General features: G+C 37.6%; 9 protein-coding genes across 13 annotated transcripts; 1 reads left to right on the top strand and 8 right to left on the bottom strand.

Annotated features, from left to right (window-relative positions):
- Window positions 1-21614: 21614 nt before the first annotated feature.
- Window positions 21615-31742, bottom strand: LOC306855299 (protein Wnt-7a). The gene is made up of 4 exons (XM_079393877.1): window positions 31044-31742; window positions 30081-30307; window positions 26417-26688; window positions 21615-23933 (listed from the first exon to the last, which is right to left on the bottom strand). Exons 1-4 carry the CDS (start codon window positions 31112-31114, stop codon window positions 23454-23456), a joined length of 1050 nt encoding a protein of 349 aa, XP_079250003.1. The 5' UTR covers window positions 31115-31742; the 3' UTR covers window positions 21615-23453.
- Window positions 31743-43547: 11805 nt separating this feature from the next.
- On the bottom strand, window positions 43548-56233 carry LOC306854917 (protein tyrosine phosphatase domain-containing protein 1-like). The gene is made up of 10 exons (XM_079393231.1): window positions 56091-56233; window positions 52771-52869; window positions 50246-50417; window positions 49021-49101; window positions 48811-48929; window positions 47712-47849; window positions 46443-47590; window positions 46138-46323; window positions 44956-45066; window positions 43548-44812 (listed from the first exon to the last, which is right to left on the bottom strand). Exons 2-10 carry the CDS (start codon window positions 52859-52861, stop codon window positions 44678-44680), a joined length of 2181 nt encoding a protein of 726 aa, XP_079249357.1. The 5' UTR covers window positions 52862-52869; window positions 56091-56233; the 3' UTR covers window positions 43548-44677.
- A 3067-nt stretch (window positions 56234-59300) lies between these two features.
- Window positions 59301-63984, top strand: LOC306854692 (homeobox protein BarH-like 1). The gene is made up of 4 exons (XM_079392899.1): window positions 59301-59929; window positions 60873-61158; window positions 61337-61421; window positions 61507-63984. Exons 1-4 carry the CDS (start codon window positions 59728-59730, stop codon window positions 61672-61674), a joined length of 741 nt encoding a protein of 246 aa, XP_079249025.1. The 5' UTR covers window positions 59301-59727; the 3' UTR covers window positions 61675-63984.
- A 58452-nt stretch (window positions 63985-122436) lies between these two features.
- On the bottom strand, window positions 122437-147869 carry LOC306855058 (lysine-specific demethylase phf2-like). 3 transcript variants are annotated; one of them, XM_079393481.1, is made up of 22 exons: window positions 147368-147869; window positions 140775-140860; window positions 138784-138898; window positions 138362-138522; window positions 138095-138236; window positions 137554-137740; window positions 137083-137245; window positions 136908-136995; window positions 136337-136443; window positions 135054-135145; window positions 134860-134949; window positions 134374-134703; window positions 133697-133816; window positions 132840-132955; window positions 132459-132637; window positions 131771-131838; window positions 131040-131209; window positions 128358-128656; window positions 127029-127124; window positions 126836-126945; window positions 124857-125186; window positions 122437-124700 (listed from the first exon to the last, which is right to left on the bottom strand). In XM_079393481.1, exons 1-22 carry the CDS (start codon window positions 147463-147465, stop codon window positions 124689-124691), a joined length of 3159 nt encoding a protein of 1052 aa, XP_079249607.1. In that variant the 5' UTR covers window positions 147466-147869; the 3' UTR covers window positions 122437-124688. The 3 variants fall into 3 exon arrangements, with proteins under 3 accessions (XP_079249607.1, XP_079249605.1, XP_079249606.1); XM_079393479.1 differs by having other exon boundaries at window positions 124892-125186; XM_079393480.1 differs by having other exon boundaries at window positions 124892-125186; window positions 128358-128635; window positions 147368-147733.
- Window positions 147870-151852: 3983 nt separating this feature from the next.
- On the bottom strand, window positions 151853-172746 carry LOC306855390 (constitutive coactivator of PPAR-gamma-like protein 1 homolog). 2 transcript variants are annotated; one of them, XM_079394085.1, is made up of 17 exons: window positions 171938-172746; window positions 169712-169958; window positions 168747-168829; window positions 165251-165379; window positions 164366-164456; window positions 163513-163577; window positions 163184-163422; window positions 161581-161665; window positions 161233-161454; window positions 160966-161137; window positions 159532-159781; window positions 159274-159388; window positions 157965-158174; window positions 154940-155123; window positions 154464-154605; window positions 154150-154246; window positions 151853-153725 (listed from the first exon to the last, which is right to left on the bottom strand). In XM_079394085.1, exons 1-17 carry the CDS (start codon window positions 172409-172411, stop codon window positions 153414-153416), a joined length of 3117 nt encoding a protein of 1038 aa, XP_079250211.1. In that variant the 5' UTR covers window positions 172412-172746; the 3' UTR covers window positions 151853-153413. The 2 variants fall into 2 exon arrangements, with proteins under 2 accessions (XP_079250211.1, XP_079250212.1); XM_079394086.1 differs by having other exon boundaries at window positions 154464-154602.
- A 688-nt stretch (window positions 172747-173434) lies between these two features.
- On the bottom strand, window positions 173435-189797 carry LOC306855455 (cas scaffolding protein family member 4-like). Its single transcript, XM_079394192.1, has 7 exons — window positions 189510-189797; window positions 179657-180061; window positions 178393-178464; window positions 177628-177735; window positions 176200-177486; window positions 175002-175085; window positions 173435-174902 (listed from the first exon to the last, which is right to left on the bottom strand). The coding sequence occupies exons 1-7, from the start codon at window positions 189513-189515 to the stop codon at window positions 174489-174491; spliced, it is 2376 nt and encodes a 791-aa protein (XP_079250318.1). The 5' UTR covers window positions 189516-189797; the 3' UTR covers window positions 173435-174488.
- A 5470-nt stretch (window positions 189798-195267) lies between these two features.
- LOC306854841 (cleavage stimulation factor subunit 1) lies at window positions 195268-200231 on the bottom strand. The gene is made up of 7 exons (XM_079393089.1): window positions 200177-200231; window positions 200032-200086; window positions 199671-199858; window positions 198538-198815; window positions 198170-198367; window positions 197649-198039; window positions 195268-196332 (listed from the first exon to the last, which is right to left on the bottom strand). The coding sequence occupies exons 3-7, from the start codon at window positions 199837-199839 to the stop codon at window positions 196073-196075; spliced, it is 1296 nt and encodes a 431-aa protein (XP_079249215.1). The 5' UTR covers window positions 199840-199858; window positions 200032-200086; window positions 200177-200231; the 3' UTR covers window positions 195268-196072.
- A 1234-nt stretch (window positions 200232-201465) lies between these two features.
- Window positions 201466-260645, bottom strand: LOC306855053 (eukaryotic translation initiation factor 4 gamma 3-like). Its single transcript, XM_079393470.1, has 34 exons — window positions 260359-260645; window positions 252028-252100; window positions 245864-246133; window positions 245227-245319; window positions 238921-238953; window positions 228009-228182; window positions 225997-226108; window positions 225657-225763; window positions 224105-224287; window positions 221616-221712; window positions 220803-221516; window positions 220627-220712; window positions 219745-219979; window positions 217678-217802; window positions 216385-216510; window positions 215591-215740; window positions 215129-215326; window positions 214840-214986; window positions 214139-214375; window positions 211605-211709; window positions 210487-210625; window positions 208183-208295; window positions 207826-207916; window positions 207599-207719; window positions 207276-207493; window positions 207038-207156; window positions 205896-206068; window positions 205673-205798; window positions 204356-204437; window positions 204056-204154; window positions 202877-203023; window positions 202709-202790; window positions 202472-202618; window positions 201466-202390 (listed from the first exon to the last, which is right to left on the bottom strand). The coding sequence occupies exons 1-34, from the start codon at window positions 260508-260510 to the stop codon at window positions 202209-202211; spliced, it is 5256 nt and encodes a 1751-aa protein (XP_079249596.1). The 5' UTR covers window positions 260511-260645; the 3' UTR covers window positions 201466-202208.
- A 5320-nt stretch (window positions 260646-265965) lies between these two features.
- On the bottom strand, window positions 265966-282917 carry LOC306854717 (endothelin-converting enzyme 1-like). 2 transcript variants are annotated; one of them, XM_079392951.1, is made up of 18 exons: window positions 282279-282917; window positions 279490-279628; window positions 277166-277378; window positions 276578-276702; window positions 276290-276436; window positions 276006-276071; window positions 275743-275931; window positions 273893-274035; window positions 273675-273789; window positions 271586-271696; window positions 271407-271505; window positions 271081-271158; window positions 270867-270970; window positions 270147-270257; window positions 269995-270062; window positions 268542-268732; window positions 267937-268032; window positions 265966-266880 (listed from the first exon to the last, which is right to left on the bottom strand). In XM_079392951.1, the coding sequence occupies exons 1-18, from the start codon at window positions 282405-282407 to the stop codon at window positions 266704-266706; spliced, it is 2301 nt and encodes a 766-aa protein (XP_079249077.1). In that variant the 5' UTR covers window positions 282408-282917; the 3' UTR covers window positions 265966-266703. The 2 variants fall into 2 exon arrangements, 1 of the variants encoding a protein (XP_079249077.1); XR_013782867.1 differs by lacking the exon at window positions 268542-268732 and having other exon boundaries at window positions 282279-282872.
- Between the last annotated feature and the right edge of the window lie 5441 nt (window positions 282918-288358).

Raw genomic sequence — 288358 nt, 5'->3', positions numbered from 1 at the left:
CAAAGCTCTCGATTGCATCGCAAAAAGGCCAGCCTGGGAGATAGGGGAGTCGAGAAATATTGACTATCTGAATATCTCGGTCCCCCGCATATCCACCAGGTTCAGCCAGAGATGGCATTCCTGACCATCGTCTGACCCAGGGAGCGCGCAGTGACTTTTGTCGCAGGGCGAGGTCCGTCACTGTGCGCATCTCCTGCATAAGCCCTGTGTCAGAACTAACCTCATGCAACTCCTTTAATGCCTTGCCCTGGTATACCTGCAGGAGTGCCATGGCTTGCAGGGCGGAGGCAGCCTGACCGTAAGCATGGACGAGAACTTGCAGGCCCTGGATGGGAGACGAGGGTTACCCCTCCAGGTGGAAGCGCTCCTCGGACACAATTGCATTGCAAACGCGTGCTCCACCGGGGGATTGCCTCATAACCCCTGGCTGCCCCACCATCGAGGGTAGTGAGGGAGGAGTAGGCACCAGACTGATTTCGGGCAGAAAAAGGTCCCTTCCATGACCTGGTCACCTCTTCATGCACCGCTGGGAAGAAAGGCACCGGGGCGCCCCAAGATACCAATCATCTAACCTCGACGGCTCGGGACATGGTGGCTCTCTCCACTCGAGCTCGACCGCCTTGGCAGCCCGGGAAAGCATAACCTTTAATTCCGGGTCAGGCTCGGACAACGCTAATCTCCCCGATGGGGGCAGTGCAGCAGAGTCCTCATCCCCAGACTCCAACTCACCCTCCGATGCCGCAATCAACATCTGGTCATCCGGAGGAGCACCGAATGAAACGGCCAGACCCCCGTACGAGGAACCGACACGTTCACCCGGAAGCTCCACAGCTTGCGGCGTGCTAGAGGAGTGGGGGGCCCACAGAGATTCACTCGGCGGGTTTGCCCCCACTGTATCCCTCAGGCTACACTGTCTATTCACCGAAGTAGCCCTCTTCTGCAGAAGAAAAGAGAGACTAGATCTGGGCATTGATAAGGGGACTCCACCTTTTTTGATGTACCGGAGTCTCAGCCGCAACGCCGCGATGGCTATGCCCCTACAGTGACTGCATTACTCATCCACGAAGGCTGCCTCAGCGTGCTCAACGCCCAAACACGTGATGCAGCGATCATGACTGTCATTCAGCGCCAGGTAACGACTGCATCCAGAAACACATGGGTGGAATGACATCTTTAAAAAGACGCAACGTCACACTCGTGTCTTGCTCTTTTAGGGAAATTAGCTCTTTCAGAAGTGCTGAAGCACACAGGGGAACCACCGCTGCATCACTGTCACACCAACACAAGTGCTGAAGAAGCCTCTTCCCCATCGCGCTTGTTGACTCGTCAGAATACACTCTAAGACGAAAGGCTAACCAGAACGATAGAACCGCTTGGCTCCGAAGCGAAAAGCTGAATATGCGTTGCACCTGCTGCCTACTTATGCTCGTGATGTGACGAGCAGCTGCTGGATGCAATTATCGCATGCCAATGTGCACTGGTTCGTTTAGTTTACACTTGAATGACAAATTAGAAGCACAAAACGAGGATTTGTAAAGAAAAATATCAGAGGATTTCTATATAAGCCAAGAGGAGACTGGTTTTCTTTTGGTAAAGTAACACCATGTCTACACCAGACGCGAGCGGCGCGACGCAACAAAATACTAAAGAATTCGTTATAATCAGTGATGCTGTCTACACTGGATGCGGTGCGGCATGACAAATCCCCGACAGTAAACTGCTGCCACGTTCTATTTATGACGTATTGACACAAAATTTCAAATGATTTTCAATGGTCGCTTTGTCGTGTCCAGTGTAGACAGACTTTAGCTGTTGCGGCACAGCCCAACGCGACACCAGTCGCGTCTGGTGTAGACACGGTGTAAGGAAACTTTGCTTCCTTTGCTCCTATAAATAAACATTGGTTTTTGCGAGACTCACACGCGCATGCACTGCGCCTACGTCCTTCATCATACGCCGGAAAGGCAGTCTCTTGTGAATGCGCGTACGACAGATAGCGGAAGTTACACAAAAATCATTATAAATATGGATTTTTTTTTTTTTTTTTTTTACAAAAATGCATCGATTCGCTACAGGAGTACTTTATTCAGAGCCGTGTGATGCACATTTTAATATGAATGCGTGCGCTTTTTTTGACTACATTTGCACTGTTGAACACTACCACCCACCCATGTCATATATTTTGAAAATAACTCCGATTGGATTCATCTGAAAGAGGAAAGTCATATACACCTAGGATGCCTTGAGGGTGAGTAAAACCTGGACTAATTTTCATTTTTGGGGGAACTAACCCTTTAAAGCTGGCAGTAACATTTACTTTTTGTTGTGTTTGTACAGCTCTGTTGTGAATATTAAGGTGTCTAGATTGGAATCCAAAAAGGTTCAAACGACAGTCATCAATGACAACTGAAGATGCACTCACTGTCAAAAGTTAATAACAATAAATACACAGTCACACAATGCTGATGTTGTTAACATTAACAATTTGAGAATAAAGTATAGCAATAATAATCATTTGCATGCCTTGATGTGATATGAGCTAAGCGATCGTTAGATTTAATCACCATTGGTAGCGCAGTTTATTGTAATGCTTTTTTTCTCAGTTGGTCAGAACAGAAGTGGCAGACCTGTTACTTACATGTTCAGATGACATTTTCTTGTGAAAATACTTAATTGGGTCATACTTCAAAGACTTAGAATCTGTGATTCCGAAGTATAGTGAATATCCACACCGATCCAGTGACTGACAGCCCTCAAACCATTCATCTGCGCTTAGGAGCCATGCCGATGTATAACCCACATTAAGATGATAAATCCACAAATAACTGCAATTTCATGATTTAAACAGAGATAGCGACAAAGAGGCAAACCTTAAAGACTGCAGCTTGAAAGCACAAAATAAACATCAGAAGGTATTTTATTTAAACCGTGGAAAGACGTCAAAACATGCCATTTTTCAAGTTTAAGTCCACCGAAGTTAATCTACGCTCCTGTCTGATTTGTTTGTTGACAAAATTGCGGATTTGGCATCATAATTGGTCAGAAATTTAGAAAATTTCTTTGTACAGAGCATGTTTGTAAGGTTTTAATTGAAATATAGGTAATGCATTTGGTAAACCAGTATTTACTTTTTATATTGACTTGCCAAGATGTTTGTGGTAAGAACAAACGTATACTATAACCGGTTGTCACAGCAAACCACACAGCAAAACATAATCACAGACAATAATCACAACAAAAGTCAGTGCTGGTGGCTTGCGGAATAAAAATGATGTTCAAAACCACATCATATTTTCGGGCAATCCTAAAGCCATCAGCACCCTTACGATGATATATGGCTTTAATAAGTCTGTAGCTTCAGGATACACTACAGGGAAGTGAAAGTAAAACAGCTTATGTGTGTCCATGTTTTGGAGATTTACAAATAGTGTTTTTTTAATCATGTGTAGACTAGACCAGTAGAACAGGTTGATGTGATCCAAGATGGCGCCTGTGTACATGGCAAGCCACTTGCTGCTCTCACCTACGGTTTTTATTTTGTCCTGCCGTTGGTTGCTTATATGTTTTCTCACGTCATTAAATCAAGTTGAGACTCTCACTTACTGTATGATCGTCAATCACTCCTGGACATTCGCAGTAGTTGTATGGTTGTCTCTGAACCGAATCTAGGAAAGTTCGTGGAGATCCCATACCGGTCTATTTTACATCACATTCCGGATTTTCTTCGTCGCTGGCCGCTTGACATCATCCCTAGAAAGCGTCGGAGAAGACGCGGGAAACACGGAGGATTGATCATCCGATTAAAATCCTGTCTGCGAGCTGGCATTCCACCCAGTTTATGTCCTCTGGCTCGGACCTCGGATTATTGGCGTTTTGTGGTTCGGTATCTACCGGTCCAGTCGTCACGCTGGCTTTGATACACCCTGCCGGCCCCTCAAACCCTTCCTGATTCTCCTGGTCGTCCTCCCCTAGATCTACAGCCTCGGATCTACCTTCGACCTCACTCGATGGGAGCAAACCCTGCTAATCTTCAATCCGTGAGTAAAACCCCGATCTCACGAAATACTCTGCATTCTCCAAAAATTCACCATTGACTCTTTTAATATGCTGCAATGGGTAAACCGTCCCACACATCTTTTAGGACACACATTGGACTTAATATTGACTTTTGGTTTGGTTATTACTGCTGTTGAAGTGATTGAATCCCTCATATCCGACCACTTTCCTATTGTGTTTATGTTGTGTCTTCCTGACATTCCCCATGTGAGGTCTTTTAAAGTGAAGTGACATACTGCCTTCTTGTAACCCCACGGTGGTAGTTCTGCTTAAAGGCAGGCTAAGAATCTATAGTAGGAGTTATCTAAATCTAGATTCGATGAGGAGGTTGGTTATGTACTAATCATACGGTCAAAAGACTCATAGATTCCACTCCAAAGGAAGCACAGGACAATAGATTAGGGTTTGAATGTAGTTCTTATTCAGATTATTTCCTTATTTTCTTATTCAAAATTCAATATTTAGTTCAGTTCCCACAGCATTAGTACCATTGATGTTAACAAATCGGCCACAACTTTTGAGATCTCATGAAACAAAAACAAAAGGAAAAAAAAATCTTTCAAAGAAAACAATTGTTACCCTTGAGTGCACTCAAACATTTTAACTGTCCAACCACCCCTTCAATACTTAGCGTCCATATCAAACCACCCAATGGAAACGTTGCAACGATGTTAGTTGAGGCAGTGGACCAGGGAACCAGGCACCAGGGTGAACAGAGAGGAATCCAGCTTTGGTGGAAAGAACACCAGGGATCCGGGACCAGAAGAATCCTCAAAAAACCAGTCTACACAAAAATGTGCAGAAAATTAACTAATGTTCAACTAAATGTCCTTTTTCCATCTTTTCATCATTTAAAAGTCCATATGTTCAATAATACAACTTCAAATTAAAATCAATAAAATGGAATTGGACAAACAAAAGTACAGCGTAGCATAGTAACTAAAAATTGACATACTTGATTCAAAACAAAATTATTTCCTTTCAAAATGCATTTTTTCATTGTACAAAAATTAGAATATACAACAAAATATACCTGTGGGGTAACATCCACTGCTATTGTAGATAGCCAGACTGTTTTTTTTTTGTTTGTTTTTTATCCACGGTAATGTTGAAATGTAAACTTTTTAGTCATTTCACCACTTTAGCTCCAAGCTAATCAACACAAAATGATAGTTTTCACTCACCGAGATAACTTTGTTTTACAACAATTGTTGTCTAATTTCCAATGTAGTTCAATCTCGAGGATATATTTCGTTTTCTAAATCAATTTCAATCTTAATATTTACTTCTGCTCTGGCTCCCGTTTTTTCCAGGCTTTTTTTTTAAGGCAAGGCGAATGCCAGAAAACAGCAGAAGAAGAACGTTTCATTGTGCACTGCCACCTAGTGGCGAACTAGATATTGCACTTTACCCTAGTTTTAGTGTTTGCATTAAAGGTCATTTCAGGACTTTATTGGGGCAAAATTGACAGGGTTACATTCTGATACAAGACAAACTCGCGTATACTCGTCGCATTTTTGCGAGGAATTTACGGAGCTTTATAGTAAAGTTGGCTCGTCCCTGTCAGTTGAGTTGTCTCTCGCTAATCTTGATACTGAACAACATTTCAATTTTTTAAATAGTTTGGACAGACATTTTAAACTCCATTGCACCTGTCAAGTGTTTTAAACTAAAACCCAAATCCGAACCTTGGACTGATAATAACATTCGTTCCCTGAGACAATCCTGCAGAAAGACAGAAAGAAAATGGAAAAAAGACAAACTACAAATCTCTTTTGATATCCTGAAGAATTGTTTGTCTTCATATCAGAGAGCTGTCAAGAAAGCCAAGAACACCTATTTTTCTAACCTTATTGAAAAGCATCATTGTTCTCCTAAAATACTTTTCTTTGTTATTAACTCTGCTTTAAATCCTCCTACTAATTCTTTTCAAAACTCTTCCTTTGCACTTTCTGAGGACTTCTTGAGACACTTCGGTGACAAAGTTACAAAATTGAGGGCTCAGATACAGGTAACTGATTACGTTGAGTTGCCACCTACAAACCCAGCACCTCCCTGGACTACATTCAATCCGGTGTCCTTACAAAGAGTCAAGGAGGTGATTACAAGGGGGAAGTCGGGGCCTAATGGTTAGAGAGTCGGACTTGTAATCCAAAGGTTGCGGGTTCGAGTCTCGGGCCGGCAGTGATTGTAGGTGGGGGGAGTGAATGTCCAGCGCTCTCTCCACCCTCAATACCACGACTGAGGTGCCCTTGAGCAAGGCACCGAACCCCCAACTGCTCCCCGGGCGCTGCAGCATAAAATGGCTGCCCACTGCTCCGGGTGTGTGTTCACGGTGTGTGTGTTCACTGCTGTGTGTGTGCATGTTGGATGGGTTAAATGCAGAGCACAAATTCCGAGTATGGGTCACCATACTTGGCTGAATGTCACTTCACAAAATTAAAACCCTCTTTCTGTCCCCTTGATTTAATACACCCTCTCTTTTTGAGGCAAATTATCGATACCGTTGGTCCGGGGCTGGTATTACTGTTAAATAAATGTTTGAATTCCGGATCTAGTCCAGACGACTTGAAAATGGCTATGGTTACCCCAGTTCTCAAGAAGCCCTCTCTTGATGCCTCTGTTTTAGCTAATTACCGGCCTATATCCACCTTACCGTTTATATCAAAAGTAATGGAAAAAATTGTGCTCCTACAACTTCAGTCTCTTTTAAATGATAATCACATCTTTGAAAAATTTAAATCAGGGTTCAAACCACTCCACAGCACTGAAACTGCCCTTGTAAGAGTTTTAAATCACATTTTATTGACTACTGATTCTGGTGTCTCTGCTGTGTTAGTGATGCTAGACTTGTCATCTGCCTTCGACACTGTAGATCACGAGGTACTCATTTCTCGTTTGGCATCCCATGTGGGACTGGGGGGGGGGGGGGGGGGGGGGGGGGTTTTAAATTGGTTTAGATCATTCTTAACAAATAGGAGATTTGTGGTAAAAACTGGACATTTTTTCTCGACCCCAGGCAACCTAACCTGTGGAGTTCCTCAGGGTTCTATTTAATCTCCGGCACCCTTTTCTCTTTATCTTCTACCTCTGGGGTCTATTTTCAGGAAACACAACATCTCCTTTCATTGTTATGCCGATGACCTACAAATTTACTTGCCTATGGCTAAGAAAACAAATTCTGCCTTTGATGCCCTTACTGCTGGTCTTGCTGATGTCAAATCATGGCTTTCTAAAAACTTTCTGTTCTTGAACCCAGGTAAAACCGAAGTTATTGTTTTTAGTCCATCTGAACGTGGGGCGAGTATATCCAACCCAACCTCGGAAACTTAAATTCCTTTATCTCTCCCCATGTTCGGAATCTGGGTGTGGTGTTTGATAATTATTTAAAATTTGATAAACAAATTAGTGCTGTAGTAGGTTCTAGTTTTTTCCATCTTCGTTCGCTTTCTAAAATCAAGCCATTTCTCTCAAAAAGCTCTCTAGAGGTTGCTATCCATGCCTTTATTACATCTCGGCTGGATTATTGCAACTCCCTCTACTTTGGTATATGAAAGTCTCAAATCTTGCGGTTACAAGTAGTTCAAAATTTAGCAGCTAGATTCTTGAAGGGGTGTAAAAAGTTTGATCATGTATCTCCCCTCTTGCGATCTTTGCATTGGTTGCCAGTACACTATCGCATTGAGTTTAAAATCCTGCTACTTGTCTACAAATCTCTTCACAATCAAGCAGATTTGTCTGATCTACTTCACCCCTACACTCTGACGAGGGCCCTAAGATCAGAGGGTAAACTTCTCCTCCAGACCCCTAGACCTCGCCTAAAAACCAGAGGATCTAGAGCATTTGAAATGGCTGGCCCTACCCTCTGGAACAACTTACCAGTTCACATTAGAATGGCTTCCACTTTATCTGAGTTCAAGTCATATCTTAAAACGCATCTTTTCTCTCTGGCTTTTAACACGTAGTATGTGTGCTTAAATGGTTTTAACTTGGTTTGGTTGTTGTATCGGGTCCCTAAATGGCCCAAAATGGTTTTAATTTGTTTACTATTTTCTCTTCATCATATATTATTATTTGTTGTGCAGCACTTTGGTCGGCCTTGTCTCGTGCTTAAATGTGCTCTAGAAATAAAACTGAACTTGAACTTGAACTAGCCCAAAATCGTAGTGACAGACATACAGAGGAAATTATTTCCTCTCGTAAATATTTGTATCACTGAAGTCATGCTCATAAAATAACAGAAAGTGCAATGGGATTTATAAATTCCATTCATGTCCTCTCTGATATTTATTCTTTAAAATTGCTTCAATCTGAATGTCTTCAGGACATATTCTGCTCTTTTCATTTTCAAAAAATCAGGTGAAATGAAATGCAGGTTGATTATTTGCTAAAAGTTGCAAAATGACTTTTATTTAATTGTGCAATGAAGTCATTACATATGCACAATGCAGAATTGCATCATTGTGTAGAATACACTGTCGAAACTACTCAAAATGACTGGCCATCTCTTGTTTTCTAAGCGTTTAATTAAAAAAAATTCTCTTAAAAAATCTCACAAAAATGTGATTTGAAATGTGTTCATTTAGATTTGTTTGGAAAAGTAATAGAAACACAACACATGTTCAGATATTTTATGATCAGATTATATTTTTCTTTTTAAATAAAACATTGAGTTCTTAAACATTTACACATTTTTTAACTATTATATTTTCTTATTAACTAAACTACACATTCTTAACAGTTGTAGTTTTAAGCATTGTATTGTGGTTAGTTTATATCAACAGTTACAGGTACAAGCTTATAACACAATTGTCAGCAGATAGACACAGGACACAGAGGTACGTGCAATACAATCAACAGGTTTATTGAGTAGTAGCAGAGGAGCAGAACGAGATGAGCAGAATATCCAGGTAAGCAGCCGGGGAATGGGAATGTCTCTTGGGGCTTATCTGAATATGAATGTCCTTTTTCCTTTTCCAGGGGATCCGGAGGTAACAATGGAGAGAACAGGGATTGAAACACTGGAGCAACTGGTAAGTAGACAAAAGGTAAGTGGGTCAGGTTAGTCAACATGGAAAGTTTGAGACCAGACAGTGAGTGAACAGGAGGAGTGCAGGGATATAGTGCTGCTGATTAGTGCTGACAGGTAGCGGTGATCAGAAATCAGGGGATTGGGATCTGGTGAGTGTCGTTGGTGGAGACTGCGGTGACTCTCTGACAACAATGGGTAGCATTAATAATTATTAATGAACAATTGCAACTATAACAACTTAATTCACGTATGATGAGTTGGCGCTTCTCTCCAAGCTGATGTGCAGCTTGGCTGGCTAGCTGTTCAATAGTTTCCTCTTTTTGTGTAATTTACAAGGAAAATGTGCGCATTTCTATTGTTTGAGTCACTTTTCAAAAGTTGCCAAATACATTTTAAAAATAGCTCAATTTGTTGCTAGGTGCTTTTTTGAAAAAAGTTGCTAAATCTAGCAGCAAAATTGCTAAGTTGGCAACACAGTACAAACAGGGTGACTGTGAATAGCTAACAGTTATGTAGCCGTTCCTCCAGTAACAGGAGATCAGTGTTCCTGAGGAGCTGCAAATTATTGTGGGTTTTGATCGCACAAGTATCGGCTGACAGTGCCATGCCACATTTTATTTCAAAGAGCTCGCTGTGACAATGGCTTCTGGTAATAATAGTATATGTTTCCCCTCCTGGAGAGGCCGTGAATGCTATCTCACCACACCATCTCATTCCATCTAAGCCTCACACAAACCACTGACATATCACACAAATACCTCCTTTATTAGCTGGCAGTGATTGTTTGCTGAATGGGAGAGTGGCCCCCAGCACCCCAGCAGACATTCCAGCACAGCGTTACACTTACATTACATAAGATGAAGGTATATTTCTGTGGAACAGTTCTGTACTGGCTGCTCCTGATTTCTCTTGCCAGGATGAGATCTGAACAGAGATGCTCACTAAGGGGCAAACTGGTGAATACCATTTTCCTCACTCAGTATGTTTATTGGCAGTGCTGGGTAGATTACTTATAAATTGTAGTCCATTACTGATTACAAACTGATGACGGAAATTATAGTTTGTAGGGTTATCTGTTGGATAACACATATTTGGTAATGTATTCTGACTCCTTTTTGATTACTTTTAGATTAAATTCTTTGTTATCAAGATCATGAAGTATTAAACATGGGGAAACAGGGTTTCCCAAACTGGGATGATGCAAAGCTTTCCAAAGGTATAGGCCTTATGCATCAAAGAAACAAGTGCACAGCCATCTTTAAAAAAAATATCTTTGAGCTTCTGTTTTTGTGGTAGCTCAGTAGCATTGATGTTAATAAGTATAGCCTAATTTGCTGGGGAAGTGGATTTACTTATTGTAGAGTTAACAAAAGTTATCATGTGCATTTTAATGTTAAACGCAGATGTCATAACAAATATCAGTAGACCAGGAAGACTTTAAAACAAGTGGTTAATTCATAAATTCATGCAACCTTACCTTCATGCTGTGGAAATACAGAACGAAAGACAAAAGACATCGAGCACAGTGCTAAAAGGGGGTGTTGCTACATATGGTCTATAAAAGCAGTAGAAATGTAGAAATTAAAATTTAAGAGAGGAAAAAAGAATTAGTGTGAATCAAATTATGAATAATTCACTGCCATTGTGTGAATATGTAATCTATTAAAAGTAACTGTAATCTGATTATGATCTTTTTAAAATGTAATCTAATTACAAAAACTTAATTTTTTGGAATCTGATTACGTAATCCATATTACATGTAATCAGTTTCTGTCTAGCACTGTTTATCGGATTCTGCTGTTCTTTATAGCACAACAGTCAATGTAACAAGACAAACTAACATATTTTAAACTTAAGATACATTTTTTAAACAACTGCATTAGGTTCCACTTGATGCTCTTCACTAGAAATGGTGAGTAGAATGTCATCTTCTCCACCATTCAATTCTGCATTAGTCAGCCAGTGCATGAAGAGTTAATTAATTAACATCTCTCTCCTTGTGTCTCCATCTGACATCAGTACAGACTGCCCAGCTGTGTTTTTCTGAAGAGAGAAGGACATTTACAGAGTCTCCTCTGACCCAGCGCTGAACTGTGGAGGCAGCCAGTGGAGCTTCATGAAGCTCTCTTACTCAACAAACCTGAGCATGCAGAACTGACAAGGAAAATCGTAGCATTATGGGCCAATCACACGGAACACATTCCTGTGTTAATAAACAGTGGAATGGAGCAGAATACAGGAATCTCAAGATACATTTTTAAATGTTTCAAATTTGATGTAGCATCAAAAATGCAGCCCTTATGGTGCGAGAGGCTGAAAAACAGTAAGAGGTGACGCTGCAACCAAAGGCATCCATCACTTGCATTTCATTCATTAAAAGTAGGACAGCGCAATGCACAAACAATCCTGTAAGTGGTAACAGTTTAATACTACAAAAACAGTTCATATGTTTATTTTATTTTAAAGGTATATTCTAAGCATTTTATTCTATAGATGTTTAATATTTGAAGGCCTCCTCCAAGTAGAGAACTAACTGTTCCAGCAAATTGTCAATCAAAGGTTTCAGTCTAAATAAGAACTTTCCATTCTTGAAGAAGCTGACCAAGCTGTCCAAACAATGATAGTGTGGGACAGCAACAAGCAACATGAGGCAACCCTGAGAAAGGGGAATGCGCCACTTGGAATAGGGGTAGAGGGAAACTGTTTTATTTTCCTTTGCCTCAGAAATATGAACTTGCTTTCCACATCTGTTTGCTTAAACTTGCTCCATTGCCAGGTGCACAGATATACCAGGCCAGGACCATCATGATGACGTCACGTAGTACACAAAATATCGTTCTAAGAAATCCATGAAGAGGCTAGTTACTTTTGGGGTTTTTTTAGTAACACAATTGTATTTACATTCAGTTAATGCTCACAAATATAAGAAACATGTAATGCACAGCTAAAAAAAGTTCAGATCAGCTACTTGATATTGGGCTAAAATATGCCCAATGTGTCAGAGTATCTCTATTCTACGCAATTACTTGCTTGTGCAACCTGAGCAATTGTATTATAGCACTTCAAAACTGGGTCCGATCTCTTACACTCTCTTTCTTGCTGTGCCAAAGTTGTCAGAACAACAAACAGACAAGTTGAAAGGTCATTGCCAAGTGTCACCTATGCCAAAAAATTCAGCTTGTCAGTATTGTTGTTTCTTGAAAGAGCCCCCCCCTTTACTTGATATCCACCAAAAGGTGTTGGAGACCTTGTGATATACATTACATACATATACTCTGTCTGTATTCTTGTCTATGGCTGCGATAGTATGAACGCAAAAGGTTGCCACTCCTTGAAATCATGCAGTTGAGCCAAACTCTTTTCCCTGAAGAATCTGCATCTTGTTGCTTGTTCAAACTTGTTTTCTGGAAGGAGCTTGACTGATCTGTGAGTTCATTGAAACAGTACTCAGCTGGTGTTGCCAGTTGAAATTGCTAAGCCACGTAGTCAGAGTCATTATGCTATTCACCTCGCTTCTCAGTGTCATAAAGGTGACCTCGTATTGAACTGGTAGATGGAAGTCATTGGGTTTTTACCACTGATCCAGAATCCATATTTGACAATCAATAAATGATACAAGTGTCCTAAATAAAATGGCAGCTTACTTGGAAACAATGGGGAAAAGAAATCTTCAACTAATGGAAAGAACATCCGAACAGTTTGAAGAGTCACAGAAGTATTATGCAATGTTGGAATTTGTCATGTGTACTTGTTCTTGTTTCTCAGTAGACATGCATGATGAGACACATTTCAAGCCAGAGTTGATGAAGCGTTAACTTCTCAATAAGCCTCGCTCCGAGGTTTTCTTTGTCTTAGTGAGCAAACACTGCCATCATAAGCATCTTAACGGATTAAAGGTAGAGACGTTCTTTTGGAAAACATCATTATTGAATTGTCATCCATAAACTGTATAACTTAGGTTATACGGTTGTGGAACGCTCAGTATTGAGACCTTTTAGTCACCAAAGTCTAGTATAATCAGAGTCATTACTGCACTATGAAATATGACTAGTCGGAGTTCAGACATATCGAACAGGTAAGCCCCAGAGCCAGGTAGGTCACATAACTCAAAGAGGAAAACATTGCTCATGTTTCCTGAGCGCTCTTAAATCTCTGGGGTGTGGTGGTGCCGGGGGGGGGGGGGGGGGGGGGAATCGAAACGAGGGCAGCAAAAGTCCCTTGAAGCCCTCTGGGCCTATAAAGCCTTGGCTTGCCGTACTTATCATGCAGGACTCGGGTTAGACTGGTGCCTTAGGCGTTGAAATCAAACACTTGGCCTTGAACTAGGGTGAATTGTAGGTGATTCTTAAATAGCAATTATTGCTTGAATTTGTTAAGAGGAATAATTAAGCTTTTTGCTTTGGGTCTTCTCATTTCAAAGTACGCTATAAAATGATCATCTTTAGCTGTATATTTTATCATAATGCTTTTCTTGGAGATGCACTAAATCTGAATACTCCTTGGAAAAAGCTAAATCTTGGAATAAGACAAGAAATGTTACTCTGGAATGAGTATTTTTTTTAAACCAATGTACAGTAACCCTACAAGCTTGAAACACCTGAAGTACCGTAGTATAGCTTTTGATGTGAATAATGAAGTGGTTTCTCTTGCATTTGTCATTAAATACCTTTTACGGCTGACTCAGTTGTTATAAGTGATGCAGAGTTCATCTGTCATCAAACGGTTCAAAATGCAGGCTTGCAATGGTTTGCGCTGTCACTACAGCCCTAATGTTTTTATTTCTTCTTTCAAGGAGACCATCAGAGATGATCGACTACATTCCTTTCACTAACTGTGCTCTTGTAGAAGTGATGAAAAAGAGTCAATTAATAATTCTAATTTGACCAGCAACACAAAGCTGACACCTTCATGCTTCGCCTTGCAATATGGTTTGTATATTTTACACTTATTTCTTCCCCCCACATTCTTATTCTGACACTATCAATATTATTGTAATGCTTATTTAGACTTATTAAGGTTTATGGCACAACTATAGTATGACTTTGATGATAATCTACTTGAATCTGATCTCAAATCTAATTTCCAAATATTAAGAAAGGAAACATCCTAACCGCCCATTTATCTATTCATTTCATATACCACAAGCAGCAATCAAACAGCTTTAGATCATACAAACATGTAGATGACAGTGATTCACACAAACCCCAATAAAAGCAACCAACATCCTCCTCTGTTTAGAACTTGAGGCACGGAAAGAGCAAATGTACACTTATCCCTGTGCTTTAGGCCACGGACATGGTTGCTTTACCGCCATAATCCTGCTATTATTTCTGTTCCTTTCTCTGAAAATTACAGTTTTCACCGCATTAAGCTGGAACTGCTCCCGTGCTGATGTATTCACAGCCTTCTTAGTCTTTGGCCTCCAGTGCTCAGGTCGTCTTTGACTGGAGTCATTAACACATTCTTTACACATCTAAAGGGATGAAGCGAAGAAGCGCACTTCAGCCTTTTAACGTACAAACACCTACCTCCACCTGGGCTGTGAGCTTTAAATATCCCCCCAATATTGTTTGTCTATATTCCGCAAATTGGGTTGAGTTACAAGCTGGCACAGGTCTGGGAAGACATTATACATGGAGTGTAATTTTAGACACATGCCACACATGATGAGGAGAGGCCAGCAGGGAGGGATGTCTGTAATTAAGAGCAGTTTGATGGTATTTCCTATAGCAACATGAGCGATCAGCTTCTTTGTAAAGCCTCGCAGGACCTCCTGTGTCGTACACCTCATTCAAAACTCAACACAACTCACAACCACTGGAATGTTTCTTAAGTGAAAGTCCAAATCCCCTACACCACCCAAACCTCCAAATAAACATACACCAACACACACACACAATAAAGATATTATTTGGTATTGAGGACGAGTAATTTCAATGCTGGAATATTGTTAACCATTGCAATTGCTTGACACAATTTCTCTTCAATTTTAGTACACTTCTGATTCAATAAATGAAATGTTTCCTATGTCAGCCACTGGAACCAGTTGAGCCCTTACAATCTGATTTTGCTGCAGTTCGGAATTGAACTGCTGGTTCGTTTGGCCAGAGGAGAAATGGCCCCCCGACTGAGCCTGGTTTCTCCCAAGGTTTTTTTCTCCATTCTGTCACCGATGGAGTTTTGGTTCCTTGCCGCTGTCGCCTCTGGCTTGCTTAGTTGGGGACACTTCATTTCCAGCGATATCGTCGACCTAATTGCAAAGACACTATTTAAACTGAACTGAGCTGGATGATGACATCACTGAATTCAATAATGAAATGCCTTTAACTGAAAATCTTTTTTTCTTAATCATTTCATTTTACATTATTGACACACTATTTTCCTTTTTTGATATTGTGCAGTTGCTTTGACACAATTTACATGGTAAAAAGCGCTATATAAATAAAGGTGACTTGACTTGGCTTGACTTAAACAGAATAGTTAGGAATAAAAAAAATAAGTCATACACAGGTGTGTTTCCCAAAATCACGGTTTGTCGCAAGTTCAGTCATTACCAACATAGTTCAAAGATTCAATGTTTTCCAGAACCGTAGTTGCAACAATCATTTGCAAACAGCATCAGAAAGGTGGAACTACAGCTCTCAACCTGTGGTAGAAGCATACTGTAGTTTCTTGTTAGTATGACTTGGACTTAAACAGATCAGACAACTGGAAAAGAAGCAAAACAACATAGAATAAAAATAGCAAAAAGTAGTTCTCAGATACCATGTTCATTATTTACATCAATAACTGTTAATTGCCGGTTGTTATCACTCCACCACCTGTGTGAAGTCAGCAGTTCTAATCAACATTTAAACAATGGATGCACAAGCAAGTTCCTACGTTTTTGCGAAAAGTTTGTGACTTGCTAGTTTCTCTATTGATGCATTGTATTATTGTACATAAACAGCAAGTTATGTTATTGTACAGGAAATGCACCTTAGGTTTGGAACAACATGAGAGTGAGCAAATAAAAAAAAGAAATTAAAGCTGCAAGCAGCGTTATAATGGCCCTCACACCTGGACTCACCGCCAACTGGTGGCTTTAGGAAGACATTTAAAGTGCATTTAAAGTGGTAAATGTAGGAGGAATATGTCCAAGTCATTTATATGTGCCAAACTTCCTGCTGCCAGCTGGTGGCGCTGTGCCTATAACTGAATATTGTCATGTAGGTGTCTTCAGGCCAGCACTTTCATCAAACATGTGAAGTTTGGTGCAGATTAAACATGCTATGTTTGAGTTTGTGTAAAGCATGACATATCCTGTTGCCAACAAGTGGTGCTATGATTATAACTGAATATTGGCCTTTAGATGTGTTCAGGCCAGGACTCGAACATGGGAAGTTTGGAACAGATCGGGCATTGTATGGCTGAGTTACAACATCATCTTTTTCCATGGCGAAACATCGAACTTTGTCATGCCTTCACAGACACGCCCTTTAACAAAAACTTAACATATTCGCAATTTAACATCTCAAAGGCCTTTGGGTTAACCTGACCAATTGTAATGTTGATGTCATTAAATCTCTAGGAGGAATTTGTTACAGCGTAAAACATGTCACTTCCTGTTGCCAGCAGGTGGCGCTATGACTATAACTAAATATGTGCATGGGCATGTGTTCAAGACAGGACTCTTATCAAACTTGTGAAGTTTGGGGCAGATTGGACTTTGTTTGCCTGAATTATAACAACTTCCTATTTCATGGCAAAACATCAATGTTTGTCAGGCGGCCATGGACACGCCCTTCAACCAAAACTGAAGATCTTCGCAATTTAAAGTCACAAAAGGCTTTAGATTGCACTCACCAAATTTGGTGTTGATTTGTTTAAATCTCTAGGAGGAGTTTGTTTAAAACAACACATGAAAATGGCAAAAACGGCACAAAACATGCAGAGAAAATTCTAAATATCAGACTTCCTGTTGGATTTTGGACTTTCGTACCGGGGGCACTTTTTTGTAGTTATTGGTGTGTTGCATGTGTCTACTGAATTCCATACATGTATGTGAAACATAGCTCGAGGGGCACTTCGTTGAAATTTTATAGGTGGCGCTATTGAGCCATTTGCCACAGCCTTTTCTGAGACCCATATCAGATATCAAATTTTCACCTCTTCTGGTGCGTGTGCAAAGTTTCATGATTTTTCGAGCATGTTTAGGCCCTCAAAAATGCGATTCATTTTGGAAAACAAGTAGAAAAAGAGCAATTCCAATAGGATAGGGTTTTTTTGAGCTATTGATTTACAGAAGAAAAATAAAACTAAATAATAGTTCTTCACCACTTTGAACTCATGAAAACAATTTCTTAATGACAGATCCTGCTCTAATTTGCATACACAACCGAATCCTGTTGCATAATACATTTTTCTCCTTATCCATGGTCACAGGCTCAACTTTAATCTTCTGTTATTATATCAAACATCTCATGTTGTGGTTCCATAGAGGTGAGATATATAGATTGTAACCATCTTTGTTTCATGTGACATGTAAAATGAAGTCATACAAAGGACTGTGATACTCCGGCACACATGTCAAATAAAAGTTGTATTATGTTCGAGGAGCAATGACGATTCTACACATATTATGTTTGCAGTTCTCTTCAAAAAGGAAGTCAACAGTAAGACCCCTAATCCGTGAAAATACCATGAGTTGCCTTTGTCCCTCAGGCTCCGATACGAGACATAATTTGAGTAGACTTTTCTATCTGTCCTTTTGTCAAGTTCTTCTTGAAATGAAAGGCTATATGACACCCTAATACTGTTTTTTCTTCCCCTAATTACTATAGAAATGTATGGTTGTGCACCTGTTGAGCAACCATAGATTGTTTCCTATACTCAGTTTTGTGCTGTCAACAAAGAAAAGATTCAAAGAATCCTAATGCATATTGTCATATCTGTAATAACCACATCAACAGGATTAGAGTCAGTGTAGGATTAGTTGTATGGTCAAGCATTATATACCAGAAGACTATCTGTAAGACATTAATTATAGCTGATCAAGTAGTAAATATAAATTAACAAATTCTGACAAGCATCACACAATAACTTTTTTTTATTATCACATTTGTAAGTTTTATGGACCACCTTTATGATACTTTGATGGTGCTTTTGTATATTTTGCTTTGCAGAGAGCTAGTCTTCATTCATTGTAATTGCCTCGATTAGAAAGACTAGCAGTCTTCAAATTAGTTTTTTGGATGAACTATTCCATTGGTAATTTCATGCAAGTTTTTGTACTGCGCCATATATAGGGTTGCTCCACTGGCACTCACACAAACATAAATGAATGGATGCCACTGGCAAATTATAAGTGTGTTAATTATAAATTATAATTATAAGTTATATTTTTAAAGAAAGGTTATTGCTCTATGCATGACTTATGTATTTTAATAGGGTAAGGGGAGTAATGGCACTTTTCAGTGTTGTTCCATCTTGTGAAAAGAGGGCAGGCATTTATTTAGGCCCAATAAAAGAATGACACACAGCTAGTAACCTACACTGAATTAGCAGCTCATTTTAACCAAAACGAAGTCATCGCTTACCTTAAGATAATCTCACCTCAATGAAGTCAGCAGAGCATCTCGCTGGTCCTAAAATTATTTAACCCTGTAAAGCCTGATATATAAATAATGGAAATGGAATGGTTTACATTTACATTTATGCATTTAGCGGACGCTTTTATCCAAAGCGACTTACAATTCAAGTTACAGTTTCTACATTTTATCAGCTCGGTTTATTAAATCTTTAGACAAAAAAGTTTGCATATGTGTTTTTTGAGTATCATACTTGATACATCAGGCTTTGATGGCTTAACAGAGGAAAATATGGAGCTAATACGCAAGGAGGAAGAACACGACTCTTTCTTATTTATTTTAAATCTAAATTGCTTCAGTCCAATAAATGTTCATCTTGAAACATTACTAACAATATAAAATGTATTCTTTTGTACACTTTTGTACACTTTTTAATGAAATCAGTAGATTTCACTGCAAAAAAGAAACGTATTCCATTAGAATTTAGAATTAATTTCGTAATTTAATTAATTAATTAACTGCTAAAAACTATAAACTGTTAATCAGATACAACAGGGGCCTCATTTATAAAATGTTGCGCAGAAACCATCCTAAATTTGATTTTACGATCATATCTCGAATATGATTCAGAGAATGAACAGAACAGAAAATGCTCATTTCAGATGCAAAATCCATGAATCGCAAATTATCTTTAGCTTGCACACAAACAATTAAATGGTTTCAGCTCTCTGCCTTGTAAACGACTCCTAATTAATGTCATTAACATATAAAATATCACCAGTCATCATAATTTAGAACAGCAAGCTGCAAGAACAGCTTACATTTAAAAATGCGTCAGTAGCCAGATTATTTTGATAGCGGCTGGTTCTGAAATAGATCTGTCATGACAACAACAGTTACTCACAATCAGAGTATGTGAGCGGACGCGGAGCGGTGTTTATGATATCAGTGAGCGCGGAGTGGAGTGATTATTAAATGCTCGGTGCGCGGAGGGGAAATTGTTGACGCTCCACTCCGCTCACATACTCTGATCTGACCGCCACACAAATGTGGCTTTTTGTTAATGACTGTCACAGGATTTTACACAGAGTAACAGCTAACTACCAGTTACAAAATACATTGTAACAGTCAGTCACAGGCAATTCTGGTTGCATTTTTCATCAATTAATATCTTAAATTATCATTTGACTATGTTCTGGCCCGCCATCTAGTGGTGAATTGTTTTTTTTTTTGGCCCGATGCCAAACTTACTTGCCGACCCATACTTTATAGCGTTAAAGATGAGATGGCACAAAGGCCAGGAAATTTCTTGAGGACATTACCAGTCTTCTGTGGCCCGTTCCTTGCATCGCTCCAGCAGTAGCTTCAAGTAGACGAACAGATAGCAATAAATCAAAGGCTTCTGTTGAATTCCAGGTGTGCACAGGTACGCCCAAAGTGGACCATAAAAGTGTATGTTAGCTGGGGAAGTCTCAGTTCACAACCATCACCCTGCTAGACAGGCGTTGACGTTAAACGGAGAATGGTTTGGCAGTGAAACAGCACAGTTTATAGGAAAACATTGCGGGAATCTTAATTAGCCTTTCAATGATAGCCTCTTGGCATTAACAGTTGCTGGCAGACAGCATGATATTAAACCCAAGAGCAGTTAGATTGAGGTAAGGTACATAGTCAACGTTCTGCCATCATGCCGAACACCTGGCTTTCTTGCAATGCACCCTAACAGGTGGCTAACACGCTCAACTGCAGCATTAACACATTACGTAAAAGTTGATATTTTGATCCCTGCACATCTGAAATTAAGCAGGCATGATAACATAATAGGGGGCGACACGTTGGCGCATCGACAAAAAAATTCAACTCTGAGACTAAAGTTTTCACAGAGAGTTTCTGTTAATTAAATGGCTTCATTGTGAAGGGAAAGCGAAGGCGTCACGAACAGAGGCAACTAGATGTGGAATTTGTCTCCCCTTAATTGTTCTTCTAACATTTCTTGTCTCCTCCATCTACAAGTGTTAAGCTCTCCGACGTCATGCCATTCAGAATGTGGAAAAGAAGCAGGAGCCTGAGCCAAAGAGAGTAACATCCAAAAGGTTTTTCAAAACCACACAATATTGTGATTCAGCTCATGGTGACTGGGTGTCGATGTTACTTTAACCAAGGCTGTTTGGCCAGCTGCCTTTTCACGCTGCTGCCTATTGATGAGTTTTCATCCGATTCTCAAAGGAGCGTTTTGTGGTGATTATTCAAGGGGTGATGCTAAAATCTTTTCTAACTTTTGGATTTAAATTCCTCTTGACATCATTCTTTACAATGGCAAAGCCTCTCTTTTTGCCATCCCTATCGCCTTTTGGGGGGGGGGGGGGGGGGGGCTCAAAATAAATAGCATCCAAAAGTTAGCAGGATTTTGCATAGTTAACATTTCGCTAATGGGCAGGTCTGCTTCTCAGGGAGACTGGACAGCATTTTTGGGGGCCACAGAGGCGTTGTTGTGGTGACGGCGCTGGGAAGCGAATGAAGCAGATGTCAGAGTAATCCATCACCCCTCTTCCCCCCCTTCTATCGGCCCATTGCTGTGACACCCTCCTCGCTGCTACTCATCAATTAAAGCTCTACACCAGCCCTACCATTAACATGCAAGTACTTTCGTTAGCTTCCTCCCTTGCCTGAGGTAATCCATGTAGTAAAAAATGTCAGAACCAGTAGTCGACCATAAGTTAAGTGTAATGTATATTTTGCCACTTGCTACTGCTTTAGTAATTTGAGGGACTGTCAATCTAGTGATGACTCTTTTTGGTTATAAGATGTAAGGCTGAGAGATGGTATGGGAAATGCGATGATTCTGACTAACAGGTCATTTAGTTTAGGTCGTTTTGATTTGACTAACTAGAGTTAACCCTGTAAAATAAATAAAAAGTATGAAACTGTTGCTTCCCCCTTAAAAAATAAAAAATGGTAGAAGCCATGGAAATATTTATTAACACTGTTGGAAACATAATGCATAACATCTTTTTTAACATTTATGATGACACAATAATGTAGTACAATCAATTTGGCAAAACATCTGTTGAAATCACAGATTTTTGTAAAATAATTATTACATCAAGGCCATCCTGCTCTTAAGCTCTTGACAAAGAGCCAAACTCAAATTCAGATGTTCTTTGGTAAAAACCCTCAGTCATGAATTTTTCTCAGTACCAGAGAGTTTTGTCCCAGGATTATTTTAACTACAGTTTCCCTCACTGATCCCATATCCAGGACCTTTGTTGTGAAAGTTTTCATGTTCGAACACCAGTATGATCATCTTGTAAAATGCAATATTTTCATTATTACGTACTTGGCAACTACATCACCATGAGTGATACTTCATTGAGATGTAGATTACAATAACCTGCTCAAGCTGGTACCATGACACAATCACACTGTTTCTAGCTTATCTCTCTAATTTCTGTCCATCTAAAGGACATTGGTAGTGGGTTTTTCCTTTACACAAAATAAATAAAATATAAAAATAATCTCTTACAAAATATATGTCAACACAGGGACAATCTGTCTGGACAACCACATTTGGTCACAACACACAAAATACTACTAGTACTAACTACAGTTACAGAACAGAACAAAACTAGCAGCAAAAAGTGTTATTACCTATAATATATAACAATAATAGAACTGGTTATCTGATCTCAACATTCCACATCAGTAGTAGATGGGGCATCTGTATTGAGGCTGTTCCATTCGAAAAGTGAATTAATTACTGATTCTCTTTCGCTGCCAACGGAGCAAATATTAGCCAAAAGCGAGGGAAGCTTGTGGCCTCATTAGCATAAAGCTTTGTGTCAAATGAGGTCCCAAAGTTTAAGTGGGTAGCATTTAGATCCCATTTAAATACACTTATTTTAATTGGACTATTCCAGTTTAAAGTCAGCTGTTCTTGTGGACCCATGTTAAAAACAAGAGTTATCCACTTTGGAAGGAATGAGCCTTTAAATACGATGCCCAATTCCAGTGTGTAATTGTACATAGGAATATATGTGCAAGGGTTGGCACTTAAGGATATGGGAAAATGGAAGCAAAAAGCCTTACAATGGTACATTAAAGACAGTAGAGTCTCCTTTCAGAGATTTGTAATTACACCTTGAGTGCAGTGCACTTGTTTTTGTATTGTGCATTGTCGTTGGTTCATCCCTAAGCTAAAGCACATGATGTACAGTGTAAAAGTTGGTCATTTTATTTCTATCCAAAACACACAATATTAAACAGGAGAAGAGCTAAATCTAAGCTAGTAAACAATGAGAAAAATCAGTAGTTTTCTTATCAAATAAATTAACATTAGCCATTTTCTCTAAATAAAAAGTTAAATATCATTGTTGTGTCCATGTACAGTTTTTTATGTTGTAAGATTTGTTATATCAATCACTCAGGCCAAAAATTTCCTCAGAAATACCTTCTGTGCTGTCTACGGAGCAGAACACCCTCAATAATCACACCCCACATCTTTCTCACGGTCTACAGATCAAGCCTTTGCAGGCTATTTCGCTCTGTTGCTCAGTACTGGAACAGAAATGTGTCTACTGGTACCAACACCGAAGCCCTCAGCAGAACTCTGGAGCAAAGCCGGATGCATTGCACACAATTACTCCGTCTAGACTCCACCAGACCCACGATTTCCAGTGCAAATGGCTCTTTCCTCTCAATACTTGGAACCCATTGCAGTGATCATCCAATTGCGACACTTGTAGACCCCTCTACCGCACTAGTCACAGGTGTGTATCAATTCCCCAGAAATAAATATTTCACTTGCACGTGTACACTTCTGTTCGTTCACTACAGGTGTTGCACTTGACGTAGCAACACCAAAGAAACTTGCAGTTGCACTGCCACACGCGTGAGTACTGGTGTGTGTTATATCCCCGGCCGCAGCACATGAGGTCACAGCCATTGGCCTGCAGTGCAGTCTTGTTGCAGATCCTGCCCTGGGTTCCCATGCTACCGCTCACGGGATCTGCCTCGCAATAGTTGGGCGACTTCTCGATGTACACCAAATCCGTGTCCATAGGCTTCCGGTACGAGTAAGGCTTTTTAACCTTCAGAAAGGTAGGTCTCTTGTTCCGACTGGCTCGGACCGGTTCCACATGTACGGCGTGGTTATACTTCTCCTTAAGGATGTAACCCAACTGCCGGAACTTTGGGAGAGTGGTCCAGCAAGTCTTGGTGGTGCAGGATCCTGATACACCATGACATTTACACTCTAAACGCATGTTCTTCTCCAAGACCTGAAGTGGGAGGAAAAATCAACAAGTCAGTACCTTTGGGATTATTTAGGCACCTAGGTTTCTCTTAGGAATCTTAGCCTAAGGTAATTATGAAAGTAGACTGTTTGATGACTCATTGTTGATTTAGTTAGTCCAACTGGTGACAAATTTGAAGTGTGCAATCATCCGTTACAAAAGATAGAATTACTGATGCTAAGCGGAGAATGTATGAGGAAGGAAAAGATCTTGTTTACGAAAAGGTATGTGATAGTTTTGGCCATAAACCATGTTTAAACATTTTGCATATATTCACATCATCTAATACAAGGCATATTCCAGCAAACCAAGATCTGGATAGACTAACAATACAGTGGGGATTAGTGAAATCACCCTCGGTGGCATACAGTTGGGTATTTTAAGACACATTTCTGGGAATGGTTTAACAGGTTGAGACAAAAGTTTTTTTAACATTCCGATTTGAAGAATGCAAGGATTGTTAAACTTGCAGTGCTAGACTACCTCATTCCTCTCGCTGCGTAGAGAGCGGGCCTGCAAAACACAGCTTGTGTTCACAGGCTCTCTGACTACTTGTAGGAAACCGTTTCATTTGTGTACAAAACACACGCCACAAATCGTTGCATGGGGCAAACTATCAGAGGCTGTCTGTAGGAGTCTCTTGTCTTGTATAAGCAATAGAGCGGAATCTGCACAGGATATGATATAAACACTGACTGAACGATGATCGCAGAGTTCCTACAACAATCAGCCTGTGTGTAGTGTACACAGATAAAGCTCAGGAGTCAGGTTTCAGGTGCCACGTCACAGGTAAAAACAAAACATTTTGAGCTGCAGTGTAACTGAGGGATGCTGTATCATTTCTTGTCCTGTAGTTAATTTGCATGCTAAACATTAATGCATTTCACCTTAGCTGTAGGCTTAGAAATGCACCGGAAATGCACAGAAAAAACATAGGTTAGCTCAGAATAGATGAATGAATGGGCAAATGTAAGCAGAACTCAGTGAAGCAGAGTGCCTGTTTAGATATGGAAGATATCCGAGTGGTCTGATTGGCATCAGTGGATTGAATGTTCAGGGCGGCGCAATCTTTGGTGTGGTTGGTTAATGTGTCTTTTCTCTCCCTCTCTTTCTCTTCTTTTCACAATTTTTCACTTTTGCTGTGTGTTGCTTTTGCGTTTTAATTATTTTTTTTCTCCCTCTCAGACTTTCAGGAGTCTTTTTGGCAGCTGTCTGCAATCTAGGATGCATATCGGGCTTAGTATGTTCATGCTGCTGATTCCTGATAAACAGTAAGCCTCAATGGAAAAAGTTTACAATGGAAAGATCCTTGTGTCTTAAGTGAGGCCACGCCCCTTGTATTTACCCATTAACCAATCACAATCATGGGTGTGGCATATTGCTACCATGACCTTAGTTTCATTGAGAACTGCTCAATAAAAAGTGCAAAATTGCATGAATTTGTGAATTGTCAATTCACTGGACTGATTATACTTGCTATAAAGAGAGGATTGGTACATGTGAGGCACCAGATACCAGAAGAGTTTTATGAAAGAAGTTACAAAAGGCTACTGGTCAGGATAAAGTTTTTAAAGCCCCCCAAAAAAAGCTCTGTCCAGAGTGCTGAAACATCACACTCTCCAGGTCAAGTAGTATCTTTATTGTCTTACCAACTCATCCCAAATCCACTAGTGGATCACAGTTGCTTATAAATTATTTCAGTTTTGAGTTTTGCCATAATCACAAATAGCTGGTCAAGTGCATGCTAAAACTAAATTGCATTGCATTGCTACACCTTATTATTTTTAATCTACTACCCACTCCAAAGCAGAGCAAATTCATTCTCAGCTTTGGCCCTTGAGGTCCACTTTCCTGCAAACGTTTAGCCCCATCCTTGATCAAACCTGCCTGCCTGTAACTAGTGATCATGAAGACCTTGATTAGCTTGTTCAGGTGTGTTTGATTAGGGTTGTAGCTAAACTCTTCAGGAAAATGAACCTCAAGTGCCAGATTTGAGAACCCCTGCTGTAGGACTTACAAGAAACACCTGCCAATCCTGCTCCTGTAGGCCCATGTTCCAGCAAAGTTTAGCTCTATCCCCAATCAAACACACCTGAACCAGCTAACCAATGTCTTCAGGATCACTAAAAACCTTCCAGGCAGGTATGATGGAGCTAAACCAGGGATCCTCAAATCTGGCCCACGAGATCCACTTTCCTGCAGAGTTTAGCTCTAACCCTAATCTAACACACCTGAGCATGCTAATCAGTGTCTTCAGAATCATTAGAAAGTCACAGGTAGGTGAATTTTATCAGGGTTGGAGCTAAACTCTGCAGCGCATTGGCCCTCCAGGGCAAGATTTGAGGAACCCTGAGCTAAACCCTGCAGGAAAGTTGCCCTCCTGGAGCAGGATTGGAAAAACCTGGCCTAATGATGTTTTTATGCATGACATGGTACTTCTTAAAAATCATGCAAACTGTGCCACATACCTTGCGTCCCACTTCATTGTTATGGAGGTTCATGAGTGTCCTGGCATTCTGCCTGATCTCCCGTGCGTCTATAAACACCTTTGAGAAGCTCAGACCATAGCGAATATCAGCTGAACATCCTCCCCACTTCCAGCCCTCCTCTTGGTTGTAGAAGCCCTGCTTCTCCTTGTCACAACCACAGCCGCTCAGCGTACCCTGAGTGCAGGCTGCCGTGATGGCATGGGCGACCCCGGCAGCGATAATGGCGTAGGTGAAGGCTGCTTCCTTACTTCCTGGATTCAAAAGAATATTCTCTGTCAGTACTGCTGTCAACAAGGTCCAGCAGAGGCAGTTTTAAAGCACCCTACATACCTGACATACCTTGACACTCATAGCAATAATGAAATGTGTTAGTTGAGTCAAGTGTAGTTCATTTATCATGCACACTTCACACTGAATAACAGTATGCAGTAGATGGTGTGGGGGCTTACTGAGAAAAACATGATATAAAAATTATCTAGGACCCAACACAGGCAAAACAAACACGGATCATATACCTGTGATTACTCAAAACACAAATAATTGTCCTTCAGTCGTCATAGAGAGGAAACAGAAAGACAAATAACTGTTTGCACACAGATGAGCAAAGGAAGGAACGGTCCATCTCTTTAATAAGCACAAAGGACAAGGGTTTATTTCAGAGACAATAGAATGGTAGAGATAGAGGGTGTGTGTTTAGACTCTAGCCTGGCCACTGTCCCAGCTTCCGTCAGAACGAGGGATCCACCCTGTGGAGATGAACTCCTCAGGCATGCAGTGCCTCCCTGGCAAGAGCACTGCTATAATTGATTGCCACTGTTAAACAGGGCACTTCCAGGTTAATGGTGTATTTCATTTATAAGGACAAAGATAGGTCTGAAGTCCTGCGAAGAGTTATTTCAGGGACTTTTTTGTAAGGTGACATCAAGCAACAAAACACTTTCCAAGAGTTCCAAGCTTCCAATTTTCACACTATGCAAATTGCTTTGGATAAAAGTATTTGCCAAATATAAATAGTGACCTAGTGCTGCATGGAAAATCCCTTAAAAAATATGATGCATTCATTGTTGCTCAGTTATGTTAACATTCCCGGAAATGTACATATCCTTTTTTGGATTAATGAGTCATCATGTATTTACTGTGCTAAGAATCATTTACACACCTGAACCGAAGAAACACATTAAAAAGTTAACCTCTATAGGCCTCATAAAGATTGATGTCATCATGAGTTATTACAATTAATATATTTTTTATCTTTTGATCATTTCCTGCCACAAAGTGAAAAACACACATATATATGTCAGACTGTTAACAGACTGGCTCAGCAATTTAGGAATTTTCACCTTTAAGCGATCAAGAGCAGCAACAAGAGTCTTCAGTGGTTTCCTGAAACTAACATTGGTATGTGTTGACCTGCTGATGATAAACATCTTGAAACTCTGCCCATGCAATTTAACAAAGGCCAGTTTGGGGCATCAATTATGTGGAGATTTTTATGAGTTGTTTGGGCTTGTTGCCAAAGGAGTAGGGATGTATCCTGAAGAAAGGAAAATGAAGACTGTTTTGACGTAAAATCTTAAAATTCTCATCAATACTAGAGCAGAATGCTCCTTGTCTTTGTATATCACTCGAGCTATGTTTACTTAAATCAAGATATTCTGAACACAAACACAGCAGATAAGACTTCCATAAAACGTGTGTTAAGACATGGGTGTCATTTATTTTCAAGAGAAATCTGAATCAGTGGCATTGCATGATTCTGTGCGAGATGTCTCTTGCCAAAACTGTAAATGCAAGAGGTTAATTTATAAACCTCATACAATGTACTTGTCTGGACTTGAGGCATTAATGCTGTTGGAGGAAAACTATTTTTGAGCATACCAGAGGGTGGTTAAGTCAGAGAAGATTTAGGAGGGTTGCGCTCAAGCAACATAAAGTAACACAAGCACAACGATGATACGCCTTTCACATATCTGTCCAACTGCTGATTTCCAGCAAGCTATATTTCAATCAGAACTTCATTCACATATACGATAAAAAGGTGAACGGGTCCATGGGTAGTGGAGACGGCAAAAGTGCACCTATAAGTGGAATCCATTGCTGTGTGTGCCAAATGTGGACCTTGGTACCAGGCCCTGAAAATTACTGCACATTACTCAACTTTTTTTTCTTTTTTTTTTTTTGGAGTACGCAAGCCCCTCCCCACAGGATTAACTACCTCTTTTCATCTTCTAACTTCTGCTACTATGAGCATGACTGGTCATACACCCACTGAAACCAATCCCGTTTGAACGGTTGTCCACTTTATTTAATCCTCCCTATTCCGACCATAGACAAAAAGAGTCTGGGTAAATAAAGCAGTTGGGCTGCTTCAGAAATGGAGACCACGGTCTGTCACTCTAGGTCAGCGTCATCTGAGGCGCTTAGATGAGAGGGCACACAACACAAGACCCATAGCAGCTGTCCAAGCAGACAGCATTAAATAATATAATCAGCACCCACAACAGATCCAGGCTGCCATTCAAGTGTAAACGGCTGAGTGTGTGCAGTTCCAGAATGAGATGGAAAGAGAAGAAAACCTGTGCTTTTTTTCAGGAGGCGCTTGTCTTTGATGCAGAGGGATAAAATACAGCTTCACCTTCAGCGATAGATACAAGTCTCTACAGATCTAAGCTTCTCCCCTGGGCCTCAACCACACCATCGCAACACTGGCTGGATCTTAAGAGTGTGCGGCTAAAGGAAAGAGAAGACATTTCGGATAATATTATATTGGAGTTTATTTCCGGCAGAGTTTGGATATTTGAGCATCGAAATTCCCTGCAGCCGCAGGAAAAAAACACTCAATAATGCCAGCTCCTATTTGCTAGCATGATCTGAAGCTAAAGCAAAGTCCTTCACACCACCATTCATCAATGTGTCGCAGGCTCAATAGCACTGAAGGACTCCTTAACAGGCCTAAGTTTGCCTTAGGAAAATGGATAACATTACTCCAAGTGAAAAACTCACTTAATTACTTATGCTTTGTCTCTCTGAGGTGACATATTGTTACATTTCTTCACAATACTGTACTTTCTTTTGGTCTACTATTCAACCACTGTAACTTATACCCGTGGTAAAGTGAAAACCCTGACTGCCAAATCATTCAAATCTACAGATAAGACAGGTCGACTAGAAAAAGAATTCTTTTGAGAGGGTGGACTGTTGAGAAGGCTATAAATCCAGCCGCGTTGGCACTTGCTCCATAAATGCATGCAGCTGAAACCTACCTGACATTGTTACTATAGCCTGTGAGAATCTAAACATTTGCCTGGCATCCAATGACAAATCTTTTCAAATGAGATGTCAGAAACAGGACACGATATAGTGTCATTCCAAAACACATAAGTCTATGCATAGTTTGTGAAGAAAATCTTATATTTGCATGAAAGAAGTATTAAGTAAGAGTGTTCTAACAGGTGTTTAAGAGTCACCTCCGATTTCAATGTTAAACATCATAAACATTGTCAGACAATCTCTCAGCAAAAAACAGAAATCTAAAGAAGAAAATCTAGAACTCGGTCTAAAATATGAGACCACTTGTTTAAAAATAGCAGCGATTCATTTCTGAATACTGTAACAGTATAAATGTAGTAATTTGGTAACATACCCACTTTCAACTCTTTTCCAAAGACAGTTCTTTCCCCGAGGGCCGAGCAGTTCCACCTTCCATTTTTGAATTGAAACTGACACTCATTGATTCCCATTTGTGCTCCTTCTCCAATGACAATGATAGCGTCAGGCCGGCTTTGACAGATAGTCCTTTGACGAGGGGCCAAACCAGGAATTTTGTTACAGATAACACTTGCTCCCAACGCAACCACGGAGGAAAAGCCCCTGTAAAGTTTAAAATGAAATGGAATGTTTATGCAGGAAAATATTGAATACTTAAATGCAGTTTGAGTGGAAGGAGCCATGACTACAAAATAATTCACAGTATACATGGATGGTAACAAAACTGAGCCCTAAAGCACTTTGGGAGACAAACTATTATATGGATGTCTTATTATTTATGTATTGTAACTCATAGCATATTGTTCTTAGGGACTTGTCACTAATAAACAACAGAAAAATATGAAACAAATAGATAATCTCATGCCACAAAGATAGGAAAATATGATTTTGATTTTCCAAATTTGTAATATAAATATTTTCCCCCCCATTTAAGCACCTCGAAAAAGCCCAGAATTAAATTAAAAAGCTGAAACCATACCATGTTCATAATTCAAAATACTTAAATTTATGAATGAACTTTTATTTTTATTTTTAAATAAATCCGGACAAATAAAATGACTCGTAGGCTAAATGTGAAATATTATCACATTTCCATAAAAATAACCACTGCTCTTTTAGATCAGTGCATTTCACTTGAGCTATTGTTTGATATATAGGCTAGGCTTTTCACAGTATTTTACAAAATTTTATCAAAGTGTCATAATGGCGGTAAAACTGTTATTAAAGGCTAATTAATTTAGACCTAGTCTACATTTACAACTAAACTTTTTGCGTAAATGCAGTATTAAATACTTTACAAAATAAAACAGAAAAACACATTCTATTTTACCCTACTTACCCAATCTTCAGATATATAATCCCCAAACAGAGGAAAATGTGAAAAATCCAGCGGCGTGTTTTCCTGCTCATGTTCAGCCTGTACTTTATTAATAGACTGTGAAGTGGTAGTAGCCTCCTGATGGGTAGCCTAACCGGTGGACGCTAGGCTTTATCACAAGCCAAGCAAGTCCTTGGAGGGATGCAAAACTCCGTGAAAACTTGACGTGAACACCTGAGCTGATATCCTTCGGGACGTGTGGAGATGAATGTTATTCTGCATATGTACAACTTCTCAATCACTTTTACGCGTCTCGATTTACTGGAACAGACTACAACTAGGCTACCCGCTTTTACTTTCACAGCACACTTTCCAGCAAATTCTTTTAGCTGTTAAATCTTTTAAGGTGTGTTCTGGAGGAAATGCAACATTTCGATATTCCTGTAAACGTCTGTGCGCTCCTGAAGCCGAGAAGCAGGTTGATAACGCGACTAATGACTTCAAAACACACCGCGAGCACGCGTTCAACCAAACAACACATGCATAGAAGTAGCCTACGGTATGTAGGGAGGTAAAAATATGATTTGAGATACGACAGCCGAGTAATAAGCGACAGACGTGTCACTAAGATATGTATCTATACTCTATAGCTATAATACCGTAATAAATCTAAGAAAGGTATATTCTCTGTGCGCTCCTTGGCGAAGATCATATCGCAGTAACTCCAGCTTCTTAAACAGAGCTTTTATCTATTTCCCTGCACCCGCTTGCTCCTCCCATGAGAAAAGAAAACTTGTTCTTTAGATTTCCCCCTCACCCACCTCAAGTCCTTAATTGCGAGGTGAGAGATGTGTTCATCTATCCACCTTCCTATCCAAAACAAAGATGTCAAAGAACCATGTGTACTCCAGGACTAAGAACAGGACAGCAAATATTAAAACAGAAAAATTAAACTCTGATTTTAAACTCTGTAAGGTTTATTAATATGAATAGATGAAATAAAGTTAGATGAAATGTTCATAACTGAAAGGTCATTCCAAGAAAAGTGTCCCTTATTAGAATTTGTGTAAGCAATGACTTTAACAGTAGCTCGTATTGTCTTTCCACATCAAGAAATCATGCTATAATTTGGAAACGCATAATTTAAAGTCCTTAAATTAGAAAAGAATAATTCAAAGACTTCATGAATTCTTTAGGGCGCCTTTTTTCTCTTGTAAAGTTTAGTTTGAGAAAGTCCAACATAATTTATTAACTTGCAATTTATTACTTAATATTAATATTAAATATTTATATTAATTCTTTTCTCAAAAATCAAAGTGCCTGGTTATTTGTTTGTACAATTTTTCACTATAATACTTGTAGTTTAACATTGACATGTACCAGTTGATATTTTTGTCCATGACTAGTTTTATAAGATCAATGTAGCACTGACAGTCTTAGGTTTTAAGACTGATTATTTAATAAAAATCAATCACATGAAATCAGTAAGTATAATATTTAAATTGTGCAACCATTTAAAATCCATGTCCAAATATTAAACTTCAGACCCATTATTAGAGTTCATCAAGTTTTTAAACATTTCACCTACATTTTTTCAAAAAATGTCAGATGAAATGCAAGTATATCACAAACAAGGCTGATGATTTAAATATCGCTCATTTAACTTCTAGTTGCTAAGCATCTTCTCGTTGCAATCCATCCCAAAAAAGACCCACACAGCAATTACCTACAGATCCTCCATGCAAGCAAAGTTTGGCAAGTTGACACTATAGGAATATAAAAAGTATCGTGGAATAATAAGCAACCGAAGAAATCCAGCATATGCTTAATGCAAAATAAAAGGCATCCTCTTATACTAAACTGGTGGCTGATCATTCATACAGGGGACATGCAGCTGTTATCCTGTCAAGTTCAGCCATGTGTGCAGTATATAGACAATACAAGAGCGCCATCTCCAGGATGAATGCATGATGTTGAGGTGATGTCAGAAACCTCTTTTCACTTAATGTTTCTATTAAACAAAAGGCATTACAACTGGAAGCCCTTAATACTAATCATAAATATGAAATCAAAGAAAACCACTGATAATTTTGCAAACACTTTTATTGTATTTGTGAAAAAGTTACTTTAGACAAGGAAAAATTAAAGCTTGATTTAAAAAAAAGAAAATAAATTACATTATCTAAGATAAACAGGTGTTCATTTAGTGTGTATTTCTGCCCCTCAGGGAAGGCAATAGATTGTATAGTTATCTTCTACACAGGATAAAATCACTACCCTACAACTATACAATCTACTACCTCACACTGCACAAGCACTGCCATCTCTTTTAACAATCAAAAACATTTCAGCTTGCCAGCACATACCGTGACAATGCTATCACTGATATTAAACATCAGGAAATGTAGGATGATACTCCGTAGCTCCGTTTTCACTTTGAGAAAGACAGTAGGCTGTATAGTTATCTCCCAGTGTGGGTGTGACCCTAAAACTATACAACCTACTACCTCATCCCACGGTGCACATGTCGCCTTCTTTCCACCTGGAAATGAAGTAATGTAACAGGATAGTGACAGAAGTAACCAAACTGATGTTTTCCGAAGTCCTTTCTGTCCGCCATGTTAGGATTCTCGCCTCGGCATCTACCATACTTCCAAATGCACAGTCAGTCTGTGGACAAGGAAAAGGTTATTGAATTAGGTTTATAAATAAAAAACAAACCGACTGTACAAAATGCAAAATAGTCGCGGCTCTCGTCGCACATCATTAGAAGTTAGTGAAAGAACAGATTACAGGAAAAAAAAAAAAGACTCTAACCAGACGGCTATGGGACTACAAAACGCTCCCTCAAACGGAATCAGACAGCACGAGTAATGCAGCAAAATGGAGGGGTTGGCCAAGTTACTGGCACCCTCTCAGGCACCAGGAAGTCATGTTGACATTGTGTGTGACTTGGCTACGTACTAACATCTCAGTAAAGATTAAATGCCACCACATTCGGACTTGGGCCCAGTTTGGCTCTGGGATAGATGTCGTCAGTAACAGCAGGCAGGCAGGCGAAAACCAAAGCACTTGAAGCCTTGTTTTCAGCCATCTTGTTGGTAGCTTGTAGATGCATATCATTCTAAATGTAATTTCGTGTTTTGAAACTTAAAGGAATAGTTTGTCCAGAAATTAAAATTTGCTTAAAATGTACTCACCCTCAGGCTATCCAAGATGTAGATGAGTTAGTTTCTTCATTAGAACAGATTTGGAGAAATGTAGCATTACATCACTTGCTTACCAATGGATCCTCTGCAGTGAATGGGTGCCAGTAGAATGAGTCCAAACAGCTGATAAAAACATCAAAATAATCTACCAGTAATGTAAGCAATCCACAAACTGCGTGTTTGTAGTAAACCCATCAAGACAGCTTTAACTTCAAACCATTGCTCTTGGCTAAAATATGAATTCTCTCCATCTATAACATTGCATTCTCTAGTGAAAAGGTTGAAAATATGCAAATGCCACCACGTTTAATAAGTGAAAACGGTCCAAAACAAATATGTTGGTGTGTTTTGATGTGAGAGGACAACGGGGGATGGACCTTTTCACTGGAGGAAGTGTTATTATGCATTATGGCCTGATATTTTTAGCCAGAAGCGAGAGTTAAAGTTAAAATGCCTTGATGGATTCGTTTCTTTCAAACATGCATCTTTCTGCTTCACAAGACATCAATTGATGGACTGGAGTCATATGGATTACTTGTGGATTATTGTGATGTTTTTAGCAGCTGTTTGAACTCTCATTCTGACAGCACCCATTCACTACAGATGATCCATTGGTAATCAAGTAATGTAATGCTACCTTTATCCAAATGTGTTCTGATAATGAAACAAACTTAACCACATCTCCTATAACTAGGGAGAACAATTCCTTTAATTTTTTTTAATGTTAAGTCTGTTTTTACAAAATGCATTCTGATCATTTTTCATGAAGCTAGTTAATATAGTTAATATAATGTGTTATGATATACAGTCATGGCTAAAATATCAGCACCCTTTGTAAATATGATCAAAGGAGGCTGTGAAAATTAATCTGCATTGTTAATTCTTCTGATCTTTTATTTTTTTTTAAAAACAAAAACACACTAATCTAACCTTTCATTGGATAATAAGAATTTAAAATGGGGGGGGGGGGGGGGTATCACTATAAAATAAATGTTTTTTCTCAAATACACGTTGGACACAATTATTGGCATCCAGTGTTTCCCACACATAGACTTTACCTGGGCGGGCCACCTTAAAAAATTTGGTGACAACATTTTTGTTTTATTACTATTATTATCTCTTGCACTTTTTTTTATCCGCCCGAGATAATGAAACCATCCGCGATCGACTAACTAGTGGAAAATCTCCCCTCGCCCTACTACGCGTTACGTACTGCTCGTTCTGTGTACTCAAGAACTGTCGACACTCCCACAGACAATCTCCAGTGTTTCCCATAGAGATGGTCCTCCCTGCAGAACACAAGATCCAGAGGATCTAGATCCAACTCCTCCCACCTTGCATATACCTGAACCTACGTGTCTCCACCCCCTGATACCTAAACCCACCCATCTCCACCCCCTAGATGTGGATCCAACCCCGCCCCCTGGATCTTTGTTCTGCAGTGAGGGGCTACTGACAATATCCACCGCCCGCTGCCATCAGCTCCCGCGTCTCACACACACGAGCGCGACTTTAGCACAATATTTAGCAACTTTCGGACCCTTTTGGCGGCTTTTTTCCCATAACAGGTACATACTGACAAACCTAGCGACTTTTTTGAAAAAACCTTAGCTATCGTTCGGTTGGAAGATGTCTCCAGTACTGCCCCGCGAGCGCGAGGTCCGACTCTGCAGCGAGCGGCAGAGAAGCAGCGCATTCAGCTGGCACTAACGCAGCAAAATCGACAATAAATCATTTACAAAACAGCGTTTCCAAGCACCTGTTTGGACTTTTAAATATGAACATAATTCGTCTGTTAATATGCGCATAGTTTGTTACTCAGACGCAGGCAGTGCGCTGAATGAGACAAAACAGAAATATAGCCAAAACCACCGCATATACTCGCTTTTTAGTACGAGTTAGATGTATATTGATTTTATCAGACGATGTTGCGATTATAAATCAGGATTTAAGAAGTATAGTTTGAGTGATTCCTGGTTAACATGTAGTATTAATGGGTCGTGTTTACTATTTATACTTGTTTTATGACAACAGAAAATATAATGTGAACAGCTTTATTGGGAATTCAGTTGTATTACAGTATGTGACAGTTCATAGAGTAGAACAGATCTGAAATGCCGAAACTCGTCTGAACTTGATGCAATGACGTCATATATATGCAAATCAATGTGACGTCACCTGCTGCCACAAGTCTCACAAAATCCTGTGGGAAACACTGGGCACCCCTAGAAATTCTTATGAGTAAAATATCTCTAAAGTATATTCCAATTCATATTCACAATTCTGAGCACTCCAGGGTGATTATGAACATGAAATTACCCAGCCATGGCTTTCTGTTTCACAGAAATATAAATAGGAGGGAAAACAAAGACCAAATGCCCTTAATTATCCATCACAATGAGAAAAACCAAAGAATATATTTCTGATGTGCAGCAAAACATAATTGAGCTTCACAAATTAGTGAAGTGGCTTTAAGAAAAGAGCTAGAGCAGTGAAAATTTCAATTTCCACCATCAGGGCAATAATTAAGAATTTCCAATCAACATAAAATGTTACGAAACTGCCTGGAAGAGGACGTGTGTCTATATCGTCCTAACGCACGGCGAGGAGGAGAGTTTGAGTGGCAAAAGACTCTCCAAGGACCACAGCTGGAGAATTGCAGAAAATAGTTGAGTCTCAGGGTCAGAAAACCTTAAAAAAAATTGTTAAACAGCACCTACATCACCACATGTTGTTCGGGAGGGTTTCAAGAAAAATTCTCCTAGCTCATCCAAAAACAAACTCCAGAATATTCAATTATCAGACACGACTGGAACTTCAAATGGGACTGGCTTCTATGGTGAGATGAAACTAGAAAAAAAGAGCTTTTTAGCAGCAAACACTCAAGATGGGTTTGGTGAACACAGGGATAAAAAGTACCCCATGTGTACAATGAAATATACTGCTGTATTTTTGATGTTGTGGGCCTATATTTCTGCTGGAGGTCCTGGACATCTTGTTTAGACACACGGCATCATGGATTCTATCAAATACCAACAGATAAAAAATCAATAAGTGACTGACTCTGTTAGAAATCTTATAATGGGCCATGTTTGGATCTTCCAACCGTACAATAATCCAAACACAAACCTCAAAAACAACACAAAAATGGGTCACTGAGCACAAAACCAAGCTTCTGTTATGGCCATTCCAGTCCTCTGATCTGAACCCTATAGAAAATGAGTGAGGGGAACTGAAGAGAAGCAGCACCAACATGGAGCTGGGAATCTGAAGGATCTGGAGAGATTCTGGATGAAGAAATGGTCTCTGGTCTCTTTGTCAGATGTTCTTTAACCTCATCAGGCATTATTGGAGAAAATTTAGAGCTGTTAAACTGGCAAATGGAGGTTTCGAAAAATATTGAATAAAAGGGTGCCATTAATTGTGTCCAATGTGTATTAGAGAAAAACATTTATTTCATAATGATTTCTCCCATTTTAAATTCTTATTATCCAATGAAAGGTTTGATTTTTGTAAAAGATCAAAAGGATTTATGCAGATTAATTTTCACATCCTTCTTTGATCAGATTTACCAAGGGTGTCGATATTTTTGGCCATGACTGAACATGCATTGAAAATACAAACTTAAGTGTTGGGCGATAGTACATATGTGCAGTTATAAATTAGGGATGGGCATTTTTGGCAATTTCTTATTTCGATTAATCAAGTACTCAGGGAGCGGGGCATGGCAGTAATGGAGATAATGAAAATATCTGAAGACTGTTATGAAAATGAATGTTATGAATAAAAATATGACATGAAAACATGTCTATGAAAACATGAACACAATGATTAGATGTTAGATTATTATGATGCAGCAATGTTATTAAAAAAAAGAATAGCTGTCAGAGGTGAAGCTGACTTTATGCCAATAAACTGAAACCCGTTCTATGACACTTCCTATGATATTAATCAGATAACTTAGATACATAACATAAACGTAACATTACAACTTGTACCTGCACAAAAGGATGCATATGCCAAGTTAAGCGCTATAGAGAGAGAGAGTGCTCCCGCCGTGCTGCGCTGAAACACAGGTAAGGACAGGATTTACTATAGATTTCATATCCTATAAAGTTCTTGTTATAATGCTTATGTAAATAATGTTTATGGAAGATTTGTGCTATATTTTCATCTACATTATCAAGTGATTCCTAAAATCGGCTGCGTGTTTTTGAAGCCATACGAAGTTCGAAAACAATTTTAATCGAAGTATGCCTACTGTTGAACAAATATGATGAAAAAAAAAAATCACTGCTGCATTATTATAGGATCAGTATTTTTGAAAAAGAAACATCTAAAAGCAATATGACTGTCTCAAATAACTCAATATCGGGTATTGCATTTGAGCATGAAACAAAACACTGGTAATATGCAGCGCATTCAGCATAAATGTTAATATCCCAACGCATCCTATACTAGATTAATCAGATGTGTATGTAGCTAACCCAGACATCACTACGTGACTTCAAAGCCAAGCTTCTCTTGAACCGCATGCTCTTGCAAGCTAAACAATCAGAGCTCAGGGTGCCACCCAAAGTGCTGCTATAACCAATCAGAATTTTTTTTTTTTCACGATTATCGTTTTCATGATCGATGCGGCCGATTGCTCGATCGCTGTTGCACATCCCTATTATAAATATAGTTAAAAAACACCGAACACCAATCTTTTAATACTGATTTGTTACTCAGTTGAGTGATTTGTTCACAAACTGGATAGCATATTGCACAATACAATCATTTTTGCATGCTGTCGGCAAGAATAATGCATTAAGAAGTCTGAATATTATTGTTAATATAATATGGTATATATTGTGCCATGGGCTGCAGATTCAGCTGCGGTGCAGTACATCCCCTAAGTGCAGAAAACACTGACAACAGAGCTGGTTATTGTAAAGAGAGAAAATTAATTCAGGAAACAAGATCTTGTTAAACAAGAACACTGTTAATGTAGAAAGACAGTGGTTAAAGATCCATTCCAAAAATCTGGTAGTGAAACCATTACATTTGCCCACTTGGCATTTGGCAACACACAAGCCTAACTTACTTTCTGGCAGTTCTGCAAGTTTTCCAATCATGCTGCATATTCATCTTTGACATGTGAATGTGATACTAGTTCCTCAAACTGCATCTGACCATCAGTTACTTACACTTATTAATAATAATTAAAAAGTGGTGCTGAATCGGTTGGGATTACTATCAGTTTTTCAGTATGGGGACATTACTTACCTTGCATTCCTTCCCTGAAAGTTCATGACATGATACATATAGGCAGCAGACACAATTATACATCTCTACCTCTCTATAGCTATATATAGTCGAATGCAGTTTGCATTTGCAGCTGAAATGTTACTGCTGAGTGTCAAACTAAAGAAATCACACCTCAGACTGGCTGGTGTAATACTAAGCAACTCCAGATATCTTGAAATAATCTACATAGATTTCTGTATTCTAGCTCACAGCATAAAGTAAGATTCCTTATCCACATGTATTAAGACTCCAAAACGTTATTTTACTCGGAGAAAAACTGAAGACAGTCCGTCATATCAACTGTTTTCCATTATAACGGTGGACTCTTTAGTCTCTCTCAAACTCTTTGTATGTTGCTCAAATTTCCCTCGCTTGATTCATAAAAAATGGCGGTCTCCAGTGGCTAGCCTGCTAATAGATTTATCGGCCAAATATAACGTTCCTCGGAACAAGAAGAAACTGCACACCATTTTTTTTATATACACTACACTATTAAAATCTTCAGAGGACAGCATGTGATATATTTCGGCTCTATTCAGATAGCATGCTAGGATAAGTGTCCCTCACAGACTAACCAGCAAGCTAGTTTACATATCGCTCTTAAATAATGCAGTAAGCAATGTAAACTTTTTGTAAAGTTTATCGGACGTAAGGAAAAATACAGAAATGCACTATAAAACCGAATCGGTACCCTTGCCAATAAGAAGGGACTGTTTTGAAACACAAACGCTCTATCATACCTTCACTGTGTCCTCAATGGAAGCTGAAGGCTACTGGTCAGCGTCTGTGCTGAGACTCCAGGACCCGGATGAACGCCTACAGGACTGAAGATGAGGAGGACCTCCCTCTCAGCTTCGGTATGAGAGGGAGTTGGTACATTAAATGACAATACATTACATTGCATAAAATATGTATGTAATAACTAACTAAATAAATAAATAATCTATCGTCTATATGTAATTATTTGAAGAAATCATTATATAAATTATCATTACATTACAAAACAATTAGTGCTTTGTACAGAAGATGTATCTTAGTAGGCCTAGGTGTTCTTTCTTGGGATAGGAAAGATACTTTTTTCATACAGTGTAGAATAGCCTATATATTTATGGAATATTTCATATTGACTGACTGACTGACTGATCGTGCATTTAGCCTCAAGGTCAACAATAGTAGTCTATAGAAATTGTGTGAAAATGTAACAAGGATGATTACATCCACGCGATCCAGGTAGCTATTTACGTTTTCTGTAACTCATTTACTCATTGTTTAATACATAATAGTAAAATGTAATGTTTACTATAATTAAAAATGTATGTGATATACTATATTAAAATATAAGTTGTTGTGATCGATAGTAGAAATCTGATAAAGTTTTCTGTTTAGACTGAAAAAAAAAAAAAAAGTTTTGCTAAAGGAGGATACTACACCGGAAACTCGCGATGCACTGGAGACGAGCATAGGAGGATGCACTGATTTCTACTAACCATTTATTCATTAACAATTTTAAAAGTGAAGTTGCTGTATTTACCAACCACCAGATGGGGCTGTTGAATTGGCTATAAAAAGTCTTGCTCGAAGTTAAAAGCTGCTTATGATGAAAGTAAGCTATTTTTTCAAACACTAATATCTAGACCTCACTGATTTAACCAATCATCAAACTCTGAATTTCGCTGAGCAGAGTCATGTGCTACAGTCTGCCATGTATCAATGTACATAACCATTAACAAAATATAGAATATATCAAATAAAATCAACCGCTCATGGATTTTTTTTTTGAGAAAAAGATCCACAACTTATAAGACCAAGACTTTTCAGCCAGTAGCATACTTTTATTAAATGACTTGTGCGTGAAACGTAATCAGATTGCCAGGATATACAGGATATATATGGCCAAAAATATCGACACCCTTGGTAAATGTGATCAAAGAAGGCTGTGAAAATTAATCTGCATTGTTAATCCTTTTGCTCGTTTATTTAAAAAATTCACAAAAATCGAACCTTTCATTGGATAATAAGAATTAAAAATGGGAGAAATCATTATGAAATAAATGTTTTTCTCTAATGCACATTGGCCACAATTAATGGCACCCTTTTATTCAATACTTTTCGAAACCTCCATTTGCCAGTTTAACAGCTAAATTTTCTCCAATAATGCCTGATGAAGTTAGAGAACACCTGACAAGAGATCAGAGACCATTCCTTCATCTAGAATCTCTCCAGATCCTTTAGATTCCCAGCTCCATGACGGTGCTTCTTCAGTTCACCCCACTCATTTTCTACAGGGTTCAGGTCAGAGGACTGGAATGGCCATAGCAGAAGCTTGGTTTTGTGCTCAATGACCCATTTTTGTGTTGTTTTTGAGGTTTGTGTTTGGATTATTGTACGGTTGGAAGATCCAAACATGGCCCATTATAAGATTTCTAACAGAGTCAGTTTTTTTTGTTTGTTTCATCTGACCATAGAAGCCAGTCCCATTTGAAGTTCCAGTCGTGTCTGATAACTGAATATGTTAGAGTTTGTTTTTGGATGAGCTAGGATAATTTTTCTTGAAACCCTCCCAAACAACATGTGGTGATGTAGGTGCTGTTTAACATTTTTTTTAAGTTTTCTGAGCCCGACACTCAACTATTTTCTGCAATTCTCCAGCTGTGGTCCTTGGAGAGTCTTTAGCCACTCAAACTCTCCTTCTCACCGTGCGTTAGGATGATATAGACACACATCCTCTTCCAGGCAGTTTCGTAACTTTTTATGTTGATTGTAAATTCTTAATTATTGGCTTGATGGTGGAAATGGGAATTTTCACTGCTCTAGCTCTTTTCTTAAAGCCACTTATCTTTCGCTGCACATCTGAAATATATTCTTTGGTTTTTCTCATTGTGATGGATGATTAAGGGAATTTGAGCTTTGTTTTCCCTCCTATTTATATTTCTGTGAAACAGGAAGCCATGGCTGGATAATTTCATGTTCATAATCACCCTGGAGCGCTCAAAATTGTGAATATGAATGGTACTTCAGAGATATTTTACTCATAACAATTTCTAGGGGTGTCAATAATTGTGTCCAATGTGTATTTGAGAAAAACATTTATTTCATAATGATATTTCCCCCCATTTTAAATTCGTATTATCTAATGAAAGGTTAGATTTTTGTGAATTTTTTAAATAACAATGCAGATTAATTTTCACAGCCTTCTTTGTTCATATTTACCAAGGGTGCCAATTTTTTTGGCCATGACTGTATAGTATGCAGGAGCAATAACATGAATACATTTATATCTATATTCTCTGTAAAGGTATCTTGAAGTAGTACATATTTACTTCTGTTTTCAACCTGGCACGTTTTGATCTATGAATCACCAGTAAAAATAAAAAAAATACTTGATATTAACCCCACAGATACATAGCTTAGATCATCTCTGAAGACAAGTTGTACAAATATTTTTATTTTCTGTAAAACCATAAAGAGAGGGCCAGCCTAAAACGAAATAAACCAGAGATGAACTTCTTCAGAGATGAACGCAGCAGCATTCTGAAAATAAAGTGCTCTGAAATTATGCAAAATAGCACATAGGCCTACCTAAATTCATCTTCATATCTGGCATACCTTTCAATTAGAATATAAAACACCATTTATCACACTCTTGTGGGTTTATGCATGGAAAAATACTTTCTGACCTAGCAGGATATGAGGCAGGGAAAAGGGCGCCCTTACGCAACTTCAGTTAGTTTGATGCACTTCTGGTAATAATTATGGCTGCAAGGCAGCTCCAGAACAGGCCGAATGAAAAGATCCAGACACACAAGACAAGACAGAGTCTTATAAAGACTGTACTGCTTTTCAAACATGCTAAGTACTTTTAAAACTTTGTGTTATCTTGCCTTATTGAAAAACTGGAGGGCAACACTTGCGCTACTAAAACTACAGCAGGAAACAGAATGATCAGAATTATTATTTGCAGCACTTGCTGAATCAGATGACCTCCGTCGAATTGATGTTTTCTTTCATGAAATTATGATCCACACATGCAAATAAACATTATTTATTAGTTTAATAAAGAAACTTGCTTAATGAAGGCAAAGTTGAATTAGGATGTTAATACGACAGTGTGCCAAAGGTAACATTCAGAATGTTTATTTATAGACTTGAATGAAAATGTAATAAATAAAAAATATGAAGTGCTTTGGAAAATCCACAACATATGTCTTTAGGAATCTGACAAGAAAACATTTTACAGTTCTTTTATAAACATGAATGAATAAACATATTCTACTGGCTACATGATACTTACTTAAAAAGACAATGATAACATTTTAGTTGACAAATGAGGTCAGTTTCAACACAGTGTTATCTAGTACTAAAACACCACATGACAAATATATTTGTACATATTCCTTCATATTTGTTCTTTTTAAGTTAAAGAAGCAGCTTAGTTATACATAATGCCAATAAAAGGCAAAAAGCATTCTGCAAAAGCCTGTCTATTAATTGCTTAATTTTAGCAGGAATTGTATTGATATATTCTCAAATTCTGCTGAGGCCATGCTGAGCTATTCCTAATGTAAACTGCATTGCATTATGAATGAAAGCATTCAGTTGTCCTCTAGAGTACCTTAAATACAAACCTTTCTGAAACCTTAAATACAAATTGCAAAGGCAAGAATTAGCAAATCTGTCAATTTGCTTCATTCAGTAAAAGCTTTAAAGATTGTATCATAAAATGAGATGTTGCACAGTGATATTATTTGGTTTAGTAAATAATGAAGTACATATACCAATATCTCTCTATTCAAACAGTATTATATGACATCACATATTTTCATGAGAATCCTCAGTTCGTTACAGCCAAACAAAATCATAAAAATAAATACATGACATACTTATTAATAAATAGTTTCCTCAGTTAGCTAATAAATATTGTGTATAAAAAATAAACTATTAAGAAAAACTAATTAGAAAAATAGCCTAACAAAACCTTGTGGCACATACATGTATGGCAGTAATTATTGTTCTCTCACAAGTAAAAGACAATAAAATGCATTTTTTGAATGAGTAGTCAAACAGAAAAAACAAACAAAAAAAAAAAACAGTAAATCTGTTAGTTTGTGTCTTCGTGAACTCCAGTAAACTCCAGATTTCAGTTTCCCACCATCTTGATCAGGGTACATGAGAACAGTGGCAGGTCAGCTCAAGCTCCTCCACTGCTTTTGTTCTCAAATCACTGAGGACAGGGATCATGACGTCTTTCAGAGTCTTACAGATTAACTGTTCATTCTCTGAATCTGAGGAAATCTGGATTAGGCAAAGATTAGAATCACATAATTAGGATAAATCATCTAAAAAGTACCACAAAACCTTACTAGGAGAAGAAAAAAAAAACATCTTGACTTTTCACCAGTAGTCTGTTGTGAAAATGTTTTGTGGCCATGACTTACCCAAGTGAGCGCTTTGACTGTGCGTTCAAAAAAGGCATTCTCAATCTGTTCTGGTATTTTAAGCAAATGAGCAAAACAGTCAAGAATACACAGAAGGGTTTGTTTTTGTCCCTAAACAACATAAAAAGACACAGAGATGTTTTAGCGTACACATTATCCATTTAGATGGTGAAAAAAAGTCACATTTGCAATAAAATATACTCTAAAGCAGTGGTTCTCAACCAGGGGGCTTGGGCCCAAACTTGGGGTGTCTACAAACTTCCAGAAGAGCCCAAATAAATCTTAATATTAATTACATTTAATTATGTTAACAATCTTAAAGTCATGATGATATGGACGTAGCGACAGATCCTTTGTTCAGTATTGTAACATACATCTGAGTGAAAAAGATTATCGAAAATGGATTTTGAGATATGAGTGTTTCACTCAAAAGTGGAGGCATATGAATGTGAGTCTCCAGAAAGAGGTCTGACACTTTCATCAGAAGGTTATGGAATTTTGCATATTAAAAAAACATACACACAAACATATACACAAATTATATTTTTCACAATAAGATTTATAACATGCATTTAGAAAATAGAGTTCATTTTTATTTCTTTTTTTCACTATACACATTGTTTCAAAGTAGCTTTATAGAAAATCATGATGTTAATGTTGAAAATATCTTAATATCTCTATGCCTTATAGTCCCATTTAGCAGATGAGAACTATGTTTACATGTTGTGATGATAGAAGCAATCTAATAGTTGAGATATCCTAAAGAGTATATATAGCTAGTCTATACTATGCATGCATACTGTATGGAGAAAGGATAAAGTTACAAATAAAGTTGGGCGTACCAACTTTAAATAAAGAGTTGGACGATGATATTTACATTTTGCAACAGCAAAATCAGACAGTTGAGATTTTCTATATATTACATGTCGCTTTATGTACTGTATGGAAGCAAAAAAGTTGGATATAATATATATTCAACTTCAACTTCGTTTTGAGCTGTGAGATTAGGCAGTTTACATTTCATGCCAATTTTAATTAAAATGCAAAAAGAAGTACAACGGATGTACAAATGATCTTACATAGGAGGGCTTTCGAATATTGTCTTGGACAAAGAGGGAGGCCTTTGATTGAAAAAGTTGGAGAACCACTGCTATAAAGATATTTTCTCATGTGGTTTGATACCTTGTCCAGTGAATTCAGAGCATGTTGGGGATTGAATCTGTTTCCAGCCAAAGTCTCCACATCCTCTTTTGTGATGATTGGCTCCTTGAGTTGTTCTAGCCAAGACCACATAAGCGTGGAGAGCACCACAGGATCTCTCTCGGTGCACAACCTCTCCCATGCTCCTTCACGGGAGTTCAGCTCTGTCTGAGAGACAATAGCAACAACTGAAAGTGAATATCTGAGGTTATGTTATAGAAGTACAGGATATGAAATTGAAGTTCTGAGACCCAATTCGTCTTAAAAGCTTGTAGAATTGCTCCTACCTGCCACATTGAGACTGTGCTCCTGAGGTCTTCTCCATCGATGTCCATCGTCAGAGCTTTGGCCACAAACAGTCGACGAGTCTCAGGTGGGAGTTCACTTTGAAGCATCAGAGTAGGAACATCTGTCAGTTGTTGTGTGACATCAGAGGTTGTGTTTTCATTAGGGCTGGGGTGACTTTTGCCACCTTGACGCGTTGAAAATATGCTGTCACTGGTCCTCCCTAAAAACCCATAGGACATGCTGCGCTTTGCCTCCTTCAGAGGTACCCGTTTTACCGAGACAGGAGAGCAGGATGCTTGGCCTTCAACGTTTTTGGACTGTACCAGGGAGCTACAGGAACCAGTTAAAGAATCATGTTTGGGACTGTTGATGATTTTGGGTGTCAACGGGGATGGCAGAAGGTCAGGGGTTTGTGTAGCTAATCTGCTCTGCGACACATAAACCTCTGTAAAGTTTAACCCAGATTTGCAGCCAAGAGCATTCTGGGGACTTAGTAGTACCTTCACCCTGGAGTCCAGTTTGTGCAAGGCTGAGTCGCTATAGCTAAAACATTTCCTCAAGATGAGCGGAGACTTGTAGGTATTGTCTACCGTCGGCCATCTCCAAAGCACATCAAATTCCTGGTCACTACAGAGTGGCCGGTCATGAGGTGGATCACAGTGGCTTTCTTTAAGAAGCAAGCTGGGTTGGTCGGGAGAGCGAGGTGAGGATATGGGAATCCCTTTCCCCCTCATCTCCTTCCCTAACTGCTGAAGGGCTTGCAGCGAGACGGTCTTCTCTACTTCCTCTGTGAGGTCCGGGATGTCCAACACCTCCTCTTCCACCGTTTGCCGGTTCTCTGCTATGTCCAGTAGGAGCCTGCAGACCAAGTGTATGATCTTTGGCATGTTCTTCATGAGACGTGCTTCATAGCCATGCAGCAGGTGCTGCTGACGGGTCAGGTACTGCGACAACGTGACCGCGTGAGCTTTGGGCTCGGCACACGAGAATACACTCCGCAGTGGCACAAGGAACTGGGCGAACTCTCGCACACACAACAGTTGGCCATGAGTCTGGATGGAATTTGGACGTTTAGCTCTAACAAATAAAATGGCCTGATCTGCACTCATCCGGGACGTGAATACTAAGAAGCATGCTATTAAGACACCTAAGAGAAGACAAATGTGCATTAAGGGTAGTTAATAATTTGATAAATGTATAAGGATTGAAGCAAATCTATTGCACTTAAATTAGCATTATTTTTTTTTCAAAGGAATCAAGATACTGACCTGTTCTGCCAAGTCCAGCATGGCAGTGGACAGCCATTTTTCCCTCTTGCATGGCAAATGACATCACCTTCACCATGTCAAGGATAGTAGTCAAGGATGCCACGCCATAGTCCTTCCAGCCAAAGTTGTAAAAATAAACTGAAAAAAAGTTAAATGTATGTCTCTTCAGATGAAACAAAGAAGCCACTAAAAAAGTGCAATTCAAAAAATAGCAAACAACATACATTTTTTGTTTGCTATTTTCTTTTTGCACGGTTATATCCCAAAGGTTGTAAACCGATTTCTTTTTAGATTTAAGATTTCTTTTTAGATTTATTGTCTTACGCTTGTCCAAAACCCAGATTTTTTTTTGCAAGTTAGTGCACTTGCTTTTTTCAAAAAAGACAACTAATTTATCACTTGTAAACAATATTTTTTATTATGTGCCATTTCCAATCAATTCTGTCAAATTATGCAAAAAATAATTAAAGGTAAAAAACTTTTATTTAGGTTACATTAAATGTTGGCTATGAAAACAAACTTAGCAAGACAAAGGAGATATATAAGTCATTTACACCATCATCATTTTAATCCCAGAATGCTAAACACAAAACATAATTTGTGATGTGGTGGAAATGATGCTGTGGTGGAAATTCACCAAAGTCAATAACTGAAGAAACACCTCTATATGTTGTCTATTTTTTATGTGAAACCATACTCTGTTTTTTTCTGGATAACTGGGAATATGAATTATATAACACATCAGTACTGATGCTTTCTTAATTTGAGAGACGTTTCATGCATGTTTCGACATGCTACGCTCTTCGGAAATTGTGCCTTACATAGTTTCCCAGAAGGGGCTGTCTATAAGCACAGCTCCACTCTCAGGAGATCTTGTTAAGGGCTGCCAATCCCCCTAAGCCTCAAACCTGAATGAAACCTGAACAACTCCTGCGAGCACAACCACTTCAAGTATAGGAAGCAAATATTGTATAAAAGGTTCTTTAGCTTGTCTAACACACTGACGATTTAAAGAGACAACGGTAAAGATTTAGTAAGGATTTATCCCAGCCTGATTCCCCTGACTATTGAGAGAGGAAGAGGTGTGTGATCTACTCACTCCCTGCCTCCATGAAAACCTCTGGGCGATAGGTGAAACCGCTCTCTGGCTCCAGAGTGCTGCCGCAGCTGGCATGTTCCCCTGGACGCTGCAAGTTGATTATTGTCTTTAAGCCACACCTAAAAGGAAGCGAGATTAAGCATCAGCAAAGCCGTCCACGGTGCATCTTGGGAATCAGTTATTTGTTGCTTGCCAGGGAGTACAACATACGCATGAAACTGTTCGATGACGTTGAATTTTTCAGTGATTTCAGTTGAAGGTCTTGCCATGGCTAACAGGTTATCAGTTATCCTGTAAACAGAATATGAATTTGATATCTCACTCAATAACATTAATACAAATATTACAAAATAAGAACACAAAGGAAAACAAATGGTTAAAGTGTAAGTGAGCAATTGTATTTATTTATTGCAGTATCAGTATCAAAAGCAATGCTCATGGAAATAAAATAAAATAAAATAAAGACTAAGTGCAAATAGCATATTTTCTTAGCAATTGATAGTTTTCACGTGACGTCACACCCTTATAGGAACGCCCACCTCGAGGGCAAAACGCAGCTTTGTTCCACTGACCACCAGCTATTTTTACGCAGATTGCATCAAGTAATAATGTAGTAAAACGCAGATATTAAAAGGCGAGATTCAGTAAAAACCTTATTGATGATGTATATTTTGTACAGGCAAGAAGATGAAGCCAAAATATAAACGCAATGTGCAAAGTTTCACATTAACTGGCTTCCCGTAGAAAACCATTAGAAGGAAAGCACTGAACCGTTAAGCAGACTGAGTTCATATTCCAGCCTCATCTGCTTGCCCGTGTAAACTATGCATCATAAATGTTGTGATTACTGAATTTGATCTTTTAATTTGAAAGTTTGAAATAAGTTTTTAGTTTGAAATATATTAAAGGCACTTTTAAGTGTTTTTACAAAGTTTTGTCGCACTGTTTATGATTGAAATATTGCCACGGGTGCTTAATATGGATTGCAAATGGCCAAAACTTGCATTTTGTTCAGAAATACCTTTGTTTATTCTTTTGAGAGGTGATCTAAATATTTGCGGCTGCGAAACAGATGAACAATTGACATGCTTGTATAACAGTTCTATGGATGTTTTACCCTCCAAGTCTTCGAGCCGGTCACGTGACTGAAAACTATCAATAGATACTATTTACACTAAGAGCTAATAGCATTGGATGCTATTTACACTAAGTGAAAATAGCAGTATTTTTTAACGATATGCTATTTACACTAAGTGCAAATTAACAGTCTAAATTAACAGTCTAAATTTATTTTTTTACTCTCAGTTAACAATATATCTGAGTTTTGAATTGTTTAGGACTAGTACAATGAATCAATGTTGACTCTGTTAAATATTTGACATGTTCACTTCAAACAATGCGCACTGTTTGAGAAGAGCGCAAGAAGACAGCTTACCAGGAGGAGTACAGTCCTTTAATGGCTTGTTCTTTGTCGCTCCAGCGAGAGGGGTTTTCGTATTTGCACGCTCGACCACCACATGCCATGGAGCACTGCATATGTCCTGGGATGACATGCCTCAAAGTCTCACCCACCTTGGTGTACTTTGCAGTGGGTACTCTGACATTCACTGTAAAGACAGATGAAGAAAAATAAGGATTCAAAATTCAGTCCTAAGATTAAATAGCTCCAACTTAAACATGAAACATTACACCCACAGTCTGTGATGTCAGTCTGTGCCTCAGACATGCTAAGCACCACAATGACCCTTTGTGAAGAAGAAGTCAAGACTTCCATGGCTGAGCTGCGCCTCCTCCTCAGGATCTTCAGCAAGATCTCTGAAGCCGAGTGCCGACGCATCTTTCGAAAACCCATGAAGATCTCATCTACCAGGGAAGAGCAAGCCCGTCTCCCGTCTAAAGTACCGATGACACTACATTTAGCACAGCCTGAACAAACCAAGCGCTGACCCCAGAGCAGTGAATCATCGCTACATAATCACATGCAACACAAAGAGGCATGAGAGACTGATAAAATCCATCTTGTTCTTCAGTTGCACTTGAAGGGGGTCTCCATGGTGACCAAGTCCAAAGTCAGTGGGAGGCTGTGCAGAAGCTTGTGTGTGTTGTCGCAGGTGGAAGAGAAACAGGATGTGTTTTATGGAAATAAAAAAGACAGCTCTGGTTGCATAACCCTGCATGCATTTCAACATAATAAGACTTGAATTACACCTTTTTAACTAATTCCATATGCTGCCCCGAATACAAAGATTTTATGTAACTCTGAGAACAAAAACTGAATACCACATAAAAGAAAAGTGGTTTCCTCATGCGTCAGTCGACTCAACATCTGAAGAGACTTAGGAAAGTTTTTGTTATCATGGCTATTAGAGTGTCCTATCTCACCTAGCCTACTTGAATTCAGAGGAAATTAAAAGGAGATGCATTATCTCTGTACTTAGTGGGGCTAATTGATATGGAATGAGTTATTTAAAATAGATTGGGAAAAAAGATTGCAAAAGCTTGTAAAATGTCTGCACAGGTCTAGATAAGTTAATTTAGTTATATTATTAGCCATTATTAGAATAGTATGCATAACAAATTAAATATATATATTGCTTTTGAATGCAATGACCAATCAGAGGCGTTCAGATGAGTCATTGCTAAAATGAACTCGCTCGCTGACAGAATACCTCTTTGTGGTGAATTCTCTCGTCAGAAACAACAAAGTGCAAATGTGTGTACGAATCTGTAAGATATAAATTTCATATTGTAAACAGCTTCAGTGATTTTAATGGGAGTTTTTGAAGGGTGCTTGAACTCTAGACTCAGTGAAAATGTTCTTTGCTCTCTTTCTGTACAATGAAAGTGTTATGATTAGTAGCCTAACTTACAATGTTCTTATTCACATTAACTTTCAATGTTAAATTCACATTAAATATAAAGTCAGTGGTATTAAAAATATGTTATGGCATGACACCCATATCTGTTAATTAAGTAAACAGACAGGTTTTTATGTATAGTTAATGGATTACATTACTACTTTGACCATCGCCCACTATCAACATAATCTATAAAGGTGAGAGTCAAGATATTTCATGATATACAATGCGTTTGGAAATGTTTTAAATAAAAAGGAAAAAATAAATAAAACATAAGTGATGTTGTGGCTGCTGTGTGTCACTTGACGACACCACCCCAGCCACCAACTCGTGCCCCCTAAAAAATAATGAGTGCATAACGCCCCTGTATATATATATATATATATGTATGTGTGTGTGTGTGTATGCGTGCGTGTGTTTTGAAAGAAATATCTTATGCTCACCAAGGCTGCATTAATTTAATTTTGAAAATACAGTTTAAACTGTAATGTTGTAAAACTATTATTACATTTTAAAATAACAGTTTTCTATTTTAATATTTAATTTATTCCTGTGATGGCAAAGCTGAATTTTCAGCAGAAATTACTTCAGTTTTCATTCTAATTCTGATTTGCTCAAGAAACATTTCTTAATACATTATAAATATCTTTACAATAATATAATAGTATATTACTATTATAATATAACAGTAATATAATAGTCTAAACAAGCTCTGGTGTTCTTATTTTTCATCTTTAAAATATCAAAATATAATAAATAGAATTTTAAAAAATCTTTCAAATTTAAAATGTTATTGTAGTTAATTACAATGCAAATATTTTCCTTGTGATCTTTAATTCTTTTTGGTTTGTTTCTGAGTAAACCAGTAAAAAATCTGAATTGGGATTCAGAAATGACACTATAACATAAATAAAATTGTACTTGTGTAACTAATTACTAGGGCTCCAGTGATTTTACATTATAAACACACCTGTTGTCAACTATTTCTCTGCATTCGTTCCTTGCATATCAGACTCTCACCTTAATTATCTTCAATTATAGACTGTGCATTAACCATTTAAAATATTCCTCAGCCATAGGTACAGAAATAGCCGTTTATTACCTGGCTCCATGTCAGTGCTGGACTCTTTGCTGTTAGCTGAACTGCCGGTGGAGTAGGGCAGGTCACTCAACAAACTGACGCCTGCTGTCATGGCCGACACTGAAAGAAGGGAGAAAACATGGTGTCAAAGACTCAAATCAATGGCAGGGTAAACATAAATGAGGAAGATGTAAGGCTGGTTGCCAGGGAGTTTTCCCTCCTGGGAGGAAAATGTACAAAGTGTGGTGCAGTGTCACACGATGAATCTAGTGTCACAGCAAGGGCCAAATATAATGAGCAAGTTCTAGATTAAGAACTTTACTCATTTAAAAGAGATCTGGACTATGGAGGAGACCAACAAACAAATAACAGATAAATCCTCAGGCTGAAAAATAACAAATAAACTCTTATGATTTTGTTTTCGATGCAGAAAAGAGCTCAAATCATCAGGATTTTTACAGGAATTAACCTAAAAAATGAATGAGAGAACTACAGATTTCCAGTCTTAGGAAAAGATGGCTTTTTAAGTGACGGATTTTTTTGTAACCTACTCTGCACTAGTATGTACAGAGAAACAATGGAAACTTCAATGTGTCCGTTAACCCTACACTCCACTGCATATCACGTGTCAACAGTTGTCTGCTCACATTACCATTGTGACTGTAATAGCCATTACTTTAATCACAGGTCAGAGTGGCAATGACTGTAACCGTCCTGCTCTAAAACAGAGCTATTACTTCGGGATTTTCACATTCCTACTTGTCAATATTTTGCTAATTATTTTGGTCTGACAAAGGTATATTACTACTGTACAAAATTGGGATTGTATCACACTTTCTAAATGTAGTACGAAAGCAATAGAAGTTACATCCAATGAACTCGGCACAGTCCTACAGCCTGTTCTGAGTACTTATTCATATACTGTGTCTAACTTACAATCAAATTCCTCCTAGAGCTCTCTAAATCTGGTGTAGAAACTATTTTCACTAAATTTTTTCACTAGTAAATTTCACAAATAATTACAGAGAAACAGCAAGTAACACACTGAAGTAAAGATGAAACTTGGAAGTAGAATGACAGAAATAGTATTTTCTTACAAAACATACTCCAATAATCTTTGCTTTATTTACAACTTCAAATATTTGTATAGCCCAACAAAGATTTTTGCAATCTATAAAAATACACAGATTTCAAAACGGTTTCAAACATTCCGATTGTGTCTTATTGAACATTTCTTTCAAGTCATTTATTTATCTTTAACAATAATCGAAAGTGGATCAGAACAGTGCTGCTTTCAGTAACGACTATTTGCGCTGGGTTTCTGTAACGATCTTTGGCACATTCTGGATGATGTTAGCAGTCATTTGATACACCATGATTAATTCACACTGTAAAGTGAGAAGACACATGACAGCGGAGTGGCATTATGAGACTGATTTGCATTGTAACGTACACTTCTCTTTACACACTGATCCAACAGAGACAAAGTGAACCCCCCTCGAGCCAGCCAAAAACTCAACCTGACACTAGTCAATCAGTGTGTGCTATTCATTTGATTAGGAATGGATTTTTCCTAATCCTGATCAACACTTCAATATAAAGAGATAACTTATCTAAATTGAGTCTTGTATTTTAAGGTTATTTAAGTTACTTAATCCATTCCTATTTTAATCCTGCAGTTCAGGTGTTTAAAATCATTGTAATGTATTTTAATAAATTAACATTATGAACATGCTTGCAAGCAATATTACAGCTGTCACCCTTACAAAAGCTGTCAGAGTCTGAGCTTGGGTGAATCCTTGAATGCTGCCCACTGGATTTAATCAAAGGGCGGCGATCACTTTCATCTAAACTTTGAACTGATTTTTCAAAGCGTTTTTAAAACCAACAGAGTTATAAAAAGGACTGTATACTTTATATCAGATTAGTGTTACTGCTAAATTTGCACATTGATTCTTTTGCATTCACTATTAACCAGACTACTGACTGGTTTCCATTACCACTAGCTACTATTCTGATGACTGTGTTGATAAAATTACAACTGTTTATGTAATAAAGCATGAAATTATCATTTAGAGTAAAAGGCTTTAGTTTATTCAGCATGTCTCTTGTTAAGCCACAACCTCTCAGCATACAGTAAATGACAGCTTAAATGTCTTAGTGAATGTGTTTAGTTAGGCTTACATGGCCTTTCAGATACATGGTTACCTTAGCCAATCATAGCACTCACTGAAGCGTTTAGAGAAATCTTGCTGTTGCTGCTGGCTCAGTGTCTGACCCTTCACATGCCCTCTTCCTTAGAAACCACCATGTTTCTGTAGCTACTGATCTATGCAGATATTTATCATGGGAAACATTTGGCTTGGAGTTTATTTACGTCAATATAAGACATCCAGACTAAACTGCATCATGAATTCCAGCCCAAGGTCAAAGGAGAAATTTGGTTTTGTAATGTACTGCTTCCCTGATTACGGAGTGAAGTACGTTTTATATGCAACATGCAAAAAAATTAATTCAGATATTATTATCACTATTATTATTATTATTATCATCATCACAATTGTTATGTTGTTTGATGTGTATGACAATTTTGTTTTGGTAATTTTATAAATAAATAACATTTTGTTTTTAAGAAAATAAACATAAAAAAATATCAATGTTACAACCCTGATTCTTCCCTTTACTTGCTTGACCTGGATGCAAAATGTTGTCCACTTCTCTCTCATTCATTCTTTTATTGCATTTCTAATATCATGTAGCTTAATGATGTTGTTGTTGTTATAATTTTTTTTTTTTTTCACTTAAACACCAAGTGAGCTTGGACAGACATAACAAGAAAATGTGTCACATGGGACAATAATGTGCATACACAAACACAAACAAACACACACTGGAGGATAAAGGCATCATATACATACAAATAAAACATTGTTATTAAGAGGGCACTGACTCTTAATAACAATGTTCTTAAGCGTTAACAGCATGCTTTCAAAAGATCATATTTTCAGTATTTCATCCGTGTTAACTTTTTGCTTTGATCCCACAAATGAATGTCTAGCGTTAATTTATTGGCAGTAACACACTACAGTTCACGAGAAGGACAATGCAGCTTGTTTTCCGTTTTGCTCTGCAGATAAAGCGTTTGCCCTTGTGCGCATCGTTTCAAAACAAAATCGAGACGCAAATACACAATAAAAGAGTTTAAAGAGCAGATCACTAGATTAACTAATAGACTGTATGGTTAATCTCTTGCGGTGCATCTCTCAGCTAGCTAACCATTAATGCTATTGTGCTAAAAGCAAAGGCTAACATTAGGGCTCATGTGTCCGATTGTTACATACCTTGGTCCCTGTATCCGGTTTTTGTTAGCTAAAGACCATTGTTTCCATTGGGGTCATGGTGAAATGCAAAAGCATGGATCAACAACAGACAGTTGTCGCGTGTATTTGTATCAGTTTCGCTGCTCAAGGGGATGTTACATTGTAACAGGTTGGAGGAAACAGATAAGGCTTGTGATTGGTCGATCCGTGGTCATGTGATCAAATGCGGGCTATAAAGCACGGATGAAGAGCAGTGAACGCATGAGGAAATGGTGCTAAACACTTGAGGAGCAGCACATTTGGACCCTGCTGAATTGCATGCTAAGTGTTATTGACTCATCTTAATAGTGTACTTGATCTACGTAAACTAATGAACTGAAGTACTTACAAACACATATAACTGCCATTATAAATAATGAAATAGGTAACACTTCATTTTCAAGGTGTCCTAGTTACACGTTACATGTTGGCTACTTACTATTATAATAGCTAACTAATGCATAATTACATGGAAACGTATATACCATATATATACCTCTAACCGCATAGTAAGTAGGCCTGCATGTAGTGAAGAAATATTACTAAGTACTGTAACTAGGACACCTTAAAATAACCATGAAATCATATTTCATAAGGTAATCAAGAATTGCCATTAGCTTATACATATATAATAAAGACAATGTTGAAATGGAAAATTACATGAGTTTCAAAATGTTTTAGTATTTTCTATCATATGCTTTAATGTCAGAGCTGTGTCTCGAGCTGTGTAAACTCCACATCTGTGTTAAACTTAATGAGCATATTATCCCACATGATTTGTCAATGATCCATGCATAGAAATGCTTTATACAGTGCGCGCTCTTGTAAAGACTGCGTTAAATTCAATATGGCATCTAATCTAATTAAAGTTTATGCCACAAATTTGCTTATGAATTGGTGGCCTGTTTTAAACATTTCAAAATACTAGAATGCTCAGTTTTGTCCCCCAAGTTAAATTAAATTTTGAATCCCAGATTTTCAGTGTTGTGAACTCCACTGTAAGCATATAATAAGGTATGCCTGATCAGACTAGATGGATGTTTATGATGGGCAGGGATCCTCAAATCTGGCCCACGAGATCCATGCAGAGTCTAGCTGTAACCCTAATCAAACACACCTGAGCATGCTAATCAATGTTTTCAGGATCATTATCAGGGTTGGAGCTAACCTCTGCAGTGGATTGGATTTGATTTGAGGAACCCTGGTCTAGGGTGTCTTATATGAAGCTTGGTCGTGCATATGGTTAAGCACATAGCAGATTAACACACTAAGCCTTTTGCAGAAGTGGTCCCACTTCCCACAATACTGCGCGGTTAATGGCTATAATTATGTTTAGTTATGCAGTTTAAAACTACTTTTTTTTCTGAACAATGATTGCAAGGCACTCATGCAGCTAGTAAAAGACTACATATAAAAAAATCGATAATCACATCTGCTTATTGATATATACTGATGCTTTGCAATGCAGCGTTCACATGATGTCGCCTAGTGGTTGAAATACAGAAGCGCTCCCACCAGAGGCCACCTTGCCTACACTATCTTCGGTGAATTAGGAGAAGGGGTTGGATGTGTATAATGACTTCTTTCTTTCTTTCTTTCTTTCTTTCTTTCTTTCTTTCTTTATTTATTTATTTATTTATTTATTTATTTATTTTTAAGAAAATGTCTTTACAGAAATGTCCATGCCAATATCTTTATTTCTCTGATTGCAAATATGTAAATTCAGTATTTAAGATATAATAATACACAACTAAAAGTAACAGTAATTAGCCAATAATAAGATAGTGAAAATCCAGATAAATGAAAGTAAAACAACAATTTCGCATGAAGAGACAAATAGAAATCGAGTGTGATAAAGAAGAAAGACGATAGCCTGATAGAAAGAAAAAACATGCGTGCTGCTGCATAATTCTGATGTTAATGTTAAAATCGACGGCGATTGTCGGCCTATTACTAAACAGTTTAAAACAAAGAAAGAAATATAATTTCTGTCAAAAGACTGTAACATGAGACACGATTCAGTGGTCTATCATGTCTAAAGGAGAGACTTTGCTACTGACCAGAAATGCCTCACTTTATTTTGCATTAGCCTATTCATGAACTTTTCAATATGAATCGGAATGCTAGGCCTACAAAACTAAAAGATGTAAGCATTTTGATGACAACTGTAAAAATAGCACCTTATAGCTATTGAAAGATTACAAACAGTATTTTGATTATAACACTTGAATTGCCATGTTAAATGGATTCACTGTATTTTCAAGAAAAAAAAAATATGAACTAAAATTCAAAACAATTTCCTGACGATGGCGAATAACCTATAAATGATTCACCGCTGTTTTATCGTCGAATTATAACATGGCAAAATAACACGTGAAGAAACGTTTTCTATTTTTCTATTACAACATCACAAGTAAAATAGGAAAACTGCGTGCAAAGTATTATGCAATTAAAAGGCCATTTTCAACAGTGTGATTTACATACTTTATATGTAGTCTATATAGCTATTGCATCAGCGCAAATATTTACTATATTTTCACGTTCCTCCATTTTTGCGGACGTTTTTTAAAGGCTCCAGTCTCTTAAGTTAAAATTTTTAATAAAAATGAATAGGTATATCTATTAATAACCATGATAAATAACCTAATTGATGAAGGTGATGTGCCATTCTTTGATAAGCTCCTAACGTTATTTCGGACTTATTCAGATTTATTATGGCAAGACTTTCGTTCATTTTTTGCAAGTTTAAATTTAATCAAATATCTCCAATGCAATTTAATTATAGAACTTATTTCTTTGTTAAGCTGATAGACTGTAGACAAGAACGTCGGTGAAACATGCGATTAATGGGGTCAGTGACAAATGAAGTTCGAGACTATTAAAACATCTTATGCAATCAAATCAAATGCAAAAAACAAACAAACAAACATGTAGATCTATATGTACAAGACCTACAAAACATTTATAGTTCAGAAATGGAAACATCATTAGCCTACAGAAGAAATTTATCTATTCAAATCATTTTTGTATGAATGGCTTTTTAAAAATGTATTTTAGAATAATTTAATATATCCGCCCAAACAGCATCTCTGAGTCGTTTTAAAACTAAACTTATTTAAATGATCGAAGACGTTTGAAAACTAGCCTCGCCACAAGTTAAATGTTTTGACTGTGTTTTCCCTTTATTTACAGAGGGTGCCCAAGCATGCTGAGGAGGAGGTGTGGCGTTGTGCTAGACCTCCTTAAACTCAGATGTCTATGTTCCTGATTCAGAACTCAGTTGGTGCGGTAAGAACAGAAACAGGCTGACCTTACTGGGCGGATCAGACTTCTCACTCCAGCTGCGTGGACGGGACCACACATTTCGGAACTCGCCAACAGAAAAGAAAGCAATTTCACTCGTGTTTTAAGATCGAGCATCAGTCAGAGACTTCTTTACGTATTTCAGAAGTTCTCCACAACAGTGAGGATGTTTTTTTTTAATGATCGCATCTAAAAATCTGAATGGACGTTTATGCCTCGGTGCTTCACAAGGACATCTGAATCCTCAATGTGACCTCAAGGTTTCTACAGGCTTCCAGGAGGTTCGGAGAACATCTGCTACATTTAAACTATAATAATGCAACATCATTTGGAGATTGGGGCGCACTACTACCCCCCGGATGCCTATCCAGACCAAAGGTCTCACAGGTACAGGAGTTTCATGATTGAAGAGATTCTTACAGACCATCCGGATCACAAGGTATCAAGTCCCACTGGAGACCTTCTAAAATTTGGAGTACATGCCCTTTTGTCCGCCAGACCATACCACAACCACTTAGGTAAGTACCGTGACCTTTCAGTCAGACGATATTTTGAGATCCGGCATGGGCAATCCTTTAATCTTAACCTTCTCTTAATACAGGGACATTCAAATTGCACAACCTCTCGATTTGCCTACTCACAGGGAAAAGATTCCACATTGTCTCTGCTGGCCAATACAAAACAAATCAGATATCTCAGATCGAAATATAGCCTATGCAATGCATTGGACCGAGCAAGCTTGTAAAAATTGCAAATGCACGTTCAGTTCAAGCCCTACTGCATGCATTTCATGTTTTTTTTTATTTATAGGCTACTCTGGGAAAGAGAGTTCTTACCACCCCGTGCATTAAAAAAATAAAACACGATAATAAAAAAGTGTTTTATTTGCCGCCTTAAACAGTAAAATAAAATAATAGTGGTGCAAAAGTAACAAACTTTGATTTTAAGGTGAAGAAAATTCAGATGAAACTGCGAAAATCAAGCGGAAAAGACTGAAATTATTGTGACAACTTAAATGTTTGGAAATAAAGATATTGTAATGAAAACATTTTTACACTGAGGAAAAATAATGCAGCTTTCAGTTGAAGCTGAAATATTCCAGTATGAAAAATACTGTTCATTTTTAAATGACACCACGCGTCATGGATGAAAAGATGTATGCAAAAAATAACCTAAGACATGTAATTTAAATAATCATTAGTCTGTTTTGTTATTCAAGATTTTTAGTATCTTACATAAAACTCCTTCTGCAAAGTATATAATTAAATTGTAGCTAATATCTAGACTGATCAAGAACATTTTTATAAATTTGCACTTAAAAATCCTTTTTCACTATGATGAACCATTATGGATCCATCCAAACTCTTTTTATAACTGACATGAAAATGCCATATCAGCAAGCTGTAGTTCCGACTAAGTTATCATGACTAAAGCACACACATACAATTGTTTTACTTCCAGTCCTGAAAGCAGACAGTCTCCTGAAGTTTCCAGTGTCTCCTCTGTCCTGCTCGCTCGGGGCGCCGTTGGGCTCTGCGCTTCTGTCCGGCGCTGCGGGTCTGCAGGTGGGCTCTTCATCCCATCATCTCCCGCTGGACCTCCATCTTCGGGGAAAACTCGACCCTGGAGCTGATGCAGTGAGCAAGACTAAGAAAGGAAGAAGGAGTAGAACTGTGTTTACCGAACTACAGCTGATGGGCTTGGAAAAACGATTTGAGAAACAGAAGTACCTCTCAACTCCTGACAGGTAAACACGCTTTTTAATTTCAGTTATTTTACGTAGCCTATTTAAAGCAATGTTAATGTTTGGCTTTTTCCCTAATTGTATTATTTTCTTTTGAGCGTAATTATGGAGCCACAGCTTACATGCAAAGAATTGGTGTTGTCTAAGAAATGGCTTAGTCGACATCTTTCTCTTTTTACAGAATAGACCTAGCAGAGTCTCTAGGCCTGAGTCAGCTTCAAGTCAAAACATGGTATCAAAACAGAAGAATGAAATGGAAAAAAATCGTAAGTTATAATTAGCATGGAAATAGCGATTCAACTATCATACCTGTGAAAATCTAAACTGGTGTGTATCGTTGCTGCTTCAAAGGTATTGCAAGGAGGAGGACTAGAGTCTCCGACCAAACCCAAGGGCCGTCCAAAGAAGAACTCCATCCCCACCAGCGAGCAGCTGTCGGAGCAGGAGAGGACACGAGGAGCGGACCACTTATCCGACGGCGGTGCTTCTTCACTTTCTGATGCAAACCAAGAGGAATAAACGACAACATCCGTGCGAATATGTTTGTCTCCAGGACGCGAACGGGCCTATAATCGGCCTCTTTGGATCAATTTGCACCGATGCATTTATGTTGGCACTTACAGACCTAACCACTTGGCCTGATTTTATACTACCTATGTTTTGTCTGTTTGTTTGATTACGCCAACTTTTGCGGGCCTTGAAAAGTCATAATGAACTTTTTCCAGGGACCAGAGCGGTGGTTAGTAGTGAATGGTCTTTTTCTCAGCATTGACGGCTGTGGTATCATGGACATTTTATCGGCATATATTGTGCTTTTTTACGCTTTTCATTGGTATTTCAAAAATATTCAAAAAAAATTAAAATGTAAATTTTTCGAAGACAGTTTTACGTTGTGGCAATGCGACCTTTTTTTCTAAAACATGGCACCACAAGACACAAATGACAGCAGAAAAGTCAACCATAATAGGCTAATAATAATAATAATAGGCTAATAATAATAACAACAACCATAAATAATGTAAAATCTCTCGTTGCTGGGTTTCGTTTCATATTGTGTCAGATTCATGCTCCATATCTCTGAGGCTCATCGAATGCGAACTGTGTAATTTTATGCGGAATTGTTTATGAGCGCCATCACACCGCGCATTAAACTTATTTTGGCGTGTTTACGCAGTAAAAGTAAATATGTGGCAACACAATATTTTTGAAGTGAGGTTATTTATTTTCACAGAAAGATCCTTTTAATCAAAGACACTGGTTATGGTGCCAAGAAGAAGTGTCTGAAGTAAGCGATTTGCAGTTTGATGAATATGTAGGCCTGTTCAGTTTGCACCACAGTATTTGCAAAATGCTAAAATGATCTTTTTCTGCTGATAACTTTGGAATTGGGCTATTTAGAAAATACGTCTCTTTTCTCGATTTTCTTTAAGTAGCCTAACATGTTTAACGCCCAGGACCCTTGCCTCATGATGCAAGAAAATACTAGATTTTGAAATAAACAGTTAGGCTACATGTTATAAACAGCCTAAAGAAAATTAACGAATAGTATACTAAACTTACACAAGGCTGTTAATGAATATAATTAAGTTGCACATTCAAATCGTTCTATTAGCCTATAATCTATATTATAGATTATAATCTTTGACTCATTTAGGCTATTTTCATATGGACAACATTTTTAAATACCGGTGAGGCAGCAGCTACTTTGCTTAGCATTTACAAGATGTAAAATGTTTGTTGATTATGTGGCCTAGTAAAAGTTACTGTACCTATAAAATAATAATGCATTCAATTAAACGCGTATTTTGCACCTTCTGGACAAAATTATTGATATCAGCATCATCATCCAATAGCCTGTAACAATCTAATCCGGAAACATTAAATGATCTATCATAAACAATGGGTATACAGCAGAAATATACATGTTTAAGTGTTGCTTTCAGTGATCTTGTTATGTAACTAAGGCACTGTCTGTAGTCTAAAATATGTAAACCCTTACGGACCATCCTACAAACTTACGACGCTCCTCTAGCGGACACATATTTTAATATAGGCTCATTTTATTTGAACAGAATCACGAACAAGTCATATCATTATTTTTCTTTTAATCCAGTTCATCAGTTTCATAATATATTTGGCTGTACACAAAATATTAAGATGGGATATTTGTGGGATTTTCATTAAGTCCGTTTTCAATTTAATACAAAAATAAGAACATAAATAACCAATGGCTGTCAAAGAGCTCATCAGACAATCATCGAATAGTGAAGGAAATTATTATGAGACATTTTTAATACCACGTCTCTTTGAGGCCTGATAATTTAGTCTGGGTGGACGAAATCATACTCTGCCTGCAATATAGAGAATATACCTTAGTGATTTGGTACAATTCATTTCCCATGTTCTTAGTTTCGTTTTACCAATGAGAACTCCAGACAAGGCTATTAATCAAAATCATACATTAATGAAGGAATAACGATGCGCTGCAGTGCTCAATTGTCTTGGTAAATTTGATCCTAATATAGGTTCTCTTGGTCCTGTATAAATTCTGGAGTTATAGTGCCAGGACAGGATCATCATTCAACGGCACTCATCAATAGCCCATATGTGGTTGCGCCAAATAACAATAAAAACATTAATTAGGCTGTATTTAGCCGCGTGGCAATCTCCATTCTTTTCTTTCTTTTTTTTTTTTTTTTGATTTAAGCAGCCGCAAAACAGCCCACAGTCTCCATCCGCCTTTTCCGAAAACTCCGTATATTCACATGACATATATAGGCTATTTATATTGACAGAATCTAACAGTCTCCACAACACAGATAGTTTCTTAAACATTGAAAAAAAAAAAAAAAAAAAGACAATATTTTAGGGATCTTTGAACTTGTCTATTTATGACCCACCTGCCATTATCAAGCTCACACACATTCGCACTTGTTGCGCCTGGAATTTCACCAATAAATCTAATTACATACATGTTTAACTATATTTAAGTGCAAAGTGAAATAACTCTTTTATGTGAAGGCTATATCTATGGAAAAAGCGACATAAAGTATGTTACAGGCCTATACATTTACAGATAAAGTGGTCACGTTATCTTTTAAGAGAGATACGAGATTATTATTGAGAATCCAGTTTTATAATTGAGGTTTTTAAAAGTGTACTTTCCAATTAAATAGCCTAAATGAGGCCATAATAAACATTAGATTTGTTTAGTGTATTACAGTAGTTTTACTGTAGTCTTCATGACGTCGTACGTTTTTTCTTTTCTTTTCTTTTAGAGTTTGCAACAACAATAAAACAATTCTTGACTGTAGTTGTCAGATCCAAATGTGTTGAATTAAGCCCAAAGATTTTGCCTAAATCCAGTCAACTAACATGAAAAGAATTTATGTAATGTTGTCTAGACGATGAAAGTAATTGAACCTTATTGAGCCTAACAAAATAATAATAATAATAATAATAATATTATATTTAAAAAAGTATACTATAACACGGTTTCAATAAAAACATTTTAATGTCAATTTATTTTAATTATTTTTATTTACTTATTTTTGGTGAAAGAAATAAAATACAAATAATCTCAAAATTATTAATAAAACAAAAACGTGTTGCAGTTTTAAAACTGCAATAGCTCTGTGATATTTGTATAACATCATAAAGAAACATACAACATTTATAAAACTATAATGTACACACACAGTTCTTTAAAATAAAATAATTGCTGTAATATTAATTTAATAATGGCAGTCACCAAGATATATATATATGGCTACATTACAGACCTGCCTTTGGAGAAAGAAGAGGATGGTGATGAGGAAGAGTGGAAGGCTCTCATTTGAAATCTCCTTTGTTAGGGTAATATTTTTTTCATTGAACTGTGATAATTATTGCCTCTAAAAGAGAAAGATCTGTTTAAGTTGCACATATGGACTAATAAATAAATAAATAAAATAAAAAAACAGAGTAACTACAAATACACTGGAAACCAAAAGTGACTTTTCCTTCCTTACCTGAACCCAAATACAAAATGACATATATATAACGAATGTCACCAAACATCATCACATGACAAAGTAGCTTTATAACAAACATGCTGCCCTGAACTGAACAGTCTATCCCTTGAATATCCTCTTTGCTGTATTAAGGGTACCTGCCCCACATGTCTTTCCACACCATATAATAACCAACAATTATTTCCTTTTGGTGTTTATGACACCAGTTTAACTGGATTACAAGGAAACAAATGCTGGTGACAGAATCATTAGAGTGAAATGATTCAGAGGACGCCATGGTCTACTGTTACAGACAGACGCATACTGCTTTATTTACACATTTGTAGCAGTTAAAGAGAATAAAATGTCATGAAAACACGAGTACTGATCACTCTGGTGGTGCGGGGTCTTTAGGAGACATAACCACAGGATGGTCATTTTAGTTTAAGTTTCTGTTCCACAAGACACTTAATACTGTTAAATGCACAAAGACAGCTGTACAAGTTTTAGGAAATAAACCCTGCAGAATCCCATACAACTCTTCCTTCCTAATGGGACATTTAATGTTATTTGCAGTCTTTCCAGTGTCATTAGCGTGGATTTCATCTGAACAAAATAGATGGGTTTACAGTGCAGGTGCTGAAATTTAGCTCAGAAGTATTTAGCTCAAGAGCTTGTGGAAAATAAATGCACGCATTGTCGTCTGGATTGAAGGGAATCCATTGCAGATGAAGTCATGGGCAGGAATGCCTAATGCACTCAAGTGAACAAAACCTCATCCCAGAAACAGGCTTTCAGCCTGGACTTGATAAACTCCAGGTCTCTTCAATCAAGATCAAGATTTTAAAATTATCGTGCAAAGCTGAAAATATATTTAGCTCCGTTGTGTGATCCGCTTAAAAATGCTTAAAAACACAAAATCCCAAACTCTCCATCAGTGTGCATTATCTTCACTAGTGTTTTCATTTTAAACGACTGACTGTGCATGCATATCGGCAGGCCCCACAACTCCTATGTCTCAGTTAAACAGTTTATTCATTCGTCAGTATTCACCCATATCATAATCAGGTCTTGCTGCAATCATTATGCAGATTAAGAACAGGTGCATACACACTTCTAGCAACAGCATGAAAGGCCAGCAGTGATGACCATGGCAATTTCCTTACCTGTAATCATGTGTTGTGAAAGGTTGTGTTTACAGACTGCGTGATGCCAACTCCAGACATTCAGCACACGGCTAAACGCTCCACATGTCTTCTCTTTCCTGTCTGGACCTCGTGAAGGCTGAGAGCTGGAAAGCAATGACTTCCTACATAAATTACAATCAGCAGGAAGAGTCAGCTACGAGGAATCTGATGATTTGGAACTTCCACGTGAGATGCAATTTAATCATTAAGTGGACCCTGTTGTGGTGGCATGTTCGTGCGCTGATGCAAGAAGTGAGCTAGGATTGGTGGGTGCAGGGTGGAAGACCCCCAGATTCTGAGATGGGTGTTTGTGGAGTCAAAAGGTGCGCACTTAAACAGAACTCAACTTAGGGGCCCATAAGTTGAGCGTCTGCCCAGCCACACACAGGAGAATTCTTCACGATTAAAGCTCCTCTGATTAATCTAACTTATGTGCCAAAACTGCACATGTTGCGTATGATCCCAATTACGCTGAAACTCGATTCAGCATGGAGTACCTCTACGGTCACCCTGCCTCCCCTCTGTTTTCACTGGACTATGTTTGACAGCATGCTTTAATGTCACTCTGTTCAAATTTTAAGTGATAACATCATGTGTGTTTTCACACTTTGAACTACCTTTTCATTTATTTAAACCAAACATAATTTAGCCAAACTGGGCATTCCAAACTGATATGACTTTGTTTCTTCTTTGAAACACACACACACACACAAATAATGAATTGTCCAAATAATGAAAGTCAACGGGTCTACAACGGGTTTCTAGCTACAAAAAAGAAACAAAACAACAAAAAACAAAAACGTCCAAATAGCATTTTCTGATTACAAATATTCAGATTGGGGATAGTTCACCCAAAAATAAAAATTCTGTCATTAATTACTCACCCTCATGTCGTTCTAAACCCGTAAGATCTTTGTTTATCTTCGGAACACAAATTAAGATATTTTTTATGAAATAGACATAGACAGCAACACAACTGACATAGACAGCTCCATAGACAGCAACACAACTGAAATGTTCACAGGTCCAGAAACACAGCAAGGACATCGGTAAAATAGTCCATGTGACATCAGTGGTTCAACCATAATTTTATGAAGCTACGAGAATGCTTTTAGCACACAAAGAAAACAAAAATAACAATTTTATTCAACAATGTTTGCGTTGTTTACATTTAGAGGAGAGCAAGCACGTGCATCATGATACTGTCCACAATAGCGGCAATAATGTCGTTATTTTTGTTTTCTTTGTGCACAAAAAGTATTCTCGTAGCTTCGTAAATTTATGGTTTAACCACTGATGTCACATGGACCATTTTACCAATGTCCTTGCTACATTTCTGGACCTGGGAACATTTCAGTTGTGTTGCTGTCTATGCAGGGTAAGGGAGCTCTCGGATTTCATCAAAAATATCTCAGTTTGTGCTGTGCTGAATTACTGAACGTGCTCGTCCCAAACTTTGTAAATAAAATTTCATGAAATGAAAATCCAAAAACCCCCATGGCATAATACAACTCCTCAAGGCAAAATTATCACTTTGTAAGACGAACATGTCAAAATTAAAGCCTTTATTCACTTTTAAATCAAACCAAAATGAACCTCAAATGCAAACTAACATCAAACGTCCCAGGTTCTCCCACAAGGTTTGAATCTGCATATTTAAAGGCACTCACATCGCACTTTTTGTTCCTTTGTCTTACGTACATACAAATGCAAATTCCAGAAACAAGAAACACAAGCTAATGTGAATTTCAATGCATTCCAAAGTTCAAGTGAGGCGAACTCTAACCTGCCAAATTTGTGTCATGTGACCAATAGAGGAACGATATGTCACTTAGCTGAATTAAAAAAAGGCAAACTTGAAATAAGTGGGATTGCAGCATTGCTGGAGAGTTTTGGAGAGTTCATTGATCTTTTGCTTTTATTTCCTTTTGGAGCTTGAAAGATTTGATTCCCATTGACTTAACTTATATAATATGGACAAAACAGCTAAAACATTCTTCGAAATATCTTTTGATTCTTTGAGATTTACATAAGAACGTTAGCCATACGAATTCAGAAAGACATGAGGGTGGGTAAATGATGTCAGAAGTTTTATTTTGAGTAAACTGTTCTTTTAACTAATACATTTAATGAGTTCACGCATTCTCTGGGAATCAATCATATGACCTTGGCATTGCTAGAGCTTTACAAGATTGCTAAGGACACTGTTGCTTTTGGTTGTTTCCATGGCAAAATGCACCATGCCCACTGGTTGCTTGCTAAATTATAAAAGTCCTATTAATTGAAAATACATTGTGAAACATTTGCAAAATGTCTAAATAAATACCTATTGCTATGGCACATTTATCAAAGCACATACTAAAACACCATTTCTGAAGAATGGTGAGGTGATGACATTTTTACGAGAGAGGAAAATTCAAATATGCGTAGAGTGTATACGGTTTAAGGGTCTCTATGCCTCATTACTATACATTCACATTATGACCTATTCATTGGGTTGAACGCTCTGAGCTCCTGGGCGGTGCTGTTCAAGTCTCACTTGCTGAGCTCAGCGAGCGAGGTGTGAATAAGGTCTCCACTGTTTCTGTGTTCTTACACGACCACGCCAGCAAGAGGGCACTCTCTCAGAGCCCAGGTTTAAAATAAACACAATTTATATGTGTCTCAAAGCTTAACAGCCATAGTTTGTAATTCCTAATGACCGAAATGTGCACGCTACTCACCCTAATGCTCAAAAGCAGACTTTATTGCGTCATTGTACAAACAGTACCAAAACACGTGTTGTCTTCGCCTCATCCACTTTCGATCTGTTACATATTATGCAGTCCTGACCTATTCCGTCCACCGCAGCAGTTTCCCTGCAGCAAGTCAACAGAAAATATGTTCTGACATAGCATGAGTGAGGAGGAATCATTCTGGAAAATGAAAAAAGAGGGAGATCTAAAATTCATTATGGAAAAAGTACTTCTTTTCCCAGTCTTAATGAAACCCTATCAAAAGTAATATTTCTCCATGTAAGTGCTGAGACTTTCCTAAAGGGCAGCAAATGACTTCTCAAAGACATCAGACTAATGGGAGAAGGAATTAGAGCACATAAACAAGGACATCATTCCAGCTGTTCGGCTGCCAGTTTGATGTTCCTTTTTTAGCCGTGACCCCCCCTTCCTCCCATCCCCAACCCGTCCATTTATCCTATGAGCACAGTTTGCAGGAAATGTCAGCCCCCTGTGATTGATCTGAGATGGGCGATTCCCTGACTTCATGGTAGTATAAAGCAAGACAGCTGTTGGAAGAAATCAAATTCCAGCAGGAGCTGGAAAGACTTAATTTTAAGTCTTTCCACGGAGCTATTGGCTCTGACCAGACAAGTAAATAAAAAAGAGGCTGTTTCACAACTTTTCACTTTCAAAAACATACAGTACAAAAATAAAAAGGAAAAACTGTTTATTTGACTGATTATAATGGAAATTTGATTATATCAGCTGAAATAACTTCCATCTTTGATTTAAGACTAACTAGAGTATACATGCAAAGTTTTTTTTTAAAACATTTGAATATATTTTCTAATTTCTTATTTGGAAACTGATCTGTGATGACTCTAACAATGCATGTTGCCTCTGCAATTGCAAGCTGGGCATTACAAAGCTGGGCAATCACACCACTGCTCTATTATATACAAATATTTATCATATAAAATCATTTTTGGACATCATTTTGAACAGACACGAATAATATTTTTTTAGTCAACTGTAAAAGTCAGTCAAGTGTAGACACACAAAGTCTGGTCCTCTCTGCATCTTATATTTTATAATTACTAGCTATATACAAGTTTAATTTTTCTTTTAATTTTGAAAAAAAATTATCTTCATTTTCATAATTTATCATTTGTCAGTCGTTGATTTTTTTGGCTGATATTAGATATATTCTACACTTCATAAAACTTACTAAAAAAATTCAATCATGTAAAGTGGAAAACAGGTACAATGGCAGAATACAAGATTTCTTAGCCTACATTCATTTAACAATTGTAGGCTCACTATATAATATAAAAAATAAATCATAATATAAATTATATTATATGTCAATCTCTCTTTTTTATTAAACTGACAACAGAACTTTCATAACTATAACAAAGTATGAAGAAACAAAATAGCTGTGTACCAAGAGTTAAAAAAATAGAGCAATCAAAAGTTTTTCCTCAAAAATAATGCTTTTTAACATGTCTGGGGGAAAATTCATGAAGCTAATGGTTTAATACAACCATTTTGTTTCCAGTCAGGCTCCTTAAAAAAACCAATGTGCCCTTCTTTCCGGAAGTTGCATAAACCCAGCCAAACAGAAAGGAACTGGTAAGTTCACTCAACACTTTTTGTGTGCAGTATGCATCATATGGTCAGTGAACGGACTGGACATCCATGGGAATGCGGTCTGAAGCTGAGACTAAGTGGAGTGTAACTGCTAGAGGCTATATTAAGGGCTTTCAAATCAATCAATCACAGCCATATAATGACAGATGGACTCTGTACAAACACTCAAAACAATACAGTTCCACATAAGAGCCTCCAAACCAGGCTGCTCAGCATGCAGCAAAGAGTGGTCTGCGCCACACTTCTTTTCACTTTCATCATTTTATAGCCTGAGTATATTAGCTATGATTTATGTCTTTTCCTGCCTTTAAAGGTCTGGATCTCATAATATATTACTTAGCTTGCTCTGTTCCTCAAACCACATAAACATTTTGCAGTAAGAAATGGTCATTGAGCAAAGTATTATTTTAGTTTTTAGCATTCTAAATAAAGAAGTCAGGGACGACAGGCAGCTGGATCAGAACACGCTGTGGGTCAGTACGTAACTCTGTGGTTGCGGTCGACAGAACGCCAGTCATTAAGAGGCTGAAATAATGCAATATTGTTTCTACCCATTCTGCAGTTTCTTTTCAGAGATGTTATCGCACGTCTTTGAATGACTTCAGGACATCCGGTCATTTTCATTTAGTGAATGCTACGTAAACGTAATGGTCTGGAAAATAGTAGCGAGCCGGTCACACTCAGTTATTCTTTGTCACTGTTTGTGCGGTAAGACTATGGATAGTTTAAGTTGGGAATAGAATCACTTCTTTCTCTGCAGTATGTGTATACAACAATCAGTGGATAAAAATGTGGGTTACAAGTCTATTGTTGTAGACATAAGAAAGAAAAATATTTTTTTAAGCATCCACATGGGCTGCATTTGTACAGAATACAATGGGGACATTGCATCATTGACAAAATTGAGAACTGGAGTCTCAATTTTAAAAAAATAATAATATTACATAATATGAGATCAAATAGTGTGAGTAAAGTCCTATGAGTGGAGATAGTGTTGCAAAAGCCCAATGATAAAATAAAAAAAATGGCTGCACTGTATATCAAATAAAATGTATAACAAAGTATCTTATGCTTACCAAGGCTGCATTTATTTGCTAAAAATACAGTAAAATATTAATATTGTGAAATTTTATTACAATTTAAAATAACTTCTTTCTGTTTTGTTGTATTTTACAATTTATTTGTGTGATTTTCAGAAGCCCTTACTTCAGTGGCACATGATTTCAGAAATCATTCTAATATGTTCTATGTTGATTTGCTGCTCAAGAAACCTTCTCAATATTAAAAACAGCTGTGCTGCTTTATTTTGTTTCATGGATTGTTTGATGAATAGAGATGCATTTGAAATAGAATAATATATGTTCATATATACTCTCACTTTTTTATCAATTTAATGTGTTCTGGCTGAATTAAAGTTTTTTTGCTGGTCATACTCTGTTCTCTTTTTTTTTAAGATGATGTATAGTTTAAGTTCAAAATTAAAACTCTTTAACACTGCAATCAGTCTTTTTTTCTGTAATATGTGTACACAGCAATCAGTGGATAAAATGTAGGTTGTTTCATTGTGGTAGAAGAAATATTATATTATAAATAATATAATAATAGGCCTATATAGAAATACAATATGTGACCCTGGACCACAAAACCAGTCTTAAGTGTCAATTCTTCAAAATTGAGATTTATGCATCACCCGAAAGCTGAGTAAATAGGCATTCCAGTGATGTATGGTTTGTTAGGATCAGACAATATTTGACTGAGATACAACTATTTGAAAATCTGGAATCTGAGGGTGCAAAAAAATCTAAATATTGAGAAAATCTCCTTTAAAGTTGTCCAAATTAAGTTCTTAGCGATGCATATTACTAATCAAAAATTAAGTTTTGATATATTTATGGTAGGAAATTTACAAAATATCTTCATGGAACATAATCTTTACTTAATATCCTAATGATTTTGACATAAAAGAAAAATCAATCATTTTGACCCATACAATGTATTTTTGGCTGTTGCTACAAATATACCCCAGCGACTTAAGACTGCTTTTATTAAAAAGCACATTGCATCATTGACCAAGCTGGATTTTGCAAGCATCAGAAAGAATGTTAGTCTTTAATGTGATTTAAATAATAAAAAGTCATTTTTCTTATTACAGCCTGATGAACAAAAAGTAATAGTAGATTTATAGTATATGCTAAGCATAATGTGGTCAATCCTTCTTATTGAGTCACATTCAGACAGCTGTGAGATCCTGCTAATGTTAGTCAAGCCAACAGTTGACTAATTCTGTGAAATTAAATAACATTCAAATTCATTTATGTAATTTGCAAAGGCGTATTAATGTTTATGGAATTATCAATGCAGCCAAATATTCCAGATTGAAAATGCTAATTGCTAACGAAACCCTTCTCTCTCACACACACACACACACACACACACACACACATTCAGTTGTGACTGATGAATATTACTCCATCAAGCAGAATGTAACAACGCCAAGCGGCTGAGCCAATCAATCTGTCGGTTAGAATGATCAAGGCTGTTTATATGACGCTGCAATGGACAAATACAGCCAGTAAGACACAGTTTACACCCATAAACAGCTGTTTTGCATCAGGTACGTGGTTTAGTCGGCCGTTAAGGGCGGCTTAAATGACCCCAATCAGGGAATGACAGAATATTTGCCAAAAAAAGCCGCTTTCGGTTATTGAAACCTCAATTTTAAACTCCTAGTTTTTCCGTGAAACTTTACAGTGCACGGCGTGTTTTGCAGGAAGGATGAATGAGAACGATTCCAACGAAAATACCAAACAAGCTTTCAAGTGTGAGTCAAAAATGGAAAAAAGTTGTAGAGACAGCAAAGGCGATTTTTTAAAGCCCACCCAGTCCATACTCTTACATTCATCCTTTTAAGACTCATTCAGTGATGGCTAATTGGGTATTAATGTGCCAAAAAATCTAAACGAAATAACACAGGATTTGCCAAGAAAATCTAAGAGGAACACGTCTGGCGATTCAGCGCGGAGAGACGCAGTGGAGCTGGCAAGAGATTTATGACATGTTAACACGGTCAACGACAGGGCAGTCTGCGCCAAGGCATCCCACTGCGTGTGCATTAAGGAGCCGGGTCCCTTAAACAAGCTGATCAAAATATTAACACTAAAAGTAAACACGGGCCCTTTATCTGACAGTGATTTACATTACAAAGACCTTAATCTAAGAGCGAGCCAGTGGTTCCTTCATTAGCCGCAGCCTTTACCTCACACTTCTCTGCCATGCACACAGGTGGATGCACTACTTTGGGTGACTCTTGTGTTTATGTTATCTTTTCATAAGCTCTACTTGAAATTTGTCAAACTGCATCATTGTTTAACTATGTGCCAGTCAAACGCAGGCATGCCAGATGGTTGCCTCTCCCCTAACCTTGCCCTTGGCGGTTTCAGTCATACCGAATTTCAAGAGTGAAGTCGGGTCCATTGACTTGCTTTCTCACACCCTTTTTTCATTTGCTTCTGCCACAGTCTGCCAGTGGAAAGGTGTAACGCCATTCACCGAAGCTGACAGGACAGATGGAAAAAAGCGCTCTCAAGTAGATGCACATAAGTTATGACTGTTAAAAAAGTATAATTGCTGAATTGTTTAACATAGTATTTTCTCATTGGGGTCAAAGTTATGGAAACTGTTAATGACATATTGCACTGAAACCAAGACGATGGAAAGTCAGAGAAATTTGTCACCATTTCATTAAGAGACATAGAGGACCTACCGCAGATGTGTGTGCTTTCAGAAGGGTTGTGATATGTTCCACAAAAAGGTGTTTACTTAATGCAGCTATACGCTCTAAAAGTTCTTTATTGGCTTTACCACAAAGAGCCTTTGACACCCTTGGTACATTTCCATTGCACAAAAGGTTCTTCAGATTATTAAAATGTCCTTCACACTAAGAAAAATGGTTCTTTGTAAAAATGGTTCTTCCATGGCATCACTATGAAAAGCCCATCTTAGAACCTTAATTTTTAAGAGTGTAGGAACAAATTTAGAGCATAGAAGTTATTTTGTAGAAATGAAATAGTGAAATGCAATTGACCAAAAAAAAAACAACACACACTTTTACTGAGAGGCGTTTTCCCAGATGAGAGTAGGAGTCAAGAATGTGTTAATGTGTTTAAGACAATCAACTGAAGATTAAGCCTGATAGCAATTGCAGATCTTTGTTTTGACAAGTGGAAAAAAGTCCCCAAAATTATATTTACAGCAGGCGAGGATCTTTTTACTACATGGTGGATGAGGTTTGAATCAATTTAGCTGTTTGATTTTTTTTCTTTTTCTTCTTTTTTGAGTGGGTCTTTCACCTTGTGCTAGTCAAAAAGTAACAAATGAGGTCTTGGCTGATCCATTTTTGAAGTGTGCTGGCCGTGAACACGGACTGTGGCTGGATGTCATGAGTGAAGGTCCAGATGGTCCTATCAGTGTCTCTGCTTCAAATCTAAACAGGTTGACATTTTGCAGGTGCTGGAAAACACTGAGATCAAGCGCAACTTCCTCCATGGTTTATAGAAGGAGACAAAGGTCAAGGCCTCCCAACACTGTGTCTGATCAGTCCCATTATTATCTGTAAGTTCTCCGAGCGTGGCATGATACTGAGGACCCAGTGCTTGATGATGTGCAGTTGCAGCTAGAGACTCTGATTGATCATTGACTTAAAAGAACTTTTGTGTATAATTCAACTCCCCACTACAACATGGCTGGGTATTGTTTTTTTCCTAAGGCAGTTCCTTTAAAGAAAACTGAGCCTAATCATCAGTACCAAAATAAACCAATAAAAGAAATATTACATTACACATAAAAAATAAACATAAATGTGCTTAAATATAAAAAACAAAAATACATAAATATTGTGATATAGATATGTGAACGTAAAATCATATGAAATGAGAAAGTGTCTGCATTTATCTGCCAAAGCCAAAGTTTTTCCAATCTTCTATTGTCCAATTTTGGTGATCCTGTGCAAATTGTATCCTCCGTTTCCTGTTCTTAGCTGACAGGAGCGGGACCCGGTGTGGTCTTCTGCTGCTGTAGCCCATCTGCTTCAGGGTTCGACGTGTTGTGCGTTCAGAGATGGTATTCTGCATACCTTGGTTGTAACGAGTGGTTATTTGAGTTACTGTTGCCTTTCTATCATCTCTAACCAGTTTGCCCATTCTCCTCTGACCTCTGACATCAACAAGGCATTTTCGTCCACACAACTGCTGCTCACTGGGTATTTTCTCATTTTCGGACCATTCTCTGTAAACCCTAGAGATGGTTGTGCGTGAAAATCCCAGTAGATCAGCAGTTTTTGAAATACTCAGACCAGCCCGTCTGGCACCAACAACCATTCCACGTTCAAAGTCACTTAAATCCCCTTTCTTCCCCATTCTGATGCTCGGTTTGAACTTAAGCAAGTCGTCTTCACCACATATAGATGCCTAAATGCATTGAGTTACTGCCATGTGATTGGCTGATTAGCCATTTGTGTTACCAATTTTAGTGCTGGGCAACAATGAATCGATTAAAGATTTGTGTACATAATATATATGCGTGTACTGTGTATATTTGTTATATACGTGTGTGTATTTACATATACATATTTAAGAAAAATATTTTGTTTATATATTAAATATGTTTATATATAATATAATGTACATGTAACATGTAAATATTTTAAAAATATTACCGTATATTTGTGTCTTTATATATTATACATAAATATACACAGCACACATACATATATTATATACACAAAAACTTTTATTTTGGACGCGATTAATCGTTGCCCAGCACTAATATATGTGTGTGTGTGTTATTTATGATAATATATACGATAAATAGATAATAATAGTTTATGTTGCCTGTTGATAAGTATTTTAATCATCTTCACATCAAATGGAACAAGTGCATGATTCTAAACGAAACCCAAACACAGAGAGGGGACTCTGCCTCCTCCTCAACGTCCCCCACACCGCACTGACGCAGCCCCTCCTTTCAGAGGCACAAAGGTGAAGTAACAGCAATTGCATGCGCTGGAGTGCTGAAAGGCTCAACCTCTGCGCCCTTCTTCTGTCACGCTGAAATTAATAACCGTTGATTTGTATTTAATGCTCAATTTCCTCTCTATTATTACAGGCAGTGTAGCGATGGGCTTGGTTTGAGACACATGACAGCCTTTCTCTTTTCCTCTCTCTGTTCTTCCACCCACTCTGGCTCTTTTTCAGCAGCATGCCAAATGGCTTGCACAAATGTTGCATGCATGTCAAACAACATCTCATTATGGAGTCACTTTTGGGGCTGTTAGTGCGTGCATGGAAAAATGGGAGAGTGTGTTTTTGGTTTAGTGTTCAGACTTTAAAACAGGAATGAAATATGTCCCTTACACTGCTCAAAATACACTTATGACGTTCAGTTGAGAGAAGTGTGAACATTTTGGATGACATCTTAGGCTTTGCGCCCACGGCGGAGGGGAAGTCATGGGCATTGTGTCTCAGGTCAACAAAAAGAGAATCATTACAACAGTCATTACAAAAACTGACCGAAATACAAAGCGAATGTTGTTTTATAGAGAAAAATGCCCTAATTTTTCTTTGGATGTTCTCAGAGTTAATGTTCATTCAAATTAGGTGAAACATCACACCTCAAACTATTAAAGGGCCATTCAAGTTTTGTTCTGCATCATGTACTTTTTATGGTGTCATTTGTCAAACTTCGTACCTTTCAGTAACACATTTGTCAAAATTGATCAAAGTCAAAATCAAAAAAGATTTCAAACACATGTAGTCTTACTACTCGTGCTAAAGAAAACAGGGTAAAATGACACATTGTTTAATCAGGCATAACGTATTAAAGTGATGTTGACTTTGATACAGCATTACAAAATCCCTGAGAATCTGGAAAACCCCATCAGTCATCTTTTAGCCATTATGTAGATTCAAATGTGTTTATTTTTATCTAGCTATATTTAAATAGCCAAGTAGCAAACCACACTTGAATATCTGGCATAGATCATCTTTGATTATTGTCTTGTCTTACTAATGGTTTAACAGATAGCATTCAGAAGACTATATTCACAAGTTCATCCCTTACTCATTGACCTCTGAGTAATCAGTGACTCAGGCCTTTTAAAAACAAGCAGAGCATGAGAAACCAGTCATGACTTATTTGTATTCACAATTTTAAACCACAAAAGGGTTAAGTCACGAGCTACCATCATTTGCCTTTGTGTAAGGCACATAACCTGAGGTTGTTTCTACAGTAGACTGTCCCTGCAGTACAAATCTTCTTTCTAAGTTGTACATCAAGGGTAATCTTGAAGACGTTAAAAATATTTTTTTACAGTTTTTGAGAATGTTGTTCATTGACTTTAGCTCTTTAAGTTTACAGTTTAACATTTTACAGTTTAAATACTCTGTATTTTTCTCCATGTTCTAATAGATGTGTAATAGAGTATATTGCCAAATGCATATTTTTATGCATTAATATAAAAATGCTATGACATTATAAAATATATAGTTAAAAATAATAAAATAATTTTAAAATAATTTATATATATATATATATATATATATATATAAACGGAGTATACATATACATATATATATATATATATATGTATGTATGTATGTATGTATTTCCAGTGTATATCATTTTTATTGAATATTTAAACTAAATGAACTGCACCATGACTGAGACTGTTACTTATATAGTAAAAATTATTATATTTAAAAATAAATTTATTTCATACTAACTATAGTTTAAACCTATAACATATTTACTGACATATTGCTCAAGACCTACTGATATAAAAATATAATTAAACTTTTTTTTGGAGTATCACATGTGCACAATGCAGATTTCTTAATATTAAGCCTTAAAGTCGTGGCAGTTGTGGCCTAATGGATAGAGAGTTGGACTTGTAACCCGAAGGTCGTGGGCTCGAGTCTCAGGTCCGGCAGGGATTGTAGGTGGGGGAGTGAATAACCAACACTCTCCACCCTCAATACCACGACTGAGGTGAGACCCTTGAGCAAGGCACCGAACCCCCAACTGCTCCCCGGGTGCCGCAGCATTGGCTGCCCACTGCTCCGGGTGTGTGTTCACTACTGTGTGTACACTTGGATGGGTTAAATGCAGAGCACAAATTACAAGTATGGGTCACTATACTTGGCCACACACCACTTCCCTTCCCTTAAAGGTGTTTTAATATGACGGTTGATATATGATCTTTGAATATTATTCAATGATCTATTGAATAATGTCTTTAAATGCAAGATATTTTTGCAGGTTCTACTTTAGCACAATCAAATTTACTTCAGTAAAAGAGGTTTATCCAGGTTAACCGTAAGTTAGAGAGGCCATGTAAATTGTTCTTTATATGTTACTGTGATTGATGAATCACTGGATCACCGATCACAGATCACTGGATTTCCAGGCTGGCATACTGTATGGTTTTCCTAGCTTTCAACCCAGTTTTTCATCCTTATTTTACAGGATCTATTCTGCCTACCAAAAAAATTTGAGAAATGGTGGATTCGCAGCAATGGGTCTACAAGCATCCCAGAAATCGTTAAGGAGTTCCCCAGGCTTCTAGGAAAACGTGGCATGGTAAGAAATAATTTTGATTTTATGGTTTCGTTTACAGAAATTTGAAATGGTTAAATTGTTCGTGGGGTTGTGCAGATAGACTATATAGTGTATATTGCTGAGGGCTAATGTCTTTATCGATAGTCAAGGCGATAGTACAGGAGCTGCCCCACATTTTTAAAAATTGAGTACATTGTTTTCTGTGAGTGTACACAGCAGCAGCACCTCTGCCAGAACGTCACTAACATCTACATATTTCTAAAAAATTACATTATGTTTGTCTCAGGAAGTCCTTAATGTAGGCTGACTAAGTCACACTTCAGCCATGCCATTGTCACATGGTCTGCCTGTGTCATTTGTTTCTGATCCATTTTTAGAGTGTAGGTATTTCACATTTTTGTATATTTATTTTTCACTATAGGGCTGCTATGTATTTCTTTTTAGGGGAAGTGGGGAAGTGAAAGTGGTGTGTGGTGTATGGTGACCCATACTCGGAATTTGTTCTCTGCATTTAACCCAGTATGTTATAGTATGGGTTGCTTGCTGATGAAGTTGCTTTGCAGGACCATGAATAATAATAATAATAATAATAACAATAATTTTTGTGTGTTCCAGGTGTATTTCCTGTGTAGAAATCCTTAGAAATGTATATTTATCCCATATGGACACTTCTAATAACAAATTACTCTTAATTGTAAACATTATATTCCAGCGGCACGACTGATCTTCAACGAGCCCAGAAGAGCGCATGTTACACCTCTCTTCATCTCCTTGCACTGGCTACCAGTGGCAGCTCGCATCCAGTTCAAGACACCGATGCTTGCGTACAGAACTACCACAGACTCAGCACCCTCCTACTTCCACTGACTATTACGAACCTACATCCCCTCCAGAAGTCTGAGATCTGCTAGTGAGCGACGCCTTATGGTACCATCACAGAGAGGCTCAAAATCACTCTCCAGAACATTCTCGTTCACCATTCCTGGCTGGTGGAATAATCTTCCCACCCCTATCCGGAACGCCGGATCCCTGGCAATCTTCAAGCAACAACTGAAAACTCATCTCTTTCGGCAGTACTTGACTTCATCCTAAACTCAAAAAAAAAAAGAAAAATTATTTCCCTCTATCTTTCTCTCCGCTTACTAGCTTGTACTTATTTGAACAATGACTGAGACTTGGTGTTACGAGCACTTCCTCTGTCTGATTGCCTCTTCAAGATTAATCGCTTTTTGTATTCCCCAATTGTAAGTCGCTTTGGATAAAAGAGTCTGCCAAATGACTAAATGTAAATGTAATTCCTTTACAGCTCTTTTGAAAAGCGCCATACAAATAAATGTGAAGTGAATTAAATTATACCAGTTTTATTGGATATTTAAAATAAATTAGCCACGTCATGTCAAAAAACTGACTACTTGCTCTTCAAACAACATATTTTCACACTTACATCATGCCCTAAATTTTAAGCTATTGTAAATAATCTACAAGTGTGAAAAGACATACTTTACGCCTCAGTCATCTTTTTGTAGCACACTACAAGCATTGATAAACATTATGAATAGCATTAACTGAAGTGGCAAATGATGTTAGAGTTGAAATTCAAAGGCATCAGTGTCTGATGCTTTCCTTTCTCTTGGTATCTAAAACCCATATGCCCTCTTCCTCAACTCCTGCCCTGAGTTTAACAGCCTAATTAAATCCTCTCAAGTGCATTCCTATTCATTTTTTTTCCCATTCTTTCTTTATTCCCTGTACCTGTTAACACCTGACACATTACGGCAATTCCCAACTGTCACTATTATTCTCTCATCTCATAGCCTGGCTGTTTCAATTACGCCACAAACAAATGCTTTGTTTGTCTTTCATTAACATCAGATCAGTCATCCGGCCACGATTCGCCCGTAAACTGAGGCACTAAAGCATGTTCCATCTTATCCTTTCCTGTTTGAGAAAATTTCTTTGTGGCATTCCAGAGTGACAGGCCCTGGGATGCAGATTGGGACTTTTCATTATTCTTGTCAGTTTCCCCACCTGTGGCAGTCACAACACAGTCTATCCTCCCTCCATCTCCCTGACAAAACGCTCCCTTTTGTTTTGACAGATGATCCTCAAAACAGCTGCTGCGAGCGAACGAGTTAACATCAGCAAGGAAGAAAAACAGACAAGCAAAAGCCATCTCAAAGACTGTTGAAAAACTGACTGGCACAGTTATAGCATAATCCATTAAGAGCTCCAAAATAAAAGGTGATGCAAGCCAGTTTGTCAACGAGTGTCTAAATGGCTTGTGGTGAACAGTGATGTAATTGAATAAGCTGCAGAGTATGTGTTAGTGATAGACCTATGCCTTGACTTGTAGTTCTGGAAAAGCTGTTTGCATTGAGAAATACAGAATTCACTGCATAAAAAAAAACAAAACAATGAATATATACAGAAAATACTTTTGTAATGGCATCTTTTCTATAAATTTCAATGCTTTTTTGGGGTGGTGGTGATGTTGGGGGAACTACAGTAGTTTAAAACTGTAGCTTGTCAAACTACGAGCTAATGAAATAATGTAATTTAACTACAGTCAAACAGCATTATTATTGTAAACAAATATTTTTGGTAAATAAAATAAAGCTAAAATGAAAAAAAGTCTGTGTACTACTAAAACTACTACTAAAATGACTCAAACTAAAATAAAAATAACTTTCCTGAAAAATAAAATAAAACTGACAACAGCAAAAAAAAAACTAAATTTATACTTAAAATAAAAGTTTAATGAAAATTGAAAATATAAAAGTAAAAGCTAGTTCAGAATCTTAATAAATACTATAATCGTGTATAAATAATATTAGAATAATATTGCACTTAAGCTAGCTGATCGAAAAGGTATATTTTTGAGGGATGGCTATTTTTCCATATAAAACTCAATTGATTATGCATTGTTTTTGCAATCAAAATCAATTCATAGCATTAATTACAGGCACAAAACAATATTGCACAATGAGTTTTGCACCATTAAAAAGCAATAAAAAAAACAAAAAATACTGTGATAAACAGTAATTTAATTAAATATTTTTTCTACAAAAATAGGACTTGATAAATAACTTGTGCATTTAAATCTTTCCAATCTTGACTTAAATAACTCTCTGAATGAACCGATAAATTAAACTTCCCAAAACATGAGCGAATAAGTCTGTTTGATTATTACTTCAGTTTGCTCTGGTTGCAAATCCGTGCATGCAATACAATAACAAAAACCGCAATGTAGCATTTATGCTACACCACCAGTCATTGGAAAGAGTAGATTGTTACTAGAAAAGCTCTGCTATTATAAAAAGAACTGAGCTATTCTCACACTACTGAAAAAAAAGAAGCTAGCAGCATTGCTTTTAGTTAGTTACTCGCCGAAGCTGCCGATGTGTGCATTGTGAACTGTATGATGACTCTAATTGCAGGGATGTTGCAATAGTACAAGACATCTGGAAAGGGCATTATGCAACAATCTGTTTCCTGCCCAAAAGGACAGGAGCTTTTCTAAATTGAAGCATATACTTGACAGGATATCATGCGGCAAATGACAGTACTTTCCTAAATGATGTGTTCCATTACACAGTGATGGGGCTAAACGCCTCTTGGCAAATAAGAGTGTTGTGTGAGAGTAATTTTAGAAACTGCACTAATAGCTGTTCTTGCCTTTGATAGCTGTTAGGCAAATGCTAGTGTCATTCCAAATCCCTCAAGTTTCTAAAATTTGATGATTAGTTTCCTTTTACACAACCTAAATCATAACCTGCTTGTGTCAGATTAAGGTCAACCAGGAAATGGAATAAATATTACAGAGTGCTTTCTGTTAAAGGAGTACTCTTAGTACATCTTTTATATAAGTAATTACTTACTGACCATTGAAAAATATGTTCTAGTATGAATGTAAATAAATGTCAGATGTACACTTTTTGCCTACTGTTTTATGAATATGAATTCATACATAGTAGTCTGTCCACATAGTGTTTTATATAGTAGAAAAGTATCCCATTTCGGATGCGGCCTAAATGTATTTTAATACATTCAAATAATTGCATGGGTAACTAAAAACGGTAGCTTTAGCACAATTCTACATTCATGTTTCTGCATGTTAGCAACCCAAAACGAATACCACATTGACTACTGCAACATAAACAAAGCATCCCTTAAAAATAATTTAAAAAAGTATGTTGCATTGTTTCAAATAGGTCTGATAACATTGCATTGACCTGTCAATAAGTATAAATATCTCATTTAAGTCCTTATGGTTCTGAAGAGCCACTTCATGTTTTATTCACACAGTCACAATGTAGAGATCTGCATCATGTGGGCGGCCATGTTGAGATCACATGACCAGCCGAATACTAAAAAAAAATTGCATCGGCAACTAAAAAAAAATATTAGCTTTAGCACAATGCTGCATTCATGTGGCTATGCATGTCAACAGCCTAAACCGATTACTACTGCAACATAAATCATTTCTGAGTGCACCCTTAAAAAAATAAAATAATAATTAAACACACCGCTTCAAATGTAGTCCAAAATCATTTCACTGTATTCTCACTCTGTCTGTCAAATCTAAGAATCTCTTAAGTCCTTAAGGCTCTGTAGAGCCACTTCATGTTTGTTTAGTCGCACAGTCACAATGTAGAGATTCGTAGGGGCTCATAGAAAGTGTGGACTGCAGAGCCACGAAGAGTCAGTCAGTCACATGCAAATGTCCATCTAAGAGGAACTTACCAAGTGCAAAAATCATGAAAGTAGTGAGCCAAACCGAAAGGGAATCTCCAGTCAAACCATGCCAACTATCAGTCTAATTCGTGCAATATTCAAACCATGGGCATGTTTTAGGAGTGTTCTCAGTTGAGATGAGCCAAGCTATCAAAACAAATGTAACCACTCCTTCATAAGGTGAGGTCTCTGCCATAGTGTTGTTTGAGCAGTGTGATTATGAGGGTACATTTGAGTTTTGTTGCTTGAGTGACATGACCTTTTGTTGGCCCTCTCTCACAGAGGATACAGTGATTAAGTAATCACCTGTGTACACAACCTTTCCTCACCTTTCCTTCCAGGCACTCTGTCAGAGCTGAAGGGATGACACACAGCCTGCTTTCACACACCCCCTCGGCCTTCTCCAGAAGACATGGATTAACAACACAGACGAATGCTGACGGCAAAAATGTCTTTAGTGCTTTCAGGCAGAGTGCAAGACTAATAATTTCACAACTGTGCGTGCAGGAAAAAAGTGTTAAGATTTTAATGCACCACGGTACATCATTCCGATTAAAATAAATTCCTTATTGTACTTCAGCGCTCCACTGTTTGCCTTGCACTCTATTGGTAATGAAATACCCACATTTAACTACATGACAAGTATTTAGCTGGTCTGTGTGTGTTTAGAAGGAAATATTGGTTTACTGACAGTGCCAAGATTATGTAAAAATGATTACATTTTACACTTACAGTCAGAAGTGCAAACACCTACTAGACACACCCACACCTACCATTTCTACCATTTCCCACATTTTATAATAAAGTCAACAAAATTATTAAATATCACAAATGAAAGTATCCCTTTCAACAGCACTTGGTCAGTTTACTTTCTAGGTCAGTTTATTTACCCATATGTGTTTGAAAGTCGCTAATTTTGTGAAAATATTACTACGATTCAAAATACCTATTTTCCATTTGAATATATTTTAAAATGTAAGTTATTCCTGTGATGGCAATGCTGAATTTTTAGCAGTCATTACTTTACTCTTCTGTGTCACATGATTCTTCAGTAATCTTTATAAAATGCTGATTTGCTGCTCAAAAAAACTATTGTGCTGTTCAATATTTTTGTGAAATATTCAGGATTTTTTGATCATTAGAAAGTTCAAAAGAACACAATTTATCTGAAAAAAAAAAATTATTAGATTTTTTACCATTATACTGTCACTTTTGGTCAATTTAATGCACCTTATGCACCTGAAACATAATTTCTGTCAAGTGTCTGGTTGATGTACATATAGGTAGGCAATTTAAATCTTCTTTATTTTTTGGTGACCATAAAAACGCTTTTATTTTTTTGAACAAAATCCACAGAACATACTGTACATCGCGTTAGAAAAAGGGATACTTTCCTTTGGGAAAAATGGTACTGAGGACATATTTTCCAATTATTAAGTCATTTACTGTGCCCAGCTTATTTTTTTACTCCACGTCCTTTTGGCAGTAAAAACAGTCATTAGGCCAACAGCAAATGACGTGTCCTTGTCGAGGTTACAAACATTATTTGAACTGCAGTGTCTAGGGAGGTCATTACAGTCATGCTCATTTAATTGTGGGCTCTGTATGTCACTTTTTGCACACTGTAAATCCAACATTACCAGCTTACTCAAACTTGCTCTATTACATCAAATTTAAAACCATTTAAGTCAGTTTTTCAATATGCCACGTGCAATTAGGATATTCGACAGATCCAACTATATGATTGGCTTCGTCTACCGTTCGTGTCATGAGCCATTTTTTTGCGATTATCTAAAAAAATACGGCAAAATTTAGGCCTAATAAAAGTCCAGCTGTAACTCCTGTGTGTTAGATGGTGACTCGTTTAATTTCAACAAGCGCTTTGATGGATGCTAGTTTAAATTTCTTTAACGCTGGAAATTAGCTTTCGTTCTCGTTGCGTCAGTCGCAAAGTCACTATTGTGTTGTCTCTGGCCCAAAAGAAAACATTATCACAGCGCGCTTGCTGGTTCACCTTTACTGCACCTCTACCTCGCCACCTCCCAGCGAGCTGCCAAACTAATACAAAGAGTGCAGCAGTTCGACAGGTCTGCCTCTGTAGCCTGATACGGCACAGGCTTGTCCGAGCTCTCCCAATTGATTCAGTGGCACGCTCCTTGTTTAAAAAGGAGCATGACGCTGGAAGGGGTAAGAAGACTTTTAGTTCATTCATTAATCACAGAAGTAAACAGCCCATCCAGTGACACCTGGTGAGGTTAATGCTCGGGACCCTGGAGTAATCACCACCTCCCCCACGCACCGACTCACAGAGCCACTCACATGAAAGCTTGTGATTATAGAGGAAATGGGAATTAGCAAAAACATTTCGGAAAGGCGGTCTCCAGTCCGTTTGGTAGCGAAGGATGGATCGGCGGGAAAAACGGAGAGGCTGTGGGCTGATTGGAGCATTCCCTTGAGGGGAGAGGCAGGGGGGCCAAAGGTCGAGCCTACACCAAATTAGTAGTGTCTGTTATTCAAAGCCAAAATAAAGCAGGAGCAGAAGTAAGCTATTTCCCCCCCTCCGATGCTGGAGTGCTTTCTGGGCTCTTTCTTGAAAATTACCGAGAGGCCACATCGCAATTAGTGGTTTGTTTCTTTTAGACTGAAATATGGCCATAATTCATAGCTTTCAAATCATTTCATTGGAAAGATGTATTGGCTTGCTGGGCTGAAGAAGTAATTGTAACACATGATATGGCAATTTGTTACCCAGGCAGCAAGTACACAAGGTATTTGCATAGCGTCGCATAAAATGTGGGAGAGCATATAATTCGTTTCCAGTATGGTGTGTAACAAAAAACGGCCTGCGAAAGTTATTACACCTCTTTCATTAAAGAAGTATGAGGCACTAAACTTTGCTATACAGCTCGGCTTGTAATGGCTCCAGTTAGTGTCTCATGTGTCAAAATATGCTTGGACTTACAGTACATTTCCAGGTTTTTTCCTGTACCTAACAGAACGTGACCACCAGCCAACTGAAAGCCAAGGTCGCTCGATATTTTGCTGGAATATACAAACACAATCTGTTGTTTAGAGCCTGTTTGGGACATTGCCCGTGAAAAATTACTCTCACGTGTGAGTGATAAATGTTGAAATGCACAGCGTGCCAGGGCTTAGTTTAACTGAGATTTTAAGGGCTAATCCGTTTGACATGAATCATTAAGTTCTCGATGCAATAATTACAGTGTCCATGTAACGTTCCAAAAGCGTGTTTCGATTCACAACAGCCTTGCCTTTCCCAGAATGTTGCCTTGACAGGCCTTTGCCAATGAGAAACCAGAGCATCCGCTTTCCAAACATGAATAAGGATTCCTGCTCCAATGCTGCCTGTTCCTCATTATGGCTTGTAGTGTAACTTAGGAATCAAATATAGAGCACGTTTCCATCTCTATTACATATTAATCTTTACTTTGAGAGCAATCAATCCATTAATAAACAATTTCAAATTTGATTGCAAATGCAGAGGCGTAACCAAAGATGTGCTTGTTTCAGGGCAGCTCATATGATGCCATTATACTCTAGTCTACAGCAACAGTCACTGTAGAAACAGTATGTTAGACTCTCAAAATCATTCTAGTTTACTAAAGCCTAAAACCCAGACCTAATAAATAAATATGTGAACATTAAATACTGATTTAAGTTTAAAAGATTTTTGGATTTTTACCTGTATACTGTCTTCACTAAAAGAACTATTTTAAGATACAAAACAATCCTTCTAGTAACAAAACCAACACTACAACATTACAGTCATTTTTATACTGAAATCCTCTGAGGCGATTTTCACTACAGTAATAACTGATAAAAGCTGCATCTGTATCAAAGATGTGTATTTTTTTTTTCTTTGATAACATTAAAAAATACCTACAGTGAGCTACAAGGTTGTTAATCAATGGTATATGGTTTTGTTGGAACTAGGATACTAGGATTAGTCTATTTTTTATTTATTTTTAAATAAATATATTTATTTAAGCAGAATTCCTTGTGAAAAACTACATTCCCTCTGATTCTGCAAGGAAATCCAGCAATCAAAACAAGCTAATTAACAAAATGTCACCTTAATTAACACCCACCCCTCGTTTGAAGCACTGCAAATGGCATAATGGTGCTAGTCTTCCAACTACATAACTAGTTGTGGTTGTATAAATAAAGTCAACATCTTTAAATCAGTAGTTCCTCTTCAGGAACGAGACGCTGCGTCAGGAGACGTTTTGGGGAACGCCTACAGCGTAACCGGCTCTGAATACCAATTAAATCTGTCCAATGGATGGGAGGGACGTCACAGGCGAGGTGATGTAATGACCAGCTGGTATAAAAGCACGTGCGCTGAAACCAGCGTCAGCTTTCTGTCATTCAGCTAGCGCTCTGTGTTTCTGTCAGTCTTATTTACTGTTGTCTGTCTTTAGTTTGTCTAAGAAGAGCCAGTTTAAGGCTTGGAATATGGGAGAAGCGCAATACGAGTTGTGTGTTCCTCCCTGCAAATGTTTTTTTTTTGTGTGTGCTGGGGATACACACAGCTTGTGTGTGTTTGGCGCTCCCTCGTGGGGTTCGCATCGGAATCTGATGGAGGGATCGGAGACGAGCGAGTCTCTATCTCCATCCTCACCTGTCAGATCCCATGACCACTCCTCGAGTTCGGAAGCCCGCCTTGCGGTTACTTCCCCTCGGGCAGCGGCATCGGCGTTTCTCGTGTCTTCCTCCAAGGAGGTTGACATGGGAAGCGTCGAGCATGTTGCACCCACTCTGTCACCCCAATATGAGGAGCTTGTGGAGTGTCTTGTCGAACCGCAGAGAGGGTTATACGAGCGTTTTCTGTGGTTTCAGACTCACCTCCACATCGGAGCCTGCCTTTTTTTCCCCGACCTCCACACTGAGGTGTCGAGGTCGTAGGGAAAACAATTCGGCCCGTCTCTTTGTCCCCTCATTCGATTACTACGGTAATGTGATGGGGACGAGTGAGCGCGGTTACAGAGCAATGCCGCGTGTGGAACAGACGCTTGTGAGCTATCTGTCCCCTGACGCTGTGTCATCTCTTAAGGCAAGGGGTACGCGGCAGCAGGTCGGGCTGGCTTATGTCTGCACACCATGGTGGTGTTGCGGGCATGCCAGGCTGACCTGCTCAAGGAGTTGGATGAGGGCGAGGGACTTAGTGCGGAGGACATCCGTGAACTCCGCAAAACCGCTGATTTGTCTCTTCGCGCTGCCAGGGAGACCGTCAAGGCGATCTGTGGTAGCCCTGGTGGCGGCAGAGAGGCATGTTTGGTTGACCCTGTCGGATTTACAGAAAAACCGCGACAGGGTCTTCCTTCTGGACGCCCCACTTTGCCTTCTGGCCTTTTTTGGTTCGGGAGGCAGGTGGCGGCGTTCCAGCGGTCTCTCCCTCGCCGCTCTCTAGCTCACGGGGCTGCTGGGCGAGAGCAGCCCCTGCCGCGTGCTGACTCCTCGTATAGGCAAGCTCGCCCCCGCTGGAGCGGGTCGGGCGGTAAGAAGGGTGCGCGGTCAAGGACCTCCCAGCCAAGCAGGCGAAGAGGTCTTCGGCCAAGAAGCCCTGATGTGAGTGGGATCAGGGCTTATGAAGGTAGCCCCCACTGGGGTAGAGCGACGATCGCAGCACACAGCGATCGTCACCCCCCAGCGCCCTCAGGAGATCATTCTGCCAACCCTGCCACCTATGGTGCTACAGGGCGCAGCGGTCTCCAGAGAGCGCATATCTCAGTCTCTTCCGCCCAGTATCATAGCGGAGCTGAGATGCTTGCCACCCCTTCGGGGGTCTCTGGAGCAGCTAGTTCGGCCGTTCCCTGCCGGTGTGCCGTTCCAGGGCACCGAACCAGCTGCTCCGGTTACACCAGAGGCCAGCCTCGAGAGACTGGTTCTCTTAGTAGACTATTTCGCAGCGTAGAAACTACTGCCAAATGTGTCTCGTTGGGTCGTGCGCAATGTAGAAAGAGGCTACAGAATCCAGTTCGATTCTCGTCCGCCTCAATTCAACGGGGTGAATTCCACGTTAGTGGGCCCCGAGCAGGCTCTGGTAATGGAACAAGAGGTAGATACTCTCTTAAGGAAGGAAGCCATTGAGGTGGGTCCTCCTTACGAAGAGAGTCCGGGTTCTACAGCCGGTACTTCATAGTTCCAAGGAGGATGGAGGATTGCGTCCCATTTTAGATCTGCATCAATTGAACCGCTCAGTCTGCAAGACTGAAGTTCAAGATGCTCAGGTAAGTATCTCAGATCAAGTCCGAGGACTGGTTTGACAAGTAGATCTAAAAGACGCATACTTCCATGTCTCCATCCTTCCCACTCACAGGAAGTTCCTGAGGTTTGCTTTCGGGGGCAAAGCTTACCAATATCGGGTACTTCCCTTCGGCCTAGCACTCTCACCCCGCACTTTTACGAGTGTGTGGGCGCCGCGTTAGCTCCGCTGCGGCTACGGGGCTTCCGCATACTCCGTTACATTGACTATTGGTTGATTCTCGCTCAATCAGAGTGGAGGGCGGCTCAACATTGAGGTGTTGTTCTCGCTCACTTAAAAGTGTTGGGGTTAAGACTGAACCCCAAGAAAAGTGTGCGTTCTCCATTACAGAGAACCACTTATCTGGGGGTGGTGGGGATTCGACCACGGTGCCGGCACGAATGTCTCCTGCTCGGATCGAGTCAATCCTCACGAAAGTCAGGAGGGTGAAAGCAGGTCAGTCACTCACTGTCAAGCAGTTTCAGATACTGCTGGGTCTGGTGGCAGCTGTGTCCAACGTGATACCTATTGGCCTGCTGTACATGAGACCCCTACAGTGGTGGCTCAAGACCAAGGGGTTCTCCCCGAGGGGGAACCCGCTTTGCATGATCAAGGTCATGCGGCGATGCCTACGTGCCTTAGATATGTGTAGACAACCTTGGCTCTTGTCCCAGGGCCCGGTGTTGGGAGCTCTGTGTCGCCGCGTATGCAAGCGACGGACGCATCCTTCACCGGTTGGGGAGCGGTCATGAGTGGCCACCCTGCCCACGGTCTGTGGAGGGGTCATCATCTCACTTGGCACGTGCTCAGGCTCGAGATGCTGGCCGTGTTTCAGGCTCTGAAATACTTTCTCCCAGACCTAAGAGGTTGCCATGTGTTAGTTCGCTCCGACAACACATCGGTGGTCTCTTATAGCAACCACCAAGGAGGTCTGCGGTTCGTGCCCCCTGTACAGGCTGGCGCACCAGAACCTTGTGTGGGCTATGAGGCCGAGCTCTCCTGGTTGGTCGAGCTGGCATTGCTCCCCTCAACCTTGAGGGTCACCTTTGAGCATGCCGCTCCCTTCTGAGCGTCTGAGTTCCCTCTCATGCTGAGAGTTAAGTGCTCCACTCTCCAGAGCTCTGCCTTGATAGAGCTAGCATTGCTCCCCTCACTATAGAGGGTCACCTATGAGCATGCTGCTCCCTCCCAGTTCTCCTGTTGGTCGAGCTGGCATTGTTCCCCTCAACTTAGAGGATCACCTTGAGCATGCCGCTCCCTTCTGAGCGTCTGAGTTAGCATCTCAATGTGGGAGCAGACACCCTGTCGAGGCAGGGGCTGTTATCCGGGGAATGGATGCTTCACACCGAGGTGGTGAAGCAGATCTGGAGAGTGTTTGGCCAGGCTCAGGTGGACCTCTTCGCTATTCGGACAGCGCAATGTCCCCTCTGGTACTCTCTACATCATCCAGCTCCGAGGGGCTGGATGCCATGGTACAGACGTGGCCGAGGCTTCGTCTGTACGCCTTTCCCCCGATTGCTCTGCTCCCCGGAGTTCTGGAGAGAGTGCGCCGGGACGGACTCCAGCTGCTATTAGTAGCCCCGTTCTGGCCGGGCCGAGTATAGTTCTCGGACCTGATTTCCCTCCTCGACGGCTCTCCATGGGAGATTCCAGTCAGGAGGGATCTCCTCTCACAGGCAAGAGGCACCTTGTGCATCCCCGCCCGGAGTTGTGGAAGCTGTGGGTGTGGCCCCTGAGGGGGCACGGCTCATAGCCTCCGGTCCCTCAACCGAGGTTGTTGAGACCATTCTCCAATCCAGAGCTCCCTCTACGAGGAGACTGTACGCCCTGAAGTGGAGACTCTTCACTTTATGGTGCGGAGATCACCAGCTCGACCCAGTTAACTGGCCGGTTGGTACAGTGCTGGAGTTCCTGCAGGCTCGACTCTCCACAGGGTTAGCCCACTCCATCTTGAAGGTTTTTGTGGCGGCAATTTCGGCCTACCACACCCTTCTTGGTGGACATTCAGTGGGCAGACACCCGCTAGTTACATGTTTCCTCCGTGGTGAACTGAGGCTAAGGCCTCCAGAACGGTCCCGGAGCCCCCTTTGGGACTTGGCTGTGGTATTGATGCTCTCCTCCATTCGAGCCTATTGAGGAGATCTCAGATCGCCCTGAAGACCGTGTTTCTTCTGGCTAATTCATCTCTGAAGAGAGTTGGGGATTTGCAGCCCGGTCAGTGGCCCCTTCTCACTTGGACTTTGCGAAGTTCCTTCGGTCACGCCACAGCCTGTCGTACTGCAGGCCTTTAGTCCTCCTCCCTTTCGGGAGCCTGACCAGCAAAAGCTAAATCGTATGTGTCCAGTGTGAGCAGATGGCCTATGAGTCTTCTGACCTCCCCTCGCCGATGGGAGTCAGAGCTCATTCCACGAGGAGTGTGGCGGCCTCCAGGCCTTTCTCGCAGGTGTCCCTATCCAGGACATCTGCAACGCTGCCTTTGTCAGGCCTTTGTCAGGTTTTATGGCCTAGACATGCGAGCCACTCCAGGTTTTTCCATTCTCTTGCCCTAGCTGTGCTCCGTATGGATACACACAGGGCAGGGAATTGGAAGTCTGGTGCCGTGGGTATCTCGTTCCCCAAAGCGTCTCCTGACGCAGCGTTCCTTCGAGGAACTGGGGTTACATACGTAACCTTAGACGATTTATATTATATCATTCATAATGCTTCATGGGAATGCAGTACTTTCCCTCAGTAAAGCTGTATAAAGTACAAAAGTCTTGTACTTTTGTGTTTTTTCCCAATTAAAAATTTTGTTTAGCTGTAAATCAAAATTTTTAATGTTGTAATTCACTTTGTAGCTGATTGGTTTGGTTTACATTTACATTTACATTTAGTCATTTGGCAGACGCTTTTATCCAAAGCGACTTACAATTGGGGAATACAAAAAGCGATTCATCTTGAAGAGGCAGTCAGACAGAGGAAGTGCTCGTAACACCAAGTCTCAGTCATTGTTCAAATAAGTACAAGCTAGTAGGTGGAGAGAAAGATAGAGGGAAAGTTTTTTTTTTTTTTTTTTTTTTTTAGTTTAGGATGAAGTCAAGTACTGCCGAAAGAGATGAGTTTTCAGTTGTTGCTTGAAGGTTGCCAGGGATCCGGCGTTCCGGATAGGGGTGGGAAGATTATTCCACCAGCCAGGAATGGTGAACGAGAATGTTCTGGAGAGTGATTTTGAGCCTCTCTGTGATGGTACCACAAGGCGTCGCTCACTAGCAGATCTCAAACTTCTGGAGGGGATGTAGGTTCGTAATAGTGAGTGGAAGTAGGAGGGTGCAGAGCCTGTGGTAGTTCTGTACGCAAGCATCAGTGACTTGAACTGGATGCGAGCTGCCACTGGTAGCCAGTGCAAGGAGATGAAGAGAGGTGTAACATGTGCTCTTTTGGGCTCGTTGAAGATCAGTCGTGCCGCTGCATTCTGAATCATTTGTAGAGGTTTGATTGCGTTTGATGGCAGACCAGCCAGAAGAGCATTGCAGTAGTCCAGTCTAGAAACAACAAGGGCCTGGACAAGAAGTTGCGCAGCATGCTCTGTCAGAAAGGGTTTATGACTTATAACTCGTTAAAGAAAACTTTTTGGGAAAAAGGAACATGATAAATACTTCCGGGACTAAGGACACTGAAAAAATGGGTGGGAACTGTTGCACTCCATTAGGAAATTTAAGGCCGCTGGATGGCATGATTGACCAATCAGAATCGAGAATTCCAAAGAGCCCTGTAAGCAATGAAATCGTCTCTTTGAAAGATTTGGCAGCGTTGCCTATACTGCACATCTGCCTGGCTGCATCCCGAGCAGTGATAAATAGCAAACTACACTTAACGTCCTCAACAGAAATTCATTGAGGGTTTTTATGTGAAAGTTTACAAGTGCTCGGCAATAAATGAAGTCGCAGAAGCACTTTAAATGACAGAAGTGAATTTAAACATCTGCTCTGCAATACAGATTCCTGAACGCGGCGGAATGAGGGCTGCTCGCTCATCTAACACAGTCATTTCAGTATGGCTGGATCTGGCCTAGTCAATGAAGACTACACATTCATAAGAGTTACATTACAGGAATTACATTAGCGACGTGTCATAGAAACTAATTTACACTTTAAACCTGCGCTGTGTCTGGCAGCTGTAAGATGTTTGGAGAAGGAATGTTTTGCCAAGAGCTCCTGGCAAAAATGACTGTACTCCAGAATCATTTTAAAATATTTAACAGCACAGAAAATTCATGCTGTAAATAAACCTGAGGGTTGGTGTGAATGAATACAGCTCAATTAAGACATTTAAAATAAAACATTTAAAGTAGTAACACATAAAGTATCGGGACAACAGGCAGCAATTCTTTATGCATTTACTATCTAGGTGAATATAAAAACTGTATCTGCATAAATTAACATTCTGTAAAAGTACTGTTTGTAGTTAGTTATGACCCATTATATCTAATGTTAAGCACTTGAAATAATCCATTTCAAACCTAGAAAAATAGAAATTATGACAAATACTAGGGCTAGGCTGAAATAATCAGGATTAATCTTGTGATTTTTGTCAGCTTCTTTTTAAGGAAATAAAACTAAATATCAGCGTAAGCTTCGTCGATTTTAGTCGTATGATCTGTGGGTGATATTTCATTCTAGTTGAGCCTCGATGCTAATTGAATTCCACCACACCAAGGCTGCAAATGACTCTTGTTAAACATCCCATCTGGATTTAATTTATAGATAAATTTGCCATTGGATCTCTCTCAGAGAATGTTTCTCAAAGACTGTCCTCTGAACTATCAAAACTTGTAATTAGAGAAGCTCATGTGTCTTTAAAAGACAAGATGAAGCTACTCAGTAAGCCTGTTTTTTGCCCAAAGTATTAACTGTTTTAAAGTGAATCACGGTTATAATTATGCCTTAAATAAAATGAATTATAATGCTTATGATACTATGGGAATGGAAATAATCTCTGATGGGTGTTGAAAGAAAATAATACAAAAAAAAACTTAAGCACTGCTGTTGAGGGACTAAACTTACTGATATAACTACAACAGCAAGTACAATGTCATTCACACTTGCTTTCTCCACCCTAAAGAACAAGAAAACAGCTCCAAAAATTTGTTGAGATGAGGAATCGCAGGTACCATGATAAGTTATGCACTAAAAAACAAAGCCAAATATATTGCAGGCCAAATTTCCTCCGTCATTCTCTGTGCAATAATTTTCCACAGCATTGTTCATCTAAATTCATTGTCATTGTTTATTTCATTCCATAACAGGTACCAGATTTCATAACAGGTGATTTATTTCATCTAAGAAGTATGCTAAAGCTGTTTTTTTACTGACTTGATGGGAATGTTATTGAGGTATATTTGCTTTATTCACATGGGGAAAATTTCTGAATCAAATGAGAATGTAATTTTGCTTGACTCTTTGTCCTTTTGTGACTTCGGAGGCCGTAACCTCTCCTTGTCCTCCAGTATTTCTCTCTATTCAAGAAAATCACTGATGGCATTGCTACTCACAGATGAGGTTAAAACAGTTAGCCAGCTATCTGCCTGGCTCATTGAAGAAAGCATACTAACCTTGTACGCTGAATTAGCAAAGGGTTTCTGCATCGATAATCATCAATCTTCCATGGCAGCGGGTGCCTTCGGTGCAGGTCAGAGGCTGCCATGTGCAATCAAGAATGAGCTGGAAGTCTTTGGGGTGCTTGGAGAGACTCTTACCAATCCCAGATGAGAGCTTTACTTTGCCTCGAATTAGCTCATGAGTGTGTTTCCAGCGCACGGCACGCACCTGCAGGGACAAAGGATAGACCGCAAGTGCGTTTCAAAGCTTTATTAGGAAACAGAGCAGAACACGTTGATCAGAAAGCAACTATTTTACACAAAGCCTTTTTCAAACACATTTTCTCAACACCATGAAGGTGACACAATGCTTAATCACCATCACCATCACCACTGACACGTTCTTGACTAAACTCTGATCTAAAGATAAAATACAATCCATTGAGCTTCCAAAAAGTTGTACAGTGAGGTAATTATTTAGAAAGTATATAATGTAACTAATGAGGCAGTTAAAAAAAATGCACCTCACCTTTTGAAAAACGAAGTAGCTTATCTTACCAAAGAAAGATACTACGAAAAAAAAAGATCTTGACCTTAAATGGTCTAAAAATGCTATGGAAAGATTGTAGAAACTTCAGTCATGGTAAATTAAGCATTCTGACAATCACAAAAGACTTCATGTCTGACGTTAAACATCTGCATGCTCCTTATCTCAAGTTTTCTCACATGTGCTGACTTATTTATCTTTTCAAACATGTTAGATGTTAAGGAAATGTGAACTAAGAAAATAAACTATTTATGTTGTTGTACCTTCAGCACATTTTCTTTTGATCTAATGTTATCAGTGTAGTGTGTCAGTAAGCCTTGATTTGATTTCGTTTTGTCAGTTAAACATGTTCCAGACCACGGCATGTTAATATGATATAGTAGTTGCATTTTCCGCTTAATTTTTAATATGTTTTTTTAAAGATAAAAATAAGAATAAAAATAAACTATTTTTAATAATACCAATATCATTTTTACATTTTAATAATACTATTATAAATTATGTTTAATCATTGTAATACTATTTCGTCTAGCTCATACTTTTTAAGGAAATTTATGAACAAAGAAACATTAAGAAAAGTACAAATTCACAAGCCTTTTCGCCAACTGTCTATGTTCTCTTGTGTTTTATGACCCTCTTTTTGAGTAAGTGACCTGCAGAACTTTTAGTTTGGAACTTTTTAGTTTTGAAAGTTCTGTTTCTACACGTCAAGACCAACAGAAATGGATCTGTGACCCCCTAACCTCAATAACATTGTACAATAAAGTCATTTTGGTAGGAAATATGTAGCTGAAATGCAATTAGATCCTTATACATCATCTCCAGAGTAGGTTTATCTAAGGGGAGGACAGGGCTTTTGAAACTGCGCTCTTGCTGTGGAAATGTCTTCCAAGGGCTGACACCGTGCAGTCAAATAAAGAAAGATGGTGCTTGTGTGGAGCAAATGGCCCATGACCAAGCTTAAACACCAACTGTGGCATAAAACGAGTTGATAAATGTATCATAAATCTCTCAGACAGAAAACCCAGTGATGTTTCATTCATATTTAACACTTTTTTTTTTTTTTTTAACCTCGAACACCAGATAGCTGGTTGTTAGCCGACCTGCGTGCCAATTAAAGTAGTTACTGGACATGTTTACTAAAGCCTTTGTGTGCAGCGGTTCCTTCGGAAAGAGTAATTACTCCAGTTCAAGTGTGATCTGGAAAGCATTTGATTAACAAGCTCGATCCCATCCGCTGGAATGAGAGTTACCTTCTGATGCCATGTTCTCCTCGTCGTTCAAAAGCTTGTCTATGGGGTAACCCAAAGAGAATGAAATGCAAACATGCAATTAGAGGGGCAGCGAAGGAATGAACAACACAGAATAAAACAACCCACATTAAAAAAAGAAAAAAGAAATGATTGCAGTACGCAACAATGCCAGAGGTTATGGTTTTCCCAGGCAATACATCATGCTATTTTGATAAACAGTTGACACTGATTTTCAGTGGAAAGGTTTCTGTTGTGGTTTCATACAAGGTTTTATCAGAACTACTATGGATTGTGCTGAATTAATCAACGAGATCAGAGCGCTCGTAATGCCAACAAAAAGGAAAACGCTTCATTATCAAGCGAGGCTGCGCTTCTCATAAAAGTCCAATCACATTCACAGAAACTTCAAATGAGTCACAGCATACAGACTTGCCAAGTCGGACTTTCTTAGTGGGTGGTCCTTACTTTGCTTGATGTGGAAACTGAATTAGCACAGAGCCAGCTTCGCCCTCGATCTGGAAACATTTTCTACCTTCCAGAACGCACTTAATATAGAGACGTAATAAAACACCTTCGGCCTCTGGCGTGTTGTTTTACCAAATAACATCTAACTGGCCATTACTCCCCATTAAGGCTAATGGGTAGACTAATTATGATAATTCCATAAAAGGTGCTGTGTTTAGCCCAAACTGTGGACGAACATTAACTTAATGACTACGGCTGACCTCTTTCGAATGCTGCCGGAGTGCATGTCTCTGATAGGCTATTAGTCACTAGCATTTTGCATTATCCTGTTTATGTAAAAGCCCCTGAACAGCTATACAGTCATAATCGTCTAGAGGGTTATCAGATTGTTGCCAATATCTGTTTCAAAATACAAATGAGGTGGATTTGCCCTCTGAGCCGCAGATCTAGCAATTTCAAGTGATGCTTGAAGAAAAAAAGAAAGGAATATTTACTATGTGTCAACTTGTGTCGTTGTAAATGGCAGACTAAATAGGTGTTAGATAAGACGTTCCAACCTACCTCTTTCACTGGAGATTACGGCGGAAATCCCCTCCACACCCTCAGAGTGGAATCAATGCTGGAATGTCAAACACTAAGACGGCCTAGTCATGGATACCTTCATGTGAAATGACTTGTCTTCCCAAAGAGACAACCGTCGGATTCCGAAGGGTATGTTTTGTCTTATTGCCGAGGCAATGGACACACCGCAGCTCATGAAAGAATGCATTAGGGCCGCTTAAATATTTTTCTTTGCCACTTTCCCTGCAAATTCTTCGAGATCCTTTCAGCAATTAGGAAGATTTCCGTAAAAAATTTGTCATTCAGCCTCGGCTAAACGCTGGAGTCGTGGCACTCTGTGGTATTCTGTTTTCATAAGAGCCGCAGTATCGGCTGTTAAAAGTCAGGGCACAGTATTAATTGTATATACGAGCCGCTGGCAGGCATGCATTGCTGCTGATTAACACTGGGTCTGGAACCAAAGCTGTTGTCCCAGGTGCGCTGTGTTTAGAAAGGGACTGTATCCAAAATGAAATACTTTGCAGAGGAAGTCCATCACAGCCTGTGCACTGGCAAGCTAGACCACATTTAACCACTTTTGGTGTGCCTCCGCTTCCTCAATTGCATTGTTAAAAGAAGATTTTTGGGAGAACAATCAAGGCCAAAAGAAGAGTTTGCCACATATTCAACGAGGGGTTTTCCTGCCCTGATATAATCGCATTGTACAGGCCAAAACACTCTTGGCTTTAAGAATATATAAGAATTATACACGAGTTTGTTTCAGTCCTCTAATCTGATATGTTTAGTTAGTATAACAGCCCCAGGATGCTTTACTGTTTGTATCACTTCGACTGCATCCAGACCAGACTATGTGAGCGGTGCAGTGTTTTTTTGTTTTTTTTTATCTCTCATTGCTTTCAGCTGCATGTAAGTAATAGGAAATTGAAAAAACAGATCACACTGTAAAAGAAAAAAAACTTATTAAACTTACTTAATTCATCTTTTTTGCCAGATTTTTTTCTTGTTTTAAGCATTAATAAGTTAAAATCCAGTGGAAAAACTCTGTTCAGTAAGATCAAATATAGTTGTATTAAAACAAATCTTAATATCTTTTATTTAGATTACTAACCAGAAAAAGGTCCTACAATGCTTGATGCTTTGGCTTCCTTTGGAACCATTTTCATTTTAAGAAAAAAATAATTTAAACTAATTTGCTGAATGTTGTTTAAATGCAATATTTCATGCCTAATCATGTTGTTGTACTGAATATTCAGTACCACAGCACACTTGCTTGTGTGAAATTGCTTCTTTTAATATGCATCTCAGCTTGGCTCTTTGGTTAATTCAAGGATACATAAAACTTTTAACATAGCTGGCGACCAACCAGGAACACGAACATAATAAGCATTATTGCTAATGACTATGTCTAAGACTTGCGGGCCGCACCACTGCTCGGTTGCACCATGTGCTGTCTCTGCCTTCAGCAGAGCTGCCAAGATCACGGTAAATGGTGTTGATTAGAACAACGCTGGTACTCTGAGCCAAAGCAGCTGCTTTGATTCTGACTGATTGCTGGACGTAGGGAATTAAATGAAGTATTCACTTGTCAGGGATTGTTTGGCTGACTACATATGTACTACATTATTACTTTTTTTTAAAGCTTCACATCATATCCTTACGGATGTCTAAAGTAATTTTGTCTGTCCAAGTCCAATGTGTGGGAGTCCCGATGTCGCTCACTTTCTTGATAAGGCATTATAATTCGCTGACAACCATAAAGTTAGATTATCCGACAGCTGTCTGGTTGGTTTGGGAAATATCTCTGTGAAAAAAGAAAAGAAAAAGATAAATAATTACAATAATAAACATAATATTCATTTATTTATAAAACAGTTATAATCTGCATTAATGTTAACGATATCAAGGGAGGTTACGTCTGAATATTTTCACACACACTCACATACAGATTTGATTGATTTCTTTCCCAAATTGCATTGACTGCTCTAAAATATGAGACACCATTGTTTCAGGAGTTTAGGACACAGAGAGGACACATGCTTATTCAATAACTGTTTTATTTGTTTATGTATATGCTTTATTTTTAATATTAACTTTTTTTCCCCAAGTCATTAGATGCCAGTGTTTTCATAGCTATGCAAAGATTTTATTTCAAAAACAGAATCAAAGGTATTAAACTATTTATTATGATATTAAATCTGTATCTAACCTCAGAAAGATCTCAAAGTAAAAGGCAGTTCTAAAGTCTTGTGGCTGTGCTTTAAAATTAAATTATTATAATATTAATTCAAGTAATGAAGGATTTTGAAAGTCTGATCAGTGTTGAGTACTATCGTTCACCCTGTCTGGTTTAAATGTTTCAAAATGATTAACAGTTGAAAACATTTGTTAGAAATTTACGAACGCAATCAAAAAGTAATCAAATGTAATCAGCTACATTACTTTTAAAAAGTAATTGAAATAGTTACACTACTTATTACATTTTAGATAGGGTACCTTGTAATCTGTAACCTATATACACACACACACACACATATATATATATATATATATATATATATATATGTATACGTATATATATATGTGTGTGTGTGTGTGTATGTATATGTGTGTGTGTGTGTATATATATATATATATATATATATATATATATATATATATACACACACACATTTTGTTCAATTTTCCTTTTTTATTACAGTTTTCATATTCTTGTTCATTTTCTCACATTGCTGGTATCTCATCTTTAACCTCTCCTCACAGTCCTAGGTTTAAACTAAAGTTTGAAGAGCACAGGACCGTGACAACCACAACTTGCGGTTAATGAATTTACATGCTTGTATCTGACTTCATTAGTCCTTAAAGGAGGGCATCTGCAGCTCTTTCCAATCAAATGGACTGTATATTCAGTGTCAGGTTGCTTGTGAAGTGCCAGGGAGTTCTGGCTGTCAGTCTAGAAACTGCAACACATTATTACTTCAGCAGTACCGCACATAGAGTAATTAATGTCCATACATGCTCCTGTTTCCTCCCGTCTCCTGGCCCCACGCTCCACTGTTGAAACATGAATGACTCTCTATGGGGTCACAGAGCGTGTTTTTACAAACTACCCTTCCTCTCCTGGTACAGTTTCATTTACATGTCATCTGCACCAACACTAAGAATGTCCATTTATATAAGAGTTCTTGATAAGCCAGTGACAATTACATTTGAAACATAGAGTTTATACAAGAGAAAATTGAGCAAAGTACAAGTGTATATGCATGCACACACAAGAGTATAATAATTATAATAATCAGGTTCTGTTAACAGGAATATTAAATCTGTTGTTTTATTTACACGCCCAGGCAATTTAGAAATTTAGCCATAATTCTTTGAAATAATTGCAGTCACATACGGTGTCATATAAACGTATAACTTAATAACAAATTAAGCTAAAGTACACAAAGGCCAATGTTACACTCAAAATGCCTAGGCAGAAACAGAAAAAATGCTCTAAAATAAAACCGAAAACAGGTGAAAGTCTATAATATAAATTCACATTTTGTGTACATAGTGTTAATCAATACAAAACATCCTCAAACACTAGTCATGTGATATCAGATCATTAAAGGTGAGCCTAGTGTCATCAGACTATATGTATCTTTCAATAAATATAAAAAAATATATTTAAAGTAAAATGCAATTAATTTATTCAAATCTACCCTCTTCCACACTTTAATATCGACAGTTCTGGCAAATAGACTCTGGATTGCTCTAAGTGCCTTTTGAATTTAGATTATTCACTGAATAAACATTTCTGATGGTCTAAAGTAGGCCATCAAATTTATAAAAACAGGACAGTTAGTGAAAATGTTATACTGGCACTAAATCAAGGCCCCAAAACAATACAAAACCCCATCTATAATTTCTGAAGTAGAGATAAATGTCTAAATTAATTATGCATAATTTAATTTGTTGTAAATACATTGATTACACTAAAACTTAAAATGACAGAAGAACAATTTTACCGCTCACAACAGTTTGAGGATTGAATTTAGCTAAATGTACATTTAATAGATTTTGCTTCATCATGGATACATAATGTGCTACAATATGTTATGTATAGAAAGTCTATAGGCTACAATAAATAGTTACTGTATCCTGTTATGGCTTAAAATTACAAGAAACTATCTTCAGTACATGTTCTTGTTAAAACATTTCCTTCAGGATCATAAAGGATGAGTTCCATGTACCAGTGTCAACTAATGTGATCCATTTGCCTGCAAAGAACAAAGTGAAGCTCTTCGTGAAGGGTCAGAGTAGGCTGAGGTTTTAAGAAAAAGGGTGCCGTGTGCAGAAACCTGAGCATATATGTGTATTACATGCGTGTGTGGGTGTACGCTGGGGGGGAAGGAGCACATCTGAGAGCAATCCCCTCATGTGACAAAATGCAGACATTACAGTCTGCATCGACACTTGTTACCAGCACATAAACACTTGCCTTAGAGAGACTGGGTCGAGAGAGGGCCTGCAGCAGCTGAATGGGGCTAGAGCAGATCTGCTATTTATCAAACCCTAATTAACTGTTAATTTGCCAACCTTTAGGTTCAAGCATGTGACCAATTTATCACACCCAACAAACAGACTCTCCAACTCTCCCAAGGGGTGGTCGACAAGACAGCCTGTGCTAACACCCTAGATCCAAGTCTATTAGTTCTTCCTATATATAATGAAAGATGAAAAATGCAGAGAGTTGCTGAAATGCTGAAGGCCACCACCACCGCCAATAAATAAATAAATAACCTAAAATAAAAATTAAATTAAATTTCTTAGATTTGACACAAACTTAATCACAAAATATTGTGTAGCCTATATAAAATGTGCACTGTCAAAAAAAGGATACTTATGCACACCAAGTCTTCTGAAGAGTACAATAGTTTGTTCCAGAGATGAATTTAAGCCATTATTCATGATAATCAATGATATTCAATATATTATTTATTTCCACCAAAACCTCTACAATGTGAAAAAAAATAAAAATACAGAATCAGTTTTCACATGTGTAGCAACCAAACGAGACACCTTTCTGTTGTGAATGCGGGTTAGGCACAAGGGTGAGTAAATAATAACAGCATTATCTTTTGTGGGTGAACTATTCAGGTGAACTAAATCTCTTTGTCTTGTTTCCAGACATTCTGAATTAAATAGTGTCTGAACATTAAAAATGCATCTTATTGTTTACCAGCAAGATGACTGACAGCTAAATATTTACACTATTATTGGGCTATAGAACATATTCACCACTGTGCCTGTTAAAATATCACTACAATAAAACATTAACACATTACGGTTAGTGTAATTATCACACTAATCTGAGGATACAAAGGATCTTCATCTATTCCATGAATAGATGTAATTGCAGCAGTGCATGCTGCCAACTTTTAGATTAAATTTGTCACACCCAACAAATGCACTCTCCGCCTTTGCCTGGGGACAGTGGAGGTGACTGCTCATGTGCTCAAATGTGTTAGAGAATACATCACAGGCAGTACACAAGCATATGGAGTTCTTTATAACACACTGGTGACAGCAGCTGTCAATGGAAAGGTGGAAGTGCACACAAAAAACATCTTTGTTGAGAGATGTGTTATTCTATCCTTGAGTTTGAGTGGGTCGTGTCTATTAAGGCGGACATCACTATCACCGCACAGACAAATCACGCTATTAGCGTCTGTAATCGAGTGGAATTACAGATGAAAAGCACTGATGGGAATTAATCTGTGACGAGCCATGAATGAAATGAAACTGAGTTTTCATCAAGCAGTGTTTGTGCATATAAACCATTCTGGCAAGGCTAATGAGGGAGAACACGTTCTGGGATGGCTCAAATATGATTTGAAGACAAAAGAAAGTTTGTTTAGATTGTATTTTCCAGCACATGTTACAGATCTAATCAAATAGTAGCTGTAAGACATCTCCCCAATTCCACTTGATGTTACTGTTTTTTTTAATGATTATTTTAATTCCTTTTATGTAAAGCACTGTGAAATTGTGTATGAAAAGTGCTATAAATAAACTTGCCTCTCTATCTATCTATCCATCTATCTATCTATCTATCTATCTATCTATCTCTCAGCATATTTATTGAGGCACCATGCTTTTCTTAATTTTGACATTACATCAAAACAGGATAACTGATCAAATTTCTGTTACATAATCTCCTTCCCTCTCTATCTACACTTTGAAAAATGGTTTTTCAAAGTTGTAAATAAAAGAAAGATAATAGTTTTACAAGAAAATACTAGTTATTCCTCCTTTTTCGGGGAAGTCGTGGCCTATTGGTTAGAGAGTTGGACTCGTAATCCAAAGGTTGCGGGTTCGAGTTTCGGGCCGGCAGGGATTGTAGGTGGGGGGAGTGAATGTCCAGCGCTCTCTCCACCCTCAATACCACGACTGAGGTGCCCTTGAGCAAGGCACCGAACCCCCCAACTGCTCCCTGGGCGCCGCAGCATAAATGGCTGCCCACTGCTCCGGGTGTGTGTTCACGGTGTGTGTGTTCACTGCTGTGTGTGTGCACGTTGGATGGGTTAAATGCAGAGCACGAATTCCAAGTATGGGTCACCATACTTGGCAGTATGTCACTTCACTTCACTTTAAAAAAAGCACAGGCTTAATTAATTGTGTTGCTTGCCATTTCTTTTCTCACATTAATAAACTTACATTTCAAGTATCTTTATTATCCATGATAATTGAATAGAATTTAGTCATCTGAAATAGTCATTGTTACTTTATCATGATATCCCTTCCCTGTTTAAACAAATAAAGTGTATTGAATTGAATTGAAAAGTTTTAGAGAGAATTTTAGATTTTAGACATTTCAATAATTATTATTGTATACAATATTGTATTATTGTGTTTTAAGTCTGACAGAGGTTAATAAGTTAAGTTAAAAAAAATGATATTTGCCAATATATAACGTCCTGCACTATTTATTTTTTATTTATTTATTTTTTAGAAACACACCCAAACAGCATCTTGCAAAAATGGTTCAACCTGTACATGTCCACAGGTTAATCATGTCAAAAAACAACCATAAAATGTGATTTAGTGTTTGTCTGCAGTTGTTGGCAGCATTGGGGGAGGGTGTGACTACAGATAAAGAAATAATAATGCACAGTCCCACAGCAATTAGGATCACTCAAGCATACAGCTAGAAGCTCAATGCCAAATTGGGTAGTTCTGCTGCAGTTGCACTTCCTAGAATAATTATCATAGGCAGGACAGACTGTTTACAGTCAAGGCTTAGTTTGTGGGGTACATCAGCATTCCGCATACACACACACTCAATCTTACCAGAGGATGTCAGATTGTTGGACTTGGCAATTTAAGTTAAGTAATGAGATGTTAGAAGCCAAAATGGCCTGACTCTGGGTTTTTTTTCCTTTTTCATCCGTGTTTCCAGTATAAAAATGGGACTCGTGTTATTAAGCCAGTGACAACTCCTGTGTAAGTGAATATGACTGCAGTCGTCCTAGACAGCAATTAACAGAAAATCTGTAAACACAAATATGCTACTTGCCGCTCGTTCTCGGTGTGGCTCACGGTGGGATTAAAGGCGAACATTTAAGGTTGATGAAATACTGCTGCAGTGTGTTCTCCGGGCAGCTGCGTTTTCCCCAGGCTGCTCTCGGTCAGTCTAATGCGCTCTGATGGTCCCACCAGAGTATTTCCTTACACACTCGCCAGGCCGGCCAGCTCTTGATCAGAAGCAGAGCTCGGTGTGGCCAGTCATCCACCCCCCAGCCCGTGTGTGGGGCTCCGCGTGTGAGAGCTTTCGCGTAATGACATCCCGCTGAGAAGAAACCTGTGGCTGAAGCGGATCACCGCGTGCAATCAAGCGCTCGAGACCGTGTCATTGCTCTGCTCAGACTATTTGGAAACAACATTTTTACAGTTCTCCCAAACTTTCGCTGAGCCAGAGTTGTTGTTCGCTCACAACGGAGCGCAGTTTCGTTTGGTGCCACTAGTACCATATTACTTTCATACCATATTATTTTAATGTATTATCTTAGGTATGAGCACACTGGATTGTAGTGCAAACAGTTTTACTGTTTACAGCACTTTATTGTTCTCCTTATTTCCCTATAGCGGAAGGGGAAATAATTATTCACAGAAAATGCTTACTTCCACGTTGAAAAATAAGGTGGAAAATTATGAAAAAGCAAAAACATGCCCATTCAAAAAATACATTTAAATTTTTTTTTTCGTCAACTTATATTACGTTGCACTAAGTAACAACTTGTATATTTAAGTTGACTAAACCTAAAAATTCAAGGCAGCATTATAGGCTTACACTTAACACTTTACTGAAACAACAGGTTTTTTCAGTGTTCATAAACTTCGCACGAGGACTGTTCAGTCTCACGATGAATGTATTCTAACTTTATCAACTTCATCACTAATTAAGTTTGTATTACTGTATTAAATATGTTTAATATAATAATAATAATCAAATGTATCTGTATCATTCTATAACTGTAAATTGACAAAAGATAAGCAGTTGGCGAAAAGTACTGCTTCCAGCAATCTTGAAATGCTCATTTTCGTAAATAGTGGACATCCGTGATATGGCTGACTGAATAGCCTAGGTCACATGACAATACTAATATCATAACATATACATGCATATTTTTAAAACAGCTACTTTATTAACAGCTGAGAAGTTTTTCTTCAAAACAGTACGTATTCACATTTAGAAAAAGCTCATGATTTGCTGATAAAAGGGTCACATTCTGTATTTAATTGTATTAAAAAAAAAATTTATAAGCCCCCAAGTGCAAGATGTCTTTTTTTTTTTTTTTATCTGCTTAAGTATTCTAAAGTTGACCCTGTTTTGTCAACTTTGTAATATTAATAGCCACAAAGCTAACAGACATAGTCTAAATGCCACAAAAAAGAGAAACTTTGCTGAAACCTGAGCCAGTCTGATGATTTTTCATTTGAAGGAGTGGGCTAGACCTTATCAGAGATATCTACAGTGTTTTGGCATAAATGCACAACTTAAACTCAAATAGTTTGACACATCATTGGGCTTTCAAAAAGACCAGCAGGCCTACTGTCACGGCAAAAGCTAGAACTTAAATGGTTTGTGCCAGATGCAGGAAAAACACTATTCAATCAAAGCACTTTAATTTGAATGATTCTGGTTTCTTCTACAGTCTGGAACACACACTTTGAAACCAAAGAAACAGAACATAAACATGCTTTCCAGGTAGAAAAACATGGCACTAAGTTTTCCCTCTTTGTCTTCCTGACACCCCACCCACTCGCACACACAAACACGTATACACGCACACTAAAGCTTGTGTGCTCTGCAAGGTATTGTGTTATGAGCCAGAACACTGGTACTAATCTGGACACTGTGCAGGCTCTAGACTGGTCGCTATTATCACAGCTGCGAGTTGCCAGAGAAATTTGTCTGTAATTCACCTGAATTAGAATCACTCGGGCGGCTTGCAGCACTAGTTCCCTTCAGAACACAGCCTAATGGTTTGTTTATTTTAAAAGTTTTGCTTCTAGCAAATCATTCCTTATCTGTCATTGCCTTATTGTCCCACTGGGTCACCCAAAGGAGGAGAGCAAAAGAGGTCGGGTGAGCGATGGAGAGATAGGCAGATACCTGTTGCTTCATTTTAAGTAAGTTTCACTTGTTCATTGATCACTGCTTTTTTGGTTTGCAAATTATATAAACTCATAAAGGCGTTTCAACAGAAGATAATAAAAACACTGCAAAATTTGCCTTTTTGCCATATCAAACATTTTTAAATCAAGATATATTTTCTTGAGAAGCAAAATTAAGTCTTTAAAAAAATAAATAAAAAAAAATTAAATCAAATGAAATGAGTTTATGCTTAAAACAAGAACAAATATCTAATGGGTTAAGAAAACCTATTAAATATATTTTTGTTGTTGTTTTAAGCATAAACTCACATCATTTAGAAATTTTTCAGGAAACAAGACTCAAAGTGAATAGTGAACTCAAATAGGCCTTATGGCAAATTGAATACGATAAAGGTAAATGTCCATTAACAAAACTATGATCCTAGTCTAAGATATTTCATTTTGAAACGATTTACATTTCCCTCATAATGAGACATTTGATATTTCCAGTGTCATAGCATTTCCATTAAAAATGCAATACAGTTAAACAATGTGGGTATTTACATAAGACACAATGATTTAGTGATTTACAGTGGGCTGCAAAACAGTATATTTTGAAAGTGACTCATCTATATAACAGCATAGCAAATGGTCCCTGACATCATAATTGTCGGGCGTAATGGCCTCTGGAGATGTCTGTCAACTCACTCTCTGGTGTAAAATGGTAAGGAATTCAAGTGGAGTGGCTGTTTTGTTCTCTGCCGATGTTCCTAAGAGCCATGACCATGCGAAAAGAGCTGAAAGTCCACTCCGAATCTGCCTGTCACGGCTGACTGCTTCTGTGTCCTATCTGCTACCACTTACTCTAACATGCAACAAATTTGCTTTTAATTGCAGGGATTCTGCTCTGCTTGTAAATAGTTTTGCTTTGACAGTTCATTTATTTTGTGTGATTGCTGCCATCTATATATAGTTTTAATTCAGGGGGAATGCATTGCATATGAATTCCTTGTGTCATCTACGCCCTTGCTCAAAGACAAAAACGCATGAATTATTATTGCCTGGTGGGGAAGTGTTTATTTATTCATAGACCCCAAAATTGTGCTTCATCCACGCCTGGCAAAACAGATGGCATTTCCTAAGGACTCCACTGATTTAACAAATGAAATGGTGGAGTGTAATTACTGTGAATTACTGCATACTCTCTTTCAGAACTCCTAATTCTGCATTCTGTTTGGGTTTTATTAAATAAAGCATTTTCCCAAAAATATTAATTTTTTTTTTCTTTCTTTTTGAGTATTGTGAATTAGACATAACATTTAAGCAACACATTAGAAACAATAAAAAAAAAAAACATTTGAACACATTTGTGATATATATTGATTAAATACTATATTTAATCAACTATATCAACTATATATTTAATGCAGATTTGAACAAAAAGTTTAAACATTTTCAGAATTTCATAAATGTAAACATCTTTATAAGTTAGGAATAACTTTATAAGGTGTGATTTATAAGTTACTAGGCTACTTCTGTTGCCAAAAACTGTTTTTTTTTTTACATTTTAGCTGCTGCATGAATTGATTTATAAAGTTTTGCAGAAAAGTTCTGGATTTTAATAGTAGCCTAATTTCTACTGACAACTTGTCCCACTAAAGCAGAAATAGGCTATTCTTTTTTTAGATGGTGGAAATGCTCAATAGCTTTTTGCAGTCAATACTCTAAAGAATGTATCTATACATACACCTTGGGAAATATTTTCTGGAGTAAAAAGTGACAACTAGTTCCCGGGGTCCCCATAATGCTCAGAGCGCAGTGTTTGTGAGAGCGCATTGGCCCGTAACAGCATCTTATTTACTGGGCACTAGAGGGCAGATGTTCCACGGTGTTCCTACAGGTGTTGTTGCCATCCAGTGTTTAACCACAGCAGACGGTAATTAGCGGCTCAGCCTTTCACGCTGAGCGCGATAGCATCAATTGGAGACGACGTGCCCTTATCCATCTTCTCGCCATCAGCAGTCACGGTCCATTTCCGGTGCACAAACGCCCGCGGATGTTTTCCTGATTAAAGCGGCAGATAGAGCGCGTGTGGGCGGGATGAGCCGAATCAAGTGCAGCCTGTCACTGAGGATACGGGGTAAGCGTTGAAATGATATTTACACTGCAAAACAAAATGGATTTGTATCCAGTTTACCAGAGCCGAATACTGAAATAAATACATAAATAATGCTGACGACATCAAATTTAAGTATTAAAAAGAATTTCCCCTCAAGGTGATGTAGCCTATTAAATTAAGACAGATTGTTGTGTTTGCGTGTTTTCTTACCTCAGCTACCGTTTTATTTGTAATATTTTAAATCAGAATAGTATATATGGCACACATTATTTCAACAAATCAAATGCAGCTATACAAATGCAAAATACATAAAACAGCTAATACATTTTTGTTAGATAACCTTCTTATTCAGCCATAAACATGATCACAAATCAAATTATAATTCAAATCAAATTTTATTTGATTTTATTCAAATTTAGTGTTTATTTAAACATAATTATGGCTGAATTACAGTGTACTGGACTGGTGACGTTATTCTCACCACGGAATCAGCCCTTTAAAAGCACCTTCAGTAGCCTATCTGTTCATTTGTGTTTTTTTTTTTTGTTTTTTTTGCACAAACACATTTAAATATGATAAGTTAAATGTTCTCTTAAATCTGTCTGATCAAGCAGTTCAAATATATTTTAAGTCTCTCTGGAGAATATTGCCTCTATTATGTAAAATCAGTAAAGAATAAGAGGTGTAATGTTGGCTTTGTGTGATGTTGTGACAGCACCCGAGCCAGACACAAGAGGCTAAACCAGCTGCTGTTTCCGCTAACTCTCCAATTTTGTTTAAAGAAAAAACTCAACAATTATTTACACTTCAGAAAGCCAAAGGTCATGCAAGAGAGTTTGGAGAATGAGCACCTTGCCTGTGCTGCATGCTTAAAGGTGGAGAATGTGACACGAGTGATTTTTGCCATACACCCTTTTGGCGTTAATTGAGATCTGACCTGGGCAAGGGTTCACTATTAGCAGCAAAATCAGATATGCAACTCACACAGACCTTGGTTGTTCTGCTTAGCAACATTTATATTTTAAATTAATAACTTTTGAGGCTTTTGTTGTTGTCATCCAGCATCGATGTAATTGCAGCAAAATACCACTGATAGATAAAAATCAGATATCTCAGATGGAATCAAAAACTGATGCCTGTCTTCTAGTAAGGACTTCAAAACTCATCTGAAAGAGAATGCCTGTCAGAACTCTGATAATTATTTAGATATGCTGCATACTTGTGGTAAGCAGGCTGAAATGCTTCCTTTTAAACACTCCACTTTAAACTGACCAAAATTGAGCAAAGAATAATCCCTGTCAGTTGTAGTGGTCTGCCTCACATCAGCTTGGAAAAGCTTTAATACGACTGTGCCACATTCATTTCTGTAACATAAACGAACTCGATTCATTCTCCCATAGTCTGAAAGTGCAACTTCACCGAATTTAACTGAGGCATTACAGCCGGCGGGCATGTGACCACATAATTTCTCCCTAAAATGCCCCACACTTCCTCTCTGTGTTATCATTATGCCTCTCAATGAGACACGTGAAAGCCTCGGCCGTTCTGAGGCCAAAGCGCTGAACTTTGGAGCTGTTTGCACTGATTGGGCTTTTTTCAAATGAGGCCATGGTCTATATCAGGCCCGTTTGACGACATAACAAGCTTGTTAATATTCGAAGGAAATGCTGGGGGTCACAGAGCTCGCAGCCATTTGACCTTCAGGGTTCAGAGGGCAGAGAACCAAGGGGTGGCACATGGCTGAAAGAGAGCCCTAATGATTTAGATATCTGTTACACACTCAGCAGAAAGCCAATCTCCTCCTATTAACCGCCTGGCCTGAGAGAGTCGAGCCTCTATCCGCTAAATAATAAACCAACTTTGTGGAGAGCGGGGCCAATTTAAAAAAAAAATGCATTTGAATTCAATGTATCACCAAAATGACGGATAATTAAAGACAGTTGACCACCATCGGTGTGTGGTATTGTGACGATACATATTCGTTCTCTTTTAAGGCCTATAGTTGGTATACAGTAGGTGGTGGAGGGAATGTCAAATATTATGGAAAATTATAGGACACATTTGTTTATTTGCCTTGTGCTCAAAGCACTCTTGCACTTCAGAGTTAAGGAGGGTGCTCTGCCTTTGTGGCTTCTGACAATGAGGGCTGTCATAGAAGCCTCCCAGTTCAGCTGGATTAAGTGAGCATTTGCTAAAGTTTGTCTTAAAACGGCCCATCTCACTTGGCGAAGCATGGAGCGGTGCTCAGTTTCATCTAAATAATTTTGTGCACATGAGTACAAAACCGTGTCCTTGGAAAACACTTTCAAATGTAATTTCCGTCTTTATACTACTGCATGTAAACAAAGTAATTGTATTTGGGGAAACTCCCAGCGCCAGCTGAATGCAATCCTTGCACAATGTTGTTTTTCTCCATTTTTTTGTGGGGGCAGAATGTGATTACAGTTTTAATTTCAAGTATGATTATGATATAGAAAATGATAAGCAGAATGTGTGTATTATTAGATCTTGGGACAGACGGCGAAGTATCATCATTGCGTTGAAAATATAAATATGATGTTATGGACTTTTTTGATAAGTGGAAATGTACAATCCACTAAATACTAGCTTTTTAAATTAACTCGTGGGTCAAACCGTTGTTATTTGGGGACACTGACTCTACTATTAAGTTGCAGCCCAACTGTTTCCTTATGGTCATTGGGGTTGCTTACATAGAAAATGGCTGGTTTCATATGTATGGTAAAAGACCAGATGTTTGCATTTGCGAGCCTCAACCCTAAATTTGTTGCATCTGACGCTGGGCTTCTCTGTTTATGCCGAACTGAAAGGTTGCGATTATAGATGTTTATTCACGTCACAAGGATTTGATCACACTACAGTGTGAAACACTTCACAACCGCTCATGTGAATGGGGGTCACAGAGAGTTTAAAGACCTGATGGGAAAAGCTTATTGGCTAATGGAGGCATAGATATGCCCATTCATAAAGTTCTGGCACAAAGAATGCAACATTTTCAACTTTTTTTTTTTTCAATTATCTTTTGCAGGTGAAATATTCCACTCTGTGTAACCCACATTTAATCAGTTCTGGTACCCACTCTTATGACCTCATAGCTAGTCTAACAGCTTTAAAACATCTCAGTATGTCAGCTCATTTAGTTTTGTTCATCACTGGTTATTGTACAGCAAGGGTCTTCAACCTTTTTCAAGACAAAGTTTCTTAGTCACTTGTTGGATACAGATAGAGCAGGGAATACCTAAATGTATGTCATAAAACCGAGTGTTGCCGTTTAATCCTGACCTATAAAACACGCATATAATCCCATATATATAGATATATATGTGTGTGTGTGTGCTGTCAAACCATTAATTGCATCCAAAATAAAAGTTTTTGTTTACATAATGTGTGTGTACTGTGTATATTTATGATGTTAATAAATACACACACATGCATGTATATATTTAAGAAAAATATGTTAGGTTTATATATTAAATATATTTATATATGATGTTATTTATATGAACATTTCATTCATTTCTTTATTTAACCAGGTTAAAAACTCGTTGAGATTAAAATCTCTTTTGCAAGAGTGACCTGGCCAAGAAAGCAGCAACAAATAGCTAGGGGTGCTCCGATCAGGATTTTTGAGGCCGATCATCGATTGCCGATCACAGAAAGCAGTATCTGCTGATCTGATCACCGATACCGATATTTTTAAAGCCATATTTTTATTATGCACAATTATTTATAGTGATACTCCAATCAGTATTTTTAGACATTTATTCAGTGCCTGAATTTCATTTTTGAAAATGGGGGGAATTCCCCTCTTAGGTGACTCTTGTGAGAGAGGATTTTTTAATTTGAGGGGTGGAGGGGGGGCATTTTTTAGATATTTTTCAAAAATATACATTGAGCTCATCTAAATGTTTGATAATCCATTTTTACAATTGTTGCAGAAAAGCTTACACACAGCACAAGCCTGATTTCACACAGGAGTCCACTACTGATCCATCAATTTACCACAAACACAACATTTATCCATTATTTTGATTTCAAATCCAAACATTGTTACTGAAAATGCTTTTTCATTGTGATTCTTTTTTCTTTTACAGAAATACAATCTTTATAGACGTGTTTAAATGCAATAAATAGCTGATAAGAAACATTATTCAATGCTTTTTCCTTTTGCATTTAGGCTTCTAGATGTATAAATTAAGTTACTCAAGCAAGTGGCAAAACATTTAAACTACTTATGTTATCACAAACATTCTAAATTAACTTATGACTGGCAGAAACAGTCAGCTCTACTAAATTTTCTTTTGCATTTAAATCTTTATTACAAGCAATCCTGTGGTTTACAGAACTTTGCTTTCCATACCTCCATTAGTGCCATCTATTATTGCCTTGTTTATCTAAAAGTGCTCTTTTCCTTTAAACCTAGACAAAAATCCACATGTGATGACTCTGAAACAATTAATTATATGCATTTATAGTGTAATTACTACATTTCCATGTTCATATTGACCGCAAACAATGCGCTGTCACTTTAATTCAGTGCGTGCAGTACAGCAAAGATAGACTCGGTGCGGAAATGATCTCTGCACTGCTGCAGACGCACCGCTCCTGGAACACACTACCGGACCGCAACCGCGTGCAGTGTTAACGCTCTGATCTGTTAACATGAGCACGGAAAAATACGCACCATACGCACTGCAAACGGACTAATGTGAACCTGGCATTATGTGTCTGCGCTGCGAGTGCATGGTCTCCAGGAGAGCGCACGATCGCTGAATGGTTAAACACTGGGAAAAAAAAATTAACAAGAAAAGCAATTTATAAACTTTAGTAACGATGCGACACTATTGTTCAAGTGACAATTCCTGTGTCAACTATGCAGCGTGCAGCTGGCTTATAATGCAGGCGCGATGTGATTTGAAGCCATTTGCGCATTTTGTGAGGGAAAGCGCGCGCGATGATTCGCACAGGCTGTTTATGAAATGATGTCTCACATAAAGTTTCAAATTACTTTATATGTTATTGAATTAATAAATATGAATTGTACTTCACCTTCATCATTATAATTATTACACCCGCACCAGACAGAGACTGAGACCGTGCTGCTGCATGTCGTGCCAAACCTCTCACTGCATGCGCATCATCAGCTAGAGATCGGGGTTTTGAGATCGGCCTATTTAGAGACCGCCGATCAATAATCCCAACGCGATTATCGGCCGATTATGATCGGTATCCGATCAATCGGAGCACCCCTACAAATAACATAGCATATACAAATTTACATCATAACACAAAACACAAAATCAAATATCACAACAACAATTCACCAAAGGATAAAACATACAGTGTGTTAAAAGTAGCTTGAATTCATGTAATGATGGAAGCACGGTCAGCTTTAGAATGCTTTGTAGATCATTCCAAACCAAAGATGCATTATATCCAATACCCTTTTTTCCTAGCTCTGTTCCAACCCAAGGGACTTTAAAATATAACTGATCATTAGAACATAGATTGTAGCATACCTTTTGATTTAGAAAAGCTTAGAGACAAATAAGATGGCGTTAGACCACAAATAGATTTATAAATAAAACAATACCAATTAAAACTTCTTCCGAGTATACAACGATGATAACTCAGCTTTCTCGTATAAAGTACAATGATGTGTTTGATAACTACAACCAGTGATAAAACTTAAGGCGCTATGAAAAACAGAATCAAGTTTTTTTAGATAATATCCTGGGGCATTCATATACAGCAGATCACCATAATCCAAGAGTGGTAAGAAGGTAGCAGATACCAAATATTTCCTTGCTTTTAAAGAAAATGCAGATCTATTTCTGTAGTAAAACCGCACTTTGATCTTAAGTTTTGAGAGTAATTTTTCAATATGTAACTTAAAATTTAACTGACTATCAAATAGGATGCCCAGGTACTTATAACTTACAACATATTCTATTTTTGTTCCCTGGAAGGATATAATGTCAGGAAGATTACTTGATACAACTTTAGAGTTTGAAAAAAATCATTAAACTAGTTTTATATACAATATAAATATATACATCTAAATACATGTAAATATTTAAAAAAATATATGCTGTATGTGTGTGTCTTTATATATACATAAATGTACACAGTGCACACATTTTATGTAAACAAAAACTTTTATTTTGGATGCGATTAATCATTTGACAGCACTAATAAATATATACACACTTAACAAGTTTGGGGTTAGTGTGTTTTTGTTTTGTTTTTTTAAATGCTAACATGCTCATGAAGGTTGCATTATTAAACAGCAATATTGTAAAACATATTGAAATTTAAAACAAATATTTTAAAATATTAAAAAATATATTTTAAATATTTAAAAGGCACCAGCCTGCCTAAAAACCTGTGCTGATCAGCTGGCCTCCATCTTCACACAGATCTTCAACAGATCACTGGAGTTGTGTGAAGTCCCCTCATGCTTCAAACGCTCCACCATCATCCCCGTCCCAAAGAAACCCAAAATTACTGGACTTACTGACTACAGACCTGTGGCTCTAACGTCTGTGGCCATGAAATCATCTGAAAGACTGGTTTTGGCTTATTTGAAGGCCTCCCTTACTGGGCCCCCTGCAGTTTGCCTACAGAGCAAACAGGTCTGTGGATGATGCAGTTAACATGGGACTGCACTTCATCCTGCAGCATCTGGACAGACCAAGGACTTATGTGAGGATCCTGTTTGTGGACTTCATCTCCGCTTTTAACACCTATCATCACGGACACCCTTCAGAATAAACTGTCTCAGCTCTCCGTCCCCACCTCCGTCTGTCAGTGGATCACCGGCTTTCTGACAGACAGCAGTTAGTAAAGTTTGGTAATTCACATCCAGCACTCGTACCATCAGCACTGGAGCTCCTCAGGGCTGCGTTCTCTCCCCACTGCTCTTCTCCCTCTACACCAACGACTCCACATCTAAAGAACCCTCTGTCAAGCTCCTTAAGTTTGCAGACGACACCACACTGATCGACCTCATCCAGGACAGTGACGAGTCTGCTTACAGACAGGAGGTTAAGGAGCTGTATGGGTCTGTATGGTGCAGTCTTAACAACCTGGAGCTGAACACACTCAAAACTGTGGAGATAATCGTGGACTCATCTCCGCTTTTAACACCTATCATCACGGACACCCTTCAGAATAAACTGTCTCTGCTCTCCCCCCACTCACCATCATGAACAGCACTGTGACTGCAGTGGAGTCATTCAGATTCCTGGGCACCACCATCTCTCAGGACCTTGAAGTGGGACAATCACATAGACTCTATTGTGAAAAAGGCCCAGCAGAGGTTGTACTTTCTTCGCCAGCTGAGGAAGTTCAACCTGCCACAGGAGTTACTGAAACAGTTCTACTCCGCCATCATTGAATCCGTCCTCTGCACTTCAATAACTGTCTGGTTCAGCTCAGCGACCAAATCTGACCTCAGAAGACTACAGAGGCTAGTCCAGACTGCTGAGCGAATCATTGGTACAACCCTCCCCACTCTCCAAGAACTGTACTCATCCAGAGTGAGCAAAAGGGCTGGTAAAATCACTCTGGACGCCTCACATCCAGCACACAACCTCTTTGAACTGTTACCGTCTGGTCGACGCTACAGAGCTCTGTGCACCAGAACGACCAGACACAGAAACAGTTTCTTCCCTCAGGCAATCCATCTCATGAACACTTGACAATAAAACGCAGAACACACAACTCTATTATTTATTCACCACACTTGCTTACTTTTTTAATTTATCTAATTTTTTTCATTCCAGACCTGTACACACATAATTGTCTATATTATATATTGTGTTTTTGCTGCTTTGTACATTGCCTATTTGGATGTTTGTATTATTCTTTATTATCTGTGTCCTGTCCTGTTACTGTTTCTCTGTTGCACTGTGGAGCTTCTGTCACTACAACAAATTCCTCGTATGTGTAAACATACTTGGCCAATAGAGCTCATTCTGATTCTGAAAAATGTAACTTACTCCTGAGATGGCACAGCTGACTTTTCCAATCTTTAGTATCACATAATCCTTAGAAATCATTCTAATATGCTGATTTGTTCCTCGTAGGGATGTAACGATTCACTCAACTCACAATGCAATATTATTCATGATACTGATTTTGATACAATTTTCTCACAATTCTTTTAAACAAAATTAAATTTAAGACAAATTATAAATAAAAGGGTGTCCTTTTATTATTGCTCAGATAAAATGCTGCACATTTCTTTGTAAAATTGAAATGTCAAATAACTAAACTAAATTGAAATTTTGAAACAAACCTCAGATCAAATAAATAAAAAATCTCTTCATATAAACAAACTAACGCTATGCCTGTCCTGTTTCCATTTAAAATTAGAGGCAACTTCTGCATTTTAATCACGATCCAAATAAAGATGCTGCATGCATGCAGAACGAGCAGTTTTTAATTGAAATTAGATTGTATAATTTTGAAATTGAAAGCAAAAATAGAATGGTCTGACTTTAGTTTTGTGAAACTATACAACATAAAACATGTCTGCACAAAACAAAAACAGCAGACGAGCTGAAATTCACTTTCTGACAGCAGGTGGCGCTTATGGAACAGCACCAATATATCGTTTCCTTGGTTGCTGCTGTAAAGCAGCACTGTCCTTATGAACACTACATAAATTTGCATTATACAGAGTCAAGATGAAAAGAAAATACAATTTAAGCTTTTCTGAAGACACTAAGTTCCCCTCAGAGATACATTCTCATAAATCCCCACCCTCAGTTGTATGGCGATTCATTTAAAATCTCAACTGATTTGAATCGTCCGTATTTGTATCGATTTTCAGCCGGCTTGGGGTGCATCCCTAGTTGCTCAAGGAACATCTCTTATTATTAACAACATTGAAAACAGCTTATTGTTTTTATTTATTTTTTGTAGAAACCGCAATACATTAAAGGTTCAAAAGGACAATATTTATTTTTAATATATACTTTAGTAACATTATAAATGTTTTTCTGTCACTTTTGATCAATTTGATGCGTCCTTGATGAATGTAAGTATTAATATATTTTTTTAAAGTCTTACTGAATGGTATATTCTGTATTATCATCATAGACACATGCACATAGAACAGAGTCCCTAAAGGCTTTCTTCAGGGGCATCACTGGGATCTTGCTCCCCTCTGCACAATCTTCTTGAACCATGAGGAATGTAACTGAGGCTGAAGACCACCAATAATCCACAGCAGTGCCTGCATCACTGTTAGGCCACACAAAGACATGAATTACTCAAACATTCCAATGCAATTAAAGCATCTTCTGCATGGCACGTTTCACTGACCACTGGGGGCTTGTTAATAAGACCGCAGGGCTTTAACTGAAATCATAGTAAGAGGCGGGCGGCCGTTCACATCTGTGAATGCTACGCTGCATATGATCACCATGAGATAAGCTCAAATATGACACTCAGCAGATCCCACCTGGACTCCCCTGACACTGCAATTATGAAACCACTTGCCCTCCTTAAAAGCACCTATAATTAATTCCTATCGGACTCAGAAATTATTTCAAGCCCAGTGACAGTGCTCTAAAACAGGTACAGAAAGGGAAAATGCTACATAAAATAAAAAGACAAAAAGCATTAATAGGTTTGTACCTAAATAAGCACAAAAAAGTCATATAATAGTATATCAAATAATAATTTGATTACCTGTACTGTACTATTTCATCAGAATTATTACAGTTGTAAACACATATCATCCATATGCACTGCAAACTGACAAAGCAATGAATTTAAATTTGTTTCTTTTTCTTAATGCAGCCAACATGCCTGTTCGAGTGCTTTTTTTCTCTGGGATTTTTTTGGTGAGGGGAATGTCCTGCATTGCTTTAGCCATCTGCTGTCCACAAGCTGAACAATAACACATACTCTGAGGACATCGCACAGATGTCTCTGTGGATGAAGAATACATTTTAAATGTAAGTATTGCCTTCTTCATATTTGCAAATCTAACATGACATTTGGAAATACTACCACCAGCCAAAAGTTTGAACACATTTAATTCATGTTTTCTATGATAAGTTTTAATAAAATTTTATTAGAATTTTTTTTATCAAGTTGGACCAGATATTGGAAAAAATTCTGTAATCTATGCAAAGTTTCATAATTTGATTCTACTATTCAAAAAATGTTAATAGTAGTAGTAATAAAAACAAAAACATAAAATAAAAAAAAGTGTTTCCAAACTTTTGACTGTCAATGCAAGATTTATTGAAATAGATGGTAAATAAATCGCTGTTTATTTATTAATCGGTTTAAACAGTATAAAGATATTTGGCCACACAACCCATGAATGAAGATGTAAGGGTTCTTCTGTTAATGTTCTATTTTATATATATATTCAGCTATTTTTTTTTATATTATATTAAAATAAAGAGCTTAACCACCCGTCTTCTTCCAAATCAGTCATACTAAATCTTTCTGAAATGGCACTGCTTTTTCTGATGTTAACTAACTGCTAAAACAATGTTTGCTAAACACTGCTGCGCACAGACAAACAAACTGGTGGCAGGAACAAGTTAGGCCTGATATACGGGCCTCTTCTGCAATTCCTCTAGGAGATAAACATCATTAATACGCTACAAAGTACTTTGGGGGGACATGGGTGCTACTTTGCTGGGGGGTTTGGTTTACCGTGAAGCAACGAGCTGTGGCGTTTTCTGCTCTGCGTGTGATACGTGGCAGATGTCGATGACAAAATCGGCATTTTCATGTTGAGAATGGAACCCTGCCACGTACTCCAACAATAACAAATACCTACTCAAATATGGTTTTATCCTAAATTATTTGAAATGTATGTCATGCCGTTAAGATTTATGCAGGATTGTGTGTAACGTTGAAGACCAAAGAAAAGAAATAAAGGAAAAAAGTAAACATAAAAAATGTGAAATTGGTTGAGGCCGCATTTTTACAGTAATTGTTTGCTTATGGACAATTGTTTTTGAACTAGGCTAACATTTTTCTGCATTTCCTCTCCAATTGAGCTCAAAAAAGACCCATGAATGACAAACCTGTCTTTTGTTTATACAGCAATTATCGTACTGCACATTCTAGAGCATAACAGAAATTACATTTATTTTAATCTGTAAAAATCCTGATGTCAGAAGTCGAGCAGATGTACCTGCCAACCGTTTCCGCAACAGACGTATTTTCTGGGACGTCTATCTCCACCTGGTGGCTTTCTTCATGTTCACCTCCAATCCTTGTAAATCAGGGCAAGACGAGAGCAAAGATGTTGAAAACGAGAACAATTGGAAGCCACTAGGAAATAAAGAAAAAACACAGAAAGACAATTTACACACAGAGTTAAAGGTATCATGAGTGCAATATTATTCTACAAAGAAATATATTAGAACTACACGACAGAGTCTGGCAACACTGTTGACCTTGGCTTGGTTCATGTTAATGATTTGACCGAAGCCGCCGGCTGGACTCGCTGGTGTTTTGGCTTTAGCCGTGTATTAATGAACTAGTGAAAGCAAAAAGTGCATCTTGGCTCCCAGTGGACAATGTGGTTCTAAATGGGGGGGATTGTGTGCGAGTCGAGAGTTTCTCCAGGGCATCAGACCTGAATGGTACAGTAGCATGAGCCCATTTAAAAGTAATTACCACAGCATGTTCCAGAGAACGTGTGTAGCCCTGCCATTCCATATGAATGACGGAAGAACATGTTACCAAAACTGACTTTTTGTGTGCCGTTATGAAATGAGAACAGACTTAAATACATAACGAACGACTCGTCGCATTTAGAAAAACAAATTACGCATGGGACAAGGAAGCCTAATACAAAAGGTTAAAAAAACAGCAAGAAAGAAAGACATTTGTGGAAACACATGACATAGATAGACGATAATTCAAAACACATCTTTGTGAGTCAGAAAAACAGAGTGCACTACTACAAAAGTATCATTCACTGCCATGAAACAGTGGATGCATTTAATTGTTTGAACATATAAAAATAAACCACAACAAAGCAACACACATTTTGTACAAATAAAAACCTGAAATAGTTCCACTGACAAAGATTCTGAGTGTTTCGAATCGGAAAGGTGGATACAAGATTTACATCGGTAACTAAAACACCGTAATTTATGAGCACAGTAAACCTGGTTAAGATTGTACATACTCTATTACCAAAAAAAAACTCATGGCATGATGAAAATAGCTGCTTAATAATAATAACAATAATAATGGAACATTTTGTATTGATGAGCAGTTGCACTTGATTTGATGAAAACAATAAAGACGTGGTTTTGCTAAGATGAAAAAAAAAAAAAGCAACTATTGCCCAATGTTAATGATAAAAGTGTCCTAAGGGGCTCACAGACTGATAAAATATTTAAAACAAAACCTCTTAAGAATTATACAAGTATAAAAGGCTACAAACATTAATAAATTACATCACTGACACAGAAAACACTTCACAAGGTGCTAGTAAAATAACTTTAAAATCCATCAGGGGTATTTTAGCTCAAATGTCAGGCTGGTCGTAGAAATGTTGATTTTTTTTTCCTTCTCCCCCATCATAAATGAATCATAATACACATGGTTTTCTGCATGTAAGGCCATATGAGAATAAATGTTACGCTGTTTATTTTGTTCTCCAGGCAACACCTTTTGTCTAAAGTAACAGAATGAAATGAGAACGAAACAATGGTTAAAAAAAAGTTCAGCTATTGTGTATCTAACAAAAAATGTAAAAGGTAATGACTATTTCTATATCTTTATATATATATTTGTCTGTAATTAGCAAAAACTAGTAAAAATGTATAATGAAGTATTAAGGAAAAAAGGATACAAAAAGTAGTCATTTAAAAAGCTATATACAGGCTACATTCTACATACTGTTCTGTGAAGCAATATAAATGCATATTTCATTCTAGGGTAATTGGTGCTGCCTGTGAAACAAACAGAAGAGAGAAAGTATCCCCATGTAGTGAAATGTCATGGATGAGGCTTATCATCAGTGCTAGAGATCCCATTCATGTAGTGTTTTTGGCGAGTGTTTTGTAACCGTGATAAGAGCTACGTTGTCAAACAATAAAAAACAGTATGACATAAAACTGATTGTAGTATCAATGTCTAAAAACAACAAAAATATATAAATAACATTTTAAAAGACATTTTATTTCATGTGATACGATGATTTGCTAAACCAACAGGGGGAAATAAGATATTTCAACCATGTAATTTAGTGAAAATATGGTTTGTTAATGATATGCATGTTTAACAAATTGTCAAAATATGCATTAACAGTTTTTCCCCACAAAAACAATATTTTTCACTATATTTGTAGGAAAAAAAATGTAAAAAAGCCGTTTTATAATAGTTGTGAAGATGTGTTACTAAAAATGAGTTCATATTTGTGCTTCACTGAAGTTTTGTAAGTGCCTTAGGGCTTCAAACTACCTATGACATGTACAATTATATTAGGTCAATAAATATTATCTGCGATAGTGCTTAGCAAACAGAAAAGTACTTTTTCAGTTGTAGGTAATGCGTGTTTTTTTTTTGTTTTGCTTAAGGATTAAGGAAAGTAAATTCCAAATGGGGGATATTAAAATCACCCACCAGTTACTGTGAAAATCGTCATGTCTTCAGTAATACTTGTTAAAAAATAAACAAAGACAATGATAAGCCACATCCAAAAAGCAAAAATTAATTTCTTGTTTGCAACCTTCCACCAACCCTTTCCCCTCATCAAAACAATGCATGCAACTGGAATACATGCAAGGGATACTTTCTTTATCTTGGAATGACTGCTATGTACTGTATCTTATAATATATTCGCAACCCCTGATAAACTGATAGCCGTAGTAAAACAAGACAAATTCTTCTTACAAAATATTAAGAGCAGGTATTCTGTACATTTTTAATATCTGAAAGTTATAAAGTAAAAGAAGAGGCAAAAACCTATCTGAGCTATGTTCTTCTTAGAAATTGAAAACTTGTGGGATCCTGTTCACGTTTCAGTCCTTTTGCTCTCATCCCGGCTCGTCGAGGGAGGGAGGGATCAGTCCACGGGGTCCATAAACATCAGGAGAAAGTCTGAGTCACCCATTGTCCATGTTACAGCAGAAGCTTGCCGTTACGATGAATCTTTAAGATTTTTCCAAGTCTCTGTTTGGCCGTTGCCATTCCTTTCTTTAGCCGCTTGGCTGTGGGCGAGACAAAGCAAAATGGTTAGCATATGCAACAACAACTTTGCAACTCTGTGATCACGGCAGTACATTATTAAGCCACAGCTGTGTCAATAAATTATTAAAGATCCCGAAATTGCAACTCTCATATTGGCCAGTGCAATATAAACAAACCTTAAACATGAATCGATACTCATCCCCAAAATCACCTTTGGCGTCTGTCGAGTTCCCACGTTCGACTTTTGCTGGCAGGACAGATGAGGTGTTCTGAGATGACGATGATGATGAAGGCCGTCGCTGGCTGAGGAAGACTCCGGGGGCCATGGGTTGCGAGCTGCCGGCGGTCTTGCTCGTTCCAGTGCTGTACTCATGGTCGCCCAGGTTGGTCTCAGAGTCCGGGGTGGGTTCTGGAGAGCTGCTGTCCTGAGAGAGTTTGTGAGGCTCCTCTACAGCCATGGGCTTCTTTTTGGTACTCTTTTTCTTCTTCTTGATCTTCTGCTCCTCCTGTAGCAAGAACTAGTTAGTAGGGCCATTTAGCTAAATCAGCCGATGTTTCTATTAAAAAATGGAAGCTATTAGAAAGGATTCAGAATTTCTTGGTATTCATCTCTTTTACTTTAATGACACTCGAGCTGCATAAACTCCACAAGTGTGTGTAAAACCTGAAGATCATGTTCTCCAGCATGATTTGAAAATGTGCTTGTCTTGTGCTTTAAGACACAAAGGAATTCACATGGTCAATGCCACAAATTTGTGACCATAAACAGTGCAAATATTTCTTCATTTTACATCAAAATCCTAATCTAATCTTTCAAAATTATACAAACTATATGTCCAGGATAAAATGTTAATGTGGCATTTGGACTGTAAATGAATGGCATGGTGCAGTGCAATGATTTCAAATGCAACATCCACAAAATTGTAAATAAATGAATTGTTTTACACCGTATTTACTAGGGCTATACCAGGGATCCTCAAATCTGGACCATTCCTGCAGAGTTTAGCTCTAACCCTAATCAAACACACCTGAGCATGCTAATCAGAGTCTTCAAGATCATTAGAAAATCACAGGTAGGGGAGTTTGATCAGGGTTGGAGCTAAACTCGATTTGAGGAGCCCTGGGCTATACGATTGGGGGGGTGCCAACGCAATTTCTCTGGTAGAAACTCTGACTGCAGTTTTAATTGGATTAGGTTTGCTGTGCCTGTTTGTGAGGCTGCAGAATTAGGCCAAATTAATGTGATTATCAATATTATTTCAAAATAATATAATAATTGTAATTATTTTATTCTGATTATTAGATTACTATTATTACTAACTAAAATTCTTAAAGCTGCAGCTAACTTTTTTTGGTTAAAAATAATCCAAAATCAATATTTGAGCAACATTTGTTCTGACCTCAGTTGGTCAGAACAAATGTGGCAGACTTGTTACTTGTTCAGATGACATATACGGTGAAAATTCTTATTTGGGTTATATATTCCAAGACATAGGCTATAATCTGTGATTGCGAAGTGCAGTAAATATCCACACCTGACTGGTGACTGACAGCCACACATACTTCTCAAAACATTAGATTCATTCGCGCTGAAGCCGTGCCGGAGCACAACCCACACAAGTTAGATAATTCTGCAAAAAGCTGCAATTCCAGGTTTTCAAACAGAGATGGCGACAAAGAGGCAAAAGTTACAATACTAATACTAGCCGTCTTTCTACATATTACAATTTTAATCCAATTCAGCTTCTTTTTTTTTTTTTTTTGGTGGAAAACCACAGCTTCTCATTTACTGATAACAGTATGTATATAAACGCTTTTTATTACAACCTTGAGAAGATGGTTATATTCCCAAATATGCGTTATAAGCGAACCAAGCTCAGAGCAGATGCAGAAACGGAGTTTGTGTAGTGCAGAATGAACTTTGAACTGAGCTGCTTCAAGACAATGAAAACATTAGATTATGAGCTGCATGCATGGAAATGAACACAGTTCAGCGATTCACTTTGAAACACGCACCACATGTATTTATGTAATGAATTAAATCACACTAAGCCATATTGCGATTTTAGTTTTATATATATTAACTGTGCATCCCTAAAATTTACTTTATAAAAATAGAAACATAATAAAATGCAAAATGCAATAAAGCATTAACCTGATGGGACAATTTAGCCGCCGCAGCTGCCAATCCTGTCTCTATGGACGCCACACGTGCCCCCTCCCGAGCTGGTCTCTCCTGTCGCGGTACAGTGGGCCCAACTCGTGCTGCAACAGTATGAATATAATCCCATGTGATTCAATTTACATTATAGTCAGATTCCCACCTGAAACTGTAAACTTTGCACTACCTGTTGGACTATATGGAGTGTCATCTGTATTTTTCCTTTTTTTCGATCTCGATTTGAAAATGGGACTGTCCTCCTCAGACTCCAGAGATGGATAAACTGGAAAAAAACGAACAAACAAAAACATAATTTTCATTTAATGCCATATCAGCATTTAAGGCTATACATTCATGGCAATTAATATGGAGTAATAAAATTAACACATTTACAACAATAATACTTCAATTGTTTAACAATATTATCTTTATAAGCAAACAAAACAAAAATAAATAAAAACGCATGGTTACAAAAAGCAAAAGTTAGCCAATTCTACAGATGCCACCATTTTCATTCCTTTTGGAACATCTTCTCTTTTTGAAACGCTATATGTATGGTTTAAAGTCTCTAAAGAAAGCAATGTAAATGTGCACTGTCGAAGCGCATTAGTTTTAAACATATAGCTTTACACGAGAAAGCACCCTGTTTTTGCACTCCATAAACTACAGTGCTAAGTATTTTCTCATTGGACAGGATGTTAGCGTGACACAGATGCACGGCAGCTGTTCCTTGCCCTGCCTCGGTCTGCATGCACCTAGCTTCTTTGAACTCAACTACTCAGAAACACGCAATTTCCAACAATTAAATTATCAAGACAAAGAAAAAAAAATGTTTATAGAAAGGAAGAATGCCTGTGTGTTTCATAAAACTCTCTCTTAGTGTGAGTCCGAACGGGAATGTGCGTGCTAGTAATGACTAATTAGGGTATCAGATCAAAAAGCATTTAAAACAACAGTTTAAAACTCATGCTAATGGATTATTAACAGGCTACTAATGGTCTTGCTGTTCTTGGAATGGGTTCACAAAAGCTATAAAAGAGACCACTCAGAAGGGGAGACTGAAAAGTTCTAGCTGAGTGTAAACACGCCTGTCACTTTGCAGTGAATGAGAACCCTTAAGTCAAAATCAAACTCTAATCAGAACATTGATAGAGCAGATTTACACTGTTTGGCTTTGCTCAAAGGGCACCTGGGCAATTCCAAGTCATCATAAAACATCCTTGACAAATTGTCTCAGAGGAACTAATTGGTCTTGATAATAGTGCAAACAAGCTATCCAAGATGAAGGTACGAGAGAATTGCAATCTGTTCTCCAAATGGGTTCTTAAAGGGATAGTTCAGCCAAAAATGAAAATGCCATCATTTACTCACCCTCATGTCATTTCAAACCTTTATTTCTTCTGAACGTTGGGGTCCAAGCAACATTACACAACTTAATTGTATGGACAACAAAAACTTTTTTTTGAAAGTCAGTCAGTCAAATTTGCATAAAAAAAAATCAGTTTGAAGAACTTACCATAATCAGAATCCTTAAAGCAAGCTTCCAGGTGGTCCTGGTCATCATCAAACATGTCCAAACTGTCCACACTGCTGCTCTTTTGCGTCTTCTTGGGCAAGCGTTTGGCCGGTCGCTTGCTGTTACCTCCTGCTCCGGCCACGCTGCTCTGCTTCTTGTTGGCTGTGCTGCTGTGCGAGTTGTTCTTTGCTTGGCTATTGCTCCAGGACGTTTGCAGACAAGAGTCTGATGACTGCAGGTTAGCCATGGACAACATGCCCTGGATGGCCTCCTGTGTGCTGGGGGATGCAGGTGGCTGACTGTAAGTCCATCAATGAGAAATACACAACACACACGTACATTACTCCGAGTGTCAGTGGCAATGAGAAGCGATTCGAATTTTAGGTAGTGAGTCGGGTGATGGAAAGCAACAAGGTTGGAGATGCACAGTTAAAGGTGAAGTGTGTAATTTTTGCACCACTAGTGAATCAGACAGATTTCCCAGATAAATTGTCCCAAACAGACACCATCGGTTTGGTTGGTCAAAATGCTTTTATTTACAATTAAAAATCAAAACCACAAAAAGCTATTTACGAATGAACCAGTATATCCAGGCCAAATTGTTCAACCACATGAATAATGAAGTAAATGTGTGTCCAATGTAGTTACGGTTCATGTCTTCAATCGCTTAATAAACGCAAAAAGGTTTTTCTGTTTGCATCTTGATATAAACAAAAGAAAATTGAAATGAAAATTAACTAACTAAAATAAAATTAAGTACCAAGCACATAAAATTACAAAAATTTAAACTTAAATTAAAAGTGAATATATAAAAGCTATAAATAGTATTAATAATATATAACTAATACTAAAATAACACTGGTGATATCCCAAAAATGTGGATGGAAACTCATTGTTTGCACTTTCAGGGAAAAACAAATAGTTTACACAAAAAAAGTATATCATACATATTATAGTATAATATTTTAATATTGAAAACATTACACACATCACCTTTAAACTGCCATAAAAATGGCTGGTGTCATTTCCACAGCAGCTGACGTATGGCATTGCTGTCTGGACTTAAATCTAAAGCAACCGTTTCGCTGGTAATTATATTTCATGGGTGGGCCGGACAAACTAACATGAAAATTCAAGTTAAGATTCAACCCAAGGTATGCCTGCATTGTCTATAATGTCTCTACTCCCATTTATACTGAACCGTCATTCAACCAAAACTGAAAGCACAAGCCAGAACTTACTTGTTCTCTTACAATCACATCCGCTAAACTAATAAAACACCAATCAGGACATCTCACTCTTGCCTTTCTAACTTACCTGTCACTAACCGTTCATTTCCTGCTAATCATCATATAAATCTCTTCATATACGTCACTCTTTTCGTGTCAGAAGAAGATTCTGCCGTGTGAACTGAGAAGACTATTGTGTCCACATCTGCTTTTGAGTTTGAGGTAACCAGCAGAAAATACAGATTTAGCCTGTGCAGATTACCACCTATTAAGTGATTAACCAGTGAAGTGGAACAATGAGTCAAAAGCTCGTTTAATGTGGTCGAAACTGACTGGAGGCATTTCCTCCCCACAATCCTGCAGTCATGTCAGGTTTAAAAGCACAAAAAAATAATTTGAGAAATTAACATATTTTAGCCATGTTTTCGTTCTCATTTTGTGTTGAGCTGATTTGCAGCTTTCAGCGCAGTGGAAATAGACCATCAAAAATGTGCCCAAAACAGCAAACAGTCAAATGAAGAGGAATGGCCTGAAGCTTTTGCTGTATTTGACAAATTAATAGTGCAGAGGGATTAAACAAATAATGCCAGCACATGTAAACCGCTTATAAAGAACCGTGCAAACTATTACTTTCGCCATCATTCGACAGATGAAGAAATGCCTGTGCTCGATGTGTTTACAGTCAGTGTGAAGTTTAAGAACTAACAGTTAAGCTAGAAATATGTCGTTTTTCAGTTCTTTAATGGTCAGGAACATGCTTCATCACAAACTGTATGTTCCCTATGGCCCTCTGCCAAAGACAAAGCATATCCAATATCCATACTCTGTCACATTAGTGTGTGTAATGTGCAAAACATACCACATGAATCATGAAAATACATCAACTAAGGATGTGCAACTAAGGATTGTCTAAACAACTAGTTACTTAAGGAAGCCTTGTATAATTACACTAGTTTAGGGTCATGTACATCAGATACTAGTCATTATTTTTCACACAAGACACATTCTTGTGTTCAAAAACAGTTGGATGGAACAGAATGCCATGTATTTTTAAACTGTTTTAACTTGAAACAAACACAGACGGATGCAGCGCAAGGGCCAGATATGTCTGTCTACATGTGTATATGCATTTAAAACATTTTAAAATTACAAGCTTAAATGCAAAAAGTTCAAATCATTAAATATATGTGCTAATTATTTAGAACACTTTATAGCACAAAATCTACATGAAATGTAATACTGAAGGCAATGCTGTACTAGAGGGAATTAATTTCTCGGAAACCGTTTACCATTCAGATATTCTCAGCATGCCAAAGTATACCATGCTAAAATTCACAGAAGTGGCACTCGTTAAAGTTCCGCTGCTAAAAATACCAAAGCAAATCTAAAATAACAATAAAGAATAACCTGTTAAGATCTATTTTTTTAATATGGAAAACAGTCATGTGTGTACCTGTTGTTGCTGTAGTCAATGCCGCCCACTTGTTTGCTGGCCTGCAGGAGATCCAGAATCCCAGCTGAACTGCCTCCTTTATTCTTAGAGACCTTGGAGTTACGAACTTTGACCTCTGTCTTGGCCTCTGTGTCTATGTGGAGAGACTCCTCATCTGATGAATCTGGACTCTGAAATAAGAGTATAAACACACTATTTCACAGATGCTGGTGAATGTTGTGCTTTAGCAATATACATTCTAATATAAGCACACATATGTGCACAGACATTATCAAAAGTAGACATGATTTTTCTTAGGTTTGTGGTTTTATATTGTTATATCCTGTAACCCCTCACACAGTTGGCCTGTGGGTCTCTGTCGTGATTAACTTTCTCACTCTCATTTGATTCAGTCCACAGCTATTTCCTTCATCAGTTTTGAGGTGATATTTGATTCTGTCTTGCAGCTTGATCTCTTTGATTTGTGCCGTATGTTGGTTTAAGTCAGAACATAATGGGTGAATTATTACAAGCCGAGAACATCAGCGCTACGATGTTTTAAATGCATCCAGAAGGAATTAATCAGCTACTTCATGAAATAAAGATTGGAGATTTAGATTTTGTCCTAATTTCTTCCTGTTTACTGTCAATCAGCCTTTTAATGTTATTACCACTGTCTGATTAAAGGGAAATATTATTGATGTTCTGTTAAATAACACTGGACCGGCTATTTAAATAGAGTTTATGCTCACCTTCATGTCCGACTGTTGTAGCTTTGGCTTTTTGGCTGGCTGAATGGTTTCTTTGATGTTTGATAAAACTGTAAATAACATCAGATGTTCAGCATTATTCTCACATAGCATGAGCTGAAAGTTAAAAGACAAGTGTATCTCTTATAGCAGATTTCCACATAATCTGAATGGCTGTCACTCACAAATTTCTACATATGCATCAGCCAGGGAGCAAAATTAACACTGCCAAATACAAGCAAAAACTGTAACTAAATTAAATGCACTGGACAGAAGCTGCAACTTTAACTTGCAATTTACCATCTTAAGTTTTAACTAGGATTTTGTTTTACTATATGTGGTATCATGTGAAATAATCGCTGCGTCTGTATATCTACTAATGAAAAAAAAAAAAAAAAGCAAAATAATTCACTTTTGTTAGGCCAAAATATATTGCTCCGCCCCTTTTGTGTTTGTTTATTAAATATTTTTGATTATACTTTCAGATACCAATAAGACTTTAGTACTATCACTGTTTAACACTCATTTCTGTAGACTTTCCCCTGAAATCAGTGTAAAAAAAAAATGCAACAGAAATCTGGAGATTCCATCTGGGCCTGATTATAAAGTCCATAATCATTTTTGCTCTTAAATGATGTTTTATTTAATCAGAAAATCACCCTGGCCCAGATCGCATATCATGAAACCTTACAGGAAAAGTCTCTCTTGACTGTGTTCTTTTTCCTCCTGATTGGAAATTCGTCAATCTTAAGCTCCCCCTCATCAGAGACATACTCATACTCGTCTCTCACAGGCTTGGGTTTTTCTTCCTTTATGTTCTGTATTGAGCCAAAAACACTCGAATTGGTTTGGGTCTTGAGCATCTTTGATCTGAGGAAGCCAGATGATGGAAAAAAAACGTTAGTTGGATTGTCAGAAGAGACAATATGGTGCAAAAACACAGAGTTGCTCAAAATGAGGGCTGTCACCTGAATTAAAATATTTCTAAATGATTAGTACAATGGAACAATTTTTATCAAAATCAATAAATGCATGAAAATGTCAGAATTAACTTCAATACAACTGCACTTACCCCAACAACTTCTTATTCGACAATGAAAATGCAAATTTATTGTCTTTATGGCTGAGTAGACTTTTGTCAAATTTGTGCTCTTCTTCCATTTTCAATAACGAATCGGGTTTGCTATTCTGAAAGAGGAAAAGAAACACCAAACGACAATCAGTGCTTTGAAACTCTTCCCGTCGCACACATTTCACAGGTCTTCGCTGTCAGCCTCAATCTGTCAGCCACGTCCACTGTGATCAGACGTCAAAGACCTTGAAGACTATCTAGCAGAGACTCCTCTCCATCTGCAAATGTTTGGCAAGCGGCAAAGGAGCACTCGGATCAGGAGTCTTGGAGCAACTACAAACATTCCTGGGCTGTCTGGCACTGAATTTTCCTCCTTGAACGAAAGCCCTATAATGCCTATCGTTCACCAGAATTAAGCTTTTCCTACAAAAGTCATCCCATGTTATCCAACAATAATGACACAACATACTCATTCTTAGAGCAGAAAGGAAGGCATATGTAAATACTTAGCTGGCATGTCGTGATCTGACATAGCATTATAGCATTAGGTAAACTCTGAGCCTGGGTAAAGGGTTCTGCTGATTTGATGAGCCGAGAACAGAGAGAGTGACTGAGCCGCAGAGTTATTTCTGCTGATTGCTTTGATCTGAAATGTGTAAATCACTTCTGGATGATCCCAAAGCCCTATGTGCTACTTTTCAACTTGTCGGGCTTTGATATCATTTGCATGGATTTTCAAAGCTTGCTCTAGCACTGATCTATGTTGCAGTGGAGGAAATCATTACGCTTGTGTTACACCACATCCCTGAGTTATTCATTACAGTTGTTTCCTTGCATTGTAAACCTAACAAACCTACCTTATATTTCCATTTGGCCTCTGTCTTGTTCTTATTATGCTCTCGAATCATCTTAAACTTATCAACGTCATTCGGTTTACTTGTCTCCCTCTCCATAATACTCATCCCAGTCTTTACCAGCTGTGTAATGTGAGAGACAAGAAAAGTTGGACATTAATAATGGATTAAAGTGCATACCGACGGTTCTAAAGCAGGGGATTTATTTACCATATATTCACAACGATTCTGCTAGTGCAGCATCATTATATATTGTTCATGTTCAGTTTATTTCAATAAACTGATTCAAGGAAGTTAGACATTTCTAATGCTACAAAAGATTTATACTTCAAATAAATACTTGCCTATTCATCAAAGAATCCTAAAAAATGTTAAATCATAGTTTTCAAAGTTAATAATAATAAGATACGTTTCTTGAGCACAAAATTAGCATATTAGAATGCTTTCTGAAGGATCATTTGACTTTGGAGATTGGAGTAATGATAGAATCACAGAAATATAAAACTATAAAATATAACGTAACATCTAAAACGGTTATTAAATTGCAATTTTACTGCGATCAAATAAAGCAAATAACGAGATTTTTATGGCATTTTACATTTGAAATATTTTGTGAAAATACACCCTTTCAAGTAATTTCAAATAGATATTGAATATCATAAGGCTGAAATTTTTTTTACTTTTTTGGGCTGGTCCATTTTGTTCAGGATGTCCTTTGCATGGGATTCAAGAGCTGCCAGACTGGAGGGCTTTTTCTCAGGTAAAATACTTTCTTTCGCTTTCTTTGCTTTCTTTTTGCCACCTTCTTTTATTTTGGGTTCCTTCGGTGGTTTGGGTGCCTTGGGCATTTTGGGTGGCTTTGTGGCTTTCTTCCTGGCTGGCTTATCTCTTGGAGGGGTGGAGATGTGAGCAGGGGACTTGGGCTCTTCTGGTTCTGATGGAGCAGATGGGGGTTCCTCTGCCGGGGGCTTCGAGTTGCTGGGTTCATTCTTTATGGCTTTTGTGGCGTTCTGAGTCAAAGACATAGTGGATTAGTTGTCAACCATTACGGATTCTGAAAATAGCTGATTGAACACATACAAAAACATTCTACATAATAAAAATCAAGATCATATCTGAATAAATGAGGGTAAAGACAAGTCTCCAACGACTTTGCAACGTCTCACCTCTGAAATCCGAATCTCTTTGGCAAGGTCTTTAATGAGCTGTGATGGCTTCATGTTTTCTGGAAGCTCGTCCTCATGTTCTAAAAGAGCCTTTGGAAAAAGACAAAAGCAAGAGTCACGATCAAGTTACATTATTTAAATCAGCAAAACTAGTACAGAATATTGAAAATAATACAATTTGTTGCAAGATGTACCTGTTTTTTAGTCCACGATCTGAAAGCTCCGTTGACAATTTTGGCACCGTGTACCAAGTAAGGAGGCGGCTGTTTGTTTGCCTTATGTAAACCTGCAAAATGATCAGGAAATTTTGCATCAGAGTCCCATCTGGATCCAAACACTCCGTATAAGTAACATAGAAAGGGCTGTTTTCTAAATAGGCAAATTGGTGAAAGGTCCAACTTTCCTTAAATCATTAGCAGCAATGCATAAGACCGTGGATGCCCTGTCAGAATCGCTCAGAGCATGAAACTCACTGAAAGAATTGGGGAAACATTACACCAGAAATAAAAATGGACTACATTTTCAACCGAACCCATTACTGTTCAATAACAAAGGCCATTCATATATCAAACTGATTACTTCAATCCAGAGCGGCCCAAAAACAGTCATGCGCCTTTCTGGAGCACCGGCTTCAACATTGATTACATTGGACTGGATACAACAGTCACTACAGGAAATATATTCCACACTGCATTTAAATTAATAACATGAACATAAAGTGAAAGCTGAAACAGTGAAATGAGAAGGGAAGCAATAGAGCCGACTGTAGTCCATTCGGCCTGCTGGGCCAAGGGCCAAGGACTTTTTTTTCCCTCTACCTGAAGTCACGCACGAGAGTTGAACTCTTGAAAAGATGACCTTGAAAGCCGATTCCCCCCCTCTGAACATCAGATAGCTCGGAGACCAACTGCGGTCCTTTTTGCAATGTGCGCTCTACAGCAATCTGGCAAAATTAAGTAATGTGACTGGGTAAAATGGTGGAAATATAAACACGCAGTCCAAGGCCAGATGAGGGGAGTTTAAACAGCAGGTTGTAATGGAGCAAGTGATTCTGCCTTTTGAAGCTAATCATCTGTGAACTCCACGATGCACCGATCTAATGACTGCAATAATATGCTGCTATCCAGACCCTCCTCATCTGCTCAGCAGACCCCTTCCAGGATCACGCACAAAGCAAGGGAGAAGGAAGCCATTTGAGTCTACCTTACGACATTAGACTTATTTCCAGTCCCAAAGTTCACTATTATGGATAAATCTTGTGCTGTGCAGGATGGAAAGGCATTTTCTGAAAGCAAAACCTTTGAAGCCACTTCAGGGCAGACACACATGGGAGCTTTGCTGTGAATGATTTAAGTTTGCAATAACGTAAATGGTTGCCGTGAAGTTATTTACTTGTGAGTTTGGTGAAACAACAAAACAAAATAAAAAAAGATATCCTTTCTATATTTATTTTTAATACCTTATATTAATTGCTCACCTTTAAACCTCTCCAGGTAGTATTTCCCCACATACCAACATGCTGTTTCGAAGTTTGGAAATGGAGTGAGGCTGGCAACTTTGAGTCTTTTTTCCACCTCATATGCCCTGAGTGGAGAAGCAAAGAGAGGATTACTGCAAAGTGTGCCTTGAGAGGAAATCGTGGTCTCACACATGTGAAAAATGCACTTCAGAAGGCACAAGCATATGCTCTTGACTTCCCCTCTTTTTTTCCTTGCTACAGAGGCTTGGAAGTGCCAAGAATAGAACAGGGAAGGTTTGATGCTTGAGTGCTTCAATTGCATAACCGTCCACAAGTTGTCATTGCATGGCAAACTGCATGGAATAACTTTAAAATGGCAAAGATAAAGCCTTAATAATTCCACATAATAATCCACAGTACGCATCCGCCCCACTGTACTTACAGTTCTATACATGTATGCATATAGTTTGAACGACAACCTTTAGTAAACTACAGGGTTCCAAACCCTAGAGAGATACTGCTAATCTAACAATGCATCAAATGCAACATTTCTCTCACTTTGATGCATTATCTTGAGCAGATCACTGACCTCATTTGCATCTCCACACTCAGACTGTGGACAAAATGCCCAGAGAAGGCTAAGCAGTCTACAGGAGTCAGTATTGCATTAATCCAACCTGCCAATAAATAAAAACAAGGCAATGTTGTTATCTAAGAACTTCATGAAGTCATTTAAGAGTAAAAATTATTAAAAATAATCTCACCTGATGGAATAAAAAGAGTTTGCCCTTGTTTCAGTGTGCACTTGTAACACTTGTCCACTTGGTCAGCAAAAAACATCTCGCTGTGGTTGGAGGAGGACCTCCAGCGCTCGTATAGAGAAAGGTTGGCAGAAGTGGGCTTGATCAGAAAGAAGATTTTCTCTCCCTTTACAACACACAGATGAAATACAAAGTTCAACATCCACTATGCAACAGTATTCAATGGCTGAATGCAGTGCTTGGTCAGTCAAATATAAATTGGTTACTCAACAAATTAAGATTTTTGTTTTACTTTACACCATATTAATAACTATGGTGTAAAGTCTTTTTTTACTTAAGGAAGTGTAACTATACACTTCCTTAAGTAAAATCAGGGTAAGAGTTAGGAATACAAACAAAATACATTTCAATAATGAATACAGATTTTAAATACTTAGCAATAAAGGGCATTGAGATATAACATGCAGGAGTCACCTTAAGGACATGATACCACACAGAGGCACCTCCACACTCAATATGGAAGTCTGTGTAGCTGTCTTTCACACATATGAGACAGTATTTGGACACTTTGGGCTTCCCCAACAATGCATCGTCAGGCCAGTAATTATCCACCCAGGATAACTTCCGAACTATTTGCGGACTCTCAACAATATTGGCCATTCTAGAGACATAAAAGAATGAATAGTAAATACCAAACTAATTAATGACACACATTAATATACTGACATCCAATAATGTTGTTTTGTTGTTACATGATTCTGCTGTAAAATGTGAACATTTACATTTTTCATTATTACTTAAATATTAGAAAATTAAAAGGCATTTAGCCTGATTTTTTCTGAGTTAAACATTGCTTCAGTTTTTTTTTATGTTAATAATGACCTTTGAAAGAAATAAAGAAGCAAGTTAGTGTATTTGCTGTATCAAAATTGCTACCAAAAATGTCAAATTTAACTAGCATTTGTATAGAAATGCTAATTTTGAAATTTTGCTATCTTCACATAGGACTGCTTACCTCGCGTCGGAAAACTCTAGGTTGATCACATTTAATACTTTCTTTCTGTTTGTGCTGTAGTAATAATCAACAAATTCTTTTAACTTCATCATGCTTTGTGTCTGTTTGGTTACATCGACAACATCCACAAGAACATCGGGTCCTTTGAACGAGAAAAGGTAGAAATCAATTAGAACAACATAAATATATTGGACATACATATATACTTCCATACTGATCATCAAAAAAGAGGACCATTGATTTTATTATACCTCATAAAACACTTACCGACATAGTTTTCCACATCACTGACGTAGAATGTGGGTGCAGGCATAGCCATCCCCAGCCCATCTTTCTTCTGGATGAGAATTGGCTCATTGAATCCATTCTCCTCAAGGTAGTCCAACGTCATCTGACTTCCAGACAGCTTGACCACCACATCTTCTGAACTGCAGTGGAAAACAAACCGTCAGCATGTTACCTACAGTCACCTACACAATTTCTCCAAGACATCATACTGGAATCCTCATCAGTTTGCGTGACTGGTGGAATTGTTCAGAGCCTGAGCAAAGCTGATCATGGAGCGCCATCTACTGGACATTAAAGGAACTGAAGGACTTGGACATTATCAGTGCACTGGCCCTTTAAATTCTTCACACACTGGGCTGGGATGATCTTCACAAAGGTGCCTGAACACAGGTGTACTATACCTGGGGAATGTCCTGCTGCGCAGCTCTTTTATGAACACCTGACTGCCATTTTGAACCGGCCTGACGTCTCCACTTTGCCCCGTGTCATGCTTATTCCAGCTCTTTTTCTTTTTCACTGTTAAAAACAGATAAAAGTGTCAGCAGATAAAACCGACCAAATCAAAATCAGACACCATCAACACAATATACTTAAGTCTTTTTCATTGAAAACAGTTGCCTAATAAGATCAAAAAAAAAAAAACATAATGGTTTGATTTGTAACCAAAACTGTGTCATTTTAAAGCAAATTACTTTCACAAATCTAAATTCAGTTGGAGGTCTTTAATGGAATAAATCTACTTTAGATGTAAATCAATATTATCACTTTTCTAAAGCTTGTTTTCATTTATTAAAGTGTTGGATTGATACAACAAATAAAGACCCTCAACTTTTGTTTGTACAGAAGTATAATACTGAAAATGATGATTAATTCAAATATACACTGTAAAAAATAAATGTAATTTTAACTGTAAAATTTTGTAAAAACGCTACTGAAAAAAACGGTTAATATGTTAACAGTGAGTTCCTGTATAGGGAAAAACTGTAAAAGATCTAACCAGACATTTCATGTCATTTTACAGTAAAATGCTGTTAATTGTACAGTTAGAAGTATAAAATAACAAATCAATGTATATTTTACAGTCAAAAACTGTAAACGGATATTCACAGAATTCCCTGCGTGACACTCCACATTTGAAAGTATTTTGTTTAAATAATCATGTTTAATAGTTTTTGTTATCAGTTATGTATATTTCAGCTTTAGGTTACATCTTCTGTTGTTTAATGAAAGTTTATTGCATTAAGTATCATGTGTGTCACCACGATGGTGTTTTGTGTTTGCATGAATGACTCTGTGCACCTTCTATATATTAGTATATACTTCTGCTTGTGGTGAGCTTTGATTCTTCATGCGGCTTTCTCTTTTACCACCTGCATTATTATGGTGGTCGTTAGTATGTTAAAGGTACAAAACAGATTTTAATAGCAGTGTGTGTTGTTGAATTTAGTGGTTTACATTCACATTTCCCTTGTCTTTTATACTGTAAAGTTTAGTTTTGTTCTGTAAATGTGTTTACAGTTTTTCTGTATTTTTTTACAACCACAGCTGCCAGAATTATTTTGTAAAAACTACAGAATTTTTTTACAGTGTAAATGAAATTGCATCCAAACAAAGAAAGAAAAATATACAATAAAACAGTAACATTATAGAATGTTATTATAACTGTTTTACATTTAAAAAAGGAATTTATTCCTGTAATAGCAAAGCTGAATTTTAACATTTTAATTACTCGAGTATTCAGTGTCACATGATCCTTCAGAAATCATTCTAATATGCTGATTTGCTGATCAAGGAACTTTTCACCAGCTAAAAAAATGGTTTTAAGTTAGTTATTTCTATTTTTTGCTGTAGTGTCAGTAGGAAATATCTGTTTACATTTCCAAACATTAATTTAGCCATTAATTGCCATATACTGTGCCTACACAAGTTTGTTCTGTTTCTTCATCTCATTCCAGACACACTGGATGATGATGAGATCAGATCTCTGTGGAGCACTGGTTGTTGTCAGACAAAAAAAATAAATTTATTATTACAATTAATGGCAAAATAAATGTTTGGAAATATATATAAACAATGAATTAATTTGAGCAGAATAGTAACACTTGAAACACTGAATTAACAATTGTTTCAAGAATCAATGAATTAACTTGAGCTGAATAGCAACACTTTTGCCTTCTATAGAGCTGCTTATAGCTGAACTGAACATTTCATAATTGATGAATCAACACTGAGCTGAATAATAACCCCATGGATGTTTAAAATTGAACGTTGTCTCATTTGACTGTTATTATCCTATTTATTAGTGCAAAGCTGCTTTGAAACAATCCGTATTGCATAAAGCGCTATATAAATAAAGATGACTTCATTCACAGTATAAATGAAAGATACTTACAGGTGGATTTGCCGTGGGTCTCTTCACAGTTAGGACAGTGATAGATGTCAATATCTGGTGCTTCATCTTCATCCACTCCCACACAGCTGTAACATAACAAACAGCATATCAGCACTGACTTACGGCAAATACAATCTAGTTAATCGTGGTTCTTTAAAACATATCTCCTATATGCTGTGCCTACGTAAGTACTCAAAGATCTGGTTCTAATAGAATCATACTCCGCTGACAGCCATTCAAAATCAGCCGTGAATTCTGATGAAATATTCCGAATGGGAATGTTAACAGATGGCTTCCTCCAAACATTATAGACATTATTGTGTGAACAAGTCTCTCTCACATCTACCCATTGCTATTTTCCTGTCCATGGCTGCCTCTTAGAAAGGCCCTAGTGATCTGCCTTGTTCGGCAGGCTAAGGCCACATGTCCTAAGGTTTTGGAGGTCCAGGGCCCCAGGGAACCGTCCTGGTCCATAATCCAGTCCTGCACCGTGCGTTTCCTATGATGCAGTAAATGCCAAATATGCTGTTTAGTCTGATGGCCAACAAGCTCAACCTTCTTCCAGCTGGCTTCAGAGTCTACCACGTGCCTTCTGGCAAAACTACAACCGAGATGTCATGTGACATTTTTAACAGTGGCTTTCTCTTCACCACTGTCCCATTAAGCTGTTGAAGCACCCAAGCAACAGTTGTTGTATCACAGTCTCTTCAGAGTTGTCAGTGCTGGTCACTTAGTGGCCCTTGACTTCACACAAGTGATCTTCATTTAACTATTTGTGTCGTACAAAAGGGACAGTCCACCCAACAATGAAAATTCTGTCATCATTTACTCACTCATGTTGTTCCAAACCTATATGGATTTCTTTCTTCTATGTAACACAAAAGAAGATATTATGAAGAACTAAAAAAGTTTTGGTTCCCGCTTAACTCCATTGTATTATCAAAAAATACAATGGAAGTCAATAGGAACCAAAACAAACCAACAGCCTTTAAAATATCTTATTTTGTGTTTCACAGAAAAAAGAAAGTCATATAGGTCTGGAACAGCATGAGGGTTAGAAAGTGATGAGAAAATCAAGAATTTTCATATTTTTAATTATGTCAAATTTGTTTTATATTGACATTACAAGTCTGATCAGTAACATTTTAAATCCACTGTGATTCAATGGTGTAAATGAAGCAAACATGAAAAACCTCGAAAAAACTCTAAACTTTTTATAGACACTGTATGTTTTTGTCACCCCAACTGCAGCGCAAATGTTCTTCCTATAATAATATAAACCCGTTAACACATTCCTGCCATTAGAAGGAGCTGTTCATGGGTCATGAGCAAATACTGAATTGGGAGTGTCTATTATGGCTATCCTCCAGAGTGGTATAATTACTACTCGCAGTCTTATGAATATCACACATGCTGTCCACTCAGATGGTGGGTGGTGTCAGCGCCCTTGAATCATAGCAGAAGTGAAAGGAGCCAAGTCTTAGTACAACAAAGAGTGCATGTGGGTGTGAAGGGTCAAACCGCCCTCTCGTGCATCAGGATTAGCAGTGAAATACACTCTTCGATGTTCTTCATCTTTCCTCAGCTAATCCTTATCATGAGCATCTGCACGCTGCCATTAAGAGGCCAACCCCTTTTTCCAATTAAAGGAGCAGTTTAGCCAAAATTTAATAATGTACAGTTATCTATTTACCATTATGTAATTCCAAACCCTTAAAAAATCTAATTTTGTGTTCCACATTTAAAAAAACAAAAACCTTTAATGTACATATGCAACAAGTTTTTTGATAGTAGTCTCAATGATTGTATAAAAAAAACATTAAATTAAATCATTAAATGTGAAATTATTAAATAATTTAAATTAAATAAACAATTAAATTAAAACCTAATATTTTGAAATATGATTACAATAATAAAAAAAAGTTTTCTATTTTAATATAGTTTAAAATGGCACAATCCTGTCCCATTTTTACTGTTATAGAACACAAAAGTGGAATTTTTGAAGAATGTTCATGCAACAATAATTTATAATAACCACAGTGGGTCAGGATCCAAAAAGCACCAAAAACATTATAAAATAATATATATATGCTATATTATGTGAAGTACACAGTGAAGGTTTTAGCAACAGAAAGGTGAGTAAATAATGAGAGAATATTAATTTGTGTGTGAATGGTTCCTTTAAGACTAACAGACACCGCTTTCTCATGAAATCACATTCAATACAACGTGTCTCATTGTGCTGACACAGTAGACCTTAAATCGTCAAACAACCGTCTGCAATGGATCCGCAGCAGAGCTCATGATGATGATGTTTATTTATGGGGCCATTTTGTATGTTAAGCGTCAACAGTATAGGAGAAAGTCTCAAAACCGCTTTCTGGAAATAGTCACGTCTAAGAAAGCATCTTCTCAAAAGCAGCAACAACACCTCAATACAGTTGTTGTACTCTATTTCGTGCCTGTATGACAAGAAAGAACCATGATCAACAGTGTAATGATAACTAGACTCCTAGAGTCACATTGGTCAAAAGTCAGTCAAGAAAAAAATAACTGGAAGGCAATTCAGTGCAATGAATTTTACTCACAATGTAATAATTACGCACTGTCATGACAGATCCTTATATTATAGTTTTGGTTATTTGCAGTACAAGAGATCTGATCAGTAAATACAACAACAAGGCAGGTGGAATTAGTGTGTTATTATAACTTATTTAATAAACTTGCGCAATATGCCAAAGCTGCTCTGTCACAGATTAGCCATTACAGTTAATGGGACAAATCTCATTTAGGATCTGATGTGCCACTTTAAGCTGGCATCCTGCCTTGTGAAAGAAGGGAATGATGTCATTCATTACCACCTGAGGAGTCGCGAGCACACACCCATAACCAGCAGCATGTGGTCAGGTGCGGTCAGTGTTAAAAAGAGTCTTCATTTCTGTTCGCCAGCCAGTAGGCTTGCAAAAATCATTATATCAATACGTCTACTCTCAATGGAAATAATCATAGATCATAGAGGAACCTTTTGGAACTAATTAAACATTTATGAAACATATATAAATACTAGAACTGTTATATGATTAATTCAGGCAACAACAGGAAGATGTAATATTGTGGAAGTGGAACTACTTATTAATATCTTTGGTGATGATGCTCATCTGTCATCTGTTCAGTTTAAAAAAGTTGTTTCTAAAAGTAAAAAATGATAAAGTAGTCTTGTAGTTAGGGGTGGGCGATATGGGAAAAATATCATATCACGATTTTTTATAGAAATATCACGATTCACGATTTTTATCCCGATTCTTTGTTAGTTTTACTATTTTGGTTTTACAAGTTGTCTGAGCATTACAGCCAAACTAGAAAGACAAAGATGCATGGCAGATATTTAGGCCAAAGTGGGTGAAGATAAAAAATCTTTGTCATTATTTTATTTTTCTTATTAAAAAATAAGAACAAAGATACACATTACAAATACACATAATATACAAATAAAACAAACAGTGCTTTATTTCCAGGTACAATAGGTGTATTTAGCAGAGCATTCAATGAAATTGAATGAACAAATATAAAAATAAAACACTAGATAGACTGATTCCTAAAGCAACTGTATTAAAGTTTTTCAGTCAAGAATCGTGAGTGATTTTTCTCTTTGTGTTTTGTTGTTTTGTTAACGTTAAATGAATAGTTCCCCCACAAATTAATATTCTGTCATCTGTCTGTCAATTCTGTCATAATGTTGTATTTTTATATCATCATTTACTCAAAAGTTGTTTTAAACCGGAATGAGTTTCTTTCTTGTGCTGAACATTTATAAATGCTATTTTGAAGAAGGTGGAAAACCAAACAGTTGCTGGTCCTCAGTGACTTGACTTCCATAGGATTTTTCTTTCCTACTATCAAAGTCAATGTAGACCAGCAACTGTTTGGTTTTCCACTGAGTAAATAATGACAGAAATTCAATTTTAGGGTGAACTATCCCTTTAATGACAGTCGACAGCATGTTTAGTGTCCTGTCCCTTTAAGAGCTGCACGCATCTAATATACAGGCACACATCCGTTTCTCTCTTAACTATTTACTTTCATTTTAGAGATAACCAACTCAGTCTGTATGTAAACCTTGTGTGTTTTGACAGTATTAGCGCAAAATATAACTTAGTTGAGTAATCAGGCGCTGTTAGACAGGCGTTTTAGTGCGCGAGCTTCAGGTGTATGCGCTCAGAACAAGCGCACGTCAGACCAGCGCGCGAATTAAACATTTAACCAGCAAGGCTTGTATGCAAATAATGTACTTTTGCGATCGCGAATAAGTGCAGTGTCCTGTCTGAGTAACTCTACTGCTGTATGTCGTGTTGTACAGTAAATAGAGGAGGCGCCAGAACTGTATTTGACAATGTGCGCGGTAGCGCGATGCTACGATATTTCTTCAAAAGCAGATCGTGGAGACATTTTTATCGTCCACGATCAAAAATCGTCATATCGCACACCCCTACTTGTAGTTAAAGCTTTAGTTCCCATGGCTGCAAAGGGGTAAAAGTGAGGTAAAAAGTGAGGTTACCGAGTTCAAATGCCGTGGGTTCCCACACTTTCTGACCTATACATTTCTATCAATTTTCTTTTAGCTTTCCAGTAATTTGTGGTAAGTACTTTTACTAATCATTTGGACTCACTGATTTGAAGATCCCTGAAAAGAAGATATAATTATGGCTTGTAAACATGTTTACTCTTCATAATTTAAACCCAAGCATTGAAATATAGCCATACCCATTTAGCCAATGAAATATGGTGTAGAGCAAAACTAGAAAAAACATGTATATTCACTATATGAATTCATTTTTTTCAGGAAAACACAACTTTAACAAGTTCCAGATTTTCTATAATTCTGGGAATCCCGATCTTAAGTTACTTCCAGAGGTTCTTCCTACAAATGGCCAGATGGAAGTCACTCTGAATGCAAGAACTGACCATTCAAAAATATTAGCCAGGCCAAAAAAAATAGAAGAGCTTATCAGTTGAATTCTGTGCAATGGCTTTACAAGAATCAAATGTGTTTAATGAAGCTGAGTGTATCACACTCCTATCATCCTCAAATTAACCAAAACATTTAATAAACAAACACGCAAATGAATGACAGGCGTTCCAGTTCTATGGAAATCTGCTGGGCTTTCTGTGCATTTCTGGGGCACAGATTCTGTATGTCTATCCAGATGTGATAAACAGTGCGCATTTTGTAAGACAAAAAATATCTATGATTATATCTATGAATGCTGCAATTGAAACTTTTCACGGTTCAGTGAAGCAGTCCAATCTGTAATATTAAACTTAAATATCCATATATATCTTTTCAGGCATTGGAAGATATTGTACTAAATTATAAGAGACTGCACACAAATGAACGCTTAGTAAAAAAAAAGATCATGAACATTTGACTGCACTATTGCTATGTCAAAGTAACAGCTACAAAGCAACAACCTACTAAAAAGATATAAAAACTTTTTCTGATAAGACTGCTGTCATAAACAGCTTAAGAACGAATTTCCTGTGTCACTTTTCAGCCATACTTAGGCATAACTGGTTTCTCTCCTCATCTGAGCCAGACCCTCTTAATAGAGGTCACATAGGTTTAAAATCACGGTAAAGCTCGGTCACTCCAACAGAAACAAACACATCAGTGTCAATTCAAACTATTTTGACACATTTGAATATGCAGTTAAGCGCATATTCGGTCTGACAGCGACAGTTAAACGATGATAGGCGTCATGTAGTTAGTAACAATCGCTCGGCTCATTAAAGGGTTAAAATTAAACGCGCGTAAATGTATCAGTCGGTGAGCTGGAACGCTAGTTCTTTGTTTACATTGAAGAAACAGAATTTTAAACCTTTCCTCGCGCAAGTTTCGCTCTCGCTCAGCAAGCAAAACAATCCGCGGGGGAAATTTAAGATGAATTCGGAAAACAACAGACTCCCATTATTGGATCGAGCTGAACTCGATTCATGCTGCTGTCAGTGATGCTTCACAGCACCTACGCGGCAAATAAATCTGAAATTACTGGTTTTGATTACGATTAATACAGTGTATGATAATGGCCAGATGTCATACGTGTTAAAAATGTGCAGGGCAGCTCTGAATCTGCAATGTCTGGCTCGTATGCAGTCTATTATTCTTCCAGCAGACACCAGAAAGGACAAGGACAGTTTCTATACAGTTCAAAGCCCCCTAAGGCACTGATGTAGGAGCAAATCTGGATGAATAGCGCGCATAAAGGAAGGTAAAATGTGTGAAAGATAAGCCATTCGTGTTCGCAGACACTCACGGCGCACTACTACGACAACGTCCAGTCTGAGACGCAACAACCAAAGCGTGCGATGCACGCAGATCGAGTCCACGTCGTGGAAAATACATCGAAATGGCTTTACGATTAACCTAATCTTTTTGTACCGTTCACAAAAATGTGTCAACCGAGCCAGCTAAATATAACTCCGCCTTCTTCTTCAAGCGGCCCTCGCTCTTCAGAGCAATACAAAATGTGCGCACGCGAGCAAAACGCTTCCATCCAAATCCACACTTAAATAGTTGAACGAAATATTGCGGTTACCTGCCGTGAAACCAGTCTTTGCAGGCGTCGCATTCGATCATAAACTGGGTTACGTCGTAAGGTAATCTGCAGATGCAATAGACGGGTACAGTCGCCATGTTAGATCAATTCACAACAACAGCCGGAGAGATGGATGGGGGCAGCAGGAACCTCCCGTGACACAAACTACAGCGATATGAAGAGCCGCGGAGCTGCTTCTGCGTCCATTCGAACGTTCCCCCGATCCGACGTTACAATGTTACGATGTTAAAATGTTTCCCGCGCTGCATTGACGTGTGCATGCCCCCTGGTGACTATACGAGCGCAGACACTTTCATAAAGCCCAAGAAAATGCATCCTTTCATTGTAATATTGTTACGTCAGTCTACAAGACGGGAAAAATCGCCTCGGTCATGCTGGTCCAGATGAATGGAGCTCATTAAACGCTGCGGCTGCTTCTCAGGGTTTCCCGGGACGATAGAAAGACGAAAATCCACCGCCAGGGATCTCCAGCAGAGTCTATGGCACGTTAATAAGATCTCATGCAGTTATGGCACAGAAGTGAAAGGAATATAAGAACAGAGCGTTAGTTCTGTCATTTTGACAAGCTCCTCATTTTAAATTGCAGCTAGATATTATTATCAATGACTAGTTATTAAGCATGCATTAAGTTCTAAAATGTAATGCACACACACACATCCATATATATATATATATATAAATCTCTAATATGTGTGTTACGATCAACTTGAATGAACTTGAAAATGAATCAATGTCTACTAGGCTATAAGGCCGACAAGGGTGAAAATGTAATCAGTCATTGTACTTTGAATAACCTAAGATTTGGCACAATTTAATAAAAAAATTATAAACATTTTTAAGAACGTGTCCTCAGTGCATGGTCGAAATCAGGGGTGGACTGGGGCCAAAAAGGTGGCCCTGGACTTTTTGGCACAGAGCGGCCCACCAAACCCGGTCTGCAACACACCACACCACACCATAAATGAGTGGCATATTCTTGACAATATAATTGGTCTTTTCTGGTGTATATGACAAATAGTAAAGAATTTTTACAAGGAACAGTTTAATGTCACTAAAGTTAAATACCAATATTATCAGTCCATATGACACGATGCTCCGGTATTGTCTAGAAGACCTGAATAGTGCAGAATGTGGACTGTTTTTATGGGTCCTTTCTATTGGTCATATACAGTATTTGTCGTTTTGCAGGAGCTTGACATCTATCATTTTAAGGAATAGCGCTCCAACTGTGGAAGAGAGTATACAAATTATTTTGATGATGAAAAATACATACTGTGAAATATATAATGTTACAATTTAAAATAGCTGCCTTCTATGCAAATATATAGTCAAATATTATTGATTGCTGTGATCAAAGCTGAATTTTCAGCATCATTTCTCCAGTCTTGAGTGTCACATGATCCTTCAGAAATCATTCTGATCTGCTGATTTGCTGCTCAAGAAACATTTCTGATTATTATGAATGTTGTAAACTGTTGTGGCGCTTCATTTTTTTGTGAAAAATGTGATAGCATTCAGTCTTGGGTAAGATTAAAAAATATAAATTAATATTTTTCTTCAACAGTGTTGAATTAATCAAAGATTAATACAAAAAGGGACTTTGATTTAAATTGATTTAAGTGACAGTAAAGATAATTACACTTATTACAAAGTACTTATATTTCAAATAAATGCTGTTCTTTAACTGAGAACCATTATACCAATAATAAAACCATTATTACTAATTGATCACAAATAATAACTGATAATAAAAGCAGCAAATTAGGCAGCATTAGAATGATTTCTGAAGGGACACTGAAGACTGAAGTAAGGATGCTGAAAATACAGCTTTGATCACAGAAATAAATGATACATTTTAAAATTGTAAAATTACATTTTAAAATTATACATTTTAAATCCTAAATAGAAAACCACTATTTTAAGTGTAATATTTCCAAATATTATGCTATTGTTTTACTGAATTTTTGATCAAATAAATTCAATATTCTTTCAAATAAATAAATAAAAAGCCTTAATTATTTCAAACTTTTAACCACCAGTGTGGTAGGCTAATAGGCTAATGCATGTGAATTAATAAGCTAATTATATTTTTTATTATGCCTATAATATAAATCACTTTCCTATGCACAGCACTCAAAAGCAAAAGTCTTCAGATTTACATTGCTCTAAAGTAAGATTGAGAACGATTTTTTTTTAGATTTTTAACACGTGAAATCACGGAAGAAAGCAGATTTACATCAACTCTTATCTCATGTCTGCTGAAAACTGCATTATGTAGCCTACATTATGACGATTCGAATAACGGCATTAAAATCTGAGAAATGTGAAAAGACCAGTAGTAGTTTGCATTCCTGAAAATTAATGTCAAATATTGCTGAATTGTCTCGTCATGTTTAGCTGCTTACATCTTACCTCAGCTCGCATTCAAGTCGCGCGCATCGCATCGTCTGTGAACAGTAAACCCCTCCTTCTGCGCTTTGATTGGCTGTTTCAAACATTTTGACATTGACGAGCGCTTTTGTTGTGTTGTGCCGAAAAAAGCACCCTGCCAAATTATGCACCCCCTAGGTTTAGGAGTAAGTGTGGGGGAGGGGTTAGGATTAGGGGTGGAGTTGCGATTTGGCAATCAGGCAGCGATTTCAACGAAGGGGTGCATAATCTGGCAGGGGTGCAGAATTCGGCACAACACCGGCCCACATTGTACAACGGCCCACCGGAAAGCTCCCGGTGCTCCAGATGGCCAGTCCGCCCCTGGTCGAAATGATGCAAAATGATCGTGTTATAAAAAATAAATAGTACAGTTGAAGTGAAAAGGTTACATAGGCTACACCTTGTAGTATAATATAAAGAATAAAATAAGAGGGATCAAACAAAATGCATGTTATTGTTTATTTAGTACTGACCTGAATAAATTATTTCATATAAAAGATGTTTACATATAGTCCACAAGAGAAAATAATAGTTGAATTTATAAAAATGATCCCGTTCAAAAGTTTACATACACTTGATTCTTAATACTGTGTTGTTACCTGAACGATCCAAAGCGATGTTTTTTTTGTTTAGTGATAGTTGTTCATGAGTCCCTTGTTTGTCCTGAATATTTAAACTGCCTGCTGTTTTTCAGAAAAATCCCACAAATTCTTTGGTTTTCCAGCATTTTTGTGTATTTCAACCCTTCCCGACAACGACTGTATGATTTTGAGATTCAGCTTTCCACACTGAGGACAACTGAGGGACTCATATGCAACTATTACAGAAGGTTCAAACGCTCACTGATGCTCCAGAAGGAAAAAAAACCAATGCATTAATAGCCGGGGGGTGAAAACTTTTGAACAAAATGAAAGTGTGTACATTTTTCTTATTTGGCCTAAATATCATATTTTTCCATTTACTCCTGCCCTTCAATAGCTACAGAAGATGTTTCCCAGAAGACAAAAGTTAAATTTACCCTGATCTTCAAATTCAAAAGGTTTTCACCCCCCAGCTCTTAATGCATTGTTTTCCCTACTGGAGCATCAGTGAGCATTTGAAACACCGTTATTCTGCAAGGTGTATGTAAAATTTTGACTTCAACTGTGTGTGTGTGTATATACATTTTGGTGAATACTGAAATCAAATTGGGTCAGCTGTGTTCACTCTTCAGTTACAATTTGAGCAAGAGCAAATTTGACCTATTGGTGGTGCTAGATGGTCTGAGATGGAGATTACACATTTAACACAGTTCATCAATATGATCTCTAAATGTAAATGTCCTGTATTAGCAACGCTTCATAGACAAACAACTTCCAACAAAATGTGATCACACTGCAAAAAAGTTATGTTCCTCAGTATTGCTGTTTTTGGGTTAAAGTTTTTTTTTAAAAATCAAAACACATTCACAAGTGTTGTTTTATGAGAAATTGATCAAAAAGTGAGTTTATGATTACAACAAGAACAAATAGCTGCCAGTGGGCTCAGATAAATCAACTTAATTCAAAGAGAAAACAAGTTTTCATACCCCATTGATGGATGTTTGTTCTTGTTTTAAGTATAAGTTCACAATTGTTTTTCAGTTTCTCCAAACCAAGACATCAGATGTTCAATTTGCATCTGAAGTAAATGTATCTTGATTTAAGGAAGCTAATATATCTGTACAGGAAAAGAAAACACTAATACTGTTTGGCATGCAAAAAAGGAGTGCGCTGGCATTATGAATTTAGGCCTTAATTTATGGAAGGGCAAATTAAGACTCTTTAAGACCATTTTGAAACCTGTTATCGAACATTCCTTTTTTCATGGAGCTTTTACTAAAGATCATGACTTGACAGTTTATTCTCCAGCAGGGGGCTGAAAACATCCCCATGCTGTTGCAAAGCTGTAATACTGCGAAAGCATGAAAAAAGGCATGTGCAACCTGTAGTATAAACTGAGGAATGTTTGAGATGACAAGCCATCAACCCTTAAAAACACACACATAACAACAAATTATTCTAAAAGAATAAAGACTTTTATTAAGCATTGTAAGTTGCATTCAATTTCCTTCAAATACATCACACCACAAACCATCAACAATCACTCAAACCCAACAGTAGTTCATTCTTTTACAACCCATAAGTTAGGAAGAAACTCCGATCAACTTACATCAAGGTAACCTACTTAGACTTGCGGCAGGGGACTGAGGGGAATACACCATATTTCTGATCACTAATGTGCGATGAAAAGCATCAGGATTAAATGGAGAAGTAATGATTCTCATTTAGAAGTACGATTATAAATTCTGAAAACACTAAAGTAAACATCAAAATGATTACTTGCTTAGGCTAAATTCTCAAATGGGAGGGTCGAACGTTTTGCAAAACTTGTTCCGAGCTAAGAAAAGTGGGGAGAATTTCAGATCAAAGCCATTTTTTTTTACGATTTTGTTTTTTCAGAAATGGTTTGCTAGTATGAATGCGGAAAACAGCAACAGAGAACAATAATGTATACAGTGATGAGTACACCAGGATTAACAATATTTAAAGTGGCTAGATAATGTTGGAGTAAATACAACAGAGGTCACTAAAAGTCACAGAAATAATAAATTTAAGGTTAGCGCAAATCAGTTACTAACCGTTACTAATCGACTATTACTGATTATCAGCTTTTTACAAATTTTGCAGATGGGCACGGTATTTGTAATGAAGGAAGAAATAGGACAACATGCATTATAACTACACACCAGTTTGTTTGTATTTTTTTTTTTCTTTTAATCGTGAGCCATGCAGAAAGTTTAGCTGAGACAGTTGTACTAATGTGCTACATTTGATTCAACAAACCACTGATGCATGGCATTTTCTGACATGGAAAAAGACATTGGTGTTTTTCAAGAGCTCAATTGCAACTTGTGAGATTTGTCAAACCATTTCTTAACATTACCTATAATCGCTAATGTATGACATATTGAAATCATCAGAACTTAAGATGCAGCAGTAATACTAGTTACTCAATGTCAAAACATCCGCACATTTAAAACACAACTAAACTCACAGTGACGACATGTGAGAAATGCGTTCTTGGTTTTGTCTTTTTCAAATCGTGAGTTTTACGTTTTCAAAGAATAAAAAGCATTTACTGTGACAATACAAACTCAATTACAATGCCAAATATATATATGGTACTTGAATCTCAACTTACTAAAACTAAAAGACTGGCAAATGAAAATCGGTATTTCGGTTTTTGCATTTCATCGAGAAAGTAAAATATGTAATTTCATGTAACCAGTTTTGAAACGCGTAATATCGTTGACGAGGGAGAACACCATCTTTTATCATTGAACTGGTACGATTCTCTATATATGACTTGTATATCTATGTTTTACCGAGAGGTTTCCTCATCATTTTGTGGTTTTAACTCGCTGATGTCGAAGAGGGATTTCAAAAATTCTTAAGTCCTCATTTATCGCTTTCGGAGAGGAAAAAATGTACACCAACTGTAGGTCTGCCATCCTTCCAGATATTCCTTAACACATAACTTTCTATCAACCTTCACCCTCTCTATAAAAATAGGTTTACTCTTCTGTTTTTAAGACAGCAGCGCCCAGAGCTTCATCTCTGCGGCCCTCGCCATCTTCATTTAGTGCATTTAAATGAGGATTAGTATTGCACATTTTAGATTCATTGCTAAAGGCACTTTCAGGTTGGTTTGTAGCACTGCTTTCCCCTTCATTCCCATTTAGCTGGTCTGCCTCTTTACCCTCCACCAAGCCGTTCTCTGCTGCTGTGGACCCTTCTAAGGGCAAATGCAGGGTTTTGGTCACCAACTTCGGCTTCTTTCTGTCTGTTATCACTTCATTGGTTGAGGCAGCATATGTAGGCTTGCTCTGTTAAAATAAATTTTGCAACATTTTTTACTGTCAGTATCCATCAATCCGATCAAAAATTATGCCATCACAGATTTTTGAAGAATAACCTCCCACTGCATTTTTATAACGTAATCATAAAATCCAGGACATGTGACCCCTGGAACTGATAAACTATGATTGAAGAGTTTGTGGTCAGTAAGATTATTTTAATGGTTTTGAAAGAAGTCTCTTATGCTCACCAAGGCTGCATTTATTTGATCAAAAATACAGTAATACTATGAAACATTAGAATTTAACATTTATTTTTATTTTAGTATCGCTTAAAACCTATTTATTTTTGTGATGGCATAAACAGAATTTTTTAGCAGCCATTACTCCAAGATTTTGAACATCGGCATATGTATTCTGGTTAATTTAAAATGTAGGAAACAATAAGATTCACCTGGTATGTTCCCTGACTCTTGAACCCTGTAGTGTAGTATTTGGCTCCTCGACCAAAGGTCCTTATAACAGGAGTAGAAATCACACCCCTTGGACGACTGTTCAAAGAAAAGCAATCGATTTAAATTATCCAGAAAAAAAAAAAACAGTGAGTGAGCAAGTCAATTTAGAATATAGTATGGCTAAGAGAAGCATTACTAAGAGTAAATGTAAAAGTGTTAAACATGATATTACAAGACAGATAATTACAAGCATGTAAATTCAAGAATTTATCTTTAAACGGGCAGTAAAAATGATTGAAAATGTAATGCTTACCCTCTGGTTGCTCCACCAACTGACACCACCTGTATGGGAAACGAGGCTCTTCCTCTTCCACGACGACTACCAGCCCACTGACCCACCACTGTGCCTGCAATCTCAAGCTTACCACCCTGTGAAGGGATGGCTTGAAGCCCTACTAGAGAGGAATGAAATGAACAATATAACTTTAAAAACTCCATCCTTAAAAGTCCAAACAAACAGGTTTAGCTGCTTCAGCTAATCACATTTAAGACAGTAAGGTATTTTGCGCCAGATCTTTGCAAAGAATCGATTGACCAAGTTCACAAAACCACTCAGTGATTGTTTCTCACTTTTACAACCTAGTAGTAAACATTGTATTAACATGTCACTTCTAAAAGAGCATTATTTTTGTTTAAGCGTTTTCACAACTACACTACGAAATAATTAATAATAAAAAGCTGTTTGGTATTTTGCTTACATGTGCCAATTAGTCTAACAATCATTCTTACCAGGCATGCCTCTGCCTCTGCCATGCAGTGGGGGCAGAGGAGGTGGAGGGTAGAAGGTGCTGTTCGGGGGGTAGAAAGGCATTGCGTGTGGAGGGGGGAATGCGATCGGCTGGGGTGGCCGAGAGAAGTTCAGACCCTCCAGGATACTCTGACGCATCTTCTCCACCTTGGCAACTAGTTCAGTCTGGGGTAGGAGATACATGTAAATTTTAGCTAACTTAGATTACAAACCCAAATTTAAAAGTACATACATATGTACTTTTAAATCTGTATATAGATTGCATATATATATATATATACACACACATACACACACACACACAGTATCTCAGAAGTGAGTACACCCCTCACATTTTTGTAAATATTTTATTATATATTTTCATGTGACAACATTGAAGAAATGACACTATACTGCAATGTAAAGTAGTGAGTGTACAGCTTGTATAACAGTGTAAATTTGCTGTCCCCTCAAATTAACTCAACACACAGCCATTAATGTCTAAACCGCTGGCCACAAATTGAGTACCCCTAAGTGAAAATGTCCAAATTGGGCCCAATTAGCCATTTTCTCTCCCCAGTGTCATGTGACTCGTTAGTGTTACAAGGTCTCAGGTGTGAATGGGGAGCAGGTGTGTTAAATTTGGTGTTATCGCTCTCACTCTCTCGTACTGGTCACTGGAAGTTCAAGATGGCACCTCATGGCAAAGAACTCTCTGAGGATCTGAAAAAAAGAATTGTTGCTCTACATAAAGATGGCGTAGGCTATAAGAAGATTGCCAAGACCCTGAAACTGAGCTGCAGCACGGTGGCCAAGACCATACTGCGGTTTAACAGGACAGGTTCCACTCAGAACAGGCCTCGCCATGGTCGACCAAAGAAGTTGAGTGCACGTGCTCAACGTCATATCCAGAGGTTGTGTTTGGGAAATAGACGTATGCGTGCTGCCAGCATTGCTGCAGAGGTTGAAGGGGTGGGGGGTCAGTCTATCAGTGCTCAGACTATATGCAGCACACTGCATCAAATTGGTCTGCATGGCTGTTGTTCCAGAAGGAACGGAGCTACAGTTCATTGAGGGAACCATAAATGCCAACATGTACTGTGACATACTAAAGCAGAGACTGGGCCGCAGGGCAGTATTCCAACATGATAACGACCCCAAACACACCTCCAAAATGGCCACTGCTTTGCTAAAGAAACTGAGGGTAAAGGTGATGGACTGGCCAAGCATGTCTCCAGACCTAAACCCTATTGAGCATCTGTGGGGCATCCTCAAACGGAAGGTGGAGGAGCGCAAGGTCTCTAACATCCAGCAGCTCTGTGATGTCGTCATGGAGGCAACCTGTCTAGTGGTAACCTGTGAAGCTCTGGTGAACTCCATGCCCAAGAGGGTTAAAGCAGTGCTGGAAAATAACGGTAGCCACACAAATTATTGACACTTTGGGCCCAATTTGGACATTTTCACTTAAGGGTGTACTCACTTTTGTGGCCAGCGGTTTAGACATTAATGGCTGTGTGTTGAGTTATTTTGAGGGGACAGCAAATTTACACTGTTATACAAGCTGTACACTCACTACTTTACATTGTAGCAAAGTGTCATTTCTTCAGTGTTGTCACATGAAAAGATATAATAAAATATTTACAAAAATGTGACTCACTTCTGTGAGATACTGTATGTGTGTATATATATATATATATATATATATATATATATATATATATATATATGTATATGTATATATATCTCAACTAATTCAACACTGTGGATTAATGGTTAACAGCTGAGTAAATATTACAGTATATATTGTGCAAAGCAATACATTACAGTGAGCTACAGCACCATAAACGAAAGTGCACCAAAGACTGAAAGCTCAACAAGTAGCATTTCACCAACAAATACATATTTATTAAACATTTAAAAGCAGAAAATGTATATTTGTTATTTACTAAACTAATTTAATTTTAATTATTGTATGTTTCTTTTGGATTCTGTGTTTGTAAATATAGAATATTTGAGAGCACCTCTTGCAAAGTTCTTTTAATATATAATATACCTAATATAGCTGTATTTTATGCAATTATATTTACAAAGTAGTATAAATGTATTTTATATATACACTACTTTTCAAACGTTTGGGGTTGGTAAGATTCAATGTTTTTATAAAGTATCTTATGCTTACCATGGCTGCATTTATTTGATCAAAGAAGCAGTAAATATACAGTAGTATATTTGAAAATTAATTTTTTTCCTGTGATGCAAATCTGAATTTTCAGCAGTCATTACTGCAGTCTTCAGTGTAACACGATACTTCAGATTGTAATACGTTGATTTGGTGCTCAAGAAACATCTCTTATTATTCTCGGTGTTAAAAACATTTGTCCTGTTTAATATTTTTGTGGAAACCATGATACACACACACACACACACAGACTCAGATATATATATATAGACATTACATTTTATAAATTAAATCTTTACTGTTACTTTTGATGAATTTAATGTGTCCTTGCTGAATAAAAGTAGTATTATCTTGACCTCAAATATTTGAACAGTAGTACTAGTAATATGATTTGTCAAAAACAAAATTTACAGATTTTGCTTTTACCCTTTAAAAATAAACTAAATGCATGATCATGTTAAAAAATATATCATTTATTATTATTATTATTGACCTGAAATTACTAAATCTATTGACAGCCCTGCTTGAATTTCTTCAGCCACCCAATTGCATTTACTTGTTGCCTCAGGTATCAGTATCAATAATGAAGTACCAAAGGCTGCTAGTGTACTGAAGCCAAAATTGGTCTCAATCTTAAAAAAACAAAAAAAACACCAGAGGCTGGTAGTGTACTGACACCATAATTGGTTTCAATCCATCCCTATCACACAGTTCTATCATCAATCTTTTCTGCTGTAGTACTTCAATCTGGTGTGTCAGTTTGAGGTCGGTGTTAAATCATTCTGTCAGTAATGGCTTTGAAGCTCTTATGCGCGTAAGAAAACGCAGTGGTGCTGTGCCGATTGTACCTGACCATCGCAGAGGTCAATGAGTGGGGCCTTGTCCCTGCAGGCCCGGATGAGTTTACTCTGTAGCAGCTTGCCGTCAAAATACATCCACGGACAGCAGTGTTCCCAGGGAATGGGCTGCCCGCACACGTCATTGGCAAACAGCGCCATATCCACACCGCTCATAAAAAGAGCAGCCAGCTGAACACCGCGTGGATCCAGGTTATCAATCTGGCGGCGACAGATGCAGTGACAGTCAAACAAAGCTCTTAAGGTTAAATAAGCAGCTACATGTTAAACCACCCATCAGATCACAACCCCCTCCCCCTCAGCTGAAGCACAAAGCAAGCATGAACAAATCTATCCATACACGTAGACTAATGCACAAACCACTCCAGCCAATTCAGCCATTGAAAGCAACCAGCAATGGCAGCAGCGAAGCAAAAAGCGCATACAGATCGACAGAACTGACAGACACGGACAGCCACGACACAGCACAGCCTGCTGTGTGGATGGTTTACATGTTTTTATGAGCTCAGAGTCACAGACTGAAATGAGCAAAAAAAAGCAGCCAAGTAAACCATCTACACAAAAAGACTACATTCCTAGCACTCAGGTTGCTCAAATGCCATGTCTTTTCCCACAAAGCCGACTATCAAATGAAAACATGCTTTTACAAAGCATTAAGGCCAATCAGCCTGGCAAGCGTTCTTACAAACTAAGAAGTATCCAGAAAAATACCTAAAACCCTACTTTTTGAAACAAGAGGCTTATTGCTTTTAAGTACATTAATATATAAACATATCTTTACCAGATTTTTAAATAAACTGGAAAGAACTGTGGGCCATTCACACCAAATCTGAATGTGAAACACAAATAATAAAACAAATATTTTATTTATTAACTCCTTAACAGAATATTTATTGAATAATTTAATTTCATATTTGAAATGAAACTCTTCAGAGGCTAAAAACATTTTTAGTTTGGATACCAAAAAATTAATTCAGGTCTCCAAACTTAAAACAATAATAAAAAGTCATTCTGATTATAGTAAATTTTACTGTTATCATACTGGCCAAATAGATTTGCATACTAACAAATGTTTGCAAATATTTTACATTTTCGTGTTTCATGTTCATTTGACAATTTATTTATTATAAAAAATTTGAATTTGTCTGCAGATTATTTTCGAGTAGTTTTGCGCACAACTTTTTGCGTGTATTTCTGTTCATGATATGCTTTAGTTACATATACTTTGATGTGAACGGGCCTTTTTGGTTTGTGGGTATTCTCTGGACACTCCTCATGCATCATTCTCCACATAAATCACCTTCAGGTCCTGCAGCTGGTCAGGCTCATAAAGTTTAGGAGAAAGTGCTTGAGCTAGGAAAGCGTCAAGTTCGTTACGACGCAAAATTCTTACTCCTGGCCATTGTAACATAAACCTGAAGTAAAACACAAAGGAGTGACAAAACAAGAGCTGATACTGAAGGCCCTTTCTGCAATGGATTAAACCATTGAAAATCTAGGAAAGCATTTAACAATATTCCACAATGTTTTTGTCTTACAAAATTGTTTCGATTCTCACCGTAGCACGCAACACAGCACCATAAGAGGTGTGGGGACATTGGCAGGGTTCAGCATGGCTGGAGTGTCCGACCTCATGCAGGCCAAGAAAGCCCTCATCCTCCGGTTCTTGTCCTCCACTGCCTTGCCCAGCCAGAGTTTCTTCAGGTTTGGGCAGGTCCACTCCCGGAAGGGTAGAGCTTCCACTAGTTCAGGGGTGTGTGGAGATTTGCCTTTGTAAGCAGCCCATTCTTTTATTATCACTGCTGGATCTGCAAAGACAGATCAAAAAAGCTTAACTGGGGAATTTGCCAAATACACTTAAAAAAGCATTCCCTCATTAAAATATTGAGGGTAAATCAACAAAGTTGATATTATAATAACACATTTTTGGGGGGGAATATCCAAATATTCAGATTGGTGGATCATGGGTAGTCAAGTTTTTTCCCACTGTGAATTTGGCAAATAATCTTTTTTGCCTAGTTGTGTAGTAATAATATATATCTGCCTTGAAAGGTTAAACTAAAATTTATTTAATAAAAAAAAAACAAAATCTTCTATTTTCCTATCTTGTTTTCTAATTTCCAATGAGAAAAAAAAGAAAAAAGAACGTCAACATTAACAGAGCTAATAATAGTTTTTGAATGATGCTAATTATTTAAATTAATTTGCCCAGTTAAAGCTAACGTCAACACTCAGGTGCACTCTCTAAATAATTAAATCAGCCATCTACAGGCCCCAGGAGAGAATTTAGGCATTAAAAGCAGGGTTGAAAACTGAGAACCGAATCAAAGTATGTCAGAATACCTTTAACAATTCACGAACACCCAAGAATCAAACAACAGTAACATTTATCAACTGATTTAAACCTCCTGTGCTTACAAAATTTAGAACGGTCTATATTACGACTATAAAAGGCTATTTACAAGCAGATTTACCCCAGGTGTGAGTAGCTATTTTTCAGGGATAAGATAATTAATTTATTTACCATCATATATAATTACAATCTAATTAACCCTTTTTTTTAACTTCAACATTACAATAACAACTACATGAAATCTTTTACTTTTAACATATTATTGAAATTTATGAATAATAGCATTAGGGAAAATGCCAAATCCTGTGATGATGTTACAATGCTTCATTTAGATAGATTTATTCTGAAATATTTTCAAAATGTTCGCTTTTTTTGTACATTTGGTAATGGTCTGGCTCATTAATAATAATTACATTAAAAAGATGGTCGCTCCACTAAGGTTATGTAACAATGTCGTAATTCATAAATTGGCCAATAGCTTACCAAATTGCATTGGTACTTCGAAAACACAAAAACTGGTGGTTCCAAAGCATTTTATCAAAAACACAGAGAATTGTTACAGTTTTCCTTATTAGTGATACTTATGATTGTTTAAAAAGTTGAATTGTTCCAATTTAGCTGGGTAGCTCTGTTACTCACAATCGGGGAGGTGATTTCTCCTCATGGCGAGTCTCTCTGCCTTCTTTTTGGCCTCGGCCAGGCTGAAGAGCACCCCGTAAACATATTGACGTACTGGCCGGTACAGCTGCACCGCAGAGGGCAGGTCTTTGTTAGCTTCATCCTCTATGGTGACAGATAACTTTATCTCACCCTGTAAAAAATAACCATCAAACACTGTCAGTCACAACAGTTTAACAAGGAGTAGTTTCAAAGTTACAGCTGAGTTGCTAGTAACTAAAAGCTGACCTTGGTAAGAACATGGTAAATATATGGGTACATGAGGCCCTTTTTGTGTCTGTGCTCAGCGACTCGTAGCACCTCTGGTGCCACCACTGGTAAAGGGGGAGTGGTAATATCCATGTGATTTCTTGTTGGCATAGAAAGGAGGGATGGAATATGGGCATTGACCCCTACGTGACCTTTCCCCTCTGGCCCTTGGTTTACAGGGGAGGGCACAGAAGGATCAGACTGAAAGAGAAATTAAAGAATTTAAATGGATATAACATTAAATGGATATTATTGTATCAAGCTTGTCTATCAAGTTATCTTTTAACAAGCATAATATTTTAACACCGAGCTAAAAAGTCGACCCACTTTATTTTGGTCCCCATGGTCTCCTTCTGGGATGTTGTCCATCTGGTTTCTCTGTTTGTCCCATCCCTTATGGTCACTTACATGGCTATATTTCAGAATGAAATGGATGCACCAATATTAAAATTCAGCCAGATACCAATAACCCGTATTTTCACATTTTGCCCAATAACAGTTTAACATTATCTTCCACAATAGGAGTTCATTCAGAGCCGCACAGACGTGTTCACAGATGGCCTATAAGTCGTAATATTAATGTTATGTTGTATAAATGATGAAGCGTATTCTATATGAGATAAATTAGTTAAATAGGCTACCATTGATTAAAAACCTGCTAATGTGAATTCTTATTGTTTTGCTGACGTTTAATGTTAACTATCTTTTAATCAAAACATTAAACATTATTTACCACGTTTATATCTGCGAGGCGTCCGTTACACATTTTCCCTGTGTGTTTAACCTCATTATTTATGACTGTTGAATGTCTGATGTGATTCTTGGTGATGTATTTTGCCCCGCCCCCAAACACATGATTCGACTATCAGTCGACTATCGGCAAGATTCAAAAATTCCAATTCGACTATGAAAATCTTTAGTCGGGGACACCCCTACTAAAAATGAATAAATAATTGTAAATGCTACAAGTGAATTTAAGCATCAAAACATTATAATGTACAATTTAAAAATGGATATTGATTTTTTAAATTTACAAAATATTACATTTAACAGTTTTATTTAATTATTAGTGTTTTTTTTATTATTAGTGAGAATTACTAAACTGTGAAAATGTGGAAACAAGCATATACTTTTTTCTATTGGTAAAATATCCAATATATCCAAAATACTAAAATATACTAATATCAGCCAACATTTAAAAAAAAAAAAAATTGGGGGGGGGGGGGGGGGGGGGTCTATTACTATACTAATATCTAATACTATTACTATTATCTACTGTATATTATACTAATATTATTATTATGCATTTAAATCTCTTATGCTCACCAAGGCTGCATTTATTTGATCAAAAATACACTAAAACAGTAAGACTGTCAAATATTATTAAAATTGAAAATAATATTTTACACATTTTATTCCTGTAATGGCAAAGCTGGATTTTTCAACAGCCATTACGCCAGTCTTCAGTGTCACATGATCCTTTAGAAATCATTCTAATATGCTGATTTTGTGCTCAAGAAACATTCCTTATTATCGATACTGGAAAGAATTGTGCTGATCAATATTTTTGTAAAAACCATGATAGGCTTCTCAGGATTGTTTGATGAATAGAAAGTTCAAAAGAACAGTATTTATTTTAAACAAATCTTTTGTGACATAAACATCTTTAGTTTATCAATTTAATATTTTTATATACATACATTTTATTTATTGTACATCCCTAAAACATATTTTAAAAAAGCATCAGTGTTTAATGTCTATGTATGCAGAGATTGGTTAAGCAAACTTGTATAAATGTATTTATGACCTTGTAGAACATCTCAGTCAGTACAGCAAACACCACTTTCTTTTACTAATGGCAGTAAGCATCAAAACAAAAATCTAAAAGTCAGCATATCCCACATGCATTCCCATGTTCTCGGTTACTCACTTGGCAGTGGAACCTGTGTTTTCTTCATTCTCGGAGGACGAGGACGTGGACGAGGTGATGAAGAAGGCTGGGTCTGTGTGGTCAGAGTTGCCGGGAGACAACCTCTCGTAGAGCGGCGTGTGCTGCTTCCCGTCATTAGGAATGTTGCTGTAGCTGTTCTGTTCTAGGAGCCCTTTACCTGACGGGTCCACCTCATGGACAGGCTCGGCCAACGGAGGGCCGGAATAGCCATGCTGGACCTGGGAGAATGAACAGAAACATGTATGTGTCAGTCTGATGGGTTAGCACGAGTCATTCAGGATGGACCATAATGGTGAAATGGTACTCACCTCAGGTTTGCCTGGAATGTTAAGCATCTGCGGTGCTGCTGGCAATCCCATATGATTTGGTCTGACTGTGGGCATACAAAATGCAAAGTGCAAAAAAAAAAAAAAAGAGTCTGGTTCAATCTCTGGAGCAAAAACTGAAAAAAATGTAGAGAAACTTGGAAAGAAAAACAACCATTCCCAGAAAATATATATATATATTTTTTTTTTATGCTAAAAAGCCCTAACTGAGATTCTCGTTATACCGCACGTCCACCCACCACAGAAACTGACCTTGATGCATTCAAAATGTGTGTAGGCACAGAGACTCAGTGAGGTATATGAGAAACAGTCCGCATCCATACCATTCTAACAACACCAGAACGTTTAAAATCATGCAAAAATTCAGTCTTAAAGACTATTATAGTTCTACAAGACAACCACTATAATTTATCAAAGATGCAGAATTTAATTCTTCTCTCATCTCATAATGTTCAACTGACACCCTTTCAATGAACCTGTTGAAAGTTTTCAGGCGAGCTAAAGAGAGTTTTTCCAGACTAGCAGCGCTCTGTGCGAGAGTCCTTTCTAAAGAAGCCCATTTGTATGCACAGGCCACAGCGGCCATTCCAAGTGCACACAAGGTCTGAGGCAAGTGGGAAAATTTCTCACATTACTGTGAGGGCTAAGACCGAGAGACGGTTAAGAGAGAGACAGAGCGTGTCTCTAAAACCTGGCCTTAAACATAGACAGGAAAACACAACACCAGGCGAGCATTAGTACACTTGTCCTACTCCAAGAATTTAACAAGAACGAACCAACAGGAACAGATGTCGCTCTGTCAGAGAGGGAAAATCAAAAACAATGACAATCTTACCTAAATAAGGGGGAAAGTGAAGGGGCTTGCTGGCGGTGGCATAATAATGCACTGCTTTTTTGAAACGGACAACTTTGTCATCAGTTCGAGACTAGAATGCAAAGCCACAGAATTAGCACATATTATCCACAATTCTTGGAAGTTGATATCCCCCAAAATGAACATTTTGTCATCCTTTACTCACCCAAATGTTGGTCTAAATGTATATGACTATTCTGTGGAACACAAAAGTGTATTTAGTGCATTTTGCCCATACACTAAAAGTCAATGGTGTCCAATTTGTTGTTTTGGACGCCATTGACTTTTATTGTATGGACAAAATAGCTGAATCATTCTTCTATTGTGTCCTGTACAAGAAACAGAAAGTCATGAAAATGACATGAGGGGTAGGGCTGCACAATTTGGGGAAAAAACAAGACTTTTGAAGGAAAATTATGTTAGAATTTCAAAGAATTTATTTTTTTCTAATAAGATTTGTGACAATGGTTTAATATATATATATATATTTTATATTTTAAAGCTCCAGGTTTGCTTTGCTTGTTCGTAGAGCTGCACAATCTGGCCCAAAATTTTGCAATTATATAGCAATATGATTGCAAAATAAATAAAAACAAAATAATAATCGTATACAAAATAAGAAATATTATTATAGTAATATTTAAGACAAATGTAAGAATGAGTTACATGCGTTTAACAAAACACAGTGCTATAGAAAGAAAGAAAGAGAGCATTTCCGATTTGATAGTGTCACTAAGCCATAACGCGATTTAGTTTTTATTCCTATTAATTATGCAGCCCTAAATGGGGTTGAGTAAATGATGACAGATTTTTCCATTTTGGGGTTATGTATCCTGTTAAATGTGCTACAATGGTGTGTTATCTTACCTGGGAGTGCTTGAATGTGTCTTTAGCAATAGCTTCCAGGTCATGGACATCTTGTAGGTTGCGGACATAGTCTGCCACGGCTCTTATGACCACATCACATGGAGGAAGAACGAGTTGGTGGGCACGGACCTGCATCAGAGAAAACAACCCATCACACCCCCAGCAAAAGCTCCTTCTGCTTAAAATGTGATGGGTATCATAGGAGTACATATCTGACTGGGTACAGTCCGACAAATTTACAAAAACACACATTAGTTTATCTGCTTAACCTGTTAACCCGCATCGGCCCGTGGGCGGGCCGGAAGGGCGTGGTCGGGCGTGGTCGGGCTTTTTATTACCTTTGTTTTAGAACAATATTCAATCAATTATCATTAACTATATATCATTTGAAAGCTAAAACACTCAAGATTAACGATCTGAGCTTGTTTTTGAAATCAATACACCAGAGAGGAAAGGGTTAACAGAAATGCTGAAAGACCGGCCATTTAAAATGAACAAAGCGAACCGCAGTACTCACGTTTGATCGCCAATAGCGCTGGTCAGCTCAGACTATTCCAAGACACACCAGCATACATTTCAAGAGAAGGGTCCACTCTTCAAAATGCATCCACTTTTTAATCCAAAACAACGAAAAAATAGGGGAAAACACGATAGATCCTCCTTTGTTTACATAAGCGATTCGAGTTATAGTTATCGATAGCGTCCATTTTCCAATAAATATCGATTATAATTCGGATTCCAGCTTTGAAACGCCATCTATTTCCAGCAGAATCGTCTCTTCCGAGTAAGAATAGCCCTCCCTCGTCTCTCTCCTTCAATCGCAGGAGCTGTTATAACCCGGGACAGTAAGCGCGTCCGTGAATGGGTCAGCGAGGTGTCAATCCGGACACATCACAATAGGGGTGTTTGAAGCCAGCCAATGCCTCGCCAGCACAGTTTTGATGGATGGAAGTGTTAGCCAACCACAAGGACGTTTACAGTGATTGACAGTTTGAATAGTTTACGTAAGATTGTTTAGAGAATAGCTCGGCGTATTGTCCGTGTGTTTTCGTGCGCTCTCGGGTTACGCATGAAGCGTACACATAATGGCGTCGCAGCGCTACACAGACTGGCTATCAGCGAACAGATGTTGTCCAAAGCTCACATCTGAATCTCTCCATCATGGATCTTCGACTTGAGAAGAGTTTCTGTGGCGTTTGGTGGTGTTTTGGAGGACGTGGGGAGACAAAATGGCTAATTTAGTAACCGAAAACGCACGGAGATCGCTGGGAAGCGTGGATAGCATTAGCACGTAAGTGTCTCCACCCTCCTCTTGAATGTTTGTGTGTTTATCATGTAGTTATTTGCAGCTTTTGTTTCATGTTAGCTGTTTTAGATTCTAAAAATGACAACGGAGAGGGATAATATGAGGGGATTACATGAGTTTTGTTCGTGTGGGTGTGTTTGTTTGTGGGTATGTCCCGAGTATTGTGTGTGTGTGCGCGCGTGTGTGTGTGTGTGTGTGTGTACAAAATGTAAACAGTGTTGCAAGTTTGATTTGTTTTGCTTACACACTTTCTCACTCTTTTTCTCTCACTCTTTCCTGTCTTTTCAGAGGTCTGGTGAATCCAGATGGTCAGAAAAAAACCATTTTAGTGGCTGCTAGAGCGTCTTCCTCCACTGTAAATACTGTAAATAGTTTTTTTTATTATTATTTAGTAATATTAGTAATAGTAATCTATTACTATATTAGTAAAATAGTAATATTCATAATATTCACCATATAAAATAAATAAAAAATACAAATGTTGTAAAAACAATGTATTTTGCATGTTTTGTGTTTTCACTAGTTCAAAAATGATCAAATCTGTTTTGGTTCACTGTTTTCATTATTGGAATTGTTCAGAATAAAGACTGTTTAGTTATGTTCAAATTCTGAAATAGTTTTGTGTTTTTTTGTGGTTTCATTGGTAGAGCAGTTCTGAATTGATATACATATGTAGTATGCAGTGTCTTATGGAGTCTCTAAATAGCATTTTTGAAAGGATTCCTAGACTTTTCTTGAAATAAAATATCCAAATGACTTTTCCAAAGCTTTTCTTGAAATGAAATACCATAAAGATGTACTTTCTGTAAGTCTTTACCTATAAAAAATTTATTATTTCATATTTTATTTCAGGAAATATTTAGGCGTTTTTTTTTTCAAAAATGCCATTTGTAGACTAACCAAATGACTAAATGAGTCAGCACTACAAATGCTGTTCAGAAATAGTTTTTTATTGTGTGTTTTGGTGGGCAGAGCAGTTCTGAATTGATATACATATATGTATTATGTAGTTTTGACTCATTTGGACATTTGTTTACAAAGTGTCTATTTGGGGTCTCCAAATGGCTTTTTTGAAAGGACGCCTAGATTTTTTTTAAATAAAAGCTTACAGAAACTACATTTTTGGGAGTATCATCCTCAAATTTGAGTCAAAACATGGTCAGATGTTCAGCTTTATCTTTATGGTGTTTTCAGGCCTTTGGCATGCAAGTCTCATCCATTTTTCCCTTAGTGAGCTTCATTAAAACATATCGCGAGTCAATTTCATGTATATTTTACCTTGTTTTACTCTATTGCTATACTAATTTTGAGTTATTATGACTCTAGAGTAACAAAGGATCAAGTGTCTAGTTTCAAACAACACCAGATTTTTAAATATAGACCTTAGGGTTCAAGAGCTACAGACATTTTTATTTGGTTATATCGTTTTTTACAAAATGCTCAAAAATAGGGGCGCAGGGTAACAGGTTAATTGATAATGCATATCATAAACTGCCACTTAGAGGCTTTTTATACAAGTAATTGCCAACTTTAGACACCAACACAGACATATGCTAAAATGAACGGCAAGAAAAAGTAAAGCATGATGCATAGAGCTGTAAGTCAGATGTTAAAATCGAGTATAGCCCACTCTATTCTAGCTCACAGTGAATCAATAAAGCCATCTGTCAAGCAACACCGACACTAAGAGAAGAAAACAGAAGGTTACGCATGAAGCCATTCATCAACTCAACTCTTTCCTTTATAATCGCAGTGATCAACTGTTTGGCAGAAATTCAAAGACAGAGTATTTAAAACTAAAAGGGTACACACTGAGGACAATGCTGAAGTGATTTTGCATGGTCCTGATAAGTTATTTGCCAGACCTCATTTCAATCTGGTTGTCAAGGAAACTGGTCACAGCGGCTTGTAACTGAGGGAATCTAATGAGAACTGAAGTCTTATTTTGTACACCTTTTAAACATGTATTAGTCAATGTAGAAAACCTTGAAGTATTTGAATTATTATACACAACATGTATTTCCACTGTGTGACGCATTTACAAGTAAAAAAGAATATTCAACTGGAATACCAGAATGGAGCCAGACTGAATGCATGTTTGCAAAATGGTTCTTAAATAGCTAATTATTCAGTGCTAGGTATTAAACAGGTAAATTACTTTTTTTTTTTTTTTTTTATAAGTGGCTTTACCTTCAAGGATGCTAAAGGGTGCTCAGGGCCAAGTAAACTCCAGTGAAAGGCAGCCAAGTCTTCATCAGGCAGTATGTGATTCCCTATTTAAAAAAAAGAATTTAGTTATTTAAGCATGCATCGCAGAAGTACTAACTTGTAAACTTCAATATTGCAGCCGGAAAACATTTCAGCCATGAAATTTAATGATTTGTGACACTACTGATCATTTTTGAGCCATTCTTCTAATGCATTAGTAAATAAAGACAGTCAAGAAAGTTTGAAGTTAGAAAGAATTATAATTACCTTAAAATAAAAAATATCCATTCACAAATGTCTTGCACTTCATTTTACTTGCCTTATCTTACATGCACAAAGTTTGGGGTCAGTTAGAGTTATTTATGTTTTCGAAATAGGTCTCTTATTCTACATTTACATTTACATCTATATTTACATTTATACATTTTATTCTCATCAAGGCTGCATTTATTTGATCCAAAAATAAATAAATACATACTGTAATTCAACAGTAAAAACTTTAATGTTGTGAAATATTATAACATTTTAAAATAAGTAGTTTTTTTTTATGTCATTTACTCCTGTAATGGCAAAGCTGAACTTTCATCAGAAATGACTCCAGCTGTCAGTGTCGCATGATCCTTCAGAAATCATAATAAGCTTGCTGCTCAAAAAACATTCCCTATTATTATTAATGTTGAAAACAAATCGCATTGCTTAGTATTTTTGTGGAAACCATGATTTTTGTAACTATGTACACTATGTACTATGAACAACCTTGCTGAATAAAACTATTCATTTATTAACGTAATGACCCCAAACTTTGCATAGGATAAAGACAAACTATTTTGTCTTTAGAAAAACATGCTGAATCATTCACAATATGACTAAGAACAAGCATTAGACAAATAGGGCCAATGTAGATGTCCTTTTGACTTGAAAACTGACAGGCAATCCTACAAACTTACCTAAAAGTGAAGCAAAAATTACAAAACGATTTGGATTGAGATTAAGTTGCTTGGCAACTTCGTGCATCAGGTATTGGCTGGTGGTGAGGCTTTTGCCGTTGCGGCTGAGTTTGAGAGCATGGGCACTGAAGTAGTATGGGATGTTGCACAGGGCATAATCAGAATCATAGGCAACCAGGCCATGGAACCCATTTTCTCTAAATAAGGCAATCACTTCCTGGTGATGATCCTCGATGGTCTGCACAACCTGAGTGAGGAAGCAAATTACAGGAAGGCTCATTAGAAAAACAAATTTACATTGATGAGATTGACTATACTGCAGGCTTTCACAGATTTCCATGAAAGGATGTGAGGCACGATTAGTCTGGCAAATGTTATTTCTAATTGTATCATATAATGGCTTCTCTGCCAAATGCTTTAATCGATTAGCACTATTTGAACGAATCAATGAAGAGATGATTCTTTTTAAAACTATATATTGAGCAAGAGGATGTTCACTGGGCTTTAACTAATAGGAAACAAGGCTTGACTCGTAAACAAATCCCTTTTTCAATATTCAAACAATTCATGTTTCATTCATATTCTGCCCCACATTTCATAGTTTCTCAATTGATCCAATGTTTATGAGTACAGGAGATAAGTAGAAAAAAATCCTAATAGTATGATTTTCCATGCCTGCATAAATATCAATAATCCATACATACACTTAAACACTTATGCTGAAAGCCCTCTGAAAAATGAACTAAATAAATAAATGCAAATAAAAGCATTCATGGGCAAGAATCTCATAAGTCATGTGTCTCTCTCTGCTCAAAACAGGGCCAATAAACAGCCTGTATGGCTGCTAAATCTCAGCATAAGTGACGCAGGGAGCATGCAGCCAATCACAGAGCAGTGCTTACTATTCTTCTGTCACAAGGTGTGACACATCAGCCAATCACAGGAGAGCAGAGGTGGCACTTCCTTTTGCCAGCACAACCTACTACTACATGGCTTCATTTCAGCATTCTTGCACAAATGCATGTTTTTATTCTATTATGAGAGGTTTGTATTTGGTTGATACTGTATAAGGTTATTAATGTGTCGAAATACATTGCACCTTTAATTATTGTTGAAGATCCTGGTAAAAATATTTATTATTATGTGGTAATATTTATACAATATTTACTTAATACTGCATTGCTTGATTTGTAAACGTTGTCTTTTTGTATTTATTCACTTGCGCTTACTTTTAATCAGTTGATTTTATTGATTCTGCTGTAATATCATTGTAAAATAAAGATGTAAAAATTCAGTATTTTAGATTTGCATGCACTGTTAGGTGCATTAAAATATCTAACGTTAAAAGACTGGCAGTTTTAGATTTGCTTTTAAACAAATTTCTAAAACACCATCTCATATACTAACATGACAGTTACATCCTGTACTGCTGACATCTCTATGTTCCCCAAATGCTTGTGGAAATGAGATCTGATCAGACACCAGCAGCATGTCGTACAGATTTGTGCCCAAGATCTGTCTTCCTCTGCACACCCACCCCGAGCATGTATGTTCCAACAAGTTGGATCCTGCTTTAAAAAAACATCTTAAACCAGCCTGAGCTGATTTGTTGGTCTTTATATTGGTTCTAGAGAGGTATTGGACCGTTTCAGTCGCTCTATCAGGGAAAAACAAACCAGCTGCTAATCTTGGTTTTAACATGTTTGTGTATTATGATTTTTAAGACCTACACTGGTTTCCATTTGAATAATGCAATTTCACTAACAGCCAAGTGTGGTCAACTGGCTGCTTTCAGATTGGTTTAGGGAACTTTTCAGTTTGGCCAGGCTGTGAAACCAGCTTAAGCCAGCTGCTGATCTTAGTTTTAACATGTCTGTTTTCATGAATAATACTACATGAAAACCAAGCTAGGTCTTCTTGATTCAAATCTGAAGAAAACAGTTTCACAGACAGCTTTGATTAGCTAGTCTGGTCTAACTACTGGTTTCAGATGGGTTTGGAGAACTTTTCAGCTTGGTCAGGCTGAGACCAGCTTAAACCAACTAAGACCAGCAAACCATCTTAAGCTGTTTTGTTCGTCTAGATACACAACAAGAAAGCCTAGGCCACCTGCTAGCTGCAAACCTACTGTCTTGTAAGACGAGCACTTCACTTGATCTGGGTCTGGTTCTGCTAAGCTAATGGCTGCATGTGTCAAAAACACAACGAGCATCTGTCGCTACTCACCCCGACGTGGAACCTGAGGAGCGCCAGGCGGATGCAGTGGGCCATACACACCGGGGGTAGGAACCAGACCTTGGGCGGCGGGGTACCCTTGTTCTGGACGTGGCTGACGATCTGCTGGGCGGTCTGCCTCTCGTTCACCTGTCGCTTGACCCACTCGTGGAGACGGCCTTTCTCCAGGGCGCCATTGAAGCACACTAGCAGCTCGATGTTGCCGTTGAAACAGGCTTTGGAGAGGGCGGCGAGGTACCCGAGCATGTGGTTCCACTGGCCTCCGCTCACCCAGTCGGTGTAGAAGCCGCCGTAGAGCCGGTGCAGGCAGTTCTCTGCGTCCACTAGCAGCCGGAGCGGAGTTTGAGGGGGTCTCTGCCGGCCGCCGCCGACCAGACTCCCGCGGGCGAGTTTCTGGAGCTCCACCGGCACCACGGCATTGGGGCAGTGCTTCTCTATGTATTCCTGGAAACCCTGCACACCCATGACTGTTGTTGTACAATATGATATCTACTGTTATTTCGGGTTGAGTAAGAACGTAAAATTGTCTGGAGGAAATGGAGACAGAGAGAGTTGCAAGCTAGCAGCCTCTCCGGAATGCTGAAACCCGGACTGAAGAATATTGCGGTGGAAGTTGATCAAGCGAAAATCAATCAAATCGGAGATGCATCTGTAGTTTTTGGTGAGTTGTTTTTTGGTTCATGGCTGCTAGCCGCCATGTGCACCCTTATGGAGCCATGTCTGTGGTCTGGATGTATCTGGTGTGTAGGGGAAAGAGAGGAGCGCAGAGACGCAGGGCACGTACAGTCACACCGGAGGAGGAGTCTGGAGTTCAGTGGGCGCGGTTCGCTGGGGGAACTGTTGCATGTTATGATACTCTCACTATTATAAAACGTCTCATAATGGCTAACTGTTTAAAATAAATATATATATATATTTAGCAAAACTATTTTAAAGTTAGTAATAAAACTAGAATTAGCAACTTCTATATTCTTTCATTTAAGTACTGGACAAATGTGTTACTGTGAAATTTCTAAACAACTATTACATTTCTTTTAACTTTCTATGATCCATTGTTATTAGTTAATGATTTTAAAATGAACAGTTTTTTAATACTTGGGGTCCATCTGTTGGTTGAGGATCTGGTTGGAGTCCCTGGTTACAGCAAATCTAAATGGTTTTCAAGGTTCAGTCTATAGAGGGCGCAAGTGCTTTATTTATATTGTGCATTAGAAGCCAGACATTTTTTAACTCTTTTAATGTAAAACAGCTAGAGGACTTTAAAGAAATACTTCACAACAAAATGAAAATTCTGTCGTCATTTTCTCACCTTGATGTCTCTCCAAATCTCTGACCTTTTTTCCCCTCTGTGGAACAAAAAATATATATTTTGAGAAATGTCAATGGAAATCAGTGTAGTAACCAAAACATTGTTTTTATATCTTCTTTTGTGCTCCACAGAAGAAAAACAGTTATACAGGTAAAAAACAAAAACAGAAGCACATGATGGTGAGTGAATGATGACAGGTTTATTTTTATTTTATTTATTTATTTTTTGGTGAACTATCCCTTTAACTACTAGACTATCACAGAAGACATAAACAGTCTTATAAACAGTCAAAAATGTCGATAAGTAACATTTTATTTGTGTGTAGAAGAAATATTTTCACAGACATAATTATATGTGAAAAAACAGAATACTACATTCTTACAGTGTGTGAATATTGAAAACTAGAACATTGACAAATTATACAAAAAAGTAACATCAATTGTATTGAGGAAATATTTACATTTTGCTCAAACACTGAATTTTCAGACACATAATATAGTCATCTACATACATTTTGCCTATTTATTATGACCAAAAATCTGTATGCAGTGTCGGGCATTATAAAAGTGCAATTTTTCATTTAAAGTCTGAGGTTTGGCAGAATGAGAACACCACAAATAATAAGACTAATAGATGCCCAGATCATGTTTAAGACTGTTACTGTATTACTGTTTTTAAAAGAGCAGTTTATCCAAAAATTAACATTCTATCATAACACAGTATGACAGAATTGAAATTTTTGTGTGAACTGTCACTTTAACATCTACACAGCAACTAGCAGGTTTTCTGCTTTGTCTTTCATGTGTTTACATGCACAATGACACAGTGATATTGCTTTATAACCCAACAACAACGTAAGTCCATGCAAACACTTCAAACAATGTTCTTTTATCAGGTATATACTTTTTTTTTTAACTGTGATAGCAAAACCTGATTGCAACACATTTTTAATATCTATATGTGAACACCTTAACTGGTTTTATTCTTGCATCAGCATACTGTTGTGCATGTAAACACATCAATGTCATTATTTGAGGCTATAATTATAAGTTGTCTCTTTGTTACCTTTAACACTGCCTCCTCATCCAGACTAAGTTGAGCAAAAAAAGGAGCTTGTTTTAAGGGTGGCTGGTTTAGACTCACAAACAAATCACACAAATTGAGATATTTCACAAATACCATGTTGTCTTCGCCAGACCACCTCCACACGATAAACTGATGGCAAACTGCTGCTCAGATGTCCAGTGACATTCTGAAGTGCTGTGCCCTTTGAGCCAGCTCTTTGGCAATGTCTTGCATCTCCTGGAGAGCCAGTTTGTCTGGGAAGTTCAAAGCTGCCTTCTTGGTCACCATGGCCAGTTGCTTAAGATGGGCACACAGCTGATTGCTCATAGACAACATTTCCCTGCTGGCCTCTCGATTTTTAGCTTCACTACACAGACTGTTCACGAGTCTTTGGCCCACCATGATGACCAGCTTGCTGTGGGAGATGAACTTTTCAGGGGGCTGGCCATCATTCAGGCTGCTTATGAAAACACTGATGGCCTTCTGAATAGCTCCAAAATAAAGCCGGCAGTGGTCAGAGATGGAAGGCTTCCTGGAGGTCTGGAGTGGACTGCAGGGGTTAACGGACTGTGATTTGGAAACCTTTTGAAGACACAATGAGTAGTAAAATGGTTTAGAAAGTCGAAATCAATGAGTTAATGCAATACGGTGAGCTGTACTGGGAGGGTCACAAGTTTTTACCTGTTTTTTCAAGGTATCACTATTCTTCTTTGATTTAAAACTGCTTTTTGCTGGCTTTGGTTGCTGGTCGAACTCTGTCTTTGTCTGTTGAAAAGCGGTAGGTTAAAATTTGTAGGATAACAGTATTATTGTTCATGTCTTTAATTTACTTTAACATTGCACAACCAGTCAAAATGTTGGAGTCTGTTTTTTTTAAAAGAAATTAATACTTATTACTTAAGCAACAAAACATCAAATTGATCGAATGTGACTGTAAAGACATTTATAATGTTATAAAAAAAAATCTTTTTCAAATGATAATCATAAGAAATGTGTCTTAAGCTGCAAACCAGAACATTAGAATGATTTCTGAAGGATTATGTGATACTGAAGACTGGATAAAATGGCTGATGAAAATCCAGCTTTGAATTACACAGGAATATTTTAAAATATATTAAAATATAAAACAGTTCTTTTAAATTGTAACGACATTTCTCAAAATGATTGTTAATGGATCAAATAAATGCAACCTAGGTGAGCATAAGAACTTTTTTCCAAAAATGTTTTTTAAAAAGTCTTACCAACCCCAAACTTTTGAATGGTTGTGTATACAGATAATATTAATTAATCCTTATAAAAATGTACATGCAGTGATACAAGATATATCATCAGTACTATATCATTTATCACTACAGATATTAGAGATTAAAACAATAATATTTTCTCATGCATGTTAATTTCTTATATTTTTACATTTAGATAAACTTTGCTGTCATTAACACAAGTTAAAAAATTATTAAAAAATTAATAATAATATTACATGCAATCTTTAGTAAACTTCGAAATTAATATTCATTTTTCATACTGTACATTACAATGTTGTGATGTTTAAATTTAGAATTTAGCATTTAAACTATTTAAATTTTATGTTATTTTTCATTTTCTGATTTATTAAGCTTTAATATTGAATATATTCTGTCATTTAAATGTATAACGTGATCAATCATCTGTTGTATAAAGGCATGTGGGTTAAAACTTTTAATTGTCTGATGAAGAGCTTGCGTGCTCCAAACGTCACCTGTGTGATAGTCTGTTATTAAATTTTTGTATTTTTGGAGCACAGGTGTGCAGACTTTTTCTATATTCATGAACATTTGATATCGACCATTTATCAGTAATACGTCATAACATGAAAATAATTATGGGGTGATTTGCCTACCTGAAGTTGTACATAGTCACTTTCATCTATTCCTGAGTCTACCAGTGGTTCACTTTTGCTGTGACTTCTCCTCTCAGACGGGCCTATATTCTCCACCATTTCTGGTTCCTTAGCCGGTACTCTGAAAAGAAGCTTTGCATTTGCATTCAGGATGGATACCAGCCTCTTCACATCCTCTGGTATGGTTCGAGCCACCATAACAAAGCGCTCCAAGTGGTCAGGCGTCTGTGACTGGCTGTCATCCTGAGCTAGCGTATCCAGCAGCCAGCCTAGATCTCGCAGAGCACTTGCAGCCTGCTGAAGGATCAAGCCCGAGTCTTCAACAATGGAGAGCTGCTTCAGAAGCCTGGTCTGCAGGTTAAAGTCTGTCAGCCGCTGCGCGTTACCTCTGACATCCAAGGCGAAGTTCAAGAAGGAAGTGACGGAGTCAGTCACGTCTTCGGTGTCCATGTGGATCTGATGGAGGTGCTGACTCAGATGCTCTTTGGTTCTCCACTGGCTGCTGACGAACAGCATAAGCTTGGGCACAGATTGGCACACCGCTTCTTGCAGCTCAAGCAACCTGTTGCTGGCTTCCTCCTGTGAAAGTGTGACCTCACGCAAGGGCTCAGGTTCAGGAGAACTCAGCATGAAAGAGTCGCATGAGCTCCTGGAAGAACTGGAAGCTGTGGAGGAGGTGGACACCATTGAGCTTCTCTGGTGGTCTTTGTTGTCTTCATCGTCCCTTCTAATCGTCCTTTCCACAGGCTGCCTGGACATTGTTCTGCCCCTTGAGGGCCAACAATGAAGTTGGTCATACATGAGTCCAGGTTTATCACTGTACTCAAGAGGTTCGAGAGTCTTTTTAGAGTCTGTTTCAGTAGAGCTTTGCTTTCTGGGTAACACTACAGGGCTCTCTCTTTGTTTAAGGCAGGGTGGGACATCATAGATGCATGAATTTGTTGCATTCCCAGTGTCTGGACAAGACTGCAGCACTGCATTGCTCGGTTTAGGGATGTCATATAGGGGCTGGATGGGGCTGTGCCTTTTTTCAGGCCAGCTGTGATTTGGCAAAGTGTCATAAAGCGGCTTGTTTGAATTCATAGTTTTGGGTGGCATGGTGCCATAGTTACAAGGTTCACTTCCCTGTTTTTGGGGGAAAACAGGCACGTCATAAATCCATTCAGACTTACAGGGTTTGGGCATGGTACTATAACCACATAGAGGCTTTTGAGTATCCTCACTGATGGAGGGCACTGGGATGTCATAATTGGGGTCTTGGGATGTCATTGGGGGTAATGTGGCGACCTAAAAAAAGAAGCGAATAAATACCTCACTTAGAAATAGTTCACAAATTATGTTCTGTACTGAATCAGTTCCATTAGTGAAGACTTCTTCACAGTTTTAATGTGTTTGTATGAGTTGCTGTACAGGCGTTACCATGCTTACTTTTTTCATGGTTGCAGTTGCACATCTCGCACTTTGTTGCAGTTCATATCTTTTATGAAATTCTGTGTTTGACGTCACTGACCTTTCCAAAGGCTGCATTGTAGATGGCTTTAAAAGACAAGTTACACAATTTATGATGATTAGTTTGATCAATATCATTTTGCAGATTATTTCTTAAGGTTACACTCACACAATCTTCTCAGTCTTTTAACTGAATAATCGAAAATGACTAGTGCAAGAGTTTCAATTTCAATGCCAAGGACCCCAAAAATAATGTTTTCATGTACAAAGACTCAATTAAATTTATTTTGTAGCATATTTTATTTTAGTAATGTTTCCAAAATGTAATTGTGAGTTTTAGTATTGCCACTGTACTAATGTGAAAAACAAAACAAATAATTAATTAAAAAATAAATATATTTTCCAGACAAATTCAGCACATCTTCTTTCTGCATATTAGATGCATAAACCTGAGGATATTTTCAGTTTTCACAATACACGTTTTTCTGTATATTATTTATTTATTTAATCATTTTCCACATTTTAAAATGATATCTGGATTTGTTTTTTTATTTATGCTGTATTTTTATACTGATCAAACAATGTTTGTCAATAAAATAAATTGTGCATAAGTAAAATTGTTTTCTGTAATCATTGATCATTTCTAAATTGGGCTTTTTACCTCTTTTTTCTCTCTTAAAGACCTGTAGGTGTCCCTTGACCTCAATTGGAAACCCCTGGGCTACTGAAAACAAGAGGACTTACTGTGAACAAGGAGGGTTTTCTCACCAGGCTTGGGACATCATATATTTCTGTACCACCTCTGGCAGTTAAAGCCTGAAAAGATAAAAAGTGTAAATATAGGCACTAAACTAAACAAGCAAACATTTGAATACTCTATGGAGAAGACAACACATGGCCCACTTCTTAAAGCGAGACAGGATCCTTTAAAGTGCTGTACACTTTACTGTGTGCCTGCCCAATTAACCCAGTTTTCTAATTGAAGCCATGCTACACATAAGCTGCTGAGGTAAACATTTCTCTCTGAAGCAGGAGGGGAAATGGGCAACATGTGAACCCAGCTACTTCACCTATTACACAGTAACTTGCACAGACACTTCCCTCTTTCTTTCTTTGTGTGTTTCTATCTCTTGCTCTCTCCCTCTCTCTCTCTCTCTCTCTCTTTCTGGGGTCCCCAGCCATAGATCTTCTGGTAGCAGTTAGTGGTGTCTGAATTCTGTTTTTGCTACTCTTTTACAAGCTCATAAAGCCCCTGTGGTACATACCTGTCCCCGCAGAGAGAGGCCCCTGGTCCCCATCTGTGAAGTCTTTGCCAGCAGGGGTTTCTGAGACATTGCTTATTGTTAGCCTCAGTTCAACATATAGTCTACTAAATCATCTACACATTCAGTTCTCCCTTTTATATTTTGTAATGACTGGCTATTGACATTTCATGGAATATTTAGTGAATCACGTGTAAAGGTCCAATAACTTTAGCGTCCACACCAATGGACAATAACGTAGTTCATAAGCGCTGTTTATTTGTCGTCTGCCACTTTAAATGCTTGAGCTCAAAGTCAAATGTATTCTGATTGGCTGTCAATGTTTTTTTTGTCATACATTGGCTGGAAATTGTTTTTTTAAATCCAATCCGATTCCAGATTGTGAAAGATCTGTTTATATGAACCCTATATTGCAATCCAATTCACAAATATTTCAAATTAATGTAAGCATATGCAGCACAGCACTGTACATTATACGCAAGGTATTTTTAAATCTGATTTTTTGAAATACCTGAATCTGAATAGATTATGAATAATCTGACTTTTTTCCTGCTGATCAGATGATTTGTGGTCTATACCACCTGATTCAATCCAACTGAAATTGATTCGGGTCAAGCTTAGTTGGATTTATTTAGGTCTTTATATGAAGGCATCTCAGTCTGATTGAGCTATCAATCTGATTATTTGGGTGCATAAAAACATAACTACTGATAGAAAATGTGCTGTTGCTCCAGTGAGAGACTTACGTCATGAGGAGACCCGGTTCCTTCTAGATCCTCTTGTGCCGTGTGCTTATCTGGTGAAGAGGCAGCTTGAAGGGGCACTTTATATATCGTACTCATTTCTTCATAAATCGGAATCACTGGTGGCCTGCTAGCTTTTGGAGTTTGATAGATGTTCTGATGGCAGTGATTGCTCAAGTAGTCCCTCTCGGTACCTAAGTTCATACAAAGTTTCTCAGCCTCTGCTGGGGAAAGTGGAGCCAGGCGGTTCGCTGGTGCCAGGCCATGACATCCATGAAGAGCACACTTCCACCAGCCGATGCTCTCCGCCACATTCTTCTCCAGCACCATGATGATGTCACCCTTGCGAAAAGCCAGTTCATCCTCGGTTTCGGCTGTGTTGTCATAAAGAGCCCTGGCAAACAGCGTCTGAAGGAAACAGAATACAGAAGATGTGAGAGAAGGGTCTCTAAAGACAGCTACTGGTTAGAAGAAGACACGTAATGACAATGACACACAATGAAGGACCACCATGGAATTGGATTTGAACAAACAATGGCCTTGTGTGACATGGATAATGGGCCTTTGCGTGACTAGGCACAACTTCGAAGCCTTGCTGAAAGAATCCCTGTGACCTCTGAGACTTTGTTCAGATAGGCAGTAAAAATCCAACACAAATGTTTTGTTTTTGTAGTCTGAGCAGACTTGTATTATTGAAATATATTATACTGCCATTATCGTGATATACGCTCTGATAATGTGGTTTTGTTCTGTCTATATATACAAAAGTTTGGGGTACATTTTTTAAAGAAAATAATATTTTTAATCAGCAAGGACGCATTAAAATGTATCAAAAGTGACAGTAAATAGGTTAAATGTTACAGAAGATCATCATAAAATGTATCACAATGTATTTTCAACAAATGAACACCAAATAAGCATTTCTGAAGGATCATGTGACACTTTAGACTGCTGAACATTCAGCTTTGCCATCACAGGAATCTTAAAATATATTAAAATAGTAATCAGTTGCTAAATCATAATAGTATTGCACAATATTACTGTTATTACTATATTTTTGATTAAATAAATTCAGCCTTGGTGAGCAAAAGAGACCTTTTTTTTTTTTTTAAACGTACCGACCCGAAAGAATATGTCCGCGTGTTTGACCAAAAGAGTTTCGGAACCTTGTTTGAATGCGTTCATTTTTGCACGTTTTTGTAATATCGACCACTATAACTGAGAATGTGGCTGTCCAAAGGCAGGTGAATGTATGAAATGACTTCCTATATGCTCGGTTTTCACTTCCTGCAACAGTATTCTTTAGAAAATACTGGTCTAGACTGTTTAACAGTGGGAAACATTGTGAACAATGAATCCAAATCCTTTTTAGCAGAGCTCTGTTTGTCTGTGAATTCAACAGTAGTTCCGGAGTTTGATGCTCAGGTGCTTCAATTGTCTGTACGGTTATTTATAAACAGGTCCTCAGACACACACAAACACCTGCACCTGTAAATCATACAGTAAACAAGAGATTTGATCTCACTCAGCACACATTACCACACACACATGCACACACGCTTCTACTATGTGCACACGTCCCTTTAAACCCGTCCCATGTGCTCACAAATTCCTCAGCAGCAACAGTGCACATGCTTAAAATTAAACAGCACTGGAGCATAATAGACAAATAGCTTTCATGAACATGAACTGTTAGTGATCAGAAATCTATTTATCAGTCACTTAGCCTTATTATCAGTTTAATAAAAAATACATACATAACATAAAGCAAAGCGAAGCTAATTAAACTGCCAAAGTTTATAAGCAGTTTTTCATTAAAAGTAAAGTCATACACATCTGATTATACAATATTGTCCGAATACACTCAATCTTTCCTCATATTATAAAATACATATGTGACATTTACTATGCTGTGTGTGAATAAGTAAAAACATTTCATTTGGGCACAATATATGCATGAATGTTTTGTTAAAGTTACAGTAGTTGTTTCAATGAATAAAGTAAAACATGTATTATTTGATTTTTAATTCTTTAAATCACCTAACCCTGTGTATATAATTTATAATTAATACATAATATATGTATAGTATTTTATATTCTACACACATATATCATTGTAACACTTTAAGGACCAATTCTGACTATAAACTAGAACCTTATTAGCATGTGTATTTCTAGCATATTGGATTTTTATTAGTACTTATATATAGCACATATTTATGTTTTATACTGAACTACCTTACTAATTATTAATAAGCAGCAAATTAGTTTATGGAGGGAAAACTCTGAATTAATAGTGAATATGTTCCCTATTCTAAGGTATAACTATTTATATATACAGTGTGTGTGTGTGTGTATCGGTATTTCTAAAACATATGTTTTTATTATATATTTTGAGTACAATATGTAAATTTATTTTATTTTATATAGTATTTAAAAAATGTTTTATTTTAGATTTTTCTTAATACATTTAATCCAATCCTTCTAATTCACACATTAAAAAAAAAAAAAAAGTGAAAAGTGAAAAATTATTTACAAGTGCTGTAATCAGACATTGATTTTCATTTACCAAAATATTTCTTAAAAAAAAAAAATGAGGTCGGTTGTGACTGACTCGCAACCCACTTAACACTAATTATATAACTACTAAACTGAAGAGTTGGCTGCGAAAAAAAGGTGATCACCACCTCTTCAATGTATTTTACATGTGTGTGGGTCTGTATTCATGTGTGTGCAGTAGCTGATGTTCAAAACCCCATATCATGTCCCCCAACACGACAGCCTTCCTTCCTCAAAGCTTCACTCCCCACTGATAAGAGACGGATGCAAGCGCTGCCTTAAATGGCTCATGGACGGATCCTCTGCGACAAAGCCTCTATTCAGCCCACATGGCTGACATAGGCTACTGAGCACCTGTTCCGCTCGCAAGCCCTCCAGTCGATTGCAACACGGGCTCTGGTTAATGCATGCTCACCACAACAAACCACATACACTCCTACACTGATCCACAAAGACCAAAGCACACCAGGGCCAGTCCCATCATGCTTTGTTTGTGCATGAGAACTTTGTGTGTGCTGCAAATGAGAGCACCAAACACAAGTTACACCCAGCTTACGTTACTAGACATGGCGTGAGGTGGTTTTGCTAGCATAAAAATAATAGGATATGTAATTCTTGTGGTTGTGTGTGAAGGGCCGTTCCAGTTGGTTGTTTTATATAGCACAATGCTAACTAGGCTACAACAGAAAAACAGCAGAGTTTTCGGAACATGTACAATAATACAATGCGCCTACTTTGCATAGAAAAAAAAACATCACTGAATTTACACTGAAAAGAGTACTGGTAATACAATGATGACACATTTGTGCTTGGTGCACTTGAAGAGCATGTGCTAATAGCACAGTATAATGGTGGGCAGGACAGGAAGATTCGTTTTTCTGACATATGGCCAGACAACATCTCATCTGACCGCAGTTCACTGATGTTCTACTGAAGCTTGTCGTTACCGATAACGTTTCCGTGCCTGTCTGACTCTGAAAAGTGTTCAGTTTGATGTTCTGCGTCTGAATAAACGCAATTCTTTAGCAGTTGTGAGTGAGGTGGCCAAACCTAGCTCCGCCCCTGCGTTAATTGCATTACATATTAGGGTTAAACTGAAAAAAATTATCCTCTGAACTAATTTTGACACCACTAATATATAAATATATATATATATATAAAAGAGGCGTTATGCCCATTCAAAATGAGGGGGCAGGAACAAGGACCATTCAGAGGCTCAGATGAGTCACCGCTATAATGCAGGTTTTTATGTATAGTTAATAGACTACATTATTAGGCTACTCTGACCATCGCCCACTGTAGATCAACTAACAATCTATAAAGGTGAGAATCGAGATATTCATGTTTCATGTTAATGCGTTTGGGAATGTTTCCAATAAAAGGGAAAAATAAATAAATAAATAAAACAAGAACTAATAAGTGCTATTGTGGCTGCTGTGTGTCACAAGACGCCCCCCCCCCCCCCACACACACACACACACACACTCACACTCGTGCCCCCTCAAAAATAATGAGTGCATGACGCCTCTGTATATATATATATATATATATATATATAGAATGGGCCAAAATCACACCTGAGCAATGTATGCGACTAGTTTCTGAATACAGGAGGCGTCTTGAAGCTATCATTTCCAACAAAAGCTTTTATACAATGTATTAAATAAATTTCAGTAGTTCAATACTTTTTCCCTGTCACTCCATTTTATTACACATAACTTATAATTTATGTGTTTTGTTTTCTTTGCATGTATGGATTACTTGGGTTTTTACTGACATTTGGTGAAAATGTCAAGTCAACAGCACCTTTAGAAACAGCAGGGGCGTAGAATTATGGGGGGGGGGGTGCTAGGGACCTGTCTATGTCAATTCCTGTCTATGTGTCAGGAATTATCTAAGTTGCATCGATGAGTTTGAAGTGCTGTTTGTTTGACAAAACAGAGCAAACGGAAAGAGCTCCCTATATAAAGCATACGGCTAGAAAGACAAATGTTGTGCGTAAAGATACACGACATCTTTCAGCCTAGGATAAAGTCATGAACATCAAACAAATATAATGTGATTTTTTATTTTTTTGGTAAACTATGTCAGTGGCACTCTGTGGTGCAGCAGGATTTGGAACATGCATCCGCGGACAGTCTTTTACTTTAAATGAATGTTGTTCAACTGAATGTACAAATCAAACTATTAGCTGAAATATCCACAAAATAAAAAGCAACACTGATATAAGAGCGTGCAGTTTATCTGTCAATCAGAAGCGCACGAGTTTCATTACTACAGGAACAGCAGAGTATTCTTTCAGAATCCTGGGTCCAATTCAATTAATATAAAAATAAAGTGATGTGTGATTAAAGGGATAGTTCACCCACAAATAAAAATTCTGTCATCATTTACTCACCCTGTATGAATTTCTTTGTTCAGGCGAACACAAAGGAAGATATTTTGAAAAAGCCAGAACTGCTCTGTTTCCCACATTCTTCAGAATATCTTCCATTGTGTTCAGCAGAACAAAGAAATTCATACTGGGTGAGTAAAAGATGACAGAATTTTCATTTTTGGGTGAACTATCCCTTTAGACACCCAGCGCTCTGATGCTGATGTTGTTGGTTCACAAAATCATAATTGTGTAATTATTGTCTGTTAAACATACTATATATAAAAAAATAAAGAAACTCTGTAAGCTATATGAATTATAATTGGGGGGGTTGTAGTCGGGTTTATGTCGAACCTACGCCCTTGTTACAGTGTATAAGTAAGTATTTTGTAGGTTGGTAGATCAAAACTCCTTTTGAGACATATATCAACACTGGCTCAACCAATGGGGAAGTCGTGGCCTAATGGTTAGAGAGTCGGACTCGTAATCCAAAGGTTGTGGGTTCGAGTCTCGGGCCGGCAGGGATTGTAGGTGGGGGGGAGTGAATGTCCAGCACTCTCTCCACCCTCAATACCACGACTGAGGTGCCCTTGAGCAAGGCACCGAACCCCCAACTGTTCCCCGGGCGCCGCAGCATAAATGGCTGCCCACTGCTCCGGGTGTGTGTTCACGGTGTGTGTGTTCACTGCTGCGTGTGTGCACTTTGGATGGGTTAAATGCAGAGCACGAATTCCGAGTATGGGTCACCATACTTGGCAGTATGTCACTTCACCAATGGCGTGCGTTTGGGGCGGGGCTATTCATTTGCCCCAGCCAATGGAAGAAGGGAGACTTTTCAAGAAAAGCATTATTTTTGCAATTCTGTTTTGTGATGCTGGTAGCACAGAAATTAGGGTATGTTTTCACACTTATTAACATATGCTAAAAAAAATGGTTTGAACATTGTTCACACTGTTCACTACAGATCAACAGCCTAACCAGCAACATTTTGTGCTTTAATACTGTGTGCTGAAATGGTGCAACTGTAGTGAATTTGCCCCTGGTCTGTACTACCGCACACATGTCTTAAAAGGGAAGATTGCTGTGTGTGTACATTTCCAACACATTTGCGTTTGGAGTATGCGCGTGTGTACAGTGAGAAAGGAGGTCAAATTCAGCTGGGATTCCAGCACACGCCTGCTTGTGCAGATCAGACTGGGACAGCTGGCCTCAGCTCTCAAGAAGCAGCTGTCTCTCCCCTTCATGGCTCTCGCTCTCTCTCTGCACATGCAGGATGAAAACTGTGATATGCCATACTGTGCTTTCACATAACGATAATATATAGATTTGTAGCATTTATCAATATAACATTTATTGCACGATTCATTAGAATACCTTTGGAGCAATAGTTTTGAATTAAAAATATATATATTTATATATTTTGGTGACAAACTATCAGACTTCTTTTAAAAACATAAAAAAATGGAATAAAATGAAGATTAATTACTTCAGAGAACTACATATATTCCTATGAACATGTGTAGTTTTTAAGTGTCGGAAGTGATCCATAAGTGTAAGCTTTTACAGTAAGAATGTGTTCACACGTCTGCAAAATGTGTATTTAGTGTGAAAGAGCTTCCCATTCACTTTAACCCCTCAACCTAAGGGTGAAAGTGCAAAACCCCAATGTCAGCCCTCCTCAGCAGAGGATTCTACGTGCAAGGGAAAAAGGCTTGCTATGCAAAGAATGACAAAAACACAGACGTCAGACCTTTTCATCATTAGCACTTTCTAATGCAATATTCATTAGAAAGTGCTATTCACAACTTTTTTGTCCATACAAAGCCAATGGGTTCCAAAACAACCTTGGCCCCTTATAAACTTCCACCATATGGACAAAACCACACTGAGACCACGCTTTTTCACAGTTAGTACTCTAAAGAAAGAAAATAAACTATCCTTTTAATTTTAAAATTGCACTCATATTTGAGATGGCTGTTGATGAGACAAAGTGGTCCATATTTCCAAAGGAAGAATATTTTTGGAGTGAGAGGATTGCTTTGACATAAATATTTATGGCGTGCTCACAGGGTCACTGGCTCAGGCAATGAGCATCTCTCTTCACACAGACAGGAAGCTGCCTTGTTAAGATGATATATTAGACTTTCCCACACTGAGTGAGTGCATGAGTATGCACCGATGTAGGCCGTCTGAAATATGCTTCATGCAAATATTGTACCCAAGAAAAATTCTATTTGCTTTCCAGGCTCATTTCATAGTTTAAAGGCTTGTTTAGAAGTGAAAACTTTATGCCACTCTCTCCCATATATTGGGGAGTAGTTAACAAGAGGCAACTTAACCTTTTTTTTTTTTTTTTTTCAAAATTGTAGTGGGCCAAAGTGCAGACAATATAACAGTTATAGACAAAAAAAAAACATATAGCCATCAGGTCTGGTTCAGCTTACTGAATTCACGAACTGACAGCAAGAGACTTTCTGACCAATATGCAAAACACATGTTTCTTAATGTGATGTGATAGACTGGAGTCGTGTGGATTACTGTGATGTTCTTATCAGCAGTTTGAACTCTCATTCTGATGGCACCCATTCACGATCCAATGGTGAACAAGCGTTATAATGCTGAATTTCTCCAAATCTGTTCGATAAAGAAACTTATCCACATCTTGGATGGTCTGAGGGCTAGTACATTTTTAGCATATTTTCATTTTTAGGTGAACTGTTTAAGTGCCTTATAAGTGTTCACCATGTCTTGGGGAACTTTGCTAACCTTAGTTGCTACACAGCTCTCTGGAATACTTAACCAATATAATATGCTAATTTATACACATTAAATGTGAAAAAAACATAAGAAGAAAGAACTAGTTCAGCTATCACTAACACCCACCCATTATATATAAACTGTCCAACTTAAACTTCTTTGGTATTTCCTGTGTCACAACAATGATGATATCATATACAGACCTCTTGTTTCTCAGAGATGACTTCCTGGGACCCATCGATTCTCATGGCTCTGTTTATTTCTTTCTTTCATTTTTCCAGGGAGGATATAGGAGATAATAATGACTGACTGTTGTTTAGATACCGTGTGAGTAAGTGCAATCATCCCATCACTAGCTACAAGTTCCCCTTTTGGAAATTTGAGTGTTTTGAAATTGATGCATCACAGGAAATGTCATGCATCTATGCAATACAACGATTAGACGATTGAACATAAAGACAAACAGCAGATTATGCTAGATGAATATGATATACTGCTAATAAATTCTGAGGGGTTATGAGGCCCAAAAAGTGGACTGTTCTGCAGAGCTTTTCTCTTTTCCCTTTTCCTGGTTTTATCTAGAAGCTGATTTCCGGACCTCATGTCTTCCACTTTTTATGCATACATTGTCAACACATTTTGACGTCTTCCTATAGCTGAGTGTTTGTAGATTCCCCCCCCCCCCCAATTCATCGAGTAAGTTTAGTTGTTAACTTATAGATATTTAGTTAAATTCAGACACAAATGTGAACATACATTTTAAAACGCTTCTATACGTATGTAATCTTATAACATATTGACTCTCTATTTTCATTGCAGAGGATTAAATTAAATGCAAATTTTGAATGACTTTTGATCAAAGGAAATAGAAAATAGAAGTTCTCAGAAGAAAAGTCTACTTCAAAGTATTTTTTAATGTCTTGTTGGAAGTGTGGGTGAGAGGAATCAGGTCGGTCTGTGGGTGTGATTTGGCCAATAATATCTGTCACGCCACATCGCAGATGATTAAAATACTTGATATCACAGAGATGGCCAAAAGGCCAAATGTCAAAGAAACATGCAAGTAGCAAATTAAATAAAATGCACGTACACACTTTCATTCAGACCTACAGGGTCAGTAAGTTTGTTCTTTTTGGAAAATTCCATTCAATTGATCTAAAGTGACAGTAAAGACATGTCAGTAAAGATTTCAAGATTTCAAAGAGATGCTGCTCATCAAATGATTAAAGAAACTCTATTCATCATCAAAGAATCCTGAATCCTAAAGTGACCAATTACGTTTCCATTATGTCAGTAGAGAGTGTTGAGGCTTATATTTCATCATTTGTTGATCTACAGGTGTATAAACCACATCAATATGTGAAAGGTAAGTACAGTAGATCACTCATTTAGACGTATGCATTCTAACCAAAAATCAATTCCTGTCCTGACCGATCTAGTCAACTGAACCCAGCTGGATATAGAAACAGACAAAATATATCAAACTAGCATCAAACTCACTTGATATCCTGTAACATGTCACATGGGTAAATATATAGATATTTTGTTACATGTGATGTGCAATATCTGATCTGATTGGAAGTATGAGCAAAGACATATAAAGGTGCAAACCACAGCATGGTTGGTAGTGACAAGTAAAGTTCAGCAGTTCGATATTAAGCTCTTCACAAGCATCAGATTACCATAGAAATATGTATTCATATGTTGATGGGACTTGAATAGTAAAAGTGCTAATATCCATTTATAATATTTAAAGTTTCCTGTAAGCTCTCCAACCTAATTCGACCCTAGTTTCAAAAGAAGAGAGCATGTTAACGACAGCCATAAAGTGCCATTCTCAGGGTTAGCAGTATCACGTTACAAAGCACCTTCTGCAAATTCAGTGGTCTATACGAGGCTCAGGGCGGTGAGGGCAGGGGTTAGAGCTGACACCACATCTGAACGGTAAAATCCATGCAGTTGGTTGTCAGCAAGCAAAAAACTAACAAACAAAAAACAATTGTACAAGAATAACGGTTCCTTTTTGAAACACTTACAGCAGGCTGGTAGGTTCCTCTGAGAAATCACTCAATGTTACTAGTTCATTCAGGGTCTGAAGATGCACCTAAAGAAGTGATGTGTTGTTTCTGAAGATGTTAAGTTGATTTAGAAGTGAACAATACTGACCTCCATCCCTGAGATACGAATCCTATGATCAATCAGTTCATAAATCCCATTCAAAAGTCCATGTAGAATTGGCAGACACAGCAAAGCTTCTGTGAATCGGTCTGTACTTCTGCTTGATATTTCTATGTTCTCCGGTCTTCTTGTTGCTCTCTGTTGCACACACACACACACATTGCCCAAATAAACCCAGAGTCCAGACACTTCACAATAAGGGGCGGGGAGTGCAGCATTCACTCATGACATGTGTCTTGCTCTCATGCACGTCAGCCCATCCGAATCCCCTTTAACAACTGCTGCCGCACCTCCTCCAACTTTTATGAAACTGTGAGAGAATATCTGTGGGTCTGATTTTAAAAAGCAGAAGTTGGTCAGACAGAATATAGGTTCTTTTCCAAAAGAAAGACGGAGTCTTTCAGTAGTATTGTTACTTGACTTCCTATTCATTTTACAGTCTATTTTCACTTTCGCCTGCTCACATAAGCTGATTTATTGTTTTAACGGACAGATTCTCCGGTGGACAGACTTTGTTGTCAGGACAACAGATAGAGCCCCTGTAAAGGGCTGGTGGGGGTTGGACACCAATGATATACAACATGAGTTCTCAACTAGTGGGTCATGACCCAAAAATGGGTCACAGTTCTGATCCGATTAAGTTGTGGAGAGCACTGAATAAAACAATGTTAGATGCACAGAATAAAATACAACTAATATAATAATTGTATAAAGTCCATCTTTCTTTTTTGATTCCAAAGCACCCAGTTACACTCTACACCATTATGGAGCTAATTCATTCACTTAAAAGCAACACAAAACATAATTTGTCAACCACAATGTTTTTTTTTTGTGTGAAATTTTGCCTGCAAAAATATTAGCTTAGTTACCGATCATGAAATTGACATTAGACATTTAGAATCTACAATATTTAATTTCTGAGTCTATGTCATGTACATTTGGATAATTTTGGGCCTATGAAGTTCATGGAAATATTAATAAACAACCATATTTTTAAGGAAATTTGGTATGAAAATCAAACACACGCATGTCTTTAAGATCAAAACATTAAATAATAATATATACATGCTCTGTATACTTTTGGCATATTTGAAAATATAGGCCCTACATATATATGAACAATTTCACATGAGAAGCCGTGAGATATGGCTGTATATCGGCACGAGGCATAATATTTAATAAACAACAACAAAAGCCATCATAAAAGTTGCTAGGCAATGCAGTCTAAAGTACAAAGGCAGTGCTCTGATATGCAACATTGAAGTTACAACAAATTTAACGTGATGAGATTTTGCCCTCAGCCAAAACTATTTGCTCTGGGAAAAATAACAGATTAATGAGACCAAAGACTACCTATGACATTTAACGGCAAATTCCAGAAGATCTGGCCGAGTTGAGGCTGCTCTCAGTGGGTTTATGAATGCTGAACGGCCGCTGACATCCTGGAGCTCACATCTCCAAAAAACGTTGAAGCAAATTTTCAAATAGACAGATTAACAAACTGCATATTGTAAGTCTAAACAAGTACATTCTCATGTTAAAAACTCCAAAAACTACATTTCGTGCTACAAAAACAGTATTTTTACAATTATAGTGGACTGGAGCGTCCGCCATGACACTCGCTTTGAAAAATACTGCAAATGGTGAAACGGCTGTTGGAGTTCTGTTATCCCTCTAATATCACACTCTTATCAGCCAATCAGATTTTGAGGATCAGAACAAACCAACGCTATCTCACGGCAATTCGTACATATTTTACGAGGTGGCTAATTCGTACGAATTCATACGACCTCACTCGTACGATTTAGTACGATTTGTCTAAACCCCAGTGACGGGTAGGTTTAGGGGCGGGGGTTAGGTGTAGGTCATTCGTACAAATTCATACGAATTGGCAACTCGTAAAATACGTACGATTAAGCAAAAATCGTATGAATTTGTACGAGTGAGGTCGTACGAATTAGCCACCTCGTAAAATATGTACGAATTGCCGTGAGATCGGGCTGGAACAAACTGCTGTGTGTGTATTATATATATATGTTTGCTACTAAAAAGCTATTTCTTTAGTTGCATCTGACCATAGAAACCAGGGCTATTTGAAGTTCCAGTCGTGTCTGACAACTGAAAATGCTGGATTTTTGTTTTTGGATGAGCGAGGAAATTTTTTTTCTTGAAATCCTCCCGAACAACATGTGGTTCTGTTTAATATATATATATTTTTTGAGGCTTTCTGACCCCAAGATTCAACTACTCTCTGCAATTCTCCAGCTGTGATCCTTGGAGAGTCTTTGGCCACTCAAACTCTCCTCCTCAGCATGCATTAGTACGATTTATACTACGGGGCCGTTGAATGCTTGAATCTGATTGGCTGACGAACGTTCTGAGGTGTGCAATTATTTTCAGGGAAACGCACGGCGAACGTAGTTCCAGGCAGCTTTCTTGACCGCATTACAGTTCCATATCACTTCGCATCGTTGTCAGCGCTGCCCTGACGATTTTATCAGTTAGCCTAGTGTAGCAACTTAAAGGCTACACATGACATTTCTCACTAGCGAGGTAATAACAGCGCTGCATCTTAAAGCAGACTTACAGTTTAGAGACGGTGCTTCAGAACACTGTTGAGGGACACACAGAGGTAGCCTAATTCATACAAGCTCTCTCTCTCTCTCTCTCTCTCTCTCTGTTTCTCTTTCTCTGTGTCTCTGTCTCTCTCGCTCTCTTTCTAATAACTTCATTATTAACTGCATTAGTCTGCTATCAACGGCTCAAGCCTCCATTGCCAGCTTTAAAATGACGTTTTGGAACTAGCAAAAGAGTCGTTGGATGAGATGCGGAAGAAATAATCCTACTCACAATAGCGATTTAAGTAGAAAAACCGGACGAATCCCTTGAAATATATAATCTGATCGATGTCTTGAGGTGTGGCAACCGTAGTATAAGCGGAATAATTGACTCCGGACCGCTTCGCGTCGTGGCCGCATCACCACCTCGGGTGTGCATTATTTTTCTAATAATTCAACGGCCCGTCGTCAATTATTCCTTACATAGACACACGTCATCTTCCAGGCAGATTTGTAACATCTTTAGTTGATTGGAACTTCTTAATTATTGCCCTGATGTGATGGAAATGGGGATTTTTAATGCTTTAGCTCTTTTCTTTCAGCCACTTTCTAAATTTGTGAAGTTCAACAATCTTTTGCTGCACATCAGAAATATGTTTTTTGGTTTTACGGCCTTTTATTGGCCTTTGTGGCCTTCAGGGGAATTTGGCCTTTGTGTTCCTCATATTTATAATTCTGTGAAACAGGAAGCCAAGGCTGGACAATTTCATGCTCCTAGTCACCCTGGTGGGATAAAAAATGCAAATATGAACGGGAATATACTTATACTTATATATATATATATATATATATATATATATATATATATTAATCATAAGAATTTCTAGGGGTACCAATAATTGTGGCCATTGTGTACTAGAGAAAAATATTTATTTCCTAATGTGATTTCCCCCCACATTACAACTCTGTAATTACTTGTTACACCTATTACGTGTGTACACTTTTCTTTTATATAACCACTGAGCTCATTTGACCTTCCCTAAACCCAAACTAGTAAATAGGGATCTGTCGCATAGTAAACATGCTAGCCACACGCACTGGGAAGCACTATTAAGAGCCTGACCAGTGTAAGAAAAGGAGGATCTTGAAAGCGTATGAGGAATTACCCTTCTTCGTCAAATATTTAGACAAATATTAGGCAATTTACCCAGGAAAAAGATTGCTGCTAAAAACAATTCTTGCTCAAAGGGGAAATCCCTATTCGTTGATATGTGAAAAATGTGATGTGAAATGTGAAGTGACATTCAGCCAATTATAGTGACCCATACTCGGAATTCGTGCTCTGCATTTAACCCATCCAAGTGTACACACACAGCAGTGAACACACACACACCGTGAACACACACCCGGAGCAGTGGGCAGCCATTTATGCTGCGGCGCCCGGGGAGCAGTTGGGGGTTTGGTGCCTTGCTCAAGGGCACCTCAGTCGTGGTATTGAGGGTGGAGAGAGCGCTGGACATTCACTCCCCCCACCTACAATTCCTGCCGGACGGAGACTCGAACCCGCAACCTTTGGATTACAAGTCCGACAAGTCCGACTCTCTAACCATTAGGCCACGACTTCCCCAATGAGTTTGATATTACAAACTCATCATTTTCTTAACATCTGACATTACTGAAGAAACTCCAAAAATAGCAGCACAAATTTTAAATGTACACAAGTTACATTCTACAGAACTGTGACTACACCAATTGACCTTTGAGCAAAGAGCTTGATTGACAGGCGATCTGACCAATCAGAACGCAGAGATTATGTGCCGCCGCTGCTATCCGCCATCTTGCCCAACAGCTACGGCCTGTCTCCAAAGAAATACATATTAAAACAGGTTAAAAAAAAGATCGACTGAATTGAAACTTTTCAATATAACTAAATATAAAAATGTGCGGAGGGTTAATCTGTGCTGTTGTTGGCTGCCATGGTAACGGCAATAAGCTAAGGTAATTATTCCTTTAAAGTACTTGTTTTGCATACCAGAAAACCTGTCATTTTATCCTACTCGTCAGATTTTCCTACCGGGGCAATCAATATTTCGTCCTTTTTCTCACGCTGAACAACAATATTTAATGCAACTGCATTACATGTATTTTTTAAAACCATTTTCTGAGGCAAAACAGTGATCTGCCACGTTTAAGAGCCACAAAACGGTATTCATTGTTTTAATTTATTTTAAAATGACTCGATTTAAAAGATGAGGGTCCTGAGACCTTGTTTCATATTATCAGAAGTAACCTTCTCTGTCTTGTCTGTCGGTGTTTTGTCAGTTTCCTCTTTGCTCTGCAATGTATTTTTTTCTTTGCGTGAGAACGTGTGTGTAGTGAGAGCGGCATTGTTTGTCGGTCATGGCAACAGTAACTAAGGGTGGGCGGGGTTTGCGAACCACACACATTAACAAATGAGGATGTTGCTGGGTCACGTGTCCGGATCTCCAGTGGATTCTACAGAACAACTTTGCAAACGGTGGTTGGTTGCAGTGTCTGTAATGACTGTGTCGTTTCGTCTATATGTGGCAGTGCTGGTGGCCACTGTTTCCTTTCAATACAACTCTTTCTGAGAGCTTTGCTTCAACCTTTAGCCACAAATAATAAAAAAGCAACAAAAAACAGAAGAAACAAAACCCACACTGAATTTACACAAAGTTGTTGAGAAGCATCTGAAAAACTGATTGCAGGATAGATGCTTCTCAACAAACCAAACGAAGACTGCAAATACATTTTTGAAAAAGATCTGAGGAAGGAAATACTGCTGATTATTTTGATAAATGTCAAACCACCACGATGCAAAGGAATTGTGGGTAGTCAAAAAGCCCACTCTCAAATATCCATAGCTAGGTCCTAAATATCTGGCTCCTCTTTCAATTGTATATTGCTAAACATTTAGGGTCAGTTTGATTTTTTTTTTCACAGAAATGTTTAAGAAATACTTTAAATTGGAAAGGATGCATTAAAGTGAACAATTATAACAACACTAAATATTTTAAATAAATACTGTTCTTCTGAACTTTGTTCTGCATAACTCTTTTCAACACTGGAATGGTTTCTTGAGCAGCAAATCAACATATTTGAACGATTTCTGAAGGATCATGTGACCCTGAAGACTGGAGTAATGATGTCGAAAAACTATATATATAAAGTATATTATTGAAAATATTTATTTTTATTAAAAAGTAACAATATTTCACAATAACAAGTTTAGTTGCAGCCTTGGTGAGCATAAGAGACTTCCGGCAGAGAAAAAAAAAAATCTTTCCCCAACTTTTGAATGGTAGTACAAGACTAGTGGGTATTTTACTCTGAATTCTCTCATGGTTGAATGGTTTCAAAACGAGTTACACAAAGTTGAATGCTTGGGGTCAGGAGTTCATTCAAATCCTTAACACAAAGTTTGATCAACAGCAAGCTGCACTAACAACGATTCTATGATTCAATGCCATTCAGAAACACTTCAGACGTGTAACTACGAAAAAATTGAATGGCACAAGAAACAATTCTCCCAGAGTCTTTTAATATAAAACAAAGAGTACACAAATCGAAATGGAAAAGAAGACATTCTAGGCACTTGCCATGACAGAATAGTACTCATCTACTTGTCAGATAACACAAAAACATTTTCAAGCTGCGAATGTAATATCAATGCAACTTTTACAGCTGATAGTTTTGATGTTACTGAATGGTTCATCAGTAAAAAAAAAAACAAAAAAAAAACAGAAAACAATGGATCTCAGATGATTCGTAAAACAGTACCACCCAAATGTAATACAAAGGTACTGCAGTCATAAGCTCTCTTGAGGTTTTTAAAAATGGTTTTGTGTTAAATGATGCACAGCCTTGGCAAACAAGCCTGCGAAGTCATAAACAGTGTGGACATTTCTGTGTTTGGGACCTGCTGATACATGAAGTTCAGACCCTTTTGGTCTCAAAGCACACAAACGTCTCCTAGTCAGTGGTGGTGCGGCGATACCAGAATCGTGCTCTGAAGTCGTCGCTGCAGGTCATGAAGCCGGGGTTGGTGGGTGAGTGGACGATACAGCGCACAATGTTATTGTGGCCTAATGAGAGCAGGTTTTTCCTCTCAGCCGTGCGTGAATCCCAGCAGCACAAGCTGATGGTTCGCTCGTCTGGCAGCAGCACATAGTCCTCCGTGTGGTTGAAAACGCACTGAGTGCGGTGCGTTTGTCGCCCACTGAGACCCGCACCTGCATGACAGGAAACACAATGAGGGTGAGCTGGCAGCAGAGTGTGTGAGCTGCAATGAACAACACTGGACAGGTGGCGTGATGACAGACATGGTATTTCCAACATATATGTCAGGGTTTTGATTTATTCACCCCAAACTGAATGGAAGTTCCAAGATAATATTAACTATTAACACTTTTTACTGATGCAAAAGACCATCATAATAGATTTTATAAAATGAATTGTACCAGTCCTAGATGCTGATAACACACAGGTTTTTGCTGGTTTATTTTCGTTTCAGATTCTCAGGCTCTGAATTTGGTTCTTGTTCATTTCAGTCTATTCTGCTTACAATCAACATAAATTCTCTCCCAGCTAATAATGTAAATTATATGAGGCAATGTTTTAGATTGATTTAAACCGGTAACCAGTCTTTATGAACTAATTATCAAAAGAACACACTTATGGGTGTCATGTGCTTCGGAAATTGGGTTGCATTAGTTCACTGGAAAAAAGAAAAGAAAATTAGAGTAATTTTCTTGTGAACTGGGCTACACTGGTTACGCTATGCGTTTTTGAATAAATGAGTTCATAAGAGTAATTTGTCCAGGACTGGTCATGCTGTGTGTTTTTTAAGTCAATTCACAATCAAATCACTCACGAGTCAGTTCAGTATGTTTTTTATTAACTACAAAGAACTGGTTCATAAAAGTTATTTGTCTGGGAATCAGACCTCACTCTTTATTCTATGTATTTGATTCACTAAACAGACAAATTCATAAAAAACAATCAGTTCATAAGAGTCATTTGTCCAGGATCAGAATATACTGGTTGTGCTGTGTTTTTGATTCAATAGAAAGAACTGAAAAAGTAATTTTCTTTTGAATCCGACTGCACTGGTCAAGATTTACATTTGAGTAAAAAAAAAAAGATTTTGTAAGAGTCATTTGCCCAGAAATCAGACAAATGAATAGAACTACGTTTCTTGTTATTATGTGTCAGTGCACTGAATCTTTTTGAATCACATTTAATACTGGCCACAACACAACAATACTGGGAACATACACCTGGGGAGCAGTTGGGGGTTCGGTGCCTTGCTCAAGGGTCTCACCTCAGTCGTGGTATTGAGGGTGGAGAGAGTGTTGGTCATTCACTCCCCCCACCTACAATCCCTGCCGGACCTGAGACTCAAACCCACGACCTTCAGGTTACAAGTCCAACTCTCTATCCATTAGGCCACAACTGCCCCAAGTTGTGTTTATAATATAAACACAACTTTAGATTATAATGCGTTTATAATCTATAATATAAACCTACCCATAATTCTCCATCTTACCTGTGTACTTGACCAAAGTCCGGCCTGTGGAGATTTCCCAGAGTTTAGCAACAGAATCCTTCCCGCTGGACAGAATATACTTGGAGTTCTTGGAGAAAACAGCCGAGCAGACCTCAGCGCCGTCGTGGGCTTTCTCAAACGTGGTCACGCACCGGTTCGACACTCCGTCCCACAACTTGATGCTGCCGTCTTTGCTACAGGTGACGTAGCTGTTAGCGCTGGGATTGTAACAGACTCCGCAGATGGTGTCTGTGTGCTGATCCAGAGGGTTGCAGGACACAAAACACTGGAAAGTGTTAACGTCATAAAGACGCAAGGTTGGGTGCTGCGTGCCGACCAGTAAGAAATCCCCAGATGGATGGAAGGAGATGGAGCGCAACATTTCAGCCTCCTGTAGAAAATGAAAGGGAGAAACATTCCATGCAAACATCTCCAATAAATGAAGGACCACAAATGACTTTTTAAACTCAAATTTACCTTTTCAAACTAATTTAGAGGCATTATTTAGCTTGATTTTATACCTGTATGTGCTTGAAGGCTCTTTTTGCAGACGGCTTGGAATAATCAAAGAGTTTGAGGGTGTAATCACGAGAGCCAGAGGCTAAGATCTGCTCGGTCGGGTGAAAAGCAAGGCATGTGACCTCATCCACATGATCATACAAGGTTCTGATTACAGGGTGGTTCTCCATGTTCTGCTGGGCCGTTTCGTTCATCATCACCTAAATCAGAATCACAGTGCCAGGTTGTCCCACTTGAATAAACTACATAATATTAACGTCACCATGACACAGACAGATTCTTTTCTTACGAATTGTGAAGTACAAGTGAAACATTATTAAAAAATAAAAAAAATGAAACGACCTTGACTTCAGGCAAGGGTGGCACTCACCTCAAGAGGCATGGCGCTTTTGGCCAGCATGCGCTCAGTATCCAGGATCTTAATGGAGGCGTCAGCGGAGCCCGTGGCTATGAGCTGCCCATCGCGGCTGTAGGTGGCCACACGGCACGGACCCTTATGAGACGTCACATAGCAGGTCTCATACTCTGATGCTTCTGGAGACATGGTTTGCACGTCTGCATCAAATTCCAGGTCGATGCCCACACCGGGCGCCACGGTGTCCGAGCGGCCAATGGCGTACTGTACCGCACTGTCATCGTTCTCCATTCCTATGAAATCAGATTAAAGAACTGTTCTGGCTTCTTCGATAAACAGTTCTTTAGCCCAACAAAGTTGCCTAAGTTTCTTTTAAAATGATTCATAACAGTAAGCATACAGACTGCGTTTCATCCAGTTGCTCTTTTTGTCATCGCTTTGAAGAAACAAGAATTGTGTATGTTGCAAAGAGTTTTGGATTGACTTTTTATTTTGGTAAGAGGAATTCATCCCCAAGTTGTGTAAAGCAGCAAAATGTTGTGTTTTTGCTAATTGTTTGAAAATAGACCCTTTTCACATTAGGTTTATAATCATTTTATTACTATTCCTTGCAAAAATTCTTTAAGGGGAGACACTGCAGGAAACAGTTTTTTCATGCACCTGTCAAGTTTGGGATTTTAAGCTTTTTGGTTTTTCATAAAGTGTTTTTTTAGACTGGTGGTAAGAAAGAAAACATCCAAAAGACACTGTTAAGTGTTTCTTTTATAGCACTTTATCGATTTGTGTTAATAGATTTCAATTACAATACATACTTTTTTAAAAGGCAGTTTTCTCCTACAAAGTCTCCTGTCTGTATCCTGAAGGTTTTTACTGAGGGATTTGTTCATATATATTTGGTTGATTATATACAACATTTTATGGGGCTTAATTTAAGCCAGGACTACTAGGCCTTAGCTAAATTAAGATATTTAAGCATCTTTTACAAAAATGCCTTAGGAGAAAACAAAGGGTGTGCATCTTGACACAGAACATTGACACTGACATACTTTAAGAGATGTCAGAGCAAGATATTTTCAGTTGAGACAGCTCAAACATGCATTTTAGTCTGTGATAAGTTTAAGCCTTGTCTGAACCTGACTCAGTCGTACCTGTCTTGGCCAGCTGCATGAGCTGCTCTGATGGAGACACCACACTCTGGGGCTTCACCTCACTGATCAAGCTGTTGGCGATGGTGGTGTAGCCATCATACAGCAGCTGGCTGATGATCAGCCTGTAAAGGTGCTGTCTGTCCCTCAGTGTGGGCTTGGGCCGGAACATCTTTGCTGCTGCTTGATGCCTGCAAGTGAATGAAGCAAGATAGAAACGCTCAGACTGCAGGAAGTTGTGTGTTTGAAAACCAAGTGAGCTGCCTATCAATACAACACATTGTAAGATAACTCAAAATGTTGTCCAGGTAGGCAACATAGATTCAAAACAAACCCTTTGTTGTTAATTCTAGCGCATAGTTACCGCAAATCTGTGCGTGGTATAGGTCTCGACGTATCAATTTAAAGGTGGTTTGTGTCTGTTTTGAAATAAAGGTCAAAGTAAGCAACAATTACTACACAAACGGCGCTTCATTCATTGAAAGTTGCATATGTAATTAACGACTTACCAAGACTTCAGGAGTTGCGCGCACACGCTTTGTACGCCTGACGCCACGACGTAAGTTACGCATAAATGGTGGAGTTGTGGGAATAAACCAGACAAATTAGAAGTCTCCGGCTGATTTAAAGTAAAAGTCCCTAACGGACTGTTTTTGTTGAATTTTCACACAGATTCGATTTTTTTTATTGTATGCTATTAGAATGAAAACACTAATAAATATTTGTCACACTCTATAATTAATAAAGTTGATAAGAATAAAATACCTTACATTGCTATGCTAAGCAATTTTATTAGTCAATTAGAAAAACAATAAAGCAAATAAAATATCTCAAATAATATATATAGTGTTAATATATGCTGATTTGTTTATTAAACTATGTATTCAAGGACACATAATTAGATGCATTTAAAATTATATAATGGTGAAAGAGGAATAAATGTGTAATAATAATAAAATAATAATAATAATTAGTTACATTTATATAGTGCTTTTCATAGAAAGGGGGTATCTCCTCATCCACCACCAATGTGCAGCATCCACCTGGATGATGCGACGGCAGCCATAGTGCACCAGAACACCCACCACACACCAGCTTATTGGTGGAGAGGAGACAGAGTGATGAAGCCAATCAGTGTATGGGGATGGTTAGGAGGCCATGATGGTCAGAAGCTAATGGGGAAATTTGGCAAGGATGCCGGGTTACACCCCTACTCTTTTTCGATGGACATCCTGGGATTTTTAATGACCAGAGAGAGTCGGTTTAACGTCTCATCTGAAAGACGGTGCTTTTTTACAGTATAGTGTCCCCCTCACTATACTGGGGCGTTAGGACCCATACAGACTGCAGGGTGAGCACCCTCTGCTGGCCTCACTAACACCTCTTCCAACAGCAACCTAGTTTTCCCAGGAGGTCTCCCAGGTACTGACCAGGCTCAACCCTGCTTAGCTTCAGTGGGCAACCAGTCTTGGGCTACAGGGTGATATGGCTGCTATGTAATTTATAAGTAGTTCTGCTCAAGATCTAAATGAACTAATATGTTTCTTGACATACTTTTCATATTATATTTATTATTATATATACTTATTAATAAGAATTATTCAATGTTTTCCCAAATATTAAAAGAGTAAAAAGGGACAAACTTTTTTTTTTAAACAATTTGGTGTCAAAAATGAGATAAATTCATTCAAATAAAAAAAATAACAGCACATAATGTGTTCAATATGGAGCTGGTGTATTAGCAAAATGCTGTAAATTTCTCTCCAAAGACAAACAGCACACCATCGGGGTCATTTTTCACTTATTTTTCTCTTTAATGTATTTACAAGCTTTACATTTCCTCTGTAGTTCTTCATTACAAGTACACTGAGCAATTCTGGCAATTTTCTGACTTGCATTAGTGTTTGCACTACACCTTCAATGCATACATGTATTTGATGATGATGTTGGAATTTTTATTCCATTCAGGATGCATATTCATTTTTACTCTGTTTCCCATGTTATTTGGAAAGTCTGTTGAGCAAAAGCCGAAGCAGAAGAACCAGCGGCGGGTGTTTCTCCGAACAGCCTGAAACTTCAGCAACATCAGCCAATCCTGGACCAGCCCCCACCTTGAGTCAAAAATGTTATGCATTTTTTTTTTTTCTGAGGAAATATTTTATTTTGTTTTGAAGTGAATCACATGAATCCAGGGAGGCTGCTGACACATTTAATCAAAATGAATATTACTGTTATGATACGTTTATTCTGTTATTTCTATCAATGTTCTTTTCGCCTGCAAATGTTAAATAGAACTCCAAACTTGCAGTCTCTTAAAAAAATAATAAATTAAAGAGTTCAGAACCTATCTTAAGTCTCTTCTTTTAAAAGTAACAAAAGAAAAAAAAAAGTCAAACTTTAAAACAAAAATATTTTCTATATATATGATACAAGTATTTAGTGTTCCCTCCGTTTCGTAGAGAGTTCCAGCTCAAGTTGGCCAGCTTTTCATTTTGTGTTTGTGTCAGTAGGGGGCCTCTGGGCATCGGCCACCTGCTTATGTCAATTATCCTCAGACTCCTCCTCCGCCTCGCGTAACCAAGTGAAGAAAGCGGTGACCGACTTCAGCGCTACGCCTTTCCCCTGCTGTTCCGCTGGGTCTTTACTCGTTTCCCATTGATAGAAAGCGTCCTCCGAAATAACGTCCTCATCGTAAAGACAGTCGAAAAACATTCGGAGTAGATCTGCGAATAGAAGTAGATAAAAATTACAATCCTCGAAATCATTCGTTTAGTTTGACATCTTTATTTGCATCTGCTACATACTGGGTGGTTGATCCAGGGCGACAATCAACGACTGAAGAGCATAAAGTGCTTGCAGCTGCCGCTCGGTGTCCGAGTTAAGGTACTTATGTAATATAGGCAGGCGTCTCTGGATGATAGCAGTGTCCACTCTACAGGATGTGCTTTCATCTGGAGTAGAAAAAGATAAAAGTAATTGGTAAAGGGACGATGGAGATGAAGCCGTTTAATAAAAGGCCCAAGTGTAAGTAATTTGCTCACCTTTAACTGCTGCTTTACAAACAGCTGTCATTAAAGCTCTCAAAAATGGAGAGGAACTCATTTGAGATTCGTCCAAATTAGCCTGAAAAGAAAAGCAGATTTCTTGAAAACGTTTCATACACTTGAATTATGGATCAATATAAGAGAGATCCATGGAATCAGTCTCACCTCGACCCAGTCGAAGATCTGTTCATCACTAGCCATGTCTTCCAGCAGGAGGTGCTCCAACTGTTTAAAGAGCTCCTCAGGACTGAGGCTGGGTTTAGCTGTGGCCGGAGACACCTGGGAGACGTCTGACACAGTAAACTCTAACTTCTAGAAAAAGAGGAAAAGGACACAACTGGTTGATTTTGTGTTCGCACCTTTTTTTGTACCGTTTTAGAAGTCGCTTTATCATTAACTCTCTCTCTATGCTACCATAGATTTTTTTTAAATGTTTTTGTTAAAAGTCTCTTATGTTCAACAAGGCTGCATTTATGTGATCAAAGAATACAGTGAAAACTCAAACAATGCTAAATATATTACAATTTAAAATATATATATATTTTATTTTAATACATTTTAAGATGTAATTTATTCCTGAGATGGCAAAACTGCATTTTGAGCAACCATTACTCCAGTCTTCAGTGTCACATGATCCTTCAGAAATCATTCTAGTAAGCTGATTTGATTCTCAAGGAACATTTCTTCTTATCAATATTGAAAACAGATGGGTTTCTTAATATCTTTGTAAAAACAGTGATTCCCCCCCAGGATTCTGTGACGAATAGGAAGTTTAAAAGATCAGCATTTAATTGAAATATAAATCTTGGTATCACTTTACTTTAAGCCTTTATGTATAATGCATTATACAAGTAGTTTTAATGCATTAATTATGCCTTGTAATGCACCTTATAATGCACTGCACAATCTCAGTGTTACCGAAATCCTTTGTAACATTAAAAAGGTCTTGTGTCCTTGCTGAATAAAGTATTACATTGCTTAAAAAGAAATCTTACTGCGGCCAAACTTTTGAACAGTAGTATATAAAATGTGTATATTTAACAGTTTTTATCTAGCACAAAAGCAATGAGAACAGCACCAACAACAATGATAAACAGCAGAATTGTATTGTTTTATTATTATTATGCGCATTAGTGTGATTTATTTCAAATGACCATTTAGTAATTCACTAAAATAAGTCATCATTTCTAATGCTAAATATAAAAAATAGAGCTGACACTGGTTTTTGAAAAAATTGAAAGCAGCTGAACTACTGTGATAAAAAATGTACTTCATTTATAAATGTTGCAATGTCTAGTTAGTGGAAATTTGTATCTGGGTCGGGTGTTCAGGCTACATTCTCACCTGTTGTGAGATGAAGGCACGAAGATGTTCTCCCTCAGACAGGAAGTCGGCCCAGTTCAGCCCAGACTCTCTCCACAAATCTCCAACTTTCCTATGGCTCTGTAGCACAACCAGACACATGTAAACACACAAACTCACAGAACCCAAAACAATACACAAAGCTACTTTACTGCATATTGTTGCTGTCATAGAGGTGTCTATGCATGAAAAGCATCATGCAGGAGCACTAAACCTCAGATGACAACTTGATAAAGATGATCCCAAGGCTCTAAACACCATGTCAACAAAAGTTAAGCTTACCATTTGTTTGCATAGTAGGTGCAGTATTTCAGAAAATAAGATGGCAGCTCTTCCCACAGGGAGTAGCGGTTTACTTAACTCACTGCAGAAACAAAACAAATCTCCATTAGATGCTAAACTGAATCACTATGACAGCTGGAGCCTGCAAGGGCCTGGAATGACTGCAACTACTGTGCACTGCCAAACTGTTAAAGCCCCAGAAGTCATAGACCCAATACAATGAGATGTGTCCAAAAAGATGAGCTGAGATTTTTTTTAGTACTGAATTCTGTAATCCTGCTTAGTCAGAATACCAGTCTCAAATCACAATCCAATATCCATATCGACAAAACTGCAACATTTTTGACTGCATAACCTGCTTTGGATGCAGCCCACCTTTCGATATTCTTGCCTAAGAAAGTTGTGTTTGTTGTTTTAAACGGAATTTTTACATAAATTATTGAAAAAAATGGTACAATGTTCTTGTAGCGTAAAAGTGACAAGGTAGCTGAGGATGCGTTTTGATTAGATGTTAAAAAATATTATTTAAAAGCAGTGTTATTTAAGAATCACTGAGATACTATACTATGAGATACAGTTTTTTTAAATATATTTTTAATATTTTAATGCACACCTGGGATTTTCCTGCTCATACCATAGTATGCCAGCATTTACAAATTAAAGTTGCCATTAATGTTTGCAGCGCAATGTTTAATCAAAAAGGGAAAAAAATGACGGTTATTTTCACATTTACATTTACATTTATTCATTTAGCTGACGCTTTTATCCAAAGCGACTTACAATTGCTATATCAGAGGTCGCACGCCTCTGGAGCAACTAGGGGGTTAAGTGTCTTTCTCAGGGACACATTGGTGTCTCTCAGTGGATTCGAACCCGGGTCTCTTACACCAAAGGCATGCGTCTTATCCACTGCGCCATCACCACCCACACTTTTCATCCATTAAGGCTCGTTAGAATTACCATTCTGCCTGCTTTAAAGATTTCATTTATTTTAATGAACAAGTAAATAGTGCGTGAGAGAGAGATAGAGAAATATAATGTAGAGATTCAGTAGCGAAGCTATTTTATTAATATAAGTTGTAGGGCAGCGTTGTTTTATAATATGAATAATATCTTGACCTTGTGCTGGAGCGTTAACAGTACATGCATTTCTTAAATCATCCTTTGAAAGGAGATTCCACCTCAAAAGAACATCCATCTATTAATCAAGGACAACATGTAATAGGTTTTTAGGGGTGGAATGTCCTTTTAATCACAAATTACACAAAAGCACCAAACAGAACTCATGAGACCAATCATGACCAATGGAATCCTGACCTGAACAGCTCTCTCATACCGATTCCTCCGTCTCTCAGCAAAGGACTGAGCAGCTCAGCCAGGTAAAGCCAAATGAAGGGAACATCTATGGCCATATCATCAGCCTGCTCCAGCATCTCTGAAAACCTACAGAGCCAAGAGACAGGGACAAACCACAGCGCTTTACTACCATAGTATTAAAAGTACTAATAAATACATTTGATCTTAATGTGTGTGTGCTCACCCTTTGTAGAGTTGGGAATGGGGTATGATGCCCTTCTGAATAAGCTGATAGTAGAGCAGTCCCATGTGCTCTCTGGCTTTCTGGCTGCGCTCCAGTGTGCACTCCAGACCCATGCGCACAAACACAAACAGCAGAGAGGACTGATCCATCTCCATTACACACTGCACTGCCTCCTGCACACATAAACAGACACAACACACATTCAAATGCTTTACAGTACTGACAAACAATCACACAGCAGATATTCAAAGTTATTTTACACATACTTAATCAAATGCAATAATGAAAAGCGGTTACATAAATGACTGAAAAATATGGTAAAATGTTCTTGTAGCATAATAATGACAAGGAAGCTGGTGAGAATGCATATTGTACTTTTTTATTAAATGTTAAAAATATGATTTAAAAGCAGTGCTATTTTAGAATCACTGAGATACTATAGTAGTTTTTATTAATATTTGGAATATTTTAATGCACACCCAGCCGTGGATTATCCGAGTTTTGTCAACATTTACAAATTACAGCTGTCATTGATGTTTGCAGAGCAATATAATGTTCAACCAATAAATCATGTTAATCCCAAATATTAATACTTGTTAATACACTCCAGTTCCCAAGTTTGGGATTGGCAAGATTTTGATATTTTCGTCAAAACCGTAAAATGTTTCTTTTCAAAGTTCAAAAGAGCAGCATTTATGTCAAACAGAATTTTATTGTTACGTAATAAATGTATTTACTGTCACCTTTTTATCAATTTAATGCATCCATGCTAAAAGCTAATTGCTTCTAAAAAAAAAAAAAAAAAAAAGAATAGAATAAATAAATAAATGAATAAAATTCGTAGTTACCCCAAACATTTGAACAGTAGTTTGTTTTTAAATGTTGGGAGTTTTTGTTATTTATGGGTTAGTGTTAAGATGGTTGCACACCGGACGAGAAGCGCAGCGCCGTGTTACGTTGCGCCACGTCTTTATACTGTTTTGAATCGTTGCTAGGCGCCGTGGACAGACGCCGATTGGCGCCGCTGGTGTGTGTACGCTCATTGAAAACAATGTGTTTGAATTTTAAAGACGTGGTGTGACGCGATGCGGTGCTGCGCTTCTCGTCCGGTGTGCGACCAGCTTTAGGGTCCTGTGATGTACCTTGTAGTCATTAATGTGCAGAAACTCATCAATGATGGATTTGGACTTCCGCTCGACCTCTTCTTCGGACAGGATGGGCTTCTCTGAAACACCAGCGACCTGCAGCATCTCAGATTTCACTGCAATGAAACAGAAGCTCAGTATTTAGAATATATATGTTTAGTACACAAGTAAATACATTGAAAATGCAGCTTTAATGTATATGTGTTCACTAGCGTAAGCATGTGTCCTTCCTCACATGTTTCCTTGGCTCTGTTGTTCTCTATTTCACATTTCTCCTCTGAGATGCTGGCTTTGCGAGGTGTGTGGTGTGAGTCAGGTCCCTCCCTCCATGTTTCCTGAGGGGCCACATTGTCTGTTAGCTCCTTTGCGCTGCTACCTCGGCTGAAGGGCCCCGGTCGCGATGGCCCCAAACTTACTGGCTTTTCACTGCGTTCACGACCAGTGCTGCCTCGACTGGTAGAGACATACACAATAAGACACATTAAAAGATGTCAAACTTTTATACATTTAAATTCTACATTTGTATTTGTAGCTCATCTGTTCTCAGATGTTGAGTACCTTCCCAGTGGGCGTCTGGAATCGGAATCAGAGGTTTGGGCCGGTGGTGGGCTGGGCTGAGATGTGGATGACTGTAGCGCTGAATAACGGTTTAGGGTGCTACTGGCAGTGCGTGTTAACTCTGGAAATATGAGCATGGAGGTATACATACATGTAATATGTAAAACATTCATCTAAACTTTACTGAATGGGCAGTCAATTTAAAATTCATGAATGCTGGTCCTCACCAGAGTCACTAGCTTTGGCTCCACCACTGCTGCCCTTTATCCAGTTGATCTGAGCCCGCGGACCCAGCTGGATCTTTTCATCGATTTGAGGCTATAATGGGGGATTGGTTGGGGTTTAGAGGTCATAGAGGATACAAGAGTAATACTACCTCATCACTACATCACAGATGCTAAAATGACTCACCGTTGATTGTTAAAGCACATGTCAATGTCAACCTACTCTGTGCTGCACTTAACAATTGTGATTATAATCAGCAGGTGGCAGTGTTCATCAATCAACTGTACCCGCTGATTTGCATTCGAAAATGGGTTTGTGTGTGAAATATGAAGCGTGTGCGCATTGACCAATTTCTTCACCTTGGAGATCTTGGGGATCTTTGTGGGGTCGATGGTCCTGCTGTTCTTAGTAGTGGGCACAGTGTTCCATGTCTCCTCCCGCTGTGAGCGCTGATCTCTCTGATCTCTCTGATCTATAACCAAAGACACAGGGCAGTGTTACTGAACACTGAAATTAGAAATGGCAAGGGTTTTATTATGTGTTTAAAGCAGAGGTTCTCAAACAGGGGGGCCAGAACTCACTAAGGAGCCTCAGCACAATTCCAAAAGTATTTCTTTGTTTTTTAATTATTTGTGCTTTTCAATATTAATTCAAAGCATATTTCTTATTTTAATAATTGTCATTTTTATTGGAAAAACGTTTCCTGATATAAAATTTTATTTAAAATAAAAAAATTTAGTAGCGTCATTTAGACTTGGAAGTGTCATGAAAATTAATAAAAAAAAATGTAAAAAAGTTTTATAAATGGTAAAACAATAAATTTCTATAATGAATAAACATTTTTCTAGTTTTGTGAATCTCTAAAGTAATTGAATAGTTAAAAATTGCTGAGAAAGTGCGAATAATAATCACATAATCATAAAATTCACTTCTTGAAACTTTTAAATATAACTTTTAAACATAGTTCACCCAAATATTTGATTTCTGTCATTATTTACAGTGGGAAAAAGATTTTGTACGTTTGCCCGCTGACAAAGAAATGATCAGTCTATAATTTTAATGGTTGGTTTACTTGAACAGTGAGAGACAGAATAACAACAAAAAATAAATCCAGAAAAAAACATTTCAAAATAGTTATAAATTGATTTGCATTTTAATGCGTCAAATAAGTATTTGACCCCTTCGCAAAACATGACTTCGCACTTGGTGACAAAACCCTTGTTGGCAATCACAGAGGTCAGACGTTTATTGTAGTTGGCCACCAGGTTTGCACACATCTCAGGAGGGATTTTGTCCCACTCCTCCACAGATTTTCTATGGGGTTGAGGTCTGGAGACTAGCTAGGCCACTCCAGGACCTTAATGTGCTGCTTCTTGAGCCACTCCTTTGTTGCCTTGGCCATGTGTTTTGGGTCATTGTCATGCTAGAATACCCATCCATGACCCATTTTCAATGCCCTGGCCCTGACGGTATGTGGCCCTGTCCATCATCCCTTTAATGCGGTGCAGTTGTCCTGTCCCCTTAGCAGAAAAACACCCCCAAAGCATAATGTTTTCACCTCCATGTTTGACGGTGGGGATGGTGTTCTTGGGGTCATAGGCAGCACTCCTCCCCCTCCAAACACAGCAAGTTGAGTTGATGCCAAAGAGCTCGATTTTGGTCTCATCTGACCACAACACTTTACCCAGTTCTCCTCTGAATCATTGGCAAACTTCAGATGGGCCTGTACATGTGCTCTCTTGAGCAGGGGGACCTTGCGGGCACTGCAGCATTTCAGTCCTTCACGGCGTAGTGTTACCAATTGTTTTATTGGTGACTATGGTCCCAGCTGCCTTGAGATCATTGACAAGATCCTCTCGTGTAATTCTGGGCTGATTCCTCACCGTTCTCATGATCACTGAAACTCCACGAGATGAGATCTTGCATGGAGCCCCAGACTGAGGGAGACAGTTAATTTGTGTTACTTACATTTGCGAATAATCACACCAACTGTTATCACATTCTCACAAAGTTGCTTGACGATGGTCTTGTAGCTCACTCCAGCCTTGTGTAGGTCTACAATCTTGTCCCTGACATCCTTGGACAGTTCTTTGGTCTTGGCCTTGGTGGAGAGTTTGGCAACTGATTGATTGATTGCTTCTGTGGACAGGTGTCTTTTATACAGGTAACATACTGAGATTAGGAGCACTCCCTTTAAGATAGGAGATTACAAGCACTCTCTTTACCTGCATAAAAGACACCTGGGAGCCAGAAATCTTGCTGATTGATAGGGGATCAAATACTTATTTCACTCATTAAAAGGCAAATCAATTTATAACTTTTTTGAAATCAAATGCCCCCCCCCCCCCCCCCCCCCACTGTACTCACAAACTGTCATATTCCTAACTTTAAATTATAATTTTTTTCCTAATAAATTACAGTCACATAAACAAACCCAAAAGCACAATCAAAGCAGGTTAACCTTTAGTGTGTTCTCTTCTGCAAACAAGCTGTTTGCGGTTTGCAAAGCCAGCTGTCCGAACAACATGTTCCCATTAATGTTCTGATGTTCATACCTCATTTCTGCGTATACCTGGAACTTCAAATGTGGTTTTGTCCTCTGAGTGGCGCTGTAGTTGGCCTGCTATAGCTGGAAAAACACACTAAAATGCTGTGGATCTCACCTGGCCTCCTCTTTGTGTCCTTAGACAGAAGCTGCTGATGAACCTTCCTCTGTTCTTCCTGTTCTTCCAGCTTGGCCTCTTTATGGATCTGCTCTAAGGTTTTAGGACCCTGGTCTGCTCTCCGGGACACCCAGTTATGCTGGACAATATAAATAACCAGAGAAAGATCAGATATCTATGATTAATGGATCAGTGTCATTCTGGGAAACACATTACAATTAACTCGACAAACCATGACAAACCACTCAGATTTTTTTTTTAAAGCTGGGTACAATAAAGGCTTCAAAATATTGAAAGAAGCATCCCTCCTCTTTTTGTCTCTTCGCTCTCACACATTTTTATCACTCAAAAGATAATACAAAAACTGAAGAATGGAGGGGAGAGACACCAAGCTAAACTATGCCACTTGCAAACAGACATGAATTTAATGTCATGGCCAAAAGTTATGACTTTGCTGATACTGTATCTGTTTCTGGGCCATTGAGTTCAGTGTTTCTGTTTCAGAGCCCTTTTCCACTGATTCTAAAACAAAATACATTTAAAATGATTATTCATTTAAACGTATTCATTTAAATTAAAATGATATAAATTATTATTTATATGTTATAAATTACAATGATTGTTTTTATTAAATACTTTATATTAAAATTTTAATGAATTTTTATATATATTTTAAAATGATCTAAAATGCTATTATTAGATTAATACTTTTTTTTTGTTTTAGCAAGAATGCATTAAGTTGATAAATATTGACAGTAAAGAATGCATTTTAAATTGTAATAATCCACCATATTACTGCTTTTACTGTACTGTACAACTAGAGTTTTTAAAATAAAAATCACAAATACAATTTGCATTAATTTGCAATAATTATAAAGGAAACCCCAAGTAAGTCACAAATTCAAAACACTTTTGTGTCTCATAAAGCACTACAGATTATGAAGTTTTTAATGTAAAAAAAGTAAACAAAAAAAAAACTACGAGAGAAAAAACACTACAGATGTTTTTGCTTATCCCTGTAACTTGTATCAAAACCAGGCCTTTATAAAGGCGATCTGTATGCTCTCACAACACACACACATACATTACAAACAAACACAATCCCCCATGGCACTTACCAGTCTCAGATCTATCATATCCTGTAGCATGAACCGTATCCGTGACGATGTCTTGCGCTCTTTGACAATTTTCTCCATCTGGTTGAAGTACTGGTCCATACGGGGCTATTCAAGGACACAGACCAGCGAGTGATGAAAAACATATCAGTTGAATATCAAGTTCATGTGTCCATGTCGATCACAACATCTCTGCAAAATTACTGATTATAAATGAAGACAGACTTCTTTATTGTGGCAGCGATGTGTGATCATGTAGCACAGATCTTCCTGTACCCATCCATTTTGGGGTACAGGACATATAGGGAGCCATCGTAAATCTAAAAATAACATTTGAGGTAAAGAACTGATCCTAAATCAATAAGGTCAATAAATGCAGAACCTATTTCCTGACCTGACTCCCTGCGAGCTAAAGTTCCTGCCGCAAGGTCAGCACGAAAAGAAAGGAAGGATACAGAAAACATCTACCCTCTTGCCTAACACTTTGCTCCAGGGTTTATGGGCGTCTGTTGGGCCCAGCTGGAACACATTTAGACTGCGTGTATACAGTGCTCAGATTATATTCACCCCCATGCCTGAATATTCCTCATTCTTTTGCTTTGCACTGCAACATATTTAAATGACATTTTGCCAGCTCAGTCCATTGTACAGCTACATAGTCATTTCAATGAAGTACTTCAAATGACAAAGGCATTTCAACATCTTTACGATCAGATTAAAGATGAAAATCTCAAAGCTACACAGTCATGCCATGATGATAAGGAGCTGCGCTGGGAGACTTTTCCAGTCAAAGCTCTGGGCCTTCTAAGCACTGCAAAGCCCACTGTAAAAACACTGCACACAAACAATACTAAGATCTGGCCCAGAAATGTACCAGTTTTCACAAAAATACTAAGCAGCACAACTGTTTTCAACACTGATAATAATAAGAAATGCTTTTTAGCAGCAAATCAGCATATTAGAATGATTTCTGAAATATCATGCGACACTGAAGACTGGAGTAATGGCTAATGAGATTCATTTTAAAATACTTCAAATTTTAAAACAGTTGTTTTAACTGTACTGTAGTAATGTTTCACATTCTAAGAGTTTTACTGTATTTTTGGTGAGCATTGTCTTTCAAAAATGCCGGCATCTCACTGACCCCTAACTTCTGAACGTAAGTGTACTGTTTAAAGAATTTTAGGTAGTATGCAGTCACACTGTGTAGTATTTAATAAGTATTGAGATAGTATTTAATTCAGAACACAGCCAATTAGACGCTTCTATCCAAAGCCAGTCTCAGTATGATTCTTACAGGGAAAATCCTCCTGAAGCAATATAGTGTTAGGTGTCTTGCTCAAGGGAGAACTGGTGACAATTCATGCATAGTTCAAGCTCCAAGACTCAAACCGGGACCGGGTAACCACTATACCACACCACTGACAAAATACAAAACTGAGCTTCTGAACTCTGCCAGCTGTCAGAGAAGTATCTAAGATGATGGTCATAACAACATGGGCGAGAAGGTCTTGTTTTGAGCTATTTTCCTACAATACACAAACAAAAAAATTAGAACCTGCCCTTCCTCTTTGAGCATCACAGTTAACACCTTACAGAATGAGCTCTAGTGGCCTGCTGAGAGCTGCCTTTCCAGAGTACCGCATTGATTTATTAGTAGCCTATTTTATCAGACAAACAAACAGCAGAGGCGTGCTGAAGGAATGCCAAGTAAACAACAGTGATTATGTGGTTAGTTAAGAATTCATCTAAAAATTCAGCTTTTGAGAATCCTTTTGTGCTAAATAAATCTCCAATCCTTATATAATGCATATCGCACACAAAAATGTCAAAATGTCTAGTCTGATTGGCTGAATTTATGCAATGTCCAGTGGAAAAAAGGAGAAGATTTTATTAGTCTAGATGGAAACAACTGTGCACTTCGAAGGTAATACCAATTACAGGCTTTGCCAATATTTACAAGGCTCTGGCATTGAATTGTTCTAGGATATCCAATCATTTTCTTTGAGGAACTTAGAAGCACATCTGCACATGATTTAGGACATACCTTCCCGTAAAAAACAAAAAAAATTCTGTTTGAAGTTGACGTTTTGCCAAACTTTTGCCAATATTTACCAGCCATTTAGCTGTTTCATATAAAACTTAATCTTTAGCATCCTACATAAATCGCCATACACTATTACTCTTACAATTTGACTTAAACCATGCATTATATTGCAATTCCTCACAAATCAACCCAATGTCATGGCAAAAATCATTTTTAATCTTATTTGGTGCTTGACGAGTGTTAATTTCAGACTCTACTTGTTAGTTACCATCCTCTCTAAGAGGGCAGTTCTTTAGTAGTTTGCTAAGTGGACCATTAGTGAAAAGAGGTTTTACAGTGGTTCTAATTTCGTTCTTAGATGATTTAAATAAAAAGCTAAATATTCTATGCCTTTCTATTTCCCTTTCCAAGGGATTTTCACCACTGATCTTGTGAAATATGAATCAATACGGCTCAAGAATGTATAATAACAAACTGCTTGGCAAGTTACCTTGGCTTTCTCGAAGTCAAGGTCTTTGCCGATGGTAGTGAGGAGTCTGCAGAGGCACTCTAAGCTCTCGTCGTCATGGTTTTTTAGTAGTTTCACTACACAGTCATGCATGATGGGCTCTGTCAGCATCTTGAGCTTGAACAGCTCACCGATGAATTTGATATTTCCTGTGGAGCGACGGCGGGCCTTGTCCTTCGCCTCCTCTAGCTCCTCCTGCAGTCTTTCCTTTTCTGTGGGCTAAAAAAAGAGCCGCAAATAAATACCTTAATGCTTTCAATAAAGAATACTGCAACCAAAAATGAATGTCATTCCTTTCTTTTTTCAGTGGAACACAAAAAGAGAAATGTTGAAGAATGTACAAACAGCGTTGTTATTAACTACAACTAAAATGGAAAGTAAAACTATTAAAAATTCTTTATAGTAACTGAAATTAAGCTGAAATATTTATTATATATATATATATAATTATTAGATGAAAATCAAATGAAAATGAGAAATGTTGCCCAGAAACTGAAATAAGTTTAAGTACTGAAATGACTAAAACAAAAATTCAATCAAAGCTATAACAAAAAAATTCAATGAAAATGTAAAATATAAAAAATAAATGCTAATTCACAATATTAATAAGTAATATTATTTAAAGCTAGTATTACGTATATATATAATATATAATATGTATAATTTATATAATGTATAATTACTGATGTGGCAGAGTCCAGCTCCTTTTGTTTTCTCTCAAGTACGACGTCGTCCACTTTGTCCCTCTCAAATTCCTTCTGACAGCGGTTCAATAGCAACTTCCGGAAGTTTACTGTGGTATGAGGTTTGTCTGCTGTGGGCACTTTTAACTACAATTGATCACAAGAGGAAGAAATACCCATGACATACTTAAGAGTGAATAATATGAGGCAAAATAACGGACAGTCCAAAGAAAACAGACATTTCACAATCGCACAACGCACAATTAACTCCAAAGTGCATGAAACGTACCGTAGCCAGGCAGCGACACATGTTGGCGTAGGCCACAGAGAAGCTGGGCTCATCTAAGGCCTTCTCAAACACAAGGTCAATGACTCCCTTCAGCCTCTCCTCTGTGTTGATCGTGAGATCCGTCACCTGCTTCATCAGCTGATGGAACATCTGGGGCGTGAGCTTGTTCAAAATGCTACGAACTTTTCGGAACAACTCCTGAAGTGCCAGAAAAGCAACAGATTGCCAACACATTGCAGTTCAAAATCAACAAAACAACTTAAGCTTTTGCTTAAAATGACAAATAAGGACTTCAAGGATGTGAGAACGTCAAACAAAACCCTTGTGCCTGACAAGAACAAAAGCCACCATATGTGACAACCATCTAATTCAATCTCAAGTGTGCATCTCTTGAGTGCTTCTTTTACTATGAATGTTTCAAACACTTATGGATAATAGTAATAAGAGAGCAGGCATCCACACCTGGGTTCTCAGGGCCTCTGGGTCTTCCATCACACTCTCTCTCTTCATCCCAGGTTTCCAAGCATTCTCTGACTTCTTGAGCTGAATGTCATCATTAACAGAAACGTTTACGATGATCTTGCGTGGTGGAAGTCGCCGCACGTTTATAAGCTTTGGATAAAGTGTACAGATAGAAAAGAAGAGTGTTACGACGTAAAATGTAGGTAATGTACGGGTGAATCTCACATATGAATAAAAAGAAAAAAATAAGATATTATATTTTATAAAATTATGCACATTTTACCACCAAATTACAGTAATATATGTGGACGTTTTACCTTTTGAGTCATTACATGTTTTTACACTGAAATAAATGTTAGAAAATAGGGGAGAAAAAGTTTTTTAAAACAAATTAAAAGCAGTAATATTAAAATTAAAAGTTTTGACAAATTTTGAAAAAAAATTCCCTAGTAATGATTTTTGCATTAATGCAGTAATGAGAATTTATATGGAAATGTGGTTAATTGTTATGAAAATAACGTCATAAAAAAAAACTTAATGGCCCAAAAAAAGGCTTCATTTACTTTATGCAAAATACAATTACTTATATCTCACCCCAAAATCTAAAGAAACAATGAAAGGACCCAGGTATTATTCTAAGGTTTTTTTATTATGGATACATTTATCTACCAAACTGCTAAATGTTCTCCCAAATTGATTAATTATACTTGAATGGGGTTTCGTGCGAGAACACCTTAGCTGATTTGGTATTCTGGTCTGTAATAGAGTATATGATTTACAGTTTAATAACTCACTGGAGCACCATGTCCTCCTGGCATCTGCCTGCTGAAATCAGCAAAAGCGGGAGTGAAATCCTGGGGAGTGCCCCTGGAAATCAACCTGGGGTCCACAGACCTCAGCGGCAGCTTGTTTTGGTTAATCTGAAACAGAAGAGATCATTTCCATGAGTTCTCCAGCAGGAGGCGCAGTGAGAAATAGAGCTGTGACGTCAATGAAACACCAGATCTCCCTCCCCTCCTGCTTATGCTGATCTTGGACTAGCTTTACCGATTTGTATCTTTATCACAATCAGTATGAGAGAAACTGGTTTGAGACCAGCCTTCCCTTGCCCTACAGCACTGAGGGAAAACAGTATTTGCCATGGAGACCAGCTCCATTTGTTATTTATATATCAACAACATGTTCAACGATTTACGCTCCAGTCAGCTTGTGACGGAGGGAACAAGAACAGCCAGAAACAGATGTGAGCGAGTACACATGCAGAGTAAAATCTAGGAACTGAAATGGGAAACTGAAAGTATTGCATGTACGTTCAGCACAACAGAAACTGGTGTTGTCAGAAACAGTAACTGAGAAAGCATATACAAATGACAATGACAAACTCGCTGTAAGCTCGCTCATATCAACAGATTAGACTGAAGTTTAAGACTATGCATCGAACACAGGCAGGGCATTTATTTTCAAACGTCTTTAGGCTAAATGATGCCTACTGCCAAGTATGACATAACCGTAATGCAATTTTAATCGAAACAGGACGTCAAGAGAGTTTCATGGCTAAAGAGTGCAGCTCAGCTGAAGTTTAGAAGTCAGGGGAACATACTTGTATTACTGTACTTTACATGTTTTAAGCAGCATTAGAAGAAAATGTTCTGTCCTTTTTTTCAGTTTTTTTAAGGAAGTAGGCAAAGAATGAGTTTTTACCTTGCACATTTATGAGGATAATAACACTGATTAGACATGACATGTTTTCAAAAGTCTTATGCTCACCAAAGCTGCACTTATTTGATCAAAAACACAATAAAACAGCAATATTATAATAAATAACTATTTTTTAAAATAACTATTTTCTATTCTATTCTATTATAAACGTAATTTATTCCTGTGATTGCAAAGCTGAATTTTCAGCAGCCATTACTTCGGTATTCAGAGTCACATGATCCTTTGATATGTTTCATATATGACACAGAAATACTATTATTTATCAAATGCACATTGTGTGTATGTCTACAAAATCCAAGAAACAGTCAGCTGAATTCCGGAAGGACTCCAACTCTTCTGACAACATGAGAAATCACAACAAAAACCACCTTGTCTAGCACCACATCACTGATTTGAGGCAGTCCCTCTGGCTTCTGCACACAGGCTGGCATAAACTGAAAACCCAACAGGAAGTCCCGGTCATACTGTCTCTTTCCATTAGACTGCACGAGACCTGGGGTGGAAAAAGCACAGCAATAGTTGGCCAGATATATTATGCAATTTATCAACAAAAACAGTATACGATTGTAAAGTGCTTTTGGTGATACAAACAACAACAAAACTCTTAAAGAGATAGTTCACCCAAAAATGAAAATTCTGTCATTAATTACTCTCCTCATGTCATTCCAACTCCGTAAGACCTTCGTTCATCTTCGGGACACAAATTAAGATATTTTTGATGAAATCCAAGAGCTTTCTGACCCTGCATAAACAGCAACACAACTACCATGTTCAAGGTCCAAAAAGGTAGTAAGGACATCGTTAAAATAGTCCATGTGACATCAGTGGCTCAACTTTAATTTTATAAAGCTACGAAAATACTTTGTGCACAAAGAAAACAAAAATACTTTATTCAACAATTTCTTCTCTTCTGTGTTAGCTCTTCGACTCTTTGGCGGCTTGTTTACGAGCAAGGGAATGTGCACGCATACGTCGTCATACTCTTTACTAATGTCACATTGACTATTTTTTACAATGTCCTTGCTACGTTTCAGGACCTTGAATGTGATAGTTCTGTTGCTGTTTACGCAGGGTCAGAAAGCTCTCAGATTTCATCAAATATATCTTAATTTGTGTCCCGAACGAAGGTCTTACGGGTTTGGAACGACATGAAGGTGAGTAATTAATGACAGAATTTTCATTTTTGGGTGAACTATTCCTTTAATAAGCACTTTATGAATTCCAAATGTGATTAGTAGTAGCAATTCATGGCTGTGCTGTAAACCAAAGTCTAATTGCTATTTAACAAACAGGATGACTTCGATCTCCAATGGATGGAAGAAATATGTATCTACACTAGGGGTGTAACAGTACACAAACATGACGGTTCAGTACGTACCTCGGTTTTTATATCATGGTTCAGTATGGTTTCAGTACAGCAGGAGGAAAAAACTATACATAAAATAGCTTTTTTATTATTTATTATTATTAAACAATGGTTTAATTAACAAATTGCGCTTTCTTTAAATAAATTCAATTACAATTAAAGTTCAAATTACAATTTTCTTCAGGATAAAAACCTACCTTATGTTATACTCTAAATAGGGAGCCTCTTTTACATTACTATAAAGTTATAGTTAACAACAGAGCCCAAACTTAAATTGAATTACTATTTATTTTTAAATATAATAATCAACACTCAACTTAAAAAAAAAAAATGTATGCAAACGTAAATTGCACATAATTCAGTTTCTAAATTATACAATTTCTAGCCTATTTGTTGTTGAAATATATTCATTTACACAGTGGCTATCATAACTTGTTTCATAACAGATTTATTTAAACATGCATTCAATAATTAAGACATCACTAACAGGTAAAGTAAAGCATAACGAGTATGTAGTCCAATATTTCGCAAAATGCTGTTCTCTAGACTTCTGTAGCAAACAAACAAGCTGTGGACACTGATGACTTACCTGAGGTAAATGAAATGCTAAGTGACGTTTTGTTTACAAGGTGTTTTACTGACGTCTTTCCGTGTTCAAAACACTGATTGAGCGATTGCATGAGTCATGAGATGTTCATGTTTATTTCACATTAAAACTAGTAGTAAAGAGGAAGAGATGATCACGTTCATTCGCGCTCCACGCTGCAGTTTGAACGGAGGCGTTTATACAGCAATCTGTCTCGCAACAAAGAGCACCAAAACGGCATGTATTGTTTGAATTTCCTGAAAAAATTGTCATAATTTGAAAGATGAGATTTTGCTTCTTATCAAAAGTAACAATATATTAAATTGGAAGTTTCTGATTGAGTTTCACTCGTGCAGTGGTTAAAACAATACTTTAGCCTATTTGTCCGGTACACACAAAACCTTCGTTACAAATACAAGTAATGTTAAGCTAAACTAAAATGAAAAGATCTGAACTTCATTTAGGTTCTGTGGGAAGTCTTACCTTCCTGCATGAGTGGAGTGGGTGAACACATGGACCCCCTGCTGTCCCCGAGTGTAACGCCACTGTCAGTACTCTCTGTCTCCACCCCATTCCTGAAAGACTCTGTTTCAGTCTCACCATTCTCCTCTGAGAGCTTCTCCTGGTGCTCAGGCACTGTAAATGGGTTGCTGTAGGTCCCTAAGGTTGGTTGTAAGACCATCTCATCACCAGCAGAACTGTCCTTTGAGGGCTCCTCCTGATGTGAAGTGAAGAAAAGCAGCATTACACAAGGGCCTGGAGGCATTATGTGTGAGATGAATGACTGCACAATGGTTTGTACAATGATAACAATGTCATTAGTCTGTTATGTTATGTGGAGGGATTTTGCAATTCTCCCTTTTCCAACATCCCAATATCCCTTTATTATAACTTAACAACAGAGTGAAAACTACAGAAAACTAGACTGGAAAAACAGTGATATATCAACTAAATAAAAAAAATAGTTTTTAAAAAAAAAAATTTCAGTCTGTTCATTTAGTTTTTATTTTACAGTTTTTCATATTTTAGTATTTAACATTATTAAAAACATTACATTTATCAAAACATTTCACATTTTCATGTTTAATGCAGAAGGATTATAAAGGTTTAATTAGGTAAAAATAAATAAATAAATACAGTAATAATAAGAAAATAAAAATAAAACAAAAAAATAATTTGAAAAATACATAAACAGTTTAGATTTTTTGAGCCATGAAAATCCAAAACCAAACAAAAAAAACGCCCAACAAATTATTTTTAATTTTAGTTTTTACCAGGTACTTATGTTATTTTTATTTTAAGCAGCAAAAATGTTTTCATTTACTTTTACTTTTTTTTTTTGTTAAGACTAATAGCCTATCTCACCTCCTTTTCCTTCGGCAGTGTTTCCACCATCAGAACATCTTCATTTGGTTTCTTCCAAGACTTTGGTACAACAGCAACAGCTTGGGCTAAGACAAAAAGGAAAATACAATTAGTAACGGTTTATCTGAACTTTTAATTCTGCTTGAATTATAACAAATCATATGAAGAACAAATACCTGAGGGTATGAACTTTCTAGAGTTGTTTTGAGTTTGTGATTCTGAAGCATCCTGGACCTTTATTTGGACATTGTCCGAGGACTTGTTTTGCTCTGGCAACTCAAGGACAACTGGCTGCACAAGTGGTGCCAAACCAGGTGGTGGTCCAAGGACAGTAGTGGTGCAGGAGGTGCTTGAAGAGGCCTGTACGGTTGGGATCAAGGGCACGTGTACAGCTAGAGAAGGGAGGTGCTTTGTCTGGAGCTCCTCCAAGGCCACTGGAACTTCCTGACTGGACTCCTCCGTGGATGACTTACCCTGGGTTGGCAGCTGAACCTCGAGGGACAATGATATCTTTAGGGCTTCCTCGACCTCAGGTTCTTCGTAGCTTGATAAAGGAGCTTGAGACTCGTCAAGGCCATTTACCACTTTGAGGGACGTTGAGGGTGAAGCAGAGAGTCTGAGAGAAGTTTCAGGAATAGAATCCCCACCAGAATTAACCAGATGCGTCTGAGCCTTGGTAGTTGAAGGAGAAATAAATTCCGGTTCTCCCGCAGCAGTTGGTTTAATGCATCCACTAGAAGGATGGGAGGGAACATCAGAGGCCATCTCTGGAGAAGAAGAGGCTAATAATGGAAGACTTGGGGCATCTCCTTTCTCTAAAGTGGACTCCGAAGGCCTAGGCCCAGGAGATACAGGCTTTATCGGACCAGACTCAATTTTTGGCCTGTCATCTATAAAGGTCAAGTGCAAAGAGAGGGTCAAAATATTAATAAAAGGAAATACCTTAAGAGATAAATGTCAATAAAAGTGGGTTGGGTCTGGAGTTTTACCTAAACTAGGTTTGCCATCCACTGGTGTAGGGTTCTCTGAGAGTCTCTGAGGTGGGTTGACACATGTCGTTTGTTCTGGGGTCTGACAGTTGCTTGGCTGTTTTAGGGTAAAAAAGAGAGAAAGAAAAGCAGACACATCAGTCACCCATAGCACAGCCAGAACTTTGACTATCGGCATAAAGCCTAGCCCACATCCATAAATCTATGATCACATTCACAACAACAACATTTGTCAGGTATCTACATTGTCATCTGAGGAGATTACAAAAATTAAATGACTGTTTTTAAAACTCTAAAACATGAAATGTGGACTTTTGCCAAAAAACGACTGTTGGAGTTATCTGCTTTGGCTATAAAACAAACTTTTAATATGTAAAAAAACATACTTTCAATGAACTTTAATTCTGTAAATGACCTGTATTTGTTCACGTTATTATTACTTAATCAAAACAACCCAACTGCAGTTTGATTGATATTACTTGGAATGTGCAATAAAAAAAACGTGATTTCTGAAAAAAAAGTAAATAAACGAGTTATCGGTTTTTGCAAATAAACTCTTAATATGGTAATCCTTCAATGCCATGGTGTATACATTAAAGGTGTTAGCATCTGACATCATATGTGACTGCCACAAATTTTTGTAAAAGTCATTCGCACTTGTTATGGTCGAGAGCGAATGGATTGTGGCAGCCAGTATCATTCAATCATCAATCAAAAGCCAGTATCATGCTAAAACATTTTGCTGCTTGTTGACACTAGGGTTGGGCCGATAGACGATGCCATAATCCATCGCCGATGGCTGACAGACATCACGATGTTGAGCCGGCACCGTGATCATAACCCCCTCCCCCCCCAATCTGCCACATCCCAGTTCCGTGTTCGGAAAGGAAATTTAAGTATACTGCGGAACCCCTAAGGGGAATAAATAGCCTACGAGATGGGAAGATAAAAAACTAAATTTATGTTGGGTAATTATACTGTATATAAATTGCGGGCATCAGGGAACCGCTACTAATATGCAAGGCACTAAAACCGCTTTCGAATGCGAGCTCTTATTTTACTTTCACTTTTGAGATTCGCAATCACACGGACTCTATACTACGGAGCAGCAGTACCATACATTTTACAAGATTAGAAATTTGTCAGTGGTGCTCAGTATCTGCAAATCATTAATCATTGTCCTATCAGTCATCTCTCCTTACTCCATGTATGTGGTAAGAACTTTCATGTACTGTAAGTAATAGGCTGCAAGCAAGCGGCTAACCATGTCCCTTTAGTGCAGTCTCAATTCCAGCTCTGCACATTTTGTGTGTTTCTCTTATCACTTCAGACGTTGTTCTATTCGACAGGAAATTCCGCCATGATTCCAGTTCGAAGCGAACGTATATGTTCCATTCAAAGGGCATTGAAGTGTGCGAGATGTGAATTTAAATTGTATTTATTTACAGAGGTATATTATGTCACACTTCTCTAATATGTTTCGTCTGTGTGTGAAGACGCTGCAAGCTGTGGCGCAGTGCAAATCTGTGAATGAATGTTCCGAAGTGAAGTAAGGATTTCCCCTGCTCAGGGAGTAGGGAGCAATGGACACTGTGATTGACCAGATGTCAATCAGAACACAGTTCATGCACGGAGCTCTCTTCTAACGAGCTAATGATCTGAATCAGGTGTGTTAACAAAGAGAGACATGCAAAATATGTGTGGGGGTACGCGAGGACTGGAATTGAGGACCGCTGCTTTAGTCGCTCCGTAGAATGCGTTATTTGTTTTCCATGCGTTTCTGCATACGGATTCACGCTTCGGGCACACCCCTAACCCTGCCCCCCTCCCCCCCCCGATGTCATCGTCCATCACGATGTTTCACTGTAGACATTGTCCGATGCCGATTTGGTAGACATCGCCCAACCCTAGTTGACACACTTTATCAATTCCCTTTTTTTTGGATTGTCCATAGACCAAAATATACATAAACATATAATGGTGAAGTCAACAGCATAACACTCTCAGTGTGTTTATAAGGATTAGATTGGGGGCAGACTGTGTGAGCTGGAACTAAGCCATGCACACCCTGTGTGCCAGAGAGATAGAGAGATAGAGAGATAGAGAGAGAGAGAGAGAGAGAGAGAGAGAGAGCGAGAGAGAGAGATAGAGTAGTGGGTGGCTATACATGTCTGGAAAATAGCATTAGACAGGTAAGCTTAAAACAGCTGAGCCAATGACATGAGTAGTGAGAGCTTAAAGCAGTGCTAGTTATTAAAGACGTGTTAAACACTCACATGACGCATGAACTTGTGTTAAATGCATTAAGCACTGCACTCCACTGAAGTGAATAATTATTCCAAGTAAAAAAAAAACTGAGAATGAACAAATTCTGGCACCTGATAAATCACTTTCCTAAGAAATTACTTTTAATTTTAGCTCAGACTACACCTGTCCCTGTTTGAAGTGATGTCATTTTGTGGAGGCAATGGACAATATGTATTTCTTGCCTGTGGAGGGGTGGGTGTGGAGGACAGGTGTCCTGTGGGTGGGGTTGGTGTCGAGGAGGGCCGTCCTGCAGGTGGGGTTAAGGTGGAGGCTGGGTGCCCTGCAGGAGGGGTAGGATTCCGGCTTCCAAACATAATTTCCTCTGTGATGTCCTTTCCACCCTGGTTGGGGTCTCGGATCCGAATCTGGGAGAACAATGGCGCAAAATAACAAAAAAACTCACTAAAGCATCCGGGTCGATCGCAGTTCCCTAGAGGGCTGTCAGAAGTACCAGTACTTCAGTACCAACTCTATTTTAAGTCATTGTTTGTTGAAAACATTCCCCTTTACATTCCTTCATTAAACCACCGTTCAAAAGTTTGAGGTCAGTAAAAAAAAAATTATGAAAATGAATGAAAAAATATTTCTTAAGCACCAAATCAGTGTGATTTAGAATGATTTCTGAAGAATCATGTGACAGAAGACTGGAATAATGGCTGCTGAAAATTCAGCTTTTCCATTACAGGAATAAATGAAATTTTAGAAATATTAAATGGAAAACAGTTACTTTAAATTGTAATAATATTTAAAACATTACTGTTTTACTGTATTTTTGATCAACCTTGGTGAGCATAAGAGACTTCTTTCAAAAATATTAAAAGCATTTTACCCAGCTCCAAACTTTAAAATTGTAGCATAATTCTAAATTAAAATATACATTTCAAAAATTTTTTTTATGTTTGTGATTTGTTTCATTGTTCTGTTTACTTGAGAAATGACTCATGACTCCAAAGCTGTATGATATTTTAATTTAATTTGTTAATACTTATAAGAATATACAACTTCACTTACAGGAGCATTTTCAATAGCACATTCTTGTTTGTCTTGAGAACTGAAATATTTAATAGGCATTTGTATCCAGAGAGTTTGATTTATGTGGTGAATTCAAAATCAATCTCTGAAAAATGCTTAGATATGAGCTGACATTTTAATTGGCTGGATGGAACAGACATAATCTTTCAAAAAGGCATCAAGCTCACTGACTTAGACCTTTCTGGAAATTTAACACATTCTACTGGGTTCCATTTTTCTAGATCCCATCATTAAACCCCAATACTAAAGAGTTACTTCCCAAAGATTTATTTTAAAATGTATGTGGCATTTTGCAGGAGGCTGGGTGATAGCTAGTTGGCTTAATTCTCACTTTGGCGTGGGATAAAACACTTTGGCTATGCCAACCTCCCAGCATGTAACAAAACCACCACATCAGACAGTCTGATCCAAATATGTCAGGAGTTGCACGGCACACAAATTGACTACATTCCTGGACAAAATCAATACTTACTTTTCATTTTAAATTCTGGAAGAAATTTAATAGACTAGCATGACATAATTACACAAAAAGCCAAGGCCAATACCAGGGTAAAACCAATACTTGATGAACATCCCTTTTAACAGAATTTTTGCATTTAATCTTGGGTCTGCTAGCCAGAGCCGTTGGGATTAAATCCAAGCCTTATCAGTCTAAAATTAATTGAAAACTAAGTGGATTCCTTCGGTGTTTCAGGTACTCACTGGTTTCTTTTCACGCTTGGTTGGTGGAGGTGGCAGTGGTGCAGGCACTATGATGGGTGGAGAGGGAGGGTACACTGTCTGGCCGGCGTAATATGGCGGCCCGGCAGCTGTTGTTGGAAAAGAGATGGAAGGAAGGAAAAAAATGAGTCACGTCTCTATGTGAGTTGCTTTCACATGAGATCTAAACAGCCTCGGAGTGAATCGCTTTCTGGAAATGGGGTCATTTCTCAGTTAGTTAATCAGACACACACTGAAACTACCTGGAGATAATATGAACCAGCTGGGTGTGATGCAAGCACGCTTACACTGAAATGTGCACGATAGAGAGGCCTGTACTTGCCATAAGGAGCAGGGTATTCCCCAGGGCCGGGTCCTGGGAAGAAGGTTCCAGACCCTGGCGGCTGGACGGCATATTGCTGCGGGGGTCCTACATAAGGTGCACTATGACGATACTGAGAGAAGGGGTGGAGAATTTCATTTAAATATATATTTATATATGTGTACGACTGCATGAAAATATGATATTTATTCATATTTTTTGAGCTTCGATTATATTAATTTCTACTATACAAACACAGCAAATAACTTTTGTTAAACATCCAATCTAAATTTTATTCAGCCTTAAATCATTTAAATAATGTTTTGTTAAGCATCCAATCTGAATTTTATTTAAAGGGGTCATATGACGTTGCTAAAAAGAACATTATTTTGTGTATTTGGTGTAATGCAATGTGTTTATGTGGTTTAAGGTAAAAAAAAAAACACATTTTCCACATACTGTACATTATTGTTGCTCCTCTATGCTCCGCCTCTCTGAAACACGTTGATTTTTACAAAGCTCATCGTTCTGAGAAGCGAGGTGTGCTCTGATTGGCCAGCTATTCAGTGCGTTGTGATTGGCTGAATACCTCAAGCGTTTGACGGAAATGTTACGTCCCTTACCGTATTGTGATGCCTTATCCCAGCGCGACGACACAAAAAAAATAAAAGCCATTATAAACAAGGCATTTGTTGCATCCAGTGGGGATATAATTACTGATTATAATGACTTGTACTGTCTTTTTACATAAACATTACCATGTCTGCATTTGTAATCGGAGAAAGGACAAACAACAAGCACTTTTCTACACTGCTCAAAACTCGCGTTTGAATGGTCAGTGGCAAATTCTTTAAATATGAAAACATACTTACAGGCTGTTAGTCAGAAGCGCCAGACTGTCCTTGCAAAGTTGGAATTGCCCCACTTTATAGAAACAGCCTTTGTGCAAGCCAGCATTGTAGGCAACTCTTCCAGGTTCAGAAAATAGTCCTCCGTAAAATGCACTGCACACATTCCAATATTTGGGTTGAACTGTTCTGGAACAGTGTTGTAAATACAACTTAACCACTGATTTCTAGTTGTGTCCTCTTTTGGAAGAGCAAACAAAGTACTTCAGCTTTCACAATGAAACACAGCATTCCAGGACATGGTGCCAGTGGCAGCAACAATACTACAGCGAGAATAATAGTTCCACCCTCTTTCTTTGCGTATACAATTGGGCGGTGATTTGCAAATTTTCCCACACCGTGACGTAGACATGTGGGGGCGTGTTTGAATGAGCCGATTTAGGAGGGCGTGGCAGAGTCTTTACTTTTATAAAGAATATCTCTTTGGTTTTGAGACTTTAGTCTTTGCAACTTCAGGGATCTTATCTATGCACAAACAGCTTGTAACACTCCAAAGAAAGCTTGAAATTGCATCATATGACCCCTTTAAAGTAATGACAGGAAAATACTTAATACTTAGTATATATGTTTGTATATAAACATTTAATATAAATATATTTAATCAATATTTCATGAAATAAAAGTTTTTTATGCATCTTTGCAAATTGCTTTTTTAATACCGTGCTAGTTAGCAACTTTCGCGGCTAAAGTATATATTACGGCTCGTCAGCCCACAGAAGAGAGGGGCGGGGTGAGCAGAGCTCATTAGCATTTAAAAGGCAAATGCAACAGAATGGCTCGTTCTAAAAAGGGCTGATTTTGACAAGGTAAAAAGAGTGTTTTTTACACTACCACTGAGAAATTTTAACCAAAGTATGTTATAGACTTCTCATTAAGATCTAAAGAATCATAACAACTTGTGGAAAATGAGCATCAGATGACCCCTTTAAACACCCCATTCATGTTTTATTTTTAAATAAATTAAATAATGAAACGGATATAAAGCAAATTGAGTAAAATTGCATTAAAAACATGATAAATCTTTCCTTTTAAAAATTCCATGATATTTTGGGTTTTCCATCTCTGTGGGAAGCCTGAAATTATTGTGTATACAATCCATATTTGGTGATTTCACTGTAACTTTACCTGAGGAATGTAGTATTGGTGTGTCTGGGTAGGAAAGGGCATAGTCATAGTCATCATGATGGGCTGGTTGGGGGAAAAAACTGTAGCAGTTGGGGTCTGTGAGCCCGGCCGAATGGAGGGGCTGTTGGTAGGAAGGGCAGGCCGTGCTGGCTGTAACTGAGTCCTGTGGAGGAACTGAGGAGGAAGTCAAAGAAATGAGAGTTAAGCAGAAACAGAGAGAGAAGAGAAACAATTCAGTGTTGACAAGTCAGTTCACCTCAGGACATTCTCCTGTGTCTGTCAGGCAGTGTATTCAAATCATGAGGCACTTGAATTTGCAGTTAATTGACAATCTGATATTCAGACACTGGAACAGCAGTGATCATACAAGCGAGATTAATTATATCAATTCTGCTCATCAAACAGACACAATGAAACAAACATAAGCACGCGAACACACACACACACACACACACACAGCAGCCTGAAGAAATGAGCAGTATTCTCATTCTCCGTTGTAATGGGGTGGTGGCACAGCTTTGGCACAACGGTTTATTCATCGGGAGAATACTGCATGCCTGCTGGAGGAGTCGTCCCCTCCCCCATCACTTCCTCCACTGCTTTCCCTCTATTTGTCTCTCTCTCTCTCACTCTGCACAGCAAATATTACCTCAGCAAACCCTGTCAGTGTGCACTAGCAGCCGGGCAGCACTGGAGCAAGAGGTGACCTCTCTCTCTCTGCCTCTCTCTACAGCCCCATTCACACCATGGTCAAGAACTATAAAGATAACAATATTAGCGTCCACATCAGCGAACAATATCGTCTGTTAATTCTAAGCCTGTGCTTGTCTGCCACTTTAAATTATTGAGCTCGTTACAGCAGGATTGATTCTGATTGGGAGTCAATTTTTTAATGTTCATCAACTGGAAATAATCATTCTGAAAGTGATTCCAACGATATTGTTTCTCTATGCCTTTATAGTATTAGCTGTAGTGTGGACTCTGCTATTCTTTAACATTGAGAAAGATTATTAGAACAATATCTTTATCGTCATCTTTATAGTTATCATGTTTGGTGTGAACGGTGTGAACACATACTATATGCAACACCATCTGCAGTTTTTCTCATAGGATTAATAAAGTCTGAAATGTCTGTGTGGTTGATTCTTCCAATAGGATACATTTTTAATCCCTTAATGATTGTAAGGAAAAAACATTATAGATTATAATATATTTAGACATTTAATTGTGTCTATTTCATAGCTTTTTTGTGGAATGAGTACATTTGCAATAATTAAATATTTTGGGCTTACCCAGACCTTATTATTGTTATTTTGGTTATTATTATGTTTTGCTATAGCGTCCCAATAGTCAGGACAGTAAAAGTCTTTCTGAGAAATGTCATTTGTTACTTCATCCTATTTAAAGCCAAATCCATCAATGCAGCATAATGTACAAATTCACCACCTTTAACAATAAATATCATTGCAACTACTGTCGAAACTTCAGATTGCCTGTTGTAAGCAATGTTCCAGTTATTAAGCAGAATCTCCAGGTTTATTTGAAAGCCCTAGTGGAGAAATTAAAGGACATTATTTTCTAGAATCTACTGCTGATTTTTGGTGCTCTACTCGCTCCAGGATGTCTGTCACAACAGACAGATGATTGCTCTTGTAAATAGTTTCAGTAGAAAACAGGTTCAGCAAAATGCTGGATTCCATGAACTAGATGTTGTGATTTCACACCATTTTGCCCCAACCATCATACACAACTTTAAAAAAATCCATTACACTAAAATGTTGATTATTATGCCCCTGCTTAGAAGCTTATTCCATTCCATCTTTTTCAAGATTTCAAAAAAACAAACAAACAAAAAAATATTAGGTGTTAATATTATAATTAAAAAATAATAGTTTTCTATTTTAATATATTTTCTAAATATTTCTAAATATATTTTCTTAATTTTGTATTTATTTAAGTGTACTTTATTCATGTGATTGTGAAGTTGAATTTTCAGTAACTATTAAGGCCCTTTCGCACCAAGGACGATAACTATAAAGATAACGATAAAGATGTTGTACTAAAAATCGTTCTCAATATTAAAGTATAGCAGAGTCCACACCACAACTATAGCGATAAATGCACAGAGAGACATATAATTGGAATCACATTCAGAATGATTTTTTTTCCAGCTGATGAACGATAAAACTTTGACACCCAATCAGAATCAATCCTTCCATAATGAGCCCAAAACTTTAAAGCGGCAGACGCGCTTTTTTGTGGATACATTTCCACAATTTGCCACCATTTCCAAGGCAAAAGGCTATTTTCAGTTCTCCCTTAGACAATATCCAACCTAATCACATGGCTCAGGTACACCTAAAAACATCCAACAACATGGCTCAGAATAATTCAAACCTATCATTAAGCAAGCTTCTGAGAGATTTCCCAAAGCCAAGAACAATAAATACAGCGGACGCCCCTTGATGGGAGGCTGAAAAGTGATTTAACACCACAGAAGGAGATTTCGTATTAGTGTCTGTGCTCAGAGTGTCAGTCCTCCAATAAACATGATGTTGACACTTGAGTTGTGCTCTTCTTTGAAGAGAATGTATCATTATGTGACTATCAAAAAGCTCAGAAAGAACTGGACGAGTTGATTTCGTTAAATACACAGAAAATAAAAGACTGACCCAAGCTGGGTTTCACTATGTACCCTATCAAAATGATGTGGTTAAGGGACCGGACTGGCATGCTTCACAGTAAATGGATGCACTATGTGTGAGATCGTGTAATAGGGCATTTTGGGGCAACTCACACTAGTAGCTGAAAAGAAGCTCTGAAACTAAAACAACTTGCTTAGAGGAACAGCTCTCTAATTAAATCTATGGCATATATTAGGACAGTACACTCCGTTTGCATAAGGACAAAAGGAAACAACGGCTAAAGTATTTAATACTTTAGAAAATAATTTTTAAACATTGTCATAAATATCGGTTTATAGACCTTTGGGTCAAAGGTGAAAACAGATACCTGACAAAGGAAACAAGAAAGAAAAGAAACAGAAGACCAACACTGGAGAACAAACATTGCTGTGTGTGTGTAATGGGTGATTTCCTCTCACTGTGACTTCCTCTCGTACAGGCCGACAGGGGATCGAGCGCAGCCTGGGACGAAGACCACTCTGTCACTAACTACTGTCACAATGCCGTACAAGTGTAAGTGGGGGGGGGGGGTGGAAATGCCAGGGAGGGATGCAAGCGGAGACTTTTTGTCTGTGTGTTTGTAAGGGATAGAGATAAGAATGAATGCATGTATCTGAATGACAGAAAGAGAGAGAAAGAGGGCATGCATGATTGAAAGAAAAAGGGCATGAGAGATTGTAGATCTATGAAAGGGATAGAAAAGAGCATTAGAGAGCATGAGAGAAAATACGAGAGTGAGACAAATGAAATGAATGAAACAAATGGATGCACCTATATATTAGGGTGATTCTGTAACTATGGGCATTTTGCAAGTAAATTATGGATTAATAAGAAAAACAACAATATAAATAACATACAACTTTTCATTTTTACTTAAAGGGATAGTTCACCCAAAAATGTTATTTATTACTCACTCTCACGTTCATCTTCAGGACACAAATTAAGATATTTTTGATGAAATCCTAGAGCTTTCTGACCTTGCATAGACTGCAACGCAACTATCATGTTCAAGGACCAGAATAGTAAGGGCATCGTTAAAATAGTCCATGTGACAATTGTAATTTTATGAAGCTACGAGAATACTTCTTGTCAGTCTTTCATGCCAGTCTTCGACGTGGGTTCACGCCAGTATCACGCATGCCTGTGATGCTGCTGATGCAGGAGCCGGCGTTCTGATGTAGAACCCAGATGTGCTGTGCCTTGTATGCAAGCAGAGGAATGCGCACGCATACGCCATGGTACTCTCGTGAACGCGCGTCAAAGAAGAAATTGTTAAATTAAGTTGTTATTTTTGTTTTCTTTTTGTGCACAAAAAATATTCTCGTAGCTTCATAATGTTATGGTTAAACCACTGATGTCACAAGAACAATTTCAACGATGTCCTAACTACCTTTCTGGGCCTTGAATGTGGTAGTTGCGTTGCTATCTATACAGGGTCAGAAAGCTATTGGATTTCATCAAAAATATTTTAATTTCTGTTCCGAAAATGAAAGAAAGTCTTGCAGGTTTGGAACAACATGAGGGTGAGTAATTAATGACAGAATTTTCATTTTTGGATGAACTATCCCTTTAACAAGGCCAAGGCATTATATATTTGATCAAAATACAGTAAACATACAGTTTTCACATACAGTAAAACAGTAATATTGTGAAATATTATTACAATTTAAAATAACTGTTCTATGTGAATATATTCACATAGAACATTTATATAAATTAATATACATAACGTTATATTGTTAATATACATAATTATATACATTAATTAGATTTTTTTTTTTTACAATATAAAGTCTTTACTGTCACTTTTGATCAATTTAATGCATCCATACTAAATAAAAGTATTTATTTCTTTAAAAAAGGTCACTGACCTAAAATATATTCAATATATATCCATATATTAAAATTAATGTGTGTGTGTGTGTGTGTGTGTGTGTGTGTGTGTATGCATGCATGCATGCATGCATGCATGCATGCATATATATATATAAATATATATATATATATATATATATATATATATATATATATATATATATATATATATATATATATATATATATTTATATATATCACACATGCAAAAAATCTTTCATCATGCACCACAGAAGCTCTGACCTATATGTTCTTTATTTCCCTTCCTCTGACCAACATTCAACACCAGCCAACTATTCCAGCCTCTGCTCTCTGTGTGTGTGTGTGAGAGGGAGAGAGAGAGAGAGAGAGAGAGAGAGAGAGAGAGAGAGAGACACTCCCTTTCCGCTCTCTCCTATTTCTGTTTGTTTTCTAATGGCCTGTAGGCATCAGTTTTACCCAGTCTGCAGTGGAAGCGAGCTGGGACTTGCCGCAGCCACAGGGGAGAAATGAAACCTTAACTCAGCTCTTTTAACATCAGCACAGATGTCAAAGCTTCTTTCACTGCTGCACATTACACAGTCAAGTGCTGTTCTATAAGGTGAACCCTTCACAGACCTCTGCACATTGTTATGCTTTTTGCTTTATTTCCCCTCTAAACAAAAAAGTATTAAGGTGCGGGCAAAAAAGGTCCATTGTATATTGTCTATAATGCAGCGATACATGAGACATATCACACAAAAACGCAATTTTCTGATTCTGAACCCACTGTAATATCTGCATGGGAAAATTCCTAATTGTGATTGATTTGGTCTGCAAAAATTCACCAAACAATAGTAAAAGTGTCAGCACCTTAACACTCAAGGTGTGGTTGAAATTAGAGATCGACCGATATATCGATTTACCGATATTTAGGCATTTTTCCATAAACGGATATCGGTTTTGTAATATCGGATTCACCAATAAATGCCGCCATCTTGTGGGTGTTTTGAGAATTGCGCGCAGGATCGCAATTGCAGCGCATCTGAGGGGAGACGAGACAACAACAGCGGCGTGCAGGTACTTGATTTGCTGTAGTTAGTAAACTATTTAATATTACAGTCATTAATGCACAAATTAGATGTATTACATAAATGCCTGATATGTAGTTTATGCAACTTGGCTCTAAGAAATATGATAAATAAGATACCCTGTCAAGCCCTGTCCCTATAAAGATATAACTTTGCCTGAAATAACACAGCCATGAATTAGCGCATGTTGGAAATAAAAGCGCTGAATTTAATTCTCTCTGTGGTCTATTAGTCTCGTGAAGTCGGAGTCACGTAGATAATCCGTCAAGTCCTCTCCCAATAAAGACGTAACTTTGCATGAATTAATACAGCCATGAATGATTGCATGTTGGAAAGAAAAGCATTGAATTTAATTCTCTCTCTGTTGTCTATATGCTCATCATTAGTCTCGTGAAGCAGCTTTCATATTGCAGTTCACTCAGCGGTTGATGCTCAAGAAATGCTCAGCACGGCCACCGCATGTAACTTTTAACAAGATTCGCTTTTTTGAAGCACCCTAAATTGTATTAACACTTACTATATAACCATTATTTAGTTTATAAACATCTAAATTAATACAACTCTATGGAAATTAATTATTTATTATCTCTGCAATGATCACAGTTTGAGTAGCCTATAGTTCTGTGTAAATGCATAGATAAACCGCGCTGTCAGCAGCATAATTTAGAACGACAAAAAATAGAGCATGCCAGTTGAGAAATGCAATAAAATACAATGCTTGTTATATTCCAGAGAATATTATTCAGTGAATTAACATTATCCAGTGAATTATTCTTCACTCTTTAGCCTATTAAGCAGCTTATAAACCTACTAAAACTGTAGTTAAAAATTAAGTTGATATGACTCCTGTCCTTTATTTATTTTCTCCATTTGAAAACATTAGACATTCTACGTTTATTTTGCTTACTGCTAATATTAGTGTTGCTGCTAAAGTTTTTTATAAATAAAATATTTTTTATTGTTGTAATACGAAGATTAAATTTACCATGACAGGGCTCTAGACTGCGAACAAAATGGTACTTTTTTGCGAGTTAAAATTTGTCATGGTCGCATTTGTACGAGTGCATGGTCTGCGCTGCTCCAAAGCATCTGCTTCATACAACACACGCTGCAGAGCTGCTGCACATTATAGCAGGAGTCAGATTTCACTGATCACGTGAAGAGAGGCGCTTTCAGCGCGAGCGCTTCGTGGGTAGAGCCTGGTTTATACTCGGCGCGTCAGCACGAGCGTGAAGGTGCACGTCGCGGACGGAGCGCAACAGAGGATTTTTGTTTTCAAACTAAAGTAAAAGACCGCTTCTTAAACCAGAGAAGGTGAACATGCTGGTGTTCTTGTAGAAAAAACATGCAAGTCCTGTCAGCTACACCCAGTCTAGTTTTACTTTTCTTTCTGTTTTCGTTTTGAGAAGCTTGTTATCTTTGCTGTTTAACTCACGTTATGCTATGGAGGCTTTCCTTAATTAAAAAAATATATATAGTAATATTTATTTGCTTCCTCAGAGTTCGCTAAACATTCTGTAATATACTCGGTATATAAGACAGCATGTGATGTGTCCTATACCATGCCTCGTCTTATTCGTTTTTGTTGGTAAATGTTATGTAAGCTAGTTTGTCATTGTCAATGTACTGTTTTATTGTTGTTGTGCTTTTTAATTAAGAATAACAATGAATCCATCTTTTGTTTTAGTCTTAAAAAGTGAAAGGTGTATAGATATAAGCAAAACAGACAATTACCTTTTCTTGTAAAAATGTGACACCAAGATCGCAAATTTGAAAGTGAAAGCGCACGAAAAAAAGGAATTGCTGTTCACAAAATTTAAATCGCAAACAATACCGATGAAAAAGAACGAGTTGAATGTTGAACACTTTCATTATCATATAACTATAAACTATGATAAAAGTTCATCAGCATGTATTGATTAATCAAATGTTGTAGCAAAAACAAAACAAAAAACAAAACAAACAAATTGCAACCAAATTATGTGCTCGTGCGACCAACTGAGAAAGTTAGTCGCAAAAGTGAGATCAGTGGGAAGAATGAGTCTAGAGCCCTGCATGAAAGACTGCTAATTCTCAAAACATTTTTTGTTAAGATGACTGAAAGGAGGAAAAACCAAAGTGAAGTATGGACTTACTTTACGCAGTCATTTATTTAATTTATAACAGTAAATAAATATCGGTTCTGCATATCGGTTATCGGGCACATAAACATGCAAATAATTGGTATCGGTAATAAAAAAATCAATATTGGTTGATCACTAGTGGAAATTACAACTGCTCTGCAAAATTTCACAGACGAAATCTGGTCATCTCAATAGGAATCCATATTATCAGGAGTTTTGTGTGAGGGCGAGTTGGTCACACGAATCCGTCACGTTCACTAATGTTCACTTCTGTGTGAGCTTCATTAATTGCTACACTTGACAATGAATAATGGAGCTCTTGCAGCAATCTCGGCAAAAGTTTGCAAATGTGACAGCACCTTAAGGCTTTCCTTATAGTTTGTGACAGTATTGTTGCTGTTTCTTGTGATTTTATTTCTAGTGCAAATAAATTTAAGTTACTGGAAAGAGAGAGACATGTTGCAGGTTGGGGCAGAAAGTCACAGAATTGTCCTTAGAGGTCAGATGCTTGTGGATGCTCTCGCATGGGCTTGTGGCTACACGCAAAACGCATAAACAAATCATTAGCAACAAATGACAAACAAGTTTCTCCTTGTAATGAAACACCAAAGCACAGAGGATGGAATATCTGGAACACACACACTCATGCATGTACAGACAAGTGTAAAGCTGCCCAAAGCAACTTTCATTCTAATGATCTTAATGACCTCTGAATGCATTTGGTTACGACTGACAAAAGCCCAATTCTTCTACACACACGTACAACAATGTTTCTGCTAAGGAAAGTAACACTGAAGTATTTCATCTAATAAAAGGTGCACTAACAGCCTTGACAAGCATTAGCAATCAGCGTCAGTCTTCATCTCACATCTGCTCATCAGATAACATGAATACAAAACATCATCATTAAGACGCTTCTTCAGAAAAGACAAGAAATGGATGAGTCAGAGGAGATACTTCTAATGTCTGGTTCTCAAGGACGGGGAGCGCGTTACACAGTCGAGCTAACACATGAATATGTAATATGAATACATGTCTAATCATAATGGTTCATAAAGCTGAAGAGTGTCATTTTTGCACCACAAGCATCACCAAACTCAACTCACTGGTTGAGCTATTACTTAGGAGTATTTGTAGTAAACTGAATACAGTAGGTGTCGTAATATGCAAGCATTGAAAATAATCAGGGGCGTAGATTACGCGGGGGACGTGTCCCCCCCACTTTTTATAAAAAGTAAAGTCGTCCCCCGCACTTTTTCATCGGACAGTTGTGTTCTCGACATGTTGAGGTTTTAATGGAGCAATGTATATAAATGCAGAATGATTTAAAATTCAAAGAGACAAGATAATTTATACATGACGTTTTCGTTTCCATAGCAATCAGTCACTCAGTTTGTGACGTCACGACAGGCCCAGGCTCGCGCCCGCGGTCCCGCGCTGTATCCATCATTCATTAGAGGTCGAGATGAGTTAAACTCTTCACTTCTCTTTTACGAAGAAGTCAAGCAGCGTAAGTTGTCATGTGGGATCCGAATAGTGTTGCATGGTGTTCAGTGACTCTGCCTATTGCTCTTGTTGAATAATTAGCAAGTTTTGATGTTCATTATATGGAGAAATAAAAAGCTGCCTGGACAAACATGCACTTATTTATTTTCAGTATATTTTTTCCGTAACTCTTTTGTAACGTCTTTTATTTTAACACGTATGTATGTTATCAGAACCCTTCAAATAAGAATAAAGATAATGTTGAACTGAGATTTTACAGCGTTTGCAGCATTGTGACACTGCCAATTCTACATGATGTATTTCAATCAAGTATGCAAGCTCTGACGATCTTCATTTAGGGGTGCTCTGTCATTAGTGATCTTTACGTTTTTATCTGTTGTCAAGAATGAACCAGAAACAGTCAGCCTAGGTTTGTTAGCAGAATCAGGACGACACAGTGACAGGTGAGAAGAGTGGCTTTTAACACCTGGCTGTTTTTATATTGTATAAAATCTATTAATACACAAGTGTTTGTAGGATTATATATGGACCAATCATAAAAAACACATAATTAGTCAAATATAGAAAAATAAAAAACAACATTAGTATGATGAACAACTTCTCAGCTATAATTTTTAACTACAGTAGGTAATTATTAGCTTGCATATTGGTTGTTTATAGCACTTAAGCACATATTAATTCTGTATTCTTCATGATCATATTCTGCATCCCATAATCCTAAACTTAACAACTACAATGACTACCTTACAAGCTATTAATAAGCAGTAAATGAAGAGTTTATTGAGGCAAAAGGCATAGTTAATAGTGAATGTGTTTATCATTCTAAAGTGTTAAAAAATTATTTAGGATACAAATGACTGGTTATTGTCCAGCAGTGTACTTAATGTGTTATTTTCTTCTGTATGTCACTATTCCCTGTATGTACATGTTTCAAACACTACTTTATTTGCTATAGACAGAGGGAGTAAATGAGACAGAAGGTTTCAGTGAGGCTTCAGAGGTAAAGATTATTTACAGCATTGTCTATGATAAGATATTTCTTTTAACATAGACTAATCAGACTAATGTATAATAGAACAAAACAGAATAAAGTAGTATGTGAATGTGCAAGTATCCATTACTGTGTGCCATGTACTGTACATGCAACACACACAAAATACAATCTGAAATATGTAAACAATAGTACCCTTATAAGGACATCTTTGTAACTTATACTCAAAAAGGTGCATATTAGTACATTAGAGTACCAATATGTACCGTAATGTACAACTATGAAACTTTTTGGGGTAAATAAGGTACAAAGATGTGCTTTTAAGGGTACTGTCCCAGTGACAAGCTGTTGTATTTCTTTCTTTCTTTTTCTTTTTTCTATCTTTCTTTCCTTCTATTTTATAATCATATATAATAATATAATCATAAAGCATATTAAGCAAAAAGGTATGATTAAAAATAAAACCTGTCAATTAGACAAGGGTTAACTGAAAAAAAAACAACAACAACAAAAAAAAAACAGGTATAACACTAGACATTCCGTCCCCCCCACTTTTGAAATGATGGCTACGCCCCTGAAAATAATGTTAATGTTTATATTACACATACAATAATATAATTCGTTATAATTGGCTAAAAAAAGAGAAGCTTCTTAAGAAGTGTCTGATAGGTCTGTGGGATTTACCTGATGGTGGGTCGGCCGAGGCCCCGTCACAAACTAGAGATGGCAGCATGTTTTAAGGTCATCAGGAGCAGGAAAAGAAGAGAGAGAATGGCAAGACAGCATGGATAAAAGATTATTCACCTTGAATAACTTTGCATTTCCATTACAAATGAAACAAGAGCAGCATAGCAGGGTTGTATGACATGTCAGCAGGTGGTCCTATTGGCTGGTCTTAATATTAATGATTGAAGTTGGCTTGATTCTGGCACTTACACAATAAGTCCACTTATCAGGAACTTTTTTATTCTGGAAGTGGACTTATCAAGTCCAACAACCTCACGGTAACACTCCTAATTTTTATATATTTTTTATATATTAATGAGGTGAGCCAAGTATGAATTTTTAAAGGAATTAATACTTTATAATGTTACAAAAGATTTCAACTTCAAATCCAAGCTTGGTAACACTTTATTTTAAGGTGTCCATAATACAGAGTAATTACCTAGTTAAGTACTTAGCAGTAACCGTTGTACTTACATGAAATAAAATGTACTTACCATGTAACTAAGCTATGGAACAGCCTGTACTTACAGTTTGTAATTATATAGATGCAATAGGCAGCTACTGTTACACATAAGTAACAGGCCGAGTCTGTTACACAGCAACTTGTGTAACCAAAAGATTGTTACATGTGTGGCAGACATTATACAACGTAATTACAAATGTAAATACACATGCATAAGCTACTTAAAATAAAGTGTATCAAGATTGTACTTAAGTGTACTTCATGTGTATCTGTACACCTTATGCAGCTACACCTTAGTTTGATTTAACCCACAAGTACACAGCTTAAATACATGTAATACCTTTCTAATTATAGTAAAATTACAGAATATTACACAGGCATAAGCTACTTAAAATAAATTGTATCAAGATTGTACTTAAGTGTACTAGTAGCGGTGTAACAGACTCGGTCTGTTACATATGTGTAACAGTAGCTGCCTATTACATCTACAGAATTACAAACTGTAATTACAGGCTGTTCAATAACTTAGTTACATGATTAAGTACATTTTGTTTCATGCAAGTACAATGACTACTACTAAGTACTTAATTAGGTAATTACTCTGTATTATGACACCTTAAAATAAAGTGTTACAAAAGCTTTTCTTCTAAATTTTATTTTCATCAAAGAATTAGGAAAAACAAATGCATCAAGGTTTCCACAAAAATATTGAGCAGCAAATCTGTTTTCAACATTGATAAAAAGAAATCTTTCTTGTGCAGCAAATCAGCATATTAAAATGATTTATGAAAGATCAAGATATTTTTTTATGAAATCCGAAAGCTTTATGACCCTGCATATACAGCAATGCAAGTACCATGTTCAAGGACCAGAAAGGTAGTAAGGACATCATTAAAATAATCCATGTGACAACTAATTTAATAAAAAAATATTTTGGTTTTCTTTGTACAAAAAAGTATTCTTGTATCTTCATAAAATTACGGTTGAACTATTGATGCCACATGGACTATTTTATCTATGTCCTTACTACCTTTCTTAACCAACTTTCTGGGCCTTGAACATGGTAGTTCCTTTGCTGTCTATGCAGGGTCAGAAAGCTCTCGGATTTCATCAAACGTATCTTAATTTGTGTTACAATGATGAACAAAGGTTTTACAGGTTTGAAACGACATGAGGGTGAGTAATTAATAGGGGTGCAACAATATCAAAATCTCTCGATATGAAGTTCACGGTACGATATGAACCAAACGAAGACTTCGCTTTGAAACGCACAAAAACAGACTTGATGAAGGGAATAAGCCATATTGTGCTTTCGAATTTAGTTTGTTTGACACATAGTGTGCCCAAGCATAATGGCCCAAAACACAACTTTAAAGATCTTTTATGTTAGAATAAGAAGTTTAAATATATTTAAAAACTACACTTTTTGCCTGGAAAACCTATCGTTTTATATCATCATGTGACCAAGATGACACAGAGAGAGTACTGCTATCGCGATAATATCGTTATATCCCTAGTAATTAATGACAGAATATTCATTTTTGAGTGAACTATCCCTTTAAGGGTTTATTTTTGTTGTTGTTCGTAGTGTACCATTTGGACCAATCAGACACACATTTATTCATTATATTTAATGTATAATCCAGCAAACCCTCTCATTCAACAAACAATCTGTGAGGGTCTATGGACCCTTCCCCCTGAAAGAGCACCCTAAAGGGCTCAGCTACCAGGGCAACCATCTGATAAGACCGTTTTATTGCTCAAAAGTATGTGAGATGTGACGTGCCGTAAGAACGGACCCTTCTGAAACCCACGCAATGCCCATACAAACAAAACTTTCCCCCTTGTCACTCATAGACAAACCTTTCTACAGATAAACATGCATCCCAGGACATTGTGTGTATGATTTTAACTATCTTATATAGTGTTTCTTGCATTGTATTTTGTTTTATGCATGCTTTATTTTATGCATGCTTTATGCATGCAACAGAGTCAAGAACAACCTCTGAGTTTCAAGAGATTGCAACTTCGGCCATCGAATGGAACCATCCACAGGGCTCGCAAAATCATTAGCCCAACGTCCCGGGGCTATTGTGTTTTCCAGTCAGGCTACCAAAATGTATCACTGCCCTGCCCGATGGGCTACATTAAATGCAGGGCTCCCACGCAGTGCTCCCTCTAAGCTGAGCGCGAGAAATAATGTGAAATAATGTGCCTCGCGCACACAAAAATTAGTTGGGAAGCCATTTGATTGAATGCCGCCTGTAAACGAGAAAGAATAGCAATGCTCGGGCAAACTGCTATAGAGCTTGTCACGACAGAGTTAGAACCGGTGAATGCGGTTTACAGGTTTCATAGAAAGAGAACGATACACCAAATGAGTCGCTGTAGAAACTGAATACGTCAATGGTTGCGGTGCGCTCAACACGAGAGACAACGCAAACGCAATGACATGTGAAATAAAACGTCCTCATGTATTAAAGAAGAGTGGCTTGATTAAGAACTGGAAATAACGGAGGATGGGCAAAGAACGGTAACAAAACTCTGAAACATGATCTGTCACACACAAGAGTATTGTACAAACTGTACTTCATAACGATGTTTAGACAGCTATAGAAGAATTCATATGTTCACTTTTTTATATTTAAATTACAGATCTCCGCTTAAGTTTTGCTTCAGTTTGTATTCTATTCTATTCTATTCTATTCTATCAGTTTAAATAGTTTGTTTTGATAATATATTATGTTAGGGTTATATTATAAACCTGATAAATAACTGACCTTGTTTTTGAGTCTTTGACTTTGAGTCTCTTGCTCATCAAGGCTGTATTCATTTCAAAAATACAGAAAAAAACAGTGATATAGTGAAATATTATTGCAATTTCTAATATTGGTTTCCTATTTTAATACCTATACTTTAAAATAGCATTTATTCCTGTGATCAAAGCTGAATTTTCAGCATCATTACTCCAGTTTTCAGTGTCCCATGATCCTTCAGAAATCTTTCTAATATGCTGATTTATTATCAGTGTTTCTTTGATTCTTTGATTAATAAAAAGTTTAAAAGAACAGCATTTATTCAAAATAGAAATATTTTGTCTTTACTATCTATTTTATCCATTCAACACATCCTTGCTGAATAAAGTTTATTTAACTTTCTTTAAACCTTTTTGAAGTATCTTTAAAAAAAGAAAGAAAAAAATTTCTGACCCCAAACTTTTGAATAGTTTATATTGTAACTAAATCTCTATTTTGTCTAAACACTGTTCTTTTTAACTTTTTTTTTTTTTTTAAATGTCACAGGTCCCAAAAATACAGTATAAAAAAAAATTCAAAAGCAGCACAACTGTTTCCAACATTGATTAAAAATCAGCATATTAAAATGACTTCTAAAGGATCATATGACTCTGAAAATACTGCTTTGCTTCACAGAATTAATAACATTTTAAAGTATATTAAAATAGAAAACATTTATTTTCAATTGCAATAATATTTCACAATATTATTTTGTGAAATAATATTCAGTATTTTTCATCAAATAGATACAGCCTTGATGAGCATAAGAAACACTTTAAAAAAATGTATTGATCCGAACTTTTGAACTGCAGTGTATTGTACAGTAAAAATGTTTTCTCAGGTAACCTAAAATATACATCATTTAGTTACATCAAGGGTCAAATCAAATATAAATAGCACATTAAAGTTAAAAGTTACACACTTTTTTGTGTGTGCGCTGTACAGGTCTGGTATAAAGAATGCTTTTGCTCAGGTGCCCGAAATGTCCGCCCAATAGAGAAAAGTTTTGCTCAGCAAGAAACAAAAATTGAGGGAACATTGCTCCCACGGGTCCTTAAATTTGATACAGCTAAATTGAAGATTTTACGGCCTTAGCTTTAAATACGTTAAATGGTATTAGAAATCATTTTTAAAATTGCCTTAAATAGATTTTTAAGAATTCTGAAGATACCTTGTAAATAGTAAAATAAAACTCTTTCCTTGATATTCGTTGATATTTGTGTATTGAAAATGTTTTTGTTTGACATTTATGGTCTTTATTTTATTTGGGCTAGTTAAATTAATTTTCGGGCTACCAAAATCTGAAGAGTACCTGCCCGAAGGGCTACCGGAGATTTTGAAATTTTGCGAGCCCTGATCCAGACCTTCTTCAGAAGCTTCACAGGACTCTCGCTCTCGTTGCAAGCATCCAAATGCAAGTATCGTTCCCTGCACCACACAGAGGTTTGTTGTAAGCTATCGTATACTGTGCTTTGAATTAGAGACTGATGGTTCTTTCAGTCTCCCCTGTTTCTGTCCGGTTTCATTCATCCAGTCTCACTTACCCTTCCCATGTACCATGTATGTGTGATTTGTGTGTGTGTGTGTATGTGTGTGTGCGTGTATATATATATATATATATATATATATATATATATATATATATATATATATATATATATATATATGTATGTGTTTGTTTAGTCTAGTTATGTGTTTGTGATTTAGTTAATAAAACTTTGTGCACAATACATATGAGAATTTGTTTCTGATTCCCTGCTTGCAACAAAGTCAATTTAACGATTTCGATCTTGTTACATGCTCTGAGTAGTACTATACCTTAAAAAAAAGGGTATTGCTCTTACCCTGGAAATTAAGATTTCTTTGAACTCATAAAAAATCAATACTGAGTGTTCACTAGACCAGAGGTCCCCAACCACCGAGTCGCGACCCACTAGCGGGCCGTGGAAGAATTCCTACCGGGTCGCGAGAACGTTCGGGAGGAAAATGTGTATAGATATGACGCTCTGTTATTTATTGTGTGTAAATGATTTTTCTAATTATTCTGTATTTTCATTGTATGAGATTGGTATCGAGTAGCAATTTGACGATTTCATGTTAAATTAGTAAATAAAAGATTGCTCTGATCTGTCATATAGGCTATTAGGGCTTAAACGTATTGCAGTTGATCAAATCGGTATGCCGCGCTGTCTGAAACACGTCTCTATGCTTGTGCACACTTCGGGTGTGTGCCAGTACAGCGTGCACAAGAATTGAGACGTGTTTCAGACAGCGCGGCATACCGATTTGATTCCTCTTTCATGTATCCCTGCGTTTAAGATACATATGCATGGGGGGTTGCAGTTACGTCGCAATACTGGAAATATTTCTGTTTTAAACCATGAAGGCGAGCCAATGGATATCACAACAGCAACGTGTAAACTTTGCGCAATAGTTATGCCGGTGAACGTCTTAACTTCAGTCATACAGAAAGTGAAAGTAAAAAAAAAAACTGATGGAGTTTTCTAATGCTGCATTAACAGCGCATATTCTCAAGAGACAAGAGACGAATATACTTGAACATGTGCTGATAACAGATGTTAGCAGATTGAACTGTTAGCAGATTGAAAACCATCTGATATCTACACTGTGATTATTTTATATAGCAATATAAATAATATTCAATATAATGCCACAATCAACACTTTCACAATTAGTTAATCTTGGCGGCTGTTACAGTAAAAGTTTTCAAGAGAGTTACACATGTAATGCTCATTTAATGCTCATTGCTCTTCATATCATATGCAGAGATATTAGCCAATCATAGCAGTGGGCATTTATACTGAAGCCTCACAGCAGATACGTCCATTCCGGCAGAGCGTTCAAATCAGAGGGCTAAAATCAGGGTAGAAAATGACTATTTATACCTAAATTATGACCTGAAATAGTAAGTGCACCTCAGGAAACTTTAGACAAATAAGATAAAAATGCATTGCATGACCCCTTTAATGTACATGCAGTGCTTACCGGCCGAGTTTGTGTCTGTACGTTCATTGGCTGCGTCTGTGGTGAGTACATCAGAGGGGCGGAGCCTGCATTCTGAGCTGGGTTATATGGAGGCTAAGGAATGAATCATCGACAGCGAAAAGGTTAGGCAACTTCCTTTTGAAGCATGATATATAGTTTCCATTCACAGCACAGGATACAAAATAGCAAGAGCTCATCATTATCTGAGTGTGTGCATACTGACTTCATTTCTTTGTCAGACAAAACCCTGATGAATACATTAACCTCCAATCAATCCACAGCAACAGAGTTTATTTAAACGTGTCTGTGGAGTGTGTATATATATATATATATCTGTCCAGAGTGTGTGTGTGTGTGTGAGAAAGTCGTGGGATCATTACAGCACCTGTGTCGGCTGGAAACACTATTTATAAAATAGAGACAGTGTTCCTTCAGGCTGGTGGTAACCATGGTGAGGAGAGCAGAGCAAAAATCACTCATAACATAAAACCACAGCACTTTGTGAGTGTGTGTGTGCCAAAACATCAGCCGTCTAAATGTAATACACAAGTCTAAATGTCACAGTTAATTCAGACCCAACAAAAGCAAAGAACAAATCTAATTTCTGGTACAAAATAAGGTGACCCAGAATGGCAACACCAAAATTGAATGAGTTCTCCTCTGTTTTAAAAGATAAAATATCAGGTGAATAAGCATAAAATTGAAAAAAAAGACTGTTGTGTACGGTGTAGGTACTCACCCCTCCACCTGTCTCCCAGCCCTTAAGGAAGCGGTACGAGTGGCCGGCAGGGACCGATACCTGAGAGAGGGCGGAGGATGTGGCATGGCCGGGAGGGGTGCCTGCCAAATTAGGGTGAGTTTTGGTGAGGTCGTGACCTGGGTATGGAGAACCAGGGAGTCTGGATACCTGTGGAAGGACCACAAACAACATTTACACAAAGTGTTCATACCATAGCTCCTTTCAATTATACATAACAATGTTGTATATTCCCCTGGTCGTCAATTTATTCTTTCCGTTTGCATCTTTTATATTGTTTTATATAGATATAACACATTACTAGAAAAAAAAAAAATCTATAATTAGTTTTTCAAGAAATGTGTGTGTGTGTACATTAGGGCTGGGCGATATGACGATATTATCGTATATCGACGATATCTGGTAAGTATCGCGATGCCGATGTCAACAGTCAGGTAGCAGACGATTTTGACATTATCTGATTTTTTTTTTTTTAACAAATGATAAGCCTAGTAAGTTACAAAAAATATTTTACACAGCCCCATAGTCACCATACAGGTCTTTTTGCACGCGCGCTGTTTTCTGTGCAGAGCACACTCACACAAAGCAAACACACAAAAGCCGCCTCATATATACGTGAACACTGGACTGAGCTCTCTTTCTCGCATTCTTACACATTCGAATTGACAAATACACACAGAATTATATCCAAATATCCCAATCGGTTATGTTTTAAGTGAACGTAAAGTGTTGAGAAAGAAAACAAGGGTGTATTGGATCCGTGCATTGACAGTAGCCGCTGCCGCCAATCATTAATGTTAATCAAAGAACAAAAAAAAAAATCCCTCACCGATCTCGACTGAATCACTTTTGTAACCTCAGTTTATATTTTATTTGCCTGTTGTTCGGCGCTGACTACTGTAATGGCAATGTGCATGCGTATGCAATTATTTTGGATATGCATTCCAGTATAATTTATCCTTATTTAATTTCTGAATATTTATTTAAACAGACTGTATAATGACGAAAAACCACAAACATGACAGTTATAATTAAAATATGCAAATTCCTTCACAGCCTATTCATACAGCGCGCACACAGTGCACTATTTTTACAGAATTTTTTTAACAGTGTATACAGTATAATTATGTTTAATTAAGCTGAGATATAGCACTATAAATTATTCATTCATTTGCAACAAAACTATAAAGTTTTGTTTCAAACGGATGAAGACATTATACTATATCTCAGCTCGCTCCTCAACATGCACGCGTTCGGAGATTCGGCAGCCCAACACTGAATATTAAATTTTGGGCGTTGTATTTTGATTAATACAAAAAAAATTATAAAAATTAAAATACAGAAATGGAATTTAAAATTACCCCTGCTTCTAAATAAATAAAGCAGTTATTTTTATTTAGTTAAAAACGGGCCAAAAGAGATCTCCGAACAAGGCTACCAGAAAAAAACAAAAAACCTTAAGGTTTTTGCTCAGAATTCTTTTTAATTCCTGCATGACTTTAGTCATACATGATAAATATCAAATAGCTTGACAACAAGTTTAAAAACAGCACTACAATTATTATAATCAAGGAAATTAAACTTACCATCATGAAATTTGTCTAATGCCAAAAAGAAAGGGAAACATCGGAAAACAGGCATATTTATTCAAGACATTACTATATGACATCAACATGCATTTATCATTCTTACAATCACCGCCAGAATTCCAACTTCACTATGATGAACTTAAAATTGGGTTCTATTATTTTTCCTCAACAGTTCTCCTCACAAAACGAAATTAATTTCAGACACAAATTTGATAAGAACAGAGTGGAAATTATTAGCAACACCAACCTAACAGCAATGTTTTCTGTTCGTTTAAGCACAAACTAAGAAAAGTAATACCAAACTTTAATGTGGCAATAATTAAGACCAAACTGAACATGGTGTGTGTATGGTGCATGTCTGCAATGTTGTCTCGGCGGAGGAGGGGTGTAATTGAGGCGGGGCTTAGATACACAATATTATCGAAAATCGGGATATTTTTTAAGGCGATTATTGATAAGATATTTTTGATATATCGCCCAGCCCTAGTGTATTTATATATACAGTTTCTCAGAGAAGTGAGTACATCCCTCACATTTTTGTAAATATTTTATTATATCTTTTCATGTGACAACACTGAAGAAATGACACTTTGCTACAATGTAAAGTAGTGAGTGTACAGCTTGTATAACAGTGTAAATTTGCTGTCCCCTCAAAATAACTCAACACACAGCCATAAATGTCTAAACCGTTGGCCACAAAAGTGAGTACACCCCTAAGTGAAGTGTCAATATTTATATCATGGCCACCATTATTTTCCAGCACTGCCTTAACCCTCTTGGGCATGGAGTTCACCAGAGCTTCACAGGTTGCCACTGGAGTCCTCTTTCACTCCTCCATGACGACATCACGGAGCTGGTGGATGTTAGAGACCTTCCACTCCTCCACCTTCCGTTTGAGGATGCCCCACAGATGCTCAATAGGGTTTAGGTCTGGAGACATGCTTGGCCAGTCCATCACCTTTACCCTCAGCTTCTTTAGCAAGGCAGTGGTTGTCTTGGAGGTGTGTTTGGGGTCGTTATCATGTTGGAATACTGCCCTGCGGCCCAGTCTCTGCTTCAGTATGTCACAGTACATGTTGGCATTTATGGTTCCCTCAATGAACTGTAGCTCCCCAGTGCCGGCAGCACTCGTGCAGCCCCAGACCATGACACTCCCACCACCATGTTTGACTGTAGGCAAGACACACTTGTCTTTGTACTCCTCACCTGGTTGCCGCCACACACGCTTGACACCATCTGAACCAAATAAGTTTATCTTGGTCTCATCAGACCACAGGACATGGTTCCAGTAATACATGTCCTTAGTCTGCTTGTCTTCAGCAAACTGTTTGCGGGCTTTCTTGTGCATCATCTTTAGAAGAGGCTTCCTTCTGGAACAACAGCCATGCAGACCAATTTGATGCAGTTTGCGGTGTATGGTCTGAGCACTGACAGGCTGACCCTCCACCCCTTCAACCTCTGCAGCAATGCTGGCAGCACTCATACGTCTATTTCCCAAACACAACCTCTGGATATGACGCTGAGCACGTGCACTCAACTTCTTTGGTCGACCACGGCGAGGCCTGTTCTGAGTGGAACCTGTCCTGTTAAACCACAGTATGGTCTTGGCCACCGTGCTGCAGCTCAGTTTCAGGGTCTTGGCAATCTTCTTATAGCCTACGCCATCTTTATGTAGAGCAACAATTCTTTTTTTCAGATCCTCAGAGAGTTCTTTGCCATGAGGTACCATGTTGAACTTCCAGTGACCAGTATGAGAGAGTGAGAGCGATAACACCAAATTTAACACACCTGCTCCCCATTCACACCTGAGACCTTGTAACACTAACGAGTCACATGACACCGGGGAGAGAAAATGGCTAATTGGGCCCAATTTGGACATTTTCACTTAGGGGTGTACTCACTTTTGTGGCCAACGGTTTAGACATTAATGGCTGTGTTGAGTTATTTTGAGGGAACAGCAAATTTACACTGTTATACAAGCTGTACACTCACTATTTTACATTGTAGCAAAGTGTCATTTATTCAGTGTTGTCACATGAAAAGATATAATAAAATATTTAGAAAAATGTGAGGGGTGTACTCACTTCTCTGAGATACTGTATATATATATATACAGTGCCCTCCATAAGTATTGGAACAGTAAAGACAAAATTGCTCTGTTGGCTGTGGAGTCAAGACATTTGCAAATATGATTAAAAGATGAATATGAGACAACACTACAGAATGTCACATTTTATTATTAGCCGTTTCAACACATACATGTTTTACCAAATAAAAAGAACAGCACTTTTAGAGTTCATCCCACTCATTGATGTGAGCATAAGTATTGGGACAGTTGAACATAAGGCAGATATAAAAGATTAAAAGCTATTATTTAGTTGCAGATCCCTTGTGCACAATCACAGCAATGAGTCTGTGACCCATAAACATCTCCAGACTCTTGGTCTCATCCTTTGAAATGCTTTTCCCAGCCTTTAATGCAGCCAATTCCAATTGTTGCTTGTTTTGGGGAGTTTCTGCCTTTACTCTCCTCTCCAGCAGGTGAAATTCATGTTCAATCGGATTTAAATCTGGAGATTGACTTGGGCAATCTAAGACTTTCCATTTCTTTGCCCTTATAAATTCCTTGACTGAACTGGCAGGGTGTTTTGGGTCATTATCCTGATGCAATATGAAGCACTTCCCAATGAATCTGGTGGCATTTTCTTGAATTTTGGTAGGCAAGATGGTTTTGTACCCTTTCAAATTCATTCCGCTACTGTCATCATATATTAAGTCATCCGTAAAGTTGAGAGGGCCTGTTCCAGAGACAGCCATGCATGCCCATGCCACGACACCACCTCCACCATGCTTTACAGATGAGACTGTATGCTTTGGATCATTGCAGTTCCCTTTTTTTCTCCACATTTTTGCTTTCCCATCACTTAGATAAAGGTTCATCTTTGTCTCATCGGTCCATAAACACAGTTCCAAAACACTTCTGGCTCACCTTTGTGCCGTTTTGCAAACTCTAATCTTGCCTTTCTATTTTTGGTGCTGGTCAGAGGTTTGCATCTTGCTGTGTAGCATCTGTAATTCTGTGTCAAAGTCTCCTGAGGACAGTAAATTGTCAGAGCATCACAATTGTTAGTGCATTGTTGGTGATTTTATAGACACGTCTTTTAGGATTCATTTTCACAGCTTTTATGATTTGTCGGTCATCAACTACTGTTGTTTTCTCAGCCGATCAGGTCGTTGTTGGTGTCGCTGGTGGTTTCCAAACTCTTGATTTCTCCATGCCCTTTGTTTTTGCTATAGCTATAATTGACTTCCTCTTTTCTTTTAGCATCCAAATTGCTTGCTTTTCTCTCAAAGTCAGCTCCCTCGTCTTCATCCTCGTTTGTGTGCGTCATCATCGAATGCAAGATTCAGAATGCAGAAGTAATGGATATAACTGATATGACACATTACCTGCTTTTAATATGTGAAGAATTAATGCAACAGGACACAGCTGATCACTTAGAAAGACCTGTGAGGCAACTGTTCCAATACTTACGCTCACATCAGATAGAGGGATGAAACTCTAAAAGTGCTGAACTTCTTAGCTGGTAAAACATCTATGTGTTGAATCACTCAATAATAAAATGTGACATTCTGTAGTTTTGTCTCATATTCATCTTTTAATCATATTTGTAAATGTCTTGACTCCACAGCCAACAGAGCAATTTTGTCTTTACTGTTCCAATACTTATGGAGGGCACTGTGTATATATATATATATATATATATATATATATATATATATATATATATATATATAGTAAGGATGCATAAATTTAGAACTGTCTGGAACTGATCAAAAGTAACATTTATGTTACAAAAATATTCTATTTCAAATAAACGTTTCTAGTTTATTTCTAGTTTCTTTCACAATTATACAGTTTTTACTGCATTTCTTATGAAATATAAGCAGCCTTAGTGAGCAAAAGAAAAATTTTCAAAAACATAAACAAATCATGCCAATCCCAGATTTCTGAATGACAGTGGGCATATAAATAAAAATGTATAATATATTAATTTATATAACAAATATTTTAATTGTGGGAATGTGAGCAATGTTAAATATATTTTAAATATCTTATAAAGGTTTTTGTAAAGGTTAGGTTTGCATCTGTTCTATTGGGATAAATGGTCTTTTTCAGGTCAACTACACTTATGGCACAGCAGTATGAGGAAAATCTTGCTGAGCAAATTATTTCAAGCTAGTTAAACTGTTGTATGTATACATGTATATAGCTAGCTCAGACAGATAGTTAAAAGCATATATCAACTGTTTATACTAATAATGACAAAATAACTCACAAAAATATGTACAATAGGACCACACACTTTCACATACTCGTTTCAGGCCTTAGGACTTGTCTATGTATATACATTAATGACTGTAAGTGTACAATGTGTGTGTGTGATCACTCACACTGTAGACCGCCGTCACCCCAGAGTGGGTGGGAAACATGCGTTCCTCTAGTGATAGCGCTGCTCGAGGGATCCTGGGAAGGGTAAAGTTAGAGAAAATCTTGCTAATAGCTGTAAAATGTCAATTTTAGAAGCCAAGAAGGTCTGAACACCTATAAAATATTAGCCACAAGCAAAACATCCAGCAGTGCGTTTCATAATGACAAGCATTCAGTTCATTCAGCGATAATGGTGCAGACTCTTTCACACCAATTAATATTACTGTCAATTTCCTCCAGTGACTTGCAATTGGAGCAAAGGTTCAAGAAAGTTAACACAAACACATTTTCTCCCTCCCTTCTTCAAAATGCCCAATTCAGGTTTTCAGTACATCCCGTACCTCCACAGGCCAGGAAGATGTCAGACAGAAATCCTGACATGGAATTTCAAATATGTGAGAAGCAGATCAGTGCCCTGTTGGATACAATGTGTGTCCGACTCCTAACACATTAAACAAATGCTGAAAAATTCCTCAGCAAAAATCCAAATACTGTTACTGGACCACCAAAAATGGCCCATCTAAAGTTTATGCACCTCTTTACAGTTGTTGTTCCATTCCAAGAAATTTATAACAGGTATGTTTAGTTTGCAGGTGGCGAGAAAGACATAATGGGAATTCACAATTTGTATGATATCATCATGGTTTTACCGACAATTAAATGTTGAGCAACATTTACTTCCCTAAAGGAAGTCTTCCAGCAGGGTGAAAGAGTTCATAATCAACATTGCGCTGTCATACCTGTCTGAGGTATTCTGTGACACGAATGACAGGGTTGCTCAGACATACAGTTATAGTCATGGATAGTTAAAAAGACAGATGGATGTGACAGAAAAAGAGAAAGAAAACATCAGGAACCGGCTCCGGTGGTTACAATATCTGTGTCTGTAAGTGAGCGATGTGCAGATCACATGGTTTCGGGGAAAGTGGAAGAGATCTGGCTTTCCTCCGTGCGCTTCATGCACAGTTTTTAGTCTTTCGGTGAAACCCTGCCTTCTGATTTGCGCTCTCTATCCCATTCTCCCCCCTCTACTTCTTTGGCTTTCTGCCAACCTAAACTCTGAGGGAAAAAAGGGGGGATGGGGGAAGTAAGAGCTGGGAAAAAACAGGCAGGAAGAGAGGTATACTGTGTGACGAGAGGGTTTCCTTCATTTGTAACAACCCAAAACGAGTATGTGAATGCATTCTTCCGTGTAGGGAATCTGACTTTGGAAACCTATGTTCCAGGTCATCAGGGACATATCGGTGGTCCTCCTAACCCAAGTTCAGAGAGGTGCACCAGAGGAATGCAGCTTGGGAGACGGCCCACAAGGCTATTTGATCAGGTTAAAACTGATAGCTGACACTCGCAAGGCTCTGGCAGGACACAAGGCACGACTTACTGGAATTACAGGCTGATCTGATTCCTGTGTTAGCAGTTCGGCAGTCTATTGCATAATCAAATCCCTTTGCATGGTCATGGAAGTGTTTTTATGGCACGACGCGCAAGTGTGTGCACAGGTGTAAAGAAGCGAAGAAGGAATTTACCTATTTTCCAAAACCGAAAATAGATGGTGTGTTTACAATTCAAAACAAACACAATCTATTCAGTAAAGCTCCATTTTTCTTATGGCCAAAATGGGAACATCGACTCAATTAAGGAAATTTGGGAGGCGAGTCCATTTTAGGTGAATTATGGTTGTAAATTGGACTTCTAAAAAGAGCAACCCACTGAAAATGAGTAACATTGTAAGGACACAAATTTTCAAAGAGTAAACTGGGTTTTGTTGTTATTAAGCATCACTAAAATATCCTATTAGTGTAAAGGTCTCTGGAGAGTGGTCCTTTACTCTCTAAACATTAGCTCTTTAATTACTGACAATAGAATGAGTACAGAGGAAAGCAAAGGATGAGATGGCAAAACTGTGTAGACTTAAACTTTCATAGTAGCTTACTGCAAATCCAATTAAGCACCATATGGAGTAACAAGAAAGAAAGAAAGAAAGAAAGAAAGAAAGAAAAAGAACTAACAAATAAAGGAAGAAATTGAGGACAAGGAAAGAATGGAGAAAGAAACAACCACAGTAAAAGAAATAGGGAAGGAAAAAAATGGAAAGAAGGGTTAAATGACTGAAGGAAGAAAGGAGTGAAAGGAGTAAAAACAGTGGAAGGTAGAAGGAAACAAAAAAAGGAAGGAAGGAAGGACAAGCGAAGAAAAAAAAGAGAAGTTAGATATACCAGAAGTAGATCATCTACGTGGCAGGCAGAGGGTCTACATCTGAGGGAGGGAGAATAAAAAGAGAAAGAGAAAGCTCAAGAGATGTATTCTTTGCTAATGTGAACCTCAGGTCAGAATGTGCTATAAATGCACAGTATGATTTTCAGGACTGTGTTCTATGACACATCTCATGTTATGGACAAGATATGCATGTAATTCACTCTTAGAGGAATATGGTCACTGAGCATATGTGACTCTGGACCACAAAACCAGTCGTAAGTCGCACAGGTATATTTGTAGCAATAGCCAACAATACATTTTATGGGTCAAAATTATAGATTTTTATTTTATGCCAAAAATCATTAGGATATTAAGTTAATATGTTCCTTGAAGATATTTAATAAATTTCCTACCGTAAATATATCAAAACTTAATTTTTGATTAGTAATATGCATTGCTAAGGACTTAATTTGGACAACTTTAAAGGCGATTTTATCAATATTTGACCCTTATGACTGGTTTTGTGGGTCACATATGTAAAATTCATTAAATGCAGTTCATGTACACTGTACATACTGCATCAAGACTGCGGCCAACACAGCAACTCTAACAGTTGAGAAACAGAAACCTAAAGGTGAAGTGTAATCGTTCGCTGCTTAATTTGCAGACAACTTTACATAAGACATTAGTAGTTCTCCCCAAAATCAGAAATACTGCAGTTTTGTGGTGCTATGAAAACACTGCTTTGTGTTTGACTATCCTGACCAGCAACAATGGCTTAACCAATGGCACGAGTTTGGGGCGGGGTTATCCGTTTGCCTAACCAATGGCATATGGAGTGTTTGACAAACCTGTGTGAAACCGTATTGATTTTTTTCAATTCTGTGTGGTAGCATCTGCTACTGTGCAAAAACAAACACTGCACCTTACTGTTAACATGAAATCAAAATTAAACTAAGGTCTTAAGGCCTGTTCACACTAAGAACAATATTTTTTATCATTCATCAGGTGAAAAAAAACTGAAAAAAAGTTCTTAAAGTGATTCCAACGAGATTGTTCTCCTGTGTCTCCAATGAGATTGTTCTCCTTATCATTATATTTGTCGCCATTTACTTCCGACATCTGAGCCACTGAAGATGCAGAGGATTAACATGACTTCTGCTTTGAAGTGAATGCGCCGATCCCCAATCTGCCTAAATGTGTCTATGTTCGTGCAAATCATTTGTGATCCAACCTCACCTACAGAAGAAGTGAGTATAAGGTTTTTTTATGAATCTTTGCAAATTGCCTCTCCTAATAATGTGCTAGCTAGCCAGTTTCGCGGCTAAAGTAAACAGTACTGCTCATCCCCCCACGGAAGAGAAGGCGGGGTCAGGAAAGTCATTATTATGACAAAAAAACGGCTTGCTGAAAACAGAGCTGATTTTGACAGGGTAAAAAAGGTGTTATTTACACTACCATTGAGTTTTTAACCAAAGTATGTTATAGACTTTTAATTAAGACCCTAAAGAATCATATCAACTTGTGCAAAATGGGCATCCGATGACCCCTTTAAGTATCATTCTTGTTGTAAATGGGCCTTTACTGTGAATGACTGATGAAAAGTTTATTTTCATAATCTTTCATTAAAATAAGTTGATCCACAGTAAGAAAGTATTTTTTTTTTTTATAAATAAATTAATACTTTTATTCAGCAAGGATGCTGATGAATAATGAATAAATTGGTAAAAAAGTAAAAGTAAAGACCTTTATAAATGTTACAAAAAATTTATATTTCAAATAAATGTTGTTCTTTTGAACTTTTCCACAAACCTATTAAGCAGCACAACTGTTTTCAACATTGATAATAATAAATGTTTTTTGAGGATCAAATCAGCATATTATAAGAATGATTTCTGAAGGCTCATGTGACACTGAAGACTATAAATATATTCAAAGTATATTAAAACAGAAAATAATTGTAACAATATTTCGCAATATAAATGATTTTACTGTTCTCTGATTAAATAAATGCAGTCTTAATGCGCATAATGAACTACTTTAAAAAAATTTAAAATCTGACTAAGCCCAAACATTTGACTGGTTGCACATTTAATTTCGGCATCATGTGGAAATGCAAAAAATGTGTTCAAACAGGTTTCGCAGTAGTCCCACCCCCAAACTCATGCCATTGGCTGAGCCAGAAGCTGACTCGTCAAATTGCTCAATGTAATGTTTTTCAAGCATCACAGTGCCAGCCAAAGCTCACTACAAACTGCTTACTTGTAGTCATCTGTACGCATTAAAGTGAAATCAGATAAACTAAAATTACCTACTTTTCTTTCAAGAACGAGAGTTCCTTATCTCTCCTTGTTTAGCATTTTCCTGATAAGCATTCAGGACTGACTGACTGTGTGCAAGGGAGATGAAAAGGGGAAAAGCAGGTGACAAGATGTGCTGGAACTAAGAAAGGGGCTGCGTTGAGAAGTTTGGGGTCGCGGCAGGCGGTGTGTGTTTGAGACTCTCTGTGACCTAGGCGATTGTTGGCAGGCGGTGGGAAGTCTCACACTCTGAATGCTAAGCAGCACTGCCATTGTCTGAGGGGCGCAGCGCCAGTAGCATATGTTACCCGTCGCTCTGGCAACCACTCCCTCCAACACCCCAACCCCCCTCCGCCTTACACACATGTTCTCGACGCAGCATCATCACCAAAGGCACGTCCCACGAGTAGGAATCCCATCCGCTAGGTCGATTTTCTCTGCTAGATGAAGCAATACAGTGACTCCTGTGCACAGGAAGGGGTTGTAAATGCGATTTATGCTATCATGAAATCTCAACAACTGGAATACAGTGATATGCATCAAGTGATGTAATCATTGCCATCCGACATAAGTGTAACCATGTGTACACACAATGGTTCATTTTTATGGCCACATGTGGTTTGTGGTCGATGTCGATCACCCCTGAACAGCCTGAGCTGATATAATACGATTTCCAATTAAAAAGCAATAACGACTCTTTGTGGGAGATATAAAACCTTTGTCATAGAGAACTACGGTCTGAAACTGATTGGGAAGATCTCAACAAAGCTGAGATCACCGGGTGATACACATGGCATGACATGCCAATGCAGTCGCTGAAAAATGAGAAGTTTGAAAAACACTCTGCTTAAACAGTCTGGGCTTTCTATAGAGTAGGCAAACAAAAGCAATCAAAACAATCAGTTTAAAGAAAACCAGGTCCAAAATGTTTTAAGTAAACTAGTAAAAATGCGTCTATTTTACTATTTCCGTTTAATATAATTAGGGCTGGGATATATACTGAATATTCGCAATATTATCGAAAATAACTGTGGTGAGGATACAAAATTAGGGAATATCATGAATTTTGTCATAATATTAAAAGTTTAGTTTAGTTTTCTGAGGACGATAAGCAAAGTTTACACCTTTCTCGTCTCACGAGTATGGCACACACATGTGATGTGTGCGCATTCGGTGAAGAGAATCAAAGGTTTCTATTTACAGCTTGTTTTTGAAGCGGTATGCATTTTAGCCAATCACAAATACGTCTGTCGAGCACATGAACACAATGGCCAATCAGAGGTGTTTAAGTTAGACAGAATTTGTTCTGGTTCCAGCTTTTGTTCAGTATGAGCTCTGTATGCTTGTGAATACTTTTTTTTTTATAAACAACAAAGAGTGAACACAATGTTAAAAAGTGATTTATTGCAAAAAATATTATTATATATATTGAATACTGTCCAAATTTGAAAAAAAAAAAGATTAACTGTTTATTATTGAATTTTATATATTTTATTATTATTTTTTTAATTTTATTATATCATCAGCATGACAATTTGAGAAGTGTCTGATGTTTTTCTTAGCATTTGGTTATGACTCAACCTGACATGTCAAAACTTGAAGATAATATCCAGTATGATTTTAGAGCATCTTGAGCTTTATTGGAAGCGAGAATTTCTGCAATATTTGCATTTTCTCTGAATAATGCCAGAATTTTGCTTATGTGATAAGTAAGATTACATTTTAAATATTTCTACTTCTATTTTATCGAATTGATTTGTTCTACAATTAATTCCATTTTCTAAAACTTTATTCCCAGGTTTTAATTTGATTGTTGCCTCAGACTTTTGGACCCCACTGCAAGTCTTTACCACTGAACGATTAAAGCCCCGTTCACACCAAGAATGATAACTCTAAAGATATCGATATTAGCATCCACACCAGTGAACGATATCATCTATTTATTCTAAGCGCACGTGTGTCTGCCGCTTTAAATTCTCGAGCTCCTTACAGCAGGATGGATTCTGATTGGATGTCAACGTTTGTATCGTTCATCAGCTGGAAAAATTGTTCTGAAAGTGATTCCAATTATATCGTTTCTCTGTGCCTTTAACTTTATAGTTGTGGTGTGGACTCTTCTATTCTTTAATATTGAGAACGGTATTTAGAACTGTATCTTCATAGTTATCGTCCTTGATGTGAACGGGCCTTAAATCACATGAAAAAGAGCCAAAGGAGTCACTATGCCACATTATACTATTGAGGAAGAGCCATATCAGTGTATGCAAAAGGAAAACAAACAATGACATCCGGAGCAGTTATCACACATGTACATCCAGAGATACAAAAAGAATCAAAGATAGATGTAGTGAGTGAAGAGTGGTGGATTTTCCTATTGATTGATTGATATGCTAAGGAAACTGGATGTCATCAGTGCTTTGAATGAGACTGAAGAATATCAAGTTTTAGTTTCACTCAACTAAATACTTTCATAATACGGACAAAAACAGTCGATAAATTCCTTAAAATATATATGTGTTTGGCTGAAGACAACGTCATACTGGTGTAATGATATAAGGGTGAGTAAACAATGATAGAATGTTCATTTTAGGGTGAACGATCCCTTAACCCTGTTTGAAAACCTTCATTGTTTGAGCAGTTCTGCTTGGTAACACTAGTTGCGCAAAAACAACACACTTCACCTTTAAATCTACCTCAGAAAATCATGGCTCAGACTTGCAGAACGACAGGAATTCTCAAAGAGCTCAAGAGGGTGACCCAGATTTGCAGTACGCCTACTGCTCAATTACTTAACTTGACTAAATAGCCTTTACTTGACTGACTATCTCACGTCAAATCAGGCAGAGATTCCTATGATACATTTAGCCTGACCCACACTAGTGAGCAATGCTTTCATTATGTCACGTGACTTACTTTCAAAAGCACACTAGAATGACATATCCTCATATTCTTTTGTATGAAAAATGTCTCAATAGGTGATGACGGCAAATCAGCTTCAAATACAAGCAGTCTCCTGATTATATTCAAATATTAATAAAACAATAATGCACTCAAGCCACACTTGAATGTCTTTGGCTAGATAATAATAGACTTTCTCTTTTCTGAGAATTTTTTTGCAAGTAATTTTTTAACCAGCTCGTCCCAAATTGATAGTAGCATGCACACACATATAAGATGTCCCTCAAGTTCACAAAGGTGCCCTAACATAACCACAGGTGTAGCTGTTTGCCTGTCGGATAGATAAACAGATGAAAAAAATCCCATAAACTCACACTGAAAATGGATCATGTCTCCAGAAAATAATATTTTATAAACTTGCAGTTGAGCTTATTTGCCTCAAGCCAACATGTAGCCATTTGTAACACCACAGCAACTTCCTATCCGTGCCCTAGCAACCAGAAACAACAGCCTAGCAACTGTACAAATGCTACTCAGGTCTCTTTTGAGTTTTGCGATATGGCCTTCCTTAGAAAAAGCCTTTGATCATAAACCTAGAAAACTGTAAACTGTAACAGACCCTGTACACAAAGCTGGGATTGTCAAGATCCACGAACAAAGCAAGTAACTTAATTACCAAGAGGACCAGCCAACAACAGACACCAAAGAAGTAAATCCCTTCGATGTGATCGATGCACACCCCTGACCACCCTGGTAACGGTTGTGATATTAATAATAATCTCATATCAGTAAATTCATCATCATAATCAGGTAAACAAGTCAAGTAATGTGATCGCAAAGCGAAATCCCCATTGATCTGTGCTGTGGGACACAAGGGGCTTTGTTATTAGTGAAGGATACTGGGTAGGCGGTGGAGGAGCGCTCTGGGCTCCCGGTGGTAGCGACACGGAGGTCAGCGCTGCGCGGAGTTGCGTTGGCGGTGCCGGCCCGGTTACGTGTCCACTAACAGCGACAGCGGTCGGTTTCGGGACCACTTTCGGTGGCAAACTCATTGCAGAAATTTAAACCAAAACAAACAATACGCAGCTGAAAACGATCGCACGTTCCAACAATATCTGGCCGTTTCTTCTCTCTATGAAGGCCGGAACGTGTGTATATCCTTATGCCATGGATTTCATTCAGATCTGGCTGTTAGTACCAAAAATGTCATTTTATCTTTGAAGTCGGGGGTTGTAGCTGCTCTATGCATGGGGACGGTAGGGGGTTGTATCCCCCTCCAGCCACCCTGGATCTCCCCGGTCGAATTGTTCTTCTTCGCCTCCTCAGATGGCTGTCTCCCGGTTTGTTTGCTCCGCTTGGCGTAGTAACATCACATTAGCGAGTCGCATTATATGAATTTCTCATAAAGATGGGAGTCTTAGCTCAACATGGCGTTGTTGCGGCTGCTTCCAGCAGTCCGGCTGGACGGACGACTCGGTAAACCTCGGGTGAGTTCGGAGATGCTCGGGTTCACCTTACGCCACTTCGTATTGATGGGAAGTCCGACACAATTCCAGGAATCGGTTCTTTCGAACAGTTCGCCTCAAAGATGCGGTTTATTAAACGATTCAGTGTTATTAAACGTCGTGACGTAATTGCGACCTCACGTCGTCCCTGACAGAGAGCGTCAAAGTAGGATCTTTTACACATAACTTAGACATAATAAATACCTTTATATGTCTATGCTTTTACACTCGATTGTATTCTTTAATTATGATTTTTTATATAATTGTATACTATTATTATTATTATTATTATATGAACGGAAATGCTGGTATAATTGTTAATGCTTTTGCAATAAAACCAGTCATTTAGAACCATAATACAATGTGCATTTACAATAAACAGTACTAAACTTCATGAACATATCTTGAATGAAGATTAAACACCATTTGTTTGTAAAAACAACATTATATTTATTCATTATGTTGCTAAAACTGTAAAACATATTTCCCGCATATGTAATGTGTAATTTCAGTTCTCAAGGTCGGCGAGTTGTTGACTCGAGAACCACGATTCAGTTCGATCTGTGATCGAATCGTTTTGTGAACCGGTTCATTGTCAAGATCTAAAAAGAACGATTCGTTTACGAATCACACATCGCAATACGCCAGTGAAAGTTACGTCATGAAGGCAGTCTCCACCAAAATTATCCGTCTGCAGTACCGGAGACCGCACTTTCAGGACCGCATTTCTAGGACCCTAGTTTTTTTTGTGACAGCGCCACCTACCGAGTCGGAGAAACGCAGTCCCAGGCAAGCATTTCCAGGACCCTAGTTTTGGAGGACCGAAAAAAGTGCCATCAAAGCAGTATTTCCACCCAGTTTTAACTATATTACAGTTTTTTTAAAGTTTTATTACACCCAAATACTACTTTCCTTATTGCAATTAAACCTGGTTCCTAGGAATGTTGAGTAATTATTGGGTCTAATTAGCATAATATTTTTTTTTAGTGACATACTGCCAAGTATGGTGACCCATACTCGGAATTCGTGCTCTGTATTTAACCCATCCAAAGTGCACACACACAGCAGTGAACACACACACACCGTGAACACACATTAGTTCAGTTTCATTACACAATAGCACAAGGCAAACATAGGGCAATGTTGTACATCTCAAAAGCATTCAAAACAGAACAACAACAACAAATGAATACAAACATTTAAATTAAACAATAAGAGGATAGAAAATAAAAAATAAAAACAAAAGTTATACATGCATTAGGGCAGTTACATAAATTTGAAAAGCTTTAGAATTTGTATTGTTTTTATAAGCTTCTTATTTAGTGATCTCATATTAGAAAGGGTTTCAAAGTATATTTTAAGATCAGTGTTACAATGTAAATTTGTTTATCAGAAAAAGATGGGTTTTGAAAACAAAGTAAAATATCATGAGGTTCTAAATTAAAGGCTTTGTTTCCTTTTTTACATTTATTCATTTAGCTGACGCTTTTATCCAAAGCGACTTACAATTGCTATATATGTCAGAGGTCGCACGCCTCTGGAGCAACTAGGGGTTAAGTGTCTTGCTCAGGGACACATTGGTGTCTCACAGTGGATTCAAACCCGGGTCTCTCACACCAAAGGCATGTGTCTTATCCACTGCGCCATCACCACCATTTTTGTTACGTCTACTTTAAAGTCAACCCAAAATGAAATAGAAAAAGGGCAAAAGAACAATAAATGTTCAATATCTTCAACATATATTTGACAAAAGGTACATTTATCACAAACACTATGAATATATCAGCTAACAGTTGCATTTACAGGATAACATCTGTGAATCATTTTGTAAAGTACTTAGAAATTACATATTTATATGGTAAGATCCAAATGCTATGCCAAGATATACAATGAGGTTTAAACCATTTTGATTTACATGGAGGATTGGATCCAACATTAAAGGAGTTTATTATAAAGTTGTTATTAAAACGTTTATCAAAAAAGGAAAGACCATTTTCAAAAAGTTGGGGATTTTGTAGGTTTATATCATTGATATTTGCATCAGAGAATTTGGTTAAAATTATTATACCACTGGGAATAGCCTTAATTACTTTGTTAAATTCTTTTTCGTTTACAAAAAAAGCCATATTTTGTAATAAAATTCAGGTAAGTGTATAATTGCCCATTCTCGTCAATAAGCTGGTTTACGATTAATATGTTATGCTGAACCCAATTCTCCATATACGATGACCTGTTATTATAAATGATATTACCATTGTTCCATATAAAACACCTGCTAGGAGAAAAATTGTGTTTGTTCAAAAGTGACCAGTAAAGTAATGCTTGTTTGTGCTAATCGGCCAAAGCAATAGGAAGTTTGCCAGTTATATAAGGACACTGCAACAAAAAATTTAACCCCCCAAGTTTTTTAAATAAATGATATGGGACAATATTGAAAATACTTGAAGTTTTTAAGCCAATTAATTTTTAAAATTTGGTTGAAAACCATAAAAATTAAGAACATTTAACCCACCATCAGATGGACACTTTTCTATTTTATTTTATGAGGTTTGTCTTTCCAGATGAAATTAAAGAGTGTTTTATCCATTTGTGAGCATATATCCTTTGGGGCACTAAGCGAAGAAAAGAGGTATGCTGCTCTCGAAAGACCTTCTGCCTTACTTAATAAAATTCTTCCTTGAATAGAAAGAGCTCTCATCAACCATGAATTATACCTCTTTAGAATTTTTTCGATAACAGGTATAAAATTTAAGTTGACCATTGTATCAGTATTTTTAGAGATTTTGATTCCCAAATAGTTTACCATGCTTTTAACAGGAATATTACACACAGTGGATAAGTTATTTTTAAGCTGTAGGATCTCACATTTAGACAAATTTAAGTTCAATCCAGAGAATTTTGAAAAATCATTAATAATATTTAAAGCCAGAGGAACCTCAGAACTATCACCAAGAAAAATTGTTGTGTCATAAGCAAGTTGCGATATTTTAATTTGTCTTTCGTGAATTGCAATACCCTTGATGGACTGTTGATTTATCATATTACTTGAGCTACGACCAAGAGAACTTGAACACACACAAAAACAAATTTGTTCATGACGTGGACAACGTCTTCACGGACTCCTAAGAGAGAGAAAGAGAGAGAAGTGAATGAAATAAGGAACATTTACATGTTATACGCTCTAATTTTAAATTTCATATTTAAAAGATCTTGGTTACCACAGAGCGCACACACATATACGATACAAAAATAATTATATCAATCTTCATACCAGTTAATGTTCATAATAATATTATTGCATACTGTTCAAAGATTTGGAAAAAAAATATTTTGATGTTGTGGGAACAAAGGTTCTTGAAACATTCATGTCAATAAAGCCCATCTGAACTGAGAAAAAAAAAATAATAGCAAATTTAGAGATGCAAGAAATCATTATTGACGTGACTTTTCCTGACCTTTAAATATTTAAAGCGCACATTGTGATGTATGCAGCAGCACTACCTACCACCTGGATGCTCTTCCCTCTTTTCTCAATTAGTTTCTCTATCACCTTATTAAATTCTTCCACTTCACTGAAATAGTAAATTGAGAACATAATCACTGCTAGGTTAACAGAAATACTGTTAACGCTTAAAGAAAAGGATACATTGGACATTGTGTAAAAATGTCAATTTTCTACTCTTACCTGTGATGATAATCAAGACCAGAGAGGAAGGCCTGCTCAGCATCCTGCAGAGACAATTTCTGAAGCCCAGCCAGGCAATATATGATGGCCTATCAAAAGAAAATTGTTCATTGAAATATAGCATAAGGTATAATATACAGTAGGGTTCGAAAGGGCAGAAACATGCACAATACAGTACACAGTAAATGACACAATCTAACAGTCAATTATTATAATGGCCTCTCTGTTATGTCTGACTATTAAAATGTCATACGTCTCAACCAACATAATAAAACCATGTCAAAATGAAGAGATGTACTCATAACATGTATTGTGGGGTAACGTTAAACAGGCCGACTGTGAGCATGTGACAGTTAAAACATTAAGATTATTTGAACTTAATTAAAAACGAAAAACACATTTTCCACAAATTCACATTTGATACTCACACTCTGATTGTCATCCATCTTCGCTGGTCCTCTAATTCGGTAGGTGGCATTGTCACTAAAAACCTAGGGTCCTAGAAAAGCGGTCCTGAAAATGCAGCCTCCGGTTTTGCAGACAGATGCTACTCGTCTCCACATGCCTGCACTGTTTCACACAAATGAATGGGATCTCCGTTACAGTCCAGGCCACCAATAATCAGTGTAAGAGACGAATGAGCCATAGGCTTATACGCAGTGCATTAGAACTAAAAATATAAAACTGCTTTTTCACCTTTTTAAAAGGGGTCCCGCCCAAATTTTGGTTGCAGTATACAACTTCAAAAAGTTGGGGATTTTGTAGGTTTATATCATTGATATTTACAACAGAGAATTTGGTTAAAATTATTATACCACTGGGAATAGCCTTAATTACTTCAAATGACAAAAAGGCTAGAAAAATTAATTTTCGAATAGAATATATACGTTTGAAGTATGTATTTTGGGGTTAGATGGTAAGAACCTAATATTAAAAACATTAGCTTGCATTTTGATTTGGCATTTCTGTTGCCATTAATATATGTGAATGTGGCGACATATGTCGGTCAGAGAGAAATTATAAACCATAAAATTACTGTTGAAATTAATCAATGAAAATTACAGCAATTCTAATTGATGAACTAACAATAAGCAATATAAATATTAACTCTTGTGCTTACCTTATACATATTTTGATCAGCCTTTTAAAAATGGCTTGTAACCGTGTCATTATTCTGCATCAGCACCAAATCTTGGATTCTTCTTTTGATTTCTTTCACTTAGCACAAGGTTTGTATTTCTTTTTAGAACTGACTGATCGTAGGCCTCTGTGTTCTGCACGTCAGGTTTTGAGTGGAAAAAAGTATTATTTGTGGATAAATTTAGGTAATATTCACTTGTGAAGTGTTACCTATATTTCTTATTTATTTTGAGGGCAGAAGGGCAGTTTGAATCTGTGTGTAATAAACATTTTCCCAGCAAGTCCATATTTTCATAGTTTTAAAGGCACTTTCTTGTTTAGTGGTCCAACTACATACTATACCTATTCTTCACTGGACATTAAGTGACATTGTGAGATGGATAAAATCAAATTATTTGCTCAGGTTCATAACGTACAGTTCCAGTTCATAATGTACAGGCAAATTCAACAAATAAGATGTGATGGAACAGTCTTATAAACTGTATCCATGCATCAAAGTTATCTAACAATGTTGCACAATGTGTTGTGCAAGAATTGGCAAACATTACAGAAAAAAAAAAAAGACCCCACCAACAATGTAATACAGAGAACATAAATATTATTTCCTATTAGAAAAATAAAAGCATTTGCTAAAAAGGCACATATTCAAGGAAAACATTTGCAGAAAGGAGAATTCCTTCTCTCATTATATTTAACCTAACTTCCAGTGTTTTGAATGTTTGCAAGAACAAAACTCCGTTAACTCCTTCCTTGGAGTCGCTATTTACACCAATTCCCCATTAAGAGGCAAGTAATAGCAGGAAAATATGTAGTCCACCAGCTTTTTGGCAGTCTAGATTAGGCAACCTGAGTTGGATGTTTGGGATTTTTGAGCGATAATGGCTCCAGGTTCAGTCCCCCATACAAGAGTCACTGTCACCACAGCTCACACTTCCGCTTGGGGTTCATGGGTGAGTCTGCCTTGCAGCCAAAGTGTGTAGAGAACTCATGGGAATTGGAGATGGTGCCAATGACCCGGAAACGTGATGGACTGTGGGGGTCAGTAATAACACCCTCGTGAGAGCTTTCAGGTGTCCGAACTGAGCACCACACCTACAAAAAAAGGAAACGAAGGGTTTTGTTAGACGATAATAGGACAAAACTAGATTATTACATTTTCAAAGAAGTGGTGAGTGGTGCTTGTCTGTACAAAAGTAATTACCCTGATTCTGTGGTTACAGTTTTATCTTTCTGTTTAGTCTTAATTTTGTTAGTTTCCACTCTATCAATGTTAATTGATAAGGCTTTCAAGTTTAAGTTTTTTTAGTTTTAGTATTTTAGGGATGACAAGTTCATGACTAACTAGTATCAGTTTAAAGTTTAACGCGCTGGTAAGTTTCTCAGTAAAGTCTAGTTATTGCTATCTGTTTGCGTTTTTATGTTTAACACAGGCAGGTCGCAAAGGTTTGAAGTATTATAATATACAATATAAACAAATAAATACTTAACGGGTTATTTTTTTTTGTAGATAGTTTGAGTCATGGAATTGTATTTTAGTTTAAATATGTTTTAGATTTTTTTCCATAGTTGCTATGTTATTTATCTATTTATTTATGTAGTTTTTGTTTAACAGTTAACAGTCAAGTTTTAATTTGAATCTAGTTGCATTTTCATATTTAACACAGGTCTGAAATATTATAATACACAATGTATCAAAAACTACATTTAATTATTTTTTGGCTAACATAAAATAATTTAGCATTTTTTTTTTTAGATAATTTTTTTTTTTTTTTACACAGTTGAAGTCATGAAAATGCATTTTACAATATTTGATGTTTTCATTTTAGTTATTAATAAAATAGCTCACTTTTAAGTCACAATGAAAATCCTATGGTTCCCATAGTAGGGGTTGTTATTATTAATTTTTTGGTCTGCCAGGCAAAAAATGTGAGTCCAAGTAATAGTATAAGCACACCTCTCTTCAACAATCCACATCCAACGTACATTATAAAATCAAGTAATATTGATTCTTGCCTTAGCAAACAGATAAAAAACAGAGACAAATAACAGACACTTTTACTTTGTAAAGCTTGTGACCAGTAAAACAACTAAATCCTTTAAAACAAGTCAAAAACAAGTGTAACATAGTAAGCAAATATTGGCACAAACCTGAGCAAATCCCACAAAAAACAGCTGATGATTGGTTATTCCAAGGGCAGGCAGAGTGGCCTCCTCACCATTCTTCTCGATCCAGTTTATATAGGCCTGCAAAGCAAGTGTGAAAACATTAGTCCGCTAATAATTCTGCATGCTACATCGCTCGCTGGGATCATAAATAAACAGAACCATCGTGTCAATGGTTATTTTCCTCTCCATCAGAGAGGTTAACACAAGGTCTTCTCCGGCCATATGCTTTGCGCATCTGCTCTGTAACCTATGACTTTTCAACCAACGGAAAGAATCGAGAGTTGCTGGAGGTAGAGCGGGCCCATTCCGAGCCACCTGTTGCACTGCGAGGCTTTTCAGCGAGATGGGATCACGACAGCCCCAAAGCTATCAAAGCCACCAACGAGAAAAATAGAGAGATCATAATGCCTTTCGTATCAGATTCTCATACATCATCAGCCGTAGCTGTTTTCATGCTATGGAAAGTAACCATTGGCGACTCATCTCTTTATAACTCATTGATGAACGAAACAATTCTGTTGATTGAATTAGATCGATTTAAATTCTAGTTCCAGCAAAGTCTTGTTCCACAACAGATCTTCACAAACCTTATAAGCTGCTCTCAGGCCTCCGTTGTCAGCAATATTTTCTCCCAAAGTGTGTTTCCCGTTTAGAGGTTCTTTATTTATACTGTAGTTGCTGTACTGCTCCACCATGCACTGGGTCTGGTGTTTAAAAGCCTCCACTGAAGAATTTTGCCACCACTGACGCAAATTCCCTTCCTTATCATACTCTCTTCCTTTAGGACATATTTAAAACACGGTTTTAAAACACACATATATTGTTAAATGGTCACATACACATTACAAGATATGTCAGTGTCTACCTATTATTAATGTTGATGTGTGTGTCGAGTTTCATGAAATTGTGAGCATGTTAAAGGGTTACTCCACCCCAAAATGAAAATTTAGTCAATCACTTACCCCCCAGCTTCGTTCATTTTCAGAACACAATTTAAGATATTTTGGATGAAAACCGGGAGGTTTGTGACTGTCCCATTGACTGCCAAGTAACTACACTGTCAAGGCCCAGAAAAGTATGAAAAACATCGTCAAAATAGTCCATCTGCCATCAGTGGTTCAATCTGAATTTCATGATGCGACGAGAACACTTTTTGTATGCAAAGAAAATAAAAATGACTTTTTTTCTTCTGTATCAGCCGTGCCACAAGGATACACTATTTTCGTTCAAATCAAAGCGTAAATACACATACAAAACATATCTTTGTCATGCGGCTGATACAGAAGAGCATACGCAGCTTGCGTCCAGTGGATAATCTCTCAAATGGCGCTACGGTGACGCAGAGAGACAGAGACAAGACAAATTGTTGAAAAAAAGTCGTTATTTTTATGTTCTTTGCGTACAAAAAGTGTACATAAAATTCAGATTGAACCACTGATGGCAGATGGACTATTTTGACGATGTTTTTCATACTTTTCTGGGCCTTGACAGTGTAGTTACTTGGCAGTCAATGGGACAGTCACAAAACTCCCGGTTTTCATCCAAAATATCTTAAATTGTGTTCCGAAGACGAACGAAGCATTTACGGATTTGGAACAACATGGGGGTAAGTGATTAATAACAAAATTTTCCTTTTGGGGTGGAGTAACCCTTTAAGGGCCTCAAAAACACCTATTCATATTTATAAAGGACAATACAATTATTTATATTAAACTGTACATGAGAAAAATATTATTAAATCCATGTATAAATATTTTATTTTATTTTTGTGACTGAAGAAAGTTAAAACGGATTCTAAAAATAAATTAATTCCAAATTTTCCCCCACATTTCTTGCTATGTAGTGTAATATTAATAAAACTCAATAATTAATATAAATAACATGCTTAAAGTATTAAAAAAGAAAAGGTTCATTGATTATTGAATCAGTGGCAGTGTGGCACACTTGATTCTTTACAGCAGTTGAAAGAATCTTATATACTGGAGATCTAACAAACTAAAATATTATAGACTAATAATATAGAGAGAATAACTTTGTTACCTTGATCATCAAAGGCATGGGTGAGTTCATGCCCCATAACCACACCTATACCCCCGAAATTCATTGCTCTAGAAAACCACCAAGACACAATAAGATGAGGAAAGTGATATAACACTACTACAGGACAGGTTTTGTTAGTGGGAGTCTCTTACTTTGGCCAAGCATGGTTATAAAATGGAGCCTGGAGAATGCCAGCTGGAAGTACCATCTCATTCTTTGTGGGGTTGTAGTAGGCATTAACTGTAGGTGGAGTCATACTCCATCTGTACAAGGACAGAAAAGCACAGATCACTGGCATGCACATTAAATGACATTGGGGGAGTTTTAAATTAATAGCTACTATATGAAAGTTCTGTCATCATTTATTCACCCTCAAACCTGTATGGCTTTCTATATGATACTTTGGAAAATGACTGTGTATTTTTTCACCCTACAGCATTAGTCATTGAGGTCCAATGTTGTTTTGATGACAGTTTTATGACATTCTAATGTTATATATAAAAACTATTACAAATTGCTTTCGGCAACAGAACTAAAGCTGAAATAAAATCTAAATATTATATGAATAATTTCCTTTAAACATTAAAAACTTGAGAAAAATGAGAAATGACGCCTTGGTAACTAACTGAAATAAATAAGTTTAAGTATTAAAATAACTAAAACTAAAACTGAAATAAAAATAAATAACAGCTAAATAGAAAACTAAAACAAAATAACAACAGAAAAATCTAAGCTAATTCAAAATATGAAAAAATACTTTAGTATAGTACTAAAATTAGTAAATGACTAAATAATTTTCATTTTTGAGTGAACTATCCCTTTAAGAGAGATGTGTGTCAGCATCATCTTGTGTGAAGTGGACTGAAACTCACTGATCTCTGTTGGGGACTTTTCTCAGCTGGTTAGCAGTCACTCGTGCAGAGAAGTTGTAATAATTCATGACGTTTTGAAAGTAAAGTTCTGAAACAACATCAAACTGATATACAGTTTGGAGGCCGAGATGTTAGTTGAGGCTCTCTACAACATTAAAACACATTATTTTCCATGAACCAAAAGCAAACAGAAATTAAGAAAATGTATACATACGTCATTAAACACCTTGTCCAGCTCTTTGGGGTTCATAATAAACTTTGGATAACCAACCATGTTGTATATTGCATCTGCCTAGACAAGAATAAGAAAATGAACACTATGAGTGAGTGACATCATACGAGAGCAGTTTATACTTTAACACCAGGTGGCATTAAAGAACATCAATGAGCAGAAAAACCTCCACCTTCTGTTGCCCAATTCTTAAACAAACAACCACCAATTCTAAACCTAAAACTAATACAAGTTGATTTCAGCAAGATCCATCCCTGCAGGCGACAGCGGTGAAAAACATCATGTGGGATTGTGCTGTTGGTTCTCACCTTTTCTTTGGCTGCTTTTTTTGTCTCAGGATCCATCCAGCCAACAGTCTTCAGGCTGTCTTCAAACGCCCATTTGATCTCGGAGACCATATCTTCAACCTGACAAACATATCAGTTGAGAATATAGTGTATAGGCCTGGAGGAAAAGATGGGGATGGTGTGCAAAACATCACACTCACAAAAGCTTTGCTGTCTTCGGAAAAAGTAGTTTTGACAAAGAGCGCCCCAAGAGCAAAGCCCAGAGCGCTATCCGTGTCGCTGATGCAAAGTTTCCAGCGTGGCGTGCAGCTCTGGAAAACACAAAGGTGATATATTAACAACTAACATCCTCATTTGCACCCAAGTCTTCTCAATGTGACATTTCACAAACAATTTACAGGTCTGAACTTCTGCAGATAAATACAGTCTAGTTTCCATCTGTACACCACAGGAATTATTAGCGCTTGAGGAAATTATTATATAATTTGTTATTTGTAAAATGCAAATAATTTGTTAAAGACATGCAACAAGCTAAACAGAAGGGTTTTTCCCTTTTTATCAACAAAGCAAGACATTTCATTGTTCTCTTGAAGGTTACTTGAGTATGACGTCCAGAGACGGGCGGCAACAGGACTTGTCACCCATTCCACTTCCAATCTCAGAAACTGAGGCGCTAGAGATAACAGCTAATAGCTCCTAATATAAGACTATGACGGTAAAACAAAGTTGACGGAAATGAATTCTGTCATCACTTACTCACTTTCATTAAACCTGACCTTGAACATTAATGTAAATATTTTCCTCATAAGACCACAAAAAGAAACAAGATAGAAAGTAAGTCATACAGGTCTGGAATGATAAAAGGGTGAGTAAATGATGACAGATGTGAAGATTATCATTGAATAATGGCTTAATTTTGGTATTTTAAGCAGTCATGTTACTTCAAAAGTCTCGGAATCCAGCACAGACATTGCATGGATACTTTTATGCTATATTTATATGACACTTTTTTGTCATTTTTGGGTCTTGACAGCTCCATGTCACCATTCACTTTCATTGTATGAGAGAAAGCGTTTTGCCTAACATTTATGTTCCTCAGAAGAAAGTCATACAGGTTTCGAACAACATGAGGGTAAATGATGTTTCAATTTTGGACTAACTATCACTTTCAATGCAATAATAAAAGCTATACCCACACTAACATACCAAACTGTGCTGAAGGTGACCGTTGTTAAGGTTCCTCTCTCTATCTCTTATCATAACCCATCACACATACACACATGGTCCAACGCTCTTTGGCTTGTTATTTCAGCCTGACCCCAGCGGAAAGTGAAGGGCAACAGGATCTCCTTCTGATAAGAGTCTGAATAACCTGGCTCCCTGCAGAACAACAACACCGCCTCTCCATACACACCAACTCTAATACCAGTTCATCTAAACAAAGTCAAAGAGAGGGAGGAGTAGAAGAGAGAAGACTAGGGCAACAAATCATTTCCCTCCCATGCTGACTAAGCACACTGACTATTTTAATAACTGGGTAATTTTGTCTTAATATAAAATGATTTCTGCACCAAATTATCCTTTTAAGAGGAAGAATCAGTATAAAGTAGTAGTTCACCCAAATGTTTTTTTTTTTAAATATTTAGTCATCATTTACTTAGCCCACATGTTTCTAATCCTGTATTATTTTTAGACACAATATCCAGAACTACACTACCATTCAAACGTTTGGGGTCAGTAAGATTTTTAAATATTTTTTTTAGTCTCTTAAGCTTACTGAATACTGCTGAATACTGTATATAAATACAGATGTTTTATTCTCATTAAGACGTATTTGATCAGAAATACAGTAATACAGTAGTAGATGGCTCTTTTATCTCGTATTTTCAAACTTGACGGTCATGTGACAACAACCAAGTGCTTGGATTCCAAGTCAAACCTGACAAATATGACAGATAACATTTTTTAATTGAACAGCTTCATAATACGGAGAGTAAAAGATTATCAGAGAATAATGGCAAAAATGTGTATCCATTTCTCAAATTTTAATTCACAAAGCTATCGTATGATGAATATTGTGCACAAGTTATATGGACCACTTATATGATATTTTTTATGGCACTGTAATTTTTTGCAATTTATCAAAGAAACTGAGGTTAATAAAAAAACAACAACAACATATACATATAACAGCAAGTTTTACATTTGCAATAAAGACTAAAAACATGACTCGTTCAGAGGCAGCAGTGCTTGGGCTGACAGACAGCAGCTTTGATCTTCATTTCTCACCTTCTTGGTGCCATACATGACTTCAAAGAAGCGCTGCTCTGCATCTTGAAACCTCTGGTCTAAAATGGACACCATTTTCCGCACCACTTTCATGATCATGTAGTTATTCAAGACGCTGAGGGAAGACACATTAGCTTTGATCTTAGCTAACAGACAGTAGAGGTCAGTTACATAGACTGGACTAAAAACCAACACAATTCTAGCTAATGTCGGCTTACCTCTTGTTGGTGTTGCTGATGAGTTCTGAGACTTCCTGGAGGTATTCTTTAGCATACACAACCACGGGTTCAGAGTCATTTAGGGCAACAGGGGCGAACACTGAAGAGAGGAAAGGCATCCAATCTACTGCTGGAGCCAATGTCTGCACAATGACACAAACACATGACTGATATCTCATATCAAATGCAACATGACAATTAATGAAATAATGCTTTTGTATGTCTCCAGAAAAGGAAACATAACTGCATGTTCTGAAAATTTTATTCTCTTTTTACCAAATCACACGATATGAGACAGGGGTGTCATGCACTCATTTTTGAGGGGGCACGAGTGTGTGTGTGTGTGTGTGTGGGGGGGGGGGGGGGGGGGGGGGATCGTCATGTGACACACAGCAGCCACTTATGTTCTTGTTTTATTTATTTTTCCTTTTTATTCGAAACATTCCCAAACGCTTTAACTATATCATGAAATATGAATATCTAGATTCTCACCTTTATAGATTGTTAGTTGATCTACAGTGGGCGATGGTCAGAGTAGCCTAATAATGTAGTCTATGCATAAAAACCTGTCTGTTTACTTAATTAACAGATATGGGTGTCATGCCATAACATAGTTTTAATATGACTGACTTTATATTTAATGTCAATTTAACATTGAAAGTTAATGTGAATAAGAACATTGTAAGTTAGGCTACTAATCATAACACTTTCATTGTACAGAAAGAGAGCAAAGAACATTTTCACTGATGGTCTAGAGTTCAAGCACCCTTCAAAAACGACTGAATGCCTCTGATTGGTCCTTGCATTCATAAGCTCAACAGAATCATGTGTGATTGGTTACAATGCGCAGTGCTGTAAAAACGCATCTTAGCGCCAGCCAGTGAACGCAGATTTTTATTTAGCAGCTGATGATATGAGGCACTGAATGATCTAATCACGCCGGTGTGATTGTATCAAATATATATATTATTCGGCTATTTTTTGTCTTTTGGAAGCTGCATTCAAAATCCACTTGGCCCATAAATCTGAGGGGGCACGTGCCCCCTCACTTTGAATGGGCATGACGCCTCTGATACGAGATGTATCTCTCATTGAAGGAAACATTTAAATTAATGGTTCTCAACTGGTTTTGTTTTAAGCCCCAGTTTGAGTCTGTTTGATTTTTATTTAAAAAAAAAAAAAAAAGAGAAGAAATTAATACTTTATTCAGCAAGGATGCATTAATCTGATCAAAAATGACTGAAAATATTTTGTTACAAAAAATCTATTTCAAATAAATACTGAATTCTATTCAACAAAGAAAAAAACAGCATATTAGAATCATTTCTGAATGATGTGACACTGAAGACTGGAGTTATGGCTGAAATTGCTAAAAATTCAGGTTTGCAATCACAGGAATAAATGACATTTAAGAATATATTACAATAAAAAACTTGCAATAATATTTCACAATATTACTGTTTTTACTGTATTTCTATCAAACAAATGTAGTATTGCTTGTTTAAGAACATGAAATAAATATTATGCATGGAACAGAAAAACTGCAAAACTGACAATCATTTTTTTGTACAAATAATTTGGAGTTGGCACAAATGTTTATCCATTGTCAAGCAATCTGCCCATGTTAGTATCTGGATAATTTGACTGTTTTCAGTGACAGACGAATTTGTGCCCAAGTAGAGTTGGATCTACAATTGGACCATTGTAACTATGAATTTCATTACTTGCATTTAGCATTTCCATCTACGACCCTATCAGAACAGACATGTGACCATTGTTGGGTCATGACCAAACAGTGTAGAATCATAGATTTCAATCCAACAGTAGTACAGTAACCGAGCAGTACTCACAGCTAACTCTTTGGCTTGAATTTTATGATAAATTTTCATCTCATCACGCCGCTCTTCCTGAGGGATTGTGATGTTTGCCAGGGCCGTTTCAAAGCCTATGATTTCCTGCATCATCTTCTGAGAGGTCTCCTCTGAGCCGCCCAAGAGGATTCCAAGCTCCACCAAGAAGTTCAAGTATGCTTTTAAATACTGACAAAAGAATAAGAACACAAGCTTTAGACCACAGCAGAACATTTCCCACGTTCATAAACAACAAAGTTTACCTTTTCATTGGCTGTCTTATTGAGATAGTATTCCCTAGAGGGAAGTCCCAATCCTGACTGATCCACCTGTGGAAAAAGAGGAATCAAGAGCATCATCTGCATTTCCATTATCACTAACCAAGCTAAGCTACAGTGACATGCATCAAGATATAAAGCCTGTTATAATATATTCTGACAGTCAACATAAAACAAAATATGATATCTAAAACAGTGCAGAGGTTCCCCTAGACATTTAAGAATTTATGTTATTGTGATAAAAAAAATATAACTATAAGTGTTCCCACCTGGATGATGTTGCTGTTGGAGCTTTTTGAGTCTGTGCTGACAAAAACAGTGAAAAAGGGGGAGGTTCGGAAGTTGGCTGACACGGTCCGTAAAACCTCCTGGAAGTTATCTTTCTCCCACGGGCCTTTCAAGCCCCAGCCTCCTGTCTGGAAAAACAATCTTCCATTATTAAGAATTATATCCCAGAATAAGAGTGAAAGCAGGTTTGCATTAGCGCCGATATATTTACAACAGATCTTTTGAGTTACATATCGTTCAATAAGGCTTGTGCGTGCATCTCAGGTCACCTGATTGATGAGATCCTGAAGTGGTTTTGCCCCGAGTGCTTCAATTTTAATCTCGTTCATACAAGCTTGGTAATACCACTGGGCTTTTTGTTCTGCTTTGCTCAGGCCCTCATTGCTGGTATTCTCTGAATTTAATAAATGAAGAAAAGTTCAATGACAAGAAGCTTCATGAACCCTCAAAGCAATGTGAAACAAAGCCTATAAGTTGGTAGGAGCCTTTCAAGATGGAACAGCATTACTGCTTTATTTGTACAGTGGGCTTTAAAAGTCTAAGACCCCATTGAAAATACACTTCTAAATGAAATCTATGATTCAAAAATTAGAGTCATTTCAGACAAAAAGCAAGTTATTAACTGAACGATTACACATGAAAAATATACATAATCGCAAAAAGAAAACATTTAAATTATATTAAAAGTTAAAATTATATTAAATTAAATAATTATATTTTAAAAAGTAATTAAATTAAGTAAAAATAAGAGGATGTTGTGGATACATCATTTTTTATTTATTATTAAAATATATATATATATATATATATATATATATATATATATATATATATTTAAACATATTTAAAAATATTACCTAATAAGTTCTTCATGATGGCCATGTTGTGTTCCCACAGGTTGCTGAAAGGACCCCAGCGGGACTTGCCTTCAGGTAACGGGTTTTTCCTCATCCAACCCCCGCATGCAAAGTTGTAGAAATCCTGGCAGGGGTCCACTGACCGATCGAGAGCCCCCAAGACCGTACTTGCCACACTAACACAAGGCTCTGACAGGCACATTCCCGGATGTGCTGTTAAAAATATTATGTATATAAATATACTGCTGCATCCATTACAATACATGCTTTTATATCACATATAACTGCCAAAACGAATAAGAAAGTCTTTCTGATGTCTCTTTCACTCTAGGGTAATCATATATGGGATTTTGGTGCGCTACACTTTCAGTGCTGTACCTCATGCTGCACCTCATAAATATGCTCTGAACATCTCTTTGAGGAAGATCCTGGGACACGAACCCATCTGGAACTATTCATTTATTAAGGCTTGATGCCAAAATCTGGTTTCTGAGAAAAGAACTGTATTTTTTAAAGAATCCAGATCAAATGAAGAGGCCATACAGAGAGTCTCTAGCAGTGACCCGTGGAGAGCCATTGATTAAACCCAAGAGACCGTTTTCTCTTCATTGAATACTAACTGTCAAAACCAAAAAAGTCATTAGCATTTATTACTTTTTAAATCATTTATATCCATATATATTTTATTATATTAGTTATCCATTTAATAATACATTTGTATATGTACAATTTTACACACACATACATGTATAAATGTATGTAAAAGCTAATTAGAAAGCAAGTACTGTTATTCAAAATGAGTACATACAAACTGACATACTTGAGTTCTGAACACAAACACTGTGGTAAACGTTTTCTCTTCATTGAATACTAACTCTAACTGTCAAAACCAAACAAAAAGAAAACTGAAAAGTCATTAGCACATCTGGGTGATATGCAAGCTGTTATGGCAAATATTTGTGTCTGAGTAACAACATTAGTCATGTGCAGCCACCAATATCTTAATATTTTAATCTGTGAAAAGATGTTCTCAGACATGTTAAGAAAACTTAATTTACAGGCACGCATGTCTTTGTGTTCACTTTGGCCTGGAGGCTTTGAGGTTGGGCATGATTACATTGAATGAGGTTATGTAAGTATTAAGTTTAATATTGGAAATAATTGGGGTTAAAGGGCATTGTTTTTATTCAGCTTGTGGATGCTGAGCGAATGCAGCTACAATAGATTGTAAGTAAGCTCTTCTAAGAAAAACATTTGGCCCAAAAGATGTATCCCTAGCTCCTAATCTGAAGAGATAAGGCCAAGAGACTGGAGGCCTGAGGGAGGCTAAGGAAATTGGAGGTAAACAGTCTGACACAAAGTCGTTGTTTTTTCATACAACGATTTGTCATGGTTGGGCAACAGTGGACGGCTTAATAGAAGGAAGTGGCATTCAGTTCACTCAACAATAATAACTTTGAGCTGCAATAAAAGTGAGTAAAGGGAGGTCCAGAGCATACAGCCTTATCTTAAAAAAGAAAAAAGTATGTACTGAAATATAACAGTAAAGACTATGAGCAAATCCTGATTTAATTCAGGTATTTAAACTTGAACTTGAAATCTCAAAGGGTTCTACAGAAAGTATTTTTTTTTCTTCAAATAATATGTTGTTATATATTACATAACATAAATTTGTATTACTCTTTTCAAATTATTTATATATTTGATTATATTACTTATTCATTTAATAATAAAAAGTCGTCGTGACGTATTGTCAAGTATGGTGACCCATACTCGAAATTGGTGCTCTGTGTTTAACCCATCCAAGTGCACACACACAGCAGTGAGTAGTGAACAAATGCACACACGCGCACACACACACACACACACACACACACACACACACACACACACACACACACACACACACACACACACACGGAGCAGTGGGCACAATGCTGCGGCGCCCGGAGAGCAGTTGGGGGTTCGGTGCCTTGCTCAAGGGCACCTCAGTCGTGGTATTGAGGGTGGAGAGAGCGCTGTACATTCACTCCCCCCACCTACAATCCCTGCCGGCCGGAGACTCGAACCCGCAACCTTTCGATTACGAGTCCGACTCTCTAACCATTAGGCCACGACTTCCCCTAGTATGTAATACATTTATATGTACAATTAAAAAAAATTTAAAAAAAGCTAATTACTAAGTACTGTTATTTAAAATTAATACATACTAACTGACATACTAACATACTAGATTTATTTCGAGTTCTGAACACAAACACTGCAATAAACATTAATGCTAACACATGTGTATGTAATATTTGCATTTTGTAATATCAACTCACATTCTTTATAGTGCAGACCCAAAGTCATGATGCAAATGAACAGAGCCACGGACAGAGCGCACACAACGACCAATAGCTTCCTCTCAACGTGCGTTTTCTCCGCCCAGCACCGGAGTCCTAGACCACGCTGAACCCCCACCTGATGATCACATTAATCACAAAATAAGGGTTAAGACTGAAATAAATATCCCTGCAAATGAGCAATGTTACATAGATGACGCATATGACACCGAAACATACTGCAAAGGAGTGATCTTTGGCAAAGAACTGGTCCTTGAGGGTAAAATGTTTATTTTGTGTTTCTTAATGAAAGTGATATCTTTGACATTTTGTATAACACTGTGCAGGTTTTATATTATATTGCATGGGAAAATGATATACGATCGTGTCCAACAACAATATTAGACTTTGGTGGGACCCAACACCACTGTCTTTCCGCTCCAGTTCTCACAGATCAAATTCCCACTTCAAATGATTTCAAATAATAAAAAAGATTTTTGCTGAATACTTCATGTGAGTCGTTTAACAAAACTACGAGCTTAACATTTCTGTATTTAAATCCTATCTGGAACAGTGGACTGTTTACTTTCATTGTGAGTGTGTTACTGTGAGCACAATTATTTTCTTTGGTAATCGATAGGATATCGCAAATGCCATCTACAGAAATGAACTGGAATTAAACCCAGAACATTCCTTTAAGAGATATCAGCATCGAATTAAGCATTACATCCTTAGGAAAGAAGCTTACCCAAAACAACACAGTGATAAACTTCCTACTTTCTAGGAAAGACTCTCTTCCAGGAAACATTGCCAACACTAAACTCTGTTCTGCCAAACACATTGCGATTCAAACCAAACCGCTGGAAAGAAACATTCAAAATTAGATACCTCCTATGCATATACCTCCCATGCAAAATTATCTGGACCATGCTATTCATATTATATCCACATACACATTCAAAAGTTTGGGATCAGTAAGATTTTTTAAAAGTAATAATAATAAAAAAAGAATCCTCACCAAGGCTGCATTCATTTGTTCAAAAACAGTACTATTGTGAAAACAACTTTTTTGTACTGCAATATATTTTTTAAAATGCAATTTATTCCTGTGATAAATGTATTACCATTACTGCAGTCTTGTCACATGATACTTCAGAAATCTTACTTGGGATTTAAGAAACATTTATTACTATCTGCTATACCTGCAAGTGCAGTATTATTCTAAATGTTGAAAACAGCAGCACTGCTTAATGTTTTTGTGTAAACTGTGGTAAATTCAAAATAACATTTAATTGAAATAGAAACCTTTTGTAAATCCCTTTACTGTCAATTTAATGAAAGCATTCATTTCTTAAAAAACAAAATCTTACTGACCCCAAACTTTTAACAATAGTGTATATATAACAATATGATAACAGCTCTCCTTTCTTTGTATGCTTCTTTTAGACACTTGATCCCAAAATGAAACACACCTGAGAACTCCATAAAAACTTTGAGCTTTAAACTTTTCCTCTGATTGATTATTTTTTGGTTTAGATTTTGTAAATAAGGGTTATGGATTTCATAATTGATCAGCTCTTCACAGAAGAGGTGCAAGAGAAACTAAATCATCTCCAATCAAGTCCTACTGAGCCAACAGAGTTCACATTTAATGGTTAGCTGCACAGCTGTGCAATTACTCAGCTTCGTTTGGATGTATGCGGTGTAACTGTGTTTGTATGTGTTGTGTGGTTTCAATGAGCCTTTATGCCTAAATCAGGTTTCTCAAGGGTCAAAGAGAGCAGAGGGAGAAAGTAAAACAGACCGTGAGATGGTTTCAATAAAGGCACCCAGAACATTTAATACCCCCAAGTGATCCAAAGAAAATATTTTAGGACCGGTTAAAGGATAATGAAATTCTGGTTCTCACTAGCAAAAAAAAAAAAACCTGCACACCAATATGGAGCGAGAACAAGAACATATTTGGACTTCTACTTGGTTGCCCTCAAAATGAACAAGCAAAATATTCAGTAATAATTCTTGCAAGGTATGGCAGAACAGATACAAACATTAGTGTTATATATATATATATATATATATATATATATTTTTTTTTTTACAGTTTTGAACAATAGTGTATTTTAAATCATAAGTCATACCATTCTATATAGATGTTTTCATGCCAGTTTTACCGTTTTTAGGTTTAGATATCAAACATGGAACCATTTTTCATTCCTAATCATATGTTCATTAAGTAAACAGTAAACAAATATTCAGCCTGTTTAACTTTATCAAGTGCAATTTATAATTTCCATGTTCGTGCACATTATTTTACTTGTGCTTTAAATCTCATTAGGATCGATCTAACAAACAAAGCATTAGCATCTGATGATGCAAAAATTTTGAATAAAAAATGGTCAAGCAAAAATGTAACTAGCAATTGTTCTGACTTATACACAAATAAAAAAATGTACTTATAAGATGTAAACAGAAGTGTCAGTCAGGCATATTCACATGACAAATAGAACAAACACCCCTGGGTATTAAAAAAAAAAAACTAAAAAAAAAAAAACAGAATGAGGAAATAGTTATATACAATAGTGCTAACACACGGCGGATGTTTGAAAGGAAAACCATGAGGAAGTAACTTGAGACAGTGTTCTTGTCTTCCACTGGAATAACTTAAGATTTGTTGTTATTGAAGAGTTTGGTTGGTTTAAAAATGACCGTTAACTTAATGGATTGTCTCATTTGTCAGTACACATACATCAAGAAAGTTATACAAATAGTTTAAAAAAATGAATTCTCACCTGCATGGTAGAGGTGTGGTAGATCCCATCAGAGCCGGTGTCCAACAGCTCCTCTTCATCCAGTGTGGCTCGTTTGTATGTTGACATCTGAAATGTTAAATGAAGAATAGATTCTCTCAGTGATTCCATAATTAAACCAAATCTTCTGAAAGTGTTTCAGCAGCTTTTGGGAATCCTGGGAATGTTTGTCCTCCTGAGTTCCATCAGGAGAAGACTGCGAAGCTAGGTTTCCCCAAGGACTAGAGAAAACTCTTGTGCTGGGTGATCTCTGTGTGAATGGGTTTCCTCTTACACCCCCCCTTCACCTCATCCCAAGCCAAATTTCCAACCCCCCAACGTCAGCTACACCTAGGAAATAAGCTCCAAAGCATGGTCAGCTCGGTCTTCACAACAAACATGTGTTGGGAGATTTCAAAGCGCTTTCCTTAGTGCAGCCCTCCTAGTTAAGAATCCTAAACAAGGGATTCCTGGGAAGCTTGAAATCCTTTTGCGACAACACTAGCGTCAGTAAAAAGGCAGGAACTTGTGAAAAACAGGAAGGAGAGAGGACCTGATGAACATGAGTGAGGGTGTGTGAGTATACGCATGTAAGAGAGAGAGAGAATGTGTGCATTCCATAATGGGATTTCATTTAGAACTGGGAGGGAACTGTAGAGGTAGTTTCCGTCAGGACAGAGGGCGGGGCTTGGTCAAAGCCACTCCCATTACATGTTAGAATAGTCACCTAAAAATATGACAGTCAGTATTGTTTAACATATACACACTTGCATGTATTTTTATATATTACTATGGGATGATGAAAATTTGCACATGAAGATTCGACAATAAAAGCAAAGGCATGATAGGCAGTATATATAATTCATAAATATATTTTCACAATTATTGTATTATTTGTTTTACATTAAGAATATAAATTAATTTTATCTTTATTTTCGGGCTTTATTATAATTTAATATTTAATATAAAAAAAGGTATGACAGCCCCAAAATATGTAATTATGTAATTTGGTGTTTCTGTAAAAGTTAAATGTAATTTATTTTTGTCATCTGGCTGCAAGAAAGGCCAATTGTCTTGAGTCTTCTTGTCAAAGCTATAGGCATCTATCATAAGGCCTCTATGGCATCTGAACAGCAGATAAATATGTTCACTTTAAGCCAAACCCCACTTCAGCCAAGCATGTAAAACACAATTCAGACACGCCAAAATATATTAACCACAAAATGACCAGACCAAACACATTCACACCCAGAGCTGCACAGCATAGAATTTTTTTGCCAGACGCACTTCTCACGACCTCAGAGGTCGTGAGAAGTGTCATTTGCTGTCATTTGATGACCCTGATAAGGCGGGAGAGTAACACATGAGGGTATTGACAGAAAGAGCTGAATCCAACTCGGAAAGCACAAGTCCCTTTGGCATTTACTAAAAACATATTATGAGCCTAATTTATGGTGTCATTTGGAAATGACGAGACAGATATTATATATATGTGTGTACATACATACATGCATACATATTTTTTTCTCAGTGTCACAGCCTACTTTAAGATACTTATACTTAAACCATTTTTATCATTTCATCAGTTTGTATTTTAGTAAGTAATTTTCACAAGTTTATGTATGAAAATTATGTTACGTGAAACAATAATTTCTTTAAAAAGAATACAAAAATAAAACACACACACACACACACACATACACACACACAGCATCTATACACACAACAAATCACATATAAAATGTATTGTACATTCAAAGAACAATATAAAAATAAAATAAAAATATAATTGTGCTATTTTATTGCAAGAAAGAAAAAAAGAGAAATAAAAGAAATGTAACCAATATAAAAAAGATGACAGATTGTTTAACAAGGTAACAAATTTAGCCTAAGCACAGTTAGTTTTAGACCAGATTTTTGGTCTAAATAGTTTGATCATTGTTCTTACAATTAAGTTTTTAAAAATGTTTGAATGGTTGAGCTGGATAAAAACAGTCAATGCTAGAATTTTATATAGAAAATAAACTAAGAATACACAGTATATTTTTCTTCCACTTGGTTGTGCAGTGAAAAGGATCCATATGATGTCACGTCCTAGGTTTTATGGGATGTCCCATTACTTTAATAGAGGAAAAAATCATGTGGTAACAGGTAAGGAACAGGACACAAATTTATGGAAAGTGGCTCAAATATTTATACACATTCTTCATATTCATAGTAAATGTACTTATGGTCTTCAGGCATAATTCTACCCAAAGCCAGACTCATAGACACTTTCCTGGCAGGTCTGCCCCAGCAGATGTGCAGTCATGTAGCTGCCAACAGCATGTCAGCAACCAGCATTGACAATGGACTCTTCCCTTTACGTCGCTTTCCAGTGAAATGACTCATTGAAAGTTTGGCTGGAGGCTCAGAGACCTGCCTGTATCCGGTCTAGGGCTTTGGCTTGAGGGCTGTCTCAACCATCTGTCAGCAACAGATCGAAGCAAGGTGCAGGTGTACAGAATCGCCAGAGCGCTGATTTTATCAACAGTGAGGATGGATTCATTGCCTCTTTCCCATAGCCTGCCCTGCTTTAGTATTTACTAAAGCCTGATCTGGGATCATTTCTAGCTCAAAGAAAAGCTCAAAGAAAAAGGAAGTTGGTCCCAGCATAGTGTGAAAGACACAATAGAAATTATGCCAAGATTCCTAGACCAAGTCTCAAATACTGCCTTTCAGCAAGGCAGTAAACCGCAACTATGAGTCAGAAATTCGCCACTGATCCTGTGAACACATGATCTTCGAGTTTCGTCACGCATTACTTGGGGTCATTCCCTGGTGGTAAGAGTAATATTATCATACACCCTGTTACTTTCAGTAGTTTGAGAGCAAGAGTTTCATTTGCATGCTGAGATTACACTCAGATCAAACACTAAAAGTGTTTTTACGCAGCCAAGTTAAGGCTGCTCAGTGCCTGTTCAAAATTTAGTTTTAAAACATAATGCTGTATAAAAGCCATTTATACAAACTAAATTATGCCTGCTCTGACCCACTTTAGCCCCCGGTTATACAGTATATAGTTTAGATTGTTGTAAAAATGCATTTTCTGCCACCTCTGAGAAGAAATGTGAGTATACAGAAATCTGTGTAAATGCTACTGCAGAAATTCCAACTTTACTGTGTAAATTTGGCATTCGATATTGGAGATTTAAAGCAAAATATCTGATAGGAAATGATGTAAAGCAGGTTAGAGGTTTTTTTGTCAGCAAAAACTCTTTGACCTCTTTAACAATACATTAACACGTTCACCATTTTCTGATACTGGTTAATGACATGCAGGTAAACTTTATTTAAAAATTATTTATTTTAATTTTACTTTATCATTTAAATATTAGCCTTTCCTCAATTCATGAAACAAATCTACCTTCGCCAAATGGTTAGTGCACAATGTTGAAGTGTGGGTGATAAGAGTTAAAGGGTTAGTTCACCCAAAAATGAAAATTCTGTCATCATTTACTTACTCTGAAGATATATTGATTTTTTTTCTCTCCATAGAGTGGAAGTCAAGAACTAAAACTGTTTGGTTACCAACACTATAATGTAAGTACCTTCTTTTGTGTTCCACAGAAAAAAAAGAAGTCATACAGGTTAGGAACATGACATTAGAGTGGTAAATATAGACAGAATTTCCATTTTTAGGTGAACTGTCTCTTAAGAGTCTGGCTCCAGTTCTCCCTATGCTTCTGTCATCTCTAGAAGTCAATAATAAAAATATAGAAAATGATTGTAAAAAAAGAAAAGTCATTTAAAACATTAAGATCAAATTAAAATGGAGCAGGCAAATGGCAAAAAATAACAGTGTGAAAAGTGGTGTTCATCCAGTTACAAAAGAAGCTAAATTATGCATTTCTGTAAAACATTTATCACTCTGAGCTCTCCCACATCTGGTGACAAAGAGTCACAGTTAAGTCCACAGTTACCTTTTTTAACTAAACAAACCAGTACATCACCCATGAACATGTCAGCTGTCATCCAAGCAGAAACACTTCAGATGTCTGGGTTTCTACATTTCATAACGCATCCTAATCTGGGATTAAGAAAATGGAAATCCGCAGAGCAGAGAACTAACAACAACATGCTGATCTCCGCTCTGGAACATAAGATAACATGAAGTCTCATGATAACGACAAAGATCACAACTTCTGGCGTCAGAGATTCCCCAGCGCAGTCTTCTTCTCTAGGATTACACTAGTGATAAAAAATAAACCATCAGACAATTTAATCTCTTGAGGAAGTTGTGCAAGACATGGCTAATCATGATGTCAATACACAGTGTCTGGTTTGGGCCAAAAAAGCTTTCTGGAAACCATGCTAGCTGTCACTTGATTAGCAGTAGATATATATTTAATAAAAACACAAAGTTCTATACGTGGCAAAATAAGTTCCATTTCATAAATAATCCAATTAAAAATAGTTTTACAAAAAAGTATATACTAAATGCATGTCTGTCCTTGATACAAACATTAGCTAAGGCTCATACGCATTCTTGGCAATGTACAAAAACATTAAGCTATGAACATTAAACTTAACATTTTTATTTGAAGCACATATGACTAAGTATAATAAGTAACCTCTGTTCAAACTAATGCAGCATTATTAGACTCTCTCTCTCTTTTCTAGGCAGCTGTCCATTTTACTTTTATAATCTCTTTTTCGCAAACTAGTATTCCCCTGTTGACTCGACACAACGTGCACACAGTTTAACTGCGAGACACCCGTCGGGATTATAATAGTATCTTCAGTCAACCAATCATATTCCAAAGCAGGTTCCCACAGCTCAATACTGATAACAGGATCAGTGAGCGCCTAGAAAGAAACTGTATGCTTTCATATGACCAACTTCATGTCATAGTGCCACAACTGCAAACCCAATATTATATTTTGTTTAAATTATAATAATCGTTTGATTACGACCATAAACTGCTGTGGCAGTTTCTGTTCTTATTTAAAACTGTGCATTAAAAGTAGCTAGGCTACATATTTTTTCTTAACTAGACTTCTTGTTGTTGTTAGAGAAAACAGACCTAAATGGACAATTCTTCGCGTGAAAACATGATGTCAGCCTTTAAGTAGCCTATGTATCGCTAAAATGCTATGTGAACGGTATTATGAGGTTTATGTGGATTATTGCGCGGCCATAGGTTTTTCACAGCTGGAAATCACCGGGAGGAAAATGCCCACAGCAGGTCAATGGCCGATTATTACCAGTCGTTAAATGAGCGAGATTGCTCTCGCTCATTTAACTCATGTCACTATTAACGCAATCAAGCGCATTGTTGCGTTAATAGTGACATCTTGTGGTTAGTCTATCAGAATTTAGATGAACTAGAATATCGGGTAGAAAGTACGAGTAGAAAGTTCAGGGCAAAGACTAAAGGTAAAGTTTGGTAAATGCAAACCGCATAAGTATCATTAGCACACGAAAATCAAAATCAATGAGTAGCCTAATATATATATATACAGACTATACAGTGCCCTCCAAAAGTATTGGAACAGTAAGGCCAATTCCTTTATTTTTGCCGTAGACTGTAAACATTTGAGTTTGACATCAAAAGATGAATATGAGATGAAATATTAACATTTCAGCTTTTATTTACAGGTATTTTCATCTGGATCTGATACACAACTTAGAAGATATCACCTTTTGTTTGAACCCACCCATTTTTCATGTTACCAAAAGTATTGGAACATGTGACTGAAAGGTGTGTTTTGTTGCCCTGGTGTGTCCTATTAATTGATTATTCAAACAATAAATAGTACTGAATGTCTGCGCTCAGTTCCAGATCCGTGCAGACTGCATTTATAGTTAGTTAGACGTGTAACCAACATGAAAACCAGAGAGGTGTCTATGGGTGAAAAACGACCAATTGTGAAGCTGAGAGAAGATGAAAAATCAATCAAACCATTGCTCAAACACTGGCAATAGCAAGTACAACCATTTGGAATCTCATGAGGAAGAAAGAAACCACTGGTGTACTAAGTAACACACCTCGAACGGGTAGATCAAGGAAAACATCTGCAGTTGAGGACAGAAACATTGT

This window comes from Barbus barbus (genome assembly GCF_936440315.1).
Source record: "Barbus barbus genome assembly, chromosome: 35".
NCBI lineage: Eukaryota > Metazoa > Chordata > Actinopteri > Cypriniformes > Cyprinidae > Barbus > Barbus barbus.
Note: the sequence above shows the minus strand (reverse complement) of the source record. Positions and strands in the feature narration are given on the sequence as shown.

Coding starts and splice junctions, on each gene's coding strand:
- LOC306855299 (XM_079393877.1), bottom strand. CDS start 31,114: ATGAGCAGGAAAACACGCCGCTGGATTTTTCACATTTTCCTCTGTTTG. Junction 30,308..31,043: donor ATTATATATCTGAAGATTGG/GTAAGTAGGGTA, acceptor TAAACTTTACAG/GGGCTTTTCCTCCGTGGTTG. Junction 26,689..30,080: donor TGGAAAAGAGTTGAAAGTGG/GTATGTTACCAA, acceptor TTTTGAATCCAG/GAAGTAAGGAAGCAGCCTTC.
- LOC306854917 (XM_079393231.1), bottom strand. CDS start 52,861: ATGACAGCAGGCGTCAGTTTGTTGAGTGACCTGCCCTACTCCACCGGC. Junction 47,850..48,810: donor GGTTTTCATGGAGGCAGGGA/GTGAGTAGATCA, acceptor ACTTTTTTTCAG/TTTATTTTTACAACTTTGGC. Junction 44,813..44,955: donor CAGTCAAAGCGCTCACTTGG/GTAAGTCATGGC, acceptor TGCCTAATCCAG/ATTTCCTCAGATTCAGAGAA.
- LOC306854692 (XM_079392899.1), top strand. CDS start 59,728: ATGCAACATCATTTGGAGATTGGGGCGCACTACTACCCCCCGGATGCC. Junction 59,930..60,872: donor ACCATACCACAACCACTTAG/GTAAGTACCGTG, acceptor TTTTACTTCCAG/TCCTGAAAGCAGACAGTCTC. Junction 61,159..61,336: donor TACCTCTCAACTCCTGACAG/GTAAACACGCTT, acceptor CTCTTTTTACAG/AATAGACCTAGCAGAGTCTC.
- LOC306855058 (XM_079393479.1), bottom strand. CDS start 147,465: ATGGCGACTGTACCCGTCTATTGCATCTGCAGATTACCTTACGACGTA. Junction 133,817..134,373: donor AAATGGACCAGCCCAAAAAA/GTAAAAAAAATT, acceptor CACATTACACAG/CTGGTAAAGACTGGGATGAG. Junction 131,839..132,458: donor AGTCAAGAGAGACTTTTCCT/GTAAGGTTTCAT, acceptor TGTTATTTACAG/TTTTATCAAACATCAAAGAA.
- LOC306855390 (XM_079394085.1), bottom strand. CDS start 172,411: ATGGGTGTGCAGGGTTTCCAGGAATACATAGAGAAGCACTGCCCCAAT. Junction 164,457..165,250: donor ACACATTCAAGCACTCCCAG/GTAAGATAACAC, acceptor TTTGCATTCTAG/TCTCGAACTGATGACAAAGT. Junction 163,423..163,512: donor ACATTCCAGGCAAACCTGAG/GTGAGTACCATT, acceptor TCATTCTCCCAG/GTCCAGCATGGCTATTCCGG.
- LOC306855455 (XM_079394192.1), bottom strand. Junction 177,736..178,392: donor GAAAACCCTCCTTGTTCACA/GTAAGTCCTCTT, acceptor TGTCTTTTAAAG/CCATCTACAATGCAGCCTTT. Junction 174,903..175,001: donor GTGATACCTTGAAAAAACAG/GTAAAAACTTGT, acceptor TGTCTTCAAAAG/GTTTCCAAATCACAGTCCGT.
- LOC306854841 (XM_079393089.1), bottom strand. CDS start 199,839: ATGTTCCGGCCCAAGCCCACACTGAGGGACAGACAGCACCTTTACAGG. Junction 198,368..198,537: donor AAAGCGCCATGCCTCTTGAG/GTGAGTGCCACC, acceptor ATTCTGATTTAG/GTGATGATGAACGAAACGGC. Junction 198,040..198,169: donor GAGCCTTCAAGCACATACAG/GTATAAAATCAA, acceptor CATTTTCTACAG/GAGGCTGAAATGTTGCGCTC.
- LOC306855053 (XM_079393470.1), bottom strand. CDS start 260,510: ATGAGTTTGCCACCGAAAGTGGTCCCGAAACCGACCGCTGTCGCTGTT. Junction 217,803..219,744: donor CACTCCACTCATGCAGGAAG/GTAAGACTTCCC, acceptor TTTCCACCCCAG/GTCTCGTGCAGTCTAATGGA. Junction 214,987..215,128: donor TGTGTCGCTGCCTGGCTACG/GTACGTTTCATG, acceptor GATCAATTGTAG/TTAAAAGTGCCCACAGCAGA.
- LOC306854717 (XM_079392951.1), bottom strand. CDS start 282,407: ATGGAATCACTGAGAGAATCTATTCTTCATTTAACATTTCAGATGTCA. Junction 271,697..273,674: donor TCATGTATGGCACCAAGAAG/GTGAGAAATGAA, acceptor TGTGTTTTCCAG/AGCTGCACGCCACGCTGGAA. Junction 268,033..268,541: donor GCCTGAGAGCAGCTTATAAG/GTTTGTGAAGAT, acceptor CTTGCTTTGCAG/GCCTATATAAACTGGATCGA.